The 288,358-nt window shown below is 38.0% G+C and overlaps 2 protein-coding genes across 3 annotated transcripts; one reads left to right on the forward strand and one right to left on the reverse strand.

Moving 5' to 3' along the window:
- Nucleotides 1–734: 734 nt before the first annotated feature.
- Nucleotides 735–162,090, reverse strand: LOC5576709. Its single transcript, XM_021848934.1, has 4 exons — nt 161,354–162,090; nt 150,377–151,297; nt 14,388–14,586; nt 735–2,636 (listed from the first exon to the last, which is right to left on the reverse strand). The coding sequence occupies exons 2-4, from the start codon at nt 150,956–150,958 to the stop codon at nt 1,483–1,485; spliced, it is 1,935 nt and encodes a 644-aa protein (XP_021704626.1). The 5' UTR covers nt 150,959–151,297; nt 161,354–162,090; the 3' UTR covers nt 735–1,482.
- Nucleotides 162,091–241,378: 79,288 nt separating this feature from the next.
- Nucleotides 241,379–262,291, forward strand: LOC5564296 (lactoylglutathione lyase). Of its 2 annotated transcripts, none has more exons than XM_001648595.2 (5): nt 241,379–241,531; nt 241,630–241,738; nt 261,473–261,609; nt 261,679–261,765; nt 261,832–262,291. In XM_001648595.2, exons 1-5 carry the CDS (start codon nt 241,491–241,493, stop codon nt 262,073–262,075), a joined length of 618 nt encoding a protein of 205 aa, XP_001648645.2. In that variant the 5' UTR covers nt 241,379–241,490; the 3' UTR covers nt 262,076–262,291. The 2 variants fall into 2 exon arrangements, with proteins under 2 accessions (XP_001648645.2, XP_021707109.1); XM_021851417.1 differs by having other exon boundaries at nt 241,428–241,531; nt 241,594–241,738.
- The last annotated feature ends 26,067 nt before the right edge of the window (nt 262,292–288,358 follow it).

Genomic DNA, 288,358 nt, shown 5'->3' on the forward strand with positions numbered 1-288,358 from the left:
GGATGAGCTCGTCTTTCTCGAGTCCTTGCTGAAGGTTGTTATTCGAGAAATATGAAGGCGCGTGCCTATTGTAGACTCCAGAATAAACTGCGCTCGAGAAAGATTCATCCCGCATCTAATGTACAATGCAAAATACGTTAATAAAACTTGTGGTTCTCTAAGGTCTCGAGACTTGGACCATGTTGGAGGAGGACTTTTAAGCACTTGGAGTTTTCGAGCGACGAGTGCTTAGAAGATAGGTCCATCTGTGGCGGTGTGCTGGAGAACGGTGTGTGAGCACTAGAGTGATGCAAATTTTGAAATTTGTGCTCCCCTGTACTTAAACGATTTTTATCATGGAAAATAGCATCTTCCCAAAGTTTGAAATGATTTTGAAGAAATTTGACTGTGCACACGCCATTTGAAGTTTATATGGAGATTACTATGGCAAACGCCAACCTTTTGTGTTCAGCCCTCTATCTCTTCGCCATATTATGTTATGGGAAAGTTAGAGGACTGAACACAAAAGGTTTGTCTTTTCCATAGTAATTCCAATACAAACTTCAAATGGCGTGTGCACAACCAAATTTCTTCCAAATCACTTCAAATTTTGGGAGAATGATTTCCATCATAATTGATACAGTTTAAGCATAGGGGAGCAAAAATTTCAAAATTTGCATCAGTCTAGTGAGCACTCCATTAGAAATTGTAAGAAGTTCAGTTCGGATATAAAAAGATAAACGATCTAGCATTGGTTTTCTTTCTTTCTCTAGATTTGTTCGAGACCTATAAACAGTGTTTATTCAAACATATTTTCGTTTCTGTTACTTGGGATGGCATGACATAATAAGTAGACTTCACTTTGTTCATTTGCATCGTCAAAAAGGTACAAAATATAGCTTTCATTAGAGTTTCTGGATATAAATATGAACGATCTTACATCACTTAGGAAATACGAGAACAATCTATAAAATACGAAAGGATCAATAAATTAAAATTGTACACATGGTGGGGGGATCGGATCGCACTATTTACAACTCAGTATTATGGGGAAGGGGTTTCCTCCTACCGAAAAATGTCGGGAAAAGTTTATCCTAAGTCTCAGCCATTTAATCGGTATCCTTTGGCATGGTGGCTGAGTGTTCGAGTTTCGAGAACTTAACGATTTCTACTAAATAAATAAATTTATAAATACTTCAGATGCAAGAATTAGCAGCTAAGGAGACTACATTCAGGGAACTTTCAACATTTTGCAGCACATGGAACAGCTCACTTGTGACCTGTGGGTCCTAAAACTTATCGGAAAGATCTCGGTCTAGCTTCGGTTGCTTCTATATTTGTATGAATTTTGGCTTTCAATGGCTGATTTGTTGTCTCTGGTAAATTCTATGGTTCGTTGATGATAAATAATACTATCGGTTTTCTGGTTGTTCGTACTGTTTTTGGTTCATAACCCAGAATAAATGCAAAACCTGGTCATCTTCGTTGGGGTTCGATGTGGAATCACGAGCAAGCGCACTCGATGACCCTCATGTTGCTCCAAGTGGTCACCTTCAGTCGTTGGGGGTTCTTCGGGTCGGCATGCAGAACATCGATGTGATCCATTCGGGACGGAGCGCAGCATGGCTTTGGGACATCATACTTGTAGTGTTCGTGCAGTAAGCTTTGGATCAGCGCGTGGTGACTCGCAGGATTGAACTTCGATGGGCAGCGACCTCGACAAAATCCGGCATCGAAAAGTTTCGGTTGGATGATGTACTCGAAGCCTTCGATGTCTCGGAGGTCTACCAACAGCGGATGGCGACAGCAACGTTTATTGTTCGGAGTACACGTGGTCAGTTTCGGTGGCGAGAGATAATCGCGCATCGTCGGCTTGTAACGCTGATGCACCTTGGAGCGCTTTTCGCGCTGAACCAGTTTTCCGACCACGTTAAGAACGGGGGTTTCTTCGTAGCTGGTGAAGAACGGCGATGAATCATGAATGACGAAAATGCCATTGTTGTAGCAATTTTCGCAGTAGATTTCCAGTCCGAGATTCTTACGCGACCCGTCAAGCCACGTGCGCACGGCTTCGTCCAACGGTAATTGGAACCACTTTTTGTCGTTGAGCGCAAGTTCCGCCACGCCGATCGTTTTCGTTGTCAACCAGTGTCGCTCGTAGGGTTCGACCAGTTGGTAGATGTGTAAATTGACACTTTTTCCCGATCGTTGGTGCCCGGCGTTGCCACCTTCCGTCATGCTGCTGCCACCCCCAATGCCGTTATTATGTTTGAATTTGATTCTTCCCGCGCGCCTCCGGTGCTGCCCTGGGACATGATCCTCAACGATGGCAATTGCAGGCAAGGATTGCTGTTGATGTTTACTGTTCGTATTTGTGCTGTGCTCGCTGTTTTGTCTTCTGGTTAACATTATGTTTAGTGATGATTCTTCGATGTTCTCCGGTGAGATTGGTGGAAGCTCCGACTGGGACTGGTGGTGCCTCTGATGGTGATGGTGATGCTGGCTGGAGGGACTGTTGTAAATGGAAGGTGAATTTAGACCGGTGAGCTCACCGGTACTAGCGTTTCTGGTTGGTATATCAAACCGGATATAGACCAGATCGTAGTTGTTGTTCAAGGACCGTTTGCGCCGTAGATTCTGGTGATTCAGCTTGTGATCTGAAAGAAAAAAGATGAATAATATTTTTAATAGAGTTTGCTTCTTATATTCTTATCAATTAAATTAATGCCAGGAATCTACAATAAACTTCTTCCTTGAATCAACCTAAAAACTTTAGGCAAGGGCATAGATTTTCCATATACGCAGCGAACGAGTTAGAAAGTTATTTCACGTGTTTCATGTAAAAACGAGCATTTTTGCCATATGATCGAATCTGTACAATTACAGCTTATGCTCGATAACTGGGCTGAGAGTACCTTCCAGTTAGCGAGCAGTGCTCGATAACTGGACTGCCATTCCAACGCACAGATGCAAAGTTTTGGTTGGCGTCATTCGGTTTTGGAATCGCGTCGTGTTCGTGTCAATCCGTCATTGAATTCGCGTTTTAATCGTACCGTCTTGTAAATTTTGAGGTGAATTAAACAGTTTTCGTTCCTGCAATGGACATCCCACCGGGCACCAACCGCAAACGGAAACAAAAAACCCTTACGTTGGTGGAAAAAGTTAAAATTATCGACGATTTCGAAAGAGGAGGTGGATCACACGAGTCGCTCGCCAGAAAATATGGCGTAGGATCTTCCTCGGTGACTCGCTTCCTAAAACACCGAAAAGAATAATAATAGAAAAAAATAATGCCGAAACCTTATTTTGCATTTGCACGCCCCTCGTCAGTTACGGGATGGTGAAAGTTTTTGACGTTTAACTGTTTTTTAACTGGCCTACAGCCCAGTTAGCGAGCACCCAGTTAAAAAGCAGCCCAGTTAAATAGCACCCAGTTATCGAGCATTAGCTGTACTCAACATTTTGTATTAAACGTAACAATATGAGTGGTAGCCTCTTTCTTTTTAAGCGAAATGGGTTCAGTTAACGGTTCCCAATTGAAAGAATTGCTAAATCAATTGTTGACCCGAAATTAATCATTTAAAATTCATTGAGAGTATGCGTCTGTCGGATTATATAGAAAAGTCGAGTAATTTCTTTTAAGTGTTTTGCATTGCTTTTTAGAGGAAAATCTCTAAAGATTTGTCTGTGTTGTCTTAAATTTCCTGCAGAATGGTATTCCGAACATTTCGATTCAGTATGGGAATTTAATTGAAATGTTTCACTGAAATATCGCAATTTGAGCTGTTCAATAAGGATCCTTTTGAGTATGAAATTTTATCGACTTACCAAAACATGATTAACGTTTTCAGTATCTCTATATTTAGTAGAGGATTAACATATCTAGTATCGGTAGTAGATTCCTTTTTAGAGAATTGGTCTTTATTTTTATGCAAATCTCTGAAAAGTTTTTATTCTTGATCAAAGGTCTCTGAAGTCTCTATTTTAACAAAAATGGTCTCGCTTGCAGAGAATTATGATGCACAATTTATTCCCATATTTCTCAAGAACAGCTTCAGGAATTATCCTAGTAATTGCTTCAGGGATTTCATCTAAAATACTATCAGAAACTAAACTGGACTCTTTCCAGTAGTTCTTCAAGAAATTCCTTTACCAATTCTTTCAGTAATTTTTCAAAGGATGCTTAAAAGAATTTCTTCAGAATTTGATTCAGCACTTCAACGTTACTACCTTCAGTAATTTTCTCAGGGATTACTTTGAACAAATTTCCAAAGACTATCCAAGGACTTCCTCCAGATATTTTTTCACTAAATTTTCAACAGAATTCTCCACTCGTTACTCTAAGAGATCTTCCAAAGATTTCCACAGATTTTTTCAAAGAAAACTCGCAAAGGTTAGGTTTAGATTAGAGTTTTTAGTAAATTCGATCGACGATTTTTTGTTTCCAAGAAACCCGACAAGAATTTCTACGCCATTTTATCTACGGTTATTCCAAGAAATTGTTCCAAAAATTCCTCGACAGGTTTTTCGAGTGAATATATTCAGAAAATTTCAAAAAAATCTTAAATTCAACCTGTGTTTCATTATTGAGTTTCCCTTGACTTTTTCTAAGCATGTCTCCAGCATTTTATCTAAGAATTACTGGAGTTCTTCCAAACATTTTTCAATGAATTCCCATGGTATATTTAAAAGTTCATTTAAGGCTCCACACCAGTTAACACTGAAGCTTTTTTTTTCAAGAAATCCTCCAATCAATCCTAGATATTTTTGTAGGGATTTCGTTCTATGTTTTCCAGGAGTTCCTGCACGGGGCCCAGAGTATCTTCGCCACACGATATACGCATGTAAAAATGGTCATTGGCATAGTAAGCTCTCAGTTAATAACTGTGGAAGTGCTCATAAGAACACTAATCTGAGAAGCAGGCTCTGTTCCAGTGGGGACGTAATGCCAGAAAGAAGAAGGAGTTCCTGCACAAAATCCTGCCGGGTATTATAACAACGATTTCTCAGCTTAATGGAAAATTTTATTCACATTTCCTTGGAGAAATGCATGGAAAACTCCTGGAAGAATGCTTGCATTATTTCTTTGAAAACTTCCTTGTGAAGTCTCTTTGAATTATTGGATGACTTCCCATCGAAATCTTAGGAGTAATTCCTGAAGGTATCCATAGAGAAATTTCTTGTTAAAATCTTAAAGAAATTCTGAAGGACAATTTTGTAGAAAATCCTGAGAAATCCTTGAAAACAACTTGAGTAGCTTCTGGTTGAATATTTCAACATGTTTTAAACGAGAGTTTAGAACATCCGTTCTAGAAAAACCGATGAAATAATCACCGCATAAAATCATGGAGGTTTAAGGGCTTTCTTGAAAAAATATGAAAAATAATACATGATAGAATTCCTGTTAGAATCCCTGAGGTATTATTTGTGGATTTGGAAAAACTTAAGTTTTATTTTGAGACATCCAGATTTTTTTCTGGAAAGTTCTTAGGAAAAATCTTGAAAACATTTCATGGGAAATAATCACTAAATGAACTTCTGAAGAAACAAAAAATCTCTCAAGTGAAGTTATCTATCCATTCATCAAACCTGAAGAAATTATTTGTCGTAATGTTACGAGAAATTTCCAAAACAAGTATTAGAAATATTCTCTGAGAAATGTCTGGTCGTATCAAACTCTTTTCATCTGGTTACTGTTAGGTCTCGTTTTATTTTTTTTTCAGTCTCTTTTCAGAAAAGAGTTTTAAAAATATTCTCTGAGAAATGTCTGGTCGTATCAAACTCTTTTTATCTGGTTACTGTTAGGTCTCGTTTTATTTTTTTTTCAGTCTCTTTTTTCAGAAAAGAGTTTTTCTAATTTCCTATTATCAAGACATTCTGTCGCTAACTGCTTCAAACTTTTGGAAAATATTTGATTTTAGAAAAGCAAAAGAGCGACTATTCATTTATGAAAAAAGCGTTTTTGTAAAAAAAATAATAAATTAAACAAATAGAGTTGCAAATGGGCTAAATTATTCGAAACTAGTCCAAAAAAAATACTTGTTTTTCAATACAAAAATGACTATTGAAACAGTTAATTGAGTGTTGGGTTAATCTGATGTGTATAGAATCATGTAACTATTACATTATATTTATCTGATTCAGTTTGTCTTAAGTTCGTCGAAAACCAATGGAGCTCTGGAGCTTCTACGGCACAATGGTCCGAATCGACAATTTAGCAGGAAAAAAGTACTTGTTTAGCCGAGTGGAAGTTTAACAACAAGTGCAATTCTTCCGGAAGAGGTGCGAAAAAGGACCACGTGATTATTGAGCTGAAATCGAATTCAGGTTAACTTCTGCGTTCATGAGTCCTCTCATGGCGTAGGGGTAACGCGCCCTAACTAGAGATCAGGGAGTTGTGAGTTCGATGCTCACTGAGAAGACGTGTTACTTTTTCGCAAATCTTCACATCAATTTGTCCATCTAATCCAATTGCAAATTGTATGTAATGTTTAGCTTTTCGGTAGTTAGGAAAAAAGTGTTTTATCTGTTCTTGTCGATTTTAGACGCTCGATGTCTTCAGAGAAGTTATTCGTAATTGAGTTTTGCATCTTCTATAAAAAAAGTTCAATAGGGTGGCCCTTATTTAAGTTTTAATTTTGACTAAGTTAAAACTTTAAAACTCAATTTACTTAGCTCTAATGAAGAGTTAGATCAAAAGTGTCTTCGACAAAGTTGTTCAAAATAACATTTTCTAAAAGAGCACAGCCACAAATCTCATCAAACAAAAAAGTTTGAGTCAAAATTTAAACTTAAATAAGGGCCTCCCTATTTAACTTTTTTCTCCAAATAAATGTTTGCTTTTGCGCCCATGAAGCTGTCTTTTGGCAAATAAAATTCATTTAAATAAAACTTAAACGTTGGTATTGTTAGCACCTTCATATTGAAATATTGAATATTGGAATAGCTTCAGCATGCGTGAACATTTTTTTTTCTAGAATTGTGTAAATTGCTATTAAATGTGTTTATACATTAAAATTTAGGGGCCTTCCTTAGCCGAGTGGTCAGAGTACGCGGCTACAAAGCAAAGCCATGCTAAAGGCACAGACAAACAGACGTCACACTCTCATCACTGTCCATCGACCAACTTTTTAACGATCGATTCGAATATATGGTAGGTGGTCAATCGACCACCCACAGCTCTCGCGTCGTTTTTGTTCGTGTTTGACATTTACACACTACCGCCACCTGTTGGTCCATCGGCCAACTACAGTGTTTTTAGCATTGGGTGTACATGTTTTTGCGACTATGATTTTGATCGCAATTTGTTCTAAGTGTTACGTCTGTTTCTCTGTGCTAAAGGTGTCTGGTTTCAATTCTCGGTCGGTCTAGGATATTTTCGTAATGAAAATTTCCTTGACTTCCCTGAGCATAGAGTATCATCGTACCTGCCAGACGATGTACGAATGCGAAAATGGCAACTTTGGCAAAGAAAGCTCTCAGTTAATAACTGTGGAAGTGCTCATAAGAACACTAAGCTGAGTAGCAGGCTCTGTCCCAGAGAGGACGTAATGCCAAGAAGAAGAAGAAGAACATTAAAATTTGTCACTGTTTTAGCCATACAAGGTCAAAGTATTTCTTGAACCTGGAAATATTCTGTAAATCAATGGAAAAAACCTGGAAATATCAGGTAATTTCATTTCGACAAACGAGTAGATACCCTGATTGATTCTTCCAGAAGTTCTCCCTCAGAAATGAGGGGGAGGGGAATTGCTATAGACATTTTTTGAAAAAAATAACCGGACGTGTCCATAGAGGAGCTCCTGGACGTAATTTTAGAGGAAATTCTTGCATAAAGTGCTGAAGGGATTTCCGACTCACAAAAAACAAATTAAAATCGTAAAATATAACAGAGCTACTGGATTTGACACTGCAGTCTTAGGAGGAATCAAAATGATGTTGCAAGATCTTTCCCGACGTTTCGACTCAGAATCGAGGCTTCTTCTGGAGAGACTGTAATTAGGGTATTGTTATTTGCTGTGTTACATGCTATGTTTATTCACTTGCATTCTAATTAGTAGTTTTTTCCTGTATTTCATCATATAACTGTTAGTGCCAATGTTTTGGAATTTGTACATGGGCTGCGAACGGAAGAACTCGATTCTTAATCGAAACGTCGGGAAAAATCTAAAAAAAAATCATGGATAATGATGGGAATTTTAGCAATAATTCATGGAATATAGAACTTGTGAAAAATCCTGGTGTAAATCCTACTACTTTTGCTCATAAAACTACGAGTGACAATTGAAATAAAACGTAATTTTAATATATCGGTGTCATGTGACACAAAATTACATGATTTTTTCGAAGTCACACTTGTATGTTGTATGTTGAAACACACGAAAAATGATTAATTAGAATGCAAGTGAACACACATAACATGTCACAAAGCAAATAACGATCCCCTAATTACAGTCTCTTCAGAAAAAAGCCTCGATTCTGCGTCGAAACGACGAGAAAAATCTACAAACATCTTTTTGATTCCTCCCAAGACTGCAGTGCCAAATCCAGTAGCTCTTAGATATTTCGCATTTTTTTTAAATTTAAAATCGGTTTGAAAAATGATAAATTTTAAAAAATTATTCATTCATTCGAGAACTTTATAATGGGAGTGTTTTGGAAAGCCCAAGCAAGACGCTTCGTTTTCGGGACGCCGGGAGTTTGGTTTTCGGTTCGCGGCTTTTGCTGGGCAGTGTTTTGGAAAGCCCAAACAAGACGCTTCGTTTTCGGGACACCGGGAGTTCGGTTTCCGGTTCGCGGGTTTTGCTGGGCAGTGTTTTGGAAAGCCCAAACAAGACGCTTCGTTTTCGGGACGCCAGGAGTTTGGTTTTCGGTTCGCGTTAGGAAAGCCCAAGCAAGACGGTTCGTTTTCGAAGCGCCGAGAAGTTTTGCTGTTCGCGCTGTGTGAGTGCGAAAAGATATTCGTGTTCAGTCGAGGATGGATTACCAACTGGTGAGCTCGTTTCATGCTTATGATAACACATTTTTTCATGTAAACGTTACTTTTTTGTAATATTCAATCAAACTTTGTATGGTTCGTCACTACAAGTGTCGGCATTATGCCTGTTTTATACAATTTTAATTATCATAGAAACTTTTTGACATTACTTAAAATATTTTTTGAATTGTTCGACATTATGAATGTCGACGTTTATTTTGAAACTTCTACCAAAGACTTTTCTTCTTGAGGCATAAATGTTCAGTAATACTTTTATGAAATTTTCAAACAAACTATGTATGGTTCTTCACTACAAGTGTCGGCATTATTCCTGTTTCATATAATTTAAAATATACGCATATATTTTTCTCTATTCGCCATTAATAAAAACTTCTTTTGAATGGTTCGACACTACAGATGTTGACGTTTATTTCAAATCTTCTACCAAAAACTTTTTGAGACAAAACTAAAAACTAGCTTTAAGTATAAACCGTATTTTTCCTCCTTATCCATGGATCGCATCACCGACCAAAGGTGACTCCCAGATCTTTTCCTACTCCACTAATAAACACCCTTCCCGTGGTGATTGTGGAGATGCAGAGGTATTCTCGGTCTCTAGAAGCAACAATCATTACACCCTAACATTCCTTCCCCATCCCAACTGACTGTAAGGACTTGGCCGGCGCCGTTATTGATCAATAATATTAGGTCTGTTAAAATTGCACTCCGAGAGTAAGCGGAAACTCCCATCCTTTATTCATTTGGATCGCAGTGCAATTATTACCAGTTCCGATCAATCACGGAGTAGCAACCATTGACATGTACAGTCAGTCTATGCTATGCTCTGCTATGCTATTCATTCATTCGAGAACTGTATAAGACAGCGGAAATCATGCGGATCTAGTGTATTGATCTAAAATTGTTGGAAATCATGCAAAAATCCGAAGATTCCATAATATTTTAAGCACTTTTAAACGGTGTTTCTAAATAAATATGTTATGCAGAAATGTTACAAAATTATGAACATTTGCATAGAAGATCATTTTTTAACTTTGAGCGCTATTGTTTCAATGTCTACTTTTTCCTTATGAGAATTTGGAGAGGTCTACAGATTCCATATGCATTTATGGCTTCTTTCAGGTTTTGCGGCAAGGAAACCTTCAGGAACTCACGTAGAAGTTCCTTCAGAAATTGCCACCTTGGGATCTTGAAAAAAATCTCAAATAATTTCAAGGCTAATAATGGGAATGTAGCTTGAATTTTAGCAACAATTCGTGGAAAATACCATGTGAAAAACCCTGGTGTGAATCCTACTACTTTTGCTTATAAATCCACGAGTGACAATTGAAAGCTGTAATATGGCGGTGGCATGTGTCACAAAATTACATGATTTTTTCAAGTGTGCATACAATTGTTCTAAAAAATTCACTTGAGCTTATTTCGAAAAATCCTTCTGGAAACATTTCAGGCATCTCTATATAAATGGCATCATAATAATCCAGGAATAGATGTCTCGAAAAATATGTTCATTGTTTCCTCGTGCATTTTCTCAAGGAATTTCTCTCAGAGATTCATGTATCTAGGGACTCATCCAAAGATTAAGGAACACAGGAGCAAGTTGAGACGGCTGGGGTAAGATGAAATAGCAAGGTAACATAGTGAAATTTTATATTGATGAGAAATTTAAGTATGAAACAAAAAAGAATCCTTTATTAAGATCATCTTCAAAACACTACATCTTCCCCTGTATATCTTACTCGAATTGATATTCCACTACATGACTACAAATCATGATATAATGACTGCAAATCATGATTTTTGGAGTCACCACGAGGATTCAAAATTGTATCCGGAAGATGAACGTCAGTACCGTCCAGCGCACTTTGAGACTTCTTTGGCGACTAAGCTGCGTCCAATGGCTGAACAGGGCCTCTTCTCCAATATGGATTGACGTTTTTTTTTTTGAAGAATAAACATTATGTTTTTGATAAAAAATACTGAATTCTTAGATTTTTTTAAAGAATAAATCCTCTTTTTTTAATTTACTCTCGGACGAAAACACGCTGGAATCATGATATCATGAGTCATAATCATGATTTTATGATTTTAATTTCTACTCGTAATAGTAAGCCGTATTTCCAGTCAGATCACTTGTATTGTATGTACATTAGAGTGGTTCAAAAAATCATTTCTGCTCCACATCGCTCATGCGATTCAAGATTAAATTCTGAGTGTCCTCCCAAAATTTGAGCTCAGTAGGATGAAAATTGAGACTGCACAAGCCCTTCAAAGTTTATATGGGAATTACTATGGGAAAACCAGGCAAATCGTTCAATCGGTCATAGCATTTGTCCATGTGGTTAGAGCTACATTGGTACTGTGAGATACATTCATCAGCTACAACTTTACCGAAGACTGTTTTCAAATCGGACGTCTCAGTAATTAGTTATTGATTTATATCCAATCGCAAATTCTTCTACAGTGTTCATTAAATTAAATTAAATTAAATTAAATTTTATCATCTGAACAGGCAACATTGCTGCATCTGGCGCGAAAAATAGCCACATACGAATCATGGGTACTATGTTTTACTGCATACAGTGGGGATTCGCTCGTTGGTGGTCCGCTACGATGGTTGGATGTTCGCTGGTTGGAAAATATTCCAACTAAAAAGCACTCAAATGTCAACAGAAAATGTCAAACTGACTTTGACAGAACAAATGCGTATGTATATATGCGTTTCGTGACGATTTCCTCTCCAGATGCGTTAGTGTGGAGCATTTTCACCAGCTGTCAGTTGTTCCAACTAACGGATCGGATTCGCTAGATGGAAGGCAGTCGTGTTCCAACCAGCGAATCTCCGATGTATATCCAGTGATGCCTGCAGATCAGCCCAATAATTATAGCCAAAGTTTTACAACTCACACAAACATAAAATAACTAATTACTGAAGCGTCCGATTTGAAAACGTTCTTCGGCAAAGTTGTAGCTGATGAATGTATCTCACAGTATCAATGTGGCTCCAATCTCCAAGAGCACATGGACAAATACTATGACCGATTGAACGATTTGCTTGCTTTTCCCATTGTAATTCCCATATAAACTTTGAAGGGCTTATGCAGTCTCAATTTTGATCCGAATGAGCTCAAATTTTGTGAGGACACTAAGAATTTGATCTCTAATCAAATGAGCGGTGTGGAGTAAAAACGATTTTTTGAACCACTCTAATGTACATGGCTTATATAGTGCTATTTAACGGCTTATTCCATGGGGCAGGACACTAGATCCAGTATTGAAATATTAATATTTATTAATGATATTAATATTGATATTGAGAAGATTATCAAGTATGCATGGAGTTTTGCTGTTTTTCCTGTTGCCAGAGTTGCCAAGGCAAATTGATTATTTATATGAAAAACAAGTTGTGTTTATTGTCAGTTCGTCTCAGCTCCATATGGTCATGGACATGATGATGGCTCTGATGATGATCACATTCAATTTTATGAGTGAATGGATCAGAATAACCTTTTAACCAAAATATGTTCAATATGTTATTGGAGTTTCATGTACCTACTTGCTAAATCTAGATACCGCCGAGAGAAGCCCGCATAGATTTTCTCCACTCAAACAAATTCCGTATTCATTGAAATCATGCATAACCAAATGATAGCTTTGTGTTCTTAGTAAAAATAGCCTATATAGGGTAATTCGCTAATTGTTGATCGGTACCCAAATGTTGAACGATCTGTAAAAACCATGTTAAAACAGGAAATTGAACCATTTTCAAACAGTTTCAATAAATTATACATATTATTTTGTAAGTTAGCTGTACTATTGGACACAACAAATTTAATTAGCACAATAATTTATTAAACGAAATATTGATTGAATTTTTTTATCGGTAGGTGAAACGAAAATTGCAATTCTCTTAGAAAAAAACTTAAGCTGGAGCTGCTATGAAATAAGCTGTGTAGTGAAACATACTACGTTTATTGGGTTAAGCACCTATTCACGATATCAGTAAAAGTCTACTTTAGTTATTTTCTAAACATCCGTACAATTTACTCGTACCTATTAATTACATAAAAACATTTTCAATTGCACTTTCGTTTCACGTACATTTTCCATTTGTTGAACACTAGCATAACATGACCGTCTTGGTTTCATCAACAGTATTGCCAGATTTTTAATTTTCGTAGCAAACACCTATATTCAAATGGAATGTTGCATTACACAATATAGTATTGTTTATTGCTTAAAATATCTGTTGAATAATTATTATAAAAAATCCTATAATGCTGTCTGTTTCAATGATGAAAAACGCAATTCAGTAAAGTATAATTAATTGCATCCCTGGCTATATCCTGAATCTTTTTCGAATTCCACTATCTTCACTATGGCATCAATGTCATCACCGTTTGTTTGTTTACATCATGATTGAAATTACGCATCGGCTGCCGATTTATCCGGAGTATAACCTCAATCTCGCGATTGATGCTGTAATGTCGAAGGTAATGTACATTAGGAGAAGCCGCTAAAGTCTATGGAGTGCCGAAGGGGACGATTCACTTCCGTCTCAGCCCAGAGTAGTCAGGGAAAGTGCTTCGCGGACCTTACCCTGTCCTCACAACCGACGAGGAGCGCGAACTTGCAAGTTGAATGAAAGCGGGAGTAAAGCGGTCAACATTTGGCGACAATCGTTCAACATTAGGATAAGATGGGTTATGTATGCGTTCAACAATTGGGTATAGAACTATCTTTCTAAATATATATTTTTTTTATTTCAAAATGGACATTACAGTGCCAAAAAATGTAACAGGAATAATGTTAAACAATCGCCTACAGTATTGAATGCTTTTTTTAGCAACCTTTCTATCAGAATTTCCATTAAAATCAAATAGCATAAAAACGTCTATCTTAACCGTTCAACATTTGGCGATTTACCCTAAGTGTTCAACGGAAGTGGTCGACAATAAGAAAAGATGTTCCTGAAGCATAATATGTGTTGGAGTAATACCAGAATATATACATGACAGGTCTCTGCAGACCAGGATATTCCCCATACTACCGGACCACTCCGCAACCCGATTCCGATGCAATTTGTCTCCTGCGGTATGTCAGATCCGCAAGACATACAATCCACAATCTCTAGCCGCTTGTTTATAAGCCCCCTACATTGACTTAAATTCAAGAAACTTCTGTCAGATGTCTTTAGGAAAATCGTGGCTATCTCGATGATATCATAAAAATAATATATATTAATCCGTATTAACGGATATTAATACCAATATTAATGAGTGTCTTACCCCATGGCTTATTCACGTTATATTAGCCATAAATTGACAATATGGCTTATTGGCTACATGGATATCTCATGAGTGCGTGTTAGAACAGTATTAGAAAAGACCTTTAACAGTTTTAAGAATCTCACCTGAATTCGGGAAACTGTAGAGAAAGCGCTGCTCGGCTAGGCCAGCCTCGTCCGCGAAGTCGTCGTAGCCATCAGTCTCAAAGTGCTCCGGCTGTCGTTGTTGTTGGTGGTTCAGCAATCGCCGGAGGCTGTTGCGTCGATTTACTCGTTCCAGGTACTCTCGATATTTGGTTTCATATTCTTGCTGACTGACATTCATCTGCGGGGAGTCGGAGAAAGAAAGGAGGGAAAGGCAAACATCAGACCGGGGTCATCGCGGTATTGTGCTGTTTATCAAATATAGTGCATTACGAGCGAATGGTGGCGGATGGCGGTGATCTGGACGTCACGCAGTCTCGCGTTGACGTGCTTGACTATTGACTTTGATATGGGAAGACATCCAGCCGAAGAAGAGGACACTAAACGGATGCCGACCCGAACTGCGGGTGATGTGTGTCAGATCGTTTGTTTTATGCTAATTACTGTTGGAAGAATCTGCATTTTCAAGTTCGAAACTACTTGCGAAACCAGAATGATCGTGATTGGACGGTTTATCGTTGCTGTTTTTTGATTGGAGCGGAATGGGACATACCGACGCGAGTTCCAACCGGTTGATTTGAGGTAATTTATGCGAATTTTGTCGTTAAGATGGTTCGTTTTGCTTCTTCGACCTTTTCTGGAAGCTGCATGGATTCAATATTTTGAAGAGCGGCTATAACAATTATGAACCTGTGGAATTTATGGATAGTTTCTGACGTTATATATTTATTGTCTTAATGTGTTGAAAATGTTCGTAATATTTATTGTTGTTTGAATGTTTTAACACATTAAATTTAACGATTTATTAAATATTAAATATCGCGTTTTTATAGACTTGATCATATTTTTTTTAAATATCGGTTTGGGTACATGAATATAAAACGTGGGGAAAACCTGTCAAGTCTAAAACTTCAACCGTTGAGGGATAGTTTCTCGACCAATGGATTACAGCAGAATAAACCCAAATGTAAAAAAAAAGAAACGGGCTCGTTAGTAAAGTAAAACAAGAATTATAACAATATTTCTTCTAATTCAAACATAATATGTTATGGTTGAAACGAAAATATAAATAATTATGGTATTTCCGGAGCTGGGAGCAGGTCTCATTTTATAAACTTGAATACTATTTCAATACAAGCAAAGTTCAATGGAAGTGCGTTAGCCTTTTCTAAGCAAGGTGGTGTCAAAATCATCTTTTTAAAAATTTCTTTAACGCCTCATCTTTCTTTTGTTCTCTGATATTTGTCAGACGAAATAACCTCATAATTATTTCCCAGAACATTATGCCAACACTCTTTAACCCACTAACAGCGTTTTCGTCTTGTCTTGTATCAAACTTAACAATATGGATGGCATCTTCTTATTTCCACAGACAAAAAGACAATAACACTGACGAAATTTCCATCGTCCATTTAACGATCATTTCAAATTCGCAATGTTACAAATACAAATCTCACAACAAAAGGCGCGTGCATGGTTTTTCTTCGTGTTTGACGATTCACACTACCGCCATCTGCAGGTCTTGTTGCACGAGACAGTGTTATGTGAAATTTGTTTCAAATGTTACGTGCTCTTTCTTTCATGGACAATGGACAATCTTACTTCTCGGCGGGCAAGTATCGGTATTACTTACTAGAACCACTGCTCTGGCAGTTGGAGCCTCCATACCGAAGCCCACAGGCATTGTTGCGAAAATTCTTTCAGGGATTCTCGCACGATGTTATCCAGAAAATGATTTTTCCATTTTTTCCGCAGATGTTTAAAGATTTCTTCCAGAAAAAAAATCAGGAGTTCCTAAGAGATTTTCTCTAGAAGTTCCGACGTTGATTTTTGTACTAATTGTTGAAACCATTTCCAGGGTATGATTATTCCAGCAATTCATCTAAAAAAATCCAAGACAAAATCCAATCAAGGGCCCAAAAGTTTCTTCAGTGACCCTTTTATGAGTTCTCTTCTGCAGGTGTTCATCAGGTATTGCTCAAGGACTTTCGTCAAAGATTGGTTCATTATTTATTTTAAAAATGATTTTTTGAGGGCTCTTTTTGGAAAGTTTCTGGATGAATCTAAGAATGAATTCACGAAATAAATCTCTTAAATATCCATGATCATTGGATAAAGTTATGTGTCTCGATTATTCTAGATTCTTTCTTTCTCTTCTGGATGTACAAATATGAAGACAGCAGACTGGACTATGATCACACGGACAGGAGCGACATTGCCGATCTATGGTGATATTTACATCTACTGCATCTATTAGTAGCGATTAGCATGGCTACGTACGTACAGCTGATCCTGTTTGATATTCAGCAGCTAGTCGATATAGGTATCTTTCCCGATTGATACATTTACGTAATGTGAGCTTCTTCGTTACAGTCCCTTATCACACCTGGCGAGTAGATTCAAATTAGTTGACGCTTGAGTCGATCCAACGAGGAGCCCCAACGACAGCATCGTGATATCATCATGAACCAACATTGAAAATCATTTCTAGTGAAAACGAGATGTATGACCAAGTAACCACAGTGCTCAAGCTGGAATTAATGCAGATAAAAGGTGTGACGCATTTCGCGCCAACTCGAACAGATGTTGGCAACACCCTCTCATATTTTAATTAAACTTTTTAGTTGTGTAGACTAAGTCCCAACTAACAATTTTAGCGCTATAAGCCAAGATTATTTGCTTTGTGCTGTATAACAGTTGAATTGAAGCAGCGAACGCAGCAAAAAATGAAAGCTGTCAAAAATAGAACGATTAGCGTTAATACAGCTGTAACGCAAACGTTTTGCAGCTACAAATCTTAGCTGAATAAATTTCGTCAGTTATCGCTTTTGCTGCTTTCACTAAGCTGTAACTCAACACCGAAAAAAAAGCAACCATATGATGTGGGATAAAACTCGCCATTATCAATCCGGCTGCTTCTATACAATATGATTTGTTATGCTGCTCAATATATATTTAAGAAGCGCTTTGTCGTCAGTTATACAGCGAGCATACAGCAGTAAGCTGTAAAACAACAACTTGTGGCGCATCTATTCAGCTTGTTGAATGTAAACATTGCGTTTGACGTTTCGCACCCTTACAGCCTGATGAAGTGGTGTAAGCGCGGCTATGGCATCTTTTACAATTATTATAAAATATTGTGTGAAGCGTTTTCGATGTAGAACAAAACGGTGTGTTTTCTTTGCCTTTCGATATAGACTGTGGTGGCAACAAGGACAGCGTCGAGACTTGTGGATGCAGAGATCGTGAGTTCGATTCCAAGCGGTGGCAGATTAACGTTGGGAACATTAAATTAAGATACTTATGATATGAATTCTGGAAGCTGTGGAACAGCTTGAAAATAATATTTAATCGATAATACAGCGAAGCTGTATAATAATTATTCAACAGTTGCGTAATGGTTGAGAAAGCGCCTTCCGAAGATGTTACACAGCTACTTGTCGTATAACTGTCGAGATAGAGCAATGATCGGTATGAATAAGAGCTGCCAACACAGCTTAAAAGTAGCTGAGTAGATTCGCCAGATTTGTTGGTAAAAGGATCGCATAGAAGCTTTCGTTCGCATGTACAGCGCCTTTACTCAGCATTAAGCCGTATAAAGAGGGCCTAGAGAATGTTTACATTTGCACTAAATGTTAATTGGGTGAGCCACTTTCTATACATAGTTTTTACAAATTTTATCGGGGCTATTATTTGAAAAAAGGCCAAACTTTGGACCCGATTATTTCAAAATAAAATAATCGAAAAATGACAACTCCTGCCAAAAACTGTTGTAAATTTTTGAATAAAAATATTGGAAAAAACTCGTTTGTGGCCACTAAAACAAGGATTTTCAATACTTAGTCGATTTAAAAAAAAGTCATTTTTTGATGTAATGAAATTTTGTCTCAAGATAGTTAATTATTAAAACCATCCAAGCATCGGCACTCTCACAAAAAAAAATCTTATAAAAATATGTTGTCGTAAGTAATTTTTTACCGTGATATTTTCAAACGAAACTAAACAAATGAAAGCCACAATTATCTCAGAATTCAACAGCTCAATAAACGAATCAATTTGGTATAATAAAAAATTAGACTAATCAGTTAATCTGAAATTATCGAGTATTCCGTATAAAAACGTTTTATTTGTGACCTACACTAAGAAAAAATTTGATTTTCAAAATTTAAAGTCGATTAAAAAAATGTCCATATTTTATTTGGATGATTTTTTTTACTCAAGATAATTAATTATGTTTACTACCAACCGTCCATACATTGCAAGATGGGCACTTTAAAGGGAAAAAAAATTTCTTGTTTAAGTGAAGGTTTTAAATTTGTCATTTTTAAACAATCATCTCAGAATTCAATGAAGCTCAATGAGAGAGTCAATCAGATTACTTTAAGGTGAAGATGAATTGAAGCCAAACCTCCCATTTTTTTAGAGCACAAATCTGGAGAACCAAATACCCGCTTAAGCTGAAAACTTAATCGATTGGTCACCACCAGCTAGTGGCCAATCGATAAGGTTTTCAGCTTAAACGGGTGTTTGGTTCTCTAGATTTGTGCTCTTGAAAATTTGAGTATTGGCTTCGATTCATCTTCACCTTAAATTATCTAGAATTCCATATCTAGCAGTGGTGGAAAGAATCATGCCATTTACGCAAAATAAACCAACATTAAGCAGGATCCACGCTCACACGCTCACAAACCAACAGCGACCGATTTGCTCACAGATTCTTGCATCGGAGAACCAGAACAAAACAAATCTCGATAACTTATTCAAATAGACTCAAGTCAAAAAGTTAACGAACTTACTTTATCCATCCTAGGTGTTCGCAGACGAAATTCTACACGTTCCGCTTTATATGAACTCGATTTTTTACTTTTAGAACGTTTAACTTCAGGATTTACAAAACGGCGTAAGTAAGATTTTCAACTTTTGCAACCTAATAATTACTTTCGTCGCTCCGTTGTATGGAGAGACAAAGTGACTTAACCACGAATCAAAACAAAACACTACTTGAGTCGATTTTACACTGATGCAAAAACGTCGTAAGTAATTGAATGAAACGGCTTATCATTTTGTCATACAATTTTTGTGGGTAACGATAGGAACTACCTAGTGTTTTAACGCGAGCTGATTGCATGCAACATTTAAACGATGTTCACGGTGAAAAAATGTTGAAAAGGGAATTCATTTTAAGACAGTTTTAGAAGACAGGTTGTGATTCTTCTAAATTAATTTTCTCAAAACCGTATGGAAGTTTCTTACGTCTATTTGAAAAAGTAATCGAGAAATGTAAAAAGAGCGTGATTACTGGATGAGCAGAGTCTGCTCACAGTCGTTCTTTTTTCTTTTTGTAGTGCAGGAACAGTTGCCGTTTTCGATTACATTATTTAAAAAAAAACGTGTAAAAAAGTTTGGCCGTTTTCAAGTGATAGTCCAGATAAATTCTGGAAAAAACTATAAGCCATTTTACGAAGCCTGGTCAAATGACAGGAGACCTGGGATTTTTCAATCATCGGCGTCAGTTTTCGCGATGATGATGGTTGATGACTGTGCGCATTTCTAGCGTAGCTTTTCATCCAGGCGAAAACTTAAATGGAGAAAAATTATTAAAATATTTCTAATCACAAAAGTGCCTTTTTATGTGCAATTTGGGTAACAAAGAGGTAGCTGATACAACAACTAGGTGTAATGTTGCAGTAACGAACATTTTTGGATCTCTTTTTTGTCATTTTCTCCATGTCCCCCATTTGGTAAGATGAGGCGTTGTTAAAAATCACGCTGGATTTAATCCCAGGTCTCCTGTCAATTGACGCCGTTTCGGCGATCAGCTGTTCCGAAACGTCTCGTAAAATGGCTTATTGCATACTTACACGCTAACTCGGAAGTACCCATTAATGGGTACTTTCGTACCCATTTCCAACTAAAGTGGCTTAACCCATTAAATGAGTAAAGGCGATTTACTCATTAAAGAGTATTAGACATGAACTTCAAAACATGGGTATTTTTAACTCTTGGTTGGTTTTGGAATAATGGGTAAAATAACCTCATTTTTTGTCGATATTGCTCTGGATTCGGTTGATCAACCTCGAAAATTTGAAAAAAAAATGCACATGTAAAAGAATATAACAAATTAAAATTTCAATATTTTTATGTAACATCTTATGGTCGCACTTTATCACAATTATATATATTTTAAATTATAAAATGCCGATCGTATATGCTCCAACGGGTTATCTAAAATAACCACTGGACCATTGATAGCTCTTTATACGGAACACTTTCCGGATACTCTGTCTCTAGGTACTCCATCCCAGTATATTTGAAATCGGGGAAATCGGCTCTGGAAATTATTGTGCCACATCCGCCTCATCCGTATCCGGAGTCTGTAGAAAAAAAACGGTGAAACTAAAGAACTTGTAACCCAAACATAAACAGCGTCAGAAAGCACTTACCTTAGTAGATATTTTTGAATATGATTGCCAATAGCTCTTCAAATAGCATTATACACTCCAGATAACAATAGTACAGATAATTCCCGCACCAAAAAAGTATGTATTTTACTTAAAACAAACAGAACCGCAACAGCAAATGGAAAATGGCGGTGCAGCTCTTCAGAATGCCATGCGTATTATCTACCCATTATTTTCAATTAATTAGAAGCTTCATTATGGGGCTAAAGTACCCTTTTTATGACATTTAAAAAATACCATTTTTCTGACAACTCAGTGCTGCTCATAAAAATGGGTATTTGGAACCCATTATATGGCTTACTTAAGGAACGTCTACACATCCACAACATATTGAAATTTGAGAGAGCTCGGAATACGATTTGACGTGAAATGAATTGTGCATATAAAACTAGCATAGCTGTACAACTATAATTGAAGTTGACTTAAAGTGGGAAAGAGGCCCTCAAGAACCATATTGAAGTCATAATTTATAACACATAACAAACATTATATTATGAACACCAGCACGATATCAACCTTTATTAAGGACCAATCAGTAGACGGTGTTTAATTCAAACAATTGTTTGACACTGTCAGTATTTCTCTAGCGTCAAACGAATGTTTGAGCTAGGCTGTCGAATCTCAGCCACATATTTGGCCCCGTATACTAATAGCTTTAGAATCTACGAATGACTAAATTTAAAACATTATTTTCCCATTGCTTTTATTCAAAATAGGTAGGACTTTTGCAATCCAATTTTGCTATCAAAACAAATAAGCTTCGTAGCCAAGCGTGGCACCGATCACATGAATAATTTGCATAATATTTCTACCAAATATGGAGATTAAGAAAGATTGACGTCTAATGAAATACATATTTTAGCAACGCGTGCCTATCATCAAATGGAGTCGCAACATTTAACAGTGCCTTATGATTGGTTAAATGGCTTTTCTTGATAAATTCCATTAAGCTTAATTTATCAGATACAAATTCTAGTGAATTATCATTTTATTTGACATAAATAGCAGCCAGTTTTCATGATCAGCAAAAGCACATCGTTATAAATACTACTTGTCTTTTTCGCCATTTGATATACCTACATAAATTTAGCATAATGCTGTTGGGGACAATGCCATTTGTCAAAATCAACATTTGATATAACGGCTTTTCAACACTTTGTGGTCGAGCTGTTGTATTTTATACAACAGAGATGGAAAACCTCGTTTATTCAGCATCAGCGTAACAAGTGATTCTGATGTTTGAAAATTAAGCCACTTAGAATGCTACTGACTTTCTAAAATCTGGACACGCAGAGCTATCACAATAATCTTCATGATAGTAGTATTAGTTTCCTTGAGCGGGCTAAAAAGGCCTAAACAGCAACGTTTCTGAAAAATGGCCCTTCTCTAAATTCTCTCTTGTCCAGTTTTATTCGTACCGTAGAACGGGATATCTTTGATAGTTCTTAGGGAGAAAATCTTTACATTCTGTTTGAAATATTTTATATTTTTGTATTTTTCAAACTAGTAGGGTGCTGAGCTACTTGGGCACTTCCATGATTCACTTTGGCATGTGGGGTTTTTCTCATGTCGAAATGTCTGAAACTTTGCGAAAAGAAGCACAGTTGCAGTTTACGGATTGCATAACGATTCATTGTGAATTCCTACAGGTTTTCAGGCAATCTTAAATCGATTTTCAGATTTGATGTACCGTCAAACGGGGTAACTTGCAACAGGGCTGAAACACTTTAACATGTAATCGAATTGTCGTTTCGTTTTCGTTATTATAATTTATTCCGCCATTTATTGACCTTAGGTATACAACAGAAGATTTTGGCGAGGGTTTGGGTATTGTTTCTGTTTTGGTTGGTTTGCTGGAGATGAAAATCCTATTGCACATTGGATTGTATGAAATTATTGCTGAAAACGTTCATCGTACCAAATAAACGGTAGAAATATGTCATTCGAGGCATTTGCTTTCAGTTACAGTACTTAGTAGTGTACAAATTGACAATATAAAAGTTTTGATAATTTGATGCATAAACACTATAAAAATTCAAAAACGGTTTTGACTACCCTTGTAGGTTAACTTGCAATAGCAATTATGATCTCAATTGTTTGATATTTGCTTACCGTTTGTCATCGCAAACACATGAAAGGGCAAAATTGAACATATATTTGTTCAGTAACATTAAAATTTGTGTACCTCAATCAATTCAGTACACGTTTGGTACTACATATTAGAAAATTTACGTGAATCGCATTATTATTCGATTTAGTTTTATTTTCTTCATGAAAATTATGAATCATTTTGAAAATCTTCATACAAGTTAACTTGTGGATCTGGCATTGGGAGCTTTATGCATGAAATATGATAAAAGTTATGTCAAAACACCAACAGAGGCCATTTTAGGACATACATATCAATATGCGATACGCCGCTTTGCTTTAAATATGAATAAAAAATAAGTTATGTGAAGTACAACTTTAATGGTTTTCCAATAACTGTCAAGACTCATAATATGGAAGAATTTCCCCGTGTGGACAACCAATGGAATGCCAATGGAGTTTTCAATCAAATTGGTTTAATACTCGTAATTTAATCAATAATAATTAGTTTTGTAAGAATAGAGTAGCCTGTTTCTGATTATTGTCATACTTTTTTTTGTAGAAACTTATTGAATGATCATAAGAACACGATATAGGTTAAGTTTTAATAGTGTACCTTAGGTAGCACTGTGTATTGCACCCCACCCCAACTAACAATTTTAGCGCTATAAGCCAAGATTATTTGCTTTGTGCTGTATAACAGTTGAATTGAAGCAGCGAACGCAGCAAAAAATGAAAGCTGTCAAAAATAGAACGATTAGCGTTAATACAGCTGTAACGCAAACGTTTTGCAGCTACAAATCTTAGCTGAATAAATTTCGTCAGTTATCGCTTTTGCTGCTTTCACTAAGCTGTAACTCAACACCGAAAAAAAAGCAACCATATGATGTCCCGAGCAGAAGAAAATAACTACTGAATACCAAATTGAGGTATTCCATACCAGATAATTTCCAATACTACATACCTGAATGAGGTATGAATTAGCCCTGCATAAGAGGTAAAATACCTCAAATAATATCTCAAGCATATTCTACGAACACCAAACTGATAACTAGATCAGGTATTGTAATACCTCAATAATACTTGATGGATTTTCATATAAAAATGAAATTTTTCAATTGTAGTTCAATACCTCCAGCAGACCTCAATAGCTGTTTAATACCTCAATGAAGTATTTTAAATTGTTTTAAAGATTTTTTTCAATACCATTATAATACCAAATTGAGGTATTGACAACTGAACAATACCTAATTTTGGTATGATACCAAAAAATGGTATGCATAAGTTATTGGGGAGTTATTTGTTCCTCCTCGGGGTGGGATAAAACTCGCCATTATCAATCCGGCTGCTTCTATACAATATGATTTGTTATGCTGCTCAATATATATTTAAGAAGCGCTTTGTCGTCAGTTATACAGCGAGCATACAGCAGTAAGCTGTAAAACAACAACTTGTGGCGCATCTATTCAGCTTGTTGAATGTAAACATTGCGTTTGACGTTTCGCACCCTTACAGCCTGATGAAGTGGTGTAAGCGCGGCTATGGCATCTTTTACAATTATTATAAAATATTGTGTGAAGCGTTTTCGATGTAGAACAAAACGGTGTGTTTTCTTTGCCTTTCGATATAGACTGTGGTGGCAACAAGGACAGCGTCGAGACTTGTGGATGCAGAGATCGTGAGTTCGATTCCAAGCGGTGGCAGATTAACGTTGGGAACATTAAATTAAGATACTTATGATATGAATTCTGGAAGCTGTGGAACAGCTTGAAAATAATATTTAATCGATAATACAGCGAAGCTGTATAATAATTATTCAACAGTTGCGTAATGGTTGAGAAAGCGCCTTCCGAAGATGTTACACAGCTACTTGTCGTATAACTGTCGAGATAGAGCAATGATCGGTATGAATAAGAGCTGCCAACACAGCTTAAAAGTAGCTGAGTAGATTCGCCAGATTTGTTGGTAAAAGGATCGCATAGAAGCTTTCGTTCGCATGTACAGCGCCTTTACTCAGCATTAAGCCGTATAAAGAGGGCCTAGAGAATGTTTACATTTGCACTAAATGTTAATTGGGACATCAGGGGTAGCATTGAAACTGTATATTTTTCGTCTCTCCTGATCTCAGAAAACCAAATACTGATACAATTAATATCGCGTGGTATTCTTTACGTGGCGAATAGGGTAACAGATGGTTTTTGTCTCAAATTTATCATCCATATAGCTTTGAAGTGGAATTTTTTTGCAAGTTACCCCGTTTGATGGTACAAAATATCTTCAAAAAATCATTTACGAAAGTGTATCAAGTTAAAACAAATACGACAAACATCATTTGAAATTAATAAAAATGTGCATTAAACTTTTATAATACGACCCATAACTGCATATTTGTCACATTTTACATTTTTGACAATTTCGAGTTAATACCGTGGAGAGTTATCAAATGATAAACAAAGTCTATAAAGTAGTTTCGCGAGGAGAGGTTTTCAGTGCACGACAGAGTGCTTCGGAAAGCCCAAGCAAGACGGTTCGTTTTCGGGACGCCGAGAAGTTTTGCTGTTCGCGCTGTTTGAGTGCGAAAAGATATTCGTGTTCAGTCGAGGATAGATTGCCAACTGGTGAGCTCTTTTTTGCGAATGTTAACACATTTTTTCATGAAAGCGTTACTTTTATGTAATATTCAAACAAACTTTGTATGGTTCGTCTTTACAAGTGTCGATATTATGCCTGTTTTATAAAATTTCAGTATACACATATTTTTAGCTTTTTGACATTAATAAAAATTTTTTTGAATTGTTCGGCATTATGAATGTTTACGTATTTTTTCAAACTTCTACCAAAGACTTTTCTTTTCGAGACAAAAATGCACAGCAATATTATTATGTAATTTTTGAGCAAACTATGTGCAATTATTACCAGTTCCGATCAATCACGGAGTAGCAACCATCGACATGTACAGCCAGTCTATGCTATGCTATGCTATGGAGAGTTATCAAATGATAAACACTTTCGACTTACTGTAACCTGTGAAATTGTTCTAAAACATTAGAAAACACATTCCAAGTTGTTTTATCACATTGGCAATTGTAGTTACATTATGATTATATATAAGCCTCGTAATGTAGTAGCATTGAAATTTTCATCGGACTTATTTTCTGATTATTCACCCAGCCCAATATGCTATATAAGCTGTACGTATTTTATCCTAAAATAGACATTCGAACAAACCTGAAACAATTACGTAAAGTATATATGGCGTTGCATACATTTAGGTAATAAATGTTATATGGCAATTTCTGACTTTGATTCCGAATTGGCCTCAATTAAAAAACAATGTTTTTGATATGAGCTGAAAACTTTTGAATTTTTTTTATGAATATGAAGCCTCAAATGTTCTTGATTTTAATGAAAATAGCTCTGACGTGAAATGTCATACCAACACTCTTTACTTTTCCATTATTTTTGCTTAATAGGTTAACAGAAATTATGTTATTTAGTTCAGTAATGTCTGTTTCACTTAGAATTTCGCCGCACAGATTGAATAGAATATCTCCACACAGAAAAAAAATCCGTTCTCGTATCCGTGAACAGCAGACGTGAACTCGTCAACAAGCAAAAATACAACGTGAACTAGATCATGTATCTGTGACCAATAATGGTAGTTCACGGTGTATTTTTGACAGTTCACGTTTTCCAGAACGCTTTTTTGAGCGTGCAGGAGCAAAAAACGTACAAAAAATCTTTGCACAATATGTTGCAGCATTTGAATTGAGCTTCAAGGGAAATACATTTATAAGAATCAATATTTCTCAGCATTTCAGTTGAGTTTTATTTTTTTTTAGAATTCCACCTATACATTTTTGCACAGTTTAATCGTTTACCATATCCGCCTCTTTTATTGTTTATACCAGATGGTGTTTCTTTTTTTTTTTGATTTACTTCATAGATTAATGAGTTAACTTAAAATACACGCAGCGAACTGGACTGTCGAAATTCAAACATCTTGCCTTATGAAAGGTTGAACGATTATAGCGAACGCTTAGCATCACTCCTCATCAAGGCGTCGATAGGTGCGTGGAGTACGCACTGGCCTATTGATCACAAGGTTCTTGGTTCGATTCCAGGTTGCAGTGAAAACGTTTTTTGTTTCATAAGGCAAATTTATGAATTAAAGAATATCGAAGGCATTAAGAAGTGACCAGAATGTGTGCGTATTGAACTTTTCTCCCACATAACCTTCTTAAGAGCGAAACCCCAAGTTTCACAGATCATATGCCGCCACGACGACAGCAAGAGTTAATAACCACGTAGGAGGTAATCAGCCCTACGAGGAAGCTAATTGCTTTCCCTTCTCTTCCGATGCGTCCTACCTAACCGCGCCGCGGGGGATCATTTTCTTTATCTCAGGGGAGAGTAGTTTCCTTGGTGCCAAGCCAATCGTCTGAGGAAGAACAAGACGCGTTTTGTTTTTGACCGTCTTTCACACACTCCCGGCTCGCCGCTGACTTACATAATGTCCTCAAGTGGCGGTGGTGGTGGCTACCGAATGCATCACTGACTGGGCCATAGGTAAACGATCGAGGAGAAAAGCTCGGATATGAATGAATGTAAATATTTTAACAGTAGGCACTTGCGTTTCCTATCATCATCCGCCCTTTTTGTACAGTGTTGGACCATAAACGAGCGACTTTTTCGATTTTTTCATACAATACAGCTTTGATAGGCTAGATCTCAATTATGTATGGATGGATTTGAATAATTTGTTTAGAGATAGTCAGATATAACTTGACATTTAACATATATTTTTTATTTTATTTTAAAACATGTGTTAAAAAGTACAGTTAATTCTCCCTTACTCGATATTCCGTATCTCGATATCGAGTTTGAGAACCATAGTAAAAGTTGGTTTTCATGGCTACCTCGATGGTCCCTTTGATCACTTATGCACTCGTTTTGTGTTCTCTAACTCGATACCTACCTAACTCGATGGTCCTTTCAGTATCGAGTAATGGAGAGTTGATTGTAATAACAATTCGACTGAAGTGAAAATTTGGACGAAAAATTATAAACGATTTACCTGAAAATATGAGAGCCCTACACAACAACTGTCTTAAGTACGCTTCATCTCGTCTAAATCAACAACTATGCTGAAATACCATTGAGCTATTCCTTCAATTTTGTGAACCGTAGCCCGGGGTAACATTGATCAGTATTTTGGATATTTCTTCAAAATTTAGCTCGAAATCTTTTTTTATTGTTTAAAACAAGTACTGGCACCCAAAGCTCGTGACTATAAATTGTATTTTTTTTACTGAAAGTTTTAAGCTGAGAGAGAGGAGACAGCTCACTGACAGCTGACATGTTTTCTAGCCTGCTTTTCCAATTATTGGGTAGTGCACAACGGCCAGATGAACTTATTTTGGTCAAAATCAAATTTACTTCATATGGTTCACGATTAAAAAGGATATAAATACAAACAAATCAATAGCAGTTCGTCAACACACAACTAGGGAGACTTACGGCTTCGGCACCATGCGACTATTATCGGCAACCAAATTTCAAACGCCAAATACACGGTATTTTTCTATCAAAACACACCAATGAAAACATTCAGATGATTCCTTGTTCTGTCAGCTTCCCGCTGACGAGATTTTTGAGACGACACAAACAATTTCGCCAGAGATGTCATCAAATCAAATGAACACACCTCAAAATGCGACTGATTTGGAGCTGCCGAACAGATTCGCTTGCCTCGCTTATGGGAAAGTTGCCGAAGAGAATGAGACCAGGTCCGTCACATTCGGGCTCAGATTGGGTACCACTTCTAGAACTGCGTTTGGTCCCTCGTTAGTGCAAAAGGTACCCAAGTTTGACAGATCGCAGTACACTTTTCACGGCATTCTAGATTACCTCATGAGCCATAAAATTTTGGGCAACTGCAAGGGACATGGAGGTCTTTAATTTGTCTTTGAGACTGCCGACAATAGTCACACTAACAAGAGATGTTCGCAGCGTTGCAAAAACGTTTCCAGAAAGACTTTAACAAGTCTGTCGGTGTGAATCGATATAGGATTGAGCAGTGCATAAATGTAAACAAACAAACACGTAATTTGTCTGCTGATGTCCGAGAAAATTACAAAAGAAGCGCGGCCTCGGCTTAGACTGCCGAGAATACCTATATTCAGGTATTCTACTTTTTAAAATGTGAAATCATCGAAAAACACCTATAAATTTTAATTACGTTTACTTGAATTTTGACGCCCTTTCACGTTCTGCCCTCCGAATGTTTCGGTTTTTCAGTGACAGTTGGTGACAGGTTCCCTTGACTTTTGGGAGCTCGCAATCTAAGCCAGCTGTCTCTTCTCTCACAGGTTTTAAGTAGCCGATTACGTTTTGAGTTAAGTTGAAAAAAAAAAACTTTTGTCCGATACTGTATTTTACACTGGTAGAGAATGACGTTGAACTTCTTACCTTCTTACTGTATGAGCTATATACCGTAATTTCGGGTGAAATTGATCATTTTCCACGGTTTTTCTGGTCTGATTTCTGAAATGTTATCAATGCCATACAACTAAATGCAGGAAAACAAGTACGACGATGAACCTCATTGGCTCATGTACCGAAATTTTCTAACAAACGTGATTTTAGTGCTTAAAATAATCACTAAAATAAAAAATCGGTAGTTTCTATTTCGGGGTGAAATTGATCACTTTTCAATGTGATTATTGTTAGTTTTGAAATAAACTCTACATACTTAATTTGAGCCTCCTGAATACGAATATGCCTGCCAAATTCTTAACAAGACAATATTCATGAAAATAATCGTCAATTAAATTTCAAGAATACCACGGAAAACGCCTAAATGTAGGCAATTTCCAAAGGAATTTTCTAACATGCAGCCGAAATTCAATTATTTCAACAAAATTAGCAAATTGGTACGAATTTTGATGGTAAAATTGGGTTTATGGATATATGTTAAGCATCCTCACCAACTTTCAGGCTGACACTATGTTCAAATCCTCGACTAGAACTAGAAGTTTATGGTTGCCTATCAATATCACACAAAACATGATTCTGGAATTTTACACTATTTTCATAGAAATAAGCATTATTTGACGCAAAACCCTTCACTACACACATTTTGACAATATCTAAGACAAACAACGTTCATTTACTGTAGATTGCATTGATTTTTTGCACTATTAGTAAGATTTAAAATCGCATGATGCGGTGATCAATTTCACCCTACTGATCAATTTCACCCGAATTTACGGTAGGTGACGAAAAGGTGTCGCGTCTTTTTATTTTCGCAACAACGATGTCTTCACGGAGTTTGATTTTTGTTTGGATTGCCCCCGTACCACACGATTCCGATGTATCTCAGCATATGTATTCGGAAAGTGCAGTGCACACACTGCAGCCGACGAAAGAGGCAGATGCTGTTCTTTCACAGTGCATCGGAAAGACGCGCAGATCTCTTCTGGATGATGTTATCGCTTTTTCGCAGTTATGGGACATGGGTGAAGAAGTCTCAAGAATAGTAGCTGGAGGCTAGTCAACAGGCTTCTTGAGTCAAGAGTGCATTGCACTTGGAGCAGTTTGGTTAGTAAACATGGGCTTCGAAATTGAGATGTGATTGAATCGTTTCAGTTGCTTGAAAAAGCGATTATGGTTTATGAATAGTTACATTTATCTTCGACAATGTTACTCTCTCAATGCTATTTTCTGGTAAATTTGCTTCCTCAGATGTTCAGATGCTTCTTCAGATTTTTATTTTATTTTATGCCATATATTATTAAGGACACATGAGTACACGGCAGATTAGCTGTAGTTCAATATACAAATAAACTTAGTAATCATAAAATTTTGTATTCAGGTAGTTTTATTCGCAGGCATCTTTGATGTGTCTATTGAGTCTTGAAACATCGACTAATGAAGGTTTCATTGCAGGTTCAATTTGACTTCCAAGTGAAAGTCACTTCACAGCCTACTTTACTACATCAAAAGTCATTATCATTCTTATGAGAAGTACAGTCAACTCTTCATAATTCGATATTGAAGGGACTGCCGAGGTATCGAGTCACAGAACATACAACCAGTGCAACTGCGATTCAAAGAACCATCGAGGTAGTCATGAAAACCATATTAAATAAGATTCTTACTCGATATCGAGATACGAAACATCGAGAAAGGGAGAGTTGACTGTAGATGAATTGTCAGTCACTGGGGGTTCGCCAAATATTATGAAATGGACTACAAAAGCACCGCACTTCGCGCAAACAAGCTATACTAATTAGCCTGTTTTTCTGGTGATCCTGTTTTGTTCGCGCCTCCAGATATTTTTGAAATCGAAAAACAAAGTTTATTTACGATCCGCCACATGCGGAACAATGAGTCCGCCAATGTCAGCTGATTCTGGTTGTATCTTAATAATTCATCGGGTCAGACAAACCAGACGACTCTTATGTACTTTTTTAAGTTACGAGTCTTTGTTTTGGAAAAAAATATGCTTATAATGTACGAATGTCAAATGAACGATAATGAGGGGTTGTTTATAACCCACATAAATTGATTTCTTGACACAAAACATTCAACACTTTTCTTTGAAAACACTTATACATGCAGAACATGAGTGTATATATGATTGTCAGACTTTGGTCAGAAACTACTCCCCATAAATAGTTCGCTACATTTACGAGCAACCCGTAAGGTGGCGCCAATTATTTTCTTGTGAAAAATGTGCGTTTGATAATGTATTGAACAAATACTTGTGGTATCATAAATTTTGTCAAATCATTAAATTCTTTTTCGCTTTTTATAACTAGTTTTTTGATCCATCTATAATTGAATTTTAACAATTTATACTTATACAGACAAGCTTCCCTTACTCGATATTTTGTATCCCGATATCCAGCTAGAGATCCATAATAAATTATGGAAAATATTCCAAGTGTTTCTTGGGATATTCTTGGCATGCTCACTAGATGCATCAAACCTGGGACTCCTCCTACTCACTCAAAAATATGTACGCAGTACATTGAGATCGATTCGAAATAAATCATCATTTATGAGAGGTAATTAACAGGGCCATTTAGGTGTACTGACTGCATTCCTACGTATCGTGCACAAACAATCACTGATCAGTTTTACAACCATCGGTCGCAATTTACCTTTTTAATAGCTCTTCCACCGGAACAGTCCCACATTCCATCTCCGCAGTTGATCAGTGCAATGTAAAGTGCGTTCTACCTACACCTACTGGATGATGCGTCCATTTGATGGATTCCCTGTAATGGTAAAATTACTGCCCTAAGGTAACATTCATCAATGGTAGCTACTTTGGGCCTGCATGCAGTTAAATTTATCGCCTGCTTCGACGAAAACCGATAAAATGTAACGAGGCTCAAATTGCGCGTGAAAAGTAGTCAAACGCAGTTATACCACCGCTCATCAAAGGTAGCCGGAAAAGACATCGACCTATAGGTATTGGACTTCACCGGAATTCACGGACACTAGGACCTGTTGCGCCGCCGTAGCCTTGGAGAGATACGCCGACGCGGGGCGATACTTAATTGAGATGTGCCGTTCACGTCTGGCTTATGATTAATTGCTCAGCGCCACAAAGTAGCGATTATGGTTGCAATGGGTAAACACGACGGTGCACAATGGTCCGAATCGATAATTTAGCAGGAAAAAAAGTTTTTTCGTTGATTTTAGACTATGATGTTTTCAGAGAAGTTCTCGTTTAATTCATGATCTCTTCGTAACAGCCATTGGTAGTCAAGAGAGTAACATGTGGACCACAGATATGCAGATATTTTATCGGTAGCGTTCGGGTGAGTGAGTGAATTTTCCCATGCTTGCATGTGGTTACTAAGCTAACGAATGTGACTATTCCAGTATTAAAGAAATCAACTAATTAGGAGTGGTAAAGATGGATTAACTATAGGTGAAATTATACAAAAAATTCCACGTGCTCGGCTGGGCTTTGGACACATTTGTATGCTAGACGAGCGCTTTACCAACTAAGCTACCGAGTCACTTGGTGACCCTATAACTCGGTTACAAGTTTTGAATTCAAATCCCCACAGATCACGCGGATCCAGTAAAATGAATTGAATTCAATTCAATTTAGTTATCATTATCATTTTACCCAAAATCCCCATTTTCCAGTCTCTTGACTTTTCATATTATATTCAGGGAAGCTGAGAATGAACTATGCAATAACAGCCTAAAGAAGTGAGTTTATCTTGCTCGTTTTATCCAAAATCCCCATTTTATCAGGCTTTGGTAAGATTTCTCGTGAGCCGTAAAATTTATTATTAACGTTTTCTAGGCAAATAAAATAAAAACAATCACGGTCGATACCTTCTCCTATGTTTTCTAGGCAATTTCCAAGCAACCAAAAGTTCAGATAAAAGGGAATGTTTTGGCTTAAGGTGATTATAGAACGAAGCCAAACCTAAAATTTTCAAGAGCACAAGACTTGAGAACCAAACAGCGCTCCGCGTTGAAAATTTATCCCATTTATCACCATCAGCAAGCAAGTAATTCGATTGATTTTCAACGCGAACTGTTGTCAGATTATCCAGTCTTGTGCTCTTGAAAATTCGAAGTTTGGGTTCGTTTTATAATCACCTTAATCAGCTCACTTTTTGAGTAATTAACTGAACTTTACAGTTCACATAAAGTTCGTTTCAGTTTGATTTTCACCTTCAAGTACAATTCAAACTTGTTCTGAACTTTCAGGTTGTAGATGAATTCATGAGTTACTCTTCTGAGAATCAAGTTCATTTTATATCCGTAGTTTTCTCTTAATCAGCGAAAAAGTTTCACCGAAACTAAATTATTACCAAAAGTGAACTGAAGAGTGCACTGCTTAAGTATAATCCGAACTATTGGTTGCTTGGGCTATAATCGAAGGAAACGAGTGCTAGAAATCCTAAACAAAATCTGATCATTTGGGGAATTTATGTAAAATGAGCATGATACCAATCCGTGTGAACAGTTTTAATTCATGCACTTCCTCCTCTAGAATATCGCTTAGAATACATTACGTTAACAGCTAATCGTCTTTCCCTACATATAATATGGTAACACATATGAAAAACCGGATATAAAAGGGGAATTTGGGTAAAATGGGCATGATAACGATCCGTGCAGTCAGGTCCAACTTCTGTACTCACTTATTTACATTCCTATCGTCTAAAGAACGTAATTTAAACAGCTCATAAACAGTTTCCTTGCATAAAATATGAAAAATCCTATCAAAAACTTGTTAAATTGTGGAATTCTTGTAAAACGAGCTTGACACCTAACCGTACGGTCGTACGGTTTTGATTCATGAGCTCCCTTCTCTAGACTATTGTCGCTTAGAAAACGTTATGTCAATAGTTAATAAACGGTTTCCATGCATATAATATGATAAATCATATGACAAAAAAACTGATGAAAATGGAGTTTTCGGGTGAAACGAGCACCCGTAGTAGCACTTGTAACTTATTCATCATTTAAGAAAAATTAAAAGAGTTGCAAGATAAATACACTTTGGATACAATGAAGCATATGGAATTTTGCTTTCGTTCGTATTTTACGTCACTTTAGATAGAAAAAAGCAGATTTCTTCAGAGAAATTTTTACAAACAATGACAATTCTACAGTTACTTATTTTGATTATTAGAAATTCAATGAGGATTGACACCTTTTGGAAGCTAGTGCTTGTGAGAAGGTACAGAGCTTATCGAAAAATGATTCATGATTTTGAGCCGCATGCTTTATACCAAAATATCATATAAATGTTCACGATAAAATTTAAATCGTAATAAAATTTTATTTAACATATGTGCGAAAATAAGTATAAATAATTTAAGAAAATTAGCGCCTACCATTTTCCTGCTTCATTTTTTTTGGTTTTGCAAATTTCAGTGAACCTAAAATGAAGTTTTACGACATGTGTTTTTATAACATTTTGTTCAGAATTTTGAAACATAACATGTTATGTAGGTCTATTGCTCAATTGTCGCAACTTGGACGATTGCAATTCAAAGGCGGCTAGTGAAAATTTGCCTCAGTTGTTACATATTGTCTCGTCCTCCTATTTCCGTTACACAGCTGTTAAATATTTCGTTGCATTAGTATTTTAGTTTTTTTCTGAAAATGTTACACACAAATTTCTGTAATTTTAATATGACAAAGTGCGCTGCTTGGGATGATAACGATCCGTGTGGTCAGCCTAAACTCCTGCGCTCACTTACTCAGACTGTTATCGCTTAAAAATATGAGTAATCCTATCGAAAAATTAAATATATAAATTAGGGAATTAGGGTAAATTGGGCTTGATACCGATCCGTGCGGTCAGTTTTCATTCATGTGTTATGTAACAAACAAACGGTTTCTATGCATACAATAAGACAAATTATATGACAAATTTGATAAAATGGGGAATTTGATTGAAATGGGCGTGATAACAAAGCGTGCGGTCATCAGAACCACTTTCATTCAATGCCTTAGAAATTTTTACATAAGATATAGGTATTTTCTCAAGGATTACTTGTTGCATTCAGAAGATACAGAATTCTTTGTCGGTTTGTTATTTTTTCCCCACTGTGTGATGGAAGAATGGCCAGGAATCAATACAACGTTTACAGAGTTGACTGAATTCAGTTCCTCAATTTGAGTTCTTGAGCTCTTGGGGTTTTCCTTCGCCGCCGCACGCCGTTCTCCTGCACGCCGCCGAAGAACCAAGAGCTTGCAAGTCCTCCTCGAGCATAGTTCACGTCTCATGCCCATAGAGAACTATCGGTCTTATGAGCGTTTTGTACATCGTGCATTTGGTGCGGGGGTGAGTCTTTCTTGACCGCAGTTTCTTCTGGAGCCCATAGTAGGTACGACTTCCGCTGATGATTCACCTTCGTATTTCGCGACTAACGTTGTTGTCAGCCGTCAACAAGGATCCGAGGTAGACGAACTCGTCACACCGTCCATCGTGGCTCTGATCAATCTTGTGAGCTTCCTGGGAAAGCTGTTCTCGTCCATGATTTCCATAGCTCTACGCGGTCGATACTATCGTATGCCGCCTTGAAATCGATGAACAAATGGTGCGTAGGGACCTGGTACTCAAGGCATTACTGGAGAAATATGTATTCAATAAACATTGTAAAACTTCTTCATCAGGACAAGTATAGTCACCATAAGGTAATCGAATATCGTTCACTTGGAAATTCTTAGATTTTGCAAGAATTTTGTTCAGCCGACTGACGTCACTCAAACTGGAAACAAAGCAGCCAAAGCAAAGTTTTTCGGCAGATCGAAGAGCCTTCTTGTCAATGTGTTATATCACATTGCCTTCTTGTAAGCCTTGCGAGCCCGACTTGAACGACTCTGATCCAGATGAACGGCGCGGCGTCTGTTCCACCTACCTCTACATTTTTTCTTTCTTCCACCATGGAGTCCTTCTTGCAGTCTTACTTTTTTCTTCTGAATTGCCGATTCGGACCATTGTGCGCTGTTTCGTCCAGTGGACCGTTCTACGCGGGACAACCCTTGACGAATCGGAACCCGTGGACGTTGTAACAGCAGCAGGGTTGGTTAATTTAAACATCAATCGAGCTACTAATTGATATCTATCGACTGCTGCTCAACCGTAAGCCTACCGTGCGGGATGGAATTTTGGATAGTTCATAAAAACAAAATAATTTCTCATCTATCGGTTTCATGAATTTGTGATAGTTTAGCACTTAATCACGTGATATTATTCAATTATGAAATGCAAACAAGTTAAATATTCGAACCCAAACGATCTTCGAATGGTGAGAAAGGGGCGGCAATCGCTGCGAACATTACTCATTAGAGAGTCTGCTGGCTGGTGCATTCTCTGAGTGGCGGCAGCGGCAGCAGTGACAACAATTATGACAGTGTTTTTCTTCTACTTTGAAATGTAAATTTATGTACCTTGAGTTGTTCGTTCAAGTGGGCTCGCTGCGGCTTAGATTACCTTTTATCTCGGTGCAAGTATAGTCGCGCACACACAGTAGGCAACCTGCGCAGATGTCGCTTCACATAGTTTTTGTGTAGGTAAACGGATTTCTCTCAGCTTCCCTCAACCAATATGGGCAGCTTTTTAGAAGCTAAGCCTAGGCCTACTGGGTTTGGTAGATACCGTGGTGGCATCTGTTGAACAAACGCAACTAATGCGGTCTGATGATGGACGCTTTTGCAGCGTACAATTAGCCCAACTCAGAGTATCATACATTGCAATTCTCACACAGTGGATTAGACCGTGCAGGCCGTAGTGCGGCGCAACTGAGAAAGGTGTTGCATTATTAATGCGCTTAAGCGGTTCGGCTTGACATGGCATGTGTCTGCAATATCACTTGCAAACAAACAGTAAACCATTGTGAAACAAGTGGCGATAATTTTGCCGAATGATGTGTTGAATGGTTTGAATGATATAATGGGGAAGTTAGGTCAAAACAAGATGTAAAGAGTGATTGTAAAACTTCATCCTAGAATTTATAAAGTTACAGAAAATGGTATTCTTACAGAAACGTGGGGGGCCTCCTCAGTCTCGATTTAACTTCTATGGCTAGAAAGTAAATTCATGGTATAGGACATAGTAAATTCCCTCAAAACTTACTCCAGAATGTCATTGAATCTGTCAAAAATTAAACTTGATGTCTGACAGACGTTAACTTTTTACATCATGAATGATTCCCATAATGAACAATTTTCAGTCCTAGCTAATGTTAAGCATTCAATGAAACCATAAAATATGTGTATAAGCTCCCAGGGAAGACTCTCACTACAGTACGTGCTCGGTAGTTTCATATAAGGATTACCATTACTTCCGGCTTTCGGTAAACAATATATCACAGAATGAGCACCCCTGAACAAACACACTTCCCTAACCAAATAAGTAGCATCGTTTCGATTTTTTTTTTATTAACTTTTGCCTCAAAATCAACACTTTTTAATGTCGTTCTAAGACGGCTCAACCCATCAAAAAGCCACTCCAATCCGAAGCCGGCTATCGACGATGGCTCGCGAGGGCGTGTGTGCATGCCTCACAACAGTCATTGACCCTGTCATGGGTGCGTGTGATTTATTTGCCTTACATTTAAAAGCCGAAGACCCAGAAAATCACCCCAGCCCGGTCGACCTAGATCTAACACCCGTTTATTTGACTAATCTCCGATAAACCACCCAAATCACATACGAAGCCAATGAGATAAAAAAGCGAGCCCTCGTGGCTGTGTGCTGTTTGTATAGACGAAAACGGCCCAAATGGTTGTAATAGGGCTAACAACAAACGATCGACGTAAATGCAATGCGCGTGTGCTGTTCGTAGGCTGGGGTCCAAAACAGATGTTTCACGCTCACTTCCCCTTTTTCGGAAATGCTTTGACGGCATTTTCCATCGTTCTTCCATCGTCTACACACTCTATGAAAGCAAAGCGGCGCATTTTTATAAGTCCTATCCCTTCCGAAGGCATAGAAGGAAAATCAAAGACACGTCTATTGATGAAACCCGAGAGACCTTGATCGGAAATCATGACCCATCAGAAGAAGAGGTGTTGAAATTCAATCGCCCATCGTGAATATCCATCGAAGGAGGCCGCCTCATCAAAGCAGGCGATCTCAATCAAAGGGCGATGCTGCGAGCCATTTATCGTAAATATGCGGATCGTAGTAATCCAGTAAGTGCTGCGTGTCCACGTGTGTATCTTCATCTTGATCACCATACTGAGTCATATGGGGGAACAGGGAGATGAGGAACATCTAAATGTTTACCCGTGCCTGACGATGGATGATCCGAAAAGCACCTAATTTCAACGCTTCATCAGTGTGATGAAGAGGTGCTAAAAATTTGACAATAAAAGCCTGCCCTATGCAATCGTAAAGTTTTGACAGCCTTTGTAGCTTGTTTATTGACACCTCACTGGAAATATTTTATTAACACTTATTGCGCGAGTGAGGACCCTTGAGAGGCATGGAATGTACCTGCGTGATTATGCTTACTTACGACGCTTTTTTTTCTTCTTGTCAAGTAGGTACGCATAACCTTGTGTCACCTCTCGTTTTGAATAGAATTTATTTATGGATGTTTCTGCCCATCTCTTGACTGCCGCAACAGACGCACGTCGATCGATGGATGATCATCGGTTGAAAAATACGTTCCGACTCCATGGAAGTATTACATGAAAGTGTCAGCAGGACGGACGGGAAACGGCCAAGGTCAGTCGAAGATGGCTATGTTTCTGAGAACGCAGAATAGAAAATCTACCACTCTATAACTCTTGATATGCTGTACATCTTGAGATACAAAGAATTAGAGAAAATCAGTTACTTATGTTAAACTACTTTAACCCCTCTATCGGCAGCTTCATTCTTTACCGCTAAAAAAATATTCAAATCGCGATAACTTTTTTGTTTCTCCGATATTTTTGCACCATTTTTGCACTAGACCTCAAAAAACTCTTCTAGTTTAAGAATCCGTGTCGATATGAATCATTGGTGATCTAATTTTGAAGATATTCCGATATTCCTTGGGGGATCGACATTCTTCATATAACATGTCTTTGGCGGCCATTTTGTTTTTGGTCTAATCAACAAAAATTTAAAATGTGGACTATACAATGCCAAGTAATAAGGAGCTGCTCTGAAAAAATCGTACAAATCGATTCTGTATTCTTGAAGATATCTGAAAATTACGATATTAGGTGTTTTAGAGTTTTCAAGATCTTTATTTGTCCAGCGCGGTACCAGAAACATAAATGCTCATTACTCAAAGACGGCTGCACCAAATTGCTTCATTTTTTCACAACACACTCGCACGATAACAACCTTTCATGGACGTATTACACTACATATGCAGCAAACTCTCTTTTACTCAATATTCCGTATCTCAAGATCTCCAGTTAGAGAACCAAAGCAAAAAGTAGTTTTCATGGCAGCCTGGATGGTTCTTTGTATCGCATTTGCACTGGTTTTGTGTTGTATAAGTAACTCGATACCTTTTTAACTCTCTGGTCCCATCAAGATCGAGTTGTGGATTGTAACACAATTTCTCTCTCTTACGCTGTTAACCGTTTTTTTGTCAATTCTAATCATAATTGCCATTTTTTGATAGGGAGCTTCCTGTACATCTAGATAACCCAAGTAACACCGAAAACATAAATCCAAATTTAAAAATATGCAATTTGTTGTACAACAGTTGCTAAAAAGTTTTTGAAACATGTGATGTCTCTCGTAAGTCGTCGTTTTGTTTTGTTAAACCTTTCAAAATTAAACTTGAATGACGATGTTCTATTAAGGCTTGTAATTTGTTTTGCAATACAAATCTGCCATTTTTTCGGAATATTTCTACCATATTGTGTTCTATAGCCATCTTCTCATGTTTACGAAAACATAAGTTTGGTTATATGTTTTATTTAGTTTTTTTTAGACTTGTACGAAAAACGAACATTCTCAATTTGTCATATATCTGTCACATATATGTTATAATACATATTATTTCCAATCATGTTCTGTATAAACAAAATATGTTTATTTTCAGTCAAATTTAAGTTATATTAGTAGTCTATCAAACAAATGCAACAAAAGCGACATTTATTACTTTTGATAGCATGGATGATACACTGCCGGCCAAGAAATTCGCTACATGGTATTCACTGAATAATTTTAAGTGAATGGTTCATGCTTTAAATACCGATCAATAAATTTAGATAAATGCATATGGTGTAATGGTTGTATGTCACTGTTTAGTACGAATAATATTCAACGGAATTTTTTAACTCGCCCACAGTTTTTGAGTAGAAAGTAGGAAAAAATAAATACTTGGAATACACGTTATAGTCACCTTGTATGCGAGTATTTCGCTAACAAAAAGGTAACACACTAGTTTTTCCGGAAAGCTTTACACTGTCTTTGATGAAAAAATGAAACGAAATTTTTTACTTTTCTCAATACATTTGTCATGAAGTGTATCAAAGGGGACATCTTTATTTACTTTAAATATTTACTAAAACGATGAGATTTTTAATCCCAAGTTTTGAAGATAGTAAACATAGTTTAGTAAAAATGATGTATTTAAAGTAGAAAACGAAATCAATGAATTTATTTATTAAATGTGATGATCTCTACTTTCAAATATTTACTTAGTCTGATGTAATACAATGTATTACGATTCATAAAGGCTCATTTTTTCAAAGCAAAATTTTGATTTTGATCGCACATGAATTTACTGTTAAATAACAGTTTACTCCAGCCTTAATTCTGTAATTAAAATTGAAGGCTTGTCAATGTTTGCATATTTACATTTTTAATACCAATACATCTACAATACCAAGTGTTATCAGCATTTTGTTGCGCTTAAGGTTTGTTAAACAAAGTAGAATACATATTAATGTATACCTTAATTCATATGATACATAATTTTCACAGCAAAAATATGTTGCACAAGCTCAACCTTCTGCGCTTTTCCAGTCATATATAAGTATAAATAACAGTTTTATCGCCATGAAACTGAACATTTTCAGTAGTCATATTGAAGTCATTGTGATTTGTATGACACATGTTGTGTTACTTGGGAATTGTAACATTTAAACATTTACCTTGCGGCTAAATTCTCAATTGCATTTTACATCGTCAGATAGCCCTTGCTGCTGAACAGCTCTGCATTCTAACTGATAGTTCATAATCTACTAAATAAGTTACTCGAAGTCATTACACATCGAGCTCATTGCGATTTTGAGATATTCGTTGAATGGCCAATTTCAGTATCACAAATTTTCTAGCTGTTGAGATACATACATATATATCAGTATATATCAGTAATCAGTCGCGTAGTAATAACACTATCGGTCATCCGTGTAGGTATTGCACATTTCTTTCACCACTGGAATCGCAGAAGTTTTTACAAGTGCAGAAACGCTAATAAAATTACGCGCAATTGCATCTGACTTCAGCGGGCTTATTCTTCGGAATCCAAAGAATAAGTGCTCTGAAGGTAAGTAACACATCAACATTTCTCTCGCATCCCCAAATTGACCTGCATTCGGACGCAGCCGACGTCGTTATTGTTTGGTATTATAATGATAGCACCAGTAGTTACACATTGAATATGCTTCTGATCCTGTTGGATCCCTAGGGATCCCTGTGTAAGTACAGCTGTTCTTGCAATAATGGACAGGCGGTCAATCATGCTCATACTCATATGACCCTTGATCTGCTGAATATCTTTGCCGAAAACACCAACCTTATAGCTTAAAAGGGTTCTCAAAATATCGAGGAATACGGATTTTTTTTCACTTGTACTACCTAGCGGATGTATTTCCAATCACACAAGATAGCTCTTGTTCTGCTGAATAGCTTTGCCAAAGACACCAACCTTCTAGCTGATAAGGATCTTGAGGTACATACGATTAAAGAAAAATTGTTACTAGCGCCACTTAGCGAGTGAATTCTCAATCAGACTTTTTACCGCCAAATAGCCCTTCATCTACTGAACTGCTTGACGAAGACACCAACCTTCTACCTAATCAAAATCTTGAGATACACATGATTAGATAAAATTTGTTGCTGGCGTCACCCAGGATTCGAAAATTCTTAAATTCTCGTATCTCATGCATGAGATATTTTTAGCGTGAGGTGTAGAACACGCATCTCAGCAGCTAAAACATCATGAATGAGTTGACTCATCGGTTTGACTCATTGGCTTGTTCCACAGATATTCAACGTAAAGCACTTATTCTATATTTACACTATATTCTAACAATCTCATGCGTGAGTTTTGCGAAGCAGATCTCAAATGAGTTTGCTCTCGCAAGAGAGCTCATTATTTGAGATTTGAGTGTGACTTTAACAACACTGGCGTCACCTAGCGAATGATTTCTCAATGGATTATCTGCTTTGCTCTTGTTCACAGTTGACCAGCAGAAGTTTTCCTTTTTTATTTTGTATGGGGAAAGGCATCTAACTTCAAATATATATTATATTTTTTTGTGTATCTTTCACAATATCAAATAGCAACATTTTGTGTCAAAAATAAAATCCTAGTGGGGGTTTTGACGACGCCGTATACTGAAATTTTGTATAGCTCATATATACATGACCAAGACAACCAAAATGTACGTATAACGAAATCACCTGGAGACTTTGCATGTGAAACATTTCACTTATAAGATGTCGCGAAACGGCCTTCTACGTACAAACGTAGAGGCGATGTACGGTCATATATTGTGTGATGAATAATCGCATACAATGCGAATTTATAAATTTTCCACCGAACTAACCTGTGATCTTATGCGACTTAAATTATGATAACAAATGTTGATTTGACAGCTGCTACGGATTGATTCGACTTACTTTGTGCGAGTGTACGGGACGAAACAAAATGTTCGAATGAAAAAAAAAAGAGTTCCATGCGAGGAAACTCATCAATCTGACGATTTTATCGACCGTGTTTTACAAGTTTGATGTATTTTGTATGAATAACTTATTAACTTTCATGCGATTTCTGGTTGTCTGGGGACGCATATAACTCAAACTGAGTTGAATAAGATTTGGAGAAAATGTAATAACGAAACCGTGAATGCAAAACAGTTCTCCGTAAAAAGTGGCTGGCAAAATCGAGTCAGTACCGTATCGCATATTGGGCGAATAGTCAGAAAATAAATCTCATTTCTACTACATTAAAAAGATCATGTATAATCTCAGTGTGACTGTTATGCGGCTACAATGAGCAATGTGACAAAACAACATGGTATTTTTACGAATTTTCTAGTAAAATCTCGCAGAATTCAATAAGTTGGTCAAAAGCAGGGCCGTACATTTTCATTTCATTGAAAGCATTTTCAGTCCCTAACTGACTGACTCTAGCTTGCCATTCAATTGAAACTCTACTGTATCGTTTCAATACGATCAACCTTTCCTTTCATCGCAGCAAGCGAAGTCTCTCATTTCTTTCGTGCTGCTTGTGCAACGCGCGTCATAAATCAGAGCCTCTCCACAGCGAGCTGGTCTTTCAATCGGTAGTCTCCAACTTTAGGAGCTTATTAATTCAAATGAATGACGGGGTGGCCCGCAAAGATTCTCTATTTTAATTTATTTCCTAACAAATTGCATACATGACTATTGCAAAAAAAAAGGTTAAATTAAATTTCAGATATTTTGTTAGATATCAATTAAATCAAATGAAACGAACGAACAAGAAATGAAAGCAACGAACAAGAAAGGTGAAATAAAAGAGTAAGAATTTTTTTTTCACCTTTCTTGTTCGTTGCTTTCAATCTGGTAATGAATCGAATGAGTGTGGAAAGAAGAACGAAGCAACGCAGTTGTTTGTCACCATCGAAATGACACAACCAAGCCTTCGTGTTTCACAAAATGCTTTCGAAAATGCACGGTATTATCTCGAAATTGTCAAAAATGTCGAAAAGGAAAATCTGCAGTTATGGGCAGTTTAACTCTGTCGTGTTATTTCATATAAACAAATTTTCATAGAAAATTTTAGGACAAAAGATAACAGTCTTTTTCGTTTAAATTTAAATGAATGATAATAAAAAGTTTTATATATTGCTTTCTAGAATCTAGATAGAGAATATTGTTGCAATTTGAGCTAAGAACCCGAATTTATTGTTTTCGAAAACGACGATGATTATTTTTCTCTCAGTATATTCTAGAACCTGACTCTTGTCAGAGTCATTGAACTGAAATTCGTTAATGCTTCTTTATGAAGCCAATTTGACGCACCCCTTTTTTGATAACTCTGATTTGCGCATTTATATTTCCACCATTTCCGATCGCTGTAATACGAACACAACCTTTCACGCATGCGATTGAGTCGTAGGTATTTCCCCAAATAATAATGACACATGCCGATTGGCGAAATCACGCAGGCCCCCAGTGTTACAGTATAGTGGCTAAATCGATTTCAAGAAGGAATTCCCAACCATCGAACCCAACTAGACAAAAACATAAAGACACATGACACACAACACTTTCACGTGACAGGCGGAGACCATCAATCATCAATCATTGCCGGAGTGTTACAGCGCGCACCACTGAAATGAAACACCTATCCACACTGAGAGAAATACATCAGTCCAAATGGAGAAGACTCACAATAGGTCACACTTCTTTGGTAGCGAAGTTGATTATCCATCAATCAATATTATTCCCCATCAGGATAAGGATATATACAAACTGAGTTTATATCGCGAAAGCAAATCATTCGATTCCAAGCTGATGTTTTACTTCAGTGTAGCATTGACCAGTGTCACGCCACATCAAGATAAAAGAAGTCGGCAAACTTCGGGTGATTCCCAATTCCCAAGCAGATGGATACTTTGTGACCTCTCGAACTTCAACAGATTTCGGGTAAGCCCCGTAAAAGTTTCCGAATAAATGTCAAGTCCGAACCGGAGTGATCGGACTATTGGGAACCACACCTCGGACTTAAGGCGACTGCACCTATTGTGACTTCTCCTTTCTGGAAAAGGATCTTCTCGTCGAAGGTGGTCCCCGACATTGAAATTAGCATTTACGACAGCATCGGCAAAATAAACCCTGCAGCATCGGCAAAGCAAACGCAGCAGGAGTCGCCTTCTGACGGGTGCCGATCGTAAAAGTTTGAAATTTGCGCACATGCCTCGGCAAGGGTGACCATCCGGTTGAGTTTGAAGATAAGGACACACAGCTCAAACGACTAGAATACTAGTAGAATCAAATTGTCAGTAAAACAGACGCAAAACTATCGAGGGGTTAGTATATTTGACGAAAATCTATTGAACGCCTATGTTATGAAAAAGAGGTTAATCTGGATTCTTCAAAAGGTAACTTGATTTCGAATCGACAGTTATATCCGTACACTTGGGCCCCTCTAACAAAAAATGAATATTACACAAATTTTGAAGAAAAAAAAACAGTATATAAAAAATGTACTCTAAAAAGAGTACGTCTGGTAACCCTATGCTCATTGAAGTAAAACATAGAATAACTTTTAGCCCGAAAAATCAGAATATATACTCGAATATCAAAAATCAATTAGGACACTTCAAATACAATTCAAAATCAGGATATCTCCTGCTCAATCCTGGGATGCTATATCAGGAAAGATGGTAACCCTAGCCTCGGCCTACTGTGTTTTTGAGTTTTTGTGGCAAGGCGGCCGATGGGCGATAATGCAGGATCTCTTTACCTAGCAAAACGACAACCAATAATGCGTTCCAGCCATAGTAACTCGTCGAAGGAACAGACAAAGAGCATGAAACTTGCAATAGCGTGACAAATTACCGCCGAGCCAGTAGCACTTTGCGCATGTGGAATGGAATTTGCCTCCGAGGAGCGACTCATATTCTTGAGATGAGACTTTAATCCGCCTGTAAGTACGGCTAATCCCACTCTCTTGAACGGAACGAAACCGAACGCTGCTGGGAGCGGTTTCCGTTCTCAAGGACCCGTCTGCACTGTTGTTTCTCCCGAGTGTCTGTAATTCTGCACTGGATCGTAAATTCTTCTAGGTGAAAGTTGAAATGCATCCACAGACCCAGAACAACGAACGTGGTGCAGAGAAAATGTTTATTTTGGTGTTTGTTAATTGTGTTTTACAGAAGGGCGTTTTGACCGGAGAAATGGACGGTTTTTGAGGTTCTCATGAACGCATTGCTTATCGGGTCCAAGATATCCATGGCAAGTTAAATCGCAATGCATTGATGATCGAAAACAGATGTTTTCGGGATTTGAGGAACGATTTGTTGGAAAAAGATGTTAACATGAATCGGTAGAATTTTTTGAGCCAGTGAACGTACATATGTTAGGAATGACGAATGACAAAATAAGCAAAGCATGTTGTGAAAGCAAAATCGATAGCCCCAAACAATAAGGTGCTACCAGTTAACGTAATGGCGAAAGATAATGCCAAGATTGAGAATTATCGCGCCACCCGGAATGGGAAAGTCAGCCCACCCGATTCTTATCGCATTATTGGAATTAAACGTCCAACTTGTTGACGTTTTTCGACATTGTTTCTTTAATAGGGCTTAAGCAGCATGATCGATTTCTTTTATTCAATATACTAATTTAGATGTTTAAAAAAATGGAAGAAGATTTCAAACTTATCTAGATGATATGCATATTTACTGATTGGCGCAACTTGTTTAAAAGTGGCGCTAGTAATTTCAACGTATAGTGCCGGATCCTATTCTTGGCACTTTTGATTCTCTTCGGCACTGGGGTTTTTTGAATGCTACAGATCTCATATTTGGTCACAATGTGTGTCGTACTAATGCGCTTCTTAGCCGAAAAAAAAACCCACATGCCCAAGCAGCTCTGCACCTTACGAGTTCTAATCTTTACACAGGCTTTCAAAAGATTCTTGTTTTAATCTGTTATCTGTGACATTACAAGCATCTCGAGAAGACGTGAAGACATAACGTGAAAATTGTCATCGACAACGTCAACGCCAGTGGCGTAGCAAGGGTTTCTGCGGCCCAGGGCGGGATTCGATTTGGGGGCCCTCAAAATTAAGGTAATCGCCGTCTAAATGTAAGACGCTAATGGAAACCGACTGTTGAAATAAACATTAAACGAATAGCTTTTGTAGAATTAAGACTAAAGTCATGGAACTAATGTTGATATATATATATATATATATATATATATATATATATATATATATATATATATGAGCCTATATTTCTTCTTTACTTAATTCTTGTTCAGAAACACGTTAGTTTACTGAAAATTATCGAGAGGGCCTCCAGTGAATTGACATGGAAGTGGAAATATTAGCTGCCAAAGTAGCACAAGAAAACAATGATATATTACTGAATTAATTAGGTTCTAAGAAAGTTGGGACATTTACTCATCCTCATTTTTTTGTTTTTTTTAGTCGGGATTGATTTTGAAATTCTTGATGAATGTAATGCCTTAAGGATCGATAAATTTGCCCAATGTTTGTTTAAAATGAATTACCAAATGAACTTCGATGATTTCTTCAGAAGTTCATTTTGTGATTTTCACGGACGTGGAATTTTTCTGAGGGTAACCATAGAAGTTACCTTAGAGATTCCATCATGAATTTCTTCAAAGATTCTTTCAGAAATTTTTGGAATGTATCCAATGATTTTACCATCATTTTCTTAAACGTTTCAACTATTATTTTCACCAGGGATTTTTTAGAATTTTCTTCAATAATTACTCCGGTGATTTTTACTAAGATTTTTTTTTTATGAATCATTCTAGAAATTATAGAGAAATTTCTGAAAGATGTCTTCAAAAAATTTCCCCAGTAATTTGTTCAGGAATTTCTCCAGAAAGAGATCAAGGATTTTTTTTCAGAAATTATTGGTGGAATTTTTCAAAAAATCGATGATTTAGTTTGAAAGTAACTTGAAACTTGATTTAGTTTGAAAGTAATCCTTGATGAACTCCCACAAAGTTCTCTGAAAGAACTCTTGGGCTCTTGAGAACATCTCGAAGGATTTCATAAGTGCATTGCTAAGATGATTGTAATTGCTTGAATATTTACTGTAGATCAAAATGGACTTTAGAAGAAGCCGTGAAGATTTTGTTTGAAAAAATGCACGAGAAATTGCTTGCAGTGCTTCCACTGCAGGAGTAATTTCGCATGAAATGTGGGAAAAATCTTTAGAGAAATTTCCCGAAAAAAAAATGAAGAATCGCAGGAAAAATTTAAAGAGGAATTCCTGGAAGAGTATGAATTATATATACTCGGATAAGCCCAGGAGGAATTTTAGGAGCAACTCCTAGGAAAAATGTGGATAATACTTGAAGAAAATAATATACTACCTGAAAGGATAACTGGATTCCTGGAAAAATCCTCAAATAAATTTCTTCAAGAACTATAGAACGATTTTTTTTATTTCTAGAGAAAACTCTTGTAGGAAACTTCGGAAGATCTTTTATTGTTACAACTGGGGAAATCTAGTTTAAGAATATGGTCTGTAACATACCTCCAAATCAGTTCCGTATACAATTATGGGCCCCGTACATATAAGTAGATCCGTCTGAATTACAAGAATTAATTTTGAATAGGTATTTATGCTGCTCTAATCACTAAGAACATTGATCATGGGGCCTCTACACATTGCTGATCAAGGTCACTTTCAATCTAAATTTTTATCTGCTTGTTTACGTGTTAGTTTTCTTGAAATCAATGTCATAATGTTAAATGAAATTTTTACCACAATTTGGGGCCCTGTGCGGACCGCACCCTACGCACACCTCTAGCTACGCTGCTGGTCAACGCATATAGGCCTATTCACATGACGTTCCTAAACAGCTGATCGGGAAGCTCTTTGACAGTTCTTCTATGAAAATAACAGCCTCGTGTATGCACTGGTCCTCCACCGATGTAAACAAATGCATAGACGGACCTGTCACATGAAAAGGCCTATGTCGAAATAGATAACTTCTTTCGTCTTTCGTAAAGGGTCAAACACAATGCAACGGCATTACGGCAAGAACGGCAAGAACGGCAAAACGGCAACACCGACTTGAATGACATTTCAATGTTTTGATCAATGTCGACTCAACCAGTTTCACCATGGATTTTATCAATGTCGACTCAATCAGTTTCAACGTGGATTGAACAAGTAAGGTGTAGATCAAAATGGGCTTGCCGTTTTTCCGTTGATTAATGTTACCAGTAGGTAAAATAAATTCTTCTCCACCTGTAGATATTAATTTTACATGGAAAGATTGAAAAGCATGTTGCATAGACACCAGCGCCATTATTGAATGAGCTCTTACCAAATGTGGCGTTTGATAAAACGTAAATAAATGGGCCCGTCAGGAAGTTTCAAAGTTGGTATTGGCGAACTTTGCAATCAAATCGAACACGTTCTTGTTGATGGTCGACTCTTTCCGGATGTCAGCGATGTTAGAACTTCCTGAGGTCCAAATATCAACTCAGATCACTATTCGTTTATAAATCTAGAAATCGCCAATATATAGGATAATTTTCGGCTTCGGCACTATTCGAATATTATCGGCAACCGAATTTCAAACACCAAATACACAGTATTTTTCAATCATTACACACCAATGAAAACATTCAGTAGATTATTTGTTCTGTCAGCTACACGCTGACGAGATTTCCGAGACTGAACAAACAATATAATCAGAGATGTCATCAATTCAAATTAACACGCCCCAAAATGCGACTGATTTGGAGCTGCCAAACAGATTCGCCATCAGTTCATATGGGAAAGCTGCCGAAGAGAATGAGGCTGCCGACAATAGTCACACTGACAAGAGACGTTCGAAGCGTTGTAAGAACGTTTCCAAAAAGCTAGAGTGCCTGTAAACAAGAGTGATATCATAATTCAGTTTTGACAGGTCTCCTGTTCGATTAGAGCACAGATTTGTAAAGAAGTGCGTCATTGGCTTAGACTGACGAGAATTGTTAAACGAAGATAAGGGAAGTCTATCTGTGAGAAAAAAAAAAATAAAATCTGAAACGATTGGCAGGCTGTTCAGCCTCTAATGACCATGAAGGTGAAGGAAGGAATGAAGAACAAGGCTACTGAGCATCTCAAACACGGAATTGAGCAGCTGCACGAACTGCTACATCGTATAATTTTAAGATACGGGAGCAAAAAAAAATTTTTTTTTCTTTTATATGAGAAAGTGCATCGACTGGAATACGTCAATTACATACAAAGAAAAATCCTCAATCCGACGTAGGAAACCATGTGTGGAACTCTGTTTTATGGATTGAAAACACTAGAGGAGCTCTTCAATGGTGAATACCAATCTAATATCAAATATTAAATACATTCTGGAAGTACAGATTACAGACTCGACATCTGTTTGGCTCTTTTAAAACTTAGTAAAGAGAAACGAGTTGTGGCAAATTATGCTTCAACATTGCCTTCCGATGAAGCTTATTAGACTGATCTTTGTCAAGTTCGAAGGATCTAAATCGTGTGTATGGATGGTGGATGAACTTTCGTCATCGTTAGATGGGCTGAATCAGTTTAACACTGCAGTCGAAAAGACGCCTTTTAAAAAGAATTAGACTCACGCCACGAAAACGAAATACATAGCTGGTGGTCAGCGTAGGCCCGGACGTGGTAGTTAAAGTTAAATGTTAAAGTTTGAAGTGGTGGAAGAATCGGTGTATCTTAGAACAGTAGTGACACTACCCACACTGAAAATAATCCACACGTAATCATTGGTAAAATCCATACGTTTTGTATAGATAATTTCTAACAGTGCGCACATAAACATTCTCTATAGAAGATCGCATGTAAAATCTACCATTTGGATAGAAATGGAATTGAGTGTTACGTCTGTTTGTTTGTTGCTTTATCATGTTTCAACTTTAATTTTAAAGAATGGGTCTACCTTGACACTCTTGATTATATTTGACGTTTACTTAGTCCACAAAATCGCTACAGAGGTTTTACTTTTTAACACTGGGGTTGTTCCTATCTGACATTTCGGAAGAAACATGGAAAATAAAATTCACTCAAAATTTAAGTTTAAACCAAGGGGTGTAACAAAAGCTCAAAAACCGAAAAGAAATGTTTTGGACTTAAACAAATGAAAAATATTGAAAACATTTGTAAATATTTGTTTCTGGCCTTAACATAAGCGTTTGCTACCAAAATTGAGACAGGACTTTAGGATTCTCAGGAAATGGCTTTCTTTGAGCCATTTCCTGAGAATTGGAACACTTTACGAAACTAATCGATAGAAAAAAAGGGTATCGTCTAAATCCGTTGTAATGCTTATTATCAGACACTTGATTGAATTGGCGTTTTACCGAAAACTGAACATTTCACACCGATCCTCTACACAACATTTGACTTAAACTATATTATCATCACTTGTTCGCCTTTTCAACTTCGCTAATGGATTGCCTGCAAACCAACAACAATCGGAAAGATTTATCTCAACATCCACTTAACGCCGGCGCGTCAAAGTCACTTCAGCAGGTAGGTTATCCTTGTTCACTTTTTCACTATTTTCCCTTGCGTCAATATGTATTGAGGTCCTGCGATAAGCGCCATGATCAAACTGGGCTTTCTATGGAACGAGAATCTAGGGCCGAGTTAGACAGGAATTTCCTGATGACTGTTTTTTTTTTTCTTTCTCTCGTCTGTTTGCTTGCAGTCTAGTGTCGACGACGCCTGCGATATGAAGATCTAGACGAGGCAGGAAGACCTCATCGGGAGGTATTGCGTGTTAATCGTTAGTGTCAATAATTTTCCGGTTAATTGAAGATGTAAGTCGTTTTCGAATGTGTTTGTGATTGTTGTACTGCTTTGACGCTCGTATAGCCTGATACTTGATAACTCAATCAACGGCGAAAGAATGTTAATATTGTTGTTGATCTCGAAGAGTGAAATCGAGAATGTTGACCGATTACTTTTGTGTTGGCGCGAATTTTATGAAGCGTTTGCATCCGGTTGGAATGCATAAAGATGCGACAAGTCTACAAACGTACATACCTAATCGATTATTGCAATCGTTATAAAGTTATGATGTTATTGCATCTAAAGTATGGGGCGGTCCATTAATTACGTAAGGGATTATGGGGGAGGGGGGTTTGAGATTTCTTACACGCCATACAAATTATTTGTAATTTTCATACAAAAAATCTTACCATGGGGGGAGGAGGGGTCGAAAAACCGCCAAAATTGTCTTACGTAATTAATGAACCGCCCCTATGCAAAATTATTTTGAAATGTTTGCGATCAATTACGGAAATGCATTATTTTGAAAATTGCATCGAAATCTGTCTGCCTGATGCTGTAGATAATTTTTTCATGCAACAAATCGAAGCAGTCTGTTGCCCCGCCTCTTTGATGTAAGTAAAAAAGCAAAGCGTGCCTCCAATCGTGATCAGTATTTCCGAATTTGCTGCATTTAGGCAGGAGGTCTCTAACTCCATTAAGGGAACTAAGGTTCTTTTCAAAGTCGCAAAGAAAGATGACTGCCGCGGTTTGTCGGAAACTCTTAAAGGTCACGAATTACTTCTTAAAATGTAAATGTATGGTAAAGATAGCAAAAAGATCATCGTTAGGAGCAGCCAGCCAAATCTGGTTTACTATATCCGAGCTTCTCAGGCGACTGATCTTAATCTTGACTGAAAATTAAGTTATTACGAAATGTGATATTCGATCCGCATTATCAAAGCTACCCGCATCATCAAAGATACCACATTTCACGGTACCTATTATTTCAACTTCACTGGAAATTTCGATGAATGCGGAGTATTTGCTCAGCCTCTTTTTATGGAATAATGAAATTCGACTGAACGCTTCATTGCCCTGGTACTGAGTTGTGACGACGGTCAACAACTGATGATCGCATCACGCTACGCGAAGACAACTCCTAGATGGATATATGATTGATTCATTTTTATTTTCGGTGCTTTACGTTGACCATTCATAAAATAATGACTGTGCGATCTAATACACAATGAGTGTTTCTTGATATGACGAATTCCATGCAGAATGAGCCGAAAAAAATAAAAATCGTGCTCGATAGTCTTCGATTTGGATTAAATTTTGCACATGTTTTTGGTATGGTAGAATAAGTGTTTTCCATAGAAAAATTGATCATTTTGACTCAAGTGTAACTTTTGAAAATGGCCTATGAATTTTTGCATGCAACTTATTTAAAAAATTCTAACTCCGAAACTGTTGATTTTAGAGAAAAATGTTCTATGAAGAAGTTGTAGTTGTAGGACTATAAGAAAAAAATATACACTGAAAAAATATTTTATTTATTTTCATAAAAAAAAAATTAAAAATAAAACTTAAATTTAAAGTTACACAAAAACCCCATTTTTAATATTTTTTTAATTTTTACCATATAATCTTGATAGTAAAAAGAGGTTTGGGACAAAGTTTCATGATGGAGAAATTTTTAATAAAAAAGTTTTTCTAAGAACAACTTTTGGTCGATTTTCAAAATTTTGATTTTTTGTCAAAATAAATAGGTTTAGATGATACAGTAAGCAACTTTAAATGATTCTAAGCCATAATGATTGTATGAATAATTTCTCTAGAAGTAGCCATTTTCGAATTATATCGAGTTTAATGCAAACTATATTATTTATATATTTAAATAGGCCATAATGCAAACTATATTATTTATATATTTAAATAGGCCATTTTCATTAGTTATTCGTGATTATCCATCAACGAAAATAAGTAAATGGAAAGAAATATGGTCTTTACCTCGAAAACGTATTATTATAAATGGAGAAACGCGAATAACTTATAAAAATGGCCTATTCTAATATTTTTTGCATTAAACTCGATATAATTCGAAAATGGCTACTTCAAGTGAATCTCGTTAATAAAGATAGATAGATAGATACTTCTAGTGAAATTATTCATGTGACCATTACGGCTTAGAATCATTTCAAGATGCTTACTGTATCATCAAAACGTATTTAATTTGACAAAAAATCAAAATTTCGAAAATCGGAAAAAAGTTGTTCTTAGAAAAACTTTTTTATTAAAAATTTCTCCATCATGAAACTTTGACCTAATCCTCTTCTTACTATCAAGATTATATGGTGAAAATTTGAAAAATATTAAAAATGGGGTTTTTGTGTAATTTCAAATTCAAGTTTTATGTTTGAGTTTTTTATGAAAATAAATAAAATATTTTTTCAGTGTATATTTTTTTCTTATAGTCCAAACGGTTCACTACAACATCTTCATAGAACATTTTTCTCTAAAATCAACAGTTTCGGAGTTAGAATTTTTCAAATAAGTTGCATGCAAACATTTATAGGCCATTTTCAAAAGTTACGCTTGAGTCAAAATGATCAATTTTTCTATGGAAAACACTTATTCTACCATACCAAAAACATGTGCAAAATTTAATCCGAATCGAAGATGGTCGAGTTCTGTGACTGACCGATTTGACATGGAATCCGTCATATGTACTTATTTTTATAGCACCGTGATTATTGCGTGGCACCTAAATCCATCCAGTACCGTAATGCGGAGGCAAATTTATCACTATTTCACAAGCTTTTGTTATATTACACAGCGTAACAAAAATGTCATTTTTGCGTGTCTCAAGGATCAAATTATGTGCCTCTTATAGATTTGGGATTGCTTAATCTGGTGCCATTCTCAGAAATGTTCCAGCACGTCACAATTTTTAGCTACAGGTCGCCAAAGTTGTATAAAACACTGGTTTTATTAATGTTTACATGAAATTTAAAGTACAATTTATCAAACTTTTTTATAATCTAATCCACCAAATATGCAAAATAGAACTTGAACTTTCATTTCAGACATAATTTGATTGAAATTGCGCGATTAAATTTCGATTAAAACGATTTTTTCAACATGCTTGCAGTCTCCATACAAAATTCTTCATTTCTTTTATACCATGACCCCACAGTTATGGATCAAATAGTGTGGAGTTCAACCTATAAAATTCAATATAACGACATGGAAAACGTAAAATTGTAATTTAAAAACACGAATTGAATCGTTGCAAGTTGGAATTTCGGTTAGTAAACTGTTTTGAGTGTAATATTTACATAGAATTGCATAAAAAATAAAAATTGTATCTGTTTCTGAAAACCATATTATGGATCAATTTTTATATTATGGATCAAATTGTGACATATTACGGATCACTGCGCAAAATCAAGAGATTTTCAACTCAATGCATCTGTATTGCATTATTTGGCGAAAGTTATCAATGTGTCACATATTACTGCAAAAAATAGCAGTGTTAGATCTGGAAACAAGGGTAAAATGCCATTATTTTTGGGTTACTGTGTTAAAGTAACTGAGACATGGACTGTTTTGGCTCCACACCAAGTTTTCCACCCATTTTTGTCTGCTGAAAAATGAAATTTACAAACCTTGATGTTTTATCAGTTTTATCCTTAGTGCTATAGTCTGAAAATGTCGAATCCAATGCTTAAAATAACATAAATCTACATATTTTGGAAGTGATCCATAACTGTGGAAAACAATCATTACCTGGTTCATATTATGGATCACTAGTTAGAAGTGCTAATATTCGGTATTTAGAATCAACAATCAAAAAAAAAATGTTTTCCAAAGATGAATTCATACTAAATCGAAGCGGACGAGTATGCTTTATACTATAACATTTGAATTTTACCACCTGTGGGAGCTTATCAATGCTGACGGCACTTGTTACAGCAAGTGACCATATAATGATAGCTGTGTGGTACCAACTGAACATTTGTCAAAAACACCGTTATTTAGCGGTTGAATGTTGTGCTTAACATTACAAATGGTAGAAGACAAATAGTATAACATGGGAAAAATATGTTTTACGTCAACGTTTATGTTTTGAGCGAGTTATCCGATGTTGAACGCCAAAGTGATCCGTCACTGTGGGTGATCCATAACTGTGTGGGCATGGTATGCCAAAATACAACAATTCTCTAAACCATCAAAAAATAACTTTTCAGCATCGAAAGTATTTCAAACTTTGATGATAAGTATTGTTATACATATAAAGTTTGAATTCTGTGGCAAATTAGCCAATATTTTACCTTACAAGCTGGCAAACTTGCATGCAAGTTGGCTGAAATAGTCATTTTTTTTGCATTTTCAACAGTCAATATCTCAAAAACTAGACGTGCTATGATATTTCTGAAAACGGCAATGGATTTAGCAACCCTTAATTAAGTGAATAGCGGTATTTTGGTGCTGGAGACAAGAACGTGTTCCGCAGTGTTATCGGTAGGAGTTAAAATAGTGTCAACTTATTTGGGTTGTTTAATGATGATAGAGCTACAGTTTAATAGATTGATCAAGAGAGCATTTTTTGTAGGTATAACACAATTTCATTGTTCTTTGATAACTTAATTTTGATATAATATTTTGTTAAAAATGATTATATTATCTAGACTTAATGACATTTCAATCAACATAATGGCAGCTCGTCCCGCATTAAACTTTGCCGAGGGATAATTCAAAACTGATTTCTATTCTAAACGCCAATAGTTTTAAGGACGGCCGCTGGCCGGGTGCTGATATCAAAGTTGCAAAATTCTCTATCTGTGCCATCATTCGATTGCTTGTTTAATTAATTATGATCGTGGTTTTTGGCTAACCAGCCGAGGGGTAGTTTAACAACTACAGAAAAACTAAACATTACATATAATTTGCAATTGGATTAAATGGATAAATTGATATGAAATTTGCGAAAAAGTTACACGTTTTCTCGATGAGAATCGAACTCACGACTCCCTGTTCTCTAGATAGGGCGCGTTACACCTATATTTTGCCTCTCAGTGTGGTGTTTTACAAGCATTTCCAAATCAATGATCCGACAGATTTCTTTGCGAATAGATCTTCATCAAAGAGATTTTCATTTGTATGCAACAGTCTCCAAACTGGAACTGGTGAAACATTCTGTAAAATAGTTCACTTCCATTTTGAAATACTTAAGGTATTCCAAGAAAATTTAATCCTAAATCCGGAACCTTCGCCGAGTCCAAAATGCATGTGATTCGTGAACGCGGTTGGAGCTGTTCATAGTCTTTTGTGCTTTTGGGAAAATAGCTATTTCCCTTATTTTATGGTTTCAGGGGTTTTTGTCTGCAAAATTAATAGTTTTTTGTCAATTTGATGGATGTACAATTCATTTCTCTGTCCAAACCAGAATAAGTTACTCCTTGTTCGGTTACTCGCGAGTCGCGACCTTTTCGCTTTATCTTTCGGTATTTCTCCCGATCACGCGTGTGCAAACCTACTCACACCAAGCCTGTTCGCGAGTCTATCATGTTTATTTTGGTTGGTTGGTTGGTTTACACTAGTAATCCTTTATAAGAGAGATTCGCGGAAGCTGACATTTCTGTCTAAGTGTGAGCCAATCGAGCAGCGAGAGCTGTGAAAGCCAATAGAGCGCTGCATATGACGAGCCTAACCTCACTTATTTGACAGCTGCTGGTCCTGTTGTTTACGTTTCGGACTTAGTCGTTTTTTCCATCATTTTTTCATCTTCGCATTTCTATCACCAGCATGCCGATGGTGACGATTTTCCACGGTAGGAAGATAGAATAATACGATCCGTGGGTATCTGCAGTGGATTTGACCTCTCCTCGCAGCAAACTTTCACGAAATTAAGAATGATTCGAAAAAAGTACTAAGTCCAAACTGTAAACAACAGGACCAGTACCTGTCAAAATTGATGCGTGACGTCACAGTGCAGTGGAGTATTGAACATGCGTTATGTTTGTTTTGAACTTTTCTTGAAGAGTAATGTAATCCGCTTGAAATTATTTCGGTAAAATTAATTTTGCATAAAGCAAAAAAATGAAATATATATTTTTTAAATTTTTGTCAATGCGATTATTAGTTGTTGATTTTTTCGGCTGTTTATTAGTTTGGATATGTAGCTCAAAGATCTATAACGAAACAAAATACACTTTTTAGCAATGAGGAAGTCATGTCCGTGTTACAATATTATTATCGACGCCGAGCACAATCAGCACTGATGGTCTGTTGCCAAATCATTCCAGTTTACTTCCGCTTATCTCTCTATAAAGGATCACTAGTTTACACTCGTGAGGTGCTTCGTGATGCGAACATTTCCACCATTCGTCGGCACTCAGTATGGTAATAGTTAAAATTCTTGTGTTCTTTACCATTATATTGTAAAGCTAAACTAAAGAAATTGGCAAAATGCGAAATAAGCTTAATATGCTTAAATATGCTTATTCCCTAAAAACAATTCGTTTTTGAGAATAATCGGTTTTATTACCACAGTTGAGCCAATGCGTGAAGCTTCGAATAGTTAACATGGCAAAGCATAGGAAGTCAATTTTCAAATGCTTTTTAAAAATTCAAAACGCAATTTAATTAAATTCTGTTAAGTGTACTGGATTAGACTATCTATAATGTAGTCCATCAAAAGTCTATCAACATGTACTGAAAAGATTTTAAATAGCTATTGGGGATGGTACACAAATTATGTCACGTTAAATTTCAACTTTTTTGACCCCCTCCCCCCCTTTGTCACGTTTTTTGTATGGGTCCTCCGAAATTTTTGTAAGGCTTGTCACGCTTGTCACCCCTCGGAGCGTGACGTAATTTGTGCATGACCCCCGCGCATGCGTGCTCGTTAATAAAGCAATCGTTGCTACACTCATTTCTGAGTTAACTACCAGAGATGTATGTGCTGTCACAATCGATGTTTCTGTTGGTGACCTCAACAGGAAATACGTCTATTGTTCGGTATATTTACCACATGATGAACCATCCCCAACGGATGACTTCAAACGAGTTGTCGTACACTGCGTAACAAAAGGCCTTCCGCTGATTGCCAATGCTCATCACATCATCTGGGGCAGCTCGGATATCAATTTGAGAGGCTCCAGTCTGATGGAATACTTAAGTAGTACAGACCTTGGATTACTTAACATAGGCAATCGCCCAACCTTTATGGTTTCTAATAGAGAAGAAGTGTTAGACATAACGCTCTGCTCGAATAGAATCAGTCACGAGTTGACGAATTGGCATGTATCAGATGAGGAATCATTGTCTGATCATCGCTACATCTTCTTTGAACATTCAAATGTAACTGCGCAGACTTTGCGTTTTAGGAATCCCCGGTCAACAAACTGGGAACTCTACATTGAATTGGTTGCGACCAAATTTCATGGATATTCTCCGTCCATTGAAAATCCAAGTGATCTGGATGATGCCGTTGATACTACAACATCCTACATTATGGAAGCTTTTGAAGAAGCATGTCCTCTGCGGTCTGTAAAGACTACAAGAGGGACCCCATGGTGGAATTCCGATCTGACTAGACTCAGGAAACAATGTAGAAGGAGTTGGAACAGACGCCGTTCAGCTGGATCAGGGTCGTTCAAGTCAGCTCGCAAGGCTTACAAGAAGGCTCTTCGTTCTGCTGAACGATCCGGCTGGAAAAACCTTTGTACAAATGTTTCCAGTTTGAGTGAAGTCAGTCGGTTGAACAAAATTCTTGCAAAATCTAAGGATTTCCAAGTGAACGAAATTCGCTTACCTAATGGTGACTTTACTTCTTCCGATGAAGAAGTTTTAGAATGTTTATTCAATACACACTTCCCCGGATGTGTGGACATAGCATCTACGGATGAACCAAATGTCTTTTCATGTAGTTACGAGTCTTTGGCCTCGGCTCGCAGTATCGTAACTACTGAATCGATTCAATGGGCACTTAATAGTTTTGCTCCTTTCAAATCTCCAGGAGCGGATGGGATTTATCCTGTTCTGCTCCAAAAGGGATTTGAGTCTATCAAACATGTTTTGAAAAAGCTACTTGTAAGCAGTTTTGCTACCGGGTACATTCCCAAATCCTGGCGTGATATTACTGTAAAGTTTATCCCAAAAGGAGGACGTGCGTCGTATGAGGAAGCGAAGAGTTTTAGACCAATCAGTCTGACCTCTTTTCTTCTGAAATGTCTGGAACGCATTATCGATCATCACATCCGTGATGTTTATTTGGCAAACATGCCTCTTCATGTGAATCAACATGCTTACCAATCTGGAAAGTCCACTGTGACTCTTTTACACAAAGTTGTATACGATATCGAGAAAGCATTCGCTCAGAAGCAATCGTGCTTGGGTGTTTTCTTGGATATTCAGGGTGCCTTTGATAACGTGTCTTTCGATGCCATATTGGAAGCCGCACGAAACCATGGGCTACTTACAATGATTACCAATTGGATTCATCAAATGCTCAAAAACCGACATCTCTTCTCGACATTGCGTCAAGCAGCGATTCGAAAATTGAGTGTTTGCGGATGCCCCCAAGGGGGAGTCTTGTCACCACTTTTGTGGAATCTCGTAGCAGATACGCTATTGAGGCAACTCAATAATTGCGGTTTTCCAACTTATGGATTTGCCGACGACTATCTAGCTCTGATAGTTGGTATGTGCATAAGCACCCTATTCGACCTGATGCAAAGTGCTCTCCAGGTAGTCGAGAGTTGGTGTCGCCAATATGGCCTTTCGGTTAACCCGAATAAAACATCTATTGTTCTTTTTACGGAAAGACGAAACCGCGATGGAATTCGACCTTTACGTCTTTTTGGCACTGAGATTAATGTGACTGATCAAGTAAAGTATGTCGGAGTCATTCTAGATTCCAAACTTTTATGGACAGCTCACATTGATTTCAGAGTCAAAAAAGCTTGTATGGCCTTCGGTCAATGCCGGCGAACCTTTGGTAAAACTTGGGACCTCAAACCCAAATATATCAAATGGATTTACATAACAGTTGTTCGACCAATATTGGCATATGGATGTCTTGTGTGGTGGCAAAAGGGCGAAGTGAGAACAATCCAATCAAAATTGGGCCATCTCCAAAGGATGTGCTTGATGGCGATGTCTGGTGCGTTCTCTACAACTCCCACAGCAGCGCTCGAGGCCCTTTTCGACGTTGCGCCACTACACATATATCTTAAACAAGAAGCACTTTCTTGCTCTTACCGTTTATGGGTACTGGATCTACTGGAGAAAAATCCAGTGAATCGTAGATCTACACACACTTCGTTGTTTCCACTTTTGGTGAATTGGGACAAAATTGTCCTTGCTCCAAGTGATCTCACAATTGCTTGTAACTTTCCTTACAGGACATTTACCACACAATTCCCTTCACGGGAAGAGTGGACGTCTGGCTATTTGGAAAGAAGTATATCAAACAATATAGTATGTTACACTGATGGCTCCCTTCTTGAAGGTAGAGCTGGTGCAGGAGTATATTCTCGTGAGCTAAGGCTGAATCAGTTTTACTCACTTGGTAGAAACTGCACCGTTTTTCAGGCGGAAATATTTGCTCTTATGTGTGGAGTGCAATCAGCACTTCAACAGCGCGTAATGGGTAAAGTCATATACTTCTGTTCAGATAGTCAGTCTGCTATAAAAGCTCTCGCTTCGGCCAACTCAAGGTCGAAGCTTGTTATCGCATGTCGAACTCAAATTGAGGAACTGAATTCAGTCAACTCTGTAAACCTTGTATGGGTACCTGGCCATTCTTCCATCGCTGGAAATGAATTGGCTGATGAGCTAGCTCGCGATGGAGCATCGCATGACTTCATTGGCCCTGAGCCGGCTATTCCAATTTCGAAGTGCTGGGTGAAGCTTCAGATAAACTCTTGGGCGGCAACTCAGCACAAGCAATATTGGAATAGTTTGGAGTCGTGTCGTCAAACAAAATTGTATATTACTGAGCCATCTCCAAAGGTGGCGAAGTATTTAACAAATCTGTCAAAGCAGAATTGCAGTCTCTTGGTCAGAGCGTTGATAGGCCACTGCCGACTCAACTATCACATGGCAAATATTCAGCGTGCTGACTCATTTGTGTGTGATAGTTGTGACTCCGATTATGGAACTTCGTATCACCTGATATGTAACTGTCCAGTTTTTGCGCAAATGCGATTCCAATTACTTGGTAAACACTTATTAAGTGAAACTGAATACAGAAGCCTGAATCTTCAGGACATTCTGTTATTCTTAACCCGCTGTGGTAATGAGCTATAGGCTCTCTTTACGCTCATGCGTTTTGCAGTGCCCTTTTTAGGGCGCTGTTCGAACCCATTGTGGTATGGAGCTACATGCTCTCATTTCGCTTATGCGATCTTCCCTCTTCAAGGGACCCCACTCCTATTTCCTCCCATCTTTCCCTTCCCTTTCCTCTCCCATCGGGTAGATGATGAAATAGGCTCAAATATGGCGATGGCACAAATCTCCCAACTGGTGGGGAACGTGCCTTTGGAGCCGGCCTTCTGATACCTGATACCTGAGCCAATGCGTGAAGCTTCGAATAGTTAACATGGCAAAGCATAGGAAGTCAATTTTCAAATGCTTTTTAAAAATTCAAAACGCAATTTAATTAAATTCTGTTAAGTGTACTGGATTAGACTATCTATAATGTAGTCCATCAAAAGTCTATCAACATGTACTGAAAAGATTTTAAATAGCTATTGGGGATGGTACACAAATTATGTCACGTTAAATTTCAACTTTTTTGACCCCCTCCCCCCCTTTGTCACGTTTTTTGTATGGGTCCTCCGAAATTTTTGTAAGGCTTGTCACGCTTGTCACCCCTCGGAGCGTGACGTAATTTGTGCATGACCCCTTGTAGTTAATTTTATATAAAGAAGGATAAAATTTTCGACACTTCACGCATCGAGTAACCTTTTTCTAGATGGCAGCACCGTGTCTTCGTTGACTCAAATTGATATCTATTCTTAGGAAACATGATACGAGCACATGATTGGTGTTTTTTCCACCAGTAGGCCCTGCTAATTAGGGGCCCAGATAGCCGTAGCGTTAAACGCGCAGCTATTCAGCAAGACCAAGCTGATGGTCGTGGGTTCGATTCCCACCAGTCGAGGATCTTTTCGGGTTGGAAACTTTCTCGACTCCCAGGGCATGGAGTATCATCGTACCTGCCACACGATATACAAATTCAAAAATGGTCAATTGACAAAGAAAGCTCTCAGTTAATAACTGTGGAAGTGCTCATAAGAACACTAAGCTGAGAAGCAGGCTTTGTCCCAATTGGGACGTAACGCCAGAAAGAAGAAGGCCCTGCTAATCCAGCTGTCTGAATCCATTGCTCAAATTTCAAATAAAATTATCGATTTGTACATGCTGTCCTGTCAGCGGATTTCACATTTTTATTTTGCAAAATTTACTTTGTCGCGGAAGAGAAATACAAACACTTATATCACCAAGCCTTGGCAAACAACACGCTGTTTTTTTTTAATTTGACATTTCGCACAAAAACACAAGTATACTCCCCGAACTTTCATCTTCTCTCCAAAGGATATTGTGGGGTCACATACATAAAACAATATTAGTACATTTGCGGTTCAGTCAATACGCTCTAAGTTTCTGATTCGGCATTTGCAAACCACCTAACAACAAAATTGATACATTTTTGCTTTTCATCCAAGGGTGGAGGGCGGCTGTCAAATGGGAGTAAAATTGGAAAGCCACCAACCTAAGTCCAGAACCAGTTTTAAGGCTTCACGCGGAAAATTAAAAATCATTGAGTGCAAGTTGAAGCGCCCGGGCAAGCTTGAGTTTTTTTTTCGTAGCGTCGCCGGTTTTTGGTTCTTTTTTTCGGTTTTCACGTTTGCCGGGCAGTGCAAGTTGAAAAGCCAGAGCAAGCATGAGTTTTTTTTCGTTTTGTCGCCGGTTTTGGTTCGTTTTTTTTTCGGTTTTTACGTTTGCGGGCAGTGCAAGTTGAAGATTCGTGCAAGCATGAAATTTTTTCGTTTCGTCGCCGGTTTTGATTCTTTTCCCTCAGTTTTCACGTTTGCCGGGCATTGCGAATTGAAGAGCCCGAGCAAGCAAGAGTTTTTTTTCCATTGTGTCGTCGGATTGTTACTTTACGTGAAGCTGAAAGTGGATTGTGGCTGCTCGGACAAGGATGAAGCATCGATTGGTGAGCTCGTTTCATGATGCGTTTAGATATTTTTTCAACAAACTTTGAATGGTTCGTCACTTTAAGTGTCGACATTATTTTCTTCTACTTGGAAATTGTTCATATCAATTGAAAATATTATATTCAAAGGCATGTTTATATCTCACAAATAATTGTTTATCATGGTCTAATCGTTTATCAATGTAAATCCTGTGACCCAAGATCATCCCAATCAACAAACATCCCTCCCAGTAACCTTTGTGGAGATGCAGAGGTAAACACGATCTCCAAATAGTAAAAGTTACGCACTAACATTCCTTCCCCCAATCCCATCTGACTGCAAGGACGTGGCCGGTGCCGTTATTGACCCTGTGTAAATAGAGGCACTGAATTATGCACACTGGAAAAGTTTATGGCCAATCCCAGCCGAACTTCTAGTTGATTCCTTGTGCATCTTCACTGACCTCGGTCAATCAGGGAATAGCAACCATTGATATGTGTAGTCAGTCTACGCTAAGTTAAGCTAAGCGCTAGCTACGCTAAGCGCTAAGCTAAATTAACGCGGAAAATTAAAACTCATTGTTCGAAAAATTACAGGTAGTCAATGCGCTTGAAGAATATTGTTTGCAAGCAGTAATTTACTACGTGCTACTGCAGTGTGCTGTCGATAATTTAATCAGCAAATTCTGCTGAATTCCCAAAATGGATGTGTTTGAGAAAATTGATTACGCCTTCATCATTGTTTGGTCGTTATTTTGTATGATTATTTACATTTTCGAACCAGCGACACGTTGGTGTAGCAATAAAGAGCCGCGAGTACCTCTCTTGTTTTTGTCAGCTGACATTGTCGGGGCTACTCTTTCCCACGGCAAACAACTAGGCATCAATCTTCCAATCTGACATTTGCTCATAGCAAAGCAACGAGATGAACAAATTCTTGCTTCTCGGTAGCGGACATTGCCGGGGCTTCTCTTCCCCCACGGTAAACAACACGCTGTAAGCATCTGATCTGACATTTACATATAGCAAAAAAACGAGATCAACGAACTCTAGCTTTTCGGCAGCGGATATTGGCCGGGGTTCCTCTTTACCCATGAAAAACAACACGCTGTAAGCTTCCGATCTGACATTTGCTCAGAGCAAAACAACAATAGGCCTGTTCACAAATCAGCTGATCGGTTCTTTGACAGTTCTTCTACGGAAATGACAGCCTCGTGTTTGCACCGGCCCTTCATCGATGTAAAAAAATGCATAGACGGACCTGTCACATGAAAAGGCCTATTGCCCACTGCACTGTGACGTCACGCATCAATTTTGACAGGTACTGGTCCTGTTGTTTACAGTTTGGACTTAGTACTTTTTTCGAATCATTCTTAATTTCGTGAAAGTTTGCAGCGAGGAGAGGTCAAATCCACTGCGGATACCCACGGATCGTATTATTCTATCTTCCTACCGTGGAAAATCGTCACCATCAGCACGCTAGTGATAGAAATGCGAAGATGAAAAAATGATGGAAAAAACTACTAAGTCCGAAACGTAAGCAACAGGACCAGCAGCTGTCAAATAAGTGAGGTTAGGCTCGTCATATGCAGCGCTCTATACGGGGAACTCCAAACACAACACTTGTTTATCGAACTAACGGAGAACCGCTGCATTTTTTAACTTTTCTTTTTCACATAGCAGCGCTGCAGGGTAATTCTCCCCATTAAATGTGAAAACAATTTCCAGGTATCTTTCCGCGAAATAGCAGAAAACTGGTAGGATCGCCTTTGTGGAGTTTCAATTATCAACGGGAAAGGAATCACCCGATCACACGATGCTCACACAACTTTCCCAGCTAGTCTGCAAGTGACAGTCGCCTTAGTTAGGAGGGATGCCAACATCCACAACATGACAGTGTGTATCACAGATGAACGTCTAAAACGATTACTGCGATCAATTATCTTGCTACTTCCCATCGTAGTGGATTCTAAGTATATTCCACAATTGTGAATGCGCTAGCCTCGCTAAATATAATCTGTGTGATCATAGCGGACTAGCTCTCAACAGATCTTCAAAACTTTTTGTTTTATGTACATGTCCTCATATAAAGATCTGAATCACATCCGAGTTACGGCTCAATTTTCAAGTATTGAATCGCCTATATGGCTCGGCGTAGTACCATATATGGACACATAATAGTTAACCTGCCGAGCTCCTGATTCATCGCTAGGAAATTCGTGCAACACCCACTTTGTAGTAAATACTGCCCAACCCGTGTACCTGTTGCGTGTTTCATGTTCCTCCGCAATAAGATCATTTGCCAAAACAGAACAACTGACCAACTCACATAAATTATCCTTCCGATGATCATAAAATACCGCAACCAAAACAATCCATCGCGAAATGCGTAACCACCGTGAGCATTCCGTCTCTTCAGAAGCCGCCTCATCAGCCGTCTCAATCTTCCCGACGATCTCTAATCGTAAACAAATAGAATTTACTTCACACCCGATGTAGTTCTCCGCCCATTGATACATATTCTAGGTTAGTTACTGTTTATTAATAACCCCGCTAATGGCCGGACCAAATTAGACACCCATTTTTATTCGCTATTTTGGAAAATCATCATCCCAAGGCGTTTTATAAATAAACCCGGCATAGTTTCCACCGACCGCAAACATCCGAGGAATCCGACCGATCCGGCTCGGGATCGGATCATGGACCAATCCGAAAATACTCACAAAGCAAAGCCACATGACTGGACACAAATAGATCGGGTTCATATTTTTTTGCGGATTTTTCCGGTTGTGGTTCTATTTTTCCGCTGCCGTATCAACTCAACAACACCGGGCGCGGAACATAAATCCTTTTTTGTTTGACGGTTCCGATGTTCGACGAGATGTGGGCCGCCTGTGACTATAGGTACACGGTATGAAATTTAAAAAATATAACATTTTTAGTCCCTATCTCAAAATGTCCGTTAACCAAATTTACAAACAATTCCAGAGTCGAAAATTGTCAAACAAATTCAAAGTTTCTAGAGATTTTCATATGGATTTCAAAATGTTTTCAAACGAAACTTCTAGAAGCCAAAGGAAACTCTCCGAAGACCCATGGAAGTCTAGTGTATAACCTGGATCGAAACTTTTTGTATATCGTAAAGATCGACTGGATGGAACATGTGGTGGAGTTGCTATCATCATTCATAGACGTATGAAACATCAACTTTTTTCGTAATTTTAAACCGAAGTTTTTGAAACTTTTTTCTGTTGAAGCACAGTTTGGTAAATATACTTTCATAGTTGTTTATTTGCCTTTTCAATGCACTGAGCAGCAAGTTAATTTGATTCAAACTGACTTGCGGAAATTAACTCGAAAAAAGTCATTTTTTTGTCATTTTTGACTTTAATGCAAAACATCACTCATGGAATGTTTCGCAAAGCAATTCAACGGTAGAATTTTATTTGATGAGTGCTCTTAGGATATTTTTGTATTTTTTTTTTGTATTTCTACTTCTCTACTAGAATTCACGCATAGAGTAGTGTTGGATCCGTTGAATCTGTTGCATGCTCCTTGTAGGCGAGCGACTGAATCCGAATCCATTGTGTCCAGTTTGCGTTGCGCGGAAGAAAAAACGAAATGCGTCGGTGAAAAACAAAAAAAAAAAAAAAAACGCGTCAGTAGAGTTTGATACGTTGTTGAACCTGTTGTATGCTCCTGTCGAGCGAGCAACGAAATCAGTATCGTGTCTGGTTTGGATAGTGCGGTCATTCGTGTATATGCTCACGTATTCATTTCGAATTGTATATTTATCGTTTACCAAAACGAACCCTTTCCCATATCCAAACTCCCAGTGTTTTCTTGTTGAAGTGCAGAGGACTTCTCGGCTTCTGTAAAGCAATTAACACGTCAACATTTCCCTCCCATTCCCAAATTGACCTGCATTCGAATGCAGCCGGCGCCGGTATTGTTTATTATAATAATAAGAGCACCAGTATTTACACATTGAGGATGATACTGATCCCGAGTTGCTTCCCTGTGTAAGTATAGCTGTTCTTGCAATAAAGGAGTAGCAACTGCGGGCGGTCAATCATGCTCATGCTCATGCTCATGCTATTAGCTCCACTTTCAATTATTCACGAGCCGACTGGAATACATATGAAACATACATCGATAGTAATATTAACATTTCTTTGCAAATAAAACATGAAATTGACAATGCTCTTGAAACATTAACAAATTCCATTGTTGAAACAAGGGGCCAGTACAAAAATAAGAAGTAAAATTCTAATTCGTAGTTCTAGACGGTGATCTTAAATTCGTCTTAAAAACGTGAAAAGGAATTTTCAATGTAGCCGTGATCCTGCTATAAAAATTATATGGAAGGATTCGCAAAAATAAATTAAACACGTTTTACTCAATTATGAAATAAAATTTTTTTAAATGAAATGTCTCATGTTACCGAGAAAAATGGACACGTTTTGAACGGTATTTGACGGAATATATTAAAATATCGCATACCCCCACCTGTGACTCACTTCACACCGGCTCTCTGCGTGGAGAAACATATCAGATCGCGCCCACCTCCAATGGTCAGTTACGCCAATACGAACCGAACGAAGGCGCGTACGTAAACAAGTGCGATTGCGATCAGATGTTATTTTGGCAGATTTTGTTTTTCGGAAACCGCCGAATTTTTGGCATTTTTCCTTGACCACGGATCACCGTGGCGCTTTCTGTGTGCCCCATAAAAAACTTGTAGGTGGAACGTGAAGATAATCAAAATATTTTTGCTGACCACGTAGGACAGCGAAGTAAATGCCTAGGTGCAGTAGATTCACACCTTTTACTTAGGAGGGCCATCTGCTCTGTCGGATCGTTTCGGCCGGACCACGCAAGCCGCGATCTGGGGGGCGTCTTTATGTCTCGCGTTTCTTCCAAGGCAATTACCGTTTGGCAGTGCGCTAAAATGTTTAACTCCTTAATACGAGCCCGTGTCAAAAAGCGCGCTAGTTGATTACTTCGTCGTGGTGGGTCACTGCCTACACAACCTGCCACATGTGACAGATATTTCACATGTAGAGTATTATTCTCTTCTCAATGTAGTTTGATATGATTACATGTTTTATCAGATCACTAGCTTAAACATACTAAATTTTAATCGAAATGCATCAAATTAACTTACACATGCTATGCAACACAGCGATTCTCAAGTTTGCGAAAAAGAAATCTTTATCCATCAGTGGAATGTTAAGTGTTTTCAAAGCTATTTGCTGAGGAATCATACGAAATTATTCATTTTATATGTTCTTTGACTAGTTATACTTTATTGATGCCTTAAGTGTCCGTAATATGAATCAAAACCGTATCAGGTTACATTTTGGTTTGATTCTTTTAATGGCTTTAAGGTGAAACATCTTGGAAACCAAAGATGGCTGTCACAATGGTCGACTTGTGCCTCTACTCGTGTTATCAAAGGCACTACCTCCTATGCGAGCACAAATTCAAAGTTTTGTTACAAAATTGGCTTTAGATTTCAAGCTGTTTCACCCTCAAATGGACCAATCGCTACATTAAAGTACAATATTGCCGGTCATTTTTCACCTAATTCCCCCATCCATATTTAATCGATTTCGATTGGTGATCCATGCCAGTAGTACGCCGTAAGCCCAAGAGAAATTTAATTACCGCTTCGCTCCTGGACATTTATCAACTATACGACACATGGACGGTGGGGACCCTTTCCGATGGGAACTACCTACATTGCACTTCGTGCAGGTAGGTGCACAATACTGGTCTATGATATGCAGTCGCAGCACGTGGTACAAATCGGCATCGGATATCGTAGTATTTAGTTAGCCCGGCCCAGATCCAAATTAGGTTATGTGTGATACGGGAACGAGCCTTCTTTTCAAACGCGTGGAACGAGTCCATCGACCATTAATGATACACACTTCTGGTGCAACGGGCATTGATGGGCAGATACAGCCGAACGGTGGGTAGATGCACCGGTATTCGCCACACCGGGTCGTATACCGTTTAACGATACGAATAGGGATAAAACTGTTTAGTTTTCATTGAATTCCTTTAAAATGATATAGTAACATTCTATAAAATCCTTCTTCTTCTTCTTCTTATTCTTATTCTTCTTGGCATTACGTCCTCACTGTGACAGAGCCTGCTTCTCAGTTTAGTGTTCAATGGACACTTTCACAGTTATTAACTGAGAGCTTTCTTTTCCAAAGTTGCCATTTTCACATTTGTATATCGTGTGGCAGGTACGATGATACTATATGCCCAGGGAAGTCAAGGAAATTTCCATTACGAAAAGATCCTGGACTGACCGGGAATCGAACCCAGGCACCTTCAGCACGGATTTGCTTAGTAGCCGTGGACTCTCACCACTCGGCTAAGGAAAATCCTCAATTGGGTTGTTTGGTTATTAAAAATTCACAGTTTTTTGTAGCTTGATCGAAAGAGCACATTTTTTCTAAGTGTAATACGATTTGATTGCGCTTTAATATCTTAATTTTGATATAGTAAATGATTGAAAATGTTTTCATTTCGTCGACTCAATGATATTTCAATTGACTTGACAGCTCGTTCCGAAGTAAAATTTGCCGAGGGGTGATTCAAACGTGATTTCCATACTAAATTCAAACGTGTTTTAAAAATAAGTTCCAGGGCACGAAAAATTATGAAATTTTGATTCTGGCTCAGTTTTTAACGTAGATTCGGAAACCAGAGTTCCTCTGAACAAGCCAATTTAGCTAAAAAAAATAATAGAAGAAAATTTTCTTTGAAATGTTTGCTCCTTTGTACCTTATTTTGCCATAAAGTGCCTGACGAATTCAGGAACTGAAATGAAGAAACAATGCGCGTATTTGTGCATGTAATCTAGTATACGCCACCCCGATTTTGACCATAACAATTAAGTTTCGGATCAGCACTTATATTTTTCCTATTAAACATATATTGAAAGCTTTCGATTTGTTTTTGGATTCATGTATACAAATATATTTCCTTAGGGTGGCGAATACTGGTACACCTACCCTATCGTCATTCATTCAAAACTGAAAAAATGAGGTTATCGATCTGACTGCCATCGACAGACTGCATCGGTGCACTGTGGGACGACATGACGTTGAAAGGTAGGTGAGGGAAGAGGCAGTTAAAATGTGATTGCGGATGATTATCTAGTCTACCGAGTTCAAACGAAATTTATCAATGCTATGCCTCACAGTCGGTGCAAACTTTTGCCCGGTGGAAGCCAATCTTCCATCAATTTTTAAATTGTTATAGGGAAAGTGTACCAGTTATGGACATAGTGGTTCCCTATTTGGCCATATGCGAAATTCGGATAACTTTCACATTTTTAATTTTTTTGAATGTTTTAACATCAAGATATATCGTTAATCTTACTGCTAAAACACAAAAAACTTTTAAAAATGTTGAGACATTTATATTATCACGCATGGCGAAATAGGGAACCACTATGGCCATAACTGGTACACCTACCCTAACTTAAAATTAATGAACAATATGACATAAGTTTGGTAAGTTTGGTCAGCAAAAATATATTCTTCTACTTGGCATTAACGTCCCAACTGGGACAAAGCCGGCTACTCAGCGTAGTGTTCTTATGAGCACTTCCACAGTTATTAGCTGAGAGCTTTCTTTGCCTAAGTTGCCATTTTCGCATTCGTATATCGTGTGGCAGGTACGATGATACTCTATGCCCAGGGAAGTCAAGGAAATTTCCATTGCGAAAAGATCCTGGACCGACCGGGAATCTAACCCAGACAGCTTCAGCATGGCTTTGCTTTGTAGACGTGGACTCTAACCACTCGGCTAAGGAAGGCCCCCAAATGTAAAAATATATGCATTAGATTAAAAGTTGACTGTGTGGTATTTGTTTGTTTGAACCTGATATAGTTATTCTGGATGTATTGATAATCCCACAATGATCGAACTTTTGGATTGCAATAAAGTTCCGTTAAATATTTCAGGAGAATTCTTAGCATCAATATTGGAAACAAGTTACACAGAATTCTGTGCACCCAGACAACCAAAATGTACGTATAACGAAATCACCTGGAGGCTCTATATGTGCAAAATTTCACTTATAAGATGTTGCGAAACGGCCTTCTACGTACAAAAGTGAAGGCGATATGCGTGCATATATTATGTGATGAATAATAACATATAATGCGAGTGTATAAATATTCTACCGAACTAACCTGCAATATTATGCGACTTAACTTATGATAACAAATGATGATTTGACAGCTGCTACGGATTGATCCGACTTACTCTGTACGTGTGTACGGGACGAAACAAAATATACAAATGAACTCAGAAAAGCAGTGTTTTATGCGAGGAAACTCATCAATCTGACGAGTTTATCCACTGTGTTTAGCGAGTTTGATGTAATTAGTATGAATAAACGAGTTGTAACGTGAACTTTCATGTGATTTCTGGTTGTCTGGGCAGGATCTCATGTGTACAGTTGTTACAATTTTTTGAGCTATTTGAGCGCATTCTCACATAACCCTTAGCAGGATTCTCACATAATCTTGAACAGGATAATCTTTGATATCATTTTGACAGATAACTGGAAGGGTTTCTGATAAAATTCTTAGAAGGATACATACTCATATTCAAAAAATCATAATGGAATTTTGAATACAACCCTTACCCTTAAATAATCCTGAGCAAGGTTTCAGATGAATTTTATGGTAATAATTTCCTCCAACTTCTTCAAAAGTATGTTTTACACTGACCATCAACCATTTGACCTTACCATAAATTTAAAAGCAAAACTGTTTGTGTACTGATAAATTCATATTTTTTTATTTAGAGAAAACTTTGCTTTTTCTTATATAAATCATTAGTCTTGAAAAATTCAACTGTTGTGATTGATTGAGTTTTGCTGAATATATTCAGCTTTTTACGCTAGCTATAAAACAACGAAGGGTGATTCGACTTTTACAATTCTTGCCTACCGATTTTATTGCTGGATCTAAGTAAGTTGAAATTGTAGGTTGTTGATTGAGCTGTCAAATAATTTCACTACGGTTTGGTTTGGTTTGGATTATATTTTCTAAGAACTATTTATCAAATTGATTATTTCATTTAGTTTGTTTTAGGAATCCGAGGACTAAGAAATAATCTGACGCCTGTAAAAATTCAATACGCCATACACACTTCAACATTACAGGTAAATCAATGTGACAATACAAGCATTGTCCATGTCACTGCGGTGCAAAGTCGTGAACCCAGAATGCTTTTTTTTCAATAATTCAAATTATGTACTGCAAGCTATGCTGATCAGTAAAAAAAAAAGAATAAATTTAAACATATTTGGGAAGCAAAGGTCGTGGACACTAAAAATGGGCTACGTCATTGCATGAATTTGCTTTGTCGGCGCCAATATTAACGCCAAAGACAGATTTTAAGAGAAAATAGAGAAAATTTTGCATTGGTTGATTGAATTTTGTAAATCTTACTGACAATACAATTGATGCAATATGCCAATGTGATATGGTGTTCTAAATTAATACCTGATTTGAGTTTATCCATGGCAAGATGAAAGTCAGCCCACATATTGGGTTAAGTAACAGAGAAGGGAATATAGATACAAATAGCTCCTGTCCATGATGGTCTTCCGGATATCACCTTCACAAAACACTAGAAATCGAACCCAGACAGAGATCGCGTAGAGTATGTCCAGACAAATATCTGAAGAAAATAGGATACATTTTTAGAATTAACCGCAAAATTTCTTCACAAATCAAACTCTCGGGTGACTAAAGATCTCAAATTAAAGCTTTGTAGAAACAGTTTGCAGCGCAGTACAAAACCACGAACATAACTTTTTCAGAACAAATTATAATAAATGCCATACACTCTCTATTGATCAACTGCTGCCCATCAAACTAAAAAAGAAAAACGATTAGATTGAAATGGGCTGTAGAAAAATATCTATATTTTAAAACACAAGAATGCAGGTTTGACATTTTGTTGTCAACATAACTAATTTCCTTCACCAGCTAGCTATGATCAAGCCAAAACATTTATAGTGTATGCAAGAAATGTCATAAGGGAGTGATACAAAATGTATGGCAGGCTAACGTAAAAAGTTGGATACAATAGAGTAAGGTGGGGCAAAAGTTCGACCTTAGTGGTATAATCAAAATTTCCCGAAACACAATAGCAGTTGAAAAGAAATAAATACCACGCGATGAACCTTCAAAATATTGGCTTTAGTTTTGTTGAACAAACTTTTGTCAAAATAGTTGCCCATTTTTAGTTATAACAGTTTCAAAATTGATTGTCTTAAACGAACTTTTGCCCCACCGGTTCAATGGTTGCAAACGGGTGAGTCGACAATCAGGAATAAGCGACCAACACAGCTCTGGTCCTCACAAGTTTCTACCTCACGCTTCCACGGGTCAAATGATGACGAAGACCGCCAGCTAAGGGTTGAGCTGGGAGGGAGGCACAGATATTGCAGTTTGAGGGTAAACTTTCCGTTTTACGGTGCAACGAAAAGCTACCGCAGCTGTCACATCACTGATTTGCACTGGTGAATCATTAGTAGGCTTCAATGATACCTTAGATACCGTCTTGATGATCGTTGTTTGTTGCTATTTTTCATAGCGTTTTCTCTTTCAAGCATACTATGATTGAATTGTTTGCTTCAATGATGGAATGATTTCGAAGCCTGCGGTAAAACTTTGACAGCTGCGGTAGAACTCTGCGGCTACCGCAAACCGGAAAATTTTCTTAACAACCGTAATACTACATACGAAATTTGATACAATTTTTTTTCCAAACTGCAAGATAACTCCAGTTTGCCAACGACAATCAAGGCAGGCTTGGTGAAAATTGCTAGTTTTCATTGTTGTGCACTTTCGATCTTTCTGGACAAACATTGAAAAAGGGCCACAGTTTTCTATGCGTTTAATTTTTAGTTTTATTGAAAACAGTAAAAAGAGCCTCATTCCAATACTTTATATACAATTGGAGTAAACGGTGCACTCGTGACGTTACTTTTGAATGTACATGAATTGATTCTAATTAGATTTTTACTACTTTTGATGAAATGCAAAAATATGCTTTGGCTAATTACGCGCTTTTATTTTGTTTGTCCATTGTTCAAGATCCGGGCTCACAGTGACAGTTCGTGACAGCAAAATCTCGGCTCACTGTAACGTAGAGAAATTTTGTATTGGTTTTTCCCTGGGAGGGAGAAACCAATACGAAATTTGTGTACGTCAAGGTGAGCCGAGATTCTGCTGTCACGAACTGTCACTGTGAGCCCAGATCTAAAACAATAGACAAACATGATAAAAGCGCGTAATTGATTAAAACGTATTTTAGCAATTTATCAAATGTGACAAAAAATCGATTGAAAAGCTATTCATGCTTATTCAAAAATAATGTCACAATAACACCTTTTATCCTGATTGAATATGAAGTTGAACACATTTTTTTTCTTTTTCCAATTAAAACGAACATTAAATGTACAGAAAACTTTGGCCGTTTTTCCATGTTTGTCCAGAATGGTTGAAGGAACACAACAAAAGAAAACTAGCGATTTTCATCAAGTCTGCCTTGATTGTCGTTGGCAAGCTGGAGTTTTCTTGCAATGCGAAATAACTTTGTGTCATATTTCGTGTGTAATATCGGTGCCTCCCTCCCAGGTTTTTGCAGCCTGGGCACTGTTGTCCTTCTGATATCAGCTAGAGTGAGGAGGTACGTTCCGAGCGTCTGTACACCAGAAGGTGCGGCTCAAACAGCGTCTGTTCTGGCATCCAGCGGTTGAGTATGAAATATAGTATCACGTCAGCTACACCTAAGATGGCAGCCACATCAACGTGATGAAATGTAGGTAGAGCGACCTCGGTATGGTAGTTTACCGAATTCATTATCCACCACGAAAAATGAAGAAGGAAGTAGAAATGAACGTTATTTTCGGCAACCGACCTTGCAACGAAATAAGGACTATAATTGGAAACTCGGTACCTGGAACGTCGGAACCTTGAATTAACCTGGACGAGTGAGCCTTTTGGCTCGTGAATTACGAAAAGTTGGCGTCTGCGTGTCTCTTATTCAGGAAATGCGGTGGCTAAGTTTCGGAGAACGTGAATTCAGAGCAGTGGACTTCGTCGCTAACACTGCATTCAAATATACCATCTACTACAGCGGTGACGATAAAGCTGAACACGGAGTCGGCTTCATAGTGATCGGGAAGCAGATGAAGCCCGTTATTAGGTGGAAGCCGATCAACGAGCGGATCTCCATATTGAGCGGCCATTTTCCGCCCTATCATTGGTACGGAGAGCCTTCACTCCGTTACCAACGACAACGGCCTACGTTTAGTGAACTTTGCTGTCACCAGGGAGTTGGTCATCAGAACCACCTACTTTTCACGCAAGGATATTCGTAAGCACACCTGGCAACACCCAAGTGGCGAACATCATCTGTTTGTAGATTTCAAAGCAGCGTACGGTTCAGTGAAGAGAAACGAGTGGCAAATTACGTCCGAACATGGCTTTCCGACGAAGCTGATTAGACTGATTCGTGCAACGCTTGATGGATCGAAATCATGTGTACGGATGGGGGCCAAGATTTCGTAATTGTTTGTAAACTTTGATGGATTGAAGCTCTTTCTAACTTGCTGTTTAACGTAACGCTCGAAGGTGCTATCAGGAGAGCCGGTGTGCAGACAAGCGGTACCATTATCACACGTTCACACGGCTTTACGGGCGATATTGTCATCATCGGGATCGACCGTCGGGCAGTGGAAGAGGCGTTCGTGTCTTTCAAGAGGGAGACAGCGAGGATCGGACTCACGATCAACACCACAAAAACGAAGTACCGTAAAACGGGGTTTTACGGTATATTATTATAAAAACTTTGATAGTTTTTTCGAAGACAACTTGAATATTTATGCATGCAGTTTCAAAGAGTCATATTTTATATTTTTTAAACAGGTACTGGCATCCTAGCTATCGATTGCCAAATGATTTATTTTGAATGGATATATAATTTTTCATATAATCGAAAGTCGGTTTTCTGTTTTGGGGCAACTTTGATAATCGAACAAAATTTAATGAATTACGGAACATTTATGTATTTATGTTATATGGACATATCTGAATTAGATTACAAAAATGATCCTAGTTTGTGAAAATGCTTTTCGCTAAAAGATTCGAGACCATTTCCAAGTTCTATGATAAATAGGCTATCAAAAATGAGTGACCAACTATTCAAAACTACATCAAATAGTGATTGTAGAACAGATTGTTTGTAAGCGTTTCGAAAATGTTAAAATCGTATCAATTTTTAATATTCGTATATAAAGCCTCAAATGTTCTCGATTCAAATGAGAACAGCTCTTACATGAAGTGTCATACTGATGTTCTTTAGTTTTGCATTCGTTTTGCTTAACCGATTGACATAAATTATGATATTTCGTTTAGTATGTGAAGGGTAACGCACTATCAAAGTTACCCGCATTATCAAAGATACCCCGTTTTACGGTACATGACAGCTAGTGGTCAACGTGGGTCCGGACGTGTTAGTAGTGAAATGATGCTGGGTGGTTTGAAAATTTGAAGTGGCGGAAGAATTGGTATATATTCGAACACTAGTGACGTATGATAGTGATTTTACCCACGAGGTGAAAAGACGTATTGCAGCTGCGAGTCGCTGAAGTCCCGTGGCCTGCAAACGAAAACAAAACTCGCGTTATAAAAGACACTGACCTTCCCGGTTTTCCTATATGGCAATGAATCCTGGACATTGAAGGAAGTCGACCGGAGAGCTTTCGGGGTGTGAAGTGCTGTGAAGAATACTTGGCGGTAAATTAGCTCACGTTGTTGCCCGTATGTCGGAAGATCGACAAGTAAAGATAAATAATATTTAACAGAGAACCCGGACGAGGCCGCCGACTTCGTGGTAGGCCGCGCACACGATGACTTTTTGAGCAGGACTTAACTGCCCATAACTGCATATCAGACACATTCGACATTTTTGACAATTTCTAGTTAATACCGTGCAGAGTCATCAAATGATGTATACTTTCGATCAACTTACTAAAATCTGTGAAAATTCGAAAAAAATACCAAGTTGTTTTGTCACATTGGTAATTATAACCGCATAAGAGTCACATTGAGATTATGCATGAGCCTTGTAATGTAATAGCAAAGAAATTTATATTAGAATTATTTCCTGACTATTCACCCAATATACGATATGAGCTGTACAAAATTTCAGCCTCCAAAAAGCACTTTTGAGTTCCTGGTAATTTTTAGAAATTTTGGTTTCTTCCCATACTGCCATAAAATGCAAACTTGGTGTTCAATTTACTCAATGCCTACTTTTGTCGAATGTTACAAATATGCTGTTATGGGCAGTTAAGGGCACTTAACGTTCAGGGCGACTGGAAGCAATTGGCCCAGGACAGGACAACGGCTCTGCAAACTGGTAAATTACTGATTTTGAAGTAAAATTTTTGAAATGTTCTGCATGACCTCAGAACAATCTCTATCGTATCATTCTTTCATTCAACTAAAGAGTAATGTAAATGTAACATACGATGATCGTGATTTGGCAAATGTAAGCAGTCAATCTAGATAGTGAATGTCAATTGCCACATGACGGGTGACAAAATCAGCTGTTCTGTTCCGTATCGTTGCGTGCCACATGGCGGGAAGTATACTTCAGCCAACAGACACTGATTCCGATTGCCTTTATGTTCGTTCGCATTGTTATGTTCCCTCACATGTGTGTGATCGACATGACATAAATGTGAGCATAACTGCGGCACTATCATAACAGTGATACCCTTATGAAAAGTAATATTGAAAGACAAAAGATTTTATTGTAACAATGCCATACTTTACAACGAAATATAAATTCTGTTCTATTGTTTGTATCATTAAATTAATTGTAATTGGGCATGTCTACAATCAAACATGGGAGTCGACATGTATCTTTATAAAATAATTTTGAAAAAAAATCCATACCTAATTTAGACTGAAACAATAAAATTTGTGGTAATTTTATTGGATGTTTTTTGTCTAAAATGGGAAATTCTTGAGATAATAACATTGTATTGTTCGTTACAATTATCTATGTCAATACCATCATTTCAATTGTTATTGCTTTGTTGAAATTACTGCGTTAGAGCATCAAAGATGAGTAAATCTTGAAGGTATCATTCCTACTTTTCTTACAACAAGATGAAACTGAAGATAGATTGTATTTCCATCCAACTACAAACAGTTCTGGAAAACAGAAGAACCATAAAGAATTTGTTTCTGCAGTAAAAACTATTGTGAGTTTTCAGTTAGAACAATAAATGCTTTAAATTAGCTGATACATTCAACAAATAAATTCATTAACAAATAAATTAGGGATCATAGTGCACAACATAAGTTGTACGCTGTTTGAAGAAGTTTAAATAAATTAAAATTTGTTAATTTGTATTCGGGTAGCCAATCATCAAACCTGGAGCACGTGGTTCACTATGTTATTCAGTTTGCATTGCGCTATTGTTGTTTTACAGGTTTCTAGGATCTTTCATCTATTACTCCACATGTTTGAAAGAGTTTCACTGATTTACATGTTATATATCATGTTATGGCTGACTGAAACATTATGACTTTTTTGTGATTTCATGCTGAAGATAATGTCGATACACCGCGTCTATATCATACACACGTGACCGCTGTCAGCGCACGGTGATGATATGGTTCCGGAGTGTCAGTCAGTGACAATATTGTTGTCACCACATCTAGAAAGCGTTGACTTTCGTTTCGTTTATCGCCTGCTGTGATCTCTACGCAATGCGCTGTGCATATCTCGTGATATTCAACCATCCCTCAGCCTGCTCGGATGAGTTGAGCAAATATTTTGAATTGTCACTAGCTTCACGGTTGTTTCATGGTCGGTGTCCGGGCCTCAGATGATGTGATTTTTCTTACTTTTGATAGGTGGGTAATTTGAGGGAATCCCCATTCGGCAAACGATGATCACACGCGGATGTGCGCCAAGAAAGATAGTTGAAAAAGGGTTAATGAGATTTAAATTAACTGGCACGGAGATTCGGTGAGTGCTCACCAATCTGCGCGATGCTTTAAGATGTGGTGGATCTGGTCGTAAATTTTGGAATTGTGGGCATTTTTGCACTTATGGTTTGCGTGTATGATTAGTTACGATAGTGGTAATTGCTTATGAATGGTTCTTCGTCTTTTTGGTATTGCAATATAATCCAAACAAATAAATTTAGAGGGCTTTTTACGGTTTTCAAAGATTTTTTAGTAATGCTTTTTCCTCAACTTCGAGAGTTTCAATAAAACATTACCAATGCTAAGAAATGAAAAATTTCCATAAAATTTTACGACACTTTAAGCCCCACCTCAGGTCGTACAAATAAATAAAGGTTATTTTTATCTGCGTCACATTTGAATATTCATTCTCCTGTCAAAAAAACAAAATGGATAATCGTTGACAAAACGTTTTCCGAAAGAATTCCACGACCAAGATCGGGGACGACGACGGTCGCAATTTTAAATTCCAAACTGGCTTCGCCCAAGGAGAAAAGTATCCCCGTCCGTCGCGGGTCAACCGAAAACAAGTATTGCATCAAATTAGCCATTCGTGTTTCGCGTGCGCGGTTATCATCCCCGATAAATTCGATATCGCATTGGAGCTCTTCCTTCGCGACGACAAGAGAGAGATATCACGGAAACCAGTTTCCGCTTACTGACAGCCGACGTGTGTGCTGTTCCTTAAACCAGCTAAGGGGATTCCTTCATTCATACACACTCTATATTGAAGCTGTTGGGTGTTGTCGTTTTCTGTCGTATCAGCACAGCCAATTTGTGCCAAAAGCGCTTCTTGAAGGATGAGGCCGTCACCTGCTAAACTTTGCCTTTTGCTTTTCTCGAGAAACAACAATCTACGGAAAGGTTATACTATCACTGTATAAAAGTTAATCTCTGAATGCATATTTAAAATGTCCATCAATTCAAGGATCAGAGCACTATTATCTTAGACAGGTGTTAACGTTCGCGGCTTCAAAGTAAAGCCATGTTGAAGGCGATTCCCGGTCGGTCCAGGATCTTTTCGTAATGGTTGGCAACCAAGGGGTGGATCACTTGTTCGATGCACATCTAATGTACATCAAATTGCATTAAATGCATTTTTTGCGACATATTCATCAACTTAGCCCTGGACCGTACCATAGTATCATGCTATAGTAACACATCATTGTTTGTTGTGAAACTTTCTATTCTGAACTTTTTTTTCAACTAATCACAAATTTTATTCGTTTCAGTTAATCAAGCTGTACTTTGCAACGAGAAAATATGTTAGACGTAGAGGCCTTCATAGTGAGGAAAACATGATTGAATGCAGTCATACATTGTCCTACCCCCTGTGGATTAATAAGGATTGATAATCCTTCTCGAGAAACTTATAGTCTTTGGCTTACTGGTAGCAAATTAAAATCCACATCGATACATTAATTAAGAACAACAAAAAACACATAAAATTTCTTGTCCCTATGACTTGTTTTATTTCCTATATCGCCATGCGGGGTGACATTGGGCCTAGGGGGTGACTTTGACCGCCCTTTTCGATGCATCTCATGGCTAGTACGGGAGTCAAACAACTAATCCATGACCATCCAGTGGCTATTTATAACGTATTCTTGAAGCTTACCACATGGTTTTTCCTTATTCTGGTTATAGTTTGCTCTAAAAAACTTGGTCCAAAGTTACCCTTATGTCACCCCGCACGACGATACCTGGTGGGGAATCTTGGGGACGGTTCTAAGGAACTATTAGCTTTTAAGGTTGGTATTCTCCTCCTTCAGCTTCGCTTGCAGAATGAATACGTTTGGATTCGATCAAGGGACGTAATTTAAGGTGAAAGGGCTGATTTGTGTATGAGTCGTCGAATCACAGATTTTGTCTTGAAGACCTTGTCAATATAAAACTCGTTTCTGTGTACCCTGCCACTGCAAGGTCTAGCATACATACGGTACTGAATGTTCAAGGACATTAGCGGTTAAAGTATTAGGATTATGCTTATTTCACATAGGATAGTGAAGCTTAAAGTGCCAATATCCGATGCTCCCCGAAGAGTCCCAGCAGCTGGTCAGAGGCTTCTTCGAAGCGTCCAAGCCGTCCAATAGTAGAGTTTTCCTGATTAAGGCCGGCATAAGAAACTAGCGCCTTCGCTTGGCTTATGAGTAAGCATGTGGCACCGTCCACTTTCATTCAGAATGAAGGATTATCATGGTCGGTTACGACACGAGATCATAGAAAGTGTTTTTTGACTGAGCAGCAGCTTTACTTGAACTTGTGGAAGAAAAATGAGTTTGACATTCCGACAAGGATAGCTAATCAACATTGGAGCAAGCCATGAAAGGTAAATTTGATGAGTGTGCATTTAAATGCATTTGAATGCACGAAATAATTTTGCATTCATCAAATGCATTAGAAGTGATCCACCCCTTGTTGGCAACACTATCGGATATACTGCAAGATTTGCAATAGAGTTTGCGGATTATGTTCAAATTTGCAAATGAACAAATTTAGGGCTACTAAAATGCGCCACTTTATTCGACAGTTTTTAGAAAAACAGTAGCACCTCCAAGTAGATCAATCACGTTTTTTTTCTCGTTTCATCCAGCGTTATCGTCATCACCCTTCACTCACCTGTTTTTATGACGGCGGGTTGCTTTGATCGGACTGCCAAATGACTGCAGTGAACGTCATAATTTTCGCGTCATCACTCATTAGCGTGTTCGGCTCGGTTCGGTTGCGTTGCGCCGTGCGCTAATGAGCGATCGTGGGTAAATTGATAAACAATTTCTCACTCCCATCAATCTGGGCTCGATATTGTTGACTGCTGAGTGGCAAGTTGACCGCGACTGCTGCCAAAGTGAGCCAACAAGTCATTGTTTCGGAGCTACGAGCTACCGGTTTACGTTTTGAGGTTTATTACCCGAGTCGCGAGTTGTTAACATATTATTGTTAATGACGTTTCTCTCAAAATTGTAGCACGCGAAGCCATGCGGTTTTAGGTACCCGTGTAGAGTTTCCCACGAATTGTCAGTTTTTACGGCACTATGTTCGTTTGTACACGCATTTTCTAACCGGATTTATTCGTGATGCTGTCGAACCGGAGATGACCGATTAAATTCGAAATCGCGATCTGACGTATGGTTTCCTAGGAATGCTGTTCAGACATTAATTTTGAGTAGCAAATCAAAAAATCGTTATTTTTGATATTCGTTTTTAAAAGATCATTATTTATGCCCGAAAATGATGAGCTGTAAACAACTCTTAAATGTCATAATTCATTAGACCCGTTCAGAAGAACAGACCTAGTAAGAATCTCATCTGTCGGTCTTCGTTGTTGTCGTCATTACTGCGCGCACCTCCATCGCCTAGTGCGATGAGCTACTCAAATCACGAGGGAGGACGATAGAGAGCGCGACAATATTTTTACTACTTGGCGAAAACACGATGTTGAGTAGGGTGTTCCAGGAAAAATGTTCGAAAAGTCATGGTGGCTAAACCCTGGAATGAAAGATTTGCTTATTTATAGCATTTTTGTAGAATGAATTAACTTAAATCAATTAAGGCTCCTGCTAGATAGGTTTATGAAAAATAATCACATTTGTGCAGATGTTTAAAAAAATACTCTTCTTCTTATATTATCTTATTTGTCATAATGTTCTTCTCTTCTTCTTTTTCTTCTTCCTGGCATGACGTCCTCACTGGGACAAAGCCACATTTTCACAGTTATTAACTGAGAGCTTTCTTTGCCAAAGTAGCCATTTTCGCATTCGTATATCGTGTGGCAGGTACGATGATACTCTATGCCCAGGGAAGTCAAGGAAATTTCCATTACGAAAAGATCCTGGACCAACCGGGAATCGAACCCAGCCACCTTCAGCATGACTTTGCTTTGTAGCCGCGGACTCTAACCACTAAGGAAGGCCCCAGTGCTGATATACGGGAAATGTTTCACCAATTTCAGATCAGGCCCGAAGATATGCAGGCTCAATCCCACCAAGGAACCCGATACGTACGTCATGAATTTGGTGCATCTTGCTCATCCTACTCAGCACAGTTCATCAAGAATCAGAACGCTAGAGATTTCGGGGCCGAGTACCCCAAGGTAGCTGCCGTAATCTTCCACAATCATTATGTGGACGACTATTTGGGTAGTCTAGACACCATCGAAGAGACAATAGATTTTGCGCTGCAAATCAAAACGGTCCACACTAAGACCGGATTCCATATACGGAACTGGATGTCTAGTTCCAAGAAAGTCCTCTCCTGGGTCGGGGATTCCGCAGAGTAACAACAGAAAAGCTTCAAACCCCCTACTGCTTTGACCTCGAAACGCGTTCTAGGGATGAACTGGTTTCCCAGGTTGTTTTAACAAACGCATAATGTTGAATTGAACTAGATATTACTGTTCGCATTTGAGATGCAAATCTTGACTAAACGTCCTCTAAATGCGGTAATACAAAACAATCGAAGGACACCTAGCAACGATTATAGAAATCACCGCCGCCCTAGTAATAAAAATCTATCTTTGACATCGCATTTCTTGTGAAAAATCTTACCGCATTTGGTGTTCCCGCATTTGATATTTGCATTTCAAACGCACACAGCAATACTTGTTTGTGCAAAATTCAACCTAAGATTTCGATTTAATCGAAGTAAAATTTGGTTGCGTTTACCATTATTTTTTCTCCGTGCGTAAATGGCGTCGGTGGATCGAATTATTGGGACGGAATTGCATCCAGTTATTCGCATTCCGAGGTGTTATTTTCCGAGTTATTACCCTCGTGATTGAAAGTTGCAAATGAAGCGACGAAGTGGACAGAAGAGCTCCAGATCAACAGCAGCTTCTTATACGACCCGCCGCGCACGTGGTACAAACCGAAGGTGCTTCCTGGTGAAATGGCAGAAGAGCTGGCACGTCCATGTTCATCAGGCAAGTGCGGAACAGAAGATAGTACAGTTCTGTCGTTTTTACAAATGGGAACGTTGTCTGTGAGCTGTTATCTTTGCTCATCGGTTCATCAACCAGCTTAAACGTGGAAGGCTTGACGAAACCACCAAGGATTCACGTATTCTTACTCGAGGGGAACTCCAGCGAGCGTAAAACACGATTTTTCGGCTAGCACAGTACTAAGTTTTTTGCGGATGAGATCATCAAGATGCAAAAAAATCAGTTACTTCAACCGGATCAACGTCAGCGTTTGGAGGAAACAAGGAAACTCAACAAGCTATCTACTTTTCTGGACGAATGTGATGTAGTTCTAATGGACAGCAGGATCTCCTGTTTCTCTGAAGCGCTCTATGATTTTAAATATCTTGTTGTGCTACCCAAAAACCACTACGTCACCATCGGCGCAATGGAGAGCAATGGGGAGACAGCGGTGAACGAAATGCAGCAGAGATTCCATATGTCGGAGATGTGAGCAGTAGAGTGGTTCAAAAAATCGCTTTTGCTTCACACCGCTCATTCGATTCTAGATCAAATTCTGAGTGTCCTCCCAAAATCTGAGGTCATTTGGATAAAAATTGAGACTGCACAAGTCTTTTAAAGTTTATATGGGAATTACTATGAGAAAAGCAACCGATCCATTCAATCGGTCATAGTGTTTGTCCATGTGCTCTTGGGGATAAGAGCTTCATTAATACTGTGAGATACATTCATCAGCTACAACTTTGCCGAAGACCGTTTGCAAATCGGACGCCTCAGTAATTAGTTATTGATTGATATCCAGTCACAAATACTTCAGCAGTGCTCATTAAACTTCTGAACAGGCAACATTGCTGCACATGGTGCGAAAGATAGCACGCACAAATCATGGCTACTATGTTTTACTGCATATATCCAGTGATGCCTGCAGAACAGCCCAATAATTATAGCCAAAGTTTTACAACTCATTCAAAAATCAATAACTAATTACTGGGGCGTCCAATTTAAAAACAGTCTTCGGCAGAGTTGTAGCTGATTACTGTATCTCACAGTATCAACATAGTTCTAATCCCCAAGAGCATATGGGCAAAAATTATGACCAATTGAATGAATTGCTTGCTTTTCCCATAGTAATTCCCTTATAAACTTTAAATAGCTTGTGCATCCAAATTTTCATCCAGTTTTCATCCAAATGAGCTCAAATTTTGGGAAGACACTCAGAATTTGAACTAGAATCGAATGAGCGGTGTGGAGCAAAAACGATTTTTTGAACCACTCTAGTGAGCAGCTTTTCGAAAGTCTCGGAAGATTTGTTCTTGGTGCCGGATTTACAAGGCAACTCCATCCGTTTCAAGAAGCACGTGAGACTCCTTATTTCAAGCCGTTCAGTTTCGTAGGGTTGGATTGGAATCCATCTGGAGCTAGTGTCCAGCCTATCTATGGAATGCTGCAAGATGGCTATACAATGTTTCATAGCACGGAAGGGGGGAACCTTCCGAGATGTAGGTATAGCGATAGAGGGACTAACCTTGTCGGAGTCAGCGGCGAATTGAGAGAGCAGGTTAAGGGCATCAACAGTGATCTGGCTTCCACGTACACAAATATCATCACCCAATATCGCTTCAACCCACTAGCTTCGCCACATTAGCGGGGCTTGGGAACATGTGGTTCGTTCGTTGTCTGCCGAACAAAAACCAAACGAAGAAACTTTGGTGACTCTTCTTGTCGAAGCAGAGCTTGTGGTACGGTGGTACATTCGAGGCGGATAATCTACATGCCGCTAGAGACTGCAGAGCACGAGGCGCTTACGCAAACCTGCTTTCTGTAGCTGAGTACTAGTGGGGTAAATCAACCTTCAGGTCAGCTTTCGGATGATAAGCTGACTTTGCGATCTAGCTGGGCATTGTACCAACCTGTACTGCTCCACTTCTGGGTTCGCTGAGTGAAAAAGGTCCTGCCCACCATCCCTAACCGAACCAAGTGGTTTGTTGAGAGTAAATCAGTCTCGGCCGGTGACCTACTAATGATTGTGGAAGAACGACTGTGGAATGGATGGATCAGGGTGTAGTATTAGAGATTGAGTACAGAATGAAGAAACGAAAAGCAGAACGCTTGCTTTTCGTCAAACATATCTCTTCGTCTTGCGACCGCCCACTGATCGAACAACTGAGCGATTGTCAAGAACAGATTCGGAAATTGAACACCCCGAAGCATATAAAAGCGTAACGCATTGTGCGTTCTAGTCACTATCGACGATTGTTAACACGGACGGACGAATTGGCAGCAGCAGCAGGAGATTCCACTCCGACGATGAGTAAGCGGGTGGCACCGCCCTCTATTCGTCGGAGCATCGAGTGATAGCAGCATATCATCAAGAAGCCGCAGTGAGCTTTTCAGAGTTCTCCTTACTGCGGCCATCGGAAGTTGGATTGTCGAGGAAGCGAATAGCTGCTGCGGTCACGACATGGTGTATTAGAAATTGAGTACAGAATGAAGAAACAAAAAGCAGTACGCAGCGAATAGCTGCTGCGGTCACGAAACAGGGGACGAGTTCAACATGTTCCCTGGACGAGACGGCAGGTGTCGTAGCGCAAATGTAAAAAACTGCAACCGGAGCTCTACGACGTCCAGTAGCCAAGTTAGCCGTCCTATAAGTAGAAGATACTGCTCGTGAGGACACGGAGCAATACGGTTCGGTGGATGTTCAGGACGGCACCCAGTCTTCCGAATTATTAGCTGCGGGGCGAGCGCCAGCAACGGCTGAGTGATCGACCGTCCAACGAGAGAATTAGGCTATGAACAAGGCTATGAACACCATACATATCACATTCCGTATATTTCGAGACAGCATAGCAATCACACACGCTAGTTGGACGAGAATATGAACTAGGGTAAATTGGTATAATGCGCCCCAACCGGGCAATACGCCCCATTTCATTTTCAAGGGATTGAGGCTTCTTTAGCACGTAAACATTATTACATATCCTCAATATCCGCGAAAAAAATGATGTTGCGCATATCAGATCTTTGGGAAGCATAAACAACCAATAGAAATACCAAAAATATCGAAAAATCAACTTTTTGGCGTAAAATTTTGGGTCCGATAGGCAAGCCTCGTTGTAAAAGAAGCCCGTCATTTGCTATTGTACTTATTACAAAAACTTTTACCGGAAGACAACTGCTAATGGACCCTTTTAAGCTTAGCAAGTGGTGGAATTCTCCTTGGAAACATTTCTACAACGTTGCGGAACTTTTTCTACGGGAGGGGCATATCGCCCGGTTTGTTTTGAAACGTCAAGATTTGGATCGTTTGCAGAAAACGTCTTGTATTTTTTTTAGAAGCTACCTGGCAAGAGAAAGTTGCATGCAGAGCATGACCAACTAAGTAAATAACACTTTGACTCCAAAACCAATAGAAGTAATGCATTTGCCACTGCGATAGAAAAGTTTTTCCTTAGGGGGGCGTATTATACCTGTTTACCCTACATAAAAGTAAATTGTTAATTTTAGTTTGTTGGACAGGAGTTAAAACACGAAAGAGGACTGAAAATGTAAGAAAATCAATCATACATATAAATTATGTATTTTGGACAGGCTAAGAATATGTCTGGAAACGGCGATCGATTAACTGCCTTAGATACTACACACTTAATCTGTTCGGTAAAAATAACTGGGTTTTTGAACTACCGAAAAAGTCAGTAAACTAAAAAAAATGTCAGAAATCGAAAAACAGAGATTTTTTACTGAAATTTTGCAGAGAGCTTTCTTTTAATATCATATATCGTTAAAAAATAAAACATGGTGAAATTTGCTTTTCAATTACGCGTGGTGACAGTTTTCATTTTACTGACTTTTTCGGTAGTTCCAAAACCCAGTAAAATTTTACCGACCCCAGTAAGTTAATCTAAGTGTGTATTATTTTATTACGTTATGATACTTATATGCTTAATGTCTCATTGTATTTTGAGCTTCTGGGGAGAAAAAGCTTACAAACTTTAGTATTAGCTGCCAAAATAGCGTTTTTAGCGGCCTGGTTGTTATACATTTCGGACGTCAAATATACATTTTGGACACCCTCATGTGAAAATAATTTGGACAGGGGCGTTATCTCAATATCCATACAATTGTTTCTTGAAAATACGTTCATATCATAATGTTTTAAAAGTTTACATGTGACTTATGCATTTTGTCGCTTATTGGATGTGTAAATTACTGATAATCGATAATTTCATTTAACGCAAGCAAATAAACCAATCCAGTTGCCTGCGTAGTAGTGCAATGTTGACAAAAATTTCTTTGTTTGCAGTGAGAACTGTCACAACATTGCTTTTGTTTGCAGTGAGAATCCAAATATAAACAGAATCGCTGCAAAACAACCATTTCCTTGTTGGCCTACAGTTGACCGAAAGCTCAACAACGTCAAACAAACATCGATACGTTTTCATTCTGAGGAAATCGACTTGTGTAAGATTGATTGTGCGTTGGTGTTCGTGGCAGTTTGCTTGGGGACCTCTATATCGTCAGATCCACGAAATACGCCTGCAAGTATGCATTTATGCGACATTCCAGTGCGTTTCATCAGATGGCCAAATTATATCAACTGAACAAAAACCGTAATCTATTTTGGACACCGTCTGATTTATGCCTTTTATACTCATGTTAAGATTTTAGATGAACTTAGCTTAAATTTTAGACATATTTTATCATATTGCCACCTTTAAACTCTTTATGCATGCCAATTCTGAGCGCTATTATTGGGTTTAATGAATGTTCTTGAAATGTACATCCTCTTGCATTCGTAGGTTTCACAGATGTTCTGTTGATACAATTGACAATTTTGATATTTTTGAAGCTAATTTGTAAATGTTATGAAAATGGCCATCATTAATAAGTAGCATAGTGTATTAATAATGCAATACATGATTTTCCGTACATCATCATCTCATTGTAAATGAGCATAGAACGACCTGCCTGTCCAAATTATATGCATGTCCAAGTTATGTACGTTACCCTATGTACACTAACCAACTTACGCTACTTACAACTAATCATGTAAAATGTCCTTAAAACTAGTGAACTAAACCTACCAAATGTGAAACAAAATTCGAGTTTTGCTCAACGGATGGTTCCAAATCCCGTCACCTGTGTCAACACTATTATTACAAACAATAAGTCTGTAATCCAAAATTTTTTCTCATAAACCCAAGATAGATATGCAAATTTAACTTTATTTTGGTAATTCCATTTGAATTTTGAACGAGTTATGAACTAGGATGCAGATTTAAATGACGAACCAGCTAAATTATAATTAAACTAGTTGTCACCCGGCGAACTTCGTCCCTAAAATCAAATGTATGAGAAACCGAAAATTTCAAAACTATCACAAATCCCGTAAAATTTATCTTGTTTTAACCTCATTTCATGACTTGTAAATCATGATTTGGGAATCCGATTTTCATCCGTTAGTAAGGCAGACTAACTATGAATTATTATTAAGCTAGACCACCCCAATGCTTTGCACAATGGTCAACAACTCCCTACAAAAAATATTGAAATGTAATTTTCATACATTTCGTGCAAACTTCAATATTTTCAGAGTGTTGAAACCTCTAAACATGTTTGAAAAAGTGGCTTTGTTCTAAATACTAAAATGCAACAAATAAGCATATCTTTCATTGTAAGGTTGAGCACCATCACTTTTTGGACACTGATTTTTTTCTGGAACACCCTAATGCTGAGATCGACTGCCGCGCGACGATAGACGTGAAGATCAATTCCGATTTTAACGATATAGCGACGCGAGCGAGAGAGGTGAAAATTCACACAGAACACAACGAGGGGAAGATAAGAGGCCGGGCGGCAGCGGGGGTCAAATGAGCTATGTGTTTTCCACTCTTCCCGGGTGCCGCGCGATGCGATGAGAGGCGCCGTTGTCGTCGGTATTTAACATTCCAGAAATTCTTCGGTTCGTCGCCGCTCGGATCAGTGGGATTCCCTCTGTCCGGGTGCAAATCAATTCGCAGTCGTGTCCGGATGTGAACAAATATTGGGGAAAAAAGAAACCGGAATTCCGAACGGGGGCGGATGGTCAATATTGCAAATCATGTTTGTTTGACAGTGTTTCGTTGCTCGACGATTTGTATGTTTTTGCATACTGAAGCGATTCAACGTAATTCATACGTGAGTAAGAGAGAATTTAAATCGGACCGTTCTTAACCTTTCGGTCGTCGCGCGAATTTTTGTAACGCGAGTAGTCGCGCGTTGTATTTTGTACAACACCCTTGGTTTTGCGAATATATAAGGAGTCTGACCACTTAGATAGATGACGTCTTTGGCAAAATTGATCAGTAGCTTATGGGCTATCATTATTACAGCCAAGAAATTTGGGATTTTGCCACTAGGCGGCGCTATTGAGCATTAATCTTTTGTTTCCCAGATCTCATGATCCTGACCACTTAGAAAGATGGCGTCTTCGGCAAAGTTGTTCGGTAACTCAAGGACTATCATTGTTTGAGCTAGTTGATTCAAAATGTTGCCACTAGGCGGCGCTAGTGAGCATAAAACATTTGTTTCGCAAATATCTCAGGAGCCTGATCACTTAGAAAGATGGTGTCTTCGGCAGAGTTGATCAGTAGCTCGAATTCTTTCTTTGTTTAATCCTTAAAGTTAGAGATTTATTAAAATAATGATAGTCCCTGAGCTTCTGAACAACTTTGCCAAAGGTGCCTGTCCAAAAAGTCAAGATCCTGCAGTATCCGCAATACAAAAATTTCATGCTCACTAGCGCCGCCTGATGGCAAAATATCGTATTTCTTGGCTTAAATAATGGTAGCCCTTGAGCTACCAAACTACTTTGCCGAAGACACCATCTTTCTAAGTGGTCAGGCTCCTGAGATATCTGCAAACAAAAGTTTCATGCTCACTAGAGCCGCCTAGTGGCAAAATTATGAATCAACTAGCTCGAAAAATGATAGTCCTTAACTTACTAAACAACTTTGCCGAAGACGACATCCTTCTAAATGGTCAGGATCCTGAAAGATCTGCAAAACAAAAGTAAAACTTCCATGCCCACTAGTGCCACCTAGCGGTTAAATTCCAAATTAAATGAGGTACCATCAGATAGCGCTTCACCTCCAGAACAACTTTACTAAAGACTCCAAGTTTCTATATTATCTGGATTTCGAGATATGACGATTTCAAACTGTGGTTTCCTCGAACCGTACATAGTGCGTTCATTATTATGCGACTTCCATGTACATTTGTTGATTTTACCGTATTATAAAGGGTCATACTGTAAATAAAATCTGTCGAGTATTGTTCTTAAGAAGATTCTTGAGGAATACATTTTGGTTTGGTGTCCATAGATATCTTTGTTGCAAAATGATAGCATATAAATCACAACTGTTGTACAAAGTACAACAGCGCGACAACCCGAAGGTTAACTCAGTATATGAACGCGCAGCTATCTGAGTTGTCTCAGGGATGTCAAAAATCGTTGTTTGTTTTGGACGACACAGGCCTCTCCGCCCAAGGACGAAGCCTACGGGTCATCTGTTACAGATTACAAAGAAGTTTGGATATTTTTCTTTATATTTGCAAAAATGGAAGATTCCTCCTAATGTTTCCGAAACTCAACTTATAATATTTTCACATAAACCAAAAGCTCTTTATTCGAAACTTTCAAATAGACATGCTGTCACGATGAGAGGGGTTTCAATAAATTGGCCAGATGAAGTGAAGTGTCTAGGGCTCATGCTATAATCTAAAATCACGTTAAGGGCATTCAAACCAAATGTAACAAATATAAAAAATGTCTTTATCCACTTATTAACAGAAAATCGAAACTTTGTCTTAAGAACAAGGTTTTGATATTCAAACAAATTGTTTGGCCAGCCCTGTTGAAAAAAAAAAAAATCTAACAAAATTATTAATAGAGCGGTTCCACGCCAAATCGGTAAACGATGAAACTCGACTACCTTGGATTCAAATGGAATTTTGCACATAGTGTCGATATAATAGAATAACTTTTTTCCACTGGTGGAGAGACCATTTAAAATCAAGAGTAACTTCTGATAAGGGCGTAAGTATTTTTAGCATCACCATTTTAAAAAAATGTACCTCGGAAACCGTTTGTTATAGAGAAAAAGTGTCTGAGGAGGGATGGTAGACAATCAAATAGGCTTTGTAAAAAAATATACACTGAAAAAAAAATACTTTTATTTTCATGAAAAAATCGAAATTAAACCTTAAAACACAAATTGCAATAAATAGGTATCTTCGATTTTTTTTAAAAAAAATTTCTGTAAAATTTCAATGTAAAACCAGATGTTTCAACCAGTTTCAACATGGTGCAATCTAAAATAAAAAAGTTTTTCTAAGAGCAACTTTTGGTGCATTTCTGAAAATTCAATTTCTGGCCGTACAAAAGACGTTTTGATGCTGTAATATGATTCTTCACCCAAAAACAATTCAAAATGCTAATAACAATGATCTTCCTAAAATTAGCCGTTTTCAAGATATTTAGGATTCAATTATATTGATATCATAAAACTTAAGAAAATACGCCCGTTTCATAAGTTACTCCAGATGCTCCACCAACAATGTTACGTTTATATCTTTCCACATTAATATCCCATGTTTTAAGGGCAGTTTCAACATGGTGCAATTTAAAATAAAAAAGTTTTTCTAAGGGCAACTTTTGGTGTATTTCTGAAAATTCAATTTCTGATTATAGAAAAGGCGTTTTGATGCTGCAATATGATTCTTTATCCAAAAACAATTCAAAATTCAAATATCAATGATCTTCCTATAAGTAACCGCTTCAAGATATTTGGGATTGAATTATATTAATATCATAAAGCTTAAGAAAATACGCCCGTTTCTTGCATTATTCCAGATGCTCCATCAACAATGTTACGTTAATCTCTTCCCACATTATTGGGTATTTCGTTCACCACTGGAATGCGCAGTCAGTTTTCATAAGTGCGAGAATGTAAATAAAAGTGCGATCCTGCATCAAATCTTGTTGGTGTCTTCAGCGCACTTATTCTACGATTTATAATGAATGAGTGCGCTGAAGACATCAACAAGATTGGATGCAGAATCGCACTTTTATTTTCCTTCCCTCACTTATAAAAACTGACTGCGGAGTCCAGTGGTGAATGAAATGCGCAATAATATCCCATCAACTTTATCTTTGACACTTACACAAATAAACGAATTGTTGAGAAGTAACAATAACAATATGTAACAATATTATTAGCCGCCACCAATCCCTCCAAAATGATCCGTCAAACAACCCAAGACAAATACGGAGGCAATGAAAACAATAGTTGATCAAGCGCTCGGCTCGCTCGGGGCACATTCTCTGTTTCGCTCGAAACACTAGCGGGTACATAGCGATACATAGATACTTCAACGAATTCTTTGTTCTCTTAGTGCTTGAACTAGATTTTTTATATGCGTTTCCTATCTAGGTGTCGTGACCGTACGTCACATCTCGACCACAATCTACACAAGAATGCCCAGAGCCTGATCGTTCCCTGCCTTTTATAGCGGATTCTATCGAACTTTTCTATCTCCCCACTCTCAATTTTCTCTTACTCGAAGTACCTCTCATTTTGCTTACCCGTACAAGCGTATACCTGGCCATGCTGGCAAATCATGACCGGACAAAGTTGCCCTTAGAAAAAAAATTTTGTTTTAAATTGCACCATGTTGAAACTGCCCTTAAAACATGGGATATTAATGTGGAAAGAGATAAACGTAACATTGTTGGTGGAGCATCTGGAGTAACTTATGAAACGGGCGTATTTTCTTAAGTTTTATGATATTAATATAATTGAATCCTAAATATCTTGAAAACGGCTAGTTTTAGGAAGATCATTGTTATCAGCATTTTGAATTGTTTTTGGATGAAGAATCATATTACAGCATCAAAACGTCTTTTGTACGGCCAGAAATTGAATTTTCAGAAATGCACCAAAAGTTGCTCTTAGAAAAACTTTTTTATTTTAGATTGCACCATGTTGAAACTGTGCTTAAAACATCTGGTTTTACATTGAAATTTTACAGAAAAAAATCGAAGTTACCTATTTATTGCAATTTGTGTTTTAAGGTTTAATTTCGATTTTTTCATGAAAATAAAAGTATTTTTTTCAGTGTATATTTTTTTTTACAAAGCCTATTAGATTGTCTACCATCCCTCCTCAGACACTATTTCTCTATAACAAACGGTTTCCGAGGTCCTTTTTTTTAAATGGTGGTGCCAAAAATACATACGCCCTTATCAGAAGTTACTCTCGATTCTAAACGATCCCCAATTATATGAGATAATTTTCGTCTCATATACTCAATACATCTGCGCAGTTTCATCCAAATCGGAATGGTACATGTCAAATTTCAGCATTATATGGACGATTTCGCGTGGAACCGCTCAATAATTTTAGACAAAATCGGTGCAATCTTCTATTGCCACAATAAATGCGTTATATTTCTAGGTTAAGTTAGGGTAAGTTAATGAAAAGCATTTTTTCTCTTATAAAAAGGTGAAATCAACTCACCTGTAAAAATTCTGAACTTGCTACGGCAAATGTAATGTAATATGTTGTTAACAAAATGTTGATAAATGCTTAATTAGTTTTACCAAATCAGGATGATAGTGTTTTCTTTTAACACAGAACACCTACACTCTTAAAAATAATGAAAATTACTCTGGACGTAATTCTGGTTATAACTGAATGACACATGATGTAAGTGATGGAACGACACAAAAACGTGTCCTTGAAGATGTATTGAACAAAAAATGTAATTTTACATGTTAAAGGACACGAAAACGATGGAGCTGTGATCGACATTTCCCGAATCAGACACTAACGTATTTGGAATTGGACACAAATTTACAGCATTCGGCTCGCTTCTTTTATCCCAAAAGACGTAAATCACATTATTTTTTGGTACTGTGTAGATATAAGAAATAAATGTAATGTTTGGAATGATGCCAATAAAGAATAAAAAAAATTGAAAGCGTCAAGAATGATTCTCATCTAATAAAGGGTCCGTTACTAGCAATGAAACCCTATCTGGAAATTCGATACGAATACATTGCCCGTACCTCTCTTGAAAGTGCATTCTTGTACGCTGACAACTTTGGTGTGGAAATAATAAAGAATAACATATATACAATAGCACCTCCTCAAATTCAAACAAACAAGGTCAACCTACTCAAAAAACTAGCTCTGACTTCCGTTGTAGCCCCTTTTTAATCGGACTCATCCGATAATCCTACACATCCTGTCCGCGCCCGTCGTGTTTATCCGCAGATAATCGGTAACGACAAAACATCCACTTGCGGCGGGCAGCAATAAGTGTCGAATTATTCGGTGCAACAAGCGCAGCAGGCTATACGGCAGGCAATAATTCGCATTTCATTCCCACCAATGTTCTTGCTGGGGTACTTGCTCCAGTTCTCCTCCCGGTCACCATCGGCCTACTGTGCGCGGAATGGAGAGCACTACTGCATGCATTATAATTCGACTCCTCCTTAATCGATCACGTACTTATTGGTGTCGCTGTCAACAACGGCCTCCTTCTCCTCTTCCTCCTTTTAATGTGAGAAAATATTTAACACATGCAAATTGGAATCAGGCGGACCTACGCTTGCTGTATTTATGCCTTGTTTTCCCCCCCTCCTCGGTCCCACCCGGCATCAGAAGTCGCAACTCGTCAAAACACTCGTTTCTGATGGATTAATTTTAATTTACAATCCGTGTTGCTCATCTTTATCCATACGACAACAACAGTAGCGTTGACAATCGTCCATACATATGGATAATCAGTGGGGAACACCTGGCAACACTGGTTCACGCGCTTTGACTATTTACCATAGCTATTGACTGTTTAACGAGAAACTTGCGACGATCGACGCGCCATCATAATTCATATAACGGAGGGTATAAGAACTAACTTGGAGGTGATGATTTCGCAATTTGGAGGTTAAAATCACCTCCAAACACTAGCGATTTTGCGGTGGGATGTTGACGTTTGATCACGAATTGATTTTGATCCATTGACTTTGGATTTTCGTAACAAGTTCAGTTTTTGAAAAAATGTTTTGATTATCCACACATTTTAATGTCTTACCATTCGGTGAGCTTATGTAATATATTGTTGTGGAACAAAACTGTAAAATTTCCATAAAAATATAAGAATTTGGGATTATAAACTTTACTTCAAAATAAAATTTTTCTTCAAAAAACAGTAAGGTAAAAAGCTGTAATACGCCCCCCCCTTAAGGAAAAACTGCTCTATCGCAGTAGCAAATGTATCACTTCTAAACTTTTCTATGTCAATGTGTTGCTTATTTAGTTGGCCATGCTCTGCACACAACTTTCTCTTTCCAGATTGCTTCAAAAAAGTGTACAAGATGTTTTTTTTGTAAACGGTTCCAATGTTTACGTTTCAAAACAACCCGGGCAATATGCCCCTCTCATAGAAAAAAGGTCTACAGCGTTGTAGAAATGTTTCCAAGGAGAATTCCACCACATGCTAATCTTTAAAGGGTCCATTAGCAGTCGTCTTCCGGTAAAAGTTTTTGTGTTAAGTACAATAGTAAAGAATGGGCTTCATTCACCCTGAGGCTTGCTAATCAAAAGCAAATTTTTAAACCAAAAACCTGATTTTCGATATTTTTAGAATTTCTATTGATTGTTTATATTTTTCAAAGAACATATATGCGCAACATCCTTTTTTTTTTTGCGAATATTCATGATATGTAATCATATTTACGTGTGAAAGAAGCCTCAATCCCTTGAAAATGAAAAGGGGCGTATTGCCCTGCTAGGGCGTATTACACCGAGTTACCCTACGAGTTACGAAAATTTTCGAAACAGATTCTAAATAAGCGGGTCAAAATCTATTAAATCCGATGCAACAGGTCAAAGTGCGTGAAGAAAAATATTAGATTCTGTCGCCTAGTGTTATTTTGAACAAGTCTGCCGCCTCATTGCGCAGGCACATCTTCGGCCAGGCCAATAAAGTCCCGGGACTTGTTTTGCTCCGGAGAATGTCAAACCGGTACACTTTTATGGTGGTAGAATTTTCTAATTTTTATTGACAAGCATGTAACATACGACAAACAAGAAGAAGAAGCGTCAGCGTCGATCTTTGATGCCGCGCAGCTGCTGCTCCGGGGCGGCCTAAACCCAAACAGGGACGAAAGGCGTCCAATTAATCGAAACCGGGCCCTGTCAAACGTGTGCAAAGCGATAAATCAGTTTAACGATTTGTCACTTTGGCGCGCTGCATTGCGCGAATCATATGGCTACAGCAACAAAAAGCCGGTGCTAACTGGCTTGATGTATGGCTGTTTGCTCCTAATATTAGCTCCAATTATGCAAATCTAATTCATGGCTCGCGTCTGCTAACTGGAACGTTTAAGCGCAATTTGCACAGCCAGATAGATAGTATACGGTGACGGGTGACGAGCCCTTAGGGAACACACGAGGTCGACAGCTCGGCTCCGAGTGCAATCTTCCCGGTGGGGGTTCTCCCCATCTGGCGTGGCCTGATTTTGCGGTCGGTGATGTTGCCTCGAGTCGCCTGTCTGACGGTCTAGTCAGTCAGAGTGACGTGTACTTGTTTGTAAACAATGACATTCACGAGGACAGTAAAGTGATACCTGTGCCGTTGTAAGGTGACCGGGAGGCAATGTCCGCGGCGCGCATGCGGTAGGTTTCCGAACTGCCAACAGCCGAGCTTCGCAGTTTCCGAACTGCCAAGAGGGCGTTTCTTCGGCATGTGTCTCGGTCGATGGATCGTACAAGGTCGCCTACTGGATCAATGCGAGATCACGATCGTCGACTGCATGGTTTGGAAATGGTTGGAACAGTAGGCTTTGTAATTTGGTTGGCGTTGCCAACGTCTGTCTTTCTATCATACTCACTCCTTCTAATAACGGATTAAGTAGTTTTCCCTGTAATGAATTTCTAGCCATGCCGCTGTTGGCGGTACGATAAAACCAAAACAAACCACGAAATTGCCGTTCGTTGGCTTGGTTTGCTTGCTTCATATGCTAAACGCCATCATGATCTGTCTTCGCATTTGCTCATCAAAGCAACCACAGCATCCTCTTTCTAAACTTACTGTTTCTACACGCTAAGAATCGCTAGCGCTGCACTGAGATTTTCTCAACCCCTAAAAATTCCGAAACGAACCTTGTATTTTAAAATTGTCGAGCCATAATTCGGACACTAATAGATCAATTAACTGTAACTTTTCCGGTAGCTTAGCTAGGAATTTTGCAATTATTTCCCGCGTGGCTTTATGTAGAGATTCCCCCACAGAATTGTTTTAGGAACTACTGCGAGAATTTCTACAGCGAGTTCTCTATGAATGTTTGGATGAATTATTCCTGAATGACTTTAGCGATTCCTTGAAAAGTTCCAACCTGAGATTTGTCTATGTTTTCTTTTAGGGTTTACTCTAGAAAATTCATTCAAGATTTATTTTTCCACGAATTCTTCCAGGAATTGTTTTTATGGTTTGGCTCATAACTCATTCTGAACATTCTACTAAAATTTTTTCCTGGGATTCCTCTAAGAAATCCTACATGCATAACAGCTTAGAATTCCTCCAGAGATTTCTTCCAAGGATACATCCAGAATAAAGTGATCAGATATATTTTGCTCCAATCCGGGACAAATGTTATAATATATAAAATGTATCCTGTATTATCACACAGTACGAGCTATGTTTCTGTATTTTGGTATTGCAGTCGGAGAGTCGACTGCAATACCAAAATACAGAAACATAGCTCGATGTACTACATCTCGATATCTCTCCTTATGTCTATGATTTTTTCGATCCCTTCATTCTGCATACATTTTCACACTCCATACCTCGATATCCTCCTTATCTCGATATCTCCCTATCTCGATGTGATTTTCGTTCCCGAGTTCGAGTTCTGCAACGAGTTACGTACAACACTTTTTGCAATTTCGTTGAAGACCACTTGAGGGTATCAGAAATTATATCGGAATACATTCACCATTATTTTACACTTTCTGAAAAATTGTTGTATAATGATTCATTACGCAACTCAAAACAGTTGCGTAATGATAAAGCGTTGCGTAATGAATCATTACAGCACTGATTTCAGTTGCGTAATGACTATGGACTCATCCACGGTCTTCTTTTATCCTCGACTTTCTTTTTCTTTTCTGTTCTAAATGCCAACATTTGGACAACGAATGTTCACTGGATGAACATGAAGCGGATGAATGCACAACGAAATCGTTCTTTTTTTGTAAATACGGCCCGCAGTAAAAGGTTTTCTTCCCGGTGGAAGAAGAAGCGTGATGTCATTGTAAATTAGTTCATTCACGCACTGCACACTTCAGTACGGGAAAGTAGACCGTTTCATGACAGATTGGCGTGATGAAAAACAGCCTATTACGATGAAAAATTGCAAAAACTTCTTTATTTCACTTATGTGTCACCACTTCGTCAATTTATTGGTGAAGAAAACCTAAGTGCAAATGGATCGCTTTTTTTAAGCTTTTTGTAATATTATTATGAATTTTAATATTGTCAAATAAATTTAGACAAAATTAATTTATGTGAGTTGGGGACGGACCTGGTGTAGTGGTTAGAACACACGTCTCTCACGCCAAGGACCTGGGATTAAATCCCATCCCCGGCATAGTCACTTATGACAAAAAAGTTATAGTGACAACTTCCTTCGGAAAGGAAGTAAAGCCTTTGGTCCCGAGATGAACTAGCTCAGAGCTAAAAATGTCGTTAATAAAATAAAAAAATTGAGTTCACTAAACTGATTTTTAATGAAACATATAACAAATTATAAAATAACCTTAAAGAAATAAAAATTGAATGTGTTAATCTGGATCGAAGTTATCAACATATCAAAACACATTTTTCAGATTGAAAATCTGTCCTATGCTCTTTTGGGTACCCTTAAACTGAACTGAACTGAAGTGTTTTGTGACATAAATTTGTTTGAATGTGACTGTTAGAGCCACCTGACGAAAAAGCTATTGTTTCTAACCCTTGAAAAAGGTGTTAAATACATCGAAACGTCGGACATTTGAAACGCAGCTTTTGATTTCTACTGACTGCAACGCCAATAACTGCCAGTTCCCTCAGTCGATAGCACCTCCTCCGATTTTCAAGAACTTAAAGAATGAACTCGTATTTTAAATTTTAGTACAAGTTAACGAAACTCATTTTTTTGTATCTGTATCAATATTTACATTGAAGTGTCTTATATTGTATGTTTTGTTGTCTTTAAATTCTATTTTTTTTTTCAATTATTGTGTGTCTAAAATTATGATTGTTGAACTGATCGGATCCGGGACGTTTTCCGGGACGCTTCGTAATGCGGGGCAGGGGACCTAAATCCGGGACTGTCCTGCACAATCCGGGACGTCTGATCACTTTAATCCAGAAAATTCTCTTGGGATTCTCAAATGTATTTTTGAGAAAGAAGTCCTCCAAAGTTTATCAAAAATACATTAATATTTTTTTTTGTTGGAAAGATGTCCAGGAATTTCTCCTAGAAATTTTTACTAGGATTCCTCTAGAAGATTCTACAAGAACCCCACAGAATTATTGCAAGGACCTCCATGTACACTTCCAGTGTTTGTCTCTACAATTCCTATAGGAAACCCTCCATGCATTCCATCAGGAATTCCTCCAAAAACCATCTTAGGACACATGTTAGAGTCTCTTCTGCAATTTTACCACTGATTATGTTGGAGAGCGAAGGTATTGCGGATCCACCAAAATGGCGATACGTATCAGGCAAGCAGAACCCTACGGATTGATCTAAAGAGAGATATCTCCAGCAGATATTGTTCACAATCGTCTCTGGTGGGAGGGAGGGAGATTGGTTGAAGGAAAGTTCAGACTGCGGGCTTGTTTCCCCTATCAAAACGTCATCAGATGAAGCCGAAGAAGAAAGACGACAAACAGAAGGGCAGAATTTACCATCGTACGACGTGTACAACAAAAAGTTTTCAATGATGAGAGGAAGGCTCTCTCTCTAAAAGGCAAACCGTGTCGAGGAAATCTCCACTGCAGTGGTTCTATCCTGGGAGGGAGGTAGAGATACTACACACGAAATATTAAACTAAGTTTTTTCAAACTGCAAGATAACTTCAGCTTGCCAATGACAATCAAGGCAGACTTGATGAAAATCGCTCGTTTTCTTTTTCTTCGATCTTTCCGGACTAAAGGCCGGTTTTCTACTGACAAGAAAAGGACTCGCCTATCTCGATGCGTGGAAAATTTCTCTCAAGAAATGGTCAAGAAAATCACTTTTTTCTGATCGCAGTACGCAGTTGAGAAGAAATGTCACTTCAAAGGGGGCTCTCTGTAGGAAATTTCTTGACCCTTTCAGTCAAGGAATTTCTTTACTTTTCTTGAGCGAAACAGCATACTTAGCTTAAAGGCTGGTTTGCTACTGACAAGAAAAGGAATCGCCTATCTCGATGCGTGGAAAATTTCTTCCCAGAAATGGTCCAGAAAATCATATTTTTCTGATCGCAGTACGCAGTTAAAAAAAATGTCATTTCAAATGGGTCTCTCTGTAGGAAATTTCTTGACCCATTCAGTTAAGGAATTTCTTTACTTTTCTTGAGCGAAACAGCATACTTAGCTTAACATGGAAAAAGGGCCACAGTTTTCTATGCATTCAATATTCATTTTAGTCGAAAATGTAAAAATATGCGTATTTCAACACTTTGTATTCAATCATAATAAAAGGTGTTATCGTGACATTATTTTGAATATTTTTGAATTGATTCTCATTTGAATCTTGTCATCCTTGATGAAATGCAAAAATATGCTTTGATAATTTACGCGCTTCTATCATATTTGTCCAGTGTTTGAGATCCGGGCTCACAATGACATTTCGTGACAGCAGAATCTCGGCTCACTTTGACATACACAAATTTCGTATGGACCAATGCACGAGTTCATTCGTTGACGTTTGAGCGGTGCCGTGTTATTTATGTGACCATGGAAACGCGTGAATTTGGCACCGCTCAAACGTCAGATTTGTGAACTCGTGCATCGGTCCATAGGTATCTCCCTCCCAGGTTCTATCCATATATTTCGGACGATCAAGTCATCCGAATTGGAGGACGGTTAGGTCATTCTGCAGAGCGCGAAGATACGAAGTATTCTATTATTCTTCCTGCTTAACATAAATTAACGCGGATGATCTTGGAACATCTATAACTTTTACATGCAGGGCTGCAGCTGTTAGAATTTTAGTAAATAAATGTTCAGTCGTGTCGTAAATAATTGTAGGGCTTTTGTAAAACGTCTCTAAGTAAATTTCGCGGGTGTAGTTATTGAGGTGTCCAAGAATTTCGATTGCCTGTGACCCAATGAAAACGACCGGAGAAGATTCTCCGAGGAAAACTAACTTGAAGAGCCATCTACGGAATAGGGTTATCGAAGGCAAAGGTTAATGGGTTCCCCAACCCAAAGGTATTTCTTCAGGGACTTCCCTAAGAGCTTTTCCAATGATTCTTGATTTTGGGATTTTGGATTTTGGGAATCTTTGAAGCAATTTCAGGGTGAATTTTCAGAAGAATCCGTGGAGGAGTTTTTCGAGGAATCCATGTATGAATCTCTGAAGAAACTTTCTGGACAGAGTTTCTATAGGTATTCTTGGAATTTCAGGAGTAATTCCTTGGAGAATTTCTGTTACCACAACTACACATACTTCTGACCAATTTCTGAATGATCAGTTTAAGAAGAAACCTATTAAGTTTCTGTTGAAATATCGGACGATATTTTGGGCAATTCCAGGCATGACAGGAAGCAAAAATCTGATAAAATCTTTTCAAGAATCTCTGGGAGAAAAGCTAAAGCAACATTGAGCCGGATTATATTCTTGGCACTTTTGATTCACTCTGGCAATGGTGTTTTTTTTTCTAAACTACTGAGCTCATATTTGACCACAATGTGCGTCCTTCCTTAGCCGAGAGGTTAGAGTCCGCGGCTACAAAGCAAAGCCATGCTGAAGGTGTCTGGGTTCGATTCCCGGTCGGTCCCGGAAATTTTCGTAATGAAAATACCCTTGACTTCCCTGGGCATAGAGTATCATCGTACCTGCCACACGATATACGAATGCGAAAATGGCAACTTTGGCATAGGAAGCTCTCAGTTAATAACTGTGGAAGTGCTCATAAGAACACTCAACACTCATAAGAGTTGAAAAGCGGCTCTGTCCCAGTGAGGACGTTAATGCCAAGAAGAAGAAGAAGAAGTGCGTCGTATTGAAGTGCTTCTTATCGCAAAGTTTTGGACAATTCGGCCGATAGAAACCCCACATGCCGAAGTGAACCATGGAAATGCCCAAGTTACTCTGGAGGAATTTAAGGAAGAATCTCTGAACAACTTTCTGAAGGGATGCCCAGAGCAACCCTAGAAGGAGTTTTTGAAGGATTTTTACGAAGAATTTCTAAAGGAACCTATTAACTGAAAACTTCTCCTGAAATTCCTTGGAGGAATGCCTTGAAAATAACTGGAGTAATCACATAAGGAATTCCTGGACAAATTCCTAAAAACAAATTGTAATGGAATTTCTGCAAGAAACAGTGAATTAAGTAATTTTTCAAGGAACTTCAGGAGGAATTTTAAGAAGAATAGCTGAATCCGGGAAGTAGTTTTTCAGGATCCATGTATGAAACTCTGGAGAAACTTTTGGAGTAATCTCTGGAAGAATACCTACAGGTGTCCTTGGAATTTCAGGAGTAATTCCTAGAAGAATCTCTGTTATTATAATTACAGAAACTCTTGTCCAAATTCCCAATGAATTCTTTAGGAAAAAAATCCTAGCAAATCCTAGTATGATATCCTGGAGCAATCCAAGAAAAAGTTTCTGAAGAAATATAGGAAAACATTTTTTGATCAATTAAACGGATAATAAAAAAAAATCTGTAAAAAGAAGGAGAAAGCAATTTTGTACACATTGCACGAGAGTTCGATACACACTGATGTTGATATGTTTTTAGCAACATGTTCAGATATTTCAGAATTATCTCATTAGGATGAAATTGCTGCCTAATTAGTCTTAAGGCTCAAGAATCCATCAATCAATAATTAGCAAAAATTGAAAACCAGTTTTTTCACTTAAATTCAAAGAAATCCTCATGAAAATCTATCACCGCATTATAGATACCAAGATTTTTTTAAAAAGACACTGACACGTTAATGCTTCCAGTGGACGATTATGTCCTTTGAAGGAAGCACCACACTAGACAACGGACTAGCATGCAACGCCCAGTGGCACAGTCGAAATACGTTCCTGACGAAAAGGTTTCCGGACTGAAGCGGGAATCGAACCCACACTCCTTGACTCGATGCGGCTAAATGTTTGGTAACACTAACCGCACGGCCACGAAGCCCACAAGTAAATATAATTTAAGTAATCATAGATTCTCTTGAACATTGCTTCAATTTTTAGCAAAAAAAAATGGGTTTGAAAGTTTGTGAAACGATGATGGTTATTTTTTTCTTAACCAGGGATTGAATCCTGAGAAAATTGAGAGAAAACTTATCGCTCTCTGTAACAATTATGATTTAAAGCACATTATGAGAGCCTGTTTATCGTAAACAGCTACAGCTCGGATAAACAGTGGTGGAAAAGTTCGCATCACGAAGAAATTAGAAATCGTCGAAAAACACCTAGAAATTTTAATTACGTTTACTTGAATTTTGACGCATTTTCACGTTTGCCCTCCGAATGTGTTGGTTTTCCAGTGACAGTAGGTGACAGGTTCCCTTGACTTTTGGAAGCTCGCAATCTAAGCTAGCTGTCTCCTCTCTCTCAGCATAGGACCAATGTTTAACTTCAAGCAGTAATGTTTCTTACTCGTATACATACTGTCAAGTCCGAAAATGGAGAGGGACTGTTGCTATGGTGCGATGTAGGTCGCAGCCTACTTATGTGATATTTGGCATGTGCCTTCACTACGCTCGGAGCGCGCGTCAATAAAGCAGTAGCCTTCATATTTAGCGGGCTACACAGTCAAATGATTAATATAAATGCATGCTACACAGTTTTGACAGACAAATCAATTGTATAACCATCAAAACGACGGTAAACTACCTGTTTGTAGTCAAAAACCCTTAAAAACTAGAAATCTCAAAAGGGAAGAAGCTTCTTTCCCAAAAGAACAATTGACTCTGAACAGCTTCAAACACGTTCACGAATCACTTTTTCTTCGGTTACTCGAAAGCACGACGGATGTGAGTGAATCAGCAGTCTGACGCTCGCGAGCATTTGAGTTTGTTTTGTTCTAGTTCAGCAGAAGTGTTCGCTACTTTCCATCACTGTTGATAAGATCGGAGGAATAGCAGTGCATGATAAAATCCATGTAAATATGCTCTAAACCCTGGGGGACACTGTTGCTATCGAATATTTGGGGATTGTTTATCATGCCAGTAAAAAAAAAAAAAACAATATATTTTATCATCGCTCTCTCTTTGGGTATCTCAATCGCTGCCCTTATTTATCAAATTTGTTACAACTTGCGATACATTGCTGATCATGGACCGCTACAGATGGGATGTTTTTCTTTGCTTGCTTTGATCTTGCTTCAAAATAAAATGAGAACAAATTATGCAATTATGCACGTAATTTAATAAATGAAGGTAATGCTTGAAATAATATTAATAAATGAATTGAAGAAAAGATCTTTGGAAAATGAGTACAATTTAGCATGATTGGTTCTTAGAGTGTGGGAATAATGAAAGTGTATAGAGACATTTAGCAGACGTTCACAGAATCTGTTCAAAATGCACACCGTCGCACACTCTTTTTTCCCAGTAGGCCATGCCAATGCACGCATAACGTGCCTACTTAGATCTGTACCTACACTTGTGTGTATTGCAATTCCGAACATCCAAACGCTGCACTTGCTGAGTTTGTTTACGATCGTTCCTGTTGAGTGTTAACATCGCCGTGCTCGGCCGAAAGTAGGTGCCGGCACGTAATGATCGACTCGTCGAGTTGGTGCACCACAGATCATTAGCTGGAGCAACTAAATGCCACCCGACGTGCACGCAACGCACGCATGCAGCCCCTAAAATCGTTTATGGCGGGAAAATTTTCATACAATCTACTCTCTTAGTTTCGTTTCGCGATCGGATGAAGCGATTCAGAACGTTGGGAAGGGGCAAAAGTTTTTTAGACAATAAAATGATAGAAGTAATCCATAGAAACTGAAAAGCTGAAGTTATTTGCCATTATAATAGATGATATCAAAAAAATGCTATGACTGCATTAGATACAATCTCTGCACAGCAAAAAAAATCATGTTTTTCAAACAAACGATTCGCGATCATGCGTTGTTTGCTGATCATCATGTTGACCAACGGAGATCAGCTCGCGGCGATGTTTTGGGAAGAGTACAGCACACTTGTCAATCGATGTGACAGTGACGACGCAACGGTGGTCCTCATCGGCAGGTGGCCATTGGCCAGTTCCTCGGAACCACACGCGACGGGGAAGAGTTGTTGCAAACAATCATTAATCATAGCGTTTACGATACCTACTTGTTGAGTTCGATCTCATCGTGGAGTTGGCTCTGTTCTGGCATCGGCGACAGATGTGTGTGTCTGGAGTCTAGACGAACCCCGTAGGCCAAGTTTGGACGTTCGATCTGGTCGGTAAATGGACATCCCATTAAACTACAGATACACTCATGCGGAGAGTTACGGATTCGACAGGCATAATTATCCGCCTATAGTTGCAATCTGCTGATGCTGATGCCAAAAGAAGTACGAATATGAGAAAAATGCTAAAAGGTATTGGCTAAAGCGTAATTTAGAGATGATGACTTGTGTAAAACGCTACCAATCGATGGCGGTTCCTATTGCTCAATATGTTGCAGAAGAAATTCCGTTTTAGGTTCTTAAATTGATCTTATGTCATAGACAATTAGATTTATAACTTCAATTTATTTAGAACAGAGTTGAAATGGATCATTGAACGAACGCAGTTGCTGCAGTTCTGGGACTTTAATTTTCATGATTCATTAAATCGATGGCACTGAAATGCCAATTTGCGATACCACAAGGCTAAGGAAGCCCCGATAGATTTGATCATAATAATAATAATAATAATAATAAGCATACTGTCAGACATTCCTAGTTTACTGATTCGCCAGTTTCAACTTATAAGGCTTTAATACGGCCAATCTATACAATGTCAGCTCTATAATAGCCCCGTACTAGCACACAGGCAGGGTTGCCTCATATACAGATTTTCGCGAATGTTTGATGACCAAGAATATGTATATACAGATTACAGATATTTTGCAAAATTACAGATATATAGATTCTGTATACAGAGTTTTTCCAAAATTATACAGATATATACAGATTTTTGACCAAATATGAAAATAAATATTTTTGAAAACATTAACATTCAAGCTGAGTTGTGACCTGTTGTGACAATTCTGCATTTAAGTTACAAATGATTAGTATTTTCTTGTTTTTCCTGTTAATTCTCATGATTATATCAATTTTTTATTACAGATTTAAAATACAAATATTTATCTCCAGGATACAGAAATACAGATATTCCTAGAAAAATATACAGATTTTAATGTGGCAACCCTGCACACAGGGCGAATTTAAGTGCCATTTGATTACTTGGGTTCGTATCATAAACTTCGATTCTTCTCCCATAATTTCCTTTTTTAAACCACAGATATGGCTAAACCAACTGTGATCGTCAGTTTATGTAAAGTTAGGCTTTTTGTTGTTTGTTTACATTTTGATATCGAACGGAAAACTACACCATTGGGGACTTCTCATTGCCTAAAGGTGATGATTTGACAATCACGATAACGCTCTAAAATAGGTTATATGACCTTGAGACAAAGCTACATATTGCGTCTGTCGGCCTTTGCGTTAGGCCATGATTAGAAAGGAGATCAACTCTTGCAGGAATGAGCAACAAGTCATCATTCGATTGAATCGTACGATCATATATTGCAATTTTAGAGAAAACTTTCCGTTTTACGGTCCAAGGAAAAGCTACCGCAGCTGTCACATCACTGACTTGTGCTGGTAAATCATCAGTAGGCTACAATGATACCTTGGATACCGTCTTGATGATTGTTGTTTGTTGCTATTTTCCACATCGTTTTTTTCTTTCAAGCATACTATGATTGAATTGTTCGCTACAATGATAGAATGATTTCGAAGCGTGCGGTAGAACTTTGACAGCTGCGGTAGAACTCGGCGGCTACCGCAAACCGGAAAATTTTCTTAATAACCGTAATATTCAACATACAGCCAGGTCTTCTATTAGACGCTGCCACTTGCTTTTCTCTCAAAACGAATTTGCAGCCGTTTTTCATTGGGACGATGAAGATTATTTTCAAGATGCTTGGAGGAAAAGCAAGGAGCTCGCGAGATAAGGTGTGGCCCGTTTAGAATAGGAGCATGCACATATTGAAATAATTTGGATATTAGTCAACAAAAATGAATTCTGTTTGAACTCAAATGTTACATTACATGTAAGCTTCAAAGGAAAAATAATAAAAACAAAATTCATCCTCTTTTACAAGAAATTGGCCGATTTTTCCCGGGATACGGATCATTACCTGGCGCACAGTATTTTATCCGTCTTTTTGACATGACCATTCAGTTTGCAGCGCTGTTATTGACTCTGTATAAATAGAGGCACTGAATTACCCAGACAACCAGAAATCGCATGAAAGTTCACGTTACAACTCGTTTATTCATACTAATTACATCAAACCCGCAAAATACCGTGGATAAACTCGTCAGTTTGATGAGTTTCCTCGCATAAAACACTTCTGTTCTGAGTTCATTTATACATTTTGTTTCGTCTCGTTCACTCGTACAAAGTAAGTCGAATCAATCCGTAGCAGCTGTCAAATTAACATTTGTTATCATAAGTTAAGTCGCAAAAGATCACAGGTTGATTCGGTAGAATATTTATACACTCGCATTGTATGTTATTATTCATCACATAATATATGCACGCATATCGCCTCCACTTTTGTACGTAGAAGGCCTTTTTGCGACATCTTATTAGTGAAATTTTGCACATATAAAGCCTCCAGGTGATTTCGTTATACGTACATTTTGGTTGTCTGTGTATGCACAATGAAGAAGGTTACACAAAAATAATCGTCTATCTCGATGCGTGGGAAATTTCTTGCAAGAAATGCTCAAGAAAAGCATTTTTCTTCGATCGCAGTACGCAGTTGAAAAGAAATGTCAATTCAAATAGAGCTCACTGTAGGAAATTTCTTGACCCTTTCTTGGGCAGAAATTTTTATCGAGAAACGATAGGCTGCATTGACGTTTCGTGACAGCGGAATCTGGGCTGCATATGACGTTGATATTTTTCCTCTTCGCGAGTCAGCTACACACAAAATGAGCTGTAAAATTGCAAGCAAATTCAGAACCAGAAAAATTTGTCAAGGTAGGCGTTGCGTAAAGGCCTCATATTTGTTGTGCGTGTTGTCATTTTTTCCAGCGAGCTCATGCGTGACTTATTCGAGTGATTGAAAACAGTGCGCGGCAGAGATATCAGCAGAAGGTTAACAATGAAGTGCTTAGTAAAATATTGTGGCCGGAACAGTGTAAAGTTCCCTCAACATAAGTTTTTCCGTTTCCCTACCGAGGAATATACAAAATCTCGGTGGAAGAAGTTCTGTAAATTGGATATAATTATCAAACCAAGTTCCCGAATTTGTAGCGTGAGTACTGCCTATTGGATTTCAAATTTGATATCAACTGAACTCATGCTTTGTGTGAATCAAATGTTCTACAGGCTCACTTCGAAGAATCCTGTTTCAAATTGAATTTGAAAGGACAGAAGGTCAAACATGAAGAAGCTGTTCCAACCATCGATGCCTTTACTTTGGACCCTGATTCAGATGAGGAATCCATCCCAGACATTTTCAGACCACTCCCTCTCTATTCGTCGCCGGCTCTTCAGGACCACAGCTATGCGAATTTAACGACCGTAGTGCTTCAAAACCTGGATCAAATAGTTCGGTTGAAAATGCGTGTAGCGAGAATTTGGAAGAATTCAGTTCAAGTATTGAAGGAAGAGCTATGGAGCATGAAACAAATGGTTTGGAAGAAGATGCCTGTTGCGAGAATTCAAAAGAATCCAGGGCAGCGGAAAATGAAGTTTTAGTGCCTAATGAGAATGATTCCGATGTAGCAGATGAGAAGCAAACATAATTCAAGCTATTAAGGTAATTTCAAACTTAGCATGTAGCAATTCAGTTGTCGAATATTATTATGCGTGGCTCATCTCGCGCAGACAGTCGGTCCCACTGTGGGCCAAAACCAAGGGGTGGATCACTTCTAATGCATTTGATGAATGCAAAATTATTTCGTGCATTCAAATGCATTTAAATGCACACTCATCAAATTTACCTTTCATGGCTTGCTCCAATGTTGATTAGCTATCCTTGTCGGAATGTCAAACTCATTTTTCTTCCACAAGTTCAAGAAAAGCTGCTGCTCAGTCAAAAAACACTTTCTATGATCTCGTGTCGTAACCGACCATGATAATCCTTCATTCTGAATGAAAGTGGACGGTGCCACATGCTTACTCATAAGCCAAGCGAAGGCGCTAGTTTCTTATGCCGGCCTTAATCAGGAAAACTCTACTATTGGACGGCTTGGACGCTTCGAAGAAGCCTCTGACCAGCTGCTGGGACTCTTCGGGGAGCATCGGATATTGGCACTTTAAGCTTCACTATCCTATGTGAAATAAGCATAATCCTAATACTTTAACCGCTAATGTCCTTGAACATTCAGTACCGTATGTATGCTAGACCTTGCAGTGGCAGGGTACACAGAAACGAGTTTTATATTGACAAGGTCTTCAAGACAAAATCTGTGATTCGACGACTCATACACAAATCAGCCCTTTCACCTTAAATTACGTCCCTTGATCGAATCCAAACGTATTCATTCTGCAAGCGAAGCTGAAGGAGGAGAATACCAACCTTAAAAGCTAATAGTTCCTTAGAACCGTCCCCAAGATTCCCCACCAGGTATCGTCGTGCGGGGTGACATAAGGGTAACTTTGGACCAAGTTTTTTAGAGCAAACTATAACCAGAATAAGGAAAAACCATGTGGTAAGCTTCAAGAATACGTTATAAATAGCCACTGGATGGTCATGGATTAGTTGTTTGACTCCCGTACTAGCCATGAGATGCATCGAAAAGGGCGGTCAAAGTCACCCCCTAGGCCCAATGTCACCCCGCATGGCGATATAGGAAATAAAACAAGTCATAGGGACAAGAAATTTTATGTGTTTTTTGTTGTTCTTAATTAATGTATCGATGTGGATTTTAATTTGCTACCAGTAAGCCAAAGACTATAAGTTTCTCGAGAAGGATTATCAATCCTTATTAATCCACAGGGGGTAGGACAATGTATGACTGCATTCAATCATGTTTTCCTCACTATGAAGGCCTCTACGTCTAACATATTTTCTCGTTGCAAAGTACAGCTTGATTAACTGAAACGAATAAAATTTGTGATTAGTTGAAAAAAAAAAGTTCAGAATAGAAAGTTTCACAACAAACAATGATGTGTTACTATAGCATGATACTATGGTACGGTCCAGGGCTAAGTTGATGAATATGTCGCAAAAAATGCATTTAATGCAATTTGATGTACATTAGATGTGCATCGAACAAGTGATCCACCCCTTGGCCAAAACTGGATTTTCACATCTCAAATCATCTTTATGTTAGGCCTAGCAAGGCCTTAAGGTATGGCCCATTTAGAATTGGAATATACTCAAATAGGACTAATATGGAAATTATTCAACAAAAAATTATTCTGTTTTAACTCAAATGTTGCATTACATATAAGCTTCAAAGGAAAAATAATAAAAACATATCCATACCCTTTAACAAGAAATTGTCAGACTTTTCCCGGAATACAATTCATTGGCCGGAACAAAATAGAAATTTTACTTTTGTCCCCCCCCCCTTCAAAACTTTCAAAAAGTCTGGAGGGGAAAATAAATAAATTATCTTATTTTCAGTGTTGATTTTCATTATTTTTCGTGTTTTTTGCTAGTTTTGTAATTTGTCTCTACTGTATTACATTGATTAGATAACAGGTGTTATTGGATTACAAGTCATCAATTTGTTTGTTTTACTGTAACAGTATGGCCTAAGAAAATAGATTTTTTTATGATGTATATGAATTCTTCTTCTTCTTCTTCTTGGCATTACGTCCCCACTGGGACAGAGCCGGCTTCTCAGCTTAGTGTTCTTATGAGCACTTCCACAGTTATTAACTGAGAGCTTTCTTTGCCAAAGTTGCCATTTTCACATTCGTATATAATGCGGCAGGTACGATGACCTTTAATGCCCAGGGATGTCAGGGATTGGTGGTGACCAATCGATTAAGTTTTCAGCTTAAACGGGTGTTCGGTACTCTAGATTTGTTCTCTTGAAAATTTGAGGTTTGGCTTCGATTCATCTTCACCTTAATGCAAGAACGGGTAATTTGTTGTGTTTTTACTAAAATTTCCCTTGCTTAATCATTCTCAGAAGGCCGGCTCCAAAGGCACGTTCCCCACCAGTTGGGAGATTTATGCCAAAAAATAAACTGTTTAATCATTAAGTGAGAATCTGTTAAATTTAGAACAAATTTAATATCGATGAGCAAAAGCATTGTTTTCTATATTTGTTCTGAAAAACCTGATATAAATATTGGTTGATCTCCTAGAACCTGATTTAATTTTTCTGCTCGATGGTAATTTACAGTCGACTCTTTACATCTCGATGTTCTACATCTCGATATCTCTCCCTATGTCGATGCCTTTTCGGTCCCTTCATATGCACAATCATTTTCAATCTCCATATCTCGTCATCCTCCTTATCTCGATATTTTCCTATCTCGATGTGATTTTTATTCCCGATTTGTCGATATGCCCATTATCAAAGGCTACTAGACTAGATTTTGGAGATTCGAAACAGTTTGCGAATACAAAATGACGTCTGTTGGTTTTCAGTTTTCCTAGTAATGGAGTGTAGTATTCATTGAATATGTGTTCTATGTCTCGATATCTCCTTATCTCGATGGGAGATGTGGAGAGTAGACTGTATCACCCAAAATGCTACGGAATGTCAAGAATCTTATTATTAAGTAAAATGCTTGGTGAATTTTCAAGAACACCGCCATTTCCATGTGTGGGTGTGTGGAATTGTTAAACCAAACTAGAACAATCGATAGTGTACGGGTGGTTCTAGGGGGTGCATTCATCGCTCAGTTTGCCGTTGGAAAATCCGATTCCCATCCGCCAAATTGTAGCTGCAACTATAGGCCCAATCTGTGTGTAATGCATTCATGAGCCAAAATCAAATGGGACCGACATCATAGTGATCCAGATTTAAAATATCATGGCAAAAATTTTGCATTGTTAATTTTTTCCTGTTTCTAGTTATGACAAATGTTTTGAGCACAATTTAGAATTGAAGACCCTATTTCGGTCAATTTGTTGGTCTCTCATACATTTTAAAGCTTTTAATTTGTCCAAAAGAGTAATTTTTAGGCAAATTTTGCCAATTTTTATAAAAACTGGACCCCTATGCACCATACGGAGCCGGCAGGCCGACGAACCATGCAATTGGCAACAGTTTTGGATCAATGATTTAAACGACACTTGACGGCTCCTCCGCGGCCATGATTTGGCTTATAAACTGACTATTTTTCGGAGCAATGGTGGAAAATTGCAATACACTTTGGCACCTGCTGGTTCGAACAGCGGCTAAGGAATCAACTGTCGAGGGCGGTGCTGCTGAGCTAGCAGGGACCTATCAATTATAATTATGCGGAAAGACTCTTAACATCGTTATCGGTGCATGATGCATGAACGAGCGACCGAGAGAAACAGGGAGAACAGAACCGAGTGAGAGAGTGCTTCACAGAAGTTGGAAAAATATGTGCAAGTGGGCTGCAAGTTCAAGTGCATCCCGTGCGGCAGGCAATTGTAATGAAAAATTCACACAAAAAGCGAGCTCGGCACGGAAGCAGGACGAAAATCGATGCAGCGAAGGCAGCGTTTATTTCCTGCCATCAATCTGTGTGTGTGCATTCCATTACTGGAGAAATCGAAAACAGAAAAGTTTGAAGTGACAATGGCATGCGATAAAAGTGGGGCATTCAGAAGGGGGTGGCATGGGGAATGTAACACTTTGAACGTGCAACCTGCAACCGGAATGTGATGACCCATTCACCGAGTTTTCATCCCAGGGTAAAAATGTGGTGCCACGGTGCTCCCCTGACCGTTATTTTCAGAAAAAAAAATGTTTTCATCAATTCTGTGTTTGAGAGCCAATTTCTAAACTGCACGCCTTGGAAAAATTTATTTAAAAATATCGTAAGGCCCGTTTTGAAGTTATTTCATTTTGATGATAAAAGCCCTTAAACTCTAAAAGTGATATTTTCGAATTCAAGGGCTTATATCATCAAAAGGATGTATTGCTTCATGATCCGCATATTTTCCGTGCAAACTTCAAAGGCATGTCTTCAACTAAGAGAGAGGAGACAGCTCATTGACAGTTATGTTTTTTTTTATATCTTCAGTAGTGTTATTTCAAACATTGCATTCATTTCTTATATCTAGGTGTAAGGAATCAAACTGCACTATTTTTAAATGGCTGTAACTTTTTACCCGTTGAGTATTTTCTATTCAAATTTTGGGTGTAATTTGTTCAATGTGTATTTGTTTACGCTGTGTAAGTGTCACTACACGGAGAAATCAGAATACCCAAAAATAAGTTCTTTTTACTCAAATTTGGGTAAACTGCATTTAGTTTTTACCCACGGTTGGGTTGTTTTGCTTCTCTCGCAACAGCAATGTTGTCAAAAACAGAGAGAGACGCTCCGACCCAGCGTCAAAGTTCAATGGAATAAGCCAAATTTGGGTTCTTTAGAGTTTACCTAACGTTAAGTTGTTTTAACCCATCACGGAGACTTCGAAAGCTAACGATGGGTAGAATTTTTTTGCACTGAGTTGTTTGTTTTGCCGCTGTCAAATGGAAACAACCTAATGATAGGTATATAGCAGTTAATCCAAAATTGGGCTATCCCACGGAAGAGCCGAATTGCGTCAAAAGAAGTCAAAGTTGGATTGATTTGCGGCTCCGTGTAGCAGATGTTCAATCGTTGTGAAGTTGGATTCGGAAGAACAGCAGCAGCGCAAAGAAATGTTGTGCACGTACCTCGAAAATCCGGATCTACCTCATGCCATCCGCGGAAAGCTGGGAATAGTACATTCTACGATGTCTCGTGTTTTAAATCGGTACCACGAACGTTTAACCATCGATCGGAAAGAAAAAATGGATCTCCGTATAGTGTTTCACTCCTACAGGCTTTCCCTCATTCAAAAAAGAAAAAAAGTGTTGTACAGGACCTTATTAGTAGTGTGAGGAGAAAAGTTCGTGCATTTGGGTATGGAATTGAAATTGAATAAAACAAACAGGGGAAAATATTCATAACATGTTTAATTTTACTCCCTGTGAGTTTGAAGATGATCGGTTAAAATGTGAATTTTGCCAAATATTTTTGTGTGTTGCAATTTGATTGTGAAGTGTGTGATTGTGATTGTCAAGTGAACGTCATATCGTGTTATTTAATGAAAACAAGGCTTTATCAAACATTTTAGGTTCTTATTAAAGTGACTCAAGTTTATATCAAAAAAAGAAATCAACTCTTAAAAATCTTCAACTACACCCCCAGATGCTACTGAGAAAATTTGAGAGGCATCCATCAACTCTAAGAGGGGGCTTAAATTGTTTGAAGTTTGTATGAAGAAAGTTGATCAAACTATGGAAAAAAACATTTCCAATTACATTCTCGACCATAGGTGCTGCTGCACAGTGATTTTTTTTGCTGATTTCGTGGTCGAAATAGAATAGCTCCTGAACCGTCAATTTATTCAACAAAGTTTATTCAGAGAAGTGTCTTGATTTATATAAGCTATAATAAATAGAATTAAAAAAATTGGCACTAACGTGGCTTAGTAAGTAATCCAGTTAAAAGTGAGAAAAATTAGTACTGGTGTGTTTGGCAAAGTTGTAGCCAATATTGATACGAGACACCTTGTCGAAGATGCAATGATTCTATCTTTTAAACTTTACAAGATATATACACTATCTGTAAATGGTTCCCAAAATCAAACTTTCCATTACAATGCTACTGGCTATCTCTACTAACCTAAAAGATATTAAATAAACCTTTTTCTTTAGTTTTTTTAAATGAACTCACCGATTGAGATGCAAAATGTCACAGTTAACTGTATGCAATTTTGAAAGTACTTCATTTGAGTTTCATATCATACTAAAAACGTCTGTCTTGAAGAGTCCAATCGGTTGTTACATAGATTCGCACCAAGCCTAACAAACTAAGTATTTTGAAATTAATGTTTTAATACAACGTGTTTCAATGTTCAGCAAAATATGTATTTCTGATAGGCACACAACTTTGTAGAAGACATAAAAAAATGTTTTAATTAAAAAAAAAAAAAAATACGACGATGATGGTTCTTCTTTGTGTGGAGGCGGAAAAATATTAAGCAGCGAGGCAAAACACAAAAAATGAGCGAGGAAGATGTGACACAAAACACAATGGAGGAAAGTTTCATCAAAAAGAGTGCCATCAGAACTCCGCGAGGCCTATTTTGATCGGACCGGTCACTCATGAGTCCTTTAAAAGTGTGAGTAAGGGTGAGCAAGGAAGCAAGAGAGAAAGAATACTAGAAAAAATGCTCGCAGTTGGAAGCACTCTTACTCGAATCGTTTGAGGATTCGTGTTGTGAATTATGAGTTCAATTTGTACTTCTCATAAAAACCTCAAAATCGCCTCATTTTGCATCACTGAGAATTTTGTGTCAAGTCTGCTCACAGGTAACACGATATTTATAGTAATCCGTATGAAATGGAAGTTCGATGCCTTCTACAAAGTATCTACATTTATACCATGTAATTGTAATAAGTGTTTGAACGCATTAGTGATAGACAATTAGAGGTATTTAGGAAGTGCGTTCTTCTATTTGAAATTATTATTTTTGACAATTACACTTCAATACAGTGCACAGTGGTCCAGGAATCAGTTTTACGCGGAAAGATGCATTTTGAGCTTTAGAATGAAACATTAGACAAAAATGGTCTTCTACAAAGTTGTTTGTATTAGTTAAGCCTTTTGTTTGGTGTTATTGAACATTAGGGTGGACCACATTTTCATAGAAATTGTGTAACTAACTTTCTTATTTGTAGAAATTATATTATACATGCTTCAGCACAGTTATAGACCATTCAATTTCAAGCAACTTTGCCAAAAAAAGTTTTTTTGTATCTCTTAAATTGACCGATTTAGAGCTTTTTTCCTGCAGTGACATAGGGTGGTCCGAACAAAACTGATTTTCTGGCTCTAGATTTTTCAATTCAAATTTCTCATCAAAGTAGTCTATGAAACACTTTTAGAGCTTTAAAAAGTGCGTAATTTGGTGAGTGAAGAAACTCGCTATCTTCTTCCGTTTAGGAGTTATTGTTGTTTTTCTCTCAAAAACATGCCTACTTTGATTGTGAATATCTCTGATTGGGGCAAATATAAAAAATATCTTTTAACGGCATTCAAAAGACAAAAGAAAATTGTATATTATATCAAAAAATTACAGATGTGTTATTTTTGTAACTCTATTAAAATGCCTTGAAATACAAAGGATTTTAAACAGAAAAACTTTAATAACTTTTGAACTAAAATAGATATCATCAATCTTTTTGCATGAAAATTTGCGTTTTGTTAAGTTCTTTATGTCGTTCATAGAACGCTTTGACGAGAAATCTGAAATAAGAAAGATAGGGCTCTAAAACTATTTTGATGATTTTCATAGTATGTATTTCTTTATTATTTTGCATTTTGAGCATGAAAATGAAATTTTAGACAAAAATGATCTTCAACAAAATTGTTTCTAAAAATTTAAGCTTTCATACTGTGTCATTTTAAAGTAGGGTGGTCCACAATATCACACATAACATATAATCAACTTTTTTATTTGCAAAAATACTGGTATATGCTCTTCGGCAAAGCGGTAGAACTTGAAATTTTGATCAACTTTGCCAAAAAAAGTTTTTCTGTAGCTCAAAATTTGACCAATCTAGAGCATTTTTTCCTAATCATCGCAGGGTGGTCCAACAAAAATAAGTTTTTCAACTCCAGTTTTTTTAATATTATTTTCTCGTCAAAGTCGTCTATTAACGACTTTAAGAACTTAACAAAACGCAAATTTTCATGCAAAAAGATTGTTGATATCTATTTTAGTTCAAAAGTTATTAAAGTTTTTGTGATAAAAAATATTTGACTTTCAAGACGTTTTATTAGAGTTACAAAATTAACACATCTGTAATTTTTTGATATAATATACATTTTATTTTTTTTTTGTCTTTTGAACGCCGTCAAAAGATATTTTTTATATTTGCCCCAATCAGAGATATTTACAATCAAAGTAGGCATGTTTTTGAGAGAAAAACAACAATAACTCCTAAACGGAAGAAGATAGCGAGTTTCTTCACTCACCAAATTACGCACTTTTAAAGCTCTAAAAGTGTTTCATAGACTACTTTGATGAGAAATTTGAATTGAAAACTCTAGAGCCAGAAAACCAGTTTTGTTCGGATCACCCTATGTCACCGTAGGAAAAAATCACTAAATCGGTCAATTTAAGAGATACAAAAAAACTTTTTTTGGCAAAGTTGCTTAAAATTGAATGGTCTACAACTTTGCTGAAGCATGTATAATATAATTTCTACAAATAAAAAAGTTAGTTACACAATTTCTATGAAAATGTGGTCCACCCTAATTTCCAATAAAACCAAACAAAGGGCTTAACTAATACAAACAACTTTGTAAAAGACCGTTTTGGTCTAATGTTGCATTCTAAAGCTCAAAATGCAACTTTCCGCGTAAAACTGATTGCTGGACCATAGTGCAGTGTAACGCAATATTTTGTTGATTATTATTCCAAAAATCCTCCCAGAGGTAAGGAAAACTTATACAAACTTACTTTGAACCAAAATTTATGGTTGTTCTGATAATAACTGAAATTGAAAAACCGCGTAAATGTTTTTTTTTTTAGAATTTTTGGAATTACACCATCAAAAGGGCGTAGCTAAAAAATGAACCCTGCGATTTGTCAAAAATTTTTGCCATGTACACTTAAATTATTTCACCGATCTTAGCGAAACGAAACACCAAGAACCCAACAGCTGAAAATCCGGCATTTTTCAATACCTAATCTTGGTACCGTAATCCGGGATAACATTGATCAGCGGGGTAACATTGATCGGTATGATCCTCCTCGTAAAAAGTTCGAATCATCATTTTGTTACCTATGTGATAGGTCACAATCATGCATTTGCTTTTTTTGTATGTTTCTTTTTTCGTTTTGTTATATTTTTCTCCTTTTTTGTAAATAATTATGCTTAACATTAGTTTAAATGTATATATAAACATGTAAATAGTATTCCTATATTCCCTATCCTAAAAAAATCAATTACCCTTAATATAAAATCAATGAGTTAAAAAAAAAAACAAGAAAAAACAATTTGTAAATAAACATAATTTAAATATTTGAATTCAAATCCCCTTCCTATAAAACCCTACATCATCATTCCTTCCTTATGCACTGCATCATGGCGCCCTGTACCAACTGTGCGGAAACAAATCTCTCCCGGGAAATGTTCCACCCATGGGTTTCACTGCATCATCCTGACCGATATAAAAAGGATATGCAGGCCAAGGAAAGGAGATCTTTTGGAACTAAATTCCTAACCGTGTCGTGAGTGCAACCGCCGATCTCTCATACCAGTGCCGAAATAGTGGAGACGTCATCCGAGTGCGTAATTGAGCGGAACGAAGGCGTCCAGATCCGGCTTCAAGTGGCCCAGACACGAAGTTACCGACATCAGAGCACCCAGAGGTCGAGTAAGTCCGCAAAACGTGGTAATCAGGTGAAATTAGATGTGCGCATCCTGTAATATCCTGTGAATTCACCCCCCCCCCCAAAATGAATAAATTTATTGTTTAAAATTTAAATTTCAAAGTTACAGTGTTTAAGCTTAATTATTTAATACCAGTGCAATTCCTTTTCTCTATCTTTCGTTGTGATTACTTTGTTTTTCTCGCGCAGCAAGTGAGGGTTGTGAGTCTGCCCCTGAACGATTCTCCCGGATAGACCCTGAGAGGGCTTAAGTGTAAATAGTTTTTAAAAATTTGCTTATTAATTAGTTTTTTTAAATTTTGAATTGAAGTTTTTTGAAGTTTTTCTTAGTGTTAAATTTCCTTTGTTTTTCTAGTCTAGTTTTCAGTTCTTTTCTTATTATTTTTATTCTTAAAATTTATATTGAAATTACAAAGTGAATTAGTAGAATTAGTAACCAAATAGTAACAATTTATTGATCAAATATTTTCAAAGCATGAATGGGGCCTCTCTTTATCATATTTATAAGCTTAGGTAAATTGAAGTTTTTGCGAAAATTGCGTTTCGTTCATGCGTAGATTTGTCAACTTTTTGAATCATTGATTTTTACCATTATGGTTGACACTACCGAAGATTCTTGCCTCACACGAGTTCTGCAAATAGTATGAGCAAGGAAAATGCGATTGTTACTAAAAATGGCACCCCCGAAAACGTTTCCGATGTTAAATCTTTTATAAGTTAATTCAATTAAGCAACATCAACTAAATACTTCTAGGAATGTGGATTTTCCTTAGGATATTGCTTACCTTTAGGCATATTGCGCTATTCAAAGTGTTTTTATTTGAGCAATTCTCGCTGAAACCAGGCCGCCATCGGCACCCATCGTTAGAATTCCAATTTTATGTCACTGATCGCTAGTTTTTGATAAAAAATAAGGGTGGTCCTTTCTGTTTTCTCAAATTGGTGGACCCCTCGTGCGCCAGCTGGCTGTACAGTTTGCGAAAAAGCCCATTTTTTGATAAATCTTGGGTATTTCGTCACGTGATATGTCTCATATTTCGCTTGGAACACAAAGCAAACATAGTGGCATCGTATAGAGAAAGGATATAGCTTTCATTTGAAATCGAAAAAAATTTGGCGGCCATTTTAAATTTGGCCGCCATCTTGAATTTTGATAGAAAAATCGTTTTTTCACCATTAGCGCACCGCTAGTTTTGAATTCTGAGATCACCATCAGAAAGCTGAGAAAAAATTGCGTATGATAGGCTACAGAAACTAGGTGAGCAATGGTATTTACCCTATCAAATGAACGATTTTCTAAATCATGTTCTACGATTTTGACGCATAAGGCGAATGCAATCAATACAAAAATCTTTTTTTGTACTACAAAGAAACAAGTTTTCAATCTTTGGTGTTTTATCGAGTCGAGTAAAGAATATGAATATTGTTTTAAGTAAAAAAAACTGGCGGCCATCTTGGATTTTGACGCCATCTTGGTTTTAAGTAAGGGAATGATTTTTCACCTTGTCAGCACTCAGCATGTTGAACTTTAATGCTACCGTTACACTTATTATTCTTCTTGTTCTTATTTTTCCTGACGTTACGTCCCTACTGGAACAGAGCCAGCCCCTCAGCTTAACTAGCTTCAAAAACAAATTATCATATATGATTTTTTAACGCTTGTTTGCTACCTGAATGATTCTTCTGCATATCTTCGAGTTGAAAAATAGCATTATTTGTTTCATTTATTTGGTCTAAACCATTGATAGAAATGAACAATCAGTTGAACAGCTGAGATAAGATAAGAAAAATAGAATCTGATTGTTATTTTTTAACGGAGACCTCATAATTAAACATGATGAACACTGAGATGGTAAAACATCATTTAACTGTTAAAAACCAAGTCGAAATCCAAGATGGCCGCCAGATTTTCCAACCTCGAAATAATACACCTGCGTTTCGGCATTACGTCCACATTAGAACAAAACCTGCTTCTCATCTCTCAATTTCGCTATTTTTCACATGCATGTTGGGCGGTAGTAAAAACGATACTTTATGGTTCAGAAAATCAAGGATGTTTTTTTGCTTCAAAATGTAAGATTTCCATTTTAAATTAATGCACTTTTGTCAATGTTTTACGTTAAAACTACAGATATTTGTGGGCTTCGTAGCCGTGCGGTTAGTGTCACCAGGCATTTAGCCGCAACGTGCTAGGGAGTGTGGGTTCGATTCCCGCCTCAGGCCGATAAACTTTTCGTAAGGACTGTTTTCCGACTGTGCCACTGGGCGTTGCATGCTAGTCCGTTGTCTAGTGTGGTGCTTCCTTCAAAGGGCATAAATGCCCACTGAAAGCATTAACGTGTCAGTGTCTTAAAAAAAAAAAAAAAAAAATTACAACAAGACTTACTAATGTCCCGTTGCCCAATCTATAAACTTCATTCAATGAATGGTACAAAAATGTTTGTTTAATACAATCAATGTTTTTGTCCGGTTTTCATTTATTGAATTTATTTTTTCATTATTACTGAATTCAAAGATATGTCGTAGAATTATTCTGTTGTCAGAAATCGCATTATAAAAGAAAATTCCTGTCTAATAACCTGGATTTATAACTAATAAAGCTGAGTATCAGGCTTGGTTCCAGTAAGGACGTAACGTCAGGAAAATGAAGAATAATAAGAAGAAGAGTATACGTAACCTTTTCCTATTGGTGGTCACAAAATTTGACATGCTGAGTGCTATCAAGGTGACAAATTCATTCTTCTACTTAAAATCAAAATGGCGTCAAATGCAAGATGGCCGCCAGATTTTTTCACTTAAAATAATGTTATTATTCTTTACTCGACTCGAATAAAACAACAAAGGTTGAAAACTTGTTTCTTTGTAGTACAAACAAGCTTTTTGTATTGATTGCACTCGTCATATGCGTCAAAATCGTAGAACATGATTTAGAAAATCGTTCATTTGATAGGGTAAATACCATTGCTCACCTAGTTTCTGTAGCCTATCTTACGCAATTTTTCCTCAGCTTTCTGATGGTGATCTCAGAACTCAAAACTAGCGGTGCGCTAATGCTGAAAAAACGATTTTTCTATCAAAATTCAAAATGGCGGCCAAATTTAAAATGGCCGCCAAAATTTTTTCGATTTTAAATGAAAGCTATATTCTTTCTCTATACGATGCCACTAAGTTTTCTATGTGTTCCAAGCGAAATATGAGACATATCACGTGACGAAATACCCAAGATTTATCAAAAAATGGGCTTTTTCGCAAACTGTTCAGCTAGCTGGCGTACGAGGGGTCCACCAATTTGAGAAAACAGAAAGGACCACCCTTAAGTTTTATCGAAAACTAGCGATCAGTGACATAAAATTGGAATTCTCATTTTTGAAATAACTCAAAAAGTAATTGACTTGTAAGAGTTTGGTGTTCATATTCGACTTAAGGGGCCATAATTCAAGTAAGCAATGACATTTTCAATATTATCGAACGTTGTTTACATGGGTGATCAATGTTACCCTCAGCTAAATCAAAAAACCACTTAAAACATTTATTTAAACATACCTTAATCTTTTGAGAACCAAAATACAGTATATAGTCTCATGCGGTGGGTGCCAGTACTTGTTTCAAAAAAATAAAATCTGCGACATTTGCATTTTCAAATGAAAAATTTATGAAATATCCCAAAAATTGATCAATGTTACCCCGGATTACGGTACTTATTTTACCGAAATTTCAACAATCCAAATCCAATGTTTTACCGAGATTTGGCAAATAATCACTGAGATATCAGCTGTTGGGTTCCCGGCGAATCCGTTTACCAATGTAAATTTCTAAATTTAAGCGTGTAGAAATCGACAGGTGAGCACAGATTTGACAGAGATTTATTATTCTGATAATATCGGTCTGGGGAGCACCGTAATGATTTGTCGTAGCATCGTGGCCCCAGAATAGCATGACAACGCCGTCGTCATCGTGGACATCATCGATCTGATGATGATTGACCGGCTTCAAATACGCGTTCCTTTTGCCCTCCAACTGTACGCTCACCCACCATCATACTGGCCAACAGTGGCGCTTGATGTCCCCGTAAATCTGGCACGATCTAGCTTTTAACCGGACAGCCGGGTATCCGCGAAACGGCATGACAACGGAGGTGTGAATTTACTTACGTGTGTGGCATTACTTATTCGCAGATGGATTCGGCTAATCCTGAATTGATTCGATTAGCCGGTTCATTTCCATCTCGTCTGGTTTCCGTCAAATGACCTGGTGGTTTTAGGAAATCCCGAGAAATGTGGCAATCCAGCTAATCTAATATATTTTCCTCGGGTTTTCTTGATTTTATTCAATTATAATTAGAAAGCACTCTCCACCTTCGCAGCCTCTGCTCCATTCGAAACATGTGACGAAACGAGTATAGGATTACTATACAGGTGTATATGTCGAGAGTCGAGGAGAGCACAAACACGTTCACGTGTTTGTCACGGCAAACGGCAGTTATGCATAATTAAAATTAAATTCATCATCTAGGAACGGTTCTGTGGCTGCCCAGCGCGAGTCAGACGCGGCGTTGCTCGATATCAATAAGAAGGTGCATGCACTGCTGCTGGCTGCAGCGACTAACGATTGCCTATAGGCATATATGCAGATATAGATATCACCGGGAGACGTCGAGACCCAATTATCGAATTGACAACAAAAGTGGCAAAGAGACGGCGAACGGCCGCAGGGTCTTATTAGATAAATATGCTTTATTTTTTTATCTAGTTCATTTATTTGAGGCTCAATCGCGTTTAACGCTTTACGGAGCCGAAATCCCTTTTTTTGTATTATTTACAAATAATTCACTTTTTCATACCAAAATTAGTATGGGATGGAGCCAGGGTACTCGTGGCAACTCGAGGTTAATGGTCACAATTTTTGAAAGGAAGGACATGGTGAGGATTGGGTTTAGGGTTTTCTGCAGCTCATCCGGGAGGTATATCGTGGTAACTCGTGGTAACGTGTAATGGCGTTGGTACCAATTTCTTGCCGGTATTCGTCTGCCGGATGGCCAGGATCCTCAATCCAACATGAAGGGGACAAAACACAGAGAAAAAAAAAACTGGAGAAGAGAGCACAAGAGAATTAAACTTTTATACAGGACAAGCGAAGAAAATCGTAAATTGCGACCATATAAATGAGATCGCGAGTGCCCAACACATCTCTAACAGGAACATAGGGTTGTCTACCTCGGGCCGCAAGGGTATCCAAAAGTTGCGCTCTGGAGGCGTCCATATCCGGGCATTTCCAAACTACGTGATCGATGTCATCATAACCATAACCACACCTATTACAAATATTGCTCAGCGCGAGGTTAATCCTGTGCAAATGTGCATCTAGCGAGTAATGGTTGGACATAAGTCTTGACATCACGCGAATGAAATCTCGACTTAGATCCAAACCTTTCCACCACGCTCGCAAGGAAACTCTAGGAATTATGGAATGTAACCACCGTCCCAGTTGGCCATTCAGCCAATCGCTTTGCCAACCGTGAAGAGAACTTTGACGTACTAAGTGAAACAATTCATCGTGTGAAATTCTTCTATCATATATCTCACCTTCCTCAGCGCCCACCTTTGCGAGAGAGTCCGCCTTCTCATTGCCATAAATTAAGCAATGTGAGGGGACCCATACAAAGGTAATCTTATATGATCTTTCGACCAGTGCACACATCTGCTCTCTTATTTTTGTAAGAAAGTAAGATGCATGCTTTACAGGTTTCATCGATCGGAGTGCCTCAATAGAACTGAGGCTATCCGAGAAGATGAAGAAGTGGTCTGTGGGCATGTTTGAGATCATCCCCAAAGCGAAGTTGATTGCTGCCAGCTCAGCAACGTAAACCGTGCAAGGTTCCTGAAGTTTTCGGAAGGCGGAAGAGTTTTCATTGAAGACACCGAAGCCAGTGGATCCATTGATACGGGACCCGTCTGTGAAATATCTCCTGTAGGAATCGACATTTTGGTACTTTGCGTTAAAAATACGTGGAATAGTTAAACATCGAAGTTGATCTGGAATTCCATGAACAGCTTGTTTCATGGTCAGATCGTATTCAACAGAGGAACTGTCATTGGTGAAGCGTACACGTGGAGGTTTATAACATGAAAGACTTATGTCAGATGACATGTAGTAGAGATAAACTCTCATGAATTTTGACTGAGTATTCAGTTTGAGCAATTCTTCGAAGTTTTCAATGACGAGTGTGTTGCTCACTCCACACTTAATAAGTATTCTTAGCGAGAGCTCCCAGAATCGGTTCTGTAGCGGTAAAACCCCTGCCAGTACCTCCAGGCTCGCATTATGTGTTGAGTGCATACACCCTAAGGCGATACGCAAGCAACGATATTGAATTCGTTCCAATTTGATAAGGTGGCAGTTTGCTGCTGAGAGAAAACAGAAAGAGCCATACTCTAGAACAGAGAGAATGGTTGTTTTATAGAGTTTTATGAGGTCTTCCGGATGAGCACCCCACCATGTTCCGGTAATTGTTCGTAAGAAATTGATCCTTTGTTGGCATTTTTCCATTAAATACCTAATATGGGTTTGCCAAGTGCCTTTAGAATCAAACCAGACCCCAAGGTATTTTGAAGTCAAAGACTGGTCGATGTCTGTTCCCAAAAGCTTAAGCTTTAGTTGGGCTGGATTCCGCTTCCTTGAAAATACAACCAGTTGAGTTTTTTGCGGCGCAAACTCGATCCCTAAATTTCTAGCCCAAGTGGATAGATTATCAAGGGAATTTTGCAATGGTCTTTGCAGGATTTCCGCTCGTGGGCCCTTCATAGAGACCACAGCATCATCTGCAAGTTGTCTAAGCGTGCATGGTTCTTCCAAACAGTTGTCAATATCTTTAATATAAAAATTATAAAGCAAGGGACTTAGACATGAGCCTTGGGGAAGGCCCATATAGCTAATTCTGGAAGTTGTCAGTTGGCCGAGAGTGAAGCTCATGTGCTTTTCTGACAACAAATTGTACAAGAAATTATTCAATAGTCCAGGAAGGCCACTATTGTGCAGATTTTCTGACAATATTTCTATGGAAACTGAATCAAATGCGCCCTTAATATCCAGAAAAACTGATGCCAGTTGCTCCTTGTCGGCAAATGCTAATTGAATATCTGATGAAAGCAACGCTAGACAATCGTTTGTTCCTTTACCCTTGCGAAAGCCAAATTGAGTATTGGAAAGCATATTGTTTGATTCGACCCAGTGATCGAGTCGGGATAGGATCATTTTCTCTAACAATTTCCTTAAACATGATAACATAGCGATCGGGCGGTACGAATTATGATCAGACGCTGGTTTCCCAGGCTTTTGAATAGCTATTACTTTGACCTGTCTCCATTCAGGTGGAACAATGTTGTGCTCCATGAATGAGTTGAATAGGTCAAGTAACCGTCTTTTAGCGATATCGGGGAGATTTTTAAGAAGATTGAACTTAATCATATCGCGTCCCGGAGAGGAGTTGTTTGATGAAAGAAGAGCCATAGAAAATTCCAGCATAGTGAATGGCCTGTCCAAAGAATCGTCTCTTGGAGTTTCCCAGAGAGGCGGATGAGCTGGAACTGAGTCTGGACAGACCTTTTTTGCGAAGTTGAATATCCAACGGTTGGAGTATTCATCACTCTCATTTGCGGATGAGCGGTTTCGCATGTTGCGAGCCACTCTCCAAAGCGTCGACATTGAAGTTTCTCGTGAGAGGCCATCAACGAAACGCCGCCAATAACTACGTTTCTTCGCTTTGATAAGATTCTTCAGCTTTTTTTCGAGCTTCGAGTACTCTAAATAAAGTTCTGAGGTACCATATCTACGAAAAGCTTTAAAGGCATTAGATTTTTCTCGATACAACTGAGTGCATTCATCATCCCAACCAGGTGTGGCTGGTCGTCTTTTGAAGGATCCACTTGGAACTCGTTGTTTTTGGGATTCTAATGCACTTTTATAAATCAATTCTGTTAGGAATCGATACTCATCCAACGGTGGGAGGGAGTTGAATGATTCGATTCCGAAAGTTACCGCTGATGCAAATTTTTGCCAATAGATATTCCTAGTGAGGTCAAAAGGAACCTGAATTGACTGTTCTGACCTTTCACAATTATTTCTGATGGACGTTATTATGGGTAAGTGATCACTACCATGGGGATCATCGATGACCTTCCACATGCAATCGAATGATAGTGAACTTGAACCCAAAGACAGGTCAATGCGGCTTTCTTTGCCGTCGGATGAAATACGTGTCACTTCACCTGTGTTCAAAATGTTCAAATTGAAATCGTCGCATAAATCATAGAAAATAGCCGCTCTACAATCGTCATAAGATTCGCCCCATCCAGTACCATGTGAGTTCATATCACCCAGTATTAAAACTGGGGATGAGAGCATGGAGACTGCATTCCATAGATGACGGCGGTTTATTGAAACTCTTGGAGGAATATAAACAGAAGCTACGCAAAGATCTTTACCCTTTACGTTTATTTGACAAGCAACGATTTCTATGCCTGGATGGGTCGGGATTGGGATTCTGTAGAATGTATGGCACTTTTTGATCCCTAAAAGTACTCCCCCGTAATTATCATCTCGATCCTGGCGTATAATGTTAAAATCGTAGAAGTTAAGATCATCTTCAGAAGAAAGCCATGTTTCACAAAGTGCAAATATTTCACAATCGGAATTGTGAAGCAAAAACTTAAATGTGTCTAGTTTAGGTTTTAGACTATGACAGTTCCACTGTAGCACAGTGATCATATCTTGTACCTCACTCGATGAATTATCCATCGAAAGATATGATCGAAGCAAGGAGGGGCCACGAGATAGTCAATTCCCTGAGATACTCTTCTATTGCGGGGAGAAAAAGGTCGAGTATGCCTCTGAATGAGTCTGAAACTCCGAGGGCATCACATATGCGATCCACAAGGGCCTTAAAAGTTATCAGTCCTCGCTTGGCCCGGGGGGTTTTCGAGGAAGAGCGAGGGACTTCAGTAGCTTTTTTCTTGCTATCTTGTCTAGAGCTTCTTTTTGAAGTATATTTAATCGGTGGAAGCGGGGGCGGCAAATCTTTGCTACAGCACGGAACGGATGCATCAAAGACCTGTTGCTTCGGCATTTTCAAATTTGCCCCACCTCCTTTGGAACTAGGCAAACTTTTGAGGGAAGATTTCAATACCTTACGGCGCAGTCCCGGAGAAGATGGAGACTTTCTTTTTCCGGGTGCGTGTACCTCCGAAGAATCCCCCCCATCGGTTTCGTCGTCGTACGCTTCGTCGGAAGACAACTCTTGAAAAGAGTTACCAACTGGGATGGCTGATGAAGACTCTTTTGCTGGCGGATTTAAAGATTTCACCATATCCGCATACGTCTTCTTGGAGCGCTTCACAATGGAGCGACTCTCATTTCGAATGCGCCTTTTGTATGCCGGGCATTTCTGCAAGTCATGCAGATCCTTGCTACAGTAGCAGCATTTTTCAGCTTCCTTTGTGCAAGCATCTTCTAAGTGAGCTTGGTTGCATTTGCCACAACGGGGCTTGTTGTCGCAAAAGCTAGCACTATGACCAAGCTGCTTGCAGTTGGTACAATTAAATACCTTCGGCACATATAGGCGCACTGGGTAAAAAACACTATCAATGCAAACAAATTTTGGGAGGACGGAACCAGGAAAAGTCACTCGAAACGAGGCTGACGGCGAAAACACTTTCTTATTTCCTTCCATGGAAACTGATTGCAATTGTTTGCAATCCAGTATAGCCACATCAGGAATTGACCGGTTATCAAAAACGCCTTTGCCAGTCTTTATGTCTTCGCATGTTAGACTCGCGTCAACGATTTTCCCTTCCACCTCTACCTCTCGTGCAGAAATGTAGACGTAATATTCCACAGTAAAAGCCTCATGCTGAGCAATCTCATTTGCTGCTTTGTAACTAGGTGCAGTTACACGCAGCTTGGATTGTTTTACTTGATGAATAACGGTCCCAGGATATTTACGCGTCAGCTCTCGAGAGATCGAGAGCACATTCAAAATCTTACTTTTGCGCCGGAAATAGACAACCCAAGGCCCTGCCGAAGATGGTTGATAAAACCGCGTTCTAGCAACAAGATCTTTAGGAGGCGTATTGCCTCCATCCGATTCGTCCATGCGGGAAAACTTTCAACCGCAACCAAATAAACAAAACAAAAAAAAAAGTAAAATGAAAAAAAAAAACAAAAAAAAATGTGAAAAGAAAAAAAAACTTAACTAATCAATGGGCTACTATGTACACACCTCCCCTATACGGGCAGAATAAAAAAAAAAATCAAGAAAAAAAAATTTACCGATCAGTGGACTATTTTGTACCCTACTCCCCTATTCGGTCGAAACAATCGAACCGGGAGAGAGACAGAAAAGAAGCGAAAACAAGCTTGACCTCAACACTGTTTATTCGGAGATGTGATAGCAATTCAATGGATATGGAATTGGTATACAAATTTATACTTATCCGTTTACGTTCGATGTACAGCAGGAGAACGTTCACGCACCGTAGGTAGCAGAGTGACTTCTGCTTTGATGTTGCTCTCGGTGCGGGGGAAAAAAATCAATCACTTAGAGCTGGTTGTGATGACTTTTTTATTGCGGTGGAACGATACTAGTTACACTAGTTCGCTTCCTTCGCAAAGCGCGATCGCCTAAGCACAAATATTGCACTAAACTAGTCGTACTTGGAACTATTACGAAACTACTGAACCAAAAACCCACGCGGGCGGTGGGGGAAAAAGGTCAAAAAGTACTTTGCAAAAGTGCCGTGCGATGAGACCGGGAATCAGTCAACCGACTCGTACAAGCGCTAAGCAAGGAATCAAAAAAAAAAAATATGCTTTAGTCAAGTAATTAAAACACATGTTGATTCACCGAAAAGAATAAAATGAGGTTTAAGGGCATGGAGATGGATGTTTTTCGAGACAGCTATGTTTCGTGGAAAACAATTGCGAAAGAATCAGGATTTATGATCTGCTAGACACGTGTACCGTCCAGGACATGATTTTTTTTAAATTATTATTCACTTTGTAGGATCATAGAGTCCTAGATACTTAATTTTATCTGACCAATTTATTGGAACCTCTCTCATCCTACTTAAAGGTTTCAAATAAAGAGCTTTTGATTTATGTGGGAATTATATAAATTGAGTTTTGGAAGCATTAGAAGAAATCTACCATTTTTGAAAGCATGAAGAAAAAATATCCAAACTGTTCTGAAATCTACTGCAGATGACACGCAGTCCTTTGGCGGAGAGGCTGTGTCATCCGCAAACAAAGTTTTTGACAACCCTGAGATAACTGAAGTAAGTCAGATGAAAAGAAGTTATCATTGATGATTAACTCCCAACGCACTGTGTTTTATTTTCTCGATTTCATGCGCTTTTTGAATAGCGCCCAAACCGTTGATTTTAGCGATATAGTTTGTTCGGAGAAGTTTCTTGGTATATTAAAGCGCATCTTCTGACGAAAAAAGTTTTGTGATCAATCCACCTAGCAGTGAGATAGAAAAACTATTTTTTCAAAATATTTAGATAGACATATGGTGTCTTGGGCAAAGTTGTAGAATTGGCAATTTGAAACAACTTTGTCGAAGACACGATTTTACTATCTCTTATACTTTTTGAGATACATGCCGTTGTATGTGAATGGCCCCTAAAAATCATATATTTTATCAATACTTTTTTCCAAGATTTTTAACATTTTTTGTGTTCTCTACAAAGTTGTTTGTCATGGAAAAACCCGTGTTTTTGCTAAACATATCATCGCCCTATCTTTTGAAGTAACAAAGTTATTCATGAATTACTCTTTTTTCAAGGGGTAATTTAGGCCTCTATAACTGGCTTTGGCGCAAAATGGCGCAGACAACTCTTACAAATCATGAAAGTACCATATTTACCCTTTCGGCATTTGATAAAAACTTTTGTCTATAAGCGTCTTTGCATGGGTTTTTACTATCAAACAAATAAGCCTTATTAAAACGAGTTCGCCTGATAATTCTTGTACTTTAAGAGATAGAGGGTTGCGATGTTCAGCAAAAACACGCGTTTTAAGATGTTGAACAACTTTGTAGAAGACATGAAAAAAAATTAAGTAAAAAGTTATGAACAAAAATGATTTTAAACGAGTTTTTTCATACAAATTCGTGTACTTAATGTAAAAAATTCGTAACTCTTTTACAAGATTTTTAACATTTTTCATGTCTTCTACAAAGTTGTTCAACATCTTGAAACGCGTGTTTTTGCTGAACATCACACCTCTCTATCTCTTAAAGTAAAAGAATTATCAGGCGAACTCGTTTTAATAAGGCTTATTTGTTTGATAGTAAAAACCCATGCAAAGACGCTTATAGACAAAAGTTTTTATCAAATGCCGAAAGGGTAAATATGGTACTTTCATGATTTGTAAGAGTTGTCTGCGCCATTTTGCGCCGAAGCCAGTTATAGAGGCCTAAATTACCCCTTGAAAAAAGAGTAATTCATGAATAACTTTGTTACTTCAAAAGATAGGGCGATGATATGTTTAGCAAAAACACGGGTTTTTCCATGACAAACAACTTTGTAGAGAACACAAAAAATGTTAAAAATCTTGGAAAAAAGTATTGATAAAATATATGATTTTTAGGGGCCATTCACATACAACGGCATGTATCTCAAAGAGTATAAAAAGTCCCCCCGATCGTATTCGAGACATTGATCTGGTTCGAACACATTGTCGCTCGATTTCCTCAGTAGTTGAAATGTCGTCCCCACTCGATGAGCTCATGGTGCTGGGTGATTTCAACCTGGCTGGTATTTCGTGGAAACCTTCTCACGGCGGTTTTCTCTTTCCGGATAGCCGGCAGTCTGTACTCTATCCAGCGGCCATACATCTTCTCGATAGCTACAGTGCATCGACTCTCTCTCAAATCAACCACGTATTGAATGAAAACCAACGCAGCTTGGATCTCTGTTTCGTTAGTACCCAGGACACAGCTCCATTTATTTCCGAGGCTCCTGTTCCTTTGGTTAAGCATGTGTCCCACCACCCTCCGCTGATAGTTAACATTCCAAAGTGTCTGGACAGGGACTTTATTGATTTCCCTGAACCCGTATCGTACGACTTCCGGAAGGCTGACCATCGTAGCATAACCGACGTGCTGACTAGTCTTGATTGGGATGTCATCTTTGACACCGATGATGCGAATAGTGCTGCTCTTACTTTTTCACATGTTCTGGGATATGTTATAGACAGACATGAGTGCTTTGTGAAGCCCAAGCAGGACAGTTCGGTTTTGCGTCGTCCGATTGATTTAGCTGACGGATTCGCGCGTTTTCGTTGCCGGAGAATTTTTTTCCCCCTGTTTTGGAGCGTCTTGCTGGGTAGTGCTTTGTGAAGCCCAAGCAGGACAGTTCGGTTTTGCGTCGTCCGATTGATTTAGCTGACGGATTCGCGCGTTTTCGTTGCCGGAGAATTTTTTCCCCCTGTTTTGGAGCGTCTTGCTGGGTAGTGCTTCGAGAAGCCCAAGCAGGACAGTTCGGTTTTGCGTCGTCCGATTGATTTAGCTGACGGATTCGCGCGTTTTCGTTGCCGGAGAATTTTTTCCCCCTGTTTTGGAGCGTCTTGCTGGGTAGTGCTTCGAGAAGCCCAAGCAGGACAGTTCGGTTTTGCGTCGTCCGATTGATTTAGCTGACGGATTCGCGCGTTTTCGTTGCCGGAGAATTTTTTTCCCCCTGTTTTGGAGCGTCTTGCTGGGTAGTGCTTCGAGAAGCCCAAGCAGGACAGTTCGGTTTTGCGTCGTCCGATTGATTTAGCTGACGGATTCGCGCGTTTTCGTTGCCGGAGAATTTTTTCCCCCTGTTTTGGAGCGTCTTGCTGGGTAGTGCTTCGAGAAGCCCAAGCAGGACAGTTCGGTTTTGCGTCGTCCGATTGATTTAGCTGACGGATTCGCGCGTTTTCGTTGCCGGAGAATTTTTTCCCCCTGTTTTGGAGCGTCTTGCTGGGTAGTGCTTCGAGAAGCCCAAGCAGGACAGTTCGGTTTTGCGTCGTCCGATTGATTTAGCTGACGGATTCGCGCGTTTTCGTTGCCGGAGAATTTTTTCCCCCTGTTTTGGAGCGTCTTGCTGGGTAGTGCTTCGAGAAGCCCAAGCAGGACAGTTCGGTTTTGCGTCGTCCGATTGATTTAGCTGACGGATTCGCGCGTTTTCGTTGCCGGAGAATTTTTTCCCCCTGTTTTGGAGCGTCTTGCTGGGTAGTGCTTTGTGAAGCCCAAGCAGGACAGTTCGGTTTTGCGTCGTCCGATTGATTTAGCTGACGGATTCGCGCGTTTTCGTTGCCGGAGAATTTTTTTCCCCCTGTTTTGGAGCGTCTTGCTGGGTAGTGCTTTGTGAAGCCCAAGCAGGACAGTTCGGTTTTGCGTCGTCCGATTGATTTAGCTGACGGATTCGCGCGTTTTTCGTTGCCGGAGAATTTTTTCCCCCTGTTTTGGAGCGTCTTGCTGGGTAGTGCTTCGAGAAGCCCAAGCAGGACGGTTCGGTTTTGCGTCGTCCGATAGAGTTTGTTGACGGTTTCGCGCGTGTTTTCGTCGCCGGAGATTTTTTTTTTTCCCTTTGTTTTGGAGCGTCTTGCTGGGTACGTATTTGGGAAGGCCCAAGCAAGACGGTTTATTTTCGGGACGCCAAGAAGTTTTGCTGTCAGTGTCAGTTTTGTGTTCAGTCGAGAATGGATGGCCAACTGGTGAGTTCGTTTCATGCTTATGATAACACATATTTTCTTGAAAGCGTAACTTTTATGTAATATTAAAACAAACTTTGTATGGTTTGTCACTATAGGTGTCGGCATTATGCTTTTTTCTTATACAATTTGAATATACATATATTTTTCTCTTTTTGACATTATTAAAAATTATCCTTTGAATTGTTCGACATTGTGAATGTTGACGTATTTTCTAAAACTTCTACCATATCGAGACAAAATGCACAGTAATACTCATATGTAATTTTCAAACAAACTATGTATGGTTCGTCACTACAAGTGTCGGCATTATTCCTGTTTCATATAAGTTAAAATATATACATGTAATTTTCAGTTTTCGTCATTAATAAAAACGTCTTTTGAATTGTTCGACATTATAGATGTTGACGTAATTTTTCCAAAAACTTCTCGAGACAAAAATACAAAACTAGCTTTAAATACAAGTCGTATATTTCCCCCTTGTCCATGGATCGCATCACCGACCAGAGGTGACTCCCAGATCTTTTCCTTCCTCACTAATAAACACCCTTCCCGTGGTGATTGTGGAGATGCAGAGGTATTCTCGGTCTCTAGAAGCAACAATCATTACACCCTAACATTCCTTCCCCATCCCAACTGACTGTAAGGACTTGGCCGGCGCCGTTATTGATCAATAATATTAGATCTGCTAAAATTGCACTTCGAGAGTAAGCGGAAACTCCCATCCCTTATTCATTTGGATCGTAGTGCAATTCTTACCAGTTCCGATCAATCACGGAGTAGCAACCATTGACATGTACAGTCAGTTTATGCTATGCTATGCTATGCTATGCAAAACACCCCTTTCTTTTTACCTTTATTTTTGTAATAAAAAAAACTTTGAATGGTTGGACACTACAAGTGTAGACTTCCGAAAGGTTCACTTTATTCAACAAACTTTGGATGGTTCGTCACTGTAAGTGTCGGCATAAGAATAGGAGTGTTAGGAATGTTTCATTTAGGTATTTGTTCAACAAACTTTGAATGGTTCGTCACCCCAAGTGTCGGCATAATCATGTTTATATCTCACAAATAATTATTTATCATGGTCTAATTGCTTATCAAAGTGAATCCTGTGACCCAACGATCCTCCCCATTAACAAACATCCCTCCCAGTAACCTTTGTGGAGATGCAGAGGCAAACACGGTCTCCAAATAGCAAAGGTTACACACTAACATTCCTTCCCTCAATCCCACCTGACTGCAAGGACGTGGCCGGCGCCGTTATTGACCCTGTATAAATAGAGGCACTGAATTATGCACACTGAAGAAGATTATGGCCAATCCCAGTCAAACTTCTAGTTGATTCTTTGTGCATTTTCACTGACTTCGGTCAATCACGGAATAGCAACCATTGATATGTGTAGTCAGTCTAAGCTAAGCTAAGCTAAGCTGTTCTGGGATATGTTATAGACAGACATGTTCCAAAAAGAAGTCAACAGCTAAATCGTCTTCCGTGGCAGACAAGTGAATTGAAACAGCTCAAAACAATCAAGAGAGCCGCTCTTAGGAGATACACAAAATATCGCACCGTTTCCTTGAAAATTCAATACGTTAGACTGAATTATGAGTACAAGCGGATTAGTCGTTTATGCTATTCTTGTTACCAACAAAATATTCAAGGAAAACTCAGGTCGCATCCGAAGTCGTTTTGGAAGTACGTTAACCAACAACGCAAAGAGACCGGTCTTCCTTCGTCAATGACGTGGAACAATTTAACCGTATCTGATCCTCAGCGGATTTGCCAGTTATTCTCCTCCAAGTTCGCTGATGTGTTTACCGACGAAACTCTAACTGATAGTCAGATCGCTATTGCGGCGACTAATGTTCCTCTGTATGCTCAGACTCTGAGTACTATCGACATCAGCGTCGAGATGATCTCGACTGCCGCATCACAACTGAAGCCATCTTTCAACCCAGGTCCAGACGGAGTTCCATCAGCCTTTCTCAAAAAGCATATCTCCAATCTGCTCATGCCACTGCATCGATTATTCCGTAACTCTGTATCCAGTGGAATCTTTCCCTCTTGTTGGAAAATAGCTCATATGTTTCCGGTGCATAAGAAAGGTAGTAAACGGAACATGGACAACTATCGGGGCATTTCCTCTCTGAGCGCTGTATCGAAACTATTTGAGCTTATCATAATGCAACCTTTATTATCGCATTCTAAACAGTATCTGAGTGACGACCAACATGGGTTCATGGTTGGCCGGTCAACTACCACCAATCTGCTATGTCTCACTTCGTTTATTACCGAAAGCATGGTTGAGCGGATGCAAACAGATGTCATATACACCGACTTGTCAGCTGCTTTCGATAAGCTGAACCACAGTATTGCTATTGCTAAACTACACAGACTGGGGGTGAGCGGTACATTACTTCAATGGTTTCGATCCTACCTCTCTGGTCGCCAGCTGATGGTCACCATCGGCGATTGCACATCAGAAACCTTTCCTGCCACGTCTGTGATACCACAAGGCAGCCATTTAGGACCTTTAATCTTCCTGCTATATTTTAACGATGTGAACCTAGTTCTCGAAGCCCCACGTCTCTCGTATGCTGATGACCTCAAGCTTTTCCTGCGAATCCAGTCTGTAAATGATTGTCATTTCCTACAACGACAACTCGGAATATTTGCGAACTGGTGCAGCATCAACCGTATGTTGGTTAATCCAGAGAAATGTTCGGTGATTACTTTTTCAAGGAAAAAAGAGCCCATCTACTTTGACTATGAGCTGTCCAACACGACAATTAAACGTACAACTCACATAAAAGACTTAGGAGTTATCCTTGATTCGCAGCTGAACTACAAACAACACATGTCATACGTCATAGATAAAGCATCTAGGGCTTTAGGCTTCATTTTTAGGATGACAAAACATTTTTCCGATGTTCATTGCCTGAAATCACTGTATGGATCGTTGGTGCGCTCGATTCTGGAATATTGTTCTCCCGTTTGGAATCCATATTATAACAACGGCGTTGAAAGAGTTGAATCGGTCCAGCGACGGTTTCTTCGATTCGCCTTGCGCAAACTGCCTTGGAGTAACCCGTTCCGTCTGCCAAGTTATGAGGATCGTTGCTGGCTGATTGGTCTGGAGCTGCTTCGAGTTCGTAGGGATACGTCAAGAGCTCTCCTGGTTGCTGACATCTTGCAAGGCCGAATAGACTGCAGCTATTTACTACAGCAGATCAACATAAACGTACAACCGCGAGCCTTGCGTAACAGTGTTATGTTGAGAACGCCGCTTCATCGAACTAATTATGGCTTGAACGGTGCGATTGGTGGAATTCAGCGCGTTTTCAACCGAGTTTCTGCATCATTCGATTTTCACCTACCTCGGTCAACTTTGCGTCGGCGCTTTGTGTCACATTTCGCAGAATAGTATATTTAAGTTTTAAAATGTTTTTAATTTTAGTTCATTCTATCATTAGGGCTTTTGAAGTCTGTTGATATTGACTGTTAAATAAAATAAAAAATAAAAAATTAGCAGGTGCTAGGAAGATTGATCACAAAACTTTTTTCGACAGAAGATTTAAAGCGCATCTATACCAAGAAACTTCTCCGAACAAACTATATCGCTAAAATCAACGGTTTGGGCGCTATTCAAAAAGCGCATGAAATCGAGAAAATAAAACACAGTGCAACGTGCCCAAACAAGCCGGTAATATTCATGTCTTTGGTTTTGATCTCTCAAATAAATCAGCCACTTGCGTTGTAGCCCTAGTGCCTAACTACATCGTTTCAGAAAAACATAAATAAATAAAATTTCAATACAGTAATGATTGAGATAGTTTTCTCCGCTTGTACTGGCGAAGGCAGCACCAGAACATCCAAATGCGCTCATACGGAATGATTCGAATCGTAAGGCCACGATGCGTTTATGCTGTTTTCATTATGGTGGTCTGGTTTTCACTTCAAATCCAAGTCCACCCTACATACACATAGAACGACCGCGCCAAGTTGTGACGATTTTCCCGCGGTCATTTCCAATCCATGCGTTGAAAACGATCGGTCTCAAATGTGAACATGTTTGAAGACGCAGCTAAACCTTCCAAATCTGTTCGGATGTATGAATATGACAGCCGGTACACGCAATGTTGAGCACTGAGCACTGAGAAGCATCGACCTATTCGCCTCATCGCCATATACTAACTTGTAGTTGATGTTGGTAGAGTATAAATTTAGAACATGGATGCTATTAATTTAATAATGCGAACTAATGGGTAAAGTGTAAGCGATATATACCGCGCTACGGGTGTGGAAGCGGAGTGCAGCGCGCAGGGATTATGCTGATCTAATGAGATCCGATGGAGTGTGCGACAGGATGTCGTGATCTTGTCTGTGCGATTTTAAGACGCTACGGGTTGAAGTAAATCAAGGTTTGACGGATATGTTGGGCTTCTTCTTTTTCTGGCTTCACGTCCCACCGGGATAGAAGCTGTTCTCAGGTTGATTGGAAGCTATAGGCAATTAACAAACTTCATCGGAACATACACAAAGTGCTACTTAGGGTACACGCGTACAAAGCAGAGCAAAAGTTAGGAACATTATACGATCATTTATACAGCCAAAGGACGTCGCCAGGGATTGAATTCTGATAAAATTGAGAGTAAGTACCAATCATGATCATTAACACATCATGAGAGCTTGTTTATCATCTTCTGCTACAGCTTGTTACAACTTGCGAAACATTGCCGATCATGGACTGATACAGATGGGACGTTTTTCTTCGCTTGCTTTGATCGTGCTTCGAAAACAAATGAGAACGAATTCTGCAATGCCTGGACTAGGGTTACCATATTTGCTTTCACTGAAAAGAGTACATTTCTTAAACTCCGTAAAAGAGTACTTAAGAGTACACTTAGCCTACCATGAAAAAGAAAAATTCTACTAATTAATAATTTCCACATTTTTTTTGAAAAAAAAAATCTGATTCTTAGTCACAGCCACTTTTCATACATTTCAATTAAAATTGTTTTTCAGGGAGACACTATTCTCAAATTTTCATCGAAGATTTTACGAAATTTAACTCTTATTTTTCTCACCAACTCTGTAATATGCTTTCTTACTATATTGCACATTGACGCTGAGTGAATCGATTTTTCAATCAATGTTTTTTTTATTATTTTTCATTTACTATACCGAAAGTCGTTCGACTTTTTGTAATAATATTGTTTTTCAAATAAGGTTTGCTGAAATATGTTTTTCCTTAGTACTCGGCAAGAATATTCCTAAGAAAATGTAGAACAATATGAGTTTGTGAAGAAACTAGAAGACCAAAGAAGAGTGAAACGTGGATCTAAAAAGAACCTCAAGCATTGTCTGTGATTTGAGTTTTATTAATCACTTGTTAAAACATTATGCAACTTAGAAACTTGATTGATTTAATATTATTCTTGTAATTTCCATACTACACTTCAAGGTAAAACCTTTTCATTCCCTCAGCTTTGTTAAAAACAATGCATCGCCAAAACGACGTTTCTAGAAAAAGTGCTCGACAATAAAAGTTGATTCAATAAAATTAAATTGTTCGAAACAAGATGATTTTGAATTTTACCTGGAAATTTATAGTAAATTGATTGTGTTTGATTGAAAATTAATAGCAAGTTGATTGTATATCAGGACTCATGAACGCAGAAGTTAACCTGAATTCGATTTCAGCTCAATAATCACGTGGTCCTTTTTCGCAAAGTGCAAAGCCCACACAATAGATACCTCAGCCAGCGCAGTTGCTGGCTAGTGTAGTGTGCTATTCTTATACCTAAAAAACAATGCGCTCTCGGGCTAGGCATTGGATATATATAGAAAGCGTTAAGTTTGGATGGACATCTAATTCTTCCGAAAGAGGTGCACTTTGCGAAAAAGGACCACGTGATTATTGAGCTGAAATCGAATTCAGGTTAACTTCTGCGTTCATGAGTCCTCTCATGGCGTAGTGGTAACGCGCCCCAACTAGAGATCGGGGAGTCGTGAGTTCGATTCTCACTGAGAAGACGTGTAACTTTTTCGCAAATCTTCACATCAATTTGTCCATCTAATCCAATTGCAAATTATATGTAATGTTTAGCTTTTCGGTAGTTGTTAAACTTCCACTCGGCTGGTTAGCCGTAAACCACGATTCATAATTAAAAACATGTATAAGCTTTTAGCCATTTTTCGTAAACTTCAGTATTGAAAAAGTTACCTTATACGGCAATATCCTGGAAAGTTTCGACCATAGTGTGAAACTTACATAAAATGTATTATGGTCTCTATCAGTTACAGCATAATACTCTTCCGTGTATTTCCGCACTTGAAATTTTAAGCCTTTTGAAAATATCAATTTTTATCATTTTTTTCGAATATTTTAGTCCGCTTTTCAATAACCTTCTATCCCTAAACAATTAAAGTGCATAGTCTTAATGCGTTTGTCCAATGTGATGTCCGAGAAAATTATAATTTCAACATTTTTCTTTTATTTGCATAACTGACTTAAGTAAAATTGTTAATTTTATAAATAACGTATATCACAGTTTTTACACATGACCTCACTAAATCAAATTTGTTAATAAACTGAAATGCTTTTTAAGAGACACAATGGTGTCATGGTTTAAAACTCCATATCTTTTGAACTTCTTCTTTTTCTGCTTCTTCTTGAAATTACGTCCTCACTGGGACAGAGCTTGCTTCTCAGCTTAGTATACAATGAGTACTTCCACAGTTATTAACTGAGATTTTTTTTCGGATGGATAACTATTGAACAATGCGCAACTTTCGTTTATAGGCATTTCTTAAAATAATGCGATCGCAGCAGGCTGTGGCGCGAGTTGACTCCTTTTGTTTTTTCTGTCGCGTTTTTCATCGTTCTGCATTTTTTTTCGATTCGGATGATCAAATCGCGATTCGGCTGATGGTGAAACGGCTTGCGGTTAAGTACAATTCACGATCAGTTTGTAGAATATTTGGCCCGTTTTTCAACAATTTACAAGTGTGCAGTTTGAATCCGAGGAAAGACAGTGACATTTCATCTGAATTGCATTTGGCTAAGTTGTTGAATTGTGTTCATGCCAAAATGGGTTTGTGCGATTTGATTTCATTTTTGCTTTTATAATAATGTGAAAATGTCAACAAAATCAATAGATAATAATTGTGTTTGATCAGAAATAATTATGCATGGTGTATAAAAGTGAAAATTAGGATTTTACAACAGCGACAAGATGGAATGATGAGAGGGTACGACTTGTGACTATGGTACTACTCCATGGCAACACATCAGCCGTTGTAGTTTTGGATGGGCAGACAAATCGTGCAAGCATCTGAAAATTGTTTTTATATAATTGACAGATTTTCAAATGAGATATACGTTTTGTGAAGCTCAGAATCGTTGTTGGCAAGCGGGAGCACCACGAAGAACCTTGCATTCCATTCTGACATTACTATAGGAGTGAGGCGTCGAAGTTGTACCATGCCTACTAGATCGTTTGATGTTCGATCCGATGTTACATTCTCGGAGTTCTTTCAACAGTATGCTTTTGATTGTTAACCATCATAACAGGGTTGGAAGACAAGATCTATGACAATGTTCATTCAGTACCACACATCCTCCCTCTTCTCAGGAAAAAAAAGTTTGAAGTGATGAGTTTTCACATCGTTTCCGTCATCACGAAAGCTTTCAGGAATTCAGGATGTATATTTCACATTGCTAAGAACTTCACCGATGTATACTGTTTCATATTTCAACAGTTCACTTGTAAATGCGACTTTGAAACATTTTTCCGCTGTAGGATACCCACGCAATCAGAACGGCGTTGAAATTATTGATCGGTTGAATGTCGTTCCATACATTAGAAACGGCAAGCTAATTATATGAAATGACATATCTAAGACGAATTTTGGACAAAATATTGCTATTAATAAACTGACATATATGCGTTCAACAGAGTAGCATCAGTGTTTGACTTTCATCTTGTTGTACATTCAATCCACCATACTTTCACAGAAATACTCACTCAAAGACTTGTTTGACTGTTGTTACTTGTTTTGATATAACATATCTACTAAGTTACTAGCCATCATTGGGCTTACATATCTTATTCTATAGATACAGTCGCGCATGCATAAGAACATCACTTTTATTAGGAACCAATTTGTGACCACTAGTCGCGATAGCAAGTGTACACCACCATTACTTAGAGTAAATATACGACCACCAGTCGAGTTAACAACATCAATAGCAGTTACTATGAACAAGTATGCGACCACCAGTCGCGGTAGCAAGTGTACACCACCATTGCATAGAACAAATATACGACCACCAGTCGAGCTTACAACATCAATAATACTTGCTAGGAACAAGTATACGACCACCAGTCGAGTTAACAACATCAATAGCAGTTACTATGAACAAGTATGCGACCACCAGTCGCGGTAGCAAGTGTACACCACCATTGCATAGAACAAATATACGACCACCAGTCGAGCTTACAACATCAATAATACTTGCTAGGAACAAGTATACGACCACCAGTCGAGTTAACAACATCGATAGCAGTTACTATGAACAAGTATGCGACCACCAGTCGCGGTAGCAAGTGTACACCACCATTGCATAGAACAAATATACGACCACCAGTCGAGCTTACAACATCAATAATACTTGCTAGGAACAAGTATACGACCACCAGTCGAGTTAACAACATCGATAGCAGTTACTATGAACAAGTATGCGACCACCAGTCGCGGTAGCAAGTGTACACCACCATTGCATAGAACATATATACGACCACCAGTCGAGCTTACAACATCAATAATACTTGCTAGGAACAAGTATACGACCACCAGTCGAGTTAACAACATCGATAGCAGTTACTATGAACAAGTATGCGACCACCAGTCGCGGTAGCAAGTGTACACCACCATTGCATAGAACAAATATACGACCACCAGTCGAGCTTACAACATCAATAATACTTGCTAGGAACAAGTATACGACCACCAGTCGAGTTAACAACATCAATAGAAGTTACTATGAACAAGTATGCGACCACCAGTCGCGGTAGCAAGTGTACACCACCATTGCATAGAACAAATATACGACCACCAGTCGAGCTTACAACATCAATAATACTTGCTAGGAACAAGTATACGACCACCAGTCGAGTTAACAACATCGATAGCAGTTACTATGAACAAGTATGCGACAACCAGTCGCGGTAGCAAGTGTACACCACCATTGCATAGAACAAATATACGACCACCAGTCGAGCTTACAACATCAATAATACTTGCTAGGAACAAGTATACGACCACCAGTTGAGTTAACAACATCAATAGCAGTTACTATGAACAAGTATGCGACCACAAGTTGCGGTAGCAAGTGTACACCACCATTGCATAGAACAAATATACGACCACCAGTCGAGCTTACAACATCAATAATACTTGCTAGGAACAAGTATACGACCACCAGTCGAGTTAACAACATCGATAGCAGTTACTATGAACAAGTATGCGACAACCAGTCGCGGTAGCAAGTGTACACCACCATTGCATAGAACAAATATACGACCACCAGTCGAGCTTACAACATCAATAATACTTGCTAGGAACAAGTATACGACCACCAGTCGAGCTAACAACATCGATAGCAGTTACTATGAACAAGTATGCGACCACTAGTCGCGATAGCAAGTGTACACCACCATTACTTAGAGCAAATATACGACCACCAGTCGAGTTAACAACATCAATAGCAGTTACTATGAACAAGTATGCGACCACCAGTCGCGGTAGCAAGTGTACACCACCATTGCATAGAACATATATACGACCACCAGTCGAGCTTACAACATCAATAATACTTGCTAGGAACAAGTATACGACCACCAGTCGAGTTAACAACATCGATAGCAGTTACTATGAACAAGTATGCGACCACCAGTCGCGGTAGCAAGTGTACACCACCATTGCATAGAACATATATACGACCACCAGTCGAGCTTACAACATCAATAATACTTGCTAGGAACAAGTATACGACCACCAGTCGAGTTAACAACATCGATAGCAGTTACTATGAACAAGTATGCGACCACCAGTCGCGGTAGCAAGTGTACACCACCATTGCATAGAACATATATACGACCACCAGTCGAGCTTACAACATCAATAATACTTGCTAGGAACAAGTATACGACCACCAGTCGAGTTAACAACATCGATAGCAGTTACTATGAACAAGTATGCGACCACCAGTTGCGGTAGCAAGTGTACACCACCATTGCATAGAACAAATATACGACCACCAGTCGAGATTACAACATCAATAATACTTGCTAGGAACAAGTATACGACCACCAGTCGAGTTAACAACATCAATAGCAGTTACTATGAACAAGTATGCGACCACCAGTCGCGGTAGTAAGTATACACCACCATTGCTTAGAACAAATATGCGACCTCCAGTCGCGCTAGCAATATCAATAACATTGATTGCTAGGAACAAGTATGCGACCACCAGTCGAGTTAATAACATCAGTTAATAACATATTCATTGCAACCACCTGTCGCGTTAAAGACAACCAAATACCAATAATATTTTTTTAATTGCAATCACCAGTCACGTTAAGGACATTTTTTTTTGCGTTGCATACACCAATTGTGTTAAGGGCATTTTTTCATAGCAACCACCAGTCGCGTTAAGGATATTTTTTTCAAACATGTTATTTTTTTTTTTTAACATGGCATTTATTCAGGAATAATAATGAATTAATTAGATTTGAATAGTTTGGATTTCACCGGTTATCGACACAAAATTCACAAATTTCACCGATTCAGTATGCTTCACACTTAACTTGTTCGTTAAACATTACGGGATACACAATGTACTGAAGCAAATAGGAAAGAAAACAATCATGTGCATTATAGCTCAAATTTGACCAAAACATCGATAATACTGAATCGATTAAAATTCAATTCGTCCTTTGTATAGATTTTATTCAAATCGATTCGATTTCTTCACTCGTAAGCAAATTTACAAGAACAACGGCTCAAAATAAATCAAATCCTTTGAATTAGGATTTCATGTTGTTTCAACATCAACAAATCGATTAATTGGAACGAAAAATCTACTTTTAGAACACCAATTCAAAATCGCCCATGGTTAGGAATATTTGCACACACTTACATTCATTTTTCACTCTATTTTATTTTATTGAAATTATTTTGTTTTTTATTTGAAAGCAGAAGAGATAAGATATAGAAATGTGTGTATCATCACAGAAGAAACGATGAAATGATCACATACAACCAAAGCGAAGTTTTATTATTATTTATATAGAAATTTGCACAGTTGATAAATGTTACGAGAGTTTTTTTTTTATTGAAATTACTAATTGATAAGTTATACAAATTGATTAATATTCATGAAAACCACTAATAACTTTAACACTTCACTTCTCTTTTGCAAAATCACATTTTTTAACAAATTATGCTTAATTATACGATATTTTTTTATACACGTTTTGTACGGATATGTCCAATTGACTTCTGCAATAAAAAATTGTTCAGTTCCTAACGTTATTCTTTTTTCCGTTCAACCTATGCAGAAAATAGGTCCCTGATAAAAGCAGAATGCGCACTTCATAACTTAGATGAATCAGCTCGAAATGATCATCATCTTTGAATCGGATAAAATAGATGAAACACTTTCTATTACATTCAAATATTTCCATCGAAGCAATCTGTTTGAATTCAAATGCAAAACAAAATATTCACTTCAAAGCCTGCATCGCGCAACTCAAATAGTTGAGGTGATGCTGGTGTTCAATAAGAGCAACAACAAGAACAGAGAGAAACATTGCTGCTTCAGCGAGTAGTGAAGCGGCTAATGCATATTAATGTCATATTTCCTCTTCAATCAGTTTTCTATTATTCATAGAAAATACCACATTGCTGTTTACTTACAGATGCCTTTTTATCAGATTCAAACTTCACTCTACAATCACTCTGAATACATATTTTCACACGCGGTTTAAGAAGCACTCGACACAAACACATTTCCTAGTGGACACTCCCGCTTGCTATCGAATCCAGGCTCTCCAGGAAAAACGAAAATTTATTTAAAACTCCTGGCAGGATCGCCAAATGTGAAGCTCAGAATCGTTGTTGGCAAGCGGGAGCACCACGAAGAACCTTGCATTCCATTCTGACATTACTATAGGAGTGAGGCGTCGAAGTTGTACCATGCCTACTAGATCGTTTGATGTTCGATCCGATGTTACATTCTCGGAGTTCTTTCAACAGTATGCTTTTGATTGTTAACCATCATAACAGGGTTGGAAGACAAGATCTATGACAATGTTCATTCAGTACCACACACGTTTCGTGTTCGTTATGGAGAAAATATTTGTCGTTACTCAATTAAATGATTACACTATCGAGCGATTTGTGGTATAATGGTAAATAGTTGCTCGTGTAAGTGGAAGATTCAGTAAACGCCGATCTGGGAGGAGCTGTTTCTCCAAGATGAACGGATGTTGCGAAACACAACAAATCTGGGTGAGAGAGTTCCCTTTTATTCTTCATGTTATAACCCATGAAGAATAAAAGGAACTCTCTCACCCAGATTTGTTTATTGAATTGTCGTCATGTGCATTTAAAATACGGGGAGGGCTCGCAACTACAAACTAGATTGTTTCTTCATTTCATTTCAGAGAGCGAGTAATGGCGCTTAAGCCAAGGCTTTAGAGCCAGGGCATACGGGAGAAATGCCTGTGCCCATCGGTATTGAACAACAATGGAGTGAGCTCTAAGGTGAAGATGAATCGAAGCCAAAGTTCAAATTTTCAAGAGCACGGATCTGGAGAACCAAACATCCGATTGAGCTGAAAACTTAATCGATTGGTCATTAGCTGGTGGTGACCAATCGATTAGGTCTTGAAAATTTGAACTTTGGCTTCAATTCATCTTCACCTTAACACTCTTTGCTACGCCACTTCCAACGATTTTAACTAGCTCCCTTTATGAAACAGTTGGTACGGCTGTCCCCGTTTCTTCCTTTCTATAAATTGAGGAGTTTTCGTTAATAATGTAATTCATACGTGAATAATCTGATTGCCGTAAATTTCTCAATTATCTTCAAACCCAAAGTCTGCACAGTGGGCCTGGCCATTTTAATATTTGTACCATATCACTGATATGCTGTAAATATTAATGCTGACAAAAAAGTACCAGAAGAAATTTTGGTATTTCCAGGATGCTTTTCAATATTGGCTGTGCAAGCGTTTAGATTAGATTAGATTAGATAGGCATTTATTAAAATTATTCTCGTAGTTTGGAAGTATCTTTTAAAGCGAAGTACGCTGTCATTGAAAGCAGCCATGATGACTTTGCAGCTCACAAATTCAAAGCAATAAAATTCAGTTATCATAGTTGATATAGATTCAGGAAAGTATCACTATTCGCACTTACATGTAGAAAGTATGCTGATACTTTTTTAGATATTTTAGTGCAAAACAAACCGACATTTATTAAATAGCAATCGTGAGATGAATTAGTCACAATCATAGATGACCGCAAATTTCAATGACGGCCTACTTCGCCCCAAGGCTTGTTCATCTCAAGACTTCAAAGCAATGAAACTCAGTTGCTTTTGCACTGGCAAAGCTGAAAAAATATCAGCACACTTTTTGAACTTAAGCGCTTATAGTGCTGCTTTTTCGAAACTGTATATTCTATGATGGTAGAGTTTTAATTTCTTGAATAAATGAAAATAAATGACTTCTTAGTCTAAAGTTACTATTTGTTCACTATTTGGATTTTGGATATTATTTACCGAAGACAATAGTATTTCGCTGCCCAGCCGCTACTAGCCCTGAATCTGTAAATTTTGAAAAACATAATAACATAAACAAAACATAACTATTTCGAAGCAAAACACCATTAATCTCAATTGAGAATCAGACAAAAAAATGTCCAAATCGAGTGATCGCCCCAAGGCTGTGACTCCTTTCTGTTCAACCAGCTAACCGGATGCAAACAATTTAATTCCCATTTCAATATCTCTATTTAGGAAACACCGAACCTCACCCGCCACTGCTACTGTTATTCATTTGATTATCGTCGTCTTATCTACGTAACAATTAAAACCGTATGCTGTAGGTTACTTACCGCGCGAACGTCTGGAATTTCACTCAGGCCGAGTCCCTCCATGACGATCTCCTGCAGTTTGGTTCGATTGAACGACGACGACGCCGACGGCGCCATACTTTCACTATCACTTGAAACTTCGGCAGTCTGGATACTGCTGCTGCTAGGGGTACTGCTACTACTACTACTACTACTACTGCTACTGCCGGTGGTGGCTAGAATGGGGGGAACGGTGCTTCTGGTGCTACTGTCTACGGAAGCGGCCTCTGTTAGGGTTGGGAGCGTCCTACACGCTCGATTATCACAGATCGATAGGAACAATAAAATCAGGAATTTCGATAGACAACTGCTACTAAGGAGTCGTCCGAAGTGGGTTCTGCACCCCGTGGACGTCACTGAATTCGAAGGATGCTGGTAATGGTGCGGATACCGGTGGGAGTGTCTGTGATGGGGCAACGGAAGTGCCGGATGCTGAGTTCGCCTGAAGTTGACGCACGGTTTGGCCATCGCCGTTTCGGGAGTTGGATCTGTCGTCGGATCGGCCGGATGCAGGTAAATGCCACCGGTGTCCGGAGTTTGCCTGTTTCGCACCGGTTTACCCATAGTTCATAGTATGGGAGGGTTGGTGTATTCGGGACGTAGCTTGGTTGTACGGTTATTAGCGTTAATTGATCGTTGTTTCCGCAAGTAAGTACTGCTGAAGTCAGTAGTTAGGTAGCTATCTACTACATTGAACTGGCAGCAGCTGCGTGATCACCCAAAGTATAATTTCTACGAGTGTGCTGACGACGGTTGTATTATACTTTTAAATTGTGCGTTCCAGCGTCGAATGTAGGAGGCAGAACCTGGCGTTGAGAAATGCACTCACGGTGATGAAATGAAGGTTGGTAGATTTTTCAGCAAACTCGCTATTCGTATGCCGCCGAACAAATTTACACCGTTCTGAATTGGGATTAGGAAAATACGCGATATGTAAATTTGGTCTGGTTTCTTTTTACAACTACTGCACTGCCGTTATGCGCATAATTGTCCCATGTTACTTTTTGTCAGTTCTCTCTTTTTGCTACCAATTAGTTTTTTATACGTATATAGTGTTAGGAAATGCTTACAAAACTTCCAAACTTTGTTCGGAAACTTTATGAAAAATACACCAATTCATTTTGTCCCATTTTGTCCATTTCTACGCATAACTGTCACCGTTGGGCTTATATCTTATGTGGAACACAACCTGTTCTTCACAATAATGGGGACAAGTGCATTATTGAATATGATGAAAATCAATTCCGCTTCTGGCCAGAGCCCAAATCAGCACTATTTAGAGGAAGGGCAACGTTACAACACACAGTAAACAAGAGTAAAATGCTTGAGTTTACGAAAAGTTTTATAGACAGGGTCTAATCCGAATTTATGGCCTTTACAATATATCCGAATAGTTACAGCAATGCCAATGAGCATAAACACTGGGAAGGCCTATGATGCTCAAACTTAAGGAATCTTAAGTGAGACCCTTCAAAATATTTGAACTTTGAGAAGCTACTATGGAAGTTTGAGCGGAATCCGCCAACTTTAAGTGGCGGTGTATGGCTAAACAAGCTTCAATTTTTATGAAGGAAATCGACCAAATATATTGGAAAAAAATGATCCACCTACATATGCTGTTTGGGTCATAAAGTGGGCTGTAGTCGATGAAATTCGTTCTTAAGTGACCTGATGAGAGTCCACATCAATTCCATTTTCTTTCAAAGGAGGGAGTTTAGAAACTTTCGAAGAATTTCCAATGAGTTGACAGGTGCTCAAGAGGCATAAAGTGGTTTACACGGCCTTCCAATCCTACAAAGCTCTTTTGGAATGTCCTGCAATCCACAATGGGAAAATATGGGCCCAAATCGGTATTTAATTCTGATGGCTGATTGCGGTTCTCGGAATCGTGTGGAAGTTCCTGTTTTGCCCCATTTTACCCTCGAATGATATTCATCTGGGATAGAGAACAGTTGCGACTGATTGCTGCTAACTGAATGTATTTTTACTTATGAAGAATAATATAAGTAGTATGAAGGAACACATTTCATCTAGTGCCAATGACTGAACGGGCTTTTGCCCTAAAATTTAATATTTTGATATTTAAGAGTATTCACCGCTGATAGCCATTATTCAAATTATATTTTTCCGGCGTAGAATCATTCGGGGAATACAGGACCCCTTTGCCCAAAAAAATGCTTTTTTTTTCATTAACTGTTCATTGTAGTAGACAGCAGCCAACTAAATATTTTTACCTGAAAATAAAATCAACTGGAGAATACTATGGAATACATAACATCCACTTGAAACCACTGTAAGGGCCCGTTTTGCCCCATTTTTCTTATAAATGGCCAAGAATTAGGTGTCGATTTGGGTCCATATTTCCTCACTGTGCAGTTTTGCTAAACTACTGAGGAAACAATACATCTTTACAGTTTTAAAAAGCGTATATTTAAAGCAATAAAAAGGGTTTCTTTACAGCAGTCCTGCCCAAAATTTTCAGTTAATTTTGAAAACAAATAGTTGGTGCGTTCGCAAGAATAGTCCGATATCAGAAATAGCCTGATATCAGAAATCATGTCTAAAAAATTCACTTTACATCAAACTCTTTGTTAGTAACGCACTTAAGTAAAATAAATCGGACTGATTGTTGCCTTTGCCTGCATCATTAGCAAAGATTTTGATATATATTTAAACTTTTATAAATGGATCAATCATATATACAGTCAACTCTCCCTTACTTGATATTCTGTATCTCGATATCGAGTTTAAAACCATATTAAAAGTATAATCGTTCTTGCACTAAACCGAATAGCGCCTTTCGCTTTTTCACTAGCACTGACTTTCCTGTACATATCATCAAGATTACTTGGGTGAATGAGGGGCATATGAGACGAGGCGCGAAAAATCCAATAAGTAACGCGACTTTCATATGAATCCCCGAAAATATGCCATCGACCGATAGAACTGAAACATCCGCCGAACAATATAGTTAACAGGTCGAGGCGACAAATTTTTGCCTGTCTAGTGTTAGTAGTGACCAATGCTACAACATCTAGCCGTTCAAAACCAGGACGTTAGGCAACGATTTGTCGCTTCGATTGTGTTGTTCATATATGGCCCTCTGTTAGTTTTCAACTTCTATTCATTTCTCTCATCGCTCGCTTGCGATTCTATCCATCATATTGAATCATTACTTTCCTTGCTCCCTTCCACTTTGAGTAGTATCGCTTTCACCGATAAAAGCCAATAAAAGCTCATAATGATAAAGTCATGCGGAGATTAAACTTTGGAAATAAAATTAACCTTTGAAAATCTGCCTAATACGCCTAAATGTAGGCAATGACCCTAATAAAAATGAAATACGTCAACATCATCGTTAGACATCTATAAACTAGAATACATGGAATGTTCGTGGTGCCAAAGAAACCTTCAGCATCCTTGGGAGGAAATGTGCTTTGGTATCGAGCTGATCAAATTCGCCTCAGTGAACAATTTGCCCCCGGATTACGGTACCTCAAAAAATAATATAATGTCGTAATTATACTTTAAAGTGACTTTTCCTATTACGACGGTCTCTTTCGATGTTGTTGTCCAGCCAAGCGTGACAAACCTTACAAAATTTTTGGAGGTATCATACAAAAAGCGTGACAAAGAGGAGAGAGGGGGTCGAAAAACATGAAATTTTGCGTGACATAGTCTGTGTACCATCCCAATCGGGTGCGAACCTACTCACACCAAACCTGTTTGTGATTGTGTTATGTTTCTTTTGCGTTGGTATAACATCTTTTGTCAACGCATCTTACATTCGTAAGGTTCTTTGTGATGCAAACACTTCCACCACTGGTGCCGTGGCGTGCAAAGCAAGGCACGTGCCAAGCGTTATAATAAAGCCGAGAAACGAACGAAGTAGAATAGGGGAAGAGAATCGGTTCGTTCTTTTCCGGGTCACTTTTTGTCAGATGCCCATCTCTGGTCAATAAAGGCCACCGAAACCAGTTTGGGCTACATCCCTAACTTAGATTCCCAAATTGGCCATTTCCCACGAGATTCACTGTATTAGTAACACCCTGGCGAAATTAAATATATAGCAGTGAAATTTTCACAAAAATTATTTCTTTTCACGAGATTTTGAATAAATTTGGACAAGTCAATGAATGTTGCTCCATTAGGTGAATGTGGTCTACTAAACACAAAATGATTTACGTTGATTTACTTTGTAAAATAGTGGATGTTTTATGAGTGTAATCGATGCTTAAAGCTAAGTAGCCTGTCATTCGTTTTGGCAGCCATGTTGACATTGCAGCTCGCAAATTCAATTTAATAAAACTCAGTCTGAATAGCTACCAATGATCCAGAAAAGAATCATTATGTGTCCTCACATGTAGAAAGTATGCAGATACTTTATCAGTTACGTAAGTGCAGTACCGACTCATTTTCTTTAATTCAAAATTGTGACATGATTTGGCAACACTTCGCCTTATACATATTCAACTCGTATTATTTATTTTGGGATCAAAGTGTCCTTGTTTCAGTTACTGTGCTTGGCTTAGACTGACTACACAATGTGTGTAGCCTGGAACACGGTTATATGAGAAAAAAAAAATAGATTCTCGCTCCAGTCCACTTTTTGGATTGCATTTGGGTCCCAAATGTGCAAAATTTCTGCTTGATGATTTATAAGTTCAGCTGAGATTTGCAATGATCTTCTTCAATGTGCATAATGTAGTGCCCCTATTTATACAGGGCCAATAATGGCGCAGACCAAGTCCTTGCAGTCAGGTGGGATTGGGGAAAGAAATATTAGCTTCAGCTCCGTCAATTCAAAACGCATAATCCTAGTCTGACACAAATGCACCCTATGGTGTAAAGTGTCATTAATATGAAAAAAAAAACGCATAAGCTGATATACTAATTAAATCACATTGAAGACGCGTGTAAAGTGAACTCGATTGGTTGGGCCCTCACAGAACACTCTGCTCAGAAAAAAACGCACGAAAACTGAAGAAACTTCTCCGCTCACCCGAAAACTAACTGTCTTCTCGAAGCACTCCATCAGAGTGTCGTTATTTCGGTTACAGTGGTCCAAAACATGTTTTTTTTTTCTGCTTGTTCCACGCCGGCAAGAACTAAATTTCAGTTTCCCCATGTATAACTTTTTTGTCTCTTTGCGAAAAAATGCCGGTTTGTTGAAGTTTTTTTTTCGTTTCAATAGGAAAATCTTCAAGTCACTAACGAAAGAAATTTATGACCAAGAACGCAGGAAATGGTTTTCCTATATATTTGGTCGATTTTCTCCACACAAACTTAAGCCTCGTTTGGTCCCCTTAGAGTTGATGGAACTCGCTCAAACTTTGACAGCAGCTTTTATGGATTAAAATGGATAAAAATATTAAGGGGTAAGATATTTAAGATTAAGAATTTGATCATCATGGGCCATCCCAATGTATAGGCGGTTTGCGATGATTTTTACAATCAAAAATCTGAGAAGTAATCTGCGGGAAAATCTTGCCAGAAAATAATGATGGATCCCACCAAGAATTTTTGAATAATTTCTCCATATACCATTTAAAAATTTCCTGAGATTTCTACCTGAAGCTCCTAGTTAGACAAAAATGTCCCAAGACAAAAAATAACTAAAATCTGTCAAAGATTTTACCAAAATATGCACTTAGGGTATCAATTAATCCCTCCAATAAGCCACCGAAGATATCCAAAAATACGATGAGATTCTTGCAATAAGATCACTTGAAGCCACTAATCATCATTATAATATGAAATATCATGGCAAGAACCAGAGCGTTAATGATTAACGGGTCGCAATGATTAATTAAATGATTAATGATTAAATTCAATTTTATCTTGATTAATGATTATGATTAATGATTAAAAATTTTGAAGCCATGATTAATGATTGTGATTGATTATTAAGCCAAAGTATGATTAATGAATATGATTAATGATTAAATTAAAGTTTTAGATGATTATTGATTATGATTAATGATTAAACTCAGTATGAAAAGTGATTATGATTAATGATTATGATTAACCCTTACGTGCCTGATGTCAAATTTGATCAAAATTTTTAATTTTAATATAATACTTTTTTAATTATCATCTATCTTATTTATATTTAGAACGTCGCGACCCATTGTGAGCCCGCACTATGCAAATCTCGCCCAGCACGTGTGTAGTCTTTCTATATGTACCTAATAACTACTCTCGGTTACTAGGCATTCAACAATAGAAAGCGTTGTGTTTGGATGAGCATCTAATTTTTCCGAAAGAGGTTCACTTCGTGAAAGAGGACCGTGATTATTGTGTTGAAATCGTTAACTTCTCAGTCCATGAGTTCTCTCGTGGTGTAGGGGTAACTCGCCCTATCTAGTGAATAGGGAGTCGTGAGTTCGATTCTCACCGCAAGACATGTAACCTTTTATCGCAAATTTCACATCAATTTTCCCATTTTTTTTTAATCATATGTGTACCAATAAATTTTCAAGAGTGTGATACATTCGTTGCATACTTAAAGGTGGTTAGGGCATCTCATATCATTTATTTTTTTTTGTACCGTATACCCCCGTTAATTTGAACGATACCTCATGCAAACCATCGGGATTCATTTTTAATTTGAACACCTAGTCACCCTAGAAACGTGTTTCTGGTCACCTCTTTCACTGTTTTGTTTTGATTCTGCGTTCGGTTTCGCAATGTTCCATTTCACTTCACTTCGTTCCATGAGCAAACTGACGTTTGAACCATTTTTAATCTGAACGATGTGCAAATTAGCGGGGTACAAATTAAAAAGTGTTCAGATTAAATGTGGTCAAACCAGCGGGGGTACCCGGTATTACTCTTTGATTAATCGTTATTCATTAACTATGTGGCGAATGTGGCTTTGTGAAGCGTAGCTTGCGACACATCGTTTTAAGGCTAAGTAGCCCGTCATTCGTTTTGACAGCCATGTTGATATTGCAGCTTGCAATTTTAAAGTGATAAAACTCAGTCATCATACCTTCTCAGTTATGTCAGTGCAAAACCAAGTGTTTTTCTTCAATTCGCAATCGTTAGACGAATTAGCCACAATCATAAACGCTCAGTACAAATTTCAATTACGACCTACTTCGCCATAAACGGATGTTTCAAGCGTTATAGATAAACTTGAACATATGCCGGTATGTAAGGTTTGTCGATTTCCGCGGGAAAGTATTCAAAATATTGGTAAAAAACTAGTTGAATTTAATACTTCACTTTATAAAAGAAAGAACAGTGTAGAATTAGTAAGGCGACCAAACCCAAAGATAATATGTTTATTGTACATATAAAAGTTTAATGGCATTTGCTTGCCTTTCTAACGAGTTTCTGTATTTTTTTGTAAAGTAAAATAAAAGCCATTGAATTCATTCTCAAGGGAATTATTGAAGTAGATATTGAATTTTTCGGAAGAATTGGCTTGTTTAGGTGTATCCAGTTTTTTGTGTTTTCTGAATCTACGTTAAAGTTTGAACCAGAACCCAAGGTTTCAAAATCTTCCGTGCCCTGGAACTAAACTTTTTAAATCAATTATAATATCAATATAAGGATATTGAAGCGCAATAAAATTGTGATGTACTTAGAAAAATGTGATCTTCCGAACTAGCTACAAATCACTGTAAATATTTAATCACTAAACAGCCCAATTCTTTGAGAAATGTTGTGCGAAATCAGTTTGAACTTTTAGTAGGGATTTTCTAACGAGATCTTTATGAAAAACTGGAAAAATATTTTTTCAAACTATGTTTCAAAGGAATTTCCGCCCTTCCTTGATTTGAATTAGAGGGTCTTGTCCCGGGAATCCCGGGACAAAAATCCGGGGAAATCTTAAAAATCCCCAATCCCGGGATATTTTCGAAAATTCCGGGATTTCCCGAAATTACATGTTTAACTAGAAAATGCTGTTGTATTTTTTTTTTCAAATAATGGCACAAATGTTTTTTTTGTGCATGTTGATGCAATAATGTATTTAAGTTCTTGCATTCAACTTACTCTCTAAGAGTTTTATTGAGATTTAAGGCCACTTATGCTTAAACTTGTGTTTCTCTGGCATGTTAGTTACGTAATTTTCAATAAACTATAACAGATTTATCTACAGTTTGTTCCTTTGGCAACAATTGATTTGATGGATCGTTTTTTTATCTTCCCGTTGCTGTTTCAATTTGCCCGGTGTACCTTATACTTTTCCTGGTCTAACGTGGCTCTAACGTCTAACATGGATGTTATGCCAACCATTTAAAAGCATGAAGATTCCATATGATACAACAATCTAAATAAGTTGCATAATCATGAGAGTAGATTTTAAAAGACTTCTTGGTAAAATTTGAGAGTGATTGGTATTACCTACACCTATACCTTATGCATCACGTTTGATTTGCTTTTCAAATTAACTTAAATAAATGATCATTAAATTCGATTACAGATAGGTGAAATTTTGATTAATAAAATCTAAGATTGCATTGTTTTTTTTTTTTTTTTTTTTTTTTAATAAAATTCAACATCACCTTTAAAAGCAGGTTCGGTTATTATGAAACTACTCTATAAAACTAAACATTGCTTCAAAACCCGCTCTGACTGTTTTATAGTCATTTTGGAAGCATTTGATTTTTGTCCCGGGATTTTTAAAAATAAAATCCCGAATCCCGGGATTTTTTCAAGTCCGGGAAACAAGACCCTCTAATTTGAATCTAGATATCAGTGAAAACGGTTATAGATTAAAAATTGGCTGTAACGAAGCTCAAACGATTTTTATATCAGATTTATTGTTTTCTGTCATTTGATTATTGGCCTTTGAATAATTAACCATTAATCAATGATTATTATTCAAAATAATGATTAAATGGCATCTCCCTAAGGCACCGTCCACAAATCATGTAAAGCTCGAAGGAGGAGGGGGTAGGCTCATGCGGTACGACTCAAACAAAATTTTGAAAATTTTCATACACAAAGCATTACAGATAGGGGAGGACTTTCTCCGGGGTTCAAAAATTTAAATATCTAGCGCTTTGACCTACACAACGAATGAGTAATAAACATGAAAATGAATGGCTTTATTCATTATTGAAGAGAACAATTCAAATTAAAAAGTTTTAAGCATGATTTTTCGTATATAATTATCAAATGTTGAATCAAGATTATCTTAACGCTCTGCTATATTCAGTGAATATCTGCAGGCGATGTTAGAGTTCAAACATCAAACGTGAACAAAGACAGCGAGGAACTATTAATATCACCTACTAGGCAAAAAGGACTGATTTCCGATTTTCATACAAAGTATACAGAAATCTTATGAACGACTAAAAACCTAGCGCAAGGTCAAATTTTGGTGATCTGCCCCTATAAACAGAAATTCTTCATGTAGTATGGTACCACTCACATGCTTCCAACCGGGTCTTTGGATTCGGATCAAATACAACTAAGCAAATGCACCGTCGTACAGTCACCCGACGCAGTTGAATCACCCACAATTTATGAATCAGCTGACTTCAAAAGACAAAATTATTATCAAACTCGTCACAAAACATCACAGAATTATTTTTACTGATAAGAAACTATGTGTAAAAATAATTCTATGATGTTTTGTGACAAGTTTGATAATAATTTTGTCTTTTGAAATCAGCTGATTCATAAATTGTGGGTGATTCAACTGCGTGGGATCACTGTACATGGAGGAAATATTTAAGGGTCTTTTTTACTCTTATGGTAACGTCCTTGGATACAAAGCAAAGCCATTCTGTGCTTGGTTGAATTTGGAACCTCCTTGGGCATAAACTGTCATTGTTCTTGTCACACGATATAAGAAATGTAAAATTTATTTATATATTAGAAAGCAATGTGGAAAATTTGTTAAATTTTGTTCAATGATTGATTAATGATTGATTAAATGTTTGACTTATGATTAAGATTATGATTACTGAATAAAATTAGCGATCTTTATGATTATGATTAGTGATTAATGATTAAAACATAATATTGCAATGATTATGATTAGTGATTAATGATTAATTCTTGATTTTTTGTGATTAATGATTAACATTTTTGATTAATCATAATCATTAATCATTAATCATGATTAAATTTATGATTAATCATTAACGCTCTGGCAAGAACCCACCAATTTGTTCATAAGTGTAGTAATCTGTTCACACTATTATCGGTAACCTAGTCATGATTATTAGTCACTTTATTTCAGATGTAATTTAAATGGAAACGGGCATTATTAGTGTAATCATTGTAGTTGGATCAGGTGTGAAGAATACAATACTCTTGTAAAGAATACAAAAATGATTTTGCTTGAAATTGCTTAAATTTGTTTAAGAACCAGATAAAAAGTCCTTCATATACCTTGAAGGACAACCTCACTCACTCTCATTTACTCATTAACTTACTCATCCAATCCTTTAATCACTAACTTATTCATTTTCACGTTATCTTACATGAGGACAGCTTTGCTACAGATTCCAAACTATTGCATCACATTTCTTCACCCACTCAACGTGTGGCTCTGATTGGCATAAGTCACTTGAGCCTTCATGAACTGAGTCAACATAGTCTTGGGGATACACATTTTCTTCTATGGATACAACCTATTCGTTAGAACAGAAATTTATAGCAGTATGCTCAACATAAAATTGGTGACTACAATTTGTGGGACTGTTATGCGTAGAAATGCTCCCAAAACGCTGTATTTCCTGGGCATAATTGTCTAGCTTTGGATTTCGTAGCACAGTTTGGGTTGTTCCATTAATGCCGTTTTTTGTGTCTATGAAACCCTATTCTTTACATTACTGCAATTAATTTTGTTCAATTCATCACAAGCATTGCCGATTCAAGGAACAAATATGTTTTTCTCGCTTGCATATTCTGCAACATTGGACAATTATGCGTTAAACGGCATTCAGCAGCACGAAACAATCTCTTCTCGATAACCACTTGTTCTGAACTCACCACCACAATTTTCTACTTCTTCCCAATAGCACTGCTTCTCGTACAAACAATCACGGACCTGTATTTATTTTCTTCCCACCTGAGATATGGACACGCTTCGTCCTACACGTTTGCCGTTCGCTGATAACGATCGAACCTCTCGTGCTGTTCCTCATAAAACTGCATATGCCTCCAAAAAACGGTCTTACAAATATCACCCAAAGGCCGAATTCTTGAGCGTCTTCCTTTCGCCTCGGCCGCCTTTACTTCGTCGGTCGAACCTTGTCAGGAAAATGTTTTAATTTTATCTGCTTATATTTGCCTCCGCACTGCTATTTTATTTATTTGCTTTGTTCCCTCGATTCTTCGTTTCACTATTTGCATGCGAATGCGCCAATGCACTTGCACTCGATCTTCTCGTCTTGTAATTTTCCTCCCCGAAAAAACGACACTCAAATTTTTGATTTATTTCTGTGGCGGCATCGCTTTTTATACTAGTCACTATATTGACAGGCTATGATCTCGTCCCAAGGACACCGATGTCCACGTTTCCTTTCGGAAAACTCGTTCACGCGTTTTCCGCTCCACAATACCAAACTTTTCGAGTTTCACTTTCCAATCACGCTTGTAACTATCGCCGCCGGTATGTTCTAATCTTTGAGATAAATCAATCGAAATCCGTCGGAACTATCTTTCGCACGATGTGACCAGTTTGCGGTTTGAGCTTGAACTGTTGCCGCAGCCGAGCTGGTAGTCGTTACTTAACTTGAAATTTTCGCCGCCACCGCAGCTAAGCTGAATTTCTTCTGCGAGCTGAGGCGATTTTTTTACGTTCGTTCGTTGCAGTGCACACAAAATAAGCCTTGATTCACACGCGTGAGAGGCGGCGGAACCGCTCTCCAGTTTTTTTTCTCTCGCATTTCAGAACCGACCGACAACGAATCAGAATCGTTCGGAAGAAGCGCGCCAAACCGAAATTGAGAGCGGTTCGGGAGAGAGCGGATGGTGATTGGTCGAAGAATGCAACTGCTCTCGCAGCCTCGCAGTGAGAGTGATAATGGGGAATTTAGAAAGAGAGTGGAAAACGCGTGGAGCGATTGAACATTGGGAAAACAGAGAGTATTTGTTGATGCGGTGCGAGAGTAAGCATGGAAGCACATGTTGCGAAGGTCCTGAAGAGAAAAGGATTGTTTTGATTATGATTTCACGTGCTGCTGAGGCGAAGGAGTGAGTAATCAATTAGTTTGTTTCTTGCCTTCAGATGATTGCAATATGAGGTGTTAGTTTTTTTTTATGAAATAGCTAATTGAGAACAGTCATGGGTAGTTTGGGGGTAGTTAATCAAATAATACACGCTAAAAGGAATCGGAAAACCCGCAATGATTAAGTCCTACACATTGCTGCAATTTATGCAATGTTTTTTCGCTTGTATCGTTCTCCATTCAGCACAGGATATGTATATCCAGTATGAATATGTTTCTTATTTCAAACTATCGGGCACTGCATCTTCTAGCAACGTTAAATGTCGCCTCTAGCTACTATAGCATTCATGTAACTGTCATAAAACATTAATAAATCCACACGAATGCCAAATTGCTGTGAAATTGTTACTTCGGTGGGCCGGATAAACGAATGTGGGGGCCTCGGGGCCATTGTCTTGTGAGGGCCCTTTTTTCAAGAAAATCATTTTGATACTTAGAATAGACTAGATAGTTGTAATGTTATTTGTAAGGTTTTCACTATCAGAAGTCAATCTATTTTAGAAAGGTTATAAATGCTCCAAATTTAAATTGGTGTAACTAATGTTTTCTTTAGTATTTTGTGTATATGTAGATTTAATATATTCACAGGTCAACTTTAATGATTGTTTTGATGAATGAGACAACAAAAAAATTATTTGATGATTTCCTTTTTCATATTTCAAGTTATGCTTATTCCTTTCATGTTCTAATATTCAAATTGTTGAACAACCATTTTTATTTAACAGTTGGGGATTTTTTTTTTATTTCCGTACAAAGTGGGCCGAAGGGTCTCAGATTTTCATGAAACTTTTTCCACAGGCAGGACTCATAAATATATGAATAAAAAAAAATTGAGAAAAATTCAGGGTCGCTTATTTTCCCGGAAAACTCAGTTGGAATTTTTTTGTTTTCCTCTGACACTTCTTACTTTGAAAAATCATAACTCAAGAACGAAGCATCGTAGAAACAAAGTTTTTTTTTATAAAAAATGAAAGAAAATTTTCTCAGGAATAAAAAAAAATATTAACTGGAAAAAGTTTTCCACAAAATTTTCCACCGTTGAGAAAATTCGTAAAGAAAAGCCGAAAAAACTATGCTCCAACTCGTGGAAAATTTTCAAAAAAATATTTTTGAGAAGATAATTTCATAAGCTTTAATCGCTGAAATTTTTGAAATGTACTTTTTTTTCGTTTTTGAGTTACCGTTCTGATTCAAATTCCGGACAGCTTCAAATTCCGGACACTCAACTTTGTATGGGAAAGGTTTCCATTGAAATGTTTTAAAATTTGCCGTTCGAAAGTTCCCATTTTGGAGACTCGTTTTAATATGATTTTTCCATAGCAATCCATGAAAATTTACAATGCTTAACTAGTTTTGACGTTTTTCTTATGGCTGGTAGTGTTTATTTAACGATTTAACGAACTGTCCGGAATTTGAATCAAAGTGTCCGGAATAAGAAGCAAAAGTGAGGTGGTTTCCGGAATAAGAATCGTGAAGAGGGCACACATTTCTATTTATTTAAATATATTGAAGTTGTGCAATTCAAATCTTAACCTACCATTCGAAAGGTAAGTGTCCTGATAGCATGATAACGCTGAGGAATCATAGACATTGATTTAATTTATATGCTTTTAGGTGACATACACTTCAAAGAGGCCTTAAGTGTCCGTAGTATGAATCAAAACGGTATGGCCAATTTTGTAAAAAATGTGCAAATGTGCCATTTTGAGCCTTTTATTTGAAAAATCATAACTCAAGAAAGAAGCATCGTAGAAACAAAGTTTTTTTTTATGAAAATGAAAGCAAATTTTCTCAGGATTAAAAAAAAATAACTGGAAACAGTTTTCCACAAAATTTTCCACCGTTGAGAAAATTCGTAAAGAAAAGCCGGAAAAACTATGTTACAATTAGTGGAAAACTTTCAAAAATATATTTTTGAGAAGGTAATTTCATAAGCTTTAATCGCTGAAATTTTTGAAATGTACTTTTTTTCGTTTTTGAGTTATGGCCAATTTTGTGGAAAATGACCATATAAGCCTTTTCTTTGAAAACCCATATTTCAATCGAAGCATCGGAACAACAAAGATTTTTTATCAAAGCAATTGCAAATTTTCTAAAACATCTGAAAAAAAGATATGGGATTGGTTTTAATGAAGTATAAGGGGCCTATTTTGTAAATCGAGCAGATTCATGTGACTCGTCTGTATTCATTGTCGATCAAAGCAAGCATGCATATTTCAGATGTCACCCGTCGACTCCCATAGTAATCCAGTCACATAGAGTGACAACTGTCGAAAAACTCGAGTGACAACAATTTGATCGACTCGACTTATAAAATACACCCCTAAGTCGGAATGGATGATATTTTTCATGAAAAATTACACCGCTAAGAAAAACTGAAAAAAAAAATGTTTCTGACTCAATTTTTTATTACACTGAAAAGGGATTCTTTCTTTCCTATGGAACAAATAAGATTATTATTATTTTTTTTTAATTTTATTTATTCAATTATTCAGTATATAACTTACATTTTCATCTTAATACTAATCTTAATAATATTTTTTCAATCGGGAAGATTGTCTTTGGTTGCTAACACCAGAAGATTTTCGTTTCTTTGTATTATTAAGAACAAAGCATGCTGTATTTTCTTGGTTTTCATATGCATCTGAGAATTCACTAGCAAAAATGCTTCGTTCGTCTTTTAGTATAAATGAATGATATTTTTTTGTTCCAGGAATTGGAACAAGGTTAGTAAATCTTTCCTGAAGAAATTTTTCATCCTCTGAATAGTCATTTTCAGTAGCATAGATAAATTCCCAATCTTTTTTAAATTGGTCTTGTGATGGTATCGGTGGCAACATTAATTGCTTCTTTCTTGAGTTTTTTCTTCTTCTTTCTTGAGTTATGATTTTTCAAAGAAAAGGCTCAAAATTACACATTTGCACATTTTATACAAAATTGGTCATAACTCAAAAACGAAAATAAAGTACATTTCAAAAATTTCAGCGATTAAAGCTTATGAAATTATCTTCTCAAAAATATTTTTTTGAAAATTTTCCACGAGTAGGAGCATAGTTTTTCCGGCTTTTCTTTACGAATTTTCTCAACGGTGGAAAATTTTGTGGAAAACGTTTTCCAGTTAATATTTTTTTTATGCTTGAGAAAATTCATTTTCTTCATGCTTTCATTTTCATAAAAAAACTTTGTTTTTATGATGCTTCGTTCTTGTGCTATGATTTTTCAAAGTAAAAAATGTCAGGGGAAAACAAAAAATTTCCAACTGTGTTTTCCAGGAAAATAGGCGACCCTGATTTTTTCTCAATTTTTTTTATTCATATATTGATGAGCCCTTCTTGTGGAAAAAGTTTCATGAAAATCTGAGACCTTTCGGCCCAAACCCGTACGGAAATAAAAAAATCCCCAGTTTTGAATTGGACTGTCTTTTGCCAAAGACTTGGTCTCTATTTTAATGAAATTTTCTAGAAAGTCCCTATTTTTAATAGAAAGTCTGTAAGGTTTCTGTTTCAATCAAAATGGCCTCTTTTCCTTATTCTGGTTGCAGTGAATCCTGATGCAAAATATTACAGGCTCCAGAGATTCAATTTAATTTAAAGACTTTAACGCGGCTGTTCAGCAAGTTCTTCAAGGCTGTTCAGCAAGTTCTTCTGTCCCATGTAAAAACTTCAAAAATTATTCAGGTGATTTCATTTTGACTACTTTCAGAGCCTCATACAGGGATCCCTCTAATTTTTTTTTTCTAGAGATTCCTCTACCACTTCTCCCAGAAATTCTTCCCAGTTTTTTCAAAGGATGCTTACAGGATTTGCTCCAAATATTTTTACAACAAATCCTTGAGCACTCGAACGATACTAGCTCCAGTAATTTGCTCAGAGATTACTTCGATTTTTTCCCAAAGACTATACTAGGAGATCATCCGGCTATTTTAACTAATCCTTCAACCGAATTGTACAGTTGTTACTTTATACGGTTATCCTTGGAAAATCTTGATTATATTCTTAAGATATCCGAAACAAAATTCTCGGAGGAAAACCACGTGAAATAATCACTTCTTGAACTCCTGGAGAAATCTCTGAATCTTTGGGAAAATACCTAAATGATCACGAAAATCCTAGAGAAAACGGTAAAGTTTACCAGTTCGCATTAGAGACACATCCGGTCAATGTTTTATTATAGTATCGTCAACACTTTTTGCCCCAAAAATAGATACTGCACTATATTTCACACTATTGGTAATGGCTCATTCGGGATAGTGGAGTTCGGGGTAATGACCCATTTGGGGTAATGGCTTGCGGGGTAGTGGCATTCGGGATAATTGGGTGGAGCCGTATATCTTAATAAAAATGGTTTAAGGTGAAGGTGAACCGAAGCCAAAACTCAAATTTCCAAGGGCAAAAATCTGGAGAATCAAACATCTACTTAAGAAGAATATTGGTCACCCATCGATCAAGTTTTCAGCTCAAACAAATAATTCGTTATCCAGATTTGTACTCATGAAAATTTAAAATTTGGCTTCGATTCATCATAAGCAAGAGGGAGCCAAAATATCTAAATCACTCTTATGAAGAATCATACTTTTATATTCTGGGTGATTTTAGCTTAGGATTTTTTTTTGTTTGCTGTCTGATGTCTTTTGGTCTTCTTCAATCTAGATATCTTTCACATAAACACTACCAAGCTTGCAGTGTGATCTATTGAGTCATTTTCAAAATAAATATTTAAATTGTTAAGTCCAAATACTTGATCTGCAGATGCACAACTTGCATTCGAACTTAGTCTTAAATTTCGCCGAGAAAAATTTCTTCACAATCGAGCCAAGCGTGACAAGCCTTACAAAATTTTCGGAGGACTCATACAAAAAGTGTGACAAAGGGGGGGGGGGGGGGGGGAGGGGATCGAAAAATTTGAAATTTAGCGTGACATAATTTGTGTACCATCCCATTATTAAAACAATGATTTTTTTTTTCAAAACATATGACGCCCCAGTAAATGCGACCCTGATTGGGCCATGACTAAATATATCTAATCGAGCAGTAGCTTTGGAAAACAAACTAGAATATGGAACGAACTTACTGAACAGGGCGCACCTAAATCTAACATTGTCTGAAATCTGAGTTAACTGTATGACCTTCCAAACATTTCAATTATTTATGGGTTTTTGGTTAAAGATTTCTTCAAAGTACAGTATAACCCATAAAAAAATGCGAAAATCGCCATTCCATGTTTTATGGTAGTTTTTACATGGGAAATATGAATGAAACATAAATATTACTCGTTACTTGTATTGTTTAATCTATTTAGACTCAGTTTTTCGCTTTGGACATGATTTTTATCTGTTACTTTCACCTTAGCGGAGAGGAACTTGAAGCATACCTTCAAATTTTATCATGCGGACGTCGAGTTCATTATCTGTGTGAAGGAAGCTTTTAAAACGTCAACGATGGCGTGAGATTCTTCACAGGCCTTGTCTCTAGCATACGTCCATATCAAATGATAGAATCGGTTCATACCTGGGTGATTGGAGACTTAAACATATTTTCGAAAAAACGGGTCATTTTGGAGAGCTTTGAGTGGACCTTCATATAAGTGTGATAAGCGGCTCCGTTTTGTTCAAAACCTATGAGCTAGTATTGATATAAATTGTCTCTATCCGAAGGAACAAATTGTATCCCCAAAAATCTGTTATAGGCCTCCGTATTTATTTTTAATTCAACATTAACAAAAAAATAAAGGCATCAAACTTATAAGACGCAAATGCCTCAAAACTATGACCCTGACAAAATATTTTATTGTGATCATGAAGAACAAGTTCTCTAAGAACTACTGCATCCTCTGATACCAAACAAACTAAAATTTTCAACAATAAAGTGTGATTTTTGAAGGTGGAAAGTTTATCACCAGAGTATACGACAATCAGACGCTGTTTCTAGCTTTGGGAGGAAAAACCTTTTGAACTTATTTGCTCTATTACATTATTTAGGACAGTAAGACAAATATGACTAAAATTGTCCTGGATAGCGAAGTTGTGTCAGACTATACTACAATAATCAGAAATTACATTTACTATTAAAAACAATGAAAATAACGCCGGTGGATGCTATATTCACGTTCAAACAATTTTCGCATTTTTTTATGGGCCATACTGTATTAAGAGTAATTCATATAACATTTTTAAGGACTTTTTTTTATTTCTTTTTATTTTTCCAGGAACTAAGCATTTCAAAATGTTCATAATTTATGAAATCCTCCATTTTTTCTCGAATACGATTCATCATGAATTCTACCTTAAACAATCCAAAAATATTACCATCAGTTTTTTTCCAGCATTAACCTGTATAGGCCTGAGTGAAAGCAAAAATACTGAAACCCTCACCGCTCAACGAATTCTACGCGGATTCAAATGATTTTTTGTTAGTATACTGGCCCACATATCTATATCACTCGGAAATATTCCTGAAGCCAGAGTTATTCCGGTGGATCACTGGGTCAGTTCGGGTAAAAATTCGGGACATGCCAAGTTGTCTTTATTTATTTGCAATGACAATCATTTTAATTTGCATAAATCATTAAGATCTGATATGCAACATCATAAATGGAAAGTTTTGCACCATTTAAAATATTTCGGATGTGGCCATTCGGACGTAATGCCCGGAAGAACCGGCTATAGAATTGTTGGATACTAAACTCTTTCAATTCTCGAAATGTAGAAATCAAACATAATTGTGCACTAAAATGCGTTTCCATAGGCTTGGCGCAGATGTTCAGATACAAATTGTGATACAAATTTGATGTTTTATTTTCAAAAACAAGTTTTCGAGACTAACTTTTGAATAAGGCCTATAGCGAAATAATAGGTTTTGTTACTAATGATGCATATAAGCCATTTATGTGATTAACGTGGTGCAAACCATTATAAATGTTAGACCTTACAAAGAAATGATGATGATCCTTTAGTTTACATCTCAAAGTACCCTTGGAAATAAACTTTAGCCTGGAACAACTTGAGACAAAAATGTATGGGATGTGTAAAGTTTCGACATAAAATCAAATATGTTTCTTTCTGTGCACTCACCGCATTGTTCCGACCTAAAGTACAAGTTTTTTTTCATTTTATTTTCTTAGATAGCTTTTTGAATAAGATTTTGGACAATGTATAAAGATCTGTATAAAATATTACGATTATGCAGTATATTGTATTCAATGTGTACCTTGTGTTTGCACTGAATTCTTCATATTTCATAAAAACTCCAAATTCGACATACTGTATCAATTAAAATATAAAAGATTGCCTTGCCTTATATTTCAGGAAAACTTGATAAAAGTGTTTGCTATGGAATGATGTACAAGAAAAACCTATCAGAACAAGTATTTTTTTCGATTATTGGCCACCTGATCGCCCATAGTGCATTATAGCCGATTATCTGTGGCTTGAAATTTGTCTACCTCCAGGGGCGCAAACGCACAGTACCGTTTTCACCCGACCTGACCCAGTGACCTACCGGTATAAGTCTGGCTACAGAAATATTTCCGCTTTCCTTTGTCCACTTCTAGAAACTAGATACACTACCCGTCATAAATACGGACACACTGAAATAAGTATTGCAACACTCAGCTGAATAATGAATCACCCCCAAAAAGTTTAGCATCACCTCAAAACAGGTTAATTCACATTGCTATATCTCGAGATCCTTACGACTTGCAAAGAAGCGATCTTCAGCAAAGTTGTTCAGGGGATCAAGGACATCCGGGAAGAGAACAGTTTAGTTCGCGATTTTGCCGCTATGTGGCGCTAGTGAGCATGTACAATTGAGCATTTTGAACTAGTTCTAGCTTGCGATCCATAAGAGATAGAAAGTTCGGGTCTTCGGCAAAGTTGCTCAGGGGTTCAAGGACATCCGGAAAGCGATCAGTTTAGTTCACGATTTTGCTGCTAGGTGGCGCTAGTGAGCATGTACAATTGAGCATTTTGAACTAGTTCTAGCTTGTGATCCATAAGAGATAGAAAGTTTGGGTCTTCGGCAAAGTTGCTCAGGGGTTCAAGGACATCCGGAAAGCGAACAGTTTAGTTCGCGTTTGCCGAAGACTTGAACTTTCTATCTCTTATGGATCACAAGCTAGAACTAGTTCAAAATGCTCAATTTTGCATGCTCACTAGCGCCACCTAGCGGCAAAATCGCGAACTGAACTGTTCGCTTTCCGGATGTCCTTGAACCCTTGAGCAACTTTGCTGAAGACCTGAACTTTCTATCTCTTATGGATCACAAGCTAGAACTAGTTCAAAATGCTCAATTGTGCATGCTCACTAGCGCCACCTAGCAGCAAAATCGTGAACTAAACTGATCGCTTTCAGGATGTCCTTGAACCCTTGAGCAACTTTGCCGAAGACCTGAACTTTCTATCTCTTATGGATCACAAGCTAGAACTAGTTCAAAATGCTCAATTGTACATGCTCACTAGCGCCACCTAGCAGCAAAATCGTGAACTAAACTGATCGCTTTCCGGATGTCCTTGAACCCCTGAGCAACTTTGCCGAAGACTCGAACTTTCTGTCTATTATGGATCACAAGCTAGAACTTGTTTGAAATGCTCAATTTTACATGCTCACTAGCTCCACCTAGCGGTAAAATCGCGAACTAAACTGATCGCTTTCCGGATGTCCTTGAACCCCTGAGCAACTTTGCCGAAGACCCGAACTTTCTATCTCTTATGGATCGCAAGCTAGAACTAGTTCAAAATGCTCAATTGTACATGCTCACTAGCGCCACATAGCGGCAAAATCGCGAACTAAACTGTTCTCTTCCCGGATGTCCTTGATCCCCTGAACAACTTTGCTGAAGATCGCTTCTTTGCAAGTCGTAAGGATCTCGAGATATAGCAATGTGAATTAACCTGTTTTGAGGTGATGCTAAACTTTTTGGGGGTGATTCATTATTCAGCTGAGTGTTGCAATACTTATTTTAGTGAGTCCGTATTTATGACGGGTAGTGTATGTGTGCTAGTAAACTGACAAAAAAAAAATCATTTGAATCCATTAAGAATTCGCTGAGTTGTGAGGGTTTTAGATTTTTTGCGTTCCTCATCAGGCCTATACGGATTCACTGAGAGCTTTCTTTGCCAAAGTTGCCATTTTCGCATCCGTGTTTCGTGTGTCAGGTACGATGGTACTCTGTGCCCAGGGAAGTCAAGGAAATTTCCATTACGACAAGATCCTGTATCGACCGGGAATGGAACCCAGACATCTTCAGCATGGCTTTGCTTTGTAGCAGCGGACTCTAACTTTTCGGCTTACGACGGCTTCATAGTTCTTCCACAAGTTTTCTTGATAATTCCGTTGCAAATTTCCCCTGGAGTTCCTCCGGAACATCTGGAAGAAGTTTCTTCGGAAGCTCCTTTAGAAGTGTCTTTAGAATTTTCTCTGAATTTTATCTTAAAAGCTCCGCTAAGAGTGAAGTTTGACAAGTAGTTTCTTCAGCAATTTCTCCTGGAATTTTTTCAACAGTTTATTTTGAAATTCCTCCCGGAATCACTCAGAAAGTTCCTTCAGAGATTCCCCTCTCCCCCATTAAACTGCCCTCGAAATGTTTCCTCCATAACTGGTACGCCACAGGCCACGTAACCGTTTCTGCTACATAAGCAGAAGGTAATGGGTTCAATCGCAGGCCCGTCCCTTTCTTCGAACTTTGTAGTTGTTCCTTTCATTTGCTTCTGTCTTCCACTCTTAATCTATCACACTGAAACTCATTCGTTCAAAGCAATCTCTAGAACCACAGACGGGCAAAGAACCGTTTCTCTACGCTTCCATTCTGCCATCATAATAACACGCCTTTCCTTATACCTGATACATAGGCAGCTAACCAAAAGCAAGGTTCTCTGCTACAAAATTACCTTATCCCCTATCCTTCCCGCAGGCGCCATTGTTTCCTAAAATAGAAGATCACCAGACTTATATACTGAGGGTGTCTGTTAGTCCCAAGCAGTCATCTGGTTGATTCCTTGTGTAAGTACCGTAAAACGGGGTAACTTTGATAGTAATCTCGAAGAAAACTTGAATATTGATGCATGTTGTTTCAAAGAATTATTATTTATACTTTTAAAACAAGTACTGGCATCCTAGCAATCGATTGCAGTTGATAGATTGCTAAAAGATTTATTTAGAATAACACTTCGGAACACGATTTTGTCTCAAGCACCAAAATATTACTATTTACTTAATTAAGGGTTGCTGAATCCATAGCCATTTACAGAAATATCATAGCACGTCTAGTTTTTGAGAAATTGACTGTTGAAAATGCAAAATTTGACTATTTCAGTCAACTTACATGCAAGTTTCCCAGCTTGTATGGGCATTTATTTGCTTAATTTGCCTCAGAACTCAAACTTCATGTGTATAACAATACTTATCAACAAAGTTCATTATACTTCCGATGCTCAAAAGTTATTTTTTATTGATTTACAAAAGTATTGTATTTTGCCATATAAGAGAAACGAATAATTTCGTATGGAGACTGCAAGCATGTTGAAAAAATCGATTTAACCTCAATTGAATCGTGCAATTTCAATCAAATTATATCTAAAACGAAAGTTAAAGTCCTATTTTGCATGCTTGGTAAATTAGATCATAATATTTTTTGATAAATCATTGTTGAAATTTTATGTGAACATCAATGAAACCAATGTTTTATACAACTTTGGCGACCTGTAGCTAAAAATTGTGACGTGTTGGAACTTTCTGAGAACGGCATCAGATTCAGCAGCCCCAAATCTACTAGAGACACATAATTTGATTCTTGAGACACGCGAAAATGTCATTTTTGTTACGCTGTGTAATTTGTCATATAATCCAAAGTCGGTTTTCTGTTTTGGGGTAACTTTGATAATAGAGTACAAATCGAAAAAAATGAATGAATTACGAAACATTGATAGCGTTGCATAGCTCTTGGCGTTTAACGCTATATGGACTCCATGGGCGTAAATAGCCATCAGATTTGAGGGGGGGCCACGGCCCCTTATCATGAGAGATAAAAGTTTTACATTGGATTTCGGTTTTAGATAACTTTACAATGTTTGTTTCGATAATATTTGTGAACCGATTATAGTGGAGCATTTTCATACAAAGGTCGGTATATAAAAACTTGAATATGGTTCAACATCGATTGATCAACTTTGTTAGCAAATGTCATTTTTATGGAAAAATAGTATATAGTATAACGCTGCGACGTTTTATATTGCCAAGATGACGTATTCAACCCAATCAAATATATCTCGAATGAAATACAAAGATTTAAAATTCTGCTTTTCATCAGGATCAATCAGGAAGCCCCTCCCTGTTTACGCCAATGATGGACTCTGTGGTGCCCTGCATTATTAAGATAACCTAATTGATATGTTACGCTAGAAAATATGTGTAAACCTTGTTATTGGAATGTAAACACCTTGACACAGAGGTTAGCATTAACATTAAAATGATTAGTTTTTGATCAGTGTATAGATATGGTACCGTGGAGAGATTGTGACAAATCCGTTTGGTGAGTAAACGACTACAACTGAGTGTCCGGGAATTTCGGAATCACAGTGTTCGCCACGTGGACCGTGGTCAGGAGTATCACAGACTCTGACGTAGATTACAAAAATGGTCCCAGTTTGTGAAAATGCTTTTCGCTAAGAGACTTGAGACCATATTCAAGTTATATGATGACTAGGCTGTCAAATATAAGTGACCAACTACTCAAAACTGCATCAAATAGTGATCGTAGAACAGATTGTTTGCAATCGTTTTGAAAATGCTAAAATCGTATAATTTTTTAAATATTTGTATATAAAGCCTCAATTGTGCTTGATTCAAATAAAAACAGCTTTTAAATGAAGTGCCGTACTAATGTTCTTTAGTTTTGCATTCGTTTTGCTTAACCGATTAACTGAAATTATGATATTTCGTTTAGTATGTGGCGGGCACCGCACTATCAAAGATACCCCATTTTACGGTACAGCTTATCTGGTGATACTGAAGTAGCAACCACGGATGACAAATCAAGCTCAAGATCTCAAGCTTTGATCTTGGCGAAAGAACTCTAGATTCGGTAAACATTAACCGAGATCTCGGTACAAGAAGATACCAATTGATTCCTTGAACTTATTATACGTTTCTTCATAAATTTTAACATTAAAAAAAAATATTGATAACTGTACCGTTTCCTTTTTTTTTTCAAAATTGATCAATTTTCAATATAGTAATTCAATTATATTACATGTTGTGCGCATTTTTAAGAAATTATCAACTTCTTATGTCATGCTTATCATGACTCACAGTATACCAATAATAGTGGGTGTTCTAATCGATTTTACCTTAACATTCAACGCTCCGTCATCGTAATCATCGTCATCATCGAAACTTTAAAAGCAGTTTTTCTGTTCAAAACTAAACATCATTCGATGAAAATATGTTCACTGTGTTTCGGTTGGAGAATAGAATACAGTGAACATATTTTCCTGTAAATTTTCTTCATCTTGAAAAGTTCGAAATCAATGACGGATTCTGTCCCCTTAAACCTCATAAAGCAATTAACGTAAGAAAGTATGTGAAAAACTTTTTTAATAACTTAGAGTTATTTTTTTTTTATTTCGAACAGTTTGTCGATGGTATTCGATTGACAGTTCTTCCATCATTCGATTAGTTCTACCAATGTTTTTGAATTAATCTTCGGATGGTAACCAAACATCTATTTCGACGAGAGGCACCAATAACGACGGTAGTAGCTAATGTATCAAATTACCGTAAATCGATTCAATCGAAAGACCTAATTTTGTCTCGTTGCAATTGCAACAACAGAAATAGAATAAGGAAACCCAGAACAAGAGAAACATTGGCAGAACAGTTACCTACCTATTGTATAGTTGGGTGAATTCGGGTGAAATGAAATAAAATGCATCATTTAGCAAAATCCGGTTGCTGTCGGTCTGGACTTATTGCGAGCTGTAATTTGACCTTGACGCCAGCTTCCCGTCACGCCTGATGAGGAGGAGGCTGCATTTATAGCGTTGATGAGGATAATGGAGTATATTGGTAGGCAGGGAGGCTAGGGGAGATAAAGTGTATGTGTTAAATGATGCTCGAACGTGACAATTTGACGGTGCACTCTCTCATTAAAGTCGATGCGACGTGGGAATTAATTTCGATGAGTGGAAGAAATGTTGACCGATATTTCGATTAATTTTTTAACATGAAATTTTTGTTGTCACTGATTTAATAATTTGATTGAAAAGTTATCAACTAATAAGACGTCTTGGATTATACGGAACACTACCGAATTTATGTCACCATTCCTACCATAAACATAACCAGTCTTCTACAGAACAGTAAAGTCCAGGTAAACTTTTAAAATTACTTGCTTGATACATGTACTCGGTCCTGTACCAATCGCTTCTATTTTATTTTTCTACTAGGACTGAGCCTGTTTCTCAACTTCTACAGTGATTAACTAGGAACTTTCCATACTGATTGACCATTTTCACATGTGTGTTTTTTACAAAAATTGAGCTCTTTTGGATGAAACCTGTGACTTCACAAGCTTTTCAAAGTTTGTATGGGAATTACAGGGAACTACTATGCTGCCGTGAACCACAAGTCAGTCCCATCTGTAAAAAGTAGGTATTGACAAAATAGACTGAGAAGTTTACAAACTCGTTTTCCATACGAGTATCAAAAACTAACAGAAGATTGAAACATATTTGAATCTTATTTAAACTTTTACAATTTCCTTTTCACTCTTATCGTTTTCCGAGAAAAATATAAAGATAATCAAAACACGGTCCATTTCTATGTTAACGGTGCGGAAATCTGTTGTGGGACTGATATGCGATTGCTTTTCAATTCGACTTGATGTTTTTTGACGTAGGACTACGTCTTTGTTCTCTATACAGGAGTGAAATTGGAACTTCAAAACTAAGAGCGTTACGTTGGCATGAAATATTTTAAACGTTTATAACGTTTTGCAAACCAAATTCCTTGATTAGCACCTCAATCGAAAGGCAATGCATCAAAGGTTCATTTCGTTTACGTACTGAATCCCACATACCTATCCAAATAGTTTAAGGATCAACGCTCCGTCATCGTAATCATCGTCATCATCGAAACTTCAAAAGCAGTTTTTCTGTTCAAAACTGAAAATTATTTTTTAAAGGCTGCTTGGGCCCGTCAGGAGTTAATCATCAATATTGACCTCCTTTTCCCGAGCAGCCTAGATAGCCGCGTAGTGTCGGTAGCGGTTGTTTCAACTGGCTAAGAATTAACACTACGGACTGCCTGTTCCGGTGGTAAAAGTCCACCTCACAGGTGACCCCTAATTTATGGTGTGATGCGTACCGTGCCTAAGAATGAATGGTTAGGGGGGTCTAAATAAAACCTAACCGCAAACGGAGCCTGTGGGGTACCAGGGCGCCCTCCACAGTATTGAGTCCTTCCTGTGCTACCCGGAGCAATGGTGCAGGTGACCTTGTGTTTCTCCGAGATAATCGGCTGCCCTTCTTCAGTCTCTATCTTGAGGCTTAATAAGGGTGGGATTATGAATATGTTGACATTTAATTTAAATTATCACCTATATGGATTCGCATTATGCGTTTTACACAGTGTATTCTGTGCTCTTTCGCCTTTGGCGACTCTAAATAGATACCGATCTGGTTTTTTCGTTGCTGGTCTTTTTCGTGCTGAGATTGCAAAAAGCTTAATCCTGCCTAGTTTGGGTAGTGGCTACGGTTAGGTTAGCTCAGATCAATCTTCAGCATAAAAGAACAGCAACGATCAATCTTTGCAGACTCATGCAAAATGGTGCAGCCCAAGTGGCGCTAGTTCAAGAACCCTACTTTCGTAGAGGGAACTTCTATCTAGGTAACCTTGTGGACCCAGTTTTTGCTACTTTTAGCAAGCTTGAAATGGCAAACTCGCGCTCCATGCCCCGCGCATGCGTGCTCGTTAATAAAGCAATCGTTGCTACACTCATTTCTGAGTTAACTACCAGAGATGTATGTGCTGTCACAATCGATGTTTCTGTTGGTGACCTCAACAGGAAATACGTCTATTGTTCGGTATATTTACCACATGATGAACCATCCCCAACGGATGACTTCAAACGAGTTGTCGTACACTGCGTAACAAAAGGCCTTCCGCTGATTGTGGGCAGTGATGCCAATGCTCATCACATCATCTGGGGCAGCTCGGATATCAATTTGAGAGGCTCCAGTCTGATGGAATACTTAAGTAGTACAGACCTTGGATTACTTAACATAGGCAATCGCCCAACCTTCATGGTTTCTAATAGAGAAGAAGTGTTAGACATAACGCTCTGCTCGAATAGAATCAGTCACGAGTTGACGAATTGGCATGTATCAGATGAGGAATCATTATCTGATCATCGCTACATCTTCTTTGAACATTCAAATGTAACTGCGCAGACTTTGCGTTTTAGGAATCCCCGGTCAACAAACTGGGAACTCTACATTGAATTGGTTGCGACCAAATTTCATGGATATTCTCCGTCCATTGAAAATCCAAGTGATCTGGATGATGCCGTTGATACTACAACATCCTACATTATGGAAGCTTTTGAAGAAGCATGTCCTCTGCGGTCTGTAAAGACTACAAGAGGGACCCCATGGTGGAATTCCGATCTGACTAGACTCAGGAAACAATGTAGAAGGAGTTGGAACAGACGCCGTTCAGCTGGATCAGAGTCGTTCAAGTCAGCTCGCAAGGCTTACAAGAAGGCTCTTCGTTCTGCTGAACGATCCGGCTGGAAAAACCTTTGTACAAATGTTTCCAGTTTGAGTGAAGTCAGTCGGTTGAACAAAATTCTTGCAAAATCTAAGGATTTCCAAGTGAACGAAATTCGCTTACCTAATGGTGACTTTACTTCTTCCGATGAAGAAGTTTTAGAATGTTTATTCAATACACACTTCCCCGGATGTGTGGACATAGCATCTACGGATGAACCAAATGTCTTTTCATGTAGTTACGAGTCTCTGGCCTCGGCTCGCAGTATCGTAACTACTGAATCGATTCAATGGGCACTTAATAGTTTTGCTCCTTTCAAATCTCCAGGAGCGGATGGGATTTATCCTGTTCTGCTCCAAAAGGGATTTGAGTCTATCAAACATGTTTTGAAAAAGCTACTTGTAAGCAGTTTTGCTACCGGGTATATTCCCAAATCCTGGCGTGATATTACTGTAAAGTTTATCCCAAAAGGAGGACGTGCGTCGTATGAGGAAGCGAAGAGTTTTAGACCAATCAGTCTGACCTCTTTTCTTCTGAAATGTCTGGAACGCATTATCGATCATCACATCCGTGATGTTTATTTGGCAAACATGCCTCTTCATGTGAATCAACATGCTTACCAATCTGGAAAGTCCACTGTGACTCTTTTACACAAAGTTGTATACGATATCGAGAAAGCATTCGCTCAGAAGCAATCGTGCTTGGGTGTTTTCTTGGATATTGAGGGTGCCTTTGATAACGTGTCTTTCGATGCCATATTGGAAGCCGCACGAAACCATGGGCTACCTACAATGATTACCAATTGGATTCATCAAATGCTCAAAAACCGACATCTCTTCTCGACATTGCGTCAAGCAGCGATTCGAAAATTGAGTGTTTGCGGATGCCCCCAAGGGGGAGTCTTGTCACCACTTTTGTGGAATCTCGTAGCAGATACGCTATTGAGGCAACTCAATAATTGCGGTTTTCCAACTTATGGATTTGCCGACGACTATCTAGCTCTGATAGTTGGTATGTGCATAAGCACCCTATTCGACCTGATGCAAAGTGCTCTTCAGGTAGTCGAGAGTTGGTGTCGCCAATATGGCCTTTCGGTTAACCCGAATAAAACATCTATTGTTCTTTTTACGGAAAGACGAAACCGCGATGGAATTCGACCTTTACGTCTATTTGGCACTGAGATTAATGTGACTGATCAAGTAAAGTATGTCGGAGTCATTCTAGATTCCAAACTTTTATGGACAGCTCACATTTATTTCAAAGTCAAAAAAGCTTGTATGGCCTTCGGTCAATGCCGGCGAACCTTTGGTAAAACTTGGGGCCTCAAACCCAAATATATCAAATGGATTTACACAACAGTTGTTCGACCAATATTGGCATATGGATGTCTTGTGTGGTGGCAAAAGGGCGAAGTGAGAACAATCCAATCAAAATTGGGCCATCTCCAAAGGATGTGCTTGATGGCGATGTCTGGTGCGTTCTCTACAACTCCCACAGCAGCGCTCGAGGCCCTTTTCGACGTTGCGCCACTACACATATATCTTAAACAAGAAGCACTTTCTTGCTCTTACCGTTTATGGGTACTGGATCTACTGGAGAAAAATCCAGTGAATCGTAGATCTACACACACTTCGTTGTTTCCACTTTTGGTGAATTGGGACAAAATTGTCCTTGCTCCAAGTGATCTCACAATTGCTTGTAACTTTCCTTACAGGACATTTACCACACAATTCCCTTCACGGGAAGAGTGGACGTCTGGCTATTTGGAAAGAAGTATATCAAACAATATAGTATGTTACACTGATGGCTCCCTTCTTGAAGGTAGAGCTGGTGCACTTGGTAGAAACTGCACCGTTTTTCAAGCGGAAATATTTGCTCTTATGTGTGGAGTGCAATCAGCACTTCAACAGCGCGTAATGGGTAAAGTCATATACTTCTGTTCAGATAGTCAGGCTGCTATAAAAGCTCTCGCTTCGGCCAACTCAAGGTCGAAGCTTGTTATCGCATGTCGAACTCAAATTGAGGAACTGAATTCAGTCAACTCTGTAAACCTTGTATGGGTACCTGGCCATTCTTCCATCGCTGGAAATGAATTGGCTGATGAGCTAGCTCGCGATGGAGCAGCGCATGACTTCATTGGCCCTGGACTAGCCCAATTTCGAAGTGCTGGGTGAAGCTTCAGATAAACTCTTGGGCGGCAACTCAGCACAAGCAATATTGGAATAGTTTGGAGTCGTGTCGTCAAACAAAATTGTATATTACTGAGCCATCTCCAAAGGTGGCGAAGTATTTAACAAATCTGTCAAAGCAGAATTGCAGTCTCTTGGTCAGAGCGTTGACAGGCCACTGCCGACTCAACTATCACATGGCAAATATTCAGCGTGCTGACTCATTTGTGTGTGATAGTTGTGACTCCGATTATGGAACTTCGTATCACCTGATATGTAACTGTCCAGTTTTTGCGCAAATGCGATTCCAATTACTTGGTAAACACTTATTAAGTGAAACTGAATTCAGAAGCCTGAATCTTCAGGACATTCTGTTATTCTTAACCCGCTGTGGTAATGAGCTATAGGCTCTCTTTACGCTCATGCGTTTTGCAGTGCCCTTTTTAGGGCGCTGTTCGAACCCATTGTGGTATGGAGCTACATGCTCTCATTTCGCTTATGCGATCTTCCCTCTTCAAGGGACCCCACTCCTATTTCCTCCCATCTTTCCCTTCCCTTCCCTCTCCCATCGGGTAGATGATGAAATAGGCTCAAATATGGCGATGGCACAAATCTCCCAACTGGTGGGGAACGTGCCTTTGGAGCCGGCCTTCTGATACCTGATACCCACATACCTATCCAAATAGTTTAAGGATCAAAGCTCCGTCATCGTAATCATCGTCATCATCGAAACTTCAAAAGCAGTTTTTCTGTTCAAAACTGAAAATTATTCGACGAAAATGTGTTCACCGTGTTGTGGTAGGAGAATTGAATATAGTGAACACTTTTTCCTGTAAATTTTCTTGATTTTGAACAAAATACTGCTTTTGAAAATTCCGAAATCGATGTCGGATCCTGCCCCCTTAAGAACAGTTTTGAAATAGAGCGTTGATTTCGATCAAATCTATAAATAGGGGTGCTAGAGAAAAGTTGACGTCATTTGCTTTTCACTTTCCGCTTGGATCGAATCTCAGGAGGCAACAGATCGGCTTGCTCTGACCGGGCGAGCTTCTCAGGCACAGACATCGGTATTGATAAAATAGACTGAGAAGTTTACAAACTCGTTTTCCATACGAGTATGAAGGACCCCCCCACCTTGTCTTGCTTCGCTCAAATCAAACTGACCGTCGACCGACCGAGAGAAGATGCCGTCCGAAGCCAAAGCCATTACCGCTGCCGCCACCAAGAAGAAGAAGAGGAAGCAGTCCACAGGAGAGTGAGATGGTTGTGGCCGCCATCGCCAATGTGTACTAAAAAGTTATTTGTGTAATATTTCCATATGTGTTTACCACATACTTGCTATAATCTCTTAAATCATCTCGTAGCATCATATAATATCTGTTTTTTAAGAATAATCGAAAATACGGCAATTTGAGGATGTTTTCGAGGACGCTGCTGCAGTGCCGTCGGGATGCAATAACAGCATAATGCTCTGGAGAATGTGGTCAATCCAAAACTTCGGACATGTTTAATTAACAACAACGGACAACTTTACACTAATATGAGTATCAAATATCAAGATTTTGGAAGGAAATGCTTCCGAAAGAAGAAAGCTCTTACCACTTTATAGGTGTGTCCGCATATTTTCCGTACAAACTTTGAAGACATGCCTCTATGCAACCAAGTTATTCAAATTTAGTATTCCTACATGGATCTATTTGTTGACCTATTATATTCATAAGGAATGAAGTTCTGACATTTCTGATGTCGACTATTTGTAAAACCAAGCCAAATGTATTGAACGGTCGTATCGAATGCCGTTTTTCGAGCTTTATGATCGAAGAGAATTGTCCTTCGAACACACAGGATTTGCACCGAATAATTTTCTACTTCTTGAAGCCAAGATCCTGTAGATAACCTCAAACAATAATTGGACTTTTGAATTCACTTATTTTTGAATTTATTGAGAGAAAAATCTCTTAAATGGCTAGCGACTCTCAGGAAAACCCTCTCCAATAAATTGTAATATAAATATCTCAGTACGAAGTAATCATTTCGAAATTATTAAAAATTATGTATCTTGTTAACATACAGATGTAACTGAAAAGGTACAATGACTTTGATTTTTGTGTTGTTTTCAATGAGAGATAATCTTCCCCATATTTTATTGTTCTGATAACTTACGGACACCTTGTAGATTCGAGGTATTCCAATGTAAGTGGCCAATATCACACATGTACGGAATCATATTAACATGGGTAACAAACTCTAATATTTTATAAAATGCATGCTTCCGGAAGCAGTTTTAGAATCACCGTCTACCATGAACAGTAGGTCCCACGTGCCTTGGAGAATTTGGAGCATTGTCAGATCCACAAGATGTAATAAACACTCTATAGTTGAATCCAGGGACATCTAGAGAATTGACCAATTCGGAACATGACCACATCCCCCTGGGTACTTGGAACCTGCTATATAGTGGCCTGGCAGCCGGTGATTCTGGAAATGCTTCCGGGAGCATTACCTTTGAAAATAGACCATTTCCGTCAGACCTTACCCCCTATTTTTATATTTTTATTCGAAAGACGATTGTTTTTAATGATTTTTTACGCTTTCAGATCTAATTTATATGCACCCCTGATTTTATTATACATTTTTGAAAACTAGAGAATTCACCACATTTTTAGTAGTGCGGCACAGTTGTTTCAACCCTGTGGGTAAACAAAGTGGAGATTTTTCCACAACTTTCAATCTCACCCCTGTGTTGAGTGTTTGTAGACACAACAAAATGTCAAAGTCAAATCAAGCACACGACGACACGACAACATGGTCTGAGACTCACAACGGATAGCAATTACCGTTTTATATCTGCTGCTTATGGCCAATGGAGCACACATACTCCCCCGTTTTTCCACTCCCGTCCCGCCCAATAGGTTAGAGTCCACGGCTACAAAGCACAGCCATGCTGAAGGTGTCTGGGTTCGATTCCCGATCGATCCTGAATCTTTTCGTAATGGGAATCTCCTTGACTTCCCTGGGAAGAGAATAATCGTAATGGCCACACGATACACGAATGCGAAAATGGCAAGTTTGGAAAAGAAAGCTCTCAGTTAATAACTGTGGAAGTGCTCATAACTGAGAAGCAGGCTCTGTCCCAGTGGGGACGTTAATGCAAATTAAAAGAAGGAGAAGGTCTTCCCGAAAAATCCTCCACGACCACAACGAATATTCCCTTCATCTACGCGCCGGAAGACTGTGCCGTGCTCCGCGATAGTTTTCGAAAAGGGTTCTGCTCCCCGGTGGCAAACTGGGGACGAAGATATCACCGTGCGACAGCATACTGTTTCGATTACGATTTCGGTACTCGATTCCAATGGAAGCTGCAGGAATCCAAACAGAATGATGAGCCAATCAAGGACCTCTTGCAATCTCGATCAGCGGCGATCTTCCGGATATCAGCGAAATTCTTTTCGCCACCCTCAGCCAACCGCGAAACCGGAAGAGAGCAGGACCATTCTCATATCCAAGCGGAGCACCACAGCAGCCACAGGCGATAGTAATGAAAAGAATACCCACCGTTGTCGTGAAAGATTTCGTCGTGCTGGATCTCTTCATCATATTAGTAGAATAATTACGATGGAAAGTGCTCGGGGAGTATAGGCAAATAAAAACGGGAAAATAATATTATTTGCGCGCACAGTTGACCTTAAAATTCCGGCGGTGGAACCGAAGTTAAAAACATTGACGACCAGCAGCAGCACCAAGATGGTTTCCGGGTTTGTTTTGTTGATTCCAGCCACGGTAGAAGTGGCGGATGAAAACATAAATAAATGTATCTGTCATGATTGACCCCAATCAGCTGATCAAATATTCACCACAACGTGGAGACAAAAATCATAGGAGAAAAATGGATCTGATAAAAATCGGAGAGAAATAATTTGTAGGAGACCGTGGGGTGTAAAGTCGTGCCGCCAGTTTTTTGCTGGTTTTCAATAGTTGGGGGCTTCAAAACATATGGGTTTCTTGGGCAAGTTTGTTCAATAAATTGACAGAAAGCATATAAGCCATTAAAAAAATTTCACGGAAATGGTCTATTGACGTTTGATACCCATATTAATATGGTTCCAGATATGTTAATAATTGGCCACCTCCCCCAGGGCACCAGGAACCTACTATAGAGTGGTCAGTGCATGTAATGGTTCTGTATATGCTGCTGGAAGCATCATTTGATGCCCACTTGGATACAGCTCTGGATAATGTTTACATGATTGGAAATACAAACGTGACTTACTTATATTTTTCGGAACCAGTTTTATGAAAATGGTCATATTACTGTAGATTTCCAACGAATCTAAGTGCGTCCGGTGGCATTCAACTTTCTATAAGTTTGATTTTCTGGGAAAATTGTGAACATATATATACAACTTAACACCGCACAAAAATACAAGCGACAGAAAAAAACGACATTTGAACATGACCTCGGAAAATCCGGAACATCTCCGCAGTGCGGTGGTCAATACGCATGGTCAAACAAGTTCCTAAAACTAGACCAAATTTGCTGTCCACTGCTTTCAGATGCATTAAGTTTCATCATTTTTTCTATAAAGTTATAAGCATTTGAATTTAGGCAAAAATTTACCTATCCCCTGTATTTTTTTTTATTTCGGATTTGTTGAACACTTCTAGAACACAAAATTATGGACAATACATATAGCGTGAATGCTAGATGCCTGTTGTGTGACCTTGGAAAATACAATGACTACTATCAGTTCATCGTGACTCCCTGAACATGTTGTAACTTCTTCACGGGTAAAAATGCGGCACTCCAAACAAGGAAAAAGAGTCATGATTTCGGGAGGAACGTGTATTTTTATGTTATGAAAATACACCATGACTAAAAGTCATGAAATCATGAATCATCTTACCGTAACGCCAGCAATGCGTTACTTTTTAATTCTTTAACGAAGAAAAGTGTCAATTTAAATCATGAAATCATAAAGCATGTATGCTGGAACCATGCTGGAAATGAAATTCATGAAAACATAAGCACTATTCATGAATTTAGATACATGCCATTTATGATTCCGATTTTGTTGCTGAAAAGTGGCAAGTTGAGTCATGAAATCATGAAGCAGGATAATGGAATCATGAACTCAGTTCATGAAAACAATCATTATACGTCAATCTCAAGGTTTCAGTTTATATTTGTCATAGGGTAAATGATGGCTTCAGCACCCTGAGGGTATTTTCGGCAGCACTAACTTATCGTCCTTGTTTAAATTTATCTACGGAACAAGAGTTAACTTCAATGTAGTCAACATATTCCTTGAACTATAATCTTCCATGTAAATCACATCTTTCACAAAAATATTATATAACATGGGTTTTATCATTAAATGAAATAAATGCTTACGAAATTATCGTCATTCGTGAGCTGCCGAATAAAACAACACAAGAACAGCTTACAAAAACTCATCACTTTAAAAGGTGCAATTCTCCGCTCCAATGCCACTTTCTTTACAAAAGCTACGCACCGATCACTTATGCACTATTGAACTTTTGATTTGTATCTAAAGCACTCAAAAATACTTAATTTTATGCTTTAAATCACAAATTGAAATTAATGCACTTTTATTTCCTCGGCAATCACTTTTTATTACTGGACTAGGTTGCCAGAAAACCATATTCAATTGCGGTGTATATATTATTCACGATTTAAATTCACCGAAAAAATCGAACACAATCAATTAATTTATTGGAATTAGGTAACAAAGCATGCATTGGTAACAATTGAGCCTTTTAATACATTCTTATTAGAAGATTAAAGTGCATAATCTTCAATATACTGAGAAACATATAAAATATACGTCTTTTGATAGTTGAACTATTTTGGCAACACTCCTGTTGTTCTACAGGCAATCAGAGAATGATGTTTTTATGTCAAGTCATAAGTGAATTGATTTGCAATGGGCCTATTCTGATTTTCTCATACACTGAGAATAATAGGAACGCAAATAAATTTTACTGGTAAAGTTTGGATTTCGATCCGAATGAGCCGATCGAACAATATTCATAAACCAAAAAAAAAATCGCAATCGGAATTTTTTAATGTTACCATTCATTCTCTCGGTAATAACTTGATGATATAGCGTTCAAGAGCAGCAACCTTTACAGAACACAACCATATCGAGTCATTCAGCGTGTCAGCGAATAGTTCAATTCAAATAATTGAAATTTGACGTAAAATTTGCCCAAATTAAACATAAGAAACCCTTATGAAAATTCGCCACAAGAAAAAAGATTGAAATTCATAAATTTACGTTATAAAATCAAATTTAAAAACAAAAATATATTTCATGGCAACCTCTGGCAGGCATCAAAATTATTTGATAGATAATGATAATATCATCTATCTGATAGACAACTGATACTACCAGTTCAGCCAGATATAGTATCATCACTTCTTGCTTATCCTGATAGTATCACTGAGAGAATGTTTTCTATCAGAGATTGAGGATAGAGTGATAGTATCTCTATCCTAAAAAAAACATGATCAGTACAACATCTCTCAAATAACAATGATAAAGGTTCTATCTTTATCAATTGATAATATTATGGAATAAAAATTGTTGGACGATGGTTATAGAAAATTAACTAAATTCCATATTTAGCAATCCAAGGTGGCAGCTTCAGGAGTGTAAGAATTGTTGGAAACCCATGCAATATGGGTATGTTTGGAACGGGCACGATGAGGTTATGACAAAAATCGATATCCGACACCATTTTGAAATCCAAGATGGCGGCCTCCGGATTAGTAAAATCATTGAAAACCCGTGCAATATGGGCATTTTCGGAAAGGGCGCGACGAGGGGATGACGAAAATCGTTGCTCAACGCCACTTTGAAATCCAAGATGGCGGCATCTGGTCGAGGAAAATTGTTGAAAACCCATGCAATATGGGCATATTTGGAACGGGCGCGACGAGGAGATGACGGAAATCGATATCCGGCGCCATTTCGAAATCCAAGGTGGCGGCCTTCGGTTTGGTAGAATCATTGAAAACCAATGCAATATGGGCATTTTCGGAACAGGCGCAACAAGGAGATGACGGAAATCGATGTCCGACGCCATTTTGAAATCCAAGATGGCTCTGGTTTGGTAAAATAATTTAAAATTCATGCAATACAGATATGTTCCGTTTTTGTCACGTTCCGAAATCTTTCACAATTTATTTCGTTTTTATCAACACAAACATATCAAAAAAAAATATTTTTTGGAATGTTCAGAAAGTAAACTAAAGACTTATTTTGAAGCAAGCCATATGTTTTTCTTATGCCTCCGGGTTGAATTTTCGACATTATGGTAGTATTTATCACTTGTAACGTAAGTATTAATTCCTATACAGGTCGGACTCGATTATCCGGAGTATCGGTTTTTCTTTCACTCCGGATAATCGAATCCTCCGGATAATCGAATCACTAAAAGATAAAAATAACTCGCGATAAAAGAACCTTAATATTTTCTTGTTTCGTTATCATACTTATATGATGCAGTGGCGTATCCAGAAATTATTTTTAAGGAACATTAGGGCTCCTGATAAGAATAAATTATCTCAAATTATATTATAACATGAACAAAAACATGACTTATGAATGATTTATGATTTCCGTCATCCCCTCATCGTGCCCGGAAATACCCGTATTGCATGAGTTTTCAATGATTTTACCAAACCGTAGGCTGCCATCTTGGATTTCAAAATGGCATCGGACATCGATTGCCGTCATTCCCTCGTCGTGCCCGTTCCGAAAACATCCATGAGAACATACCTTGAGTTATTTTTATTGGCTTTTTCCCATTATGCGCAAGATTTTGGTTTCAGTATTTGTATCAATGATAGGATAGATGGGGATAGCTATGGAATTTTGCAAATAGTATATTTTTTCCTAAAGATAGATGATAAAGATATGCTTGATCCATCTGTGATGAAAAAATGCTGATAGTATCTCCGTCCCTCTATCAATTGATAGAGATAATATAGTCTATCTTCTATCCATCATTTTTCAAGAAGTGATAGTATCCCTATCACTACTCATATTTATAGTATCATTTGATAGTATCAAAAGATAGACGTGATAATGGTAAATGAGAGGGATAAATTTGAAGCCTGTTACCTGGAATCGAACCAAGAATCTTGCGATCAATATGCTCGTGCGCACTCCCCTCGTCTAACGACGCCTTGATGTGGGGTGATGCTAAAACGATACTTAAAGCTTTCGTATTGCAATAATCGTTCCATCTTTCTTAAGGCAAAATGTATGAATTTCTATAGTCCAGCTCGCCGCGAGTAGAATTGATACGCAATAAGAACAAATCAAGAGAATCGTGTTCGACCATTCCCCCCTCCGCAACGGTCTTTATATGAAAAAAAAAATAAATTTTGTGTTTGAGCTGCAACGTTTGAGCCTACTCCCCCTCCCCCTAGAGCGTTACGTAATTTGTGGACGGCGCCTTAGTCTGCACAAATTTAGTGGCGTTGTGTATTCAATATGACTCCCAGCTATACTAATTATAACTGCAATGCTGTTCTCAGTGTAGTCTGTATTTTTCTGCATTGGCCCTTTCAACGAGTAGAACATAATAAATGACGTTCAATTTTTGGCATAGGCCTTTTCATCTGACAGCTCCATGTATGCATTTGTTAACATCTGCCGAAGAGCGGTGCATACACGGGGCTGTCATTTCCGAAGAAGAACTGTCAAACAGCTTCCGAATCAGCTGATTTTAAACGTCTTGTGAAAAGGCCTATTGTCAACAAATACGAAAAGTTACCAATACATAACCTAGTTGTTGTACAATTTTGGATTGCCGAAGAGAACAATTTTGTTGCCGACAATAGTAATTGCATTGCCGATAAAAGAACAAGTGCCTCGTGATTTTGGTGAGGAAAAATAGTTGATTTAGAGAACAAAATAGTGTTTTGTGCATAATAATTAATAGATGAAGTGTGCTCAAGTGTAGTTCAGTTGTCTCCTGATAATTGTTGTGCTTTGTTGTTGTGTATAATTGCCTTCTTAAAAGTTCAGCTGCTTAGGATGCCGACAATACGTAAGTTCCCCTAGGTAAACAAGTAACATGAAAGTTGTAATAGTTTCGACCTTTGCGTCGGTAGTTTCGTAAAAAAGCGTGTCGGATTAGTCTTTGGACCTCCAGCCCTTTACCCAGGGGAGACGAGTTGTTAACCGCTTCACTGAAGATGAATAAAACGTGAAAAACATTTAACAAATGTCAACCGTAACAACACAGACAAACAGACGTAACACTTAGAACAAATATCTTCAAAATCCATCGCCCAGTTTACACCATCAGCATCTAGTGAGCATGTTGCATTAAAAGGTGTTTCGTGCAACAAGACCGGCAGATGACGGTAGTGTGTAACGTCAAACGCGAAGAAAAACGATGCGCGCGCCTCTGGTTGTGAGATTTGTAACATAGCGAATTTGAAATGATCATTAAATGAGTGGTCGATGGAAATTTCGTCAGTGTTACGTCTGTTTGTCTGTGGTAACAAGTTCCACCAAGAACTCCACATCTCTAGCAAGAACGCGAATATCCAGTGTTTAGGTTTGTACGCAAAATGTTTTTTCAAACATCAATTTAAATAGCAAATCGTTCCGGGCGCACAAAATGCTGAACGATTGTTTGGTGATGAGACACTTCTTCACTCTGCGGAGATAGAATGTGGAACTTGAACATCCTGCTTGTGTGATCCGCCGAGCTTGTCAAGCAATAAATTCGCTTAACGATGAAAGCTTGCAAGTTAACCAACAGCACCGATGGATTATTTGGGTCGTGAAACAATTTGGAATCCTTTTCACACACACATTTTATTGTGCTCTGCAAGATAAATCCACGTAATGCGATTATCTGAAAATGTCGATATACCGTCGCAGTGATAATGAAAATCATCAAATGTTTCAGATTTAGAAAATTTGAAACATTTGCGTCCTTGAAGAACGAAAAAATCCAAGCCTACTTGAATTTTGACGTTGCGTTTGAATTGCGCGCATATCTTCTGCGCGTTAACGCCGCCGCTGGATGTGGATTTAATATAAGCGCCGCAATATATTTCACTCGAAAACACCACCGCAAATGCAACCGACGCAAAAGAAGCGTTGACTAAGATGAAAAAAGTGACAGGTAGATTTGTGTAACGCCCGGAGCACACAAATTCTTTAAAAATATACATGCTTTCAACATAAAAATTTATGATTTCATGACTTTTTGTTCATGAATCCGGCAACGGATTTTTTCCGTGTTGTCGTACAATCGCGACAACGCAATGATCGGTATGCAAACTATAGCCATGGCCATACCAACACAGTTTGAAAACAGCTGAGTTAAAAGGATCGCACAGAAGCTTTTGTTCGTATGTACTGCGCCTTTACTCTGCATAAAGCCGTAAAAAGAAAGCTTCTAGAATGTTTACATTTGCATTAAATGTTAGTTAGAATTACAGTCAACTCTCTCTTACTCGACATTTTGTATCTCGATATCGAGTTAGAGAACCATAGTAAAAGTTGGTTTTCAAAGCTAACTCGATGGTCCCTTGGAACGTAGTTGCTCTGGTCTTGTATTCTGTAACTCGATACCTCCTTAACTCGATGGTCTCTTCAATATCGAATTGTGGAGATTTTATTGTTACAATTTCTAAAAATTATTGCATAAAAATTTGAACAGCTGTGTAAGAACAATAGCTGCGTAATGAGTCATTATGTAACTGGAATCAGATACGTAATATCTTTTTTGCAATATCTCATCGTAATAGGCTGAACTTGATTGTTACATTACAGCACTCGTCGTAAGCTGGGAGGGAGAAACCGATACAAAATTTATGTACGTCATAGTGAGCCGAGATTATGCTGTCACGAACTATCACTGTGAGCCCAGATCTTAAAGAATGAACAAACACGATAAAAGCGCGTAATTGATCTATACATATTTGTGCATTTCAACAAAGTTGACAAAAATCGGTTGAAAATCAATTCCTGCACACCTTAAAGCAATGCCACGATAGCACCTTTTAATTTGATCGAATATAAAGTATTGAAACACGCATCTTTTTTACTCTTTTCCAATCAAAATTAAAATTAAATGCACATAAAACTATGGCCCTTTTTCCAAGTTTGTCCAGAAAGATCGAAGGTACACAAAAAAAGAAAACTAGCTGTTTTTCCCAAGCCTGCCTTGATTGTCGTTGGTGAGCTAGCTCCCGCTTGCGATTTGGAAAAGTATTGTGTCATATTTTGTGTGTAGTATCTGTGCCTTCCTCCCAGGTCGTAACTATCCAACTCGGCAAGCCTCGTTGTACGACATGTGCTTGCCAATTACCTTCTTCATCCATTTGGCGATCCGGATACATCTCAAATGGTTCTATGGAATTGAAAAGTCTTGTAGGTTTAGAAGAGGATTTCAAGAAGCTATTTTGCTTACAAAAAAAAGTCCTTACTTCACACACACGATGAATCTTGTAGGCAGTTTATCACATGAAGAAAAACTGTTAATCAATACTTTTTAATTACCATTAATTTTACGACTAACCAGCCGAGTGGAAGTTTGAACAACTACCTTAAAACTAAACATTACACTTTATCATTAAACAACAAATGCTGGAGCAACAATTTACAGTATGCCTAAAGGCGAACTCCTGGATAATGCCTTCCGGTATTCGAGAAGAAATCTCCATAAAAACAGATTCCCAGAGATTTCTAAAAATACATCTTAAGAAATTTTTGAAGCACTCCTTGGATTACCCGTTGTTGGCGATAAAAGATTCTGTGAAACCGGCAACACGGACTAACAATGAAAAAGCTTATTAGTATAGATTATCACTGTTGGTAGGAGCTCAGTTTGAAGACAGCGCGAGTAAAAATACCAATATGTATGTATATATTAAGTTAGATTTGAAATATATTTTAAGGAGAAATAAATTGAATTTCAGCATTGAAGCTGCTATCGAGAATGCTGCTCTCAGTCTTTGGTTATCGCGGCAAATGTGACTCCCTCCCCAACAAACTTCAATGATATTGTGGTATCATTTGCAGTAGTAAGAGCACAATGGACCCGCGGCTTCAGCAAATAGAAACAGAAGGCAAGCTATGGCGGAAATATTGTGAGGATGAAGAACGGCGTATTGATGAAGAATATGAGCGTCGGCTTGCTGAAATCGATGCAGAGTTCGAGGAAGCTGCTAAGAAAATTCGGCAGAAGTTCTCCCAAAAGATGGATGCAGTGAAAAGGCAATTTAGTGAAGGTCATTCACTCAGAAAACCTTCCGCTCAACTCGCCTGTACTAGTGAGCAACAAAGCAGTGCACCTATCCCTGCTCGACGAACATCAGCACGTCATTCAAATTCGATCGCGGCATCTGTAGAGGTGCATAATAACGATATACTATCGTCACAGGTAGTACCATCAGCCATACCACATACTGTGAAAACAGTGTCTAGTGGTCAGAATGAAGTTTGCCATGTCGAGAACACAGATTCTCAAAGTGTAAATATGCCCAAAACGTTAAAGGTTGAGAAATTGGTGCCTGAAAAGCAGCGCACCATCAACATTCTTTTTTTGCGAAATAACCATCCAATTTCTATTATGCGCAATAAAAATCAATTATGTAGTCTGTGGAATAGTGGCGTTAACATCAGATAGAGTATACGTTATCGTGATCTTCGATCCAGGTGGGAGCGTTTGTTCTCTCTCTTAGTTCGAAAGCTACACGCACTGCGACGATTGTTTTTGGCGTTCTTAGTGATTAATATTGTACCGTTGTCATTCCATGTGAATGTGGCAATTAAATGTCAGACCTGTTACCTGTTTCACGGGTGGGAGAATGTTGGCGATAAAAGATTCTGTGAAACCGGCAACACGGACTAACAATGAAAAAGCTTATTAGTATAGATTATCACTGTTGGTAGGAGCTCAGTTTGAAGACAGCGCGAGTAAAAATACCAATATGTATGTATATATTAAGTTAGATTTGAAATATATTTTAAGGAGAAATAAATTGAATTTCAGCATTGAAGCTGCTATCGAGAATGCTGCTCTCAGTCTTTGGTTATCGCGGCAAATGTGACTCCCTCCCCAACACCCGTATAGGCCTGACTGAAAGCAAAAATACTAAAACCCTCACCACTCATCGAATTCTTAACGGGTTCAAATGATTTTTTGACAGTATACTGGCACACATATCTAGTTTCTTGAAGTGGTCAGAAGAACTCGGAAATATTCCTGAGGCCGGAGTTATTCCGGTAGGTCACTGGGTCAAGTCGGGTAAAAAAGGGCTATTTTTTGGGACGTGCCAAGTTACCTTTATTTATTTGCAATGACAATCATCTTAATTTGCATAAACCATTAAGGTCATATATTCAACATTATTAATTAAGAGTTTTTTACCGTTTAAAATATACCGCCACTTGGACTTAATACCCGGAAGAACCGGCTATAGATTTAATGGATACTAAACCGGTTTAATTCTCGAAAAATAGAAATCAAACTTAATTGTTCACTGAAATGCGTTCCCATAATTTTAGCACAGATGTTGAGATACAAATTGGTCACTTTATCGTAAATTTGAGGCATCCCGGGGACATGGAAATGGTCATTTGTAGGATCAATCAAATGCAGGACTCATAGTTATCCAATTCAATCTATTTTCAAAAGGTTTAAACTGATATTTTTTTTAAATTCTCCGATATAGTGGCCACATTATGGCCGATTCCAGAAATTATCTGTGACTTGAAATTTGTCTACCTCCAGGGGCACAAACGGACAGTACCCTTTACACCCGACTTGACCCAGTGACCCACTGGAATAACTCCGGCCACAGGAATACTTCTGTGTTCCTCTGGCCACTTCTAGAAACTAGATATGTGTGCCAGTATACTGACAAAAAATCATTCGAATCCATTAAGAATTCGCTGAGCGGTGAGGGTTTTAGCATTTTTACGTTCACTCAGGCCTATACGGGTTAAAACAGCGCCCTTAAAAAGGTACTGCAAAACGCATGAGCGTAAAGAGAGCCTATAGCATTACCACAGCGGGTTAAGAATAACAGAAGGTCTTGAAGAATCAGGTTTCTGAAATCAGTTTCACTTATGAGTGTTTGCCAAGTATTTTGAAACGCATTTACGCAAAAACTGGACAGTTATATATCAGGTGATACGAATTTCCATAATCGGAGTCATAACTATCACACACAAATGAGTCAGTACGCTGAATATTTGCCATGTGATAGTTGAGTCGGCAGTGGCCTGTCAACGCTCTGACCAAGAGACTGCAATTCTGTTTTTTTTTTTCAGATTTGTTAAATACTTCGCCACCCTTGGAGATGGCTCAGTAATGTACAATTTTGTTTGACGACATGACTCCAAACTATTCCAATATTGCTTGTGCTGAGTTGCCGCCCAAGAATTTATCTGGAGCTTCACCTAGCTCTTCGAAGTTGGAATAGCTGGCTCAGGGCCAATGAAGTCATGCGATGCTCCATCGCGAGCTAGCTCATCAGCCAATTCATTTCCAGCGAAGGAAGAATGGCCAGGTACCCATTCAAGGTTTACAGAGTTGACTGAATTCAGTTCCTCAATACGACAATGACGGGTTGGCGTGATGAAAAACAGCCTATTACGATGAGAAATTGCAAAGGGCTCATTCATTTATTTCATAACGCTGAAATTGTCGATTTTGGACACCCACCCACGATTCACTGGATCAGTAGATCCAGTAAATCCAGTACTCAAAAACGGTAAGAGCAAGAGAGTGCTTTTTGTTTAAGATATATATGTAGTGACGCAACGTTGAAAAGGGCCTCGAGGTGCTGCTGTGGGAGTTGTAGACAACGCACCAGAAATCGCCATCAAGCACATCCTTTGGAGATGACCCAATTTCGATTGGATTGCTCTCACTTCGCTTTTTTGCCACCACACAAGACATCCATATGCCAATATTGGTCGAACAACTGTTGTGTAAATCCATTTGATATATTTGGGTTTGAGGCCCCAAGTTTTATCAAAGGTTCGCTGGCATTGACTGAAGGTCATGCAAGCATTTTTGACTCTGAAATCAATGTGAGGTGTCCATGAAAGTTTGGAATCAAGAATGACTCCGACATACTTTACTTGATCAGTCACATTAATCTCAGTGCCAAAAAGACGTAAAGGTCGAATTCCATCGCGGTTTCGTCTTTCCGTAAAAAGAACAATAGATGTTTTATTCGGGTTAACCGAAAGGCCATATTGACGACACTAACTTTCGACTACCTGAAGAGCACTTTGCATCAGGTCGAATAGGGTGCTTATGCACATACCAACTATCAAAGCTAGATAGTCGTCGGCAAATCCATAAGTTGGAAAACCACAATTATTGAGTTGCCTCAATAGCGTATCTGCTACGAGATTCCACAAAAGTGGCGACAAGACTCCCCCTTGGGGGCATCCGCAAACACTAAATTTTCGAATCGCTGCTTGACGCATTGTCGAGAAGAGATGTCGGTTTTTGATCATTTGATGAATCCAATTGGTAATCATTGCAGGTAGCCCATGGTTTCGTGCGGCTTCCAATATGGCTTCGAAAGACATGTTATCAAAGGCACCCTCAATATCCAAGAAAACACCCAAGCAGGATTGCTTCTGAGCGAACGCTTTCTCGATATCGTATACAACTTTGTGTAAAAGAGTCACAGCGGTAAGTATGTTGACTCACATGAAGAGGCATGTTTGCCAAATAAACTTTACAGTAATATCACGCCAGGATCTGGGAATATACACGGTAGCAAAACTGCTTACAAGTAGCTTTTTCAAAACATGTTTGATAAACTCAAATCCCTTCTGGAGCAGAACAGGATAAATCCCATCTGCTCCTGGAGATTTGAAAGGAGCAAAACTATTGAGTGTCCATTGAATCGATTCAGTAGTTACGATACTGCGAGCCGAGGCCAGAGACTCGTAACTACATGAAAAAACATTTGGTTCATCCGTAGATGATATGTCCACACAACCGGGGAAGTGTGTATTCTAAAACTTCTTTGTCAGAAGAAGTTAAGTCACCATTAGGTAAGCGAATTTCGTTCACTTGGAAATCCTTAGATTTTGCAAGGATTTTGTTCAGCCGACTGATTTCACTCAAACTGGAAACATTTGTGCAAAGGGTTTTTCCAGCCGGATCGTTTCGCGCAGAGCGAAGAGCCTTCTTGTAATCCTTGCGAGCCGACTTTAACGACTCAGATCCAGCTGAACGGCGTCTTTTACAACTCCTTCTACATTGTTTCCTGAGCCTAGTCAGATAGGAATTCCACCATGGGGTCCCTTTTGTAGTCTTCACAGTCCGCAGAGGACATGCTACTTAAAAAGCTTCCATGATGAAGGATGTTGTACTATCAACGACATCATCCAAATCACTTGGATTTTCAATGGACGGAGAACATCCATGAAATTTGATCGGGGATTCCTAATGCGCAATGTCTGCGCAGTTACATTTGAATGTTCAAAGAAGATGTAGCGATGATAAGATAATGATTCCTCATCTGATACATGCCAATCCGTCAAATCGTGACTGATTCTATTCGAACAGAGCGTTATGTCTAACACTTCTTCTCTAGCAGATACCATGAAGGTTGGGCGATTGCCTATGTTAAGTAATCCAAGATCTCTACTTAAGTATTCCATCAGACTGAGCCTCTCAAATTGATATCTGAGCTGCCCCGGATGATGTGATGAGCATTGGCAACACTGCCCACAATCAGCGGAAGGCCTTTACGCAGAATACGACAACTCGTTTGAAGTCATCCGTTGGGGATTGTTCATCATGTAGTAAATATACCAAACAATAGACGTATTTCCTGTTGAGGTCACCAACAGAACATCAATTGTGGCAGCACATACATCTCTGGTAGTTAACTCAGAAATGAGTGTAGCAACGATTGCTTTATTAACGAGTCCGCATGCGCGGGGCATGGAGCGCGAAATTGCCATTTCAAGTTTGCTGAAAGTAGTAAAAACTGGGTGCACAAAGTTACCTAGATAGAAGCTCCCCTTACGAAAGTAAGGTTTGTGAGCTAGCGCCACTTGGGCTGTACCATTTTGCATGAGTCTGCAAAGATTGATCGTTTCTTTTTTTATGCTGCAGATGGCTAACCTAACCGTTGCCACTACCCAAACTAGGTAGGATTAAGCTTTTTGCAATCTCAGCACAAAAAGACGAGCAGCGAAAAAAAAAAAACAGATCGGTATTTATTGAATGTCGCCTAAGGCGAAAAAGCACCGAATACACTGTGTAAAACGCATAATGGGAAACCTATATGAGATAATTTAAATTAAATAGCAACTTATTTTGCCTCAGGATAAAGACTGAAGAAGGGCAGCCGATTATCTCGGAGAAACACAAGGTCACCTGCGCCATTGCTCCGGGTAGCACAGGAAGGGCACAATACTGCAGAGGGCGTCCTGGTACTCCACAGGCTTCGTTTACTGTTAGGTTTTATTTAGACCCCTAACCATTCATTCCTAGGCACGGTACTCATCACACCATAAATTAGGGGTCACCTGTAAGGTGGACTTTTACCACCGGAAGAGGCAATTTGTAGTGTCAATTCTTAACCAATTAAAACAACCGCTACCGACACTACCCAGCTATATAGGCTGCTCGGGAAGAGGAAGCTAATATTGAAGATTAACTCCTGATGTACCCAAGCAGCCATGATCTAGATAAAATTTCTAGAATTTTTTTCGTCTTGACTGGGATGCAGTTCCAGCTATTATTCTATATGGTCTCCCTCTACTGACTCAGCACAAGAAAGCCTCGTCCATACATTTTCATCCAAAATGCACTAATAACCATGAAAAGCAAATAGCTTCGTATCATTTTCACAATAAATTAACTCGTTAATTCAGAAACGAGTCCCCCCGATTCTACGGCAGCTTATGCGGCTGAGATGAGTGACTCTTAAACCGTGCGTGATAAATAAATCATCCCACTTAATCACTTCCACTCATTTGCATCTCATCGTGAGCTGTTGTCGAATTGACTCGAGCGCCCGCCCCCTCATGATTTGCCATTTGTTGCATTCTATGGTGGAGGCTAATCGTTCCCAACGGGAACACTATACTTTATAAGTGGAAAATATTGCTATCGAATTTCGGGAGGCATTTGGATTAGTCATTTCACTTTTCCGAACAGGGGTTGAGCAGAGCTGTGGAATTATACTGAAAGTGAAAGTAACAGTTATCACGCTATATTTATGTTAGTCATCAATTAATGGTAGCGATGGAATTACCAAGAATCAGAAAGAAGGATTTGTTTCATGTGGTTGTCAGAGAAAGTAACTTCATTGAAGGGCATTATGTGATAATTTATTTCTCAAGTGTCAAGAGAACTTAGTGAAGAGTAAGAGTAAACTATACGTTTGATTGATTATGCAAAATTATCATGTATTAACATGAAATAGCTGTGATTTGCCATGGCTAAGTAAATCGGTATCAACAATTGCAATCAAACAGTCGGCTGCTTTTGACAAGGAAGAAAATCAAAAGCAATAAATTTTCTATTCTGCGGTAATCCGCAAAGCTAATCCAAGAGCGGCAATCACAACCGGGTTTCTTATCGGCAATAAATCAGTATCGTTCGGTATAGAGTCAAATTTCATCATTTCACCTTTGGCCGGGTATGGCGGGAATTTGATACCACTAAGTGACCAGTGGAGCAATTGAAGCTTTATTTTATCGGATTGGGAATTTTGGGACGGTCGGGATAACAACTTGCACCTGGAACAGCTCAGACATTGGGTCTACGTCAATTGTTTCACCATGGGCTGAAATTTATTTGGATTCTTTCATAATATGATATAATCCAACATTTTTTCACAAAAAAATCGAAAGAGAAAACGTCGAAAGGGCAGATAATCGAAATGACAAAAGGTGTAAGAGGAGGAAAAAAGGGACAACAGATCGAAAATATTTATTGAAAGAAGGAAAGTTTTCCACCACTGTAATAACTTTCGACCTTAAGGTGTGGCCCATTTAGAATTGAAACATACACAAACTGGAATAAATTGGATACCTATATTTAAACAAAAATGAATTTTGTTTTAACTCGAATGTTGCATTTCATGTAAACTTCAAAAGGAAAAAAAATCATCATATTTTTGACAAGTTCATCCCTTTTTACTTTACAGTACGGCAAAGTTTTGGTGATATGTACTTCCATTCGCTCTTATGAAGCGAAACATAATAGCCCAAAATCTCTAAATTGGGCTGAATTGGTGTAAATTATAAATCATGAAAAAAACATCCGTGATCACTTGATCAAAAGCTTCATGATATGGAATATGGCCACATTTCTCTAATTATGTTTCCAATTTGGTTGTCTGCAAACATGGTATGATCGGAGGCTTCAATATCCGAAGACTAATTCATTGTACAGTACTGCGTGCAGCACCGAACTTTTTCATCAAAATCGCGCTCCGAGATATTTGGATTTGACTCAATGGTCCTGACCTGAGAGAGACTCGCGAAGAGGAAAAATATCAACGTCATATGCAGCCCAGATTCCGCTGTCACGAAACGTCAAATGCAGCCCGTCGTCCTTGCAGTCAGGTGGGAATGGGGGAAGGAATGTTAGTGTGTAACCTTTGCTATTTGGAGACCGTGTTTGCCTCTGCATCTCCACAAAGGTTACTGGGAGGGATGTTTGTTAATGGGGAGGATCGTTGGGTCACAGGATTCACTTTGATAAGCGATTAGACCATGATAAATAATTATTTGTGAGATATAAACATGCTTATATGTAAATATAATATATTCACTTGATATAAACAACTTCTATTTAGAAGAAAATTATACCGACACTTGAGGTGACGAACCATTCAAAGCTTGTTGAACAAATACCTAAATGTAACATTCCTAACACTCTTATTCTTATGCCGACACTTACAGTGGTGAACCATCCAAAATTTGTTGAATAAAGTGAACCTTTCGCAAGTCTACACTTGTAGTGTCGAACCATTCAAAGTTTTTTTTAATTACAAAAATAAAGGTAAAAAGAAAGGGGTGTTTTGAAAAATAAAATGCTAAACATAAATAATTCATGAATCATAGTTTATGTCGACACTCACAGTGACGAACCATTCATAGTTTGTTGAAAAATCATATTTACGTCTCGCCATTGTATATTACATATTCTATTGATTAGAAATAGTAACATGAAACGAGCTCACCAATTGATCTGTCATCCTTGACTGAGCAGCCACAATCCACTTTCAGCTTCACTCGTTTGCTCGGCTATATAAAAGCACTCAGAGACAATAGGCGCGCGACCCGAGAGGAACAAAACAGATGACTTCTCGGGCTTTCTTGATGCACTCCTCAGGAGCAAGCGTCAAGGTCGAAGGATCAAAAAGAACTAATCGAACGCGACACTTTTTCACTTTACTCGTCCGACGGCTAACAATGGCTTAAAATTACCAAAAACGACTTAAAATGGCTTAAAACGGCCAAAAATGGCTTAAAACGTCTTAAAACGGCCAAAACTGGCTAAACATGGCTTAAAACGGCATAAAATGACCAAAAATGACTTAAAACGGCCAAAAACGGCTTAAGACGGGTAAAAACGGCTAAAAACGGCTTAAATCGGCTTTAAATAGCTTTAAACGGCTTAAAATGGCCAAAAACGACTTAAACTTGTTCAAAATGGCTTAAAACGGCTTAAAACGGCCAAAACTCGCTAAAAATGGCTAAAATGGCTAAAACTGACCAAAAACGCCTTAAAATGGCTTAAAACGGCCAAAAACAGCTGTTGTGGCAAACAACAAGCCACCGGGGTGCATCTTGTCGCACCACACCGGTGGACGAACATGCCTCATGTTGAGGCCACAAACACACCACAAATTCGCCATACTGGCAACACTTTATTCACCTGAAATAATTCCTCATACACTCATTCATGCTGCATACATAGAAACATAAAACAATTAGTATTAAATCGTTAAAACACAGAATAATCAACTTACCTTTCGAGATTCCTGATCACAACATGGAAAAAGCATTGTTATTGTTTACCTTCGCATTGTATCCTTCTCTGACAGTTCCAGAAGATTCTGCAGTACAAATAGGTTGTATAACACAACACATTATTGTAAACAACAATACGCTTCTGGAATATTCCATGCAAGTAAATAGGGAAGAGCGGAGTATAAGGGTTCATTCAAATATTACGTAACGCAAAATTTGCCAATTTTATACCCCCTCCCTCCCCTATGTAACATCTTTTGTATGGAAAATTTTAAATTTTTGTATGGACCGTAACACTATGTGAGACCCCCTCCCTCCCCCTGTTGCGTTGCGTAATATTTGAACGATCCCTAAATAGGACACGCTTAAGTTGTAAATATCAGTTGGAACTAAATCGTGAACTAGAACGTATCTCTCCGTATTAATTATTCCCTACCGGATCGTATCCGCGGGAACAACGGCTTAAAACGGCTAAAAACGGCTTAAAATGGCTTTAAACGGCTTAAACCGACTAAAAATGGCTTAAAACGGCTAAGAACGGCTTGGAATGCCAAAAACGACCTAAAATGACTTAAACCGGCTTTAAACGGCTTAAAATGGCTTAAAACGGCTAAAAATGGCTAAAAACGGCTAAAAACGATTAAAAACGGCTTCATACGACTTTAAATGGCTTTAAACGGCTTAAAACGGCTTAAAACGGCCAAAACTGGCTAAAAATGGCTTGAAACGGCTTAAACAGGCCAAAATTGGCTAAAAATGGCATGAAACGGCTTAAAATGACCAAAAACGACTTATAATGGCTTAAAACAACCAAAAACGGCTTCATCTTCGGTAAGTAGGCCTTGACCGGGTTACAGGTCTTTTTTTTCTGCGCTTGTCATTTTTTTTCGTTTCAGGTGAATTTCTACCCCGAAGTATTGTCCTTTGAAGGTGATTGCTTTTGCGTGTTGGTTGCTGATTAGAATTGCGTAAACAGAGGAATAAGTGTGCTGCAAAACTTCAAATCGCAAGACTCCTGGTTATTGTTGGTGATACAAGCCGTTTGTCGTTTTTGAGTGCTGTTGCTGGTGTCACTGAAGTTTATTGGCGTTTGTTAAGTATTTGTTTTCATTTTTAGTTAGATTAGTGTTTCATTTTATTATTTTTTCGGTGTTTGCTTAGTTGAATTTCGTCCCCGTCATTTTTCCATTATGGAAACTGACGGGGATATAGTTTCTGTAGTAGATAAAGATTCTGACAAATCTTCATCTACGGTTAAACCCATTCGCATTAAAACCTATCCTTCTACATATCTTGGTCCTTTTGTTGTGTTTTTCCGTAAAAAAGAAAAACCTATTAACGTTCTTTTAATTTCATCAGAAGTTTATAAATTATATAAATCTGTCAAAGAAATCAAAAAGATTTCTCTTGACAAATTGCGGGTCGTTTTTGGATCTCGTGAGGACGCTAATGCGTTATTAGAGTCCAAATTGTTTTTTAATTCATATCGAGTCTATGCTCCATGCGACTCATGTGAAATAAATGGTATAATTTATGACGAGTCATTAGATTGTGAGGATGTTTTAAATTATGGCTCTGGTGTATTCAAAAATAAAACGATTTCCCCTGTAAAAATTTTAGAATGTGTTCGGTTATCTAAATTACTTTTTTCCGATAAAGGTTCCTCATATACTCATTCGAATTGTATAAAATTAACATTTTCAGGATCTGTCCTTCCTGATTATGTGGACATTGATAATGTTAAATTTCGCGTTAGGCTCTTTTACCCAAAAATCATGCATTGTGATCGTTGCCTTCTTTTTGGCCATACATCACATTTTTGCTCCAATAAACCAAAATGTTTAAAATGTGGTGGGGTACATTCTCCATCTGAATGTAAAAAACAATCTGATAGTTGCATTTATTGTGGCAAAAAGCATGAATTTTTGAAAGAATGTTCGGTTTATATAGCACATCAGAAACAATTCAATCTAAAAATAAAAAATAAAAATAAATCAACTTATTCGGAAGTTATTAAAACTTCTGATGTGTTTTCAACTAAAAATATGTTTGAACCTTTATCTCAAAACAATGACCCTAATTTGAATGAGGAACCTAATAATTTTGTATATAAACCACCTATTAAAAGAAAAAGAATAAATAAATCAAATAACCATAACCATAATTTAAATCCACAACCTTCAACTTCTTATGATCAGAATTTTCCTCCAATCAAATGTTCAAGCTCAACTCAAAATATTCCTGGTTTTCAGAAAACTACTCCTGGTTTTTCTGGTAATCATAATGACTTTAACAAGAACAATAATAAATCTCATAATTATGAGCATGATGGTGATGAGGGTAGTATTTTGAATATTTTGGAAGATATTGTGAATTTTTTGGGATTGAATGATTTTTGGAAAAAAATCATTGAAAAATGTTTACCCTTTTTAGCAAAAATTCTTGAAAAATTGAATTCATTTGGACCCCTCATTAGTTCCTTGTTTTGTTCCTAATGGCTTCATTCAAAAATAGTAACTTGAATATTTTACAATGGAATTGTCGTAGTGTCATTCCAAAAATTGATAGACTTAAAGCTTTAATAGCAAATTTTGATATTGATATATTTTGTTTAAATGAAACATGGTTGATTGATACTAAATTTTTTCGAATTCCTTCATTCAATATAATTCGTAAAGATCGTAACATAGCTTATGGGGGTGTTATGATCGGGATTCGTGAAAACATTGAATTTAAATTTTTGAATTTTATTGTTGATTCGCCAATTGAATATGTGGCTATTTTAGTCAAACATAAAGGTTTGGAATTTTCAATTGTATGTTTGTATATTCCTCCCCAAGCAAAATTTAGCTTACAAAACCTCAGAACAATATTGAATAATGTTCCTTCACCATTTTATGTTCTTGGTGACCTAAATGCTCATAATTTAGCTTGGGGTAGTGACATAACTGATGGTAGAGGTGAACTAGTTATGAATCTAATTGATGAATTAAATTTAAATATTCTGAATGATGGATCTTTCACTAGAGTTGCGGTCCCTCCTGCTAATCATTCTTGTATAGATTTGTCGCTTTGTTCAAATAATTTGTCCATAAGATCTTCTTGGTCCATCATTAATGATCCAAATGGTAGTGATCATTTACCTATTAAAATATCAATTCATGATCCTTCGCGTGATCAGTTTCAGCATGAACCTTTTGTTCATGATTTCATTAAAAATGTTAATTGGAATAAATTTTCAGATTTAGTTTCTTCAGCTCTTATCAATTTTGATAATTCGCTTCCACCTCTTCAAAATTATAACAGTTTTTCAAAAATCTTAATTCAATGTTTACATAAATCTCAGAGCAAAAAAATATTTTTAGGTCCTTCTAAAAAAAGACCTCCTTGTTTTTGGTGGGATCATGATTGTACTTTAGCACTTAAAAATAAATCAAATGCATTCAAAAAATTTCGAAAATCTGGATCTAGGGATCACTATATTTTCTATTGTAAAACTGAAGCTCAGTTTACTCGAGTTATAAAATTTAAAAAAAGAAATTATTGGAAAACTTTTATTGAAAATCTTGATTCTGAAACATCATTAACTAAATTATGGGCAGTTGCTCGAAATTTAAGGAATTATAATATTCCTTCTACATCTATTTTGGAATATTCAGAAGATTGGATTGATCAATTCGCTTCTAAAATTTGTCCAGATTTCATTCCTACCCCCATCACATTCAAAAAACATCAATGTTACAATTATTATCCTGATCTCTGCAATAAATTTTCAATTGAGGAGATGGAATTGGCATTAACTATTACTAACAACACTGCTCCTGGCATTGATAACATTAAATTTATTGTTTTAAAAAATTTACCGATTGATGGTAAATTACACTTACTTTCTTTATATAATTCATTTTTGTTTCAGAATATTTTTCCTATGGAATGGCGTTCTATTAAAGTAGTTAGTTTACTTAAACCTGATAAAAATCCTTCATTAGTAGAAAGTAGAAGACCTATTAGTTTATTATCGTGCCTCCGTAAACTGATGGAAAGAATGATTTTAAATCGTCTTGAATTGTGGGCTGAGAAACATAATATATTTTCATCATCTCAATACGGATTTAGAAAAGGTCGTGGAACTCGAGATTGTATTGCTTTACTTGCTTCACAAATTGAACTATCGTTCAATAAAAAACAGGATGTAGTTTCAACATTTCTGGATGTTTCTGGTGCATATGATTCTGTATTGATTGATTTATTGTTTAATAAAATGAACGATTGTAAAATTCCTATCATCATTTCTAATTTTATATGTAATTTATTTTCTTTCAAAATAATGCATTTTTTCCATAACGGATCTTCAAGAATGGTCCGTTATAGCTATTTCGGTTTACCTCAGGGTTCTTGTTTAAGCCCGTTTTTATATAACATATTCACCAGAGACATCATTTCCATTATTCCTAATGGATGCTATTTTGTTCAATTTGCGGATGATAATGTCATTTTTATCAATGGCAAGAATAGAGAAATTATTCGTCACTATATGCAAAATTCTTTAGATAATATTCACACTTGGGCACATAATAATGGTTTTACATTTTCAGCTCAAAAAACAAAATTTATATTATTTTCTCGCAAACATTCTCCAGTTCATATTGATTTGTTTCTTGATAATCATCAAATTGAACAAGTTTTTGATTATAAATATCTTGGTATATGGTTTGATTCGAAATTGACGTGGAATAATCATATTCAATATGTCCAAAAAATTTGTTCTAAAAGAATTAATTTTCTTCGTATGATTACTGGTACATGGTGGGGTGCTCATCCAAATGAATTGATAACACTTTATAAAACAACTATTCGTTCAGTAATGGAATATGGTTGTTTTGCTTTTGGAAGTGCTGTACAAACACATTTTTCCAAACTTGAAAAAATTCAACTTCGTTGTTTGAGAATTAGTTTAAAATTAATGAATTCTACTCATACCAAATCTGTTGAAATACTTGCTGGTATTATTCCACTGAAAAATCGTATTTTTGAATTGAACTGTAAATTTTTAATACATTGTTTTTCAATTAATCATCCGCTAATTGATATATTAAAATCCTTATTTGAAATAAATTCTAGTAATAGAATGTTGAAATCGTTCATTTATTGCTCTTCAGAAAACATTATTCCAAATTCTTCACCAGGTTTTCATGAATATAGTATAGATATTCATTCCTTTTGTCCTTACATTGATTTTTCTTTATACGAAGAATTAAAACAAATTCCTTATCACGTTCATTCAAATTATGCTAATATATTATTTAAACGCAAATTGATTGGGGTGGATAATAATCAAATATTTTTTACAGATGGTTCTCTGATTGGAAATGTAGCAGGGTTTGGAGTGTATAATTTTCATTTGGCCCATTTTTATAAATTAGATTCTCCCTGTTCAATTTTCACAGCTGAATTGACTGCTATATATTTTGCATGCAGTTTAATTAAAAATTATGCACCTAACATATTCGTGGTGTGTTCAGATAGTTTTAGTTGTCTGCAAACTTTAAATTCTAGTAAATTTCATTTTAAAACCCATCATATTCTCTTGTCAATAAAAGGGTTATTGCATAATTTATATTCTAAAGGATATATGATTAAATTTGTTTGGGTTCCAGCTCATTGTAATATTTATGGCAATGAACAAGCTGATTTATTAGCGAAATTGGATGTTTCGCGTGGTATAATATTCAATCGTGATATACAACACTTTGAATATTTTTCTAATTTAAAAAAAATATACTCTAAATAATTGGCAAATTTCATGGAATACAAGTGACCAAGGGAGATATTGCTATTCCATTTGTCCAAAGGTAAAGGTATATCCCTGGTTTAGATACTTTTCGGTTGGACGTAATTTTATTTGTACCTTCTCTAGATTAATGTCCAACCATTACATTTGTAAATGTTATTTATACCGTATGAATATTATAGATTCAAATATTTGTGAATGTAATGAAACATATGAAGATATAGATCATATTGTATTTCGATGTTCTCGGTTCAATTTACCTAGAGAGCAATTCTTTGACAGAATCAGTAGTTTGGGTTATGATATTCCTGTATCTGTCCGAGACATTTTGGGAAATCATAACCTACCAATATTGAAATTGTTATATCAATATTTGTGTGGAATTTCTTGTTTTGTTTGATACTTGCTGCTTTGTTTTTCTTTTTTATTTTCAGATATAACAAGTTTGGCCTCCATTTGTGTTGTCGATAGGCATCGTGGATACGCGTGGGAGGACCTATATGACGATTTTTCCGGATGATTCGGCTCTGTGATGGATCCATTCCGAATGAGCCTGTAGTTTTAATATTTATTTTATAACGTTCTATAAGAAAAGATAAAGAGGTTTTGTGCCCTTTTGAGAAAGATTTCGAAAGGAAATCACTCAAAGGGGCTTTTCCCTCTTTCAAAATTATTGAGTTAATAAACAATAATAATAATAATAACCAAAAACGGCTTAAAATGGCTTGGAACTGTTTAAAATGGCCAAAAACAACTTAAAATGGTTTATAACGGCTAAAAACGGCATAAAACTAAAATCGGCCAAAAAATGGCTTAAAACGGCTTAAAATGACCAAAATAGGCTTTTAACGGCTCAGAACGGCTCAAAACGGCTTAAAACAGCTTGAAACGGTCAAAAACGACTTAAAATGGCATAAAACGGCCAAAAAAGGCTTAAAACGTTTAAAAACGTCTTAAAATGGCCAAAAACGACTTAAAATGGCTTTGAACGGCTAAAAACGGCTTAAAACTGCAAATAAAAACGCCTTGAAATGGCCAAAAACGACTTAACTTGGCTTAAAACGGCTTTAAATGGCTTAAAACTGCTCAAAATGGCTTAAAATGCATTCAAATGTTTTGAAACAGGTGTCAAACTGCTTAAAACTGCTTAAAAAGGCTTAAAAACGGTTTAAACATGCTTATAAAGGATTGAAACGGCCTATAATGGCCAAAAACGACTTAAAATGGCTTAAATTGTTTAAAATGGACAAAAAATACTTAAAATGGCTTGAAACGGCCAAAAATGGCTTAAAACGGCTAAAAACGGCTTAAAATGGCTTAAAATGCATTCAAATGTTTTGAAACAGGCTTAAAACTGCGTAAAACTGCTTGAAAAGGCTTACTAAATCTGCTTAAAAAGGATTAAAACGGCTTATAATGGCCAAAACGACTTAAAATGGTTTAAAACGGCTTAAAACGGCTTAAAACGGTTAAAAACGGCTAAAAACGACTAAAAACGGCTAGAAACGGCTTAAAACGGCTGAAAACGGCTTAAAATGGCAAAAAAAGAATTAAAATGGCTTAAAACGGCCAAAAACGGCTCCTTGTATTACAATAAATGGGTTAAAATGGTTAAAAATGGCATTAAACGGCTCAAAAACGGCCGTTATGTGGCTTGAAATGTCTTCAAACGGCTTAATACAGCTTAAAATGTCCACTGCAATCCAGTATCAATATCATTTTTTTATGGACAACCCTACCATGTATCATTGAAAACGCCATAGCAAGGGCTACAGTAGACTTACAAGGTTGGCGTCTTCGGCAAAGTTGTTCAAAACTATACAAACACCAACTTTCTAGAACACTTCAAAGCGCTAACTTGAAAAGCATAAAAGTTGAAAAAAATTTCATTATTTTTTTGGACCACCCTAATGTTACTAAATGTCAAAATGTAGTCCTCATCACTTGTAACATTTTTGCCGACGACACCTTTGTTCTAAAAAAATCATCTTCATAGTCAAAATAATATTTTCCTCCTAATATTGCGGTCTGACCCAATGTGCATTGTAAGGAATTCGGAATTTGGAATTTGAAACTTGGAATCTGGCAAATTTTAATTTGTTGTTCAGAAAAGCCACGATGGATGGAGATGGGGTTTCAAAGATTTCCAAAATAAAAAAAGGTCAACTGGGTCAACGGACAACACCTTAATCGCTGGGCAAACATTCTTAATCCCCACGACCTAGCCTTGTTTTCTTCCTCATTTGGCTACCCCCGTACTTTTCGATTCGATCCACGCCGCTAATAGACTTGCATGCATTTAAGATAAAGCTTCTTCCACAAATAAAGCGATATGCAAATAGTGCACGGCGCCCGACAACATCCGATATGGAGTTCTGAAGGTACGCGCGCGCGTAATCCAAACACATTACTAAACCCGACTATTCCAGTAAACGACCGGTTGGTCTGACGACAACAAAAACTCGCTGTTTTCGAACAGAAAGGGGAAAAAATCCGGTCCGTGCAGATTTAACCTGAAAATTCATTAATTAATTCATATGGGCTATGATGGTGGCCCACATTTCCAGCGAAAAGCAAAACAAACAGGGCGCCCCATCCGATATGAAATGCGTATCACTTTCACCGACTTTTTTCGCCCTTCACACCGCACAGTGGTAGTGCGAGTGGGCAAAAATCGAAAAATAAATTTTCTTATGCTCTCTATACGTTTTTGGAAATAAATTTCGGCCTGAAGAAACTTAAATTTTATTCACGTCTTTGTTGGATACTTATACTATGGCCAAGAACGATGGAGCACAACTTCCTGGCTAAAAAACAATGTGAAAAAATCAAGAGTTTCCCGTTGCTTTGACCGCTGAACACTTTTCCCCAGTCAAAGTACTCATTATGAAAAAGAATATCGGAAAGGGCTTTCTCAAGAATATTATTTAATTCACTGATGATCCTAATAATATTAAAGCTTTAGAAGAAGCAATACTTATGTTCGATGTCCGTGTGACATGGGAACATTTCCAGAAACCTGGAGGAAATTTACAGAATTCCATTCAGTGCCGTCGGTGCCAAAAGTGGGGTCATGCCACAAAACATTGCCGAATGGACGCTAAATGCATGATTGGTGTAGGTTCTTCTCACACTAATGACGTCCGTCCTGTGAAGGAAAATACCAAACAATTTGTATGCGCAAATTGCGGGGCAACCATAAGTATAACTTTTGGGATTAGCTTCTCGTATGCGAGTCGTCGAGGGTCGTGTCAGGTAATCTAAGTTTCATCGGTGCCTATATGCTCTTTATTCAAAACCTTCAAGTAGACATGTTGACACGATGAGAGGTGTTCCAATAAATTGGTTACGGTGACTTAGGTGACTAGAGGATTGATTCGGCGATTTCTGATGGTGCTTTTCATCCAATATTATTCAACATTATTTATGACCGCTTAGATCAAATGGAACCACTATGCATCGGTTGCGGAACAGCACTGCCCTCCTAATTGATAGCGACCCTCAGAAATCCGTTCGATTTTCAGCCTAACGCCTGACGTCAACGGGTTCCCGATAGATATTCGGTGCCACCGTCAAACTCGTCACGTCCATTCGCCATCATCGGAAATCATCGGACGGCTGCTGCTGTCATTCCGCAACACCGATGCAATGGTAATCCGGATTTTACACGATATGCCGACTAGGAGTTCGTGTTACTAACAATGGAACCGCCGCCGCCGTTCGGCTCTCGAAGGGCAGGCTCTCTATACATGGGATGACATGAAAAATGCAGATCCCTCTATCAAAGCGAAGGGTCTGCTGGCCCGGCCCTACGGATTCAGTTGAAAATCATGCACCTGCGATAGTTTTCACAGAGTAGTGAAAAAAAGTGGGAGCATGATATCCAGCCGGCGAATATAGGTCAGCTATGAGTTACACTGAACCATCAGTAGCACCGGCGATGGCCGGACACGAGGCCCTTATCAGCTGTAGCCTACCTGTACATGCCACCATGCTTTTAGTTTACCGGTGAAGGTTGATGTGGTCCACAAGGTATCGGTCACTAGGGTATTGTTTTATTTCATGAATGAATCACTACTTTAGTCGGACCTGTCCGTTTGTTCATTAGTTTTTCAACGGCAATTTCATTAAGGCACAAGTAAAAATGGTGCAAACGTTAAAACTGAAAGAGCAGTTTTTTCCCTTTACACCAAAAAATCGAAAGAAATACAAACATGCAGCTGTTTTATTTGGTAAACATAAGAGCTGTCTGTTTTTATTGTCTTCGATTTGTTTGTTTAAAATGAAAAAACTGCTTTTTCAGCTTTGACCTTTGTACCATTTTACTTGGGCCTTAAGGGATGCTGATGTAGGTAATTTTAAATTTGCAACAGGAAGTTGTAACACGTGTACCGCGATGCTATTCTACTCTTGGGCTGGAGTTCCATTTTCTCAGCATATTCATCTCAGGGATAACAATTGAAACTCTATATGAAGATTTGTTTTGGTGATATTGCACTGCAGTAATTGAGACTATTTTCGCTCTACACGAAGCTTTTCAACCATTGGTGAAAATAACAATGTTGTAGTTTTTTTATCCTTAGTGCTCTCGGATAAAAAATACAATACAACACAATAAAAGTTATTGTAATACATAGTACCATTGAAAGCATTGAAAATACAATTCAGTATATTATAAAAATAACAATATAATTACAGTATAATATATTGTTCTGAACAAATCACTGTATTGTTACTGTTCTACTGAAGCTAGAGTTTTCAAACCATCAATTATCCAATCTTTGACACTGGGCCACTCTAGTAATTTATCCGTTTACGGTCAAATTTGCTAATATACATTTTTTTACTCTCAGCAATAAAGTAATGTAAAAAGCGTGTTCAAAATAGGTTTACATTACCAAAGAAATTATGATTGTATACTATATAGCTTACCCGTGAGTTTTACCCGCATTCTAAAGTATAAGTTGTACTCTTTATGTTCGAAAAATTTCATACTTTCAAAAACATATACGCATATTTACCGATCAACAGAAATTTATAAACACTTTGCTTCAAACATGTTGATCAGTAATCTCAGAATGACAAATTATGAGAATTACACACGGAAAATATAATTTCATTACAGCAGTGTTGCCAATTTTGATGATGTTCATAAGGCTTTGAGGCAGGGCTGGAAGTTTACTACACTTCTGGTATGAATAAAAAGCCTTTCGAACATGCAGTACGTACTGCTTTCGAACATGAGCTTTTACACTAAAACCTCAATTTACGAAATCTTGTTTAATGCAAACTCAATTTAAGTCACTTTTTTACGCTGTGTGTAAATTGAGTTTAGACAATTATGTGGGAAATTATGTAATGGATTTACCTCCGGTTGGGGAAAACCGTTGGAAACCCGTGCAATATTGGTATTTTCAAGCACGACGGGGATGACGAAAATCGACGTCCGACGCCTTTTTGAAATCCAATCCCTTTGGTTGGAAAAAATCGTCTGGAACCCATACAATATGGGTATTTTCGGAACGAGCACGACGAAGGGATGAGGAAAATCGGTGTCCGACGCCATTTTGGAATCCAATTGACTAAAACCTCAGAGGGGTTACTACCGGCAGCTTCATTTTTTACCGCAAGAAATAAATTCAAATCGCGATAACTTTTTTGTTTCTCGGTATTTTTGTACCATTTTTTCACAAGTTCTCAAAAAAACTCTTCTAGTTTAACAATCCGTATCGATGTTGTTGATTGGTGATCTGGTTTCGAAGATATTCCAATGTTTCTTGAGGGACCCACATTTTCCATATAAAATGTCTTAGGCGGCCATTTTGTTTTACGCCAATTTATCGAAAAAAAAAACAAAATGTAGACTATACAATGCCATGCAATAAAGAGCTACTCTGAAAAAAAAACACACATACACAAATCGGTTGAGTATTCTCAGAGAAACATGAAAATTACGATATGATGTTTTTTGAAGTTTTCAAGATCTGGCCAACATGGTACCAGCAACAAAAATGCCCATTACTCAAAGACGTTTGCACCAAATTGCTTCTTGAAGTATTCTCTTACACCAATTCTATAAAACTAGAAATAAAACCAGTTATTCTGCAAACCTACACTAATTCAATGATAAACCTCTCATAAGACTAAAGTGGCCCATACTAAAGACGGTGTTGGAGAGCAACTGTCAAGTATCTCTTAAAACTTGTAATCATCACTTATGACAATCCTAAACATCCTGCGGGGGCGGATGATGATGGCAGGATCAAACATGTCGCGCCTCCTTCGCGTAGTGAATAGAAAAAGCGCCGCGGATCGTTAGTAGTGTTTGATCTATTGATCGTGTCGCTTGCTCCTGCGTGGGCGAGTGATAAGCACTTGTTCGGCGTACATTACGATTATCGCGAATTCGATTAGGCGTGACTGGTCATGAGAAAACAGCCTTAGTGTTGTCTTCCAAAGGTCTTCAAAGATATTAACTAGCCCTGCTACAACAAACCATCAGGTAGATCATACCACCCCGGTATGATTCTGCAGCCATAGGTAATCCTTGCACTGATGGTGGCTAAATAATCATCATCATCATCATCATCAATTCGATTAGGCGTGACTGGTGACTCCCAGATCTTTACCCAATATCCTTCCCATGACAACTGTGGAGATGCAGAGGTATACTCGGTCTCTAGTAACAACGGTTGTCTAACTAACATTCCTTCCCTTCCCCGATGACCGTAAGGACGTGGCCGGCGTCGTTATTGACTTTTAAAATTTGAGCTCTCGATTTGTGCACATTGAAGAATGGTAAGCTAATCCCAAGCCCCATTCATTAAATCCCTGTGCAACTTCGATAGTGCTGGTCAATCACGGAGTAGCAACCAGTGCTGGGAAGGGTAATAGTAGTAGGCTTGAGTTTTTGCGAAAATCACGTGGCTCTCCTAATACAGTAGTTCAAAATTGTGAAACTCATCAAGTAGCCTATGTTGGGTACATTAATTTTCTAAATCAGTAAGCGAATTCCGACGCGTATTTTCTTCGAAGAAAAGAAAATTTTCTTGCTGGTAGATTATGGAAGAAATTTTCTTCTCTTCGAAGAAAATGTGCGCCGGAATTCACCTACAGGAGTGTTGAAACGAGCAACGATCGTTTCAAAGAAAAACGATAAGTTTTACCTATAAAATGCAAGTGCTCGAATCAAGCAGGGCGGCCAGTTTGCTAATTGGGTGAATAAATAAGTGTTGAATAAGGCTAGCTACTCGATCAACCCAGAAATATAATTCATTACAAATAATAAGGAATCAAGAAACCGGAAATCATATTACGTATTAGAATACCATTGAATAATAGAAATAGGAGGTCTCCTATAGGGGACGGAATACATACTCGGTCTTTCCTTGCTGGACCGCCGAGTCAGAAAGACAGTAAAAGTTATATTCAGTGATGTGAGATCGTGAGCGAATAATATTGTTAATCTATTTTTCAGAGGTGTGCTACCTTTACGTTTCCTAAATTGATCAAAACGTGAGTCGTGTGAGAATCAAAACCGATCATTAATTAGGTAACAACTAAAGTGAATCGTGAGGAAAACTGGAGAAAATACAACATTGTGGAAAAAGGGAAGAAACGAAAACTCGTGTGCGACGGCGGCCAGCCGATTTGGGGTTATCCAAGATACGGCACCCCACCGTTAAAGAGAAATTCGGTGGATGTAGTGGAAGGAAGCTGGATCAGTCCGCCTGGGTGCGCCCTATCGTCTTGTGGCGCCGCGCCATCATAGGCCACTTGGAGAGCGTCGGCCAACGAACAAATCTCGGCCTCGCCTTTCCACCTGCCATCACGGTGGTTCCTCACTTCTTGCGAGTAGCGTCTAGCAAGGGAAAGATTCCCACGCCAGCGTGATTGATCCTTTTGCTCACGGGCTTCCCATCGTCTAGATCTGTGTCATCCTGCCACACGACAACAACGTCGGTGTCCCTTCGCTCAACGTCGCTATTGCTTCGACGACGACGCTAAATACGTGCTTCGGCTCTGACTACCACCAACATTCAGAGAACACCCAGCGGCGCCGGGGGGCGGGACTCCCCTCTGCCGGGGCAAACCGTCGGAAAACATCACCACCACGAAGGTCATCGTCTATTGCTCGAGCAAGCACTGTTCCCCTCAAGCCATCCCGTGGAGGGGGAGTGGCGGCGACGCATCGGCAGATCGACTGTAACTACCCGATTGGAAACCGAACACCTTGCGAAAATACTCTAACCGTACCGAGAGCTAAACCATTGTTAGGCTAGAGAAATCCTATAAGAATCTCCAAATCACACAACCAAAATTGAAATTCAAACCCAGAAAACGTGACGTCACTGTTAGGAGGCACTTTGTAGAAATCGATCAAAAGCAATCAGTTAGGAACAAGACAGAAACGAAATGCCCCTGAAAGATTTAATAAATTATGTTTTGAAAACGCGATCGCCTAGCATGCAAACTTAGAATAATTTCGCTGAATAAAATTTTTACCACTCAAATTTTACCTTACTAATATAATTGGACTTAATTTTAATTGAACTATCTTACTTCGATTGAATCTTTGGGAATATTGTTGGCTGGTCTGACAGGTTGTTGGGATCGAATCTCGAAGGTCGGTCTGATAGTGGGGTTGGATAACTAGGCTAGCTGGGCAAACCGATCTGTAATTCCTAGCAGACGAACATAGATCGTCTGGCGCATAAGCTAGGAATTTGGAGGCCCCACTAAGGCCCTCCTTACAGTATCATTGAAGGCTGCAAATGCGGGAAATTTTTCTACAGTAGTTTTGGGTTGCCCTTAGCAACGGGTGTATTGCTATTTTCAAGGCATTTTGCCTACAGCAGCGATACGCATGAGTTTCACTGGCTCCGGTGACTGTGATTCGCTACGCATGCCTTCTGTAGTGTGAATCTCAGAACTTTTTCCCAACTCTGGTAGCAACTACGAATTGTACGATCATCTATGCTCATGCTCATGCTCATGCTTAAGGCGATCTTGATGAAGACAAACTGATCTTCTTGAAGGACGTGATAAGATTCGTTTATTTTATTCAAGAGAAGCACATTTTGACGTTTGTTTATTTACACTTTTCGTTTTTGGAGAAAAGCGTTCATGCTAGATTTTGTTATGGCATGAAATTTAAAGCTGCAAAATGACTAAAGGTAAGTATTCCCAGCTGTGGATAACTTCTTAATAAGGCCCAGATATTGAGCAGGGAAAGCAATCGGACATTTAAGGCCTTTATTCAATAGAGATCTTGGAGGACCAAGAACATCCGCACAAATTAATAAAATACACCGTTTACTCACAGGAATGGTTAGGGGTCTTTGGAGTATTTGAAAACTAACCTCTAATCACATATTACGCCGTAACTACGCTAACGCTAACGCTAACGCTAACTAACCTCTAATCACATATTACGGTCGTAGATTCCAAGGCCTATATTGAGTGGAGTCCTTGGAGGACCAAAAACATCCGTACAAACCAATGAAATGTTCCGATGACTTAAATGAATGATTGAGAGACTGTGCCATATTAAAAATCTATCGATAGACCATTGATCACGCTGGTCGATCCTAAGGCCTATTTTCAATGAAATTCTTGGAGGACCTAGGATATCGGTACAAATTATAACAATACTTATTTTTTTTATAAATAGATAAGGGCCTGTGCCATATATCAAAAAAGCATCCTTTGATAACTGGTTACGCTTGTACATCCTAAGACCTATATTCGATATACAATACACCGTTTACTCACATGAATGGTTGGGGGTCTTTGGAGTATTTAAAAACTCACCTCTAATCACTTATTACGGTCGTAGATCCTAGGGCCTATATTTGATGAAGTCCTTGGAGGACCTACGATATCGGTACAAATTAAAACAATGCTCATTTTACTGCTATGAATAGATAAGGGCCTGTGCAATAACATCAAAGGATCGCTAAATACGCCAGTACATTGCAGGTATATATTCCAGGAAGTTTTTGGACGAACTATAACACCTGTTGTACTCACTTAGTTACCAAATTCGGATCTGAGAATACAAACGCTTCTTCAAAATACAATAATCTTCTAGGGTCCAGTATTGTGAGACATTTTTCTACATAGAAATGATAAATTGGTCTCCGTTAACTCAGGAAGAATCATATGCCCAAACTCCAAAGAGTTCTTAGAAGACCTTAACCTGCACTAGCCTGATTAAGAGCCCAATATATCAATAACACAGCGTAACAAAAATGACATTTTTGCGTGTCTCAAGGATCAATTTATGTGTCCCTAGTAGATTTGGGGCTGCTGAATCTGATGCCGTTCTCAGAAATGTTCAAGCACGTCACAATTTTAAGCTACAGGTCGCCAAAGTTGCATAAAACACTGGTTTTATTAATGTTTACATAAAAATTAAACAATGATTTATCAAAAAAATTTGGGATCTAATCCACCAAGCATGCAAAATAGGACTTTAACTTGCATTTCAGATATAATTTGGATAAAATTATATGGTTTAATTTAGATTAAATCGATTTTTTCAACTTGCTTACAGTCTCCATACAAAATTTTTCGTTTCTCTTATATGGAAAAATACAATACTTTTCTAAACCAACAAAAAATAACTTTTGAGCATCGGAAGTATTATGAACTTTGTTTATAAATATTGTTATACACATGAAGTTTTAGTTCTGAGGCAAATTAAGCAAATAAATGACCATACAAGCTGGCAAACTTGCATGCAAGTTGGCTGAAATGGTGTCAAAATTAGCATTTTCAACAGCTAATATCTCAAAAACTAGACGTGCTACGATATTGCTGAAAATGGCAATGGATTCAGACGTCCTTAAATAAGTTAACAGCGGTATTTTGGTGCTTGAGACAAAACCGTGTTCCGCAGTGTAATATGTTAATGATGGTAAAAAATCTTAAATTCTCTAACTACTACAATTAAATTTCATACGAGTACACTCCAAAAGGCAAAACTTCGTTTTACGAACCAAGCTCCCATGATTTCATCATGATGGTACATCAAATAATGCTCTGGGTGGTTTTCGGTTTTCGCCAACGCCAACGCGTTTGACGAACTATTGAATTTTAGCTTAAAATTTATGACGAGATCGTAAGATTACAGCTATCAAACTAGGAACCACATATTTTGCAGCACCAGAACTGAGATTCTGGTGAAATTGCAGTAGAATTTTGAAGCTCCCCGTGTGTTATCTTAACAGCATGATGAATTCCGGAAATTCTAAGTGTTTCTGTGATATTTCCGTTGTTTCGGTGGGGTTCCTGATGGTATCCTTGGAATTTCTAGAATGTAGAATAAAGAGATTTTTATAGGAATTGTAGTGACTCGATGGTAGTCGTTAGAATTTCTGAGAATCTTTCCTAAAACACGGAGGTTCCTATCGAAATTATTAAAATTCTTTTCGATTTCACAAAAAAATCCCATTGGATTCTAGAAAATATTTACCGACATTCAGGAAGGGATTCCAGAATTCCAAAGAAAATCTGAGAATCTAAGATGTCAGAATTTTCACGTAAAATTCAAAATTACTTTATAAATATCTGAAATCCCACCGACATTTCAAAATTCCTAGAAAATTACATTATTATCGTAATGTTAGAAATCACACGGATATTACAAATTGCTACGGCCGGTAATCTTACTGGAACTTCAGAATTGGCGGGGCAAATGTTTTCGTAACCTCAAACATCCTAAGCAAAACTCAAAATACCGAAATACCAAAACTCATTTCGTTTTCCCATGGCTTTCACTCAAAAGTAAATTATATCATTCAATTCCGCAATCTCAAAGCATGTATAGCAACCTCTGAAGCTTTGTAGTAAATTCTACCTTTATTCATAGCAACGTGTTGTTAGTAGTATGTTCGAAAGGTGTAGAAAGAAAAATGACACGAACATGTTCCACTCGTGTTCCACATGTAGCGTTTTTTACCGAGATTGTAATGAACTCAACTTTACTACATTTTAATCATACCGCCCAATGGAAAAGATTTTCTCCAAATTTTCTTTCCTTTTTCCATCGCTACGGCCTGTGACGGAATCGCAAACTTGACTATTTTTAGTTCATTATCTGGTATAATTGTTATTTATGTCGCTGAAATCATGGACGTATCATCGTATCAAACACATTTACTTCCCGAAATTCTTTAAAATGAGATAGAAATTTTAGTAGCGAAACAGCATCTAAATTGCTCTCGTGGGAGCTCCGTCATTGCGACTTGACGAAGTGAGGACATGAAATATAGCTTTGAGTAATGACAGTGAAAATACCTGTTTCGTCAGTGTCGCAAGCCAGTCATAATACTTAATAGCCCTGTTTGAGAGTTCTTCTGAATATAACATATTTTTTCTCCATTGTGCTTTAAATATATGTATTGTGGAGACTAAATATGTAACACTATGAAGACGTAAGTTATTTTTCATATAAACGTCAGGACGTGCTTCAAACCTTAAAATTCTATTTAATTCAGATACCTTCGGTCGGTAAAATTTGTTTTTGAAAAAATATTTTAAGACTCGCGCTGTAAAAATCATCATTCTGCAACTTGTTCCGTAAACTACTATTTTGCAATTTCTTATCGTAATATTCTGATTTTCATCACGCCAATCTGTCATTAAATGACCTAATTTCCTGCACTGAAGTATGCAGTGCGGGAGCAGTCATTACGTAACTGAAACCAGTGCTGTAATGGTTCATTACGCAACGCTTTCTCCTTACGCAACTGTTTTGAGTTGTTTTTTGACGTTAACTACGTCTTACGGCAATATACTGGGTGTCAATTGAAAATCTAAAATTTTGCGACCATCACGAAATTATGTAAGAGTTTGAACGTTAATAACTCAGTCATTTATCGATAGTTTTTCAATATTTTCCCATCAATCGATTGGAAATGTACACAACAATTTCCTCGAATGGAGAAAACTATTGATTATTGACAATAAACTATTGAAAATTGGGAAAATGTCGACCCCTTTCTTACGCAACCAATCACGTGCAAGCAGTTTTCCACGCTTCTTTTGCGTTCCGCTTCGCACTATAAAAGCAGACCGATTCCTGCTTCGTCGCTCATTCTTCTTTTTGCCGTCAGACTGTGAACATGGTCGGCGAGCAAGTATCGAATGCCTTTCGCATTCTCAATTCAGTTTTCGATGGAACGCGAATGGAACAACAACCCGCCGCCGCGACTGAAGCCGCTTGTTAAAGCGCCCATCGTCATCGCCACCGCAAACCTCATCGGGCGAGGAGGATTTCTACCAGTGCGCCGTCAGCACCTCGCTACCAGAGGCAAGCTCTTGATCATCAAGCGGCGGCAAAACACCAGCGTCCGGATTGTGAAATCGCTCAAGATTTCTCAATGGACTCGCGCTTCCAGAATTGGCGCTGCAGGAATCGAGGCGCAAAGGTAAGTTTGTACGAGGTGGCTGAAGAAAATCGACCAAATCCGCCAAAATGTGTCCGTGTTACGCAAATTCAACAATTCAATCAGCCCTTTCCAAAACCAACAAATGTGTTTTAAAGAGTTAATTGTGTAATATTCCCTAATGTGTTTACCACATACTTGCTATAATTTCTTAATTCATCTCATAGCAGCATACAATAATTGATTTATTACGAATAATTGACAATACGGCAATTTGAGGATGTTTCCGAGGACGCTGCTGCAATGCCGTCGGGATGCAATAACAGCATAATGCTAATCTTGTACATCCCTTACCCAGACATCAGTTTCATATAACCTATTTCCCAGATAAGAAAACGAAGAATTTGAAAGGAGGAGCATCACCTGCTATTCTAAGGGTATAAAGCATCCCTTCTTCGTTGAATTCGGTTTCATTCTGTTTCCGCTTTCGAGATGGTAAGAGCTACTCCAAACCTGCTCAGCTCCTCGCTACCAGAGGCAAGCTGTTTGTACGAGATGGCTGAAGAAAATCGACCAAAGCCTCTTGTTGAAGCGCACATCGTCATCCGCACCGCAAATCTCATCGGGCGAGGAGGATTGCAACCAGTGTGCCGTCAAAGTGTGTCCGATCACCAAGCGGCGGCAAGTTTGTACGAGATGGCTGAAGAAAATCGACCAAAGGCGCTTGTTGAAGCGCACATCGTCATCAGCACCGAAAATCTCACCGGGCGAGAAGGATTGCAACCAGTGCGCCGTCAAAATCAATTTAATCGGCACTTTTCAGAGCCAACAAATGTGTTTTAAAGAGTTGATTGTGTAATATTCTTTAATTTGTTCGAGATGGCTGAAGAAAATCGACCAAAGCCGCCAAAATGTGTCCGTGTTACGCAAATTCAACAATTCAATCGGCCCTTTTCAGAGCCAACAAATGTGTTTTAAAGAGTTAATTGTGTAATATTCCCTAATGTGTTTACCACGTACTTGCTATAATCTCGTAATTCATCTCATAGCATCATACAATAATTGATTTATTACGAATAATTGACAATACGGCAATTTGAGGATGTTTCCGAGGACGCTGCTGCTGTGCCGTTGAAATGCAATATATTGACGTTAACTACGTCTTACGGCAATATACTGGGTGTCAATTGAAAATCTATAATGTTGCGACCGTTACGATATTTAGTTTGAACTAAAGAAAGGCTGCAACTATGACAATCGACTAAAATTCAAATGCAGAAAATCACTTGGCGTAGTTAACGTCATACGGTCGTGTCTTGTACACAACCCCCCTGATTTTCAGTTTTTTTTCAGTTTTTCAGAAATTGTCATATGATGGTGAATGCATTCCGATATTATTTCTGATACCTGGTCTTCTATGAAATTGCAAAAAATGTTGTACGTAACTCATTGCAGAAATCGATTTTTACAGCACTCGTCGTAATTATCCTACTCGACAATCCTCGTAGGATAAATTTACGACTCGTGCTGTAAAAATCATCATTCTGCAACATGTTCCATAAACTACTATTCTCTCACATCTGAAAAATTGTTGTTTCAAATATAACTAGATTTTTTTCAGGAGGCTATTGTTGGTGTTTTTGAAGAACAAGCCGTTTAACGAAATAAAATATATACATTTTCGAATTTTTAGCCAATTTTTAATAATCGTTGATTTCAATAACTTTCAATCAGAAAGATATAGCATGCACGAAGTGTCCACTTTATAAAAAAAATAGTCCTTAACATAGTGAGTTTCAGTGTTGTAGTCGACACGTTTTTGCTGATATTCGGCAGCGCTTTCCATAAACATGCACAACACGAGCGATCAAACGAATGTCGAAAAGAAAAATGTGAATTGAATGCCACAACTGAAATCGGATTTTCTGTTTCTGTTCACATTCATGTACCTATGCTAATATTTCCAATAAAATAATTGATGGTCTGATCATTTATCGTATCGAAAATGATAAATAAATATTTTTTTTTAGATTTTCATTGTACGTACGCTGAGTCGCACAAATTTCGTACAATAAATTCGTTCAAAAATAACGCGATTTGTGCAAAACTGAAGAGCTCCCATAAATGTAATACCATCAACAAACAGGTAGCGAAAAAAATCGCTCAAAATACAAAATATACTCTTGATAAGTTAAAGAATAGAATGTGTGCAAATCAGATTTTTTTATCTGCATTAGTCTCGAAATGACAGTATGGTAAAGTCGTGCCCATACTTTCTGGGACACCCTATATCAGTTTATGCAAGCAGATGGTCCTCGTTGTCAAAAAAAAAAACTTTGCAGAAGACACCAAATACCGGAAATACTTCGTACGGAGTTATTAATTTTGTCCCATCAGATTGCGTCTCTGGCCCATAGTGCATTCTCGAAATATACGTCAAAATCGTAGATTATGATTTAGGAAAACGTTCATTTCATAGGGTAAATACCATTGCTCAACCAGTTGTTGTAGCCTTCATACTTAGTTTTTTTTCTCAGCTTTCTGATGGTGATCTCAGAATTCAAAACGAGCGCTAATGGTCAATAAACAAGTTTTCTGAATAAATAAAAGATGGCGGACAAATTAAAAAATGACTATCAAAACCGATTAATTGTATCATATACTAGCAATCAGTGACATAAAATTGAAATTCTAAGGGTGAGTGTATATAGCGGTCTGGTTCCAGCGAGAATTTCTCACCTGTAAAAATTCTGAACTGCTGCGGCAAATGAAGTGTAGTATTAGGATGATAATCGCCTAGTGGTAACGTCCGCGACCAAACAAAGCCATATTGAAGGTATCTAAGGTTGATAACCAGTCGGTCAGGATTTTTTCGCAATCTTCTGTCATCCTTCATCATAGAACATAATTGAGCCTCTCACTTGATAAAGCTTAGCTTAGCTTAGACTGACTACACATATCAATGAATGCTATTCCGTGATTGACCGAAGTCAGTGAAAATGCACAAAGAATCACCTAGAAGATCGGCTGGGATTGGCCATAATCTTCTTCAGTGTGCATAATTCAGTGCCTCTATTTATACATGGTCAATAACGGCGCCGGCCACGTCCTTGCAGTCAGGTGGGATTGGGGGAAGGAATGTTAGTGTGTAACCTTTGCTATTTGGAGACCGTGTTTGCCTCTGCATCTCCACAAAGGTAACTGGGAGGGATGTTTGTTAATGGGGAGGATCGTTGGGTCACAGGATTCACTTTGATAAGCGATTAGACCATTATAAATAATTATTGGTGAGATATAAACATGCTTATCTATATAAATAAAATGGAGTGGTATTTGTATGTCACGAAATGGCTTGAGAACGGGACACAACTTTTTCACTGTTATTTTCTTGAAGGGTTCCGACGTGTTCGTGTGACGAAAAAGTTTTCGGAAAATTTGGTAAAACAGGAGAGTACTAATATGTCATTTTGTATGGGAGGTTTCATGACATTTTTCAACAGCCTACTTGATGGAAAGACGAAGTTTGCCGGGACCACTAGTATGTAAATATAATACTTTCATATGATATGAACAATATCTATGTAGAGAAAATTATGCCGACACTTGACGTGACGAACCTTTCAAAGTTTGTTGAATAAAGTGAACCTTTCGCAAGTCTACACTCGTAGTGTCGAACCATTCAAAGTTTGTTTTAATTACAAAAATAAAGGTAAAAGGAAAAAGGTTGTTGCGACAGAATCGGTAACACTGCCAAGCACGACCTATACATAGACCGAGGAATCGCCTATCATGGAATGAAGAGATATGTCATCGCAAAACTGAAAGTCATTTCTAAAGCAAATTGTGCATTCTCATAAGTTGAATTCAATTATAAAACCTAAAATAATAACCTAAAGTATTCTATTTGAATTGTTATCTATTAAACGAGTGCGTGGAGTAATTTGTTTGAACTAAAGGTTAGTAATGTGAATTAAATGAGCTAGAAGTTAAATTATATCACTATAATAACTTTAGCAGAAAAATCACTCGTCCACGGTAGCCGTTTAGTATCAACGAAGATTATCAAGCAAACTGATTTGTAAGTTGAAATACGTTGCTACATTATAAAAACTAAATGTATTACTTTTGTAGTTTGAAGCATATCAACGACGATAAATAAACGCTTTCAAAAGCAGTACTGGCTTTGCTCTACGGGAACAAAGGTGTTTTGAAAAAAAATTAGACATAAATAACTAATGAATCAGAGTTTACGTCGACACTCACAGTGACGAACCTTTCATAGTTTGTTGAAACATTATTTTTACGTCTCACCTTTGTAACGATTAAAGGTGCAGTCATACATATTTTATAGATTAGAAATAGTAGCATGAAACGAGCTCACCAATTGATCCATCATCCTTGAGCAGCAACAATCCACTTTCAGCTTCACTCGTTTGCTCGGCTATATAAAAGCACTCAGAGAAAGATATGCAAAACTGGGAACTTTAGCAATGAAAGCTCTCATAAATATGGACATAGAGTAAGTGTACCAGTTATGGCCATAGTGGTTCCCTTTTTCGCCATACGTGATAATCTGAATAATTCCACATTTCAAAAGGTTTTTTTTTTGTATTTCAGCAGTTAGATATACGATAAAACTTGATGTTAAAACATTCGAAAGGATTAAAAATTAGAAAGTTATCGAAATTGTACATATGGCCAAATAGGGAACCACTATGGCCATAACTGGTAAACTTTCCCTACTTATAGAAACCTAAGCTTAGAAACAGTCTCTAACCTAGTGGGAACATAAGGCCATGTAGAAAAGAATAACTAAAAAATAACTATGGGAAGCAACTGTTTCCAGATTGTTTGAGGTTCATGATGCTAACGCAAATGTTGAAATGTTGTTTTAAATTGCTAAGACTGCTTCTGCTAATGGGTTACAAATACATCCTGAAATTGGTGCTGAATTGAACTGTTTATCAGCGCTGCAAATATTGTTCCGCATGCATCAACTTGTGTGGATATGTAGCGGAAACAGATGTCCGTATCCGATTTATGCAAGTAAATGACACTGTCATTCATTGGATAATACCGGCTGGCGCATTGAGTCGCACGTGCCAAAGAACCAAAATAATCAACTGAATGAAAAATTTTCCATTTTGATTTTTCGCATTTCGCTTTCAATCTGATCAAAACAACACCGGGTACGTCTCAAGAGAGGAGATTCTTTGCCGTATCCATGGGTAGTTTTGTAGTTGTGTTTCGCACCGCGGATATATACAAGCTTTGAGGAATTTATTGTTGAAATTGTTTGCTATCAGTTTGGAGAGGAAAGCATCTGAAAGTTTTGGCACCATTATACTACTTTATAGGACTGCCACTAGTGATGAGTTTTATGCAAAGATTAGTGGAGAAATTTCAAGATGTTTTTGCCCTGAAAATACGTCTATGCTTTCAAAAACATTTCTCCATTAAATTCTTTTCAAAATTTTCTTCAGTGATGTCTTCAGAAATTTTATTAGGATTTTCCTCTAATATTTCAAGAAGTCGTATATAAATTCCTAACTTACGATATACGAATGCGAAAATGGCCAGTTTGGCAAAAAAAGCTCTCAGTTAATAACTGTGGAAGTGCAGAACACTACGCTGAGTAGCCGGCTCTGTCCCAGTGGAGACGTTAATGCCAAGAAGAAGAAGATGGTAATTTGTTCGTTTAGTCATTGTCAGCAAGCAACCAGTCGATAACATTTCCCAACTGTATGGAAAATCAGATTTGTGGTAGGTATTGAAAAATCAAGGTTTTGCTTCGTTCTATGTTCAGCTTGAGAAATATTTCATGACCGACGTACTGAATACTAATCACGCCTGGTATTCACTATGATTCAACTAGGTTAACGATGGGCTGATACTAATGAGTGGTTGACGTTTTGCTATAGGTATAGAATAGCATATGAAATAATATCAGCAAATGTCAAGGATTGTAGATATCATTGTGACTCACCTAAGGTCACGCCTTCCTCAGAACTAGCTATTGTCCTTCACATCGTCAACCGTCCCACTGGGACCGATATCGATTACCGACCTTTTTGCGAATAATCCTCTGCTTCTTCCTGGCATTACGTTTCCACTTGGACAGCGCCTGCTTCTCAGTTTAGTGTTCTATGAGCACATCCACAGTTATTATCTGAGAGCTTCATTTGTCAAAGTTGCCATTATCTCTGTGCTCTTCCCTGAGCAATTTCTATAAATACAGATCCTGAACCTACGGGGAATCGAACCATACCAATAGGCTAGGGAAGGCCCCCTTTTTGCGAATAGAATCGTTTGATTGCAGGTACAAAAAATGCTGCTTCGTAGCACGTGACCACCGATCAACGCGAACAGATGGAGTGTTGGTCTGCTCTCGTGAGATGTGCCAGCTTAGCAGTGCTGGTACCTATATTAATGATTATTGTCGCTTGGCCTAGTTGGAATCCTGGCAAATGTGAACAGTGAGAGATGTGAGCCTGTCACGCGAATCAAGACGTCATCGTTTTCTTCTTGCTTGGGTCATCAACGGCGGGTTAGAAACATTGTAATGACACGCTCATCAGAAGATGACGTCACTGTTGCAGTTTAGCTAGTAATTATGGTTCTCTATCATGTTCAATTGGGTATGATAATTAGAAATGACTGGACCTGTAACCATGGTTGTAGCCTGACTTTCCATTATAGGGGGAAGCGACCTAAAAAGTTCATTCACGAATGTCCCACAAAAGCAATCATTGTACACAACCTCTGTTTTTTTTGCACAAAACGTTGAAGTATGAAGAACATTTATTCTCCTTCAACTTTCATGGTAAGCAAGATAGTAGAATCCAAAAAGTTCAATTTTTTGATTGCTTAACGATTTCGAAAATTTTAGACTGAAAAACTCTGAAAATTTGATGACTTGATCTTCTATTGACTAGCAATTTTACCCTGGCCAGTTATTGATACGGGATATACGCATCGACGTAATTAGGATTTTTTCTGGGGGGAGCCTAGCACTTCCTGATGTTGGGGATATAATGTCCGTCGCAATAATAATAATAATAATTTTCATAAATCTTATAATTTTCGGGGATTTTCAGTTTTAAGATTTCGGTAGATTTATTTCAAATTTAGAAAACATTTATCGTTCGCGAGTTGAAAGTTTGTCATTTTTTGAGAATTTCAGAATTTCAGAAGAAATTCATGGCAAACACGAGGAACTATTCCTAATCGGATATCTTTATGTTTTTTTTCGAACAATCCCGGATAAATTCATTTTGAGATAACACGACTGATGCTTAGTAAAAACCTTTTGAGTTTCGTAATATTTTTTTTGCATATTCATCGCAAGATCTTTTGCCTAATATTTCAAGACTACCCCCTTCTGTCTTTCCCCCTGGATATGTCCATGCTTGTAACTTACAGAGAAGCGACATTTACTTAATCTAAAATTCTTTGACATACATTTTGTAAATAAAAAATAATGATAATCTAAACCAGTCCAATCTATCTTAGTGATCCGTGTAATTGATCTACCGTATGCGTCATTCAATTAGCCCCGCCTTATCAACAGTAGTGATGCATGTATCGTACCTCCGGGGAGATTATGACGGAATCTATTCCGTCATCGTTTCAAAACCGTCGTAAGCGCCGTCGCAAAATGCCATTCCAGTCAGATAGTCGATGGCGCCGGATCCTTTCTTCCGGTAGTTCGTGTGAAATTTAGCAGCCTGATTCATACGACGTCAACGGCAGCGTGCTGATAGCAACCTGGCACAAGAACCGTTGGACAAAAAGAAAAATTACTGCTGTAAAGGTAAAGGTCGCATATTTAGTATTTGCACGGTGGCCATTCGGAATACTTCCCGGAGGAGCAAAATAAACGATGGTAATCGTCTCTGCGAAATATCAGTGAATTTATCTGAATTAGTCAGTTGACCTATGCACAGTATTTCGATCAGCCGAAATCGTGACCTTAATTCTGCAGCTTGTCTCGACTCCACAGAGCATAGAGCATCTTCGTGCACATGATAAACAAATGCACAATGGGCAATAGGGGAAGTGGTGGTAAAATAAACACCGTGCCTTTCAATTTTTTTCAAATTTCAATGATTTTATATCACGCACGGATGATTTAGAGTATAAATCGTAGTGTTCGGGTTGATACGGAGGTCAATTGAAATAAAAACATCAACGAAAACAAAGATTTTAGAAAATCACGTTTGAAAATTGAAACTGGCGTAACTTTTAGCTCGGAGGTCTTAAGGTTTTTCAAAGAGGTGAATATCGTTATGATATCATGTCAAATTTAATACCTTTGGATTTTTTATTGAATGGATTACAATCCTTAACGGATTTATTCTCGAGAATGCTATGAAAATTTGCAAAAATATTTGTTTTGCTTACGTTTTTTGCATGCTGTTCATTTTACCACCAACAGCTGTTCATTTTACCCACATAGTGCAGGTAAAATGAACATTTGAATCATTTTTTGCTAGCAATAAAAAATATGTGAAAATTTAGCTACCGTCAAACGGGGCTACTTTTGATTCCGGGGGCTACTTTGGACACTCACGTTTTGGATTTATTTGCAGCATAAATATTAATCTGAGCAATTTTGTGTCTTCAGCACTTTTATTAACTAATTTATGTTCAACAATCAGGCATGAATATTTTTTGGAACAACATCAACAATAACAGGATAAACAAGAAAATATATCAAAAAAGTCCAAACAAATATTCACAAGCTACAAAACATTAACTATGTAAACATTGTATGAATTTTCCACATATCGTGGAAAGTTGTTGGGACCATCACAAAACTATCGAATCGTCATGATTCAAAGAAATTTGTGATAAATTTATGTTGAAAGTTGTTTTTTAGAAAAATAAATGATCAAATGCCTTAATTTTACGACTCATATTTAATTATAAAGTGTTGGTTTCTATACTTTACAACACAATAAAAAATAAACAAAGGATTAAGAAAAGTAAATAATTGTGAAACATATATATTTCAACTCGTATAAACAGTAAACTCACAACATAATCCTTAAAAAATATTGTTCAGTCATATTTTACATGAATCTGCTATACAAAGCAATGGCATCCTTGAACTGCTAAAATAAACTACTCTTACGCCATCTCAAAACTACTAAGAGCCAAAATGCATCTAACAAAAGCAAACTTTTATAGTTTATGATCTTGTGAATCATTATTCTTATACTTCATGGATTGTATTTGGAATAAAAATTACTTTTAGTTACATGAATTAATTAGATTCTTCTACATATCGTTCATATAACATGTGAGTGAGTACCTCTGATTCGTGTCTATCGCATTAGTTTTTTTTTCACTCTATTTGTGTTGACTATTTTTCGTTTACATTCGAACGCAAAATTGACGGGAGTGTATTAAGCGTATCGTGTTTACATCTGTTTTTTATCAAACTATCTCGAATTTGATTTTGTGGAAGCTGCCTGCAATAAATCGTGTTTTATTTGCATCGTTCAGTGGACAATTGTTTTTGGAACGAATTTCTTCCTGCCATCATACCTGACGTCATCGTTTCGTGTTTCCGCAATCAGCGCCATCTGTGGACGAATAGTTGCAATCTTTATCGATCATTCATCGTTCGAGTCGACGAAGAGAGTGGAAATGGATACCAAATGCTACCAGTGCTCTACGCCGATCAAAACTTTCGAGTTTCTACAATGTAAATTGTGCGATAAAGCAGCGCATCTGAAATGCGTCGGCTTAAAACGCTCGAATATGGACTTCATGAATGAGCACAAAAATGTCCTTTGGTTTTGTGATAAATGTGTTGATCACCTCAACCTACTAAAAGCCAACCCTCCAATTACTTCACACGAAATTGTGACCGGGGTTTCTGAAGCTATCAAGGAGTCTCTGGCGGATTTGAAATTTGATCTCCAGAAAACGAAGGAATTGACGGAATCGATTGTGGATAAACTTCCTACGCAAGAAAATCTTGGACTTAATACAACTCGTTCTGCGTGGCCAAGTACCAAACGAACTCGCGAACATGTAAAGGAAACGCCTAGATCTCGTCCCAATGACAAGCTTGTAGTGGGAACAAAATCGGTCGAAAAGGAACAAATCGTTGTAGAAACGGTACCTAAGCCCACCGAAAAGTTCTGGCTGTATTTGTCAAGGATTGCCCGCCACGTCACTGAAGATGATATTTCGGAGTTGGTGAAAAACTGTTTGCAAACTGATGACCCAATTGATGTGAGGAAGCTGGTACGCAAAGATGCAGATTTGAAACAATTTGCGTTTATTTCGTTTAAAATTGGCTTGGATTTGAAGCTGAAAAATACCGCTTTGGATCCTGCTGTTTGGCCCAGGGGTATCTACTTCCGTGCATTCGAAAATATGTCTACGGAACGGGATTTTTGGGGACCAGCAAAAATTCCAAGAATGGACGATGGAACACCTCATGTCACCGGGACACCATTGATTGTGTCATCTCCTGCCAATCGTCAAACACCTTTACACCAATAACGGAACGCACATCACAAAGCATGATGGAAGCCCCCAAGCCACCCGACACAGTCGAGCCCAGCCGTTCTTCGTTAGTTCCTGCTTGGTCCGGCCGTCCAAGTCGTTCCGTTCCTGTGTTCGGAATTGGTGAGGGGGTCTTCCAGCTTGCTAGCTCAGGCAAGTATTCAAATAATAGAGTTTCTTCGTACGCTGAATCCTGTTCAATTCACAGAACCAATGTTAGTGACACGCATACCACGAAGCCAATAAGACCAATAAGTTCAACTGAACGCACGACGGTCTGCGTAACGAATTCCCGCGAGCCACGCAGACATGACACAAGCGATCATCATCCGAATACTCACGAATCTTCAACAACGGAACGCACATCACGAAGCATGATGGAAGCCCCCAATGCCAAACAGCAGCGTCATGTGAATGGTCTACCATCTTCGATGAAGTGGAACGAGACGATTGCTTCCGAGCCACAAGTTATATGCGACCGGTTTGCAACGAAGTTTTCCAACATTTTCTCTGAGGAGGTGCTCACAGATAGACAGATATCGTTAGCATCTGCCAACACACAGACCACAGGACTTTTCATGCCGAATGTGGCCACCGATGATGAATCTATTAACAGCAGTACGTAAACTGAAAGCATCAACTTGCTCAGGACCTGATGGAATTCCGTCGGTATTTTTGAAAAACTGCATAGACAGCTTGCTTGCACCCCTGCAAAGGATTTTTAATCTGTCACTTTCGACCGGAGTATTTCCATCCTGCTGGAAGAGCGCCTATATGTTTCCAGTACACAAAAAAGGAGATAGGAAGGACATCGATAACTACCGTGGAATTTCTGCGTTATGTGCAGTCTCTAAACTCTTTGAGCTTGTCGTTATGGATCGGCTATATTTCCATTGCAAGCAAGTCTTGAGTCCAGACCAGCATGGCTTTATTCCAGGACGTTCAACTGCGTCAAACTTGTTATGTTTAACTTCCTACGTGACTGACAGTATGCTCGAACATGCACAAACTGATGTGATTTACCTGGATCTTTCTGCTGCTTTCGATAAAGTCAACCACCAAATTCTCTTAGCAAAGCTGGCAAAGTTGGGCATACACGGCAGTTTATTGTGTTGGTTTCAATCCTATTTATATGATCGCCGTTCAAAAGTTATGATAGATGATTCAGTCTCCGCTGATTTTGCAATGACATCTGGAATCCCGCAGGGTAGTCATCTAGGGCCATTGATGTTTCTTCTGTATTTCAATGATGTCAACAATGTGCTCGAAGGACCAAGACTTTCGTTTGCGGATGATTTTAAGCTTTATTATAAAATCCGCTCTGACGCTGATGCTCAGTTTCTGCAACAACAGCTGACTGCCTTTGCCAATTGGTGCAATGTGAATCGTATGACTGTGAATCCTGAAAAATGTTCTATAATAACGTTTTCTCGTTCGAAGAACCCTATGGCCTATAGTTATAACCTCAATGGCGTGCTTTTGAGTAGAGTAGATCAAATCAAAGATCTAGGTGTGATTCTCGATTCTAAATTGACATTTAAACAACATATATAGTGGACAAAGCTTCCAAATCACTTGGTTTAATGTTTCGTCTCACTAAATCTTTTACGGACATTTACTGCTTAAAGACGCTATACTGTGCATTAGTTCGGTCCACTTTGGAGTACTGTTCAACCGTATGGAGTCCTTACTACCAAAATGGAGTCTTGAGAATCGAGTCAATTCAAAGACGGTTTGTCCGTTTTGCTCTTCGTCTGTTGCCTTGGCATGACCCGCTTCGTCTCCCATCTTATGAGAACCGGTGTCGTTTAATCAGTATGGACACCCTCAGCACTCGTAGAGATGTCGCCAAGGCTGTTTTAGTATCCGACATTCTTCAAGGCCGTGTTGATTGCCCTTACATTCTGCAGCAGATAAATCTCTACGTCCAGCCCAGACTGTTGCGGAACAACGCGTTGTTGCGTCCTCGCACTTCCAGGACTAATTACGGAATGAACAGTGCAATTACTGGCTTGCAAAGAGTATTCAATAGGGTGGCAACTGATTTTGATTTCAATGTGTCCCGTGATTTGCTACGCCATAGGTTTTCTAACTCTTTAAGGTAGACAGTAAGATTGTGTGTTTTTTTTTTTATTGTTTTAATGTTAACGACAACAATTAATACATCATTGGGGCTAGGAGCCTGTTGATGTTCAAATAAATAAATAAATAAATAAATAAATAAACAAATTAAGAATCACAACGAATATTTCTGTATAAAGCTAATTATTCATCGCAGTACTTGGTAGTTACACAATTCGTTTGCATCAACTTGAACAATCAAGCATAAGTCACTATTTATTAGCTGACATTTAAAAGGAAGTAAAATTGACATATCATCATGCAAACTAAACATTATGAATAGCATGTTTTTGTGAAAAGTATTGTATAGGTATGTGTAGTTTTTTCAAGCTTTACAATTTTCTAAATTATGTATATCATTGAAAAACATTCGAAAACATCACAATGAATGATAATCAATAGAATCAGTTTGAAATTTATGATGAAAAATCATTTTACTATCAAAACGTATTAATTTCTAAAAGTGTCCAAAGTTGCCCCTTTTTTGTCTGGAAGGACACATTTTTTTCGCTATTCAAGCAACTTTTATATTTATTGATGGATTTGCCTCATATTTTGCACATTGGCTACTTACAAATACAACTTAAATATGCGCAAGAATTATCGAAATCTATCCATTATTCACAGAGCTACAAATTCTCAAAGTTGAAGAATGTGGAAATAATGTCAAAAGAAGCCCCGTTTGACGGTATTTTAGTCTGAATTCATGTCGCTGCTATAGATAACATCCCTATTTATGATGCTGTGCGAACGAATCATAAAAGTTTCTTATTTTTCTATCAGAATCTAGATTTTTTTTTGTTTATTATAGAGGCTTTAAACAGCCATGTTCATTCGCCTCTTATACAGAAACTAGATAATATGCTTAAGGTGTTCATTTTATCACCCCTTCCCCTATTAGCATAGTCGGCGTAAGCGTCAATTGGACCCAAATTAATTTTTTATGGCTATGCATTCTTCACCTAATAATAGACTAGGTGAGAACGAGAACATCATTTTTTAATTCATATATGAAATCGCAATCAGTTTTTTTTGTAAATCATTTGACGAATATTGTATGATATTGTAGAAATGAAACAACCAACAAAATAATAAAGTTTAACCGGAATAAACTTTAGGGTGATTATTTTTTGATTATTAGAAATTGGCTGAAAAACTCGTCAATCCAATTTTCATTTTCTAAGAGAGAATACACTTAAATTCATTAGTAACAAGCATTCTGAAAAATTTTCAAGTTTGTTGCAGTAATAGTTTTTTTAAATATCTTATAAGTACACCAAACCCGCAAAATACTGTGGATAAAATCGTCAGATTGATGAGTTTCCTCGCATAAAACGCTTTTTTCTGAGTTTATTTATACATTTTGTTTCGTCACGTACACTCATACAAAGTAAGTCGAATCAATCCGCAACTGCTGTCAAATCAACATTTGTTATCATAAGTCGCATAAGATTACAGGTTAGTTCGGTAGAAAAATTTATACACTCGCATTATACAATTACGCAATTTATACACTGTATGCTATTATTCATCACATAATATATGTACGTATATCGCCTGTTGGGAGGAGTTCGGGGCAGCATATCGATAAAACTATCTCTTGAAGTACTGCTTTCCGACACACTCAAAACTAAAAATATATTCATTAAATTTCGCATTACAAGGTTATAAGTTTCTTTTACTACTTACGAATTTAGTCTTCGAATTACAAATACTGCCTTCGAACGATCCAATCTCCCTACAATGTATACCGGTATGAAACCAATTGTGCGCTATTTAATAGAATCCTTTCAGCATCAATAGTTCATCCAACTACAGCATCAATTTCTACGGCTTTAATAAGAATTTAGCTAGGTTTAATTAATACAAATTTTCTACTTACTATTTCAATTCAAATTTAATTACAGTAACAATCCTATTTCTCTAATATTTCCAATATATCTTCGATAAATTCAATATTCTTACACTTCTTTTTAAGCCATTTTTTGATTTTGCTGGTCTGGGGTAACATTTATCACCTATGTGAACAAGGTTCGGTCGTTACTTACTTAAATCATGGCCCCTGAAGCCAAATATGAAGGCCAAACGCTTACAAGTCATTTACTTTTTGAGTTATTTCAAAATTAAAAACACCTCGAACCACGGAATACGCCTAAAGGTAGGCAATTTCCTAAGAGAAATTTACATTCTTAACAGTATTTCGGTAATGTTGCCTAATTGAACATACTTATGAAAGTTTTGACAACGGAATCGTTTTCGGCGATGCCGTTTTAGTAAAAACCACATTTTCCCTCCTTATATCGTTTACAGAACTTATGTGAGACATGAATGTTTGGTAGTGTCATCCTTAACCATTAAAATCATTGTTTCGAAAAGTGGCCAAATTTACGCATAAGGTAAACGCAATTTTCGCAGAAATCTTCACTTTTATTAGCTTACGAATATAAGAAAGAGAAGCATCATTCATGGTTTGGAAATGTTCCATCAATAAATGATAATGCGAACTTTTTACGAGATAAGTCATTCCGATCAATGTATCCCGCTGATCAATGATACCCCGGATTACGGTACGTAATTATTGGTTGTCTGGGTAGCTTCGACAAAGTATTTTAGACTGATTTGTACTACATTTTGACTCTTTTAGATTTGATCTAGATAAGTTAAAACTAATCTAGATCAGTTTTATCTTTCAAAGGATGCATTCCAACAAATAATTTCCTTCTGCAAAGTTGTTCATTGAGGCATATTTGACATTTGTTTCAAAGACATTTATGTTCTATCACTGACGTGGATGGCGCTGTAAGACACTTTATTGATTGATTGACTCTTTATTATGGGGAAATTTATCCCTAGGCTGGTTCATCCCCGAGTCACTTTATTTAAAACATCAAAAAATCGATTTCGTCCATTTTTTGTACGAAAAATGTTTTTCAGTTTTCTTAACAATAACAAAGTAAAGTTACATTACAGTCAAACCTCAATGAGTCGATATCTGAAGGGACCATTGCCTCATGGAAATAACGAGTAATGAAACAGAAATGACTGAGGGATTCCACGGAGGCATGCAAGTCGATTCTGATCGACCATTTCAAAAATATCTGAAACTTTGCACAGTTTTTCAGTTCCATCTAAATCGTCATTTTCCGATATCAAATCTTCAAGTTGAGTCACGACTATCTTTTCAAAAGGGTGTATGTGAAAATGGTTCAAAAATATTCAAAAAGCTGCACAGCGAAAACGGTTCGTTCGATTGTTAGACAACTAAAGAAACAAAGTTAGACAACTAAATAAAGATTCCAAAAAAAATACACACAGTAAAAAAAAAATTTTTTTTGCATTAAAAAACATCATTTTTGTCACAAAAACTCAAATATCTCAAAACCCTATCGGAATATCAACGTAATTTTTTGAGGGAAAACGGTCCATTATATTAGCTATCTACCATAAAAATTTGGTGATGGTAAGCCAATAAACAAAAAAGTTATGACATTTCAAATATTTCACAAATTTGACACTTAGTGAAAAAAAAATTTTTTTTCATTGTTAATTTTTTTTAGGACCGCAGTTTGTTGCTGAATTTTTTGTTAAGGGTACCACATGAGGTTAACAAGTTGTTTTCATGTATTCATTAGTATTATGTATATTATATGTATAAATATTATGTATATGTATAAATATTATATGTATATGTGTATATGTATAAATTAAAATGAATTAACAGATTACACGAAAATAATTTTTTTCTTGTGGCCATGCGCTTTATGGTTCTTCAATAGCATCACAAGGACCTTTGCCATTTGACGTAGCAAAGAAATGCCATTCTGCATCAATTCCGTACTTTGATTTAAATTGACATAGGCTCGAAAAATTCTTACGGTTTTTGTACTGCGATGCTGCTCCATCAGACATGAAATACATCTTTCTGATTTCTTTATCCTTATCAACGCGTAAAAAGTTAATCATTTTGGCAATGAACAAATTTACAGATACTGAGTCGTGTCTTAAATCTTCGGAAATTACAATAAAACTAAAATGTTCAATTTGCGTACTTCCATTGAAATAAATAACGAATGGATGAATTGTAGCTTTTTGTACGTTCCAGTGATGGGACTGCACTTCATCTTGCAATACAAAGCTATAGTTTTCAGAAAAATCACAAATGACTAAAAATTCACCATCTTGTAATGCATTTTTCGTATTTTTTTTAAAAAGCGGGATATTTGAGTTTTTGTGTCAAAAATTATGTTTTTTAATGCAAAAAAAAATTTTTTTACTGTGTGTATTTTTTTTGGAATTTTTATTTAGTTGTCTAACTTTGTTTCTTTAGTTGTCTAACAATCGAACGAACCGTTTTTGCTGTGCAGCTTTTTGAATATTTTTGAACCATTTTCACATACACCCTTTTGAAAAGTTAGTCGTGACTTAACTTGAAGATTTGATATCGGAAAATGATGATTTAGATGGAACTGGAAAACTGTGCAAAGTTTCAGCTCAATAGAAAAAAATGAATTAAAAAATTTACCAAATTTTGGTGCTGTTGCTTGGAATCACTCACCTACAAGTTGTGTTGTTATTGATAACGCCTTATTTGGCATTTTGATCGATTCTGATTTTTGACGTACGAATATGTGATTTTTTATGCACATTCTTGTGCGATACGTGGTTCACTGGGTGGTAAACATTGCCACATTGTCAAACAGCTTCCATAAAACAAATTCGATTTTGTGTTAAAAAAAACTGATTAAAGGGTAACTAATATATTTTGGACCCAGTGATGCCACATAAGGACTGTTCATTTAAGAAAGTGGACACGTGTTTTTTACAGTAAACTGTTTATTTTCCAACAAATTCATGAGTTTACCTAAAATACATGGAAATCAACGTAATTTCGATCAAATTCACATAAATTTGAACATTTATTGAGCATTGCTGGAGAATGCTCTTACTTTTCTTTTGATACCTCCCATAAAATTCTGCACAACTTTTTTTGGAACTTTTCGAACTGCTTTTTGAACTGCTGACCACATTTTCTTGAAAAAATCGATGCAGCTTGCTTCTCTTCCATCCTTCTTAAGATGCCGTTTGATTATTGCCCAATATGTTTCAATGAGGCGTAGTTCTGAGCAATTTGATGGATTCGATCATTTTTGTACAAATTCGACTTATTCCTTCTTGAGCATTTCCAAAGTAGCTGAAGCATAGTGAGCCGATGCTAGGTCTGGCAAAAACAATGGAGGCATGGTATGCTTTCAGTAGATGGGCAGAAGCCATTTTTTAATGCATTCAGTTCTGTAATTTTCGCCGTTGATTGAACCCGTCGTGAAATATGTAGTACTTTCATACCGCAGGAGCAAATTGCTTGCCATACCAAATCATATTTCCCAATTTTTTCTGTTGGGATGTATCGTACGTCGTCAGGAATATCTGTTTTGGCCAGAGCGTTGAAAAAATTCAATTTGGACACTTCGCGATTTAAGCCAAATCTCGGAACGGCAGTTTTTCTGTACACCATTTGTGCAGAAAAAAATTGAGAGTCGCCATGTCAATTCGACCCATCGTTTAGAATTTATAATTTTTTTATGTCAACTTTTGTCTGCTGTCAAAATAAACACTTGAGATCACACTGAAACAAAATTTTATTTGTTTTTATGGAATTTTTACACCAAAATGCTAATATTTAGGTGTCCACTTTCTTAAATGAGCAGTCCTTACATAGATTTATCTGTAATTACACAGATTTTTCCTGTTCTTGCCTACAGATATCTGTGATCACATATCACAGATTTTTGGGATAAAAAAAGATTTTAGGATATTTCACAGGTTACGTTTCGTTTAGCTCTCCAATGCACGAATTCAGTCAAACAATCATCGCACAACCATAAGCTGTTACGTTTGGGGGGTAACACAGCAGCAAGGTCAGTTTTGTTCAGTCCAACGCAATTTGCATGGAAAAGTGTAGTATACAGTCCGTTACAATAGATGAAAGGCTCTGCCTTTGTTACGACTCGAGCTAAGCACTTTTTGCACTCCATGGCGGTTTCGTTGATCTAAAAACTATAACTTTTTCGCGGCAAAACAGCTTACTCTCGAAACGTTGGTGACGAAAAAACTACAGCTTAGTCAGATCCGTGGTTATAAATAAGTTGCATGAATTTGTAGGAGCAATTTCCACGAAAAACTAAATAACTCCGAAAGCGATACAGGAACCAACAATCAACCGATGGAACAACACAACTTGATTTTCATTGTTGCATTGTTTTTTGTACACTATTAGTAACAAATAAAATCGTTTGACACGGTGATCAACTCCTTCTTACCGATCAATTTCACCCGAATTGACGGTTTGTTAAGTTTGCTTTTAAAAGATTTAAAATTTTGCGGAAAATGAAAAACAATATTTTTTTTAATGTTTACAGTGGCTTATTTTGTGTTACCGTAAAATGGGGTATCTTTGTTAATGTTACAATAACTTTGTTAGCTAAAATGTTGTTTATGCCGCTTTTTTCTTCAGCTACCTACCCTGTTTTCGTTGAAATCGAGAATGCTCAAGGCTTCATATTCAAATATTTAAACTTCATAAGATAAGGTACCTTGGGGTAAGTGTATAAAAAATTGTATATTTTACTGAATATGTAAACTACCGTTTTCAGAAGAAATGTTTCAAATACTTTGTTGAAGGATTTCGTTCCAAGGAATGAATTCTCCACGGAATTTATCCGAAATCTTATCCGAGTTTCTCAAAAACAAATCACAAAACAGAAATACAATTGCTGTCTCACGATGCAATTGAAAATGTTGTAATTATAATGTTGTCGAATGATTTGAATAAATATGACTGGACAGAAGAAAATTTAATTGAAAGGAATAAAAATAAATGTCTTATATGTTATTTGTGTTACTGTTTATTGGGACTCGTTAACAAATGTTAAAATTAATAGAAATCGTAAATATGACTGTTTTTTTTCAATTGATTGTTCATCAATGTTGAAAAATCACTTCTGTACTGCCCATTACTGCATATTTGTAACATTCGACAAAAGTAGGCATTGAGTAAATGGAATACCAAGTGTGTATTTTATGGCAGTATGGGAGGAAACTAAAATTTCTAAAAATTACTAGGAACTCAAAAGTGCTTATTTGAGGCTGATATTTTGTACAACTCATATCACATACTAGGTGAATAGTCAAAAAATTATTCTGATAGAAATATCATTGCTATTATATTACGAGGCTCATTTATAATCTCAATGTGACTGTTATGCGGTTATAATAACTAATGTGACAAAACAACTTGGTATTTTTTTCGAATTTTCTAGAACAATCTCACAGATTTCAATAAGTTGATCGAAAGTATTTATCATTTGATGACTCTCCATGGTATTAACTCCAATTTGTCAAAAATGTCGAATGTGACTGTTATGCAGTATGGGCAGTGTAGGTGTTTTTCTTCTATTTTTAAAGTCTAATCCACGTTTTTTTATAAACGGTCTCCAATCCAGTTCCAACTGCAATGATGTCAAACAGTAGTTTGTGTATGAATTTCCATGTGTTAACATACACATTATCAAAGTTCAAACCCGAACATATACTTTCGGCTATATGAAAAATTTTAGGTACACCTAAAATAAACCAACTGCAATCGATAACAGAGATAACAGCATTTGTATTTAAAATATGAAAAAAAAATCTTCAATTCGGAATGCAGAAATAATATACTGCGTTTTACGGTACTAAATTAGGATTACCTTCAACACAGAGAATCTAGATACATATTAGTATAGTGTTCAAAATAACAATAACGAAGAAACTAAAAAAATCAACAAAAATAGTATTTTTTTTAAATTTATTCAATATATTTTCAGAATTAATCTTTACTCTACCTTACCGTTAAATCATTACATACATCGACAATGTCCCTCGTTTACGATAAAATTCACCACATGGGTCCCTTGAACATGCATATCGCATATATACACAGTACAGCCAAGCCTCTTCTAGCACTTGTCAGCGGCGTTTTCTACTCTCCCACATTCTCCCCTATCAGTAAATAGCAACAGACACGCTCCTCGACGTTGCATTTCGCTTTTTGTCATCATTTGCCGAATGGTGCGACTCACTGTTGGTCGACTGTTTTATAATACGTGGTAAGCGGAAGAATCTCTACCATTTCATTTCATTTCCATGATTTTTCCCATTGGATTTTTAGAAGCAATACAAATTTCTAACATTTTACATAACACAGTGCCTCTCTGATCCGTACGAGTGCCATCGCCAGAACAATGGGTGAAGCCCAGGGATTGACCGACAAGGAAGCAAAGGAGCTGCTGAAGCTTCCCGATGCCGAAACGAAGGTGAGTTCAGAGGGGTCGGGGGTTTAAAATAGAACTTCGAACCGGAGGAGTAAAGTTGGGTCATTTTCTGATTTGAATAATGACCAGTTTTTATGCCACCTTGTCAATGTCCAGTTGCATAAATTATTAGTTCAGAACATATTTTGAACATTCCATGATTGCAGCTGATACTGAAGTGGGTCGTTCGATGCAACAAGTAGCAAAGTTCCTTCTTATCATTCATATTTGACTATATTTGGTTATCATTTTTCCAAACATTTGTTTAGACATGTTATCAATGATAACAAAACAGTGTGGTCATTTAACAATTTGATATAATTGTGCGTTCTCCACATTTTGTGAGCTACTAAAAGATTCAATGGTGTTAGTGATAACATTTACGTGATCTCTTTTACTGCATTCGTTGCAGTGCAGTGCTTTGATCTGTTGTTGTTTAGCATTAGCATTGACTGCCGGCAAAATCCAATCCCGAGACAGATTTTTGTTTGCGCAGCAGCAAATTTGTATTCAATGGATATCGAGACTAACGCCCTCACGATGAAAGGAATAGAATGCGTTCGCTTATATCGGTCGTTGATCAAGCGTCCGTGTTTGTGACGCAATTAAATAGCTTAGATTATGTAGAGGCGGCAATGAATTCTAATTAATTTCGCATTCTACTCAGAAAGTGTTCGCTATTTTTGGCGATCATTGGCGTAGGAACAGGGATGGTCTGGCCATCTCCAGCATCATCCACCAGGCCCCCAGAATTTTTGATGATAAAGAAAAAATAACAATTTAACATGAAGCAAAAATCTCTGAACCAATGTCTTTACAAAAATTTCTTCAGTAGTTACGTTATTTTATGTTGTACAACACTATAGTGAGGAAATCTCGCTTATCTTATACAGCATCAGCGTGGCAGTTCTGATCTGACTGGTGAATCGCGTGACAACTGCCTCCTGTTAAAACTAGCTAGGCGATAAGCGCAATTTTTCGATATCTCCGTTACAAAAAATACTGTGGTACAAAAAAACAGAAGTTTGATTACGGAAATTCGTTTTTTCTTCTTTCTGGCGTTACGTCCCCACTGGAATAGATCCTGCTTCTCAGCTTAGTGTTCTTATGAGCACTTCCACAGTTATTAACTGAGGGCTTACTATGCCAATGACCATTTTTGCATGTGTATATCGTGTGGCAGGTACGAAGGGCATAGAGTCCCTGGGAAGTCGAGAAAATTTCCAACCCGAAAAGATTCTCGCCCGGTGAGATTCGAGCCCACGACCCTCAGCTTGGTCATGCTGAATAACTGCGCGTTTACTGCTACTATCTGGGCCCCGACTAAATAATCCAAATAATGCTGTTTCAGCATAAAGCAGCATACTCACTGCATTCTGATTTCTCATGTATTTGGGGGATACCCTGCACGAGATGTGTGGTGATGATGATTATTTCTTTTATGAGAATTCACTAAAGAAATGCATACATTAAGGTGAAGTTGAATCGAAGCAAAAGTTCAAATTTTCAAAAGCACGGATCTGGAGACGGATTATCACCTTAACTTCAACTCGTATAATGTCTGAGCAAAATAATTGAAAAAAAAAATAGACTAAATTACTAAAGGAATTTCTCAGACAATACATAGCGGGAATGTTTGTTGAAAAATAAGGCTTAACTTTCAAGGAATTTTGGCATGGCCAAGTTTTCTTCAGATGAATGGAAGACATTTAACCTGGTATGAAAAAAATGTAACAAAATCGACCATAGTGTTTTATTCTAGCTCTCTTCGATTTTGATTATTTATTTTCGCATAAATAAATATATTGCTCAAACCAGGGGTTTCCAGCCTTTTTGGCTCACGGAGCACTTTTTGAAATTGTTGCGCGGAGCACCTGGTCGTCATCACCGGTCCGTTTGATATTTGGACTGTTTCACACGCTTAAATCGACCCTAAATTTCATTAAGGGAAATATGAATCGCTTTTTTTGAACTTGTAATTTTGATTGAGCAAGTATTTTCATTTCGGACTTAAACTGTGACAATAAAGCATCTAAATGGAAATATATTTGCTTTTTTGTCAAATCTTTAGAATTTCATGGCTTGAAAATTGCAGAAACGCTTTCGTTAGGAAATTTCTGATTTTTTTTAGTTCGAACAACTGAGCGAGTTTCTGTGGCGAAATATTTTTAATTAGGTTTTTATCAATGTGTGAATGGATTAACCTCAAGTTCAGCACGCTCGGAAATATTCACAATTTTGAAGAACATCGTAAAAAATTCTCAATTTTGTATCACGGTATAAAAATATCAGATTATTTTCGACGAAGATAAGTCTCCCGACAAAATTTTCACATCCTTAAAGTATCTAAGTATTCTGTCGGGAAAAAATTTGATTTCCTAAGCTTTAAGAATTGTTTTCCATCCAATTAAAGAAACCCCAATTCTTCAGCTTAAACTGTCCCACAAAAAATGGAATATTTTCAAAGTTTTAGTAAAAACATCCGAAGTACATAGGCGTTCAATAATGATAGATTTTGACACCATGTATAAGACTCGTAAAACAGTGTTTTATCATTCACCAGAACGTCGAAAACATGAAAAGGTGAAGATGAATGTGAACCACCTCTAGATCAGAAATCTATTAATTGGGTATTTTACCTTCTTGAAATTATCGGCAGTTCTTTGTTATTATATTGATATACCGTCAAACGGGGCTTCTTTTGACATTATTTCCACATTCTTCAACTTTGAGGATTTGTAGCTCTGAGAATAATGGATAGATTTCGATATTTCTTGTATATATTTAAGTTGTATATGTATGTAATCAATGTGCAAAATATGAGGCAAGTCTATCAAGAAATAAAAACATTGCTTGAATAGCGAAAAAAATGTGACCCTCAAGACAAAAAAGGGGCTACTTTGGACACTTTCACAAATTAATATGTTTTGATATTAAATTTTTTTTTCAGCATAAATTTCAAACTGATGCTTTAGATTATCGTCCATTGTGATGTTTTCGAATGTTTTTCAGTGATAAATATAATTTAGAAAATGGTAAAACTCGGAAAAACTACACATATCTATACAATACTTATCAGAAAACCATGCTTTTCATTATTTTTAGTTTGCATGATGATATTTCAACTTTACTTCCTTTTCAAAGTCAGCTAATAATGCTTGATTGTTAAAGTTGGTGCAAACAAATGGTGTAACTACCAAGTAAATAATTAGATTTGTACAGAAACATTCGTTCTGATTCAAAATGTTATATGAACGATGTGTAGAAAAATCGAATTAATTCCTGTACTTTAAAGTAATTTTTATTCAAAGTGCAATCAATGAAGCTTTAAGAATAATGATTCACAAGATCATAAAAAATAAAAAGCTTGCTTTTGTTAGACGCATTTCGATTCTCAATTGTTTTGAGATGGCGTGAGAGTAGTTAATTTTATCAGTTAAAGGATGCCAGTGCTTTGTACAGCAGATTATTACCTGAATATGACCAAAAAATATTTTCAAATGATTATTAATTGAATTTTATATGTTTTATAATTATTCACTTTTCTTAATCTTTTGTTTATTTTTTATTGTGTTGTAAAATATAGAAACCAACATTTTATGATAAAATAAGAGTCGTAAAATTAAGACATCTGATCATTTATTTTTATAAAACAATAACTTTTAACATAAAACAATCACAAATTTCTTTGAAACATTGCGATTTGATAGTTTTGTGAAGGTCCCAACTACTTTCCACGATATGTGGAAAATTCAAACAATGTTTTCATAGCAAATGTTTTGCAGTTTGTGAATGTTTGTTTGGACTTTCTTGATATATTTTCCTGTTTATCCTGTTATTGTTGATGTTGTTCCAAAAACTATTCATGCCTAATTGTAGAGCATATATTGGTTAATAAAAGTGCTGAAAACACAAAATGGCTCAGATTAGTATTTATGCTGGAAATTAATCAAAAACGTGTGTGTCCAAAGTAGCCCCTGGAATCAAAAGTAGCCCCGTCTGACGGTACATATTATTTGCAATACACTATCTTAAATTTTTATAAGGGATTTTTCCTTCTTATGATCATTGGCTGTTTTTCAAAAGAAAAGTATTTTTTCATAGTTATTCGATTAAACATGGGTGAGATGTTATTCTTCTTCAATATAAGGATTGCAACATGTGAACTGAGCACTACATCGTTGCTTGTTTATAGCAGTAAACCGAACGACTTGATGAACACTTACGTCAAAGATGCTCAATATTTCTCCATTGTGCAAACCAGAAGCTTAAACTTGAGGTTGCTAGAATATGAAATAATGTATTTAGTAGAATTTAGGAGATCGAAACAAACCGATCCTGCAGAAAGACGAATAAGTCGTAAACCGTTTTAGTTACTGTCAAAAGCTGACTCTAAACGCAATGCGAAATCCTTTGTTGGCAACTATTATCGCTAGCAGAGAAGTCAATACTTGCTTACATTCAGGCTTGATAGAAACTCTTCTGCGAGGCAAAGAGGAGGCGATTTTGCCGTTTTTCTGAGAAGAAAAAACTACCACGCTAAGCCTGCTCAACGCAGCCCATGTGTTAAAACTACACAGAATGAGACAACCAATGCAGGACTCTCTGGCTGAGTGAAAATTCTGTGTAAGTCGCACTCATGCTGTGTGTAGCCGATGTGTTCGCCTTCGGCTGTGCGGGGATCGATGGAAATGGAACTGTCAATCTCTCCCGCGCGGCAGCAAACAGTTGGCCGTTGGTAAGATGGGGAGTTTTCTGTGTTTTTTTCAGGCGAAAAGCCGGAAGATGGTCGCAAATGTGGAAGTTTTTTCCCCATTTGCTTCCGCTTCGGCTATTCGAATGAAAAAATCTCTGAAAACTTGAAAATTTGAATGTGTTTTTTTAATGTTTTCCGAAGCAAAACAAAAATAGAAGCGAATTCCGCATTCCAAGCGTTCCTCCTCTGTGCGCATTTCACTCATTCGGTTTGTTTACCACCGTTTGCTCAAAACCAAGGCGGGTTCAATTCTCTAAGGTGATCCATTATGCTCACTTTGTAGAGAAAACCAGACAGGGTAGGTGAGGAAGGGCTGGCCGTTTTGTTTACATACATCTGAGACAGGTAGTCGAGACATTGACTCCTGATTGGTTGGAGAACAGTGTGGTCAAGAATTATTCTACTCTGGTCACCCCTGCTCCTTGTGTTCTCTACTCCTTTTTTCATTTTTGACAATTTCGTCCACACTGATGGCAGCACAGTTAGTGTTTCAGTTTCAGCATCATCCGAGCCAGGCAGTAATGTTTGTAAACAAAACGGCCAGCAAAAGAAAGATGGCTTCCAACCCACTCTCGCCAAGTCAGTACACCTTACTCTGGCTACAGAGTAAAATGCACACACCTTGCTCAAAACTGTGTACAGCCCCCTTTGCACAGAATCTGTGCTGCATGAAGAGAGGCTGATTTTGTGTACTCGGCACTCATTTCTGAGCGTGATAAGTTTAGCGTGTAGCATTTTTTCGCTCCCTCGCGAAGAAGCAAAGTCAGCACACTGCTCTAGAGTATTTCACCGAACTCTAATGATGCTGAGGAGCATTATCAAGCCTGTTACATTAAGGATGTTCTTTGTTTCAGCTCTGAATGACTCTCAAACTTAGTTCAATATGGTTTTCACTTTCGGCCAAATGTCATTCGGTCAAATGACCCTTTCGTCCAAATGAACTGGAACCTTCTTAAGAGAATTTTAGTTTAATCAAATTCCTAAAGGAATATTTAAGGGTGGCTTCAGAACTATGCAAATCTTTTCGAAATTAGTCAAATAATACTGTAAGACTTGTTCATATTTCCAAAGCACATTCCTCCTGGTGGACATCCATTGCTTCTATGTCTACTTTTTATTTGCAAAATTATTCCGGAAAATGTGCCCGGATTTATCTGAACATGTTACTTAGTCTTTCCAAAGTTCAGTTTTCCCTCGCAATTCATCCAAAAATATTAATTCTGTCAAATTTAATACAGAGATATTTCGCTCAAAGTTCTATTAGTAATTCTTCGGTGAATTTCTTTCAATAGTTTTCCCAAAAAATTTATTACAAACTCTTCCGTAAAGTTCATCAAAAGTGCTTAAGAAATTTTTCCAAAATACTTCACAAATTGCGTTAAAAATTCTTCTATGTATTTTTTCTAGAAATTTTGCTTCAAATCCCCGGATAGTTCGAGAATTGGAAAAAAAAAATTGTTTTTGAAATGATAATAAATCTTCGAGCTGTTTAGTAGAATACCTATAAGTAGATGAAAAAAACCGAATTTAGTACTATACCATTTAATTCCACTAGAGTTTGTATCCTTTGACAGATACGCGTATTTCGACCTCAACTGTAAGGCCGTCTTCAGTGTCGTGTACTAGACTCGACACTGAAGACGGCCTTACAGTTGAGGTCGAAATACGCGTATCTGTCAAAGGATACAAACTCTAGTGGAATTAAATGGTATAGTACTAAATTCGGTTTTTTTCATCTACTTGTTTTTGAAATGTTCCTTGCCTTCGAATCTACGGAGGAAATTGGTTGAAAACTCGAAATTAGAATAGCAGCAAAGAAATTTGTAGAGAAACATGTAGCAAAATAACTGGGAAGGGGAAAAGATTTGTTAAGATATTGTTGAAATATCGCGGAACTATTCGCGAGGAGATCGCGATGATCAGATTCGATCAAAATAATAACAATCCAGCATTGAAGGATTGATGACGTATGTCATGTTATTCCAATAATGCCCAAACGAGATCCAACGGGAACTTGCATACGAGGTTGTATGCGGGCGCTATAAATGTTCTGCTGCAGATAGGTTCATAAATATTCTCACTTGAATTCAGTGTTGCGAGTAATGCTATTGGATTATCATGTGAATCATATTGAATTATAAACATTGGATTATTTACATCGCTATCGAACATTGACTACCAATAATGACCTGACAGACGAAATAAAGAATTTTTATCTACAAACCAAACCAAAACTGAGTTTAAGTTTTAACAGGTTATGGGCCCAGTAGTCAACTGAGCAAGATTTATTTTTCTTCAACGATCAAGTTTTTTTGAAGAAATCGAAAGATGTCTGTGAACGATGTCGAAGTCAAGGCAGGTGGTCAACCTGCAAACCAGCGACAGGAGGTTGAGAATCGGACCGAGAGAGGAGCCTTCGAACGGCAGCTGCCGTATACCGCCGTTGCTGTACGAGACCGTGCCCATATCTTCGATGGGTCGGAGAGGATGTTTGCGGCATGGAAGTGGAGGATGGAGCACCACCTCTCTATGATGGACCTCCTCCATACGTTGGTTCGTACTCCGTACGAAGAAGAATACGCCACTCCCGTGGCGGGTAATTCGGAAGCCCAAGAGGAAGTGAGAAAGGCAAAGCTGCGTAAGAGAATCAACGACGACATGAACGCTCTGGATGAAATTGTTATGTGGGTGAACAATGACGTCCTTAACAAGCTAATCGGAGTCTCATACGCAAAGGAGGCTATGGATCTATTGGTGAAAACCTACCAAAAAGTTGGAACGGGCGTTATGATTGCCATGCGTGATCGATTGTTTTCGATCAAAAATAGAAAACATACTTCTATTTCGGCCTTGTTCGACGAGTACGAGACGATAATCCGGGAGCTAGATCGGATGGGTACTCGAATGGATCAATCGGAGAAGATGGCCGCTCTGATGATAGCCATACCGAAGCGATATCAGCACGTCAAGGGAGCATTGACCGTTTTGCCGTGCGATGAACTCTGCAAGAAGCCGTTAGTGGAGATAAAACGAATGCTGTTGGATGCGGAGCAAAGCGAGACGATGGAGGTCGATGATGAGCCAGTGGTGCCAGACGTGGCGCTAAAAACGACCAGAAGAGTAATTGAGTGTTTTGGGTGTGGAAAGCCAGGACACTACAAAAATAAATGCCCGGCGTTAAAGAAGAAGAAGAAGCGGTTTGTTCATCACCAAGGTCATGCGATGCTAGCAGGAGAAAAGAAGAAGGAATCTCGGAAGGTATCGTTTGCTGTGGACTCTGGAGCTTCAAGCCACATGGTGAACGACGAAAAATTGTTACAGAGAGCGGTGAAGCTGGCAACACCGGTTACCATCAGCACAGCAAAGTCGGGGGAGACCCTACAGGCTGTGAAGAAAGGAAAGGTAACATTGAAATCGGTTGTTGGCTTGAACAAAATAAAACGTATTGAATTGTACGATGTTCTTTTCATTCCCAATCTCGAAGAAAACCTCCTTTCAGTCAGAAAGATTAATTCCATGGGGAAAAGGGTCACTTTTCAGGATAAAGAGGTTCGAATTGAAGATAAAGGCGAGGTTATCGCTGAGGGGAAGAATAAAAATGGTTTGTATTGCGTTGATATGTTTTTGGAGCATACTGTCGACCAAGCAGCGTTGTTTAGTCAAAGGAAGGTAAGTCTAACCGATTGGCATAAACGGCTCGGTCATCTTAGTTTTTCGGGGCTTGAAAAACTGCTCAAAAACAATATGGTTGATGGAATAGATATTTCATCAAATGATTTAGTCAAACAGTATGAAGTTTGCGAGAGTTGTTTAGCAGGCAAACAATCATGCAAGAAGTTTCTTTCTATGCAATTACCCAGATCAAGTCGGCCACTTGAATTAGTGCATACAGATGTATGCGGGTATATGGAGCAATCCACCTACGATGGGTATCGGTATTTCGTCACCTTTACCGATGATTTTACCCATTTCACTGTTGTTTATCTCATTAAAAGAAAAAGTGACGTATTCGATCGTTTTAAAGAATACGAGGCAATGGCAACAGCTCACTTTGGTCAAAAGTTGTCTAAAATGCGTTGCGATAACGGTAGAGAATATCTTGGCAAAGATTTCCAAGACTACTGTAGGAATAAAGGTATCAGAATGATTTTTACCGTTCCTTATACTCCTCAGCAGAACGGAGTAAGTGAAAGGATAAATCGAACGCTAATGGAGAAGGTTCGAGCTTTACTCCATCAAAGTGAACTTTCGAAAGAAATGTGGGGAGAAGCATTGTATGTGGCTGCTTACGTCACTAACAGGTCTCCGACAAATGCTCTTGTTGAACTCAAGACGCCTTTTGAAATGTGGAATGGCAGGAAACCAGACCTTAGTAATCTAAAGATGTTTGGTAGCCATGCTTACAAGCAAATTCCGAAAGAGAAACGTCACAAGCTTGATTCGAAGACAAAACGATTGACATTCGTAGGTTATGCGAATAACGGATATCGGTTGTGGAATAAAAACAACCGAGTAATTGAAATATCCAGAAACGTTGTCTTTGATGAATCAATTGTTCGCAGTAATACAACAACCGAAGATGTTCATCTACCAATTGTTGTGAGGGAGCAGAAACACTGCGAAAATGAAGATAAGGAGGAAGAAATTTCAATCTGCAACGAAGATGAGAGCAAAACAAACAAAGATGATGAAGAAGAGGTGATTCGACTTCCTGAGCCTGAGGAAGAAGTGGAAGCAGAAGAAGTTGTAATAATCGAGACGTCTGATGAGGTTTTCGCGGATGCTGAGGAGGATGAGGGTATCGATGAGCAGCAATCAGAGCTAAGACGTGGTACACGGAAAAGAAAAGTTCCCCAAAGATTCCAACCGAGTTCTGCCAAGATAGCTTCTGCAACATTCGATGAAGATGCTCCAGAAACAGTAGCCGAATTGAAGAAACGGGAGGACTGGGAGAATTGGAAAATTGCCATCGATGAAGAATTAAATTCTCTTCATGAAAATAAAACCTGGACAGTGGTCAACTGTTTACCGAGGAACCAAAAAGCTATTCATTCGAAATGGGTTTTTTCGGTGAAAGACGATGGCCGCTATAAAGCACGGCTAGTTGCAAAAGGTTGCTCACAGAGACCTGGTTTTGATTATCAGGATACTTTTGCTCCAGTAGCCAGAATGGAAAGCGTTAGGACAATTTTGTCAGTCGCAAATAAGAATGGACTTTTGATTCATCAAATGGATGTTAAGACAGCTTTTCTTTATGGAGATTTAGAGGAAACGATCTTCATGAAGCTTCCAAACGATGAGATAGGTAATTCTCAAATCGTACGTCTACAGAAAAGTTTGTACGGTTTAAAACAAGCTAGTAGATCTTGGAACAGGAAATTCGATGACGAAATTAAAAAGCTGGGTTTTATTCCATTAAAGAGTGACTGTTGTGTGTATACGTCTCGAGCAAAAGATTTGATTTTGATTTTATATGTAGACGATATACTCATTCTTGGAAAACAGGAATCACAACTAAACTGGATAAAATCTGAACTTGGGAAGCTATTCCAAATGAAAGATTTAAAAGAAGTGAAACACTTTTTGGGTATGGACATAAACCGAGATTATCAGAACCAAATCATGGAAATATCTCAAGCAGGTTATGCAGAGAAAATCCTAAAAAGATTTGGAATGTCCGAATCAAAACCAGTTAGCACTCCACTAGATCCGAATGTACGATGGGTCAAGTCAAATGATGATGAATTAACATCACATCCATTCAAAGAATTGCTTGGCTGCTTGCAATATCTAGCATTAGTATCACGCCCTGATATCAGTGCTGCAGTAAATATCCTAAGCAAATACCAAGCTTCCCCTTCAAATGCACATTGGACAGGATTGAAACGCATTTTGCGTTATTTGCGAGGAACCATGAACACAAAAATCGTATTCAGCAATAGAGAACACTCAAACGTTTTATTGGGTTTTGCTGATGCCGATTTTGCCAACGACATCGATGATCGAAAATCCATTTCTGGAAATTCGTTTCTTGTTTTCGGCAATCTTGTGTCTTGGTCAACCAAAAGACAACAAACGGTTAGTTTGTCGTCAACAGAAGCTGAATTAATTTCACTCTGTCAAGCTGCTAAAGAAGGATTGTGGTTAACAAACCTTCTGAATGAACTGGGCATAGAAAGTTCTCCATTCATAATCATGGAAGACAACATTCCATGCATAAACTTCACTGAAGAACCTCGAAGTCACCAACGAATGAAACACCTTGATTTGAAGTTCATGTTCATCCGGGAACTCGTCAGGAGCAGGAAGCCAAAGATAGAATACATCTCGACGGTGGATCAACCAGCTGATGCATTCACCAAAGGACTTCCAGCTGCTCAACATAGGAAACTGCTGAACATCCTTAATGTCCGGATTGAGGGGAAATGTTGAAATATCGCGGAACTATTCGCGAGGAGATCGCGATGATCAGATTCGATCAAAATAATAACAATCCAGCATTGAAGGATTGATGACGTATGTCATGTTATTCCAATAATGCCCAAACGAGATCCAACGGGAACTTGCATACGAGGTTGTATGCGGGCGCTATAAATGTTCTGCTGCAGATAGGTTCATAAATATTCTCACTTGAATTCAGTGTTGCGAGTAATGCTATTGGATTATCATGTGAATCATATTGAATTATAAACATTGGATTATTTACATCGCTATCGAACATTGACTACCAATAATGACCTGACAGACGAAATAAAGAATTTTTATCTACAAACCAAACCAAAACTGAGTTTAAGTTTTAACAGATATTCATAGAGAAATTTATATTGATCTTCTTTAAAACACTTCTTTAGAAATATTTATTCCAATTATTGGCAGAATCCATATTCTTGACTTGAATTTTTTGTGATGCGAGGGCGGAATTTCTAGAGGCTTTCTGGTAGAATTCTAGAGAACCAGAAGTCATGGAAGGATAGATTACAAGGATAATTTCTAAAGAAGGATTGTGTTACTTTTCCCCGAATGTCGTTTCCCCGAATGTTGGTTCCCCGAATGCCAGTTCCCCGAATGCCATTTCCCCGAATGACCCGTTTCCCCGAAAAGTGGAGCAGTTCAAATAGGCGCTGGAATAGTTCTAGGTGGTGAATAGAAAGAACGATAAGCAATCAAAAGAAGGAGGTATTTGATCATTTTCGGGGTTATACACATGTTTCCAAAAATGCTGAGGACGGTAAAACTCGTAAGAACCGTCAACCAAATAAAGAAGGCTGCATATTAGATGACCAGTACGTTCACCACCCTGTAATGTATAAATATATGACAATTATGAGTTCCAAAAACTTTTCGGGGAAGTGGGTTATTCGGGGAAACGGGATGTTCGGGGAAATGGCATTCGGGGAACTGGCGTTCGGGGAAACGATATTCGGGGAACCGACATTCGGGGAAAAGTAGCACAACCTGCCCATCTATTGTTCTACATGCATCCACATTTTGTTGTTTCTCCATCCTTCGCATGACGCTTAGAGGAACTTCGTACAAAAATCTTTCCATACTTTAAAAAGCAACACTTTAAAGAACATAAAAAAGGTAAATTAAAGGAGTTTTGAAATTACAGAATTCTTATACGTATTATAGAGTTTGTATCTTTTGACAGATACGCGTACTTCGACCTCAACTGTAAGGCCGTCTACAGTTGAGGTCGAATTACGCGTATCTGTCAAAGGATACAAACTCTAGTGGAATTAAAAGGTATGGTCAGGTCCGTTTAACTCGGGCTCAGATTGGGTACCTCTTCTAGAACTGCATTTGGTCCCTTGGTAGTGCAAAACAAGGTATCTAGAAGGGAGGTATTTCAATGTGTCAGAATGTTGAATTCGCCATTTTAAAATACCAGGTGACAGCTGGCGAGTTTGTTTTGGTTTGAAGGTGCTAACTCAAGACGTACCTCCAAACATTTTTACAGCCACACTCCATCTCGTTCCGTTCGGCTTTTAATTTTACTAGTCATAGAAGAAATGTAGCATCCTAGTAGCTTTTCCTTACTTTAATCAATAAAACACTTGCATTTTACATCCTCTAAAACACACGAAGAAGGTAAACGTTACTCAAAAATTGGGGAGAACATTTTCACTTACCGGTAGGATTTGTTTTCTGTGGTAAACAATCCTTAACATTCCCATAGAAACGATACATGAAAACATACTCGCCAGCTAGCCAGCTCGCCAGCTGTGACGTTCACCTCCCCTGTAGCTGACCTCACTTCGCACCCACTGACTGCTTAGATCACTGAACCTTCATTCAGTTCAGTCAGTCGTCGGGTGTAGACGCATTTTTTAAGCGCTGCGTAGTTATTTTAATTTTTTTTTTTTTTTTCTTTGCTGTTTACAAACATCGCGCGCGACCGGTAAAAATGCAGTGCAGTGTTAAATCATGCAATATCAGTGACGATCGCTTCCTATGGAAGTGCGAGTTCTGCTTTAAAAGTTACCACGCGGCATGCATTGGTGTGCAACGCCATCAGGAGAATTTTGTTTTATCATATATGGTACCTCTATGCGGCGATTGCCAGCATAATTTGAAAACTGGAATTGACACCCGCAAAGTGCTCCATCAACAGCAGCAGCTAATCGATTCAATTAGAGCACAAACTGACGCCAATCTTCGAGTAGCCGCCGATCTTAAAAAACTCAGTGCAATGGGGGATTTATTTGACCAGATCGAGCATCAACTGAAGGAATCGGTGTTGTGCATTAATAATAGCACATCGGCGAGCGTGTCAAATGCTGTATCGGTATTATCGCGTGTGGCCGAAAAGCATTCAGAATATAGGAATGATATGCCCAGCAACGATTTGATTGCACTAAAAAACCATTTGACTGGTCTATTAGATATTTCAATGAAATCTTCAAAACAACATATTGAAGATTTTGTAGAGGCTTTGACGGTAGATCTGACTGATGAATTAAAAAAGATCTGTACCGAGGTTCAGTCTTTGAGTAGCCTAACCATTGAGATGGCTGCTCATTGCAACGAACACAATGCTAGCATTGGCAAAGACCGATTTGCGGAAGATGAGTCACCGCCAAGCCTATTACAAGAGTTGGCTGAAACTGCTGATGTAAACTCTTATTCGAGTTCCAGTACCGCAGGCTCACCGCCCAGTTTAAATTCTGAATCAAATAAAAACAAAGAAGACAACTCTGGCTGGCGACTCTTAGGCACGAGGAAAGTATGGAAAGCGAATTGGGCGGAATACGACAAACGCCAACTCCACCGATTGAATCAGCAAAAGCAGGCCGACAAGGCCAGAAGGCGACGTAAGCGGAACGTGACACGCAATGCTACAACCAACAGTTTGGGTGGTAATGTAAACAACGTTTACAACAACAGTTCTGTCAATACCCCTCTCCGCTTAAATTCTATGAACTCCCGCCGTACTGTTTTCGGCAATCGCAGGAATGCCACTGCTAATAATGCAAACTCTTTCCACCTTCCACCCGATCGTGAGCTACTTGCAGCAGCAAAAAATCAGTTTTCACGTCCACCGCTAAACTACCAACCAACGATACAATTTGAAAAAAGGGAAACCATGAATCCCTACCAACCAAGCGCCCCCACAACTTCACGGAACATGCCACAAGGAACTTTTTCAACTCCATCATCCTACGTAGAGTGCCCGTGTAGACACACGTGTTTTCGCCAGAACTGACGCTCTCTCCACAGGAAGCAAATTATGACGACAATAATTGTGCGGAAACCGATGCTCACCAGGACCTGATGACTTCTCAGCCGTTTACGCTCAACCTGACGCAGTCTCCAGACGTAGACCATGACGATCCAATAGTGGGTGATATTCAACAAATTGTTCTAGGTAATATTTTAAATATTGACAATGTGTCTAATGAAGGATCTGGAATTTCAAGTAATGCTGTGCAAAGGGGTGTGTTTCCAAAAACTTCTTCAGAAGCTACCGAAATTTTGGTATATTGCCAAAATTTCAATCGCATGAGGAGTGCATCGAAAATGAACGAAATTTATAAAAGAATAGTAACTTCATCCTTCTCGGTTGTCTTGGGTACTGAAACTAGTTGGAACGAAAAAAATAAGAGTGAAGAAGTTTTTGGTAACGATTTTAATGTATTTAGAGATGATCGCGATCTGGTTCTTACCCAAAGAATGTCTGGTGGGGGAGTTCTCATTGCAATATCTTCGAAATTCAATTCAGAATTAATTGTTTCATCAAAATATAAAGAGTTTGAACACGTATGGGTAAAAGCACATATCGCCGGTGAAACACATATATTTGCTTCTGTGTATTTTCCGCCCGACCATGCTTGCAAATTATCATATGAAATTTTCTTTCAAACCGCTGAAGAAATTTTGTCGCAGTTTTCTCCAGAATTCAAAGTGCATATCTATGGCGACTTTAATCAGCGTAATGCTGATTTTATTCGTGATTCCGAAAACGAAAATGTTCTGCTGCCGGTTGTTGGTGAAAACGAATCATTACAACTTATTTTTGAAAGAGCTGAATTTTTAGGTTTAAATCAAATCAATCATGTGAAAAACCGACAAAACTGTTATTTGGACTTCTTATTCTCAAACATAATGGAAGATTTCTGTGTGAACGAATCTCTTTCTCCACTATGGAAAAATGAAGCGTTTCATACAGCTATCGAGTACTCAATCTTTGTTCATAATTATCATAATTCCGACTACTATGACTTTGAGAATTTCTTTGATTATAAAAACGCCAATTATAACGGCATCAAACAGAAATTGAATAGAATAGATTGGCAATCCGTTTTGAAAAATCAGGAAGATTTGGAGTATGCAGTGACGGGTTTTTATTCAATTTTGTCGGAAATTATTCAGATGGAAGTTCCACTCTTGCGGAGACGTCGTAGGAATGGGTCAAAAAATCCTGTTTGGATCAATAAGCAAATAAAAAATTTGAAAAATCGTAAGCAAAAGGCTCATAAAATTTACAGACAACAAAAAACTCAAGAAAGTTTAGTAAATTATTTGTATATTGTCAACCAACTTAATCAAGCCATATCCACTGCACTTGAAGAGTACAACACAAAAATTGAAAATGATTTAAAATCTTGCCCTAGGAATTTCTTCAATTATGTTAAAACTAAGATGAAGTCTAACAACTTTCCATCTAAAATGACACTGGATGATAAAGTAGCAGATAATAAAGATGACATTTGCAATCGCTTTGCTGATTTTTTCCAAGAGACTTATACAAACTTCTCGGATAATGACCGTGATTTTGAGCACTTTTCTAGTTTTCCTGATTTTACAACCGATGTAGGCGTTAGTCAAATACAGGTACAAGACATTTTAACAGGACTGAAGAATTTAGATTCCTCCAAAGGATCAGGGCCTGACGGAATCCCACCTGCTTTACTGAAAAACTTAGCCAATGAATTTACAGCACCATTATTCTGGCTGTTCAACATGTCACTTGAAAAGGGCAGATTTCCAAAAGAATGGAAAAGGTCATTTCTTATACCCATTTACAAGTCTGGTAAAAAATCTGATATTCGAAATTATCGTGGAATTGCTATTATTTCATCCATTCCAAAACTATTTGAATCAATCATTAATAAAAAAATATTTAGCCAAATAAAACATAGAATAAGTAATGTTCAACATGGTTTCTTTAAAGGTCGTTCTACTACAACAAACCTTTTGGAATTTGTAAATTACACTTTAAATGCAATGGATAGAGGTAACCACGTCGAATCACTTTACACCGACTTTAGTAAAGCATTTGACAGATTAGATATTCCTATGTTGATTTTCAAGCTAAATAAAATGGGAATTGCAATGAGACTCCTCAACTGGATTGAATCGTATTTAACAGATCGCCAACAAATAGTAAGATTTGAGGGAAAACTATCTAAAACTGTTCATGTTACATCAGGAGTTCCCCAAGGTTCACATTTAGGCCCATTGTTATTCATATTGTTTGTTAATGATATTTCATATGTGATAAAACATGTTAAAATTCTTATTTATGCTGACGATATGAAACTTTTTATGGAAATCAATAGCAAAAAAGAGAGCGACATTTATCTGAATGAAATAAGTATATTTGATAAATGGTGTAGTAAAAGTTTACTTAAATTAAACGTCAAAAAATGTAATCTAATCACATATAGCAGAAAACGTAATACACCACAGATTACTGTCTCTTTAGAAAATCAAGATGTTCAAAGGTGCGATAAGATTAGAGATTTAGGTGTTATATTAGATTCTAAACTTACATTTACTGACCATTATAATACTATTGTCCATAAAGCAACCAATATGCTAAGCTTTATTAAGCGTTTTAGCTCCAATTTTCGGGACCCATATACGATTAAAACCTTGTACATTGCTTATGTAAGATCAGTTTTAGAATATTGTAGTATTGTGTGGTCCCCACATATGAAAACACATGAGGATAGAATCGAATCAGTACAGAAGCAATTTCTTTTATATGCCTTACGCAAATTAGGCTGGACAACGTTTCCACTGCCATCATACGAGGCTCGATGCATGCTTATTGACATCCAGACTTTAAGGGAGCGTCGCGAATTAGCCATGATTTCATTTGTCAATGATATAGTATCGCATCGTATTGATTCCACCAATCTCTTATCTAGTTTGAATTTCTACACGCCCGCCAGACAGTTGAGGAATCGGAATTTGTTCACATCGAACAATCATCGAACTAATTATGCCAAATTCGGCCCAATAAATCAAATGATGTCTCTTTATAACCAGCATTACACAGAAATTGATTTGACCATGTCGCGAACGAAGCTTAGGCAATATTTTAATTCCCTGAGATATAATACAACATAGTATTAAGCAAACATATAGTCTACAATTGATTGACGAAATAAATAAATAAATTAATCTTGGTGCAAAAGGTACCCAAGTTTGACAGATCGCAGTACACTTTTCACGGTATTCTAGATTACCTTATGAGCCATAAAATTTTGGGCAACTGCAAGGGACATGGAGGTCTTAAATGTGTTGTTGGTATAGTACTAAATTCGGTTTTTCATTTACTTATAGCCTATATAAGTTATAGGTATTCCACTAAACAGATCGAAGATTTATTATCAGCAATAATAAGAAAATCCCTGAACAAATTACTCGGGAAATCTTTCAGTATTTTCGCGGAAGAGTTTTTGAAAGAACAGTTGAACGTTTTTCGCCAGGAACTTTATAGGAATGTTAGAATTATTTAAACATTTCTTAGTTAAGCATTTTTGAAAAAAAAATAATAAAAAAAAAATCGAGAAAGTTTTAAACGAATGCGACAAGTTTAACTTTAAAAAGAACTTCAAAAGCAAAGTTGTAAAAACTGTTGGTGAACTCTCTGAAGAATTCGTGGAATGAATCTTTACTTGCTGATTTCGAAGACGGTTTTGGTGAGTCTTCTTTTTTAGTAATCCTTAGAAATTCCTAAAAATCCTAAGCAAATTATTAATGAACACATGACATTTCTTAAGCAGTTCGATAAAGATTCTTCGAGAAATTTTCTGGTGTGATAAGGAAGTCTGGAAATGATTCCCCGTGGAAATTCCAGGATGAACCTAGTAAAAACTGGTAGAGCAGCTCTCGAAGAAAGCACTGAAAAGTACGAACATAATTCATGAAGAAATTCCCGTACAAACTCTCAGAGGAATCTCTTCAAAGCATATGGTTGAATATCTGAAAAAATCGTGGAAAAAACACATAGGACATTCCTTGTGTGTTTTTTTTGCTCGAACTCTTGGGTGGCCATTAGGTGGCCATGCTAGAACGTTGGGTGGCCATTGGAGTGATGCAAAAATCGTCGGCAGCCAAGCAACCGCTGTAAATTTGGCGTTCCGCCAGTCTTACCAACACAACGGCAAATCACCTTCTTTGATTTATTTTCTGCCATTTGACGTTTCACCAGCCTTACCAACACAAAAGCTAATCCTTTGATTGGTTTGCTGGCGACGATTTTTTCAGTCTGTTCGAAAGTTGGCGGCGCGTTTTATTACGAATGAAACAGACAATAGCATCCTCTTAAAGTTTGAAATGACTCGGAATAAATTTGACTTTGAGGGGTGCTCCTGGTAGATAGAATAGATCAAAGTAATCCAGGCTACTATGTTCTACAGCAAAAAAGCAATGTTACCGGGTACCCCCGTTGGTTTGACCTCATTTAATCTGAACACTTTTTAATCTGTACCCCGCTCAAACATCGTTCAGATTAAAAATGGTTCAAACGTCATTTAGCTCATGGAACGGAGTGAAGTGAGATGGAACACTGTGGAACGGAACACAGAATCAAAACAAAACAGTGAAAGAGGTAACCAGAAACACGTTTCTAGGGTGACTAGATGTTCAAATTAAAAATGAACCCCGATGGTTTGCATGAGGTACCGTTCAAATTAACGGGGGTGCACGCTACTCTGAAAGTAATAGGCCTCTGCACTGTTTTGATTTTGTATGGGATTTTGACATTTACTGGCCTTGTTGTTTACACAATTTACGAAAGAGTGAAAGAGAGAGGTTGAGTTTTGTGCAGAGCCCTATTGAATGGTCATCTCAGCAAGGTTTAGACTTTGTTTTCAAGTATAACAAATTATCCAGACAATCCAATCAATGTGTGGACTTCGGCAAAGTTGTAGCTGGGAAAATTTAACTTTAGTAGAGTTTGTTTAATTTTCCGAAAAATTCCATGATGAGCAGATGAAGGACTAATCACAAAAAGTTGACCTTTTCCATAGTAATTTCCATATAAACTTTAAATTTATTTCAAATCACTTTGAACTTTTGAAAATTGATTTTCATTACAATTGACACCGTTTAAGCATAGGGGAGCAAAACCTTGCATCAGTCTGGTGGCCATACATTATAGAACAGGAATGGGTTGACAAGATGACGAAGTTTCGATGACCAACTATTTTATTCGTGTCTCAATAAAATTCCTTTTAAAATTGCAGGACTTCCTTTTCCAACAAACCATGTATCGGATCAAGGATCCGCGTGCGTCAATTCCTTTCTACAACGAGGTGTTGGGGATGAATCTGTTGTGTAAGCTGGACTTCCCGGAAGCACAATTTTCTCTGTATTTCATGGGGTAAATAAGTTTGTGCAATTACATTACTTCACTAAACCTGACCATGCTTAACTCTACCATTTATTACAGCTATGAAGACATCGCCAAACAACCTGCCGACCGGAAGGAATGCGTTAAATGGGCCATGAGTCGCAAGGCAACTCTCGAACTAACGCAGTGAGTATCTCAATTTCATGTACCACTATCGCAAATCAACAATTGAACGTCCACTACCTTTTGCAGCAACTGGGGCACGGAGTCCGATCCGGACCAGAAGTACCACAACGGAAACTCGGACCCGCGAGGCTACGGCCATATCGGCATCATGGTACCGGACGTGGAGAAAGCTTGCGAACGGTTCGATCGGCTTGGGGTCGAGTACGTGAAGCGTCCGGAAGATGGCCGCATGAAGGGGCTGGCCTTCATCAAGGATCCGGACGGTTACTGGATCGAGATTTTCAACGCTTCGAAGGTGGCTGGAATGTAAGACGGAGGAAGATGCATGAAGAAAAGTGCCTTATTCGGTGCAGAGGGAGTTATTAATGGTTCATTCTTTGCGAGCAGAGGAAAAAGTGTTTGGACACTACCGATTTTTTTTTCGTATATGTGGCCGTGTTTTAAATGCATGAGTCAGTTATTTATTCGTTCTTTTCGTCACGATTTTAACTATTTAAGAATAAATGGAGGAGAGAAGCAATCGAAACTGATTTTTTTATGTAACGAGAAATTAGCTTGCATTGATTGACGTAAGGGGCCTTTCTTAGCCGAGTGGCTAGAGCTCGCGGCTACAAAGCAAAGCCATGCTGTAGGTGGCTGGGTTCGATTCTCGGTCGGTCCAGGACCTTTTCGTAATAGAAATTTCCTTGACTTCCCTGGGCATAGAGTATAGTCGTATCTGCCACACGATATACGAATGCGAAAATGGCAACTTTGGCAAAGACAGCTCTCAATTAGTAACTCTGGAAGTGCTCATAAGAACACTAAGCTGAGAAGCAGGCTTTGTCCCAGTGAGGACGTAATGCCAAGAATAAGAAGAAGATGATTGATGTAAAGCCTACTAAATGGGGTCCAAATAGCCGGAACGATAAACGCGCAGCTGTTCAGTTTATGATGAGGATGGCGGGCTCGAATTCCGCTGTTCGAAGATCTATCCATGTTGGAAATGTTATCAATTTACCAGAGCATAGACTAATTATATTTGTGCCTGCCACACGAATACAATTGCAGAAATGAATGATTAACCAAAAATCTCCAAGTTAATAAGTGTGAAAGTGCTAATCAGAACTCTAAGTTTGAAGTAGCCTATAGTCCTATTTGGAGCATAATGCCAGCGAGAAGAAAATGATGAAGACCGTCAAATCGCTACAGTCGATTTGGATCATGTTCAACACTAGAATGTATGTTAAATGAAAATAAGCGTTATTATTTTTTATTTCTTTTTTAGTGAGGCTTTCAGCCACAGGCTGGTTCGCCTCCAAAGCGTTATTTTTAACGTGCTTTTGAATTACAAAAGGAAACGCATGGTTGTTCATTGATGGTGTCTGCATAATCTTTGGAATAATGAAAGTTTTCATTCTGACCGACATTCTGTGTTACTGTTCAGCTAGTCTTTCTCTTTTGGTTGCAATTCAATTGACAGTCGTAAAAATAATGACAAGTTATAATTTTTAAGATGTTCAATCGTACGTTCGGACCATTCCAAAATCGTTCATATTCTATGGTTTCCGCACATAATTCTAGGATAAGCTTCCTAAGAAATTGCTTGCAATTTGTTATTGCATGCAATATACATATATTTGAACTTTATTGTATACAATTTATGTTTCACACTTCAAAGTTCAAGCTTTTATGCTGCAAAAGCTTTTGCTTCTTCTAAATCTTGTAACGATTTGTAACCCACCATCATAGACAATTAGAAGTGACACAGCAATATATAATGGAAACTGGAGTTTTAAGTGAAATTATTCATTTTTCTAGAGTTTTCCTTACCTGGTTTGTATGAACTGTACCTGTACCTGTACAATAATGAACTTTATAGGCTCAGATACACACATTTTTTAACCAAATTAATTTAATTAATGGAATTTATCATAAAAATTAAAAATCACAGAATCACAGAAGATTCTCTATATCTCGATGATACATCTCGATATCTCTCACTATGTCGATGATTTCTCTGGTCCTTTCATCCTGCATACAATTTCAATCTGGCATACCGTATATCGGTATGCTGATAATCAAAGGTTTGTAGACTAGATGTTAGGGATTGGACATGATGACTGGTTGTTTATTATTTTCCTGATAACGGAGTGATTATCAATGTAGTATACAATAAACATTTGTTCTTTGGTCCCATTTTTTCACAAGGGGGAAATCTGCAAACAGACCCCCTGAAGCAGGTAACTCAGAGAGTGTGGGGATGCCGCACCAACGACGATCCACAAAAACCAACCCATGCACTGTAAATGACCATTTCTCACTGAATTGCTCATGTGGTGTACAGAGTGCCTCGGATCCTTATCGCCCTTGAACCACCTTATGGTATTTTTTCGAGGAGGGGTCAGTGCATATAGCACTTAACACATGTAGAAGATGTAACCTAGGGAAACTGCTTCACAAAGCCGACTTAAACAATGTTACATGGGACCAGCCTGGGCATGGCTAACCCTCTGCAGCCGACTCTTGATCGGTGCGCCATAGGTGCTGCAAATATAGCATAATGTGAGTGACAGCCGTAGTTACTGCATTCCAGCACTCGGCATCCACCTACATTCTCTGGATTATATTGTCGGGGGACGTGTCCCCTCCGCATGTAGTGAGCATGCGATCTCTCATAACAATGAAACGGGGGCAATCGAACACGACATGCACGACTGTTTTCTCCACACTAGCACAATTGGGGCATGCAGGAGCTTCTGATTGCCTGATCCTATGCAGGTACTGCCTGTTGCAACCATGTCCTGACAGAAACTGCGTCAAGTGGAAGTTCACTTCCCCATGACTTCTTTTATACAAATCTGACACATTTGGTATTAGCCGATGGGTCCATCTACCTTTAGTGGAGTTATCTCATTCCTGCTGCCAACCTCTGAGCGTTTCCTCTTTACACGCGTTGCGAACTCTTATGGTACCTTTTTGGTGGAAGCATTGAACATCTTGCTTGATGATGAGCCCGTTGGGCGTCATCTCGGCTATGATGAAGGCGGCCTCTTTAGAAACCGTTCGGTATGCACTGGCTACTCTTAAGTACATGATTCTATACGTGCTTTACAGCCGCTTTAGGGTTCTGCTCGTTCTAAGCGCTTTTGACCAGATTGGTCCTCCATACCTTAGTATGGATAGCGCCACGCTTTCCAGGAGCTTGCGTTAGCTGGTAATTACAGCAGAGCTGTTAAATATTATTCTCGAAAGCGCCGCTTTAGCCGTAGGTACCATTTTACATGCATATTGAACGTGGCTAGCAAAGCTGAGCTTGTCATCGATCATTACTCCAGGATGCCTAAGGGATCGCTTGGAATTTATGGTGCAATCAGCTGCCGAGATAAGCGCCCGTTACTCGGACTTGCGGTTGCTGACCACCACCACCTCAGTCTTGTGACGGGCCAGTCCTAGTTTCCTAGAGTTCATCCATTCCTCACTCAACTAAGAGGATAGAGCGCGCTGCTCTCAACTCTACGTTCTCCATCGATTCGCCATAGACCACTAAGGTGTCGTCGACGAAGCCAACAAACTTAACACCCGTCGGCAGTGGCAACCTCAGTACGTAGAATCCTACCATCGAAATAGCTTTTTAAAAGCTTACTCAACTGCACCGGTACCTTGAGGCGATGAAGTGCAAGGGCTATCGCTCTATAACTTGAGCTGTGAACGCATTTTGCACATCCAGAGTGACAACCGCGCAGTAATCAGTTCAGCGGAATCAGTTTAGTCATTCACAGCAAAAATTTGTGAATATTACGCAGCACGCAATTCGGACATCGACGGAAAATTGTAGCAGGCATTTGAAAATTACAAACGTTGGCCAACAGCTGAAGCAAATATGACCATCTGTCAACCAATCAGGGTCCTTCCAACTATATTTCATTCGCTAGAAATTTACATGAATCTGCCACAAAACAAACCCAGCCATGCTCAACAATCATGCGACCGAGAGAACGCTCCGCATTGTTGACTGCTTTTTCAATCACTTCTCGATGAAACCGCCAACCGTCGAAGAGATTCTGTGATACACTTATTTGGCACAGAAAGTGTTCAACTTTTGTCATCCGCTTTCCAAGAAAGTGAGACAGCCGAGAAAGCTCGAGCGTGTAGCTATCGCTCCAGAGGCCACGAGTTCAAATCACACCTAGTCCTGAAATCTACACAGTTAAAAATAATGAAGATTACACGTCATGTAAACTTCATTTATGCCATGTAAACACGGCGTCATGTAAATTTAATTCTGAAATCATGTAAAAATGTGTTATATGTCACTCAGGATCCTGCTAGATTACATGACATATAATTGAAGTTTACATAACATATCATGTAAATATCCATGATATTCCACGCTCCAATTATGTGCATTATATGTCTCAGAAATTTACACGTTTCGTTCGAACTGTGTAGTGATCATGACAAAATCCACGATGCATCGCGGTTGTTCTTTATCGTGCGATCATAGCAACAACGATTAACCTTTTGTCGTTAAGACATCACAACAAACTACGCTCCGCGATTAATGCATCGTTCTGCATGTGTGCTAGCGATTAAGTGTTCGCGAGTCATAGTTCTATCATTCTGATGATTGTTCCATTTTTTATTGTTGATTTCCTTTCGGATATATTGTTTGAGAGTCTAAAATCATTCTGGCATGATTTTAGCGAAAAATAATAGCGCGAATGCGTCATGATTCAAATTGATCGCTACTTGTAACAACATCCGATAAACTCTTTGTCCCGCGACAAACAGTGCATCGGATGCTCCATATGTCGGTACAATGCGCGCGTGGTGAGGTGTTCAAATCATGCTGCTTCAAGAGCGACGGCCCACAGTGCTTCGAACGTATGGCACTTGGGGACAAAAGTCATAACGGGATGTTTTATGCGGTTTTGCCCTAAGATGTTGAGGAGTATCTAGTTATACACAAAAAATAACTCATTATTAGCATAAATGACACATATTACATCAGTAATGGCATGAGTGGCTTATAAGTCAAATTTTACATTTGACACCATAAAACAGTGCTCGCTTGGAAGAAATATTCAAAATAAAATGCATGAAAAAGTACTTGAGTCGTTCGCATGAACGATGTATGTGACATGCGTAAACATAAAAGTGTCTCAATAACCAACTTTTTATTAAAATATCGAAGTACGGATTATTCCAATGAATAAAATGAAATCCAATAAAAAAGGTTGAATAAAGTTTCTTTTTATTAGCAACACAATTTATTTACGACCTATTTATCATCCGAGAACTGAATTATTGCTACAAAATAAAATTGAAATGTCGTATGACCAAAGGGTTTTATTTTCTTTTATTTCGATCATTTTCAATGGAACGTCGCAATGGTTCCGGTCAGCAAATTTTCATCCGATTTTCCAGCTTCCGAAATTGTTTGTTTGTATATGCTGTGTCCTGAACTTTCATCGAAGCCCCACTTGCAAACCAGTTTTACAGCAGTAGAAGCTTCCAACGAAATATCCTTCATTATACTGGATGCAGTACCATTCATGAGCTATTGTAGATCGACTGTAGCAGCTATTTCTGATACAGAAATCGGTTTTGGAATTATGTATCGTTTCTCTTGCTTTAGCTCATAAAGGCTAGGAAGCAAGTTCGGATGTAATTCGTTCAAAGTGGTTCGAAGCAAATTGTACTTTCGTTCCGACAGATCTAAATCAATGTTCAAAGCTAATGCCTGTGCTGCAGTCATGACCTGTACTTGATCCCCACTCGAAGAATTTGATAAATTGTCAGCGAATGCGAGCTCTTCGTTGATAAGACCTGCAACAGGTCCCTTTTAAGTTTTTCTTGAACATTCATTGAACGGTTTGTGAGGCCCCATGCCAGCCTTTGCAGCCGAGCTGCAAATATCTGCATCGTCAGTTTCCTGAATACGCGGGAGCTGAACTGGTTTTTTGTATGATCTTCCACATTTAGCCCACTTTTGGTTTATTTTGCAACAATAAAATTTGCAAAACGTCTTTAGCTCGTTTTCAAATATCTTGGAGAAAGAAACAGAGCCATAACATATGTACATGAAATTCAGAACATGATTTTTCCGATTGGGTGGAGTGGCAGAAAAGTACTACTCGAAACAATCTTTATTGATGGTTGTGGCAGTATATCCTAAAAATCATAAGATGACGTACAATTGGCAAACATATGCAGCTGGAATCACTTCCAGAATTTAAAAAATACTTCAAATTTTATTTTAAAGTGGATTTCAGAAAGGTACTTTGAGGTACTTTTTTGTATGGGCAAAAAGAAGATAAGTGTTTTAATTTTCTTCTATATTAAAAAGCATGTACCTGAGAAGCATCTTTTTCAACAATTGCTAAATTATCTCACAGAAAATTGAATGGAATGCCTCCTACTTACTTGTTTCAATACGGTCCATAACGATTTTCATTTTGAAAATATAATAAGTATGGGAATGAAGCGAATTGTAGAGGGACTGGATTGACACGAAAACAATGAATAATATAGAACGATGAAACAACTTGTCAACACGTGGTGTTTTGGTTTGTTTTGAAAACTGCACGAACTTTCTAATATCTGTTCTACACGCTCAAAACATATGTTAACATCATGGCCTACTTGATTCGGTCGAATATGAAAGTTGATTTTTTGACTTTTGTCCAAGGGACGAAGCACTGTGGGCCCTCTTAGACCGTTCAAATACCGCGTTGTTTGTCGCTAGAGGCGATTTTTTTCCCTCCTTGTTCGTCGGAGGTAGACGCGTTTTCTTAAGTGCTCCGTGATTATTTTTATTTAATTTATTTTTAATTGACGAACATCGCGTGCGACCGGCAAAAATGCAGTGTAGTGTAAAAACCTGTAGGGTAACTGGGGGTAAAACGCGCCCTCTAAGGAAGGAAGCGTTTTTAGCTATGAAGAACATTATTATAAGCTCTTTTTTAATCATTATCTCATAGACAAACATGTTTTCTATCAAATAGTAGAAACAGCCATCCATTATCTTTTTTCTGAAGTTAATTGATCAAGTTTTATAAAATGCTTGCTTATCTGCATTTTTATTTTTTGCGGGGTAAAACGCGCCACCTGAGCTCGGCGTTATCCGAATGCACGTGCGCATGCGCAATCGTGCTTGTTATATACGTTGCATACATAAGGGCGTTTGATCAAATGTTATTGTTCAGTTATAGTATATATGCTGAATCGAAAAATGTGCATTTGTAAGGTTCAAATTGGCACGTAACTACATCTCGGCATTACGTTTGCTGGAATTTGAATTCAAACGGCTGTTTTGGTGTTATGAAAAATGGGTGGCCGTTTTGCCCCACGAGTTGATTAAAGTTTAAGTCCTTCAATACGCTTTTTAAGGATAAATTCAACACTTTTTTCGCATGGAATACAAACTATGGGAGTGCACAAGTCGATTATCGGTGATAGTTTGAAAAGAATTGTTCTTATATCGTTCGAAAAACAGCGTCCCAAAGCACGTCGTCCGTTCAAAACAATGGTGGCGCGTTTTACCCCAACGGCGCATTTTACACCCAATCCCCCTAATATCAGTGACGATCGCTTCCTATGGAAGTGCGAGTTTTGTTCCAAAAACTACCACGTGGCGTGCATTGGAGTACAACGGCACCAAGAGTGTTTTATCTCGTCCTACATGGTTCCTCTATGTGACGATTGTCAACATAATTTGAAAACTGGCATTGACACCCGCAAAGTGCTGCATCAACAGCAGCAGCTAATTGATTCAATTAAGGCGCAAACAATAGAAATATTAGTAGTAGAACGCTAGTAGCGCTGTTGTCACAAAACTGATTTTAATTATTCGTACCTTAAATTATGGTTTTTCATTGTTTGTTCAATGCCTTGTCGTTGTTTATGTTTCTATAAATAATTTGACACTTTGGTGCCCGGTACTCAGCCTGTCAGTTCGAGGCAAACTAGATGTTGGTAACACGAACAGCAGCGACATTAGCATTCTTAGGTTAATGCTTCTACTGCGCAAACTGACGCCAATCTTCGAATAGCTGCTGATCTGAAAAAAGCTCAGCGCAATGGGTGAATTATTTGACCAAATTGAGCTTCAGCTCAAGAAATCAGTGCTGTGCATTAACAGCAGCACATCGTCGAGCGTATCCAATGCTGTATCGGCATTATCGCGTGTGGCCGAAAAATATTCAGGAAATATAAATGATATGCCCAGCAACGATTTTATTGCACTAAAAAACATCTAACTGGTCTTTTAAATATTTTAATGAAATCTTCAAAACAACATATTGAAGATTTTGTAGAGGCGTTAACGGTGGATCTGACTGATGAATTAAAAAAGATCTGTACCGTAATCCGGGGGCAAATTGATCACTTTTTTACAACTTTTTGCTGTGTTACCCATGGGAATTCAAATATTGTCAAATAAATTTCGACAAAATCAGTACTCCTTTAATCTTTATCAGTTTATGTAATCGACTTTTCGTGAAGTAATATTCAACATATCATAAAAATAGTTTGAATATCAAAATATTAAAACGACACACTGGGGCGAAATTGATCACCATACAACAGAGCAGGTTTAAGAATGAAAAATGTCCGTATCTATTAAATTTAGGTCTCCTGAATCTGAAAATGATGTCAAAATTCTTACAACTCAAGTTTTTGGTCATTTTATTGCAAAATTAAACTTTGAAAATCTGCTGAATACGCCTAAATGTAGGCAATTTCCCTTGAAATGAGCTCATTTTTTTAGAATAATCGTTTTATGAGCAAAATGCTCATTGCAATGAACATAACGCTAGCATTGGCACTGCCCGATTTGTGGAAGATGAGTCACCGCCAAGCCTATTACAAGAGGTTGGCGTTTACTTGGAACTAAAAAAGTTTGGCGTTCGAACTGGACGGAATATGACAAACGTCAGCAATGCCGTGCACTACAGCAAAAAGACAAAGAAAATGCCCAAAAGCGGAAGAAAGCAAAGAAAAGCTTCAACACTTCTATGAACACCACAAATACTAAAATGAACAACAAAGAAAAGCCGTTACATGTTTGACCAAACTTTATTAACTACAACGCCAGTCACTTCAGGCGCAGAAGTAACGGAAAGTGTCATCATGACAAAAGCCAAAAACCAAAGGTGTTCATAAACAGATGTCGAAAAGGAAACAATTTCCTTCCACCTGGCAGGGAGCTTCTGGCTGTAGCAAAGGATCGATTCGCGAGACCGCCAACGAACTATCCACCTATACAATTTCAAAGGGGGGAAACTCTAAACCCCTATCCAGTCTGCAATGGTCAACAACGTCATGTTCCCGCCACCCACCAACCAACAAACTGGATGGAGCCGAGCTGTCTTTCAACATCAACTGCATCGTGCAAATCGTGTGGATGTACTAGGTACTCGTGTTTTCAACGAAACTGACGCTCTCCCTAGATGAAGGAAACAACAATAACGTGTTAGATCTAAATATATCTTCAAATTTAACAAGTACTGAATTGCAAGATGAAGAGGTAACTAATCTAAGTAAATCAGATTGTTCTACTACTTTTAAAACTTCTTCACAGTTAGGTACAGAAGTTTTGGTTTATTGCCAAAACTTTAAAAGTGCTTCTAAGATGAAAGAAATCCATAGTAGAATTTTAACATGTCCTTACACAGTTATTTTGGCAACAGAAACTAGCTGGGATAAAACTGTGAATAGTGAAGAAATTTTTGGAAATAAAGATAATATTTTTAGGAATGATCGTGACTGTCAAACGTCTGAGAAGAAGTCAGGAGTAGGAGTCTTAATTGCTGTATCTACATTGCTAACCTAGTGTACAAATCATAGAAACCACTAAATTTAAAGAGTTCGAGCATGTATGGGTGAAAATACACATAGCAGGCGAAATGCATGTGTTTGTGTCTGTGTATTTTCCGCCGAAAAACGCTCGTAAAATAGTTTATGAGACATTTTGGAGAAAATGAGGCTTTGCAATTTATATGTTATACATTGGCAAGTCTAGGTCTAAATCATATTGACCACGTTGAAAATCAGCAGAACTGATATTCAGATCTCCTTATGACGAATACTGATGAAGATTTCTGTGTGGTATAATCATTGACTCCCTTATGGAAAAACGAACTTTTTCATACAGCAATTGAGTTTTCTTTATTCGTGCATGGAAATAAGAGACCTATAGATTGCGACTTTGAAGAAGTTCATGATTATCGTTCAGCAAATTATGACAATATAAGACAGAAAATCAATCAATTAAGTTAGCAAAATGTGATAAGAAACGAAGAAAATGTTGAATCTGCCGTTAAAATGTTTTACAAAATTTTAAACGAAATAATACATGACTATTTACCCTTAATAAAAGAAGAAGGATTCATAACTCAAAGTCCCCTATATGGTTTAGTAAAGAAATCAAAATTTTAAAGAATCGTAAGAAAAAGGCACATAAAATATACAAAAAAATGTTAAAATGATGAAAATTTAATTAACTATTTAAATATTTGCGATCAATTAAATCTTGCCATTGATACCGCATTTGAAGAGTATATTGAACGAACTGAGCGTGAATTGAAATCATGTCCTGAGAATTTCTTTAATTACGATAAAACAAAAAAAAAACAAATCTGACAACTTTCCATCTGAAATGCACCTTGATGATAAAATTAGTGTGAATCCTGAAGAAAGTTGCAATCTTTTTGCAACATTTTTTCAAGACGATTACACTACTTATTCAGAAAAAAATGGAGATCGTGAATATTTTTCATTTCTTCCGGAAATCTCAAAAGACATTTGCGTCAATCAAATCAAAGTACATGATATCGTAGATGCACTAAAACGTCTAGATGTCTCCAAAGGTGCTGGACCTGACGGCATTCCACCTGTATTTTTGAAAATTTTATCAATCGTACTTGCATCTCCGCTATTTTGGATCTACAATATGTCTTTGCAATCAGGTAGTTTCCCTGAAACATGGAAAAGCTCTTGCATTATCTCATGTATTCTTAAGATTTTCGAGGCAATATTAAATAAAATTTTATTCAATACTAGTGGTCCCGGCAAACTTCGTCTTGCCATCAAGTAGGCTGTTGAAAACCGCTATGAATCGTCCCATACAAAATGACAGTTCCGTTCAGTCCCGTTTTTCCTACTTTCCCGGTGAACATCCTGGAACTTTTATACACACAAACACGTCGGAACCCTTGACGAACAAAATGGAAAAAGAATCATCCAAATCCGTTGCCTCGTTCGTGAGCCATTTCGTGACATACAAACACCATTCCATTTTTATTTATATAGATGGTGAAAAACAGTATAACTCATACTCAGCATTTTTTTTAAAAGGACGCTAAACATGCACAAACTTGCTGGAGTTGATTCATTTGACAGCCATGGATAATCGTAATCACGTGGCAGCTCACTATACAGATTTCAGTAAAGCTTTCGATCGCATTGACATACCAATGTTGCTTTTTAAGTTAGAAAAATAGGATTTCAACCGGACCTTCTTAAATGGGTAGAGTCTTATCTTACTAATCGTCAACAAATAGTTAGATACAAAGGAGTAAAATCTATTCCATTTAAAGTTACATCGGGAGTTCCTCGAGGGTTTCATTTAGGGTCATTATTCTTTATTTTATACGTTAACGACATTTCCTTCATGTTTATAAAAAGTGAAAGCTCTCATATATGCTGATGACATGAAACTGTTTCTTTAAATAGCAAACGATGAAGATATACATACTTTTCAAAATGAAATTGATATGTTTTACAAATGGTGCAATAAAAGCCTTCTCCAATTGACGTAAAAAAAATGTAATTCAATATCCTTTAGTAGAATGCGTAGTATACTTAACACAACAGTCTACATAGGGAATCAACTAGTAGAAAAATACGTAAGAATAAGACATTTAGTAGTGATTTTAGATTCCAAAGTTACTTTTATAGATCACTATAATACAATTATCAACAAGGCAAACAAGATGCTAGCATTTATAAAACGGTTAAGCTATAATTTTCACGATCCATACACTATAAAAACATTATACATAACCTATGTGCCTTCAATTTTAGAATACTGTAACATAGTTTGGTCACCATTTTCATCAACCCATGAAAATCGTATAGAATCAGTTCAAAAACAATTTCTGTTGTTCGCACTTCGAAAATTAGGTTGGATAAGGTTACCTCTACCATCTTATGAAGCACGATGCTTGCTCATTAATATTCGAACATTGAAGAAACGTCGCGAATTTGCAATGGTCTCGTTCGTAAATGATATAGTTTCGCATCGTATTGACTCGATGACACTTTTGTCAAAATTAAATTTTTATGCTCCTTCAAGACAACTGCGAAGTCGTAGTATTTTTTATACAAACCATCACCGCACAAATTTTGCCAAATTTGAGCCTTTAAATCAAATAATGTCTGTTTACAATACACATTGCGAATCCATTGACTTTACTATGACGGAATCGGAACTAAAACAAAAAATTATGTCAAATCAAAACTCGAACAAAATTAAGAAAATAACGTTTCAAACTATATAATATTAAGTTTAAAATTGTAACAACATGGTCTACTTCTGATTGACGACATGAAACAAAAAAATAAAAAAAAAAAAATAACGGAGGCCGCTCCTTTTTTGATCGGACGCCACCTCAGCTGTCTGAACGACCGATTGGATAGCGTCCAGAGTAGATTTACCTTTCCTGAAACCAAACTGGTTCTTGGACAAACTGTCCGCACCTTCCGTATACGGTACTAACCTGTTGAGGATCAAACTCTCCAACAACTTGCCCGTCTTATCTAGTAGAAGAATACGTATATATAACGACGTAATCCAGGTGTGTATATAACGGAAATATACCGACAATAAGTTAAGGTGATGACCTTATTCTCTCCACTCATTTCCGATGAACGCATTACGACAATTTTATTAATGTATGTCAGAATAATGAATTAGACATCCCTAGACTTATGAGATGTATTGAATTTATTATACGAATGTGTGTAATGGATTAGTTGGTGTTGTGTCCGCCGCTGATCGGTTTTGGTTGGGAGCACAATAATTGAATTAAATGTAATGGTCGCGTTTCGAATACATAATCTGAAATTATTGAGGGCTTAATGGTTTAGATTCCTGGAGACTAACATGTATAAACCTATATTGGGGCAAAATGTCGAAAAACAAAACGTGGAAAGAGAAAACGTCAAATGCCAAAACGTCAAATGCTAAAACGTCAAAAGGACAACATGTCGAAGGGACAAAACGTCGAAAGGACTAAACGTCGAAAAGAAAAAAAAAGAAAGAAAACAAAAGTTTCTTGAAAACGAAAATTTCTTGAAAAAAAAATACTACTTTCTACTTATTGTCTTTTCCGACGTTTTGGAATTCGAAGTTTTAGGATTTGACGATTTGGCATTTGAAGTTCTGTATCTCGATGTTCTGTGTTTCGACATTTTGTCCCTACAAAACGTTGAAAGACAGAATGCCGAATGCCAAAACGTCGAATGGAGAAAACGTTGAAAAGAAGGAAATTGAACAAAAAAAAAAAAATCATTATATGCCAAGTCTGGCAAACAATATTGAAAATTCATCGCTTTCAACGTTTTGTCCTGTCGCCGTTTTGTTCCTTTCGACTTTTTTATGATTCGGCGTTTTTGTTTTTCGACATTTTGTCCCTAAACCTCAGACTTTCATGAAGTTTTTGAATTTGTTATTTTTTTTTAAATCTGTAAAATTGATAAAAACGTTAACAATGTCATTAATACTGTAAAACTGGCTAGTTTAACAGAAATCTTATGTTCTGATCGTCGATGAAGAATTTGTTTAGCTTTAATTACTTCTTAATAGATTTTAAATTGGAGCTATATAACCAAAAATATTAGCATTTTAGTAATAAAGGTTTAAAGCTGACAATTATGATTGCTATAAAGTTTTAGAAGAACTGGGCTATTCGAGGAAATGAGGTATTCGGGAGGAAAAGTAAAACAATTCATTTTAAGACAATATCAACTAGGATATCTTCAGAGGACTTCCACCGATATTTTCTTGACAGGAAAAAAGAAAATGATAGTGGTATATTTTTTCTAATATTTATTGAATCTATATTTCCATTATGTTCTCCTGTTTTCAATGAGTGGCCGGCGCAAGTAATGCCATTATGCCGGACATAACGAGAATTTTATCAGAACTGTTGGTGCAGAACGGGAAAAGCTACAAAACGCAATTTATCGCTTGTGAGACGTCCTCACATAAATGGCCTCTTGGAAATCTGCCTTCCCCTTGCCGTAGCCTTCATCGTTGGAAACCATAATCTCGTTTAAATTTGTTAGTTTATGAGGTAAGAGCGAATAGTTTATTATTATCCTCTATTCAGAAGAGCTGCTGCTACTACCTTGCCACCGTTTATTGCATTGTCGGTGTTCTCGACGGTAGAATTCCAAAGCATAGAATAAAATTGAGAAAAACCACGGAGACAGTTTTCACACAGGACACAGGAAAAACTGAAGGTGAAGTCTATTATAACCTCTAGCACTTTCATCGTTCTTCCAGCGGGCCCTGAATGGGGGAAAAAGTCCTGAAAGACTCCGCAAGCTATCTAGTGGATGATGGGAAAACCAGGCCAAAACAGCAGCAGTAATACCGCCTTCTGGAAAATTCTACTGACTGCTCGACACACAAATTAAGTCCTGTGTCCTAGTGCTGCTGCTCCGACCATCTCCACGAGGTAGGGATGAAAAAAATAAACTAAAACAGCAAAAAGCATAAGGCGGAAGTGGCTAACAGAACTTTCATTGAGCTGAAGCTGCTGCCGTTGGGCTCATATAGGTGATGTGATGTACAGGATGGAGTATAGCAGCCAAATTAACAAGCTTTTAAACAAGGGGAACACTCTGCGTTGCATTGAAATGCAACTAATAAAGTAATCAAGTATAAGCAATAGTATCACTGTTCGGTAGAATAAGCTAAACCTAGAAAAAAGATCGTTTTTTTATATTTGGTGCAAAAAATGACAATTTTCTTACTTTTTTAAATTATGATTTATAAATTACGGCTAATCAGCCGAGTGGAAATTTGAACAACTACCGAAAAACTAACCATTACATATACTTCGCAATCTGATTTAATGGACAAATTGATGTGAAATTTGCGATTAAGTTACACGCCTTTCCGGTGAGAACCGAACTCACGACTTCCTGTTCACTAGATAAAGCGCGTTATCCCTACACCACGAAAGGACCCATTTTCTTGATAAGTCTTAGGTTTTCCTCAAGGTCCACATATGATGGTTATCCTTTTCGTAAGTCATGATAATATTTTTCCCCGGTAGAATATAAGAGCCGCATAAAATTGTCCCATGTAAAGCTGCAACTTGATGTGAAAGAGGATACTGTTTGCGGTAATTCTAGCCCGACAAGAGACGGCTCCCGGTCTGAGTGACAGCCAGGATGGAAGTTTGCATCTTTTTACAACGAGTCGTAATTAAATTTTAGACGTTTTATTCGTTTATTACTGCTAATGGAAACATGGCGATAAGAGTGTGCTGTTGGCGAAGTGGAGTTTTGCTGAAAGTTGCTTTCGGTGGCTGAGTGTGTTGTAATAAATTGAGAGAGAAAGATGCTTAATATTCGATAAAGAATGCTGCACATGTGGGACATCATTTGAAATGGACACAGTTCAATTTCAAATTAGTCATTTCCACTTTCCAAACAAGTTTGTGAACCTGAGTTTCGAAATAAAGTTTTGGCAACTTAATGCAACTAAATTAAACATGTACAATAACTATCAAGGTGAACCATGGGAAATTAAAAATAAAAAGATCATCGTGATAGATCCAAATCCGTTTCATTTGTCAAAATTATGAGTAGGGAGAATGGAAATTCGCGGCAAAATTCTTGTAATTTTGCGTGTGGCCTGGCCGATTAATCCAAGATTTCGCGGCTTTTTCGCGGTTCCATATTTTTGGCATTATTTTACCCACAAATACACATTTTCAGTAAAGACAGACATTTTATGTATAACAATCACGGATATATTCTTCAAATATAGTTTTTTTAAATTAAGATGATAAGTTTAATGTCAGAGTGGTAAAGCAAAATTTAAAACGAAATTATCAAGCCAAAAAAACATCCAAGTTCAAGCTAAACAGTTATAAAATGTTTGGTGAAACTTAGAAATCAAGATGAATAAACTATTTTCATGAGCAAAAAACTGGAATTTACAGTGATTTTCATATGAATTCTCCAAATTTGACTAACTTTGCGTCATTTCGAGGGATTCCCCAAACTTCGCGGTGGAGGCTAAATTTCGCGGATTTTTTGTGTTGTGCGCTTCCACAGTTGTTAACTGAGAGTTTTCTTTGCCTAATTTGCCATTTTCTTATTCATATATCGTGCGACACTTTACTTTGTGCCCAGGAAAGTCCATTGCAAAAAGATCCTGGACCGACTATTCAGGTATTTATAAAAGTGTTGCTTTCACAGTTCAATCATCTCATGTCCGTTCGTCAAGACGCTCCTATCCTCCCAAACATCTGCAAATCATGGCTCATCTCTAGGCATTTTTCATCAGTCTGGTGACCAAAATATGTTTGTCGTTATTTATCATATTTATTAATTTTGTGATACAAATTTGATAACTGGCTTTAAAAACAAGTTTTTGAGACGAACTTTTGGATAGAACCTAGAGTGAAATATTGAGCCTTGTTACTAATGATGTGTACAGGCTAATATAATGTCGTGCAGAAATGTAGGTTATTTTCAGTTACCGACATGTGCTCAATTCGATTTTCGACGGGTAACGGTAGAAGGAACAACCAATCGGCATTGCATTGCATTGTCTGATGGCCATACGACGATTCGTGTGCCGTAGAGGCAAACCGCTGAAGTTCTACTCCGATAACGGCACGAACTTTCAAGCTGCACTCAAGACTATCGTGCAGCAGATTCAAGCCGCTAGCGGGGACGAGTCCATGGATTCCAAAACCCTGTGGAATTTCAACCCACCTAGCGCACCCCACATGGGAGGAGTCTGGGAGCGACTGATTCGCTTAGTAAAAGCGTGCTTAACGACGACGGTCGGACGATAACCGACGAAGTATTGCTGACGACGATCGCTGAGGCCGAAGACCTGATTAACTCGCGGCCGCTAACGTACGTCAGCCTAGAACCAGGAGCGGAAGAAGCATTGACGCCGAACCATTTCGTTGGTGGTGTCGGTGCAATCGAGGTGGAACAAACCGTTTCACGAACCAGCAAAGGCGAGGCACTTTGGGATTGCTCCAAGTGGTCATAGCATCTAGCGGACCAGCTTTGGGCTCGCTGGGTAGCTGAATATCTGCCACCGATCAACCGACGGACCAGGTGGTACTCGGAGTCGCCTCCATTAGCCTGTGGTGATCTGGTGTACATCGCTTACAGAGCCGTGCAGAAGAGCTGGATCCGTGGCATCGTGACTGAGGTCTACCCGGGATCGGATGGACGAATCTGGCAAGCCATGCTCAAGATAGCGGAGGGTAAGTTCCGAAGGCCGGCGACAAAGCTGGCGGTGCTGGAGGTGCAGTAGTAAATCCGGTGTAGCCCAAGGACTCTACACCAGAGTTACAGGGTGGGATATGTTCACACCGCGGCTCACAACCCTGCGACGACGGCGTATCTGGCTGCGTACCCCCTAGGATAAGCATAGCTGTCAGTGAGTATGTTGCTACGCAAGAGTGACAAGGAAAATAAACAAAACATTGATACGGATGAGGAGAAAAACAAAATGGTTAGTGTAGAAAAATATTAGGATTCAACATCTTAGCGAGGCAAAGTTTTGTGAAATTTGTTGCCAATTGGTCAACCCATGGGTCTACTAGTACTGATAGAATAAACTCACCATGTTGCTCCATTCAGAAACCAGGATATCAAGATTCGAACGACCAAGCTCTTATTCATCTCCAGTTGAGATACAAAAAATAAAGCGACACTAAATCACCACTCTGATTTCTGGGCATTGGATTGCATGGTGGAGAGTGGAGTTCTTGTTCCAGTCCGTTCCTCCACGTGTCCGAGTCCTATTTTGGTCACTCCGCAAAAGGATGGCTTTTGATGTTTTGACCCGACACTTGAAAGCACTTGACAGTCCTTCACCATTTGATGAGTGAAAGCCTATCTTGATACGTATTTTTCGATATCACTGAATCACACGCTCCTGTATCAACTTCAAATTTCACTGTAACTCCCTCAATTCGAAGCTCCATAATGGCAGGCATATATATTCGCTCTCAACTATACTGAGTCTCCCGAAGAACGGAAATTCCACTACAGCTAAATACACACTCCGAAGGTTCACTCGATGAGTACAACCAGTTCAACTTCCAGTTTTCGACGATATCCATCATTTTTGCTACTCGATTTTGGTTGCTCGGCTTTTGGCTCGACGATCGACACAATGTGGACACGTGGTCAAGCTTTCTATGTGTGGAGCACGTCCACTGCTTGGCTGGACACAACTCCGGGTTGTGGGACCTACTTCTTTCTTTGAACGACTTCTGGCATGGCCGCCGGTAGGGGGCAGCAATTTTGGATTACTTTCGCCTTCATGTAGGGATGCATTGTATTCGCACGATTGGGATTGGGCCTTGAGATCGATGATAAACTCCGAAATGGTGTGACTTGAAGAGGCCGCTCACATTTTCGGAATTTATAACGCTCAGCAACAAAATTGACCGTTGGGGTTAAGTGCTTTCGACGGGGAAGGGACGTTTCGCATAAAGACGTTTCGCATAAGGACATTTCGCATAATTTTTATGGATGGACGTTTCACATAATGGACGTTTGGCATAAAGAGAATTATATGCCCTCTTCAAAATGCTACCTGTTCTTATATGAAACTGCTTTATGCGAAACGTCCATTATGCGAAACATACTTATGCGAAATGGGTCACCCCCGCTTTCGACAACTCGCTCAATTGCACAGAACTTTCTTATTATCGGGCGCTTCATTCATCAAGAAAAACTGTTCTAGCCGACAGACGTATTCGACGAACATTTCAGCAACCACAAATGGTTCCATGTGTCCAAACATCGGCATCAACATTATTACCACTCCCAGTGTTCCCGAAGTACCCGGTTTTTTCCTTGGCCTTCTTTCATTAATTGCCCGTTTTCACCACTCAGACACTACACTTATCACTGATCTCAGACGCATTTTTTTGCCTTTGGAGCCGGCCTTTTAATTTGAACCGATGTTGTTCTAAAAAGTGAGATTAAACTTCCTCCTCTCACGTGTGCAATCGATCCACCGACTTAACGATAGTTTCTGAATTGCAGACGCGTTTTCCGTTTCACATGTCACCGACAATTTGTAATGCCGTGCAGAAATGAAACTCGGGACTTTCACTTATCACTAATTTATTACTACACGGCTTCGTGATACTTATCGACCGTGTACGATCGGTTAAAGAAAGCGATCATGGGGACGCATGGTCTTTTATAGAGAGAACAAAAAGCCTTTACAATCTATTGAGCGTGGGGAGAGTGTGCGTGGATTGTCTACGTTCAAGGTCGTGTCTTTTACAATATGAGTACCATACCCACACAGTTACGGATCACCCACAGTGACGGATCACTTTGGCGTTCAACATCGGATAACTCGCTCAAAACATAAACGTTGATGTAAAACATATTTTTCCCATGTTATACTATTTGTCTTCTAGCATTTGTAATGTTAAGTACAACATTCAACCGCTTAATAACGGTGTATTTGTCAAATGTTTAGTTGGTACCACACAGCTATCATTATATGGTCGTTTTCTGTAAGAAGTGCCGTCAGCATTCATAAGCTCCCACAAGTGGTAAAATTCATATGTTATAGCATAAAACATGCTCGTTCGCTTCGATTTAGTGTGAATTCATCTTTAGAAAACAGTTTTCTTGATTGTTGATTCTAAATACCGAATATTAGTACTTCTAACTAGTGATCCATAATATGGACCAGGAAATGATTGTTTACCACGGTTATGGATCACTACCAATGAATGTAGATTTCTACCATTTTAAGCATTGGATTCGACATTTTCACACAATAGCACTAAGGATAAAACTAATACAACATCAAGGTTGGTAAATTTCATTGTTTAGCAGACAAAAATGGGTGGAAAACTTGCTGTGGAGCGAAAACAGTTCATGCCTCAGTTACTACAATGCAGTATATCACAAAAAAGGACATTTTACCCTTGTTTCCAGCTCTAACAATGCTATTTTTTGCAGTAATATGTGACACATTGTTAACTTTCGCCGAATCATGCAATACAGATACATTGAGTAGAAAATCTCTTGATTTTGCGCACTGATCCGTAATATGTCACAATTTGATCCATAATATGAAAATTGATCCATAATATGGTTTTCAGAAACAATTGCAATTTTTAATTTTTATGTAATCCTATGTAAATATTACACTCAAAACAGTTTACTAACCGAAGTTACAATTTGAAACGATTCAATTGGTGCTTTTCAATTACAATTTTACGTTTTCCATGTCGTTTTATTGAATGTTATAGGTTGGACTCCACACTATTTGATCCATAACTGTGGGGTCATGGTAATTCTCGCTGAAACCAGGCCGCCATCGGTACCCATCGTTGAAATTACATTTTTAGGTCACTGATCGCTAGTAAATGCTAAAACTTAAGGGTAATTCTTTCGATTTTCTCAAATTGGTGGACTCCTCGTATGCCAGCTAGCTTAACAATTTGCGAAAAAGCCCATTTTTTGATATATCTTAGGTGTTTTTTGTGTGATATGTATATTGCCATTGGAACACACAGCAAACTTAGTGGCATCGTATAGAGGAAGGATATAGCTTTCATTTGAAGTTACAAAAGTCATCTTGAATGTTGTAAGAAAAATCGTTTTTCCCCATTTTGAATTCTGAGATCACCATCAGAAAGGTGAGAAAAAAATGCATAAGAGAGACTACAAAAACTAGGTGAGCAATGGTAGTGACCCTATGATATGAACGATTTTCTTAATCATGTTCTACGATTTTGACGTTTATGGCGAGTGCAGTCAATGCAAACATCATGTTTTGTACTACAAAGAAACAAGTTTTCATTCGTTGGTGTTTCATTCGATATAAGTGAAAAAGTCTGGTGGTAATCTTGGATTTAGACGCCAAAATCCAAAACATTGTATTGTGCATGATTAATTTATTCCATTCACTGAATTGTACGTTTTTATCCGGGTCACCGCTCGCTGAGCCAGGTGCTCACCAATTTGTGTCAAACAAAACTATTTTGATCTGTTCAAACAATATTCAAAGTAATTATCATAAAAATAAACCAAAAAAACAAATTGATATGGTACAAAGATCATTCGAATAATCTTTCGAACTTTAGGGAAACATTAAAAAAAAAACCCTTTTGAGACAACAGCAAATGAAAGAAATGCAATGCTTCACATAACATAGTTCTATACATTTTTTTAGAAGATTCAATCTTCATTTCTCACAACCTGACCGAAAAAAATCGTCACATAACATCTAAGAAAGCACGCCTTAAACGCCATTCCATACAAATATTGAAATTCCTCTACATCAGATGTCATTTGACTTCCTTCCAAGCCACACTGCATGCCACAGCTGATAAGTTCACCACGTGTCAGCACTGTTTTTCCAAGAATGTCATCACTTTCGACATCGTTTCCGGGCTCCACCCCGCTCGTCGTCTTTTGCAACAAATGAACCCGACTTCCAGATCAAACCAGTATCTAGTGCCCGAACCGAACTCGTACATAATTAGAACTGAAATTATGTCTGACCTTTGGAATGCTGAGCACCGAACTAATTTGGTTGAGTCTCTACGTTCCGACGAAATCGTGGCGGAGGGGCAAACAAGGCATCTTTTTGAAGCGAAACTTTATGACATCCAACGAACCGTGAGCTTAGAAGAATATCTTTGGTCCGAGTACAATTGAATGGGAGACTGTGGGTGCTAAACTGGTGGCTCTGCTGCGAAGTGGAATATATACACGTGACCGTTTGAAGCTTGGTCGATGGAAATTTCGTCAGTGTTATGTTTGTTCATCTGTGACAATTTTCTTTTAACGTTAAAGAGGTCGGAGAAGTGTACATGGAACGTAAATCTATCGCATGCATTTGTAATTATTTGAACTTCAAGGCAGAGTGCATATTCAAATCCTCTTCCAAACAAATTACAGATCCATCAAATGCAGGAAGTAATCCAATAGGATTAGTTACATTCGAGTGCGATTTGGAAGTGCCCTTTGGAAATTGAAACAGCATAGAAAATTTAATTCAACTGCATTTTAGCGAATGATGTGTAAATTTATTTGGAACATGCATGTAACGTTGCATGAGAGGAGAGAGTTGCAAGTAAAATTAATGCTAGATCTACATCGAAATTGACACACATTTCACTCCATCGGTGGTCCCTACCTCGTACCTTTTGGTCTTTCCTGACGGTGTTCCAACGACACCAGTAAATTGAGTTGACTGTTTGCTCTGCAGATGGGATCCAATCCCGGTGCACGTGTCAGGTGTTTGCATGTGGAATTAGTTTTCCCTGTTTTTGTAATGTGTATTTTAATCGGTTGAAAATTGCAAAGCTATTTGCTTGTGTCAATTTTTTTTGTCGTTACTACAAACTGTTTAAGGTTTGACAACTTTAAATCCCGATCAAATACACCTTTCATTGAAGCAGAAGGAATAAGTTTTAAATTTTCTCTCAGCAGTTTAACGCAGCGTTCTTCGAGCTTATGTCGTACGACACGTCCATTTATCCACCTGCATGAATGAATAGGATGCTCCGAAGAAACTTAGAGGGAATCGCTTCTCCGTTACACGATACCATTTCCCTGGTGAGCCGCTTAAGTGAAACAAAGGGGAAATTATCATATTTCGTATCATCCTATCCGACACCGATTATAGTACGGCTGCGACAACGACGCCAACAGACGCACAGTGGCCCACTCCATACAAATGTTGGCAAAAGTATATTGTCTCAAAGCGTAAGTCAGTCCCACCTGTAAAAGTAGACATTGAGAAAATGGGCTTAGAAGTTTACAAATCTCAATGCAACTTTCCCAGTATGCTTTTCACTCCGATACCTTTCCGACAAAAATATAAAGTTGACCAAAATACGATTATTTTTGTGTTACATGATGCGGAAGTTTGGGAAGTAGGATTGATAAGCGATTACTTTTGATAATGGGACAATTCGATTTGATATGGAAGATATGCTGAAAACTAATATCAACAAAATTTTGACGAAAGTACAGATAGGGCTGACCTGCAATTCACAGCAGTATAATTCTACTCAAATCGTTCCTGGCTCCTGAACCAATGTCAAAACCTTATTTTCAAAGGCTATCCGAATTCTTGTGGTTTCATAATCTATTCTACAACTGATTATGGCAAAGAGGATTTTTATAACCTCTATAACTATGATGGACAATTACTTTATTTAGTGCTACGTCCTTCAAAACATGTCTTGCGTCACAATGTTACCCCAACGAACTCGGTTCATGGCTGCTTCGTGCCTCGTCCATCGTAACTTTCCAGCTTTGACGTCTTTCAAAATATTCTTGGTTCACCGTAGAGCTGCGCAAACTCGTTATTCATTCTTCTCCTCTATACGTCGCTCCGCCGTTCGTCGTTCAAAAACTCCTAGTGCTTGCAGGTCCCCTTCGAGCATTATCCATGTGCCACGCCCTTATAGAACAACCATCGTCTTGTATATGGTATACTTTGTACGACGGTAAAGCTATATCGCGGTCGATTTCTCTATCCAGCAGATGCTACGTCTACGTATTTACCTTCAATCCAACCTTTACCTTCAATCTGCTTAACGTTTCAGACTGGTATACTGCTCAGCAACCATCTGGACAGTTCTTGCGATAATGTTCACATAGTCAGCGAAACAGATGAAATTGCTTGCTCGTTACACAACAGAAAATACCATGGCCTTATCGAAGTCCTCTGCTTCGCACCTATGACGACCCACTAAAACCAGCCCATGCACATGAACAATTCTTGTTGAATTGCTCAAGGGGTATACAGAGTTCACCGATAGTACCCTTGGCCTCAGACCCTTATCTCCCCTGAACCACCTAATGGTATATTTTCGCGGAGGGGCCGGTGCATATAGCACTTATCAAAAAGTCGAGGATAATACGCGATTGGCGTATTAACTTCGATGGAGCTTATCACCATTAGTCTTTAAATTACGATATGAGGTTTTTTGAAGTTTTTAAGATCTTTGTTTGTCCAGCGTGGTACCAGAAACATAAATGCTCATTACTCAAAGATGGCTGCACCAAATTGATTCATTTTTTCACAACATACTCGCATCAATGTATCATTCGGAGTAGTGAATATCCGAATACGATAAAAATTCTGTAGCCTGAGATATTTACGTGGGTTGTGGCTACGCGTTGGTCCCTCAAGGATTTTTGGAATAACTCCGAAACTAGACGAGCAATTATCAATATCGACACATACTCTAAAACTAGAAGAGTTTTTTGAGAGTTTGTGAAAAGAATGGTCCAAAAGTGTCAAGAAACAAAAAAGTTATCACGATTTGAATATTTACCGGTAAAATTGAAGCTGCCGGTAGAGGGCTTAATGACGTGCGATAATGATGTTGCTTGCGAGGTGAAAAGGCGTCTTGCAGCTGCGAATAGAGCTGTTTACGGGCTCCGTAATCAACTGAAGTCCCGTAGCCTTCAGACGAAGACAAAATTTATTTATTTATTATTAGTCAACAGGTAAAATGGTCACCCCAATGACAAAATTCTTAAAACTAAGACATAAAGTGACGAAGTCAAATTTTTACTAACATAAGACACGTCTAAAATTACACTTATTTCTTTCACGCGATACATTAAAGTCAAATACAAAATAACACTGATTGAATAAACGCCACATGCTTCGGACTGGTTCGTGAAGGCTATAATTAGTACGAGTGACAGAAAGGTTGAAAAACGAGTGCGTTCGGAGATTGCGGCGCCGTGTATTGATGTCTAGCATGTTGAGCAACGCAGGGCAATCCATGTTGCCTTGCAGAAAATCGCCAATAAAACAGGCCTTGGCAACGTTGCGCCTTGCTTCGAGAGAGTCGAGGTTAATCAATTGACAGCGGCTGCTATAACTAGGCAGGTTTAATGGGTCCCTCCATCTGAGATGACGTAAAGCGAAACGGATGAATTTTCGTTGAACAGTTTCGATGCGCTGAATTTCATTTTGATAATACGGTGACCAGACAACCGAAGAGTACTCTAATATAGGGCGTACTATTGAGCAATATAATGATTTCAGACAGTAGATATCCTTGATTTTTTTTGGCGAATCGAAACACGAAACCTAGCTGTGCAGAAGCCTTCGACACAATGTATGAAACATGGTCCTTAAAAGTCAGCTTGGAATCTATCATAATTCCCAAATCCTTGATAGTCGATTCGCGTTGCAGTTGCTCACCTGCCAAGGCGTAGGCAAACGGGATCATAAATTGTTTGCGCCCAAACGAAATTACCGAACATTTCGAAGTATTCAGCAACATTCGATTTAAGCGGCACCATTCAGCAAATGTTTCGAGTTGTCGTTGCAGGAACACAGTATCTTGTGGCTGCTTTATCGTGTAGTAAAGTTTTACATCATCAGCATATGACAACTTCAAACATTTGAGGACGAAATTGACATCGTTCATATACAAAAGGAACAAGAATGGGCCAAGGTGACTGCCTTGTGGAACGCCGGACCAAGCAGGAAAGGGCAACGAAACATAATCTGCAATTTTTACCGACATGCTACGACCAGTTAAATAGGATCGAAGCCAAGTGAGTAAAGTATTATTCATGCCAAGTTTGTCGAGTTTAGCTAAGGCGATTTGGTGATTCATTTTATCAAATGCCGCGGAAAGGTCCGTATAAATGGCGTCAACTTGTTGGCCACTTTCAATTTGGCGAGTCACGAAAGAAATGAAACATGTCAAGTTAGTAGTCGTCGGACGTTTGGGCATGAACCCGTGCTGATCTTCTGATATGTAGTGTGCGTAGCTCTGAACTAACTGACGTAGCACAATCACCTCAAATAGCTTAGAGATTGAGCTCAAAGCGGCTATACCTCGGTAATTTGAAACCGAACTTTTGCAGCCTTTTTTGAAAACTGGGAATACGTATGAATGTTTCCAGCAGTTTGGGAAGACACCGGTTGACAAGGAAAGATTGAATATTGCGGTTAACGGTTTTGCAAGCGTGTCCACACACCGTTTTATAATAAGTGATGGTATACCATCCGGTCCATATCCCGTAGACGATTTAATCTCCTTACTAGCTGCGATAACCATATCATCGTTTATGATGCATAGTTGCCCAGAACCTGGAAGACGTGGAACGTTCCTGATAGCAAGGGCAACATCATGTGAATCGAGGTGTTCGTTGGTGAAAACACGACTGAATTGTGAGCGAAACATGTCGGCAATCCCACCGATGGAGTCGGCGACCGATGAACCGTCGTTCATTGTTGAGGGTAATCCGGATTCTTTCCGTTGGTCAAATTCGTGCTATATAAGACACTAATCTTTCCGGTTGT

This window comes from Aedes aegypti, chromosome 3 (assembly GCF_002204515.2).
Source record: "Aedes aegypti strain LVP_AGWG chromosome 3, AaegL5.0 Primary Assembly, whole genome shotgun sequence".
Lineage (NCBI taxonomy): Eukaryota > Metazoa > Arthropoda > Insecta > Diptera > Culicidae > Aedes > Aedes aegypti.

Coding starts and splice junctions, on each gene's coding strand:
- LOC5576709 (XM_021848934.1), bottom strand. CDS start 150,958: ATGGGTAAACCGGTGCGAAACAGGCAAACTCCGGACACCGGTGGCATT. Junction 14,587..150,376: donor AAATTCCAGACGTTCGCGCG/GTAAGTAACCTA, acceptor GACTCCCCGCAG/ATGAATGTCAGTCAGCAAGA. Junction 2,637..14,387: donor CTACAGTTTCCCGAATTCAG/GTGAGATTCTTA, acceptor TTTTTCTTTCAG/ATCACAAGCTGAATCACCAG.
- LOC5564296 (XM_001648595.2), top strand. CDS start 241,491: ATGGTGCGACTCACTGTTGGTCGACTGTTTTATAATACGTG. Junction 261,610..261,678: donor TTTTCTCTGTATTTCATGGG/GTAAATAAGTTT, acceptor CATTTATTACAG/CTATGAAGACATCGCCAAAC. Junction 261,766..261,831: donor GCAACTCTCGAACTAACGCA/GTGAGTATCTCA, acceptor TACCTTTTGCAG/CAACTGGGGCACGGAGTCCG.